This window comes from Salmo salar, chromosome ssa11 (assembly GCF_905237065.1).
Source record: "Salmo salar chromosome ssa11, Ssal_v3.1, whole genome shotgun sequence".
NCBI classification, from domain to species: Eukaryota; Metazoa; Chordata; class Actinopteri; order Salmoniformes; family Salmonidae; genus Salmo; species Salmo salar.
In genome coordinates this window covers 64492332-64698362 of record NC_059452.1, presented here as the reverse complement: position 1 = coordinate 64698362, position 206031 = coordinate 64492332, and the positions used below count along the sequence as shown (strand labels likewise).

Here is a 206031-nt window from a genome sequence, read left to right as displayed (position 1 = left end):
GGCTGGAGTGTGTCAGCAGTTCCTGCAAGAGGAAGGCATTGATGCTATGGACTGGCCCGCCCGTTCCCCAGACCTGAATCCAATTGAGCACATCTGGGACATCATGTCTCGCTCCATCCACCAACGCCACGCTGCACCACAGACTGTCCAGGAGTTGGCGCATGCTTTAGTCCAGGTCTGGGAGGAGATCCCTCAGGAGACCATCCGCCACCTCATCAGGAGCATGTCCAGGCATTGTAGGGAGGTCATACAGGCACGTGGAGGCCACACACACTACTGAGCCTCATTTTGACTTGTTTTAAGGACATTACATCAAAGTTGGATCAGCCTGTAGTGTGGTTTTCCACTTTAATTTTGAGTGTGACTCCAAATCCAGACCTCCATGGGTTGATAAATTGGCTTTCCATTGATTATTTTTGTTTGATTTTGTTGTCAGCACATTCAACTATGTAAAGAAAAAAGTATTTAAGATTATTTCATTCATTCAGATCTAGGATGTGTTATTTTAGTGTTCCCTTTATTTTTTTGAGCAGTGTATATTAGTGTACTTGCAAGGATTTTGCCTGACCACATCATAGATTGTAAAAGTTTTTCCTAGTCAGGTCCTGCTCAGGATGAATTTCTGACCCTGCTTCATGAAATAAGACATGGGGGTGAATGTATTTTGGGATGGTAGTAAGAGTGGACTATTACAACTACTGTTTGAGAGAAGTGTCAACCAAACTGAGTCCGACTGAATTATACACAACAGTTGGAAATACAGAGGAACACTAGCTACTGTCTGACTTATCAGGGGATCCTCTCTTCTCTCAGGTGTGGTGTTCCGTGCGAACCCCAGAGAGTGCCCACGAGGGACTCATGACAGACCACCACAGCCCCCCCAAAGTACCGCGTCATCGGCACCCTCTCCAACTCGCCAGCCTTTGCAGAGCACTTCCAGTGCCCCACTGGCTCCCCCGATGAACTCTGGTCACCGCTGCACAGTGTGGTAGGGCCTGGCAGAACCACAGGGGGGCGCTGTCTGTGGTGTCTGCATGGAGCATTTGATCTCTGCATTGGACCTTTTTTCTATTTTATTCTTTGTACATAATGATGGACTACTAGTGGTTTGTGAGTAGAGCAGGACAGACTCCAGGTTAGCGAGAGGGAGGCGTGTTGAAAGGCTGTCGTCTGCTGATGTATGTGTAATTCCAGTGTTAGGGGATGGTATTTTTCCTCTTTTTCCACGCCCCAGTCTCCCACACCGGTGGGGCACAAAGACACGTTTTATTTAGTGTTTGTTGCACTTAGTAGGGGGCCGGGGAGGAGGAGCCTTTAGGGGATGTCTGTCCACACCCCTTTCTCTATGCTTCCGGGTCATAGCTGTCCTCGCTGTGTGCCCTGTTTACAATTGAAACCGGAGCCCTCTTTCGACTGAGGGATCTCCCTGAAACCACTATGACCTCGCAGGAAGTGCAGGAACTTCACTCTGACATCACAGGATGGGTTCAGCTGCCTTTGTGACCTCACAGGAAATGCAGAAACGTCGCTGTGTTTGGACATTGCATATGGTTTCATCTCGATTGACATCTATATTCCCTATATAGTATACACAAATGTACTATTAGGGCCAGGATGATACCAGTATTTCAATACTCGTTAATAACGTGGCAAGGAAACAAAACACAAAGCGGATTTAACTTCTTTAGGAAAACAGCCCTGATGGAAACAAACATCATGTTATCCAGAGTGAAATGTTTTTATTTTCCAAGCTATAGCGCACAATATTGTACATACAGATTTGGTTTTAAAGGACCAAAGAGATGGGTCCGCTTCGTGTTTTCATTTTTGCCAGTATTGTCCCGGCCCTATGCAGTATATGTGTGGCTCCGGTAAATAGTAGTTCCCTATATGGGGTGTCATTTAAATAGGGTGTAATTTGAGATGGAGCTATATAGACTCACTTCTCCTTTTTCTGTTGCATCACAGAAAGCGCACTGGCTTCAGTGACATCACAATGAATCCCCCAGCAGTGGTGGGGGGATCTTAATACTTTAAAATGGCCTCCCCTCCTATTTACCATTTTCTACTACTGGACAGATGAAAGCACTATGAAGCCTACTGATAACCCTTGCCAACATATTGCTTTTAGTTATCCCATTTCTTAAAGATTGTTGGCGAGCATTTTGAGTACATAGGAAAGGGTACTTAGAAAAGCCACTTAACAGTGTTGATCCAACCAGGAGCAGGGTGCCAATGGCCCTAGATGCCGATCTTGGTTCAGTTTTGTATTTTAAGCACTAATTGTTAAGGTTAGGATTGGGGGAGGGTTTGCTGATCGTATATTTGTACTTAAGGGAAACTTCATCCAGGAGCATCCAAACACAAGATCGGCAGAGCTCCCTCTGGGACCTATAGTGTACTGGACTATCTGTGACTCCGGTTGTAGGGACGATCACCACTTGCATATCTGTGTGTTGTAGTTGTTATTGGCATATTCTGAAGTTGACAAAGTTGAAATGAGATGCACATCTTTAAATCTGCCTTTTGTCAAAGATTTTTTTGTTTGTTCCTTGTGTCCAGTTGATTCTTTGTTTCTCTGTATGCTAAGAGAGTGTATTTCAATGCATGTGTGTGTGTGCATGAGCAGCCTTACAAGCTTGTTTGATATTTACTGTGTTTAATCTGTCAGCTTCATTGCGAAAGGATAGTTTGTGTGTGTGTGTGTGTGTGTGTGTGTGTGTGTGTGTGTGTGTGTGTGTGTGTGTGCGCGAGCGAGTATGCATGCATGTTTGTGTCTGTGTGTGCGCGTATGTGTGTGTGCAGATTGCTTTGATACACCATCCCTACTTACGTTGAACTATCAACAATGTTAAGTCTGCTGCAATGATTTTACCTCGCATTTCCCCCAAAATACTAATTTGAAATGAATGGATATGTTGAAGGGATATGTTCCTAAATAACTTCTTGTTTGTACACCCTCCACTCCAAAGTAGTGTAGACTGTCTTTTCATGAGGCAGGATTCGTAATCGGGTTACTGCTGGACTCTTGTTCAATTAAACTATGTAACTGTTTTATCTCCCGTCAGCCACTTTATGTTCTAGTCCCACATAGTGCTGTCTGCACCTTGCAAATTTGTTTCACTACAAGACATGGAGATGTGTCATGACTCATGACCATAGGAGTACTGCACCCCACCACACTGTACCCCATACAGGACAATCCTATTGTCTTCCGACAGGTGGCACCACTCAAACTCTAACACTAGTCCTTCCATGCAGATGGAGTTGCGCCATCTAAAGTAAGACAAGGAGGTGAACCAATCAGGGTCAGTTGCTATTGGCTGCTTTTATATTTCAATGCTGCAATCAGATAACCTCCTGAACTGCCAGTCTGCAGAGCCATAGAAAGAGAACGTTTCGGAAAAATCAGCTGTTCAATTTCACAACAATAAAGAGCACCACGATGCATCCGTCTAGTTCATGATAACGGTCACGTTTGCACATTTTGTGAAATCAAATATCTAACAGAAAGTTAGAAATGTGTTGTGTACAATAGACATAGCTAACTATCTGAGCGTTGTGCCCATAGAGATGCGGTGAGCTCCAAAAGTATTGGACAGTGAAATAGTTTTGGTTGTTTTGGCTCTGTACTTCAGCACTTTGGATTTGAAATGACACAATGACTGTGCTTTAACGTGCAGTCTGTCAGCTTTAATTTGAGGGTATTTTCATCCATGTCGGATGAACCGTTTTAGAAATTTCAAACACTTTTTGTACGTAGTCCCTCAATCTTAGGACACAAAGTATTGGGACAAATTCACTTATGTGTATTAAAGTAGAAAAAAGTTAAGTATTTGGTCTCTCATTCATAGCACACAATGACTACATCAAGCTTGTGACTCTAAAAACTTGTTGGATGCATTTGCTCTTTTTGTGTGTTTCTGATTATTTTGTGCTCAATAGAAATGAATGGATATTTGTGCGTCTAACTTTCTCACAAATCATTATTCACGATTCATTCAGGACTATCTGTAATCATGGTAGCAACCATATTAACGTTGAATTGTTTAGAAACATATTATATTCTTATTTACAGTACAGTAAGGGTGACTTCAAAATGACACAATACATTATTTACCATAAATTTATATTGGGCACAACAAAAAAAACATGAAAAAACCTCTTAGGACAGGGAGCGTACATGCATACAGCTGGCAGTCACTTTTGTGTCTTAAGTATGTCATTGTCAATGTGCAGTGTTCTAGATGCCAGACTCCTATTCGCCTGTGGCTGTGGAGCAGACTGGCCGCTCAGCTCCTCATGTCACTGTACTCCAGCCAGGGTTGGGGTAGATTCCATTTCAATTATGTTGAATCAGGAAGTAGACTGAAATTCACATTTTTCCCATAGAAAAGCATTGATGAGAATTGAAATTAGAATTTCAGTTTATTGACTGATTTGAAATGGTATTGACTCAGACCCTGCTATACAATGGAATGGAAATGACCCCAACCATTCTGCAGTATTTATTTTGTTTTTGAATGGGTTTTAAGTTTGTTTTGGTTCTTTTTATAAAGGCAAATGGCCAAATCTATCTGGTATCGGGAGACCCTGCCCCACCTATAGTGAAACATTCTGCTCTAGTACAAGACTGTAAACAAAACATTTTTTACTGAAATAAAGGAGACCTGTATAAAAAAGTGGTAATTTTATGTCTCCGTGATTGTTTAACATAAGTATGAAATCTTACCCTAACTCATTCATTACCAGCATATCGTATTTATTATACATGCTTACATCAAGTAGTAAGGCATACCTGCAGAGACTTAAAAAAAAATGGAATATCAGTTTGTCTGGATTGACTGAATTTATATGGATTTGCCTGAAGCTGGTCATCCTAGGCAATATATTCCACAACATCTCCTTCACCACTGTCATCTCTCTTGTCTAGATTGGGAACATACACAACTAGGGTGCAGTAGAGTGATGTAGTTAGTATATTGATGAGATTTTGGAATAATGCCTAGCCATCAGCATTGGGGTCAATTGCATTTTAATTCAGGAAATCCAGGAAGAAAAACTGAAATTCTAATTCCATTTTTTTCATTGCCACACAGTACACCAACAGTCATTCTAGAAGTTCTCACATGTCCATGTACAGTAGAATAACAGTCAAAACAGTATATAAATCTGAAGTTATATTGTCTGTAAAAGTCAATGTTTTCTCTACTCCACTCACCATCCAAAGTTATTGAACTTGACCCATCCATCAGACTTCTGAACTTTCTTGATTAGCTACAATTCTTGATTTATTTTGTTTTCTTGAATTTCTTGATGTACAGTATATGTAACAGGGACAGTGTGCTGCTAACACCTTTGCTTCCTACACTGTCCAACTGCCCCATACTGGGGTTTCGAACCAGTGATCCTCAGCTTCGCAACACAAGTGACCGCCCTCCTTGACAATGTGCAAACTGATTGGATGGCTCCTGTAGCAAATCCCATTCAAGTCACGGGACTGATATTACCATTTTTTGCACATTAGCATTTTTTGCACATCAAATAATCTAAAATGTTAGTAAACCAAAGCATGGATTGCTGTTATACCTTGTCCATAGACTGCTTACAGGGTAAGGAAACCAATGCAATTGTGTAAGTTGGGTCAACTGTCCCTTTTAACTCAGTTACACTCACCCCTTCTAAGCTACCCCAGCCGTTGAGATAAGCCCAACTGCCAATCCGGGTCACAGTATCACTAACGGGGGTCAGTGTGCTGCTAACAGCTTACCTTCCTCCAGTGTCCGACTGCCCCGAACCAGTGATCCTCTGCTTCACAAACACACGTGACTCCCCTCCTTGACAACATGTCAATTTATTTTACCACACCAAAGGTAGCGATTGGATGGTTCCATCAGCTAACTGTGAAGTGAGCTTATGGCACGTTCTGAAATAAAACTCCAAAGTCAATTTATATCTGTAAAAACAAGAATGATCAACTTGACCAATACAAATTTCAGTATTTCCCCCCCCAAATATATATAATTTTGAAAAGATAAACTATTGCTTGCTTGCGTGAGTGCATGCATCTGGTGTGTTTGTGTGTGTGCGTGTTTGTGTGCTGTGTGTACCGGTATGTCTCAGGGGGTGTGGGGTGAAAGTAGCTCCAGCGTCACAGCAAACAGCCTTCTCCATCCCTCTCCCTTCCTTGTTAATGTTTCTTCCCTCCCTCATCGCATCTATCCTACCAGGATTTGTTATTCTGAGTGCTGTATCCTGCAATGCCTCTGGCAGTAGTGACAGTTCAGGCAGTTAACAACTACTATGATAGAGTAGAGTACAGTAGCTGCTGCTGCTGGAGAGACACCACAGGCACCAAGCCTGTTAGTCTGGGGAGAGCATGAACAGAGTAGGACTGCTGAGGAGATCCTTCACTTCCCATCTATAGTATCTGGACTGAGGAGGGACACCACCTGTGATGGTGATTGAGTGAAGGTTCTAACCTGGTTGTGCACCATGTGAAACTGGATGAACACAAGTGAGCTCTAAAGGAGTGAAAGAAGCAGTAGCTTCATCTGTCCGGTGAAGTCCACAAAGCATATTGCATGTAACAAACAGTTACATGACCTACAGCATAGTCAAGTAAGTTAAGGTTTCCAACATTTTCAGACTACTAAACAACTACTGCTATAGAACGGAGAGTTACCACAAGTTGTAAAGAAAACAGGAACATTATTAAACTAACCATAGGTGATTGGATAAAGTGACAACTAAGAGACCAAAAACAATTTAGTCCAATCAGCATAAGCTAAATATGATGTGGCTGGCCATGGTACTGATTTCTGTGTGTGGGTGCAAGTAGGAAAAACATGTTGACTCCCCCTATTTGTAGAGAAATGCCAATGCCATCCTCTCTTTAATGACTGTCATACAGTACACTTTTTTAGTTTTAGTTGTCCTAGGCTACCTGGCATAAATGCTTGCTCACTAGCTAGCCTAACCTCCTTTCATGGGCAACAGTGCGCCAGCTCTTTCAATCAATCAAATGTATTTATAAAGCCCTTTTTACATCAGCTGATGTCACAATGTGCTATACAGAAACCCAGTCTAAAACCCCAAAGAGCAAGCAATGCAGATGTAGAAGCACGGTGGCTAGGAAAAACTCCCCAAAAAGGCAGGAACCTGGGAAGAAACTTAGAGGAACCAGGCTCTGAGGCCAATCCTCTTCTGGCTGTGCCGGGTTGAGATTAACAGAACATGGCCAAGATGTTCAAATGTTCATAGATGACTAGCAGGGTCTAATAATAATAATAATAATAATAATAATCACAGTGGTTGTAGAGGGTGCAACAGGTCAGCACCTCAGGAGTAAATGTCAGTTGACTTTTCATAGCCGAGCATTCAGAGTTAGAGACAGCAGGTGCGGTAGAGCAAGGGAGTCGAAAACAGCAGGTCCGGGACAAGGTAGCACATCCAGTGAACAGGCCAGGGTTCCATAGTCGCAGGCAGAACAGTTGAAACTGGAGCAGCAGCACGGCCAGGTGGACTGGGGACAGCAAGGAGTCATCAGGCCAGGTAGTCCTGAGGCATGTTCCCAGTGTTCAGGTCCTGTGGGAGAGAGAGAATTAGAGGGAGCATACTTAAATTCACATAGGACACCGGATAAGACCGGAGATATACTCCAGACGTAATAGACTGACCCTAGCCCCCCGACACATAAACTACTGCAGCATAAATACTGGAGGCTGAGACAGGAGGGGTCGGGAGACACTGTGGCCCCATCCGATTATACCCCCGGACAGGGCCAACCAGGCAGGATATAACCCTACCCACTTTGCCAAGGCACAGCCCCCACACCACTAGAGTGATATCTTCAACCACCAACTTACCATCCTGAGACAAGGCAGAGTATAGCCCACAAAGATCTCCCCCACAGCACAACCCAAGGGGGGGTGCCAAACCAAGACAGGAAGATCACGTCAGTGACTCAACCCACTCAAGTGACGCACCCCTCCTAGGGACGGGATGGAAGAGCACCAGTAAGCCAGTTACTCAGCCCCCGTAATAGGGTTAGAGGCAGAGAATCCCGGTGGAGAGAGGGGAACCGGTCAGGCAGAGACAGCAAGTGCGGTTCGTTGCTCCAGTGCCTTTCTGTTCACCTTCATACCCCTGGGCCAGACGACACTCAATCATAGGACCTACTGAAGAGATGAGTCTTCAATAAAGACTTAAAGGTTGAGACCGAGTCTGCGTCTCTCACATGGGTAGGCAGACCATTCCATAAAAATGGAGCTCTATAAGAGAAAGCCCTGCCTCCAGCTGTTTGCTTAGAAATTCTAGGGAAAATAAAGAGGCCTGCGTCTTGTGACCGTAGCGTACGTGTAGGTATGTACGGCAGGACCAAATCGGAGAGGTAGATAGGAGCAAGCCCATGTAAGGCTTTGTAGGTTAGAAATAAAACCTTGAAATCAGCCCTAGCCTTTACAGGAAGCCAGTGTAGAGAGGCTAGCACTGGATTAATATGAATTATTATGTTTTTGTGTTAACATTAGCATACTCTATCTAGCTACATATTAAACTTCCATCCTCTCAGGCCAGGGGCACAATGTATACATTTATAGTTAGATCAGAATCGCCGTTATAATCTTTGGGTAATACGGAGAATTAAAAGTAAAACCACAAGACCAAATCACTATCTCCATCCATTGCTAATTTAGGAAAGGTACAATTTTAGCTAGCTCGATACCTGAGGACGACATAACGAGATGCAACAATTTAAATTGTTTCTGTAAATTCCGTGTGCTTTTGATGTGATGTGTTTGGGGTGAAGTCATATCCAAACGGGCTACCCTTGACAGTTTATTTTTGGTGTGACAGGACCATTCACAGTTGAGCTCACTCAGTTTAGCTCAACGATGATTGGCAAGTTTATACATTTTTTATCAAAGGAAGCCAAATGCTCTCTGGCTTCCCTTCCATTCAATGCTGCGGAGGCAACAATGTCAAACTATTTTAGACCAGACAGCATCAGATAGATGGCCTATAAGTACTTAGACAGAGCGCTGTTCCGCTTGCTCGGATGCTTTCTCCGGTGAGATACATTCAGCCTCTTGCGAATTGAAGGAAAATTATGAAACACATAGAGACGAAAGATTATTTATTTATTTTTATTGCAACATTTTTGGGGAAGCAAGGCTTCCCTTGGTTTCCAGGAAGACAAGCCACTGGAGAGAAGAGAAGGGAAGATGGTGTAAATGAATGTGTTGATCTGAGAATGATCTGAGAACTACATGTTGAGAGCATACCCTGGAGGGGGAGAGAAATGATTTAGTCCGGATCATTGAGATGACAGGTCTTGCAATGTATTAAAACTGCGTTATACATGCAGGCTAGTTAAGTGTTACCAAAGAAAGAAAAGTGAATCGATTACAGTCCCAGGATAAAGCTGTTCAGGACCTGAGGCTGGGATTCAGTCAAACCTGCCCTATGTTGACAGTGTCTACATTTACTTTTTAGTTTTTTTTACCACTACTTTGAAACAACACCTCTTTAACTAGTGGGAGAAACTGGTTGCAATGGTCAGGTTGTTTTCTGAATGTCTTTATCTGGTTGTAATCTTTAATCTGACTTGATAATGTTGAACACTTGAGAGGACATCTTCCTCAACAAGGACTTATCCTGAAGCTGTGCGCCAGCGGCGGAAAGAACTTATCCCAGCTATGAAAGTTGCCAGAGAGCGTGGGGACATTGTTTACATACACTACGACAGGCTCATTGTCCACAATCCCTCCCAAAAGCCTGGGAGGAGTGAGGGAGCCAAGCTTCCGGGTCAGTAGTTTCAGCCCAACATCACAAACACACGCACACTTACACACAAGTGCCTGATTGATTGACTCTATTAGCAGAACGTTTTTAATTAAAACATTTTTTTTTTTATCCTTATCTCCGATAAGCTACCCAGGAAAGGGCTAAGAATAGCCCATATTAATATATGCAGGCTTAGAAATAAGGTAGGTAAATCAGATAGCCAGTGTATGAATTATCTCTGAGACTCAGATTATACCTTTGATGATACAGCAGTAGCAATACAGGGATATAAGATCTAGAGAAGGGACAGACATGCCAATGGAGGAGGTGTTGTTGCATACAGTACCTGTCAAAGTTTGGACACACCTACTCATTCAAGGGTTTTTCTTTATTTGTGCTATTTTCTACATTGTAGAATAATAGTGAAGACACCAAACTATGAAATAACACATGACATCATGTAGTAACCAAAATAGTGTTAAACAAATCAAAATACACTGCTCAAAAAAAGAAAGGGAACACTTAAACAACACAATGTAACTCCAAGTCAATCACACTTCTGTGAAATCAAACTGTCCATTTAGGAAGCAACACTGATTGACAATAAATTTCACATGCTGTTGTGCAAATGGAATAGACAACAGGTGGAAATTATAGGCAATTAGCAAGACACCCCCAATAAAGGAGTGGTTCTGCAGGTGGGGACCACAGACCACTTCTCAGTTCCTATGCTTCCTGGCTGATGTTTTGGTCACTTTTGAATGCTGGCGGTGCTTTCACTCTAGTGGTAGCATGAGACGGAGTCTACAACCCACACAAGTGGCTCAGGTAGTGCAGCTCATCCAGGATGGCACATCAATGTGAGCTGTGGCAAGAAGGTTTGCTGTGTCTGTCAGCGTAGCGTCCAGAGCATGGAGGCGCTACCAGGAGACAGGCCAGTACATCAGGAGACGTGGAGGAGGCCGTAGGAGGGCAACAACCCAGCAGCAGGACCGCTACCTCCGCCTTTGTGCAAGGAGGAGCAGGAGAAGCACTGCCAGAGCCCTGCAAAATGACCTCCAGCAGGCCACAAATGTGCATGTGTCTGCTCAAATGGTCAGAAACAGACTCCATGAGGGTGGTATGAGGGCCCGATGTCCACAGGTGGGGGTTGTGCTTACAGCCCAACACCGTGCAGGACGTTTGGCATTTGCCAGAGAACACCAAGATTGGCAAATTCGCCACTGGCGCCCTGTGCTCTTCACAGATGAAAGCAGGTTCACACTGAGCACGTGACAGTCTGGAGACGCAGTGGAGAACGTTCTGCTGCTTGCAACATCCTCCAGCATGACCGGTTTGGCAGTGGGTCAGGCATGGTGTGGGGTGGCATTTCTTTGGGGGGCCGCACAGCCCTTCATGTGCTCGCCAGAGGTAGCCTGACTGCCATTAGGTACCGAGATGAGACCCTTAGACCCCTTGTGAGACCATATGCTGGTGCGTTTGGCCTGGGTTCCTCCTAATGCAAGACAATGCTAGACCTCATGTGGCTGGAGTGTGTCAGCAGTTCCTGCAAGAGGAAGGCATTGATGCTATGGACTGGCCCGCCCGTTCCCCAGACCTGAATCCAATTGAGCACATCTGGGACATCATGTCTCGCTCCATCCACCAACGCCACGTTGCACCACAGACTGTCCAGGAGTTGGCGGATGCTTTAATCCAGGTCTGGGAGGAGATCCCTCAGGAGACCATCCGCCACCTCATCAGGAGCATGTCCAGGCATTGTAGGGAGGTCATACAGGCACGTGGAGGCCACACACACTACTGAGCCTCATTTTGACTTGTTTTAAGGACATTACATCAAAGTTGAATCAGCCTGTAGTGTGGTTTTCCACTTTAATTTTGAGTGTGACTCCAAATCCAGACCTCCATGGGTTGATAAATTGGCTTTCCATTGATTATTTTTGTTTGATTTTGTTGTCAGCACATTCAACTATGTAAAGAAAAAAGTATTTAAGATTATTTCATTCATTCAGATCTAGGATGTGTTATTTTAGTGTTCCCTTTATTTTTTTGAGCAGTGTATATTAGTGTACTTGCAAGGATTTTGCCTGACCACATCATAGATTGTAAAAGTTTTTCCTAGTCAGGTCCTGCTCAGGATGAATTTCTGACCCTGCTTCATGAAATAAGACATGGGGGTGAATGTATTTTGGGATGGTAGTAAGAGTGGACTATTACAACTACTGTTTGAGAGAAGTGTCAACCAAACTGAGTCCGACTGAATTATACACAACAGTTGGAAATACAGAGGAACACTAGCTACTGTCTGACTTATCAGGGGATCCTCTCTTCTCTCAGGTGTGGTGTTCCGTGCGAACCCCAGAGAGTGCCCACGAGGGACTCATGACAGACCACCACAGCCCCCCAAAGTACCGCGTCATCGGCACCCTCTCCAACTCGCCAGCCTTTGCAGAGCACTTCCAGTGCCCCACTGGCTCCCCGATGAACTCTGGTCACCGCTGCACAGTGTGGTAGGGCCTGGCAGAACCACAGGGGGGCGCTGTCTGTGGTGTCTGCATGGAGCATTTGATCTCTGCATTGGACCTTTTTTTCTATTTTATTCTTTGTACATAATGATGGACTACTAGTGGTTTGTGAGTAGAGCAGGACAGACTCCAGGTTAGCGAGAGGGAGGCGTGTTGAAAGGCTGTCGTCTGCTGATGTATGTGTAATTCCAGTGTTAGGGGATGGTATTTTTCCTCTTTTTCCACGCCCCAGTCTCCCACACCGGTGGGGCACAAAGACACGTTTTATTTAGTGTTTGTTGCACTTAGTAGGGGGCCGGGGAGGAGGAGCCTTTAGGGGATGTCTGTCCACACCCCTTTCTCTATGCTTCCGGGTCATAGCTGTCCTCGCTGTGTGCCCTGTTTACAATTGAAACCGGAGCCCTCTTTCGACTGAGGGATCTCCCTGAAACCACTATGACCTCGCAGGAAGTGCAGGAACTTCACTCTGACATCACAGGATGGGTTCAGCTGCCTTTGTGACCTCACAGGAAATGCAGAAACGTCGCTGTGTTTGGACATTGCATATGGTTTCATCTCGATTGACATCTATATTCCCTATATAGTATACACAAATGTACTATTAGGGCCAGGATGATACCAGTATTTCAATACTCGTTAATAACGTGGCAAGGAAACAAAACACAAAGCGGATTTAACTTCTTTAGGAAAACAGCCCTGATGGAAACAAACATCATGTTATCCAGAGTGAAATGTTTTTATTTTCCAAGCTATAGCGCACAATATTGTACATACAGATTTGGTTTTAAAGGACCAAAGAGATGGGTCCGCTTCGTGTTTTCATTTTTGCCAGTATTGTCCCGGCCCTATGCAGTATATGTGTGGCTCCGGTAAATAGTAGTTCCCTATATGGGGTGTCATTTAAATAGGGTGTAATTTGAGATGGAGCTATATAGACTCACTTCTCCTTTTTCTGTTGCATCACAGAAAGCGCACTGGCTTCAGTGACATCACAATGAATCCCCCAGCAGTGGTGGGGGATCTTAATACTTTAAAATGGCCTCCCCTCCTATTTACCATTTTCTACTACTGGACAGATGAAAGCACTATGAAGCCTACTGATAACCCTTGCCAACATATTGCTTTTAGTTATCCCATTTCTTAAAGATTGTTGGCGAGCATTTTGAGTACATAGGAAAGGGTACTTAGAAAAGCCACTTAACAGTGTTGATCCAACCAGGAGCAGGGTGCCAATGGCCCTAGATGCCGATCTTGGTTCAGTTTTGTATTTTAAGCACTAATTGTTAAGGTTAGGATTGGGGGAGGGTTTGCTGATCGTATATTTGTACTTAAGGGAAACTTCATCCAGGAGCATCCAAACACAAGATCGGCAGAGCTCCCTCTGGGACCTATAGTGTACTGGACTATCTGTGACTCCGGTTGTAGGGACGATCACCACTTGCATATCTGTGTGTTGTAGTTGTTATTGGCATATTCTGAAGTTGACAAAGTTGAAATGAGATGCACATCTTTAAATCTGCCTTTTGTCAAAGATTTTTTGTTTGTTCCTTGTGTCCAGTTGATTCTTTGTTTCTCTGTATGCTAAGAGAGTGTATTTCAATGCATGTGTGTGTGTGCATGAGCAGCCTTACAAGCTTGTTTGATATTTACTGTGTTTAATCTGTCAGCTTCATTGCGAAAGGATAGTTTGTGTGTGTGTGTGTGTGTGTGTGTGTGTGTGTGTGTGTGTGTGTGTGTGTGTGCGCGAGCGAGTATGCATGCATGTTTGTGTCTGTGTGTGCGCGTATGTGTGTGTGCAGATTGCTTTGATACACCATCCCTACTTACGTTGAACTATCAACAATGTTAAGTCTGCTGCAATGATTTTACCTCGCATTTCCCCCCAAAATACTAATTTGAAATGAATGGATATGTTGAAGGGATATGTTCCTAAATAACTTCTTGTTTGTACACCCTCCACTCCAAAGTAGTGTAGACTGTCTTTTCATGAGGCAGGATTCGTAATCGGGTTACTGCTGGACTCTTGTTCAATTAAACTATGTAACTGTTTTATCTCCCGTCAGCCACTTTATGTTCTAGTCCCACATAGTGCTGTCTGCACCTTGCAAATTTGTTTCACTACAAGACATGGAGATGTGTCATGACTCATGACCATAGGAGTACTGCACCCCACCACACTGTACCCCATACAGGACAATCCTATTGTCTTCCGACAGGTGGCACCACTCAAACTCTAACACTAGTCCTTCCATGCAGATGGAGTTGCGCCATCTAAAGTAAGACAAGGAGGTGAACCAATCAGGGTCAGTTGCTATTGGCTGCTTTTATATTTCAATGCTGCAATCAGATAACCTCCTGAACTGCCAGTCTGCAGAGCCATAGAAAGAGAACGTTTCGGAAAAATCAGCTGTTCAATTTCACAACAATAAAGAGCACCACGATGCATCCGTCTAGTTCATGATAACGGTCACGTTTGCACATTTTGTGAAATCAAATATCTAACAGAAAGTTAGAAATGTGTTGTGTACAATAGACATAGCTAACTATCTGAGCGTTGTGCCCATAGAGATGCGGTGAGCTCCAAAAGTATTGGACAGTGAAATAGTTTTGGTTGTTTTGGCTCTGTACTTCAGCACTTTGGATTTGAAATGACACAATGACTGTGCTTTAACGTGCAGTCTGTCAGCTTTAATTTGAGGGTATTTTCATCCATGTCGGATGAACCGTTTTAGAAATTTCAAACACTTTTTGTACGTAGTCCCTCAATCTTAGGACACAAAGTATTGGGACAAATTCACTTATGTGTATTAAAGTAGAAAAAAGTTAAGTATTTGGTCTCTCATTCATAGCACACAATGACTACATCAAGCTTGTGACTCTAAAAACTTGTTGGATGCATTTGCTCTTTTTTGTGTGTTTCTGATTATTTTGTGCTCAATAGAAATGAATGGATATTTGTGCGTCTAACTTTCTCACAAATCATTATTCACGATTCATTCAGGACTATCTGTAATCATGGTAGCAACCATATTAACGTTGAATTGTTTAGAAACATATTATATTCTTATTTACAGTACAGTAAGGGTGACTTCAAAATGACACAATACATTATTTACCATAAATTTATATTGGGCACAACAAAAAAAACATGAAAAAACCTCTTAGGACAGGGAGCGTACATGCATACAGCTGGCAGTCACTTTTGTGTCTTAAGTATGTCATTGTCAATGTGCAGTGTTCTAGATGCCAGACTCCTATTCGCCTGTGGCTGTGGAGCAGACTGGCCGCTCAGCTCCTCATGTCACTGTACTCCAGCCAGGGTTGGGGTAGATTCCATTTCAATTATGTTGAATCAGGAAGTAGACTGAAATTCACATTTTTCCCATAGAAAAGCATTGATGAGAATTGAAATTAGAATTTCAGTTTATTGACTGATTTGAAATGGTATTGACTCAGACCCTGCTATACAATGGAATGGAAATGACCCCAACCATTCTGCAGTATTTATTTTGTTTTTGAATGGGTTTTAAGTTTGTTTTGGTTCTTTTTATAAAGGCAAATGGCCAAATCTATCTGGTATCGGGAGACCCTGCCCCACCTATAGTGAAACATTCTGCTCTAGTACAAGACTGTAAACAAAACATTTTTTACTGAAATAAAGGAGACCTGTATAAAAAAGTGGTAATTTTATGTCTCCGTGATTGTTTAACATAAGTATGAAATCTTACCCTAACTCATTCATTACCAGCATATCGTATTTATTATACATGCTTACATCAAGTAGTAAGGCATACCTGCAGAGACTTAAAAAAAAATGGAATATCAGTTTGTCTGGATTGACTGAATTTATATGGATTTGCCTGAAGCTGGTCATCCTAGGCAATATATTCCACAACATCTCCTTCACCACTGTCATCTCTCTTGTCTAGATTGGGAACATACACAACTAGGGTGCAGTAGAGTGATGTAGTTAGTATATTGATGAGATTTTGGAATAATGCCTAGCCATCAGCATTGGGGTCAATTGCATTTTAATTCAGGAAATCCAGGAAGAAAACTGAAATTCTAATTCCATTTTTTTCATTGCCACACAGTACACCAACAGTCATTCTAGAAGTTCTCACATGTCCATGTACAGTAGAATAACAGTCAAAACAGTATATAAATCTGAAGTTATATTGTCTGTAAAAGTCAATGTTTTCTCTACTCCACTCACCATCCAAAGTTATTGAACTTGACCCATCCATCAGACTTCTGAACTTTCTTGATTAGCTACAATTCTTGATTTATTTTGTTTTCTTGAATTTCTTGATGTACAGTATATGTAACAGGGACAGTGTGCTGCTAACACCTTTGCTTCCTACACTGTCCAACTGCCCCATACTGGGGTTTCGAACCAGTGATCCTCAGCTTCGCAACACAAGTGACCGCCCTCCTTGACAATGTGCAAACTGATTGGATGGCTCCTGTAGCAAATCCCATTCAAGTCACGGGACTGATATGACCATTTTTTGCACATTAGCATTTTTTGCACATCAAATAATCTAAAATGTTAGTAAACCAAAGCATGGATTGCTGTTATACCTTGTCCATAGACTGCTTACAGGGTAAGGAAACCAATGCAATTGTGTAAGTTGGGTCAACTGTCCCTTTTAACTCAGTTACACTCACCCCTTCTAAGCTACCCCAGCCGTTGACATAAGCCCAACTGCCAATCCGGGTCACAGTATCACTAACGGGGGTCAGTGTGCTGCTAACAGCTTACCTTCCTCCAGTGTCCGACTGCCCCGAACCAGTGATCCTCTGCTTCACAAACACACGTGACTCCCCTCCTTGACAACATGTCAATTTATTTTACCACACCAAAGGTAGCGATTGGATGGTTCCATCAGCTAACTGTGAAGTGAGCTTATGGCACGTTCTGAAATAAAACTCCAAAGTCAATTTATATCTGTAAAAACAAGAATGATCAACTTGACCAATACAAATTTCAGTATTTCCCCCCCAAATATATATAATTTTGAAAAGATAAACTATTGCTTGCTTGCGTGAGTGCATGCATCTGGTGTGTTTGTGTGTGTGCGTGTTTGTGTGCTGTGTGTACCGGTATGTCTCAGGGGGTGTGGGGTGAAAGTAGCTCCAGCGTCACAGCAAACAGCCTTCTCCATCCCTCTCCCTTCCTTGTTAATGTTTCTTCCCTCCCTCATCGCATCTATCCTACCAGGATTTGTTATTCTGAGTGCTGTATCCTGCAATGCCTCTGGCAGTAGTGACAGTTCAGGCAGTTAACAACTACTATGATAGAGTAGAGTACAGTAGCTGCTGCTGCTGGAGAGACACCACAGGCACCAAGCCTGTTAGTCTGGGGAGAGCATGAACAGAGTAGGACTGCTGAGGAGATCCTTCACTTCCCATCTATAGTATCTGGACTGAGGAGGGACACCACCTGTGATGGTGATTGAGTGAAGGTTCTAACCTGGTTGTGCACCATGTGAAACTGGATGAACACAAGTGAGCTCTAAAGGAGTGAAAGAAGCAGTAGCTTCATCTGTCCGGTGAAGTCCACAAAGCATATTGCATGTAACAAACAGTTACATGACCTACAGCATAGTCAAGTAAGTTAAGGTTTCCAACATTTTCAGACTACTAAACAACTACTGCTATAGAACGGAGAGTTACCACAAGTTGTAAAGAAAACAGGAACATTATTAAACTAACCATAGGTGATTGGATAAAGTGACAACTAAGAGACCAAAAACAATTTAGTCCAATCAGCATAAGCTAAATATGATGTGGCTGGCCATGGTACTGATTTCTGTGTGTGGGTGCAAGTAGGAAAAACATGTTGACTCCCCCTATTTGTAGAGAAATGCCAATGCCATCCTCTCTTTAATGACTGTCATACAGTACACTTTTTTAGTTTTAGTTGTCCTAGGCTACCTGGCATAAATGCTTGCTCACTAGCTAGCCTAACCTCCTTTCATGGGCAACAGTGCGCCAGCTCTTTCAATCAATCAAATGTATTTATAAAGCCCTTTTTACATCAGCTGATGTCACAATGTGCTATACAGAAACCCAGTCTAAAACCCCAAAGAGCAAGCAATGCAGATGTAGAAGCACGGTGGCTAGGAAAAACTCCCCAAAAAGGCAGGAACCTGGGAAGAAACTTAGAGGAACCAGGCTCTGAGGCCAATCCTCTTCTGGCTGTGCCGGGTTGAGATTAACAGAACATGGCCAAGATGTTCAAATGTTCATAGATGACTAGCAGGGTCTAATAATAATAATAATAATAATAATAATAATAATAATAATAATAATCACAGTGGTTGTAGAGGGTGCAACAGGTCAGCACCTCAGGAGTAAATGTCAGTTGACTTTTCATAGCCGAGCATTCAGAGTTAGAGACAGCAGGTGCGGTAGAGCAAGGGAGTCGAAAACAGCAGGTCCGGGACAAGGTAGCACATCCAGTGAACAGGCCAGGGTTCCATAGTCGCAGGCAGAACAGTTGAAACTGGAGCAGCAGCACGGCCAGGTGGACTGGGGACAGCAAGGAGTCATCAGGCCAGGTAGTCCTGAGGCATGTTCCCAGTGTTCAGGTCCTGTGGGAGAGAGAGAATTAGAGGGAGCATACTTAAATTCACATAGGACACCGGATAAGACCGGAGATATACTCCAGACGTAATAGACTGACCCTAGCCCCCCGACACATAAACTACTGCAGCATAAATACTGGAGGCTGAGACAGGAGGGGTCGGGAGACACTGTGGCCCCATCCGATTATACCCCGGACAGGGCCAACCAGGCAGGATATAACCCTACCCACTTTGCCAAGGCACAGCCCCCACACCACTAGAGTGATATCTTCAACCACCAACTTACCATCCTGAGACAAGGCAGAGTATAGCCCACAAAGATCTCCCCCACAGCACAACCCAAGGGGGGCGCCAAACCAAGACAGGAAGATCACGTCAGTGACTCAACCCACTCAAGTGACGCACCCCTCCTAGGGACGGGATGGAAGAGCACCAGTAAGCCAGTTACTCAGCCCCCGTAATAGGGTTAGAGGCAGAGAATCCCGGTGGAGAGAGGGGAACCGGTCAGGCAGAGACAGCAAGTGCGGTTCGTTGCTCCAGTGCCTTTCTGTTCACCTTCATACCCCTGGGCCAGACGACACTCAATCATAGGACCTACTGAAGAGATGAGTCTTCAATAAAGACTTAAAGGTTGAGACCGAGTCTGCGTCTCTCACATGGGTAGGCAGACCATTCCATAAAAATGGAGCTCTATAAGAGAAAGCCCTGCCTCCAGCTGTTTGCTTAGAAATTCTAGGGAAAATAAAGAGGCCTGCGTCTTGTGACCGTAGCGTACGTGTAGGTATGTACGGCAGGACCAAATCGGAGAGGTAGATAGGAGCAAGCCCATGTAAGGCTTTGTAGGTTAGAAATAAAACCTTGAAATCAGCCCTAGCCTTTACAGGAAGCCAGTGTAGAGAGGCTAGCACTGGATTAATATGAATTATTATGTTTTTGTGTTAACATTAGCATACTCTATCTAGCTACATATTAAACTTCCATCCTCTCAGGCCAGGGGCACAATGTATACATTTATAGTTAGATCAGAATCGCCGTTATAATCTTTGGGTAATACGGAGAATTAAAAGTAAAACCACAAGACCAAATCACTATCTCCATCCATTGCTAATTTAGGAAAGGTACAATTTTAGCTAGCTCGATACCTGAGGACGACATAACGAGATGCAACAATTTAAATTGTTTCTGTAAATTCCGTGTGCTTTTGATGTGATGTGTTTGGGGTGAAGTCATATCCAAACGGGCTACCCTTGACAGTTTATTTTTGGTGTGACAGGACCATTCACAGTTGAGCTCACTCAGTTTAGCTCAACGATGATTGGCAAGTTTATACATTTTTTATCAAAGGAAGCCAAATGCTCTCTGGCTTCCCTTCCATTCAATGCTGCGGAGGCAACAATGTCAAACTATTTTAGACCAGACAGCATCAGATAGATGGCCTATAAGTACTTAGACAGAGCGCTGTTCCGCTTGCTCGGATGCTTTCTCCGGTGAGATACATTCAGCCTCTTGCGAATTGAAGGAAAATTATGAAACACATAGAGACGAAAGATTATTTATTTATTTTTATTGCAACATTTTTGGGGGAAGCAAGGCTTCCCTTGGTTTCCAGGAAGACAAGCCACTGGAGAGAAGAGAAGGGAAGATGGTGTAAATGAATGTGTTGATCTGAGAATGATCTGAGAACTACATGTTGAGAGCATACCCTGGAGGGGGAGAGAAATGATTTAGTCCGGATCATTGAGATGACAGGTCTTGCAATGTATTAAAACTGCGTTATACATGCAGGCTAGTTAAGTGTTACCAAAGAAAGAAAAGTGAATCGATTACAGTCCCAGGATAAAGCTGTTCAGGACCTGAGGCTGGGATTCAGTCAAACCTGCCCTATGTTGACAGTGTCTACATTTACTTTTTAGTTTTTTTTACCACTACTTTGAAACAACACCTCTTTAACTAGTGGGAGAAACTGGTTGCAATGGTCAGGTTGTTTTCTGAATGTCTTTATCTGGTTGTAATCTTTAATCTGACTTGATAATGTTGAACACTTGAGAGGACATCTTCCTCAACAAGGACTTATCCTGAAGCTGTGCGCCAGCGGCGGAAAGAACTTATCCCAGCTATGAAAGTTGCCAGAGAGCGTGGGGACATTGTTTACATACACTACGACAGGCTCATTGTCCACAATCCCTCCCAAAAGCCTGGGAGGAGTGAGGGAGCCAAGCTTCCGGGTCAGTAGTTTCAGCCCAACATCACAAACACACGCACACTTACACACAAGTGCCTGATTGATTGACTCTATTAGCAGAACGTTTTTAATTAAAACATTTTTTTTTTTATCCTTATCTCCGATAAGCTACCCAGGAAAGGGCTAAGAATAGCCCATATTAATATATGCAGGCTTAGAAATAAGGTAGGTAAATCAGATAGCCAGTGTATGAATTATCTCTGAGACTCAGATTATACCTTTGATGATACAGCAGTAGCAATACAGGGATATAAGATCTAGAGAAGGGACAGACATGCCAATGGAGGAGGTGTTGTTGCATACAGTACCTGTCAAAGTTTGGACACACCTACTCATTCAAGGGTTTTTCTTTATTTGTGCTATTTTCTACATTGTAGAATAATAGTGAAGACACCAAACTATGAAATAACACATGACATCATGTAGTAACCAAAATAGTGTTAAACAAATCAAAATACACTGCTCAAAAAAGAAAGGGAACACTTAAACAACACAATGTAACTCCAAGTCAATCACACTTCTGTGAAATCAAACTGTCCATTTAGGAAGCAACACTGATTGACAATAAATTTCACATGCTGTTGTGCAAATGGAATAGACAACAGGTGGAAATTATAGGCAATTAGCAAGACACCCCAATAAAGGAGTGGTTCTGCAGGTGGGGACCACAGACCACTTCTCAGTTCCTATGCTTCCTGGCTGATGTTTTGGTCACTTTTGAATGCTGGCGGTGCTTTCACTCTAGTGGTAGCATGAGACGGAGTCTACAACCCACACAAGTGGCTCAGGTAGTGCAGCTCATCCAGGATGGCACATCAATGTGAGCTGTGGCAAGAAGGTTTGCTGTGTCTGTCAGCGTAGCGTCCAGAGCATGGAGGCGCTACCAGGAGACAGGCCAGTACATCAGGAGACGTGGAGGAGGCCGTAGGAGGGCAACAACCCAGCAGCAGGACCGCTACCTCCGCCTTTGTGCAAGGAGGAGCAGGAGAAGCACTGCCAGAGCCCTGCAAAATGACCTCCAGCAGGCCACAAATGTGCATGTGTCTGCTCAAATGGTCAGAAACAGACTCCATGAGGGTGGTATGAGGGCCCGATGTCCACAGGTGGGGGTTGTGCTTACAGCCCAACACCGTGCAGGACGTTTGGCATTTGCCAGAGAACACCAAGATTGGCAAATTCGCCACTGGCGCCCTGTGCTCTTCACAGATGAAAGCAGGTTCACACTGAGCACGTGACAGTCTGGAGACGCAGTGGAGAACGTTCTGCTGCTTGCAACATCCTCCAGCATGACCGGTTTGGCAGTGGGTCAGGCATGGTGTGGGGTGGCATTTCTTTGGGGGGCCGCACAGCCCTTCATGTGCTCGCCAGAGGTAGCCTGACTGCCATTAGGTACCGAGATGAGACCCTTAGACCCCTTGTGAGACCATATGCTGGTGCGTTTGGCCTGGGTTCCTCCTAATGCAAGACAATGCTAGACCTCATGTGGCTGGAGTGTGTCAGCAGTTCCTGCAAGAGGAAGGCATTGATGCTATGGACTGGCCCGCCCGTTCCCCAGACCTGAATCCAATTGAGCACATCTGGGACATCATGTCTCGCTCCATCCACCAACGCCACGTTGCACCACAGACTGTCCAGGAGTTGGCGGATGCTTTAATCCAGGTCTGGGAGGAGATCCCTCAGGAGACCATCCGCCACCTCATCAGGAGCATGCCCAGGCGTTGTAGGGAGGTCATACAGGCACGTGGAGGCCACACACACTACTGAGCCTCATTTTGACTTGATTTAAGGACATTACATCAAAGTTGGATCAGCCTGTAGTGTGGTTTTCCACTTTAATTTTGAGTGTGACTCCAAATCCAGACCTCCATGGGTTGATAAATTGGATTTCCATTGATTATTTTTGTGTGATTTTGTTGTCAGCACATTCAACTATGTAAAGAAAAAAAGTATTTAATAAGATTATTTCTTTCATTCAGATCTAGGATGTGTTATTTTAGTGTTCCCTTTATTTTTTTGAGCAGTATATATTTTATATTTGAGATTCTTCAAAGTAGCCAACCTTTGCTTTGCACACTCTTGGCATTCTCTCAACCAGCTTCATGAAGTAGTCAGCTGGAATACATTTAACAGGTGTGCCTTGTTAAAAGTTAATTTGTGGAATTTCTTTCCTTCTTAATGCGTTTGAGCCAATCAGTTGTGTTGTGACAGGGTAGGGGTGGTATACAGAAGATAGCCCTATTTGGTAAAAGACCAACTCCATATTATGGCAAGAACAGCTGAAATAAGCAAAGAGAAACGACAGTCCATCATTACTTTAAGACATGAAGGTCAGTCAATACGGAACATTTCAAGAACTTTGAAAGTTTCTACAAGCGTAGTTGCAAGAACCATCAAGCGCTTTGATGAAACTGGCTTTCATGAGGACCGCCACAGGAAAGGAAGATCCAGAGTTAACTCTGCTGCAGAGGATAAGTTCATTAGAGTTACCAGCCTCAGATATTACAGCCCAAAATAAATGCTTCACCGAGTAACAGACACATCTCAACATCAACTGTCCAGAGGAGACAATGTGAATCAGGCCTTCATGGTCGAATTGATGCAAACAAACCACCATTAAAGGACACCAATAAGAAGAAGACTTTCTCGGACCACGAAACACGAGCAATAGACATTAGACCGGTGGAACTCTGTCCTTTGGTCTGATGAGTCCAAACTTGATATTTTTGCTTCTAACTGCTGTGTCTTTGTGAGATGCAGAGTAGGTGCCCAGATTATATCTGCATGTGTGGTTCCCACCGTGAAGCATGGAGGAGGATGTGTGATGGTGTGGGGGTGATTTTCTGGTGACACTGTCAGTGATTTATTTAGAATTCAAGGCACACTTAACCAGCATGGCTACCACAGCATTCTGCAGTGATACGCCATCCCATCTGGTTTGCGCTTAGTGGGACTATCATTTGTTTTTCAACAGGACAATGACCCAACACACCTCCAGGCTGTGTAAGGGCTATTTGACCAATAAGGAGAGTGATGGAGTGCTGCATCAGATGGCCTGGCCTCCACAATCACCCGATCCCAACCCAATTGAGATGGTTTGGGATGAGTTGGACCGCAGAGTGAAGGAAAAGCAGCCAAGAAGTGCTCAGCATACAGTTGAAGTCGGAGGTTTACGTACACCTAAGCCAAATACATTTAAACTCAGTTTTTCCACAATTCCTGACATTTCATCCGAGTCAAAATTCCCTGTCTTAGGTCAGTTAGGATCACCACTTTATTTTAAGAACATGAAATGTCAGAATAATAGTAGAGAGAATTATTTATTTCAGCTTTTATTTCTTTCATCACATTCCCAGTGCGTCAGAAGTTTACATACACTCAATTAGTATTTGGTAGCATTGTCTTTAAATTGTTTAACTTGGGTCAAACATTTCCGGTAGCCTTCCACAAGCTTCCCACAATAAGTTGGGTGAATTTTGGCCCATTACTCCTGACAGAGCTGGTGTAACTGAGACAGGTTTGTAGGCCTCCTTGCTCGCACACGCTTTTTCTACCCACACATTTTCTATAGGATTGAGGTCAGGGCTTTGTGATGGCCACTCCAACACCTTGACTTTGTTGTCCTTAAACCATTTTGCCACAAGTTTGGAGGTATGCTTGGGGTCATTGTCCATTTGGAAGACCCATTTGCGACCAAGCTTTAACTTCCTGACTGATGCCTTGAGATGTTGCTTCAATATATCCACATAATTTTCCTGCCTCATGATGCCATCTATTTTGTGAAGTGCACCAGTCCCCCCTCCAGTAAAGCACCCACACAACATGATGCTGCCACTTCCGTTCTTCACAGTTGGGATGGTGGTCTTCGGCTTGCAAGCCTCCTCTTTTTCCTCCAAACATAACAATGGTCATTATGGCCAAACAGTTCTATTTTTGTTTCATCAGACCAGAGGACCTTTCTCCAAAAAGTACGACCTTTGTCCCCATGTGCAGTTGCAAACTGTAGTCTGGCTTTTTTATGGCAGTTTTGGAGCAGTGGCTTCTTCCTTGCTGAGCGGCCTTTCGGGTTATATGTCGATATAGGACTCGTTTTACTGTGGATATAGATAATTTTGTATCTGTTTCCTCCAGCATCTTCACAAGGTCCTTTGCTGTTGTTCTGGGATTGATTTGCACTTTTCGCACCAAAGTACGTTCATCCCTAGGAGACAGAATGCGTCTCCTTCCTAAGCGGTATGACGGCTGCGTGGTCCCATGGTGTTTATACTTGTGTACTATTGTTTGTACAGATGAGCGTGGTACCGTTAGGCGTTTGGAAATTGCTACCAAGGATGAACCAGACTTGTGAAGGTCTACAATTTTTTTCTGAAGTCTTAGCTGATTTCTTTTGATTTTCCCATGATGTCAAGCAAAGAGGCATTGAGTTTGAAGGTAGGCCTTGAAATACATCCACAGGTACACCTCCAATTGACTCAAATTATGTCAATTAGCAAATCAGAACTTTCTAAAGCCATGACATAATTTTCTGGAATTTTCCAAGCTGTTTAAAGGCACAGTCAACTTAGTGTATGTAAACATTTGACCCACTGGAATTGTGATACAGTAAATTATAAGTGAAATAATCTGTCTGTAAACAATTGTTGGAAAAATGACTTGTGTCATGCACAAAGTAGATGTCCTAACCGACTTGCCAAAACTATAGTTTGCTAACAAGAAATGTGTGGAGTGGTTGAAAAACGAGTTTTAATGACTCCAACCTAAGTGTATGTAAACTTCTCACTTCAACTGTATGTGGGAGTGTGCAACACTGTCATCAAGGCAAAGCGTGGCTACTTTGAAGAATCTAAAATATATTTTGACTGGTACTGTATATTCAGAGCAATATTCCTGTAAAGCTTAGAGAGGATATCATGTCTAATGTTTTTGTGGTTGCAGGTTCACCTGCCTCATCTAAAGATTCTTCTTTTGGTCACCAAGTGCTAATAGTCAGTATCTGGATAATAAACTCAGCAAAAAAAGAAACGTCCCTTTTTCAGGACCCTGTCTTTCAAAGACAATTCGTAAATATCCAAATAACTTCACAGATCTTCATTGTAAAGGGTTTAAACACTATTTCCCATGCTTGTTAAATGTTTTATTTTCCCTTTATTTAACTAGGCAAGTCAGTTAAGAACAAATTCTTAATTTCAATGACGGCCTAGGAACACTGCCTTGTCCAGGGGCAGAATGACAGATATTTTACCTTGTCAGCTCGGGGATTCGATCTTGCAACCTTTCGGTTACTAGTCCGGTTGCTAGTCCAACGCTCTACCCACTTGGCTACCTGCCGCCCCAATGAACCATAAACAATTAATGAACATGCACCTGTGGAATGGTCGTTAACTTTTTAGTGACGGGGCAGTATTCGGAAATTCAGATCAATGACGTGCCCAAATTAAACCAGAAGGTAGGATATGCATATTATTAGTAGATTTGGATAGAAAACACTCTGAAGTTTCTAAACCTGTTTGAATGATGTCTGTGAGTATAACAGAACTCATATGGCAGGCAAAAACCTGAGAAAAAATCCAATAACTGTTGTAAATTTTATCAACGTTTATGATGAGTATTTTTGTAAATTGATATGCTCATTCACCGGAAGTTTTGGGAGAAAAAACATTTCTGAACATCACGCGCCAATGTAAAATGGGGTTTATGGATATAAATATGAACTTTATCGAACAAAACATACATGTATTGTGTAACATTGAGTCCTGGGAGTGTCATCTGATGAAGATCATCAAAGGTTAGTGATTCATTTTAGCTGTATTTCTGTTTTTTGTGACGCCTCTCCCTGCTTGGAAAATGGCTGTGTGGTTTTTCTTGTTTAGGCGCTGTCCTAACATAATCTAATGTTATGCTTTCGCCGTAAAGCCTTTTTGAAATCGGACAATGTGGTTGGATTAACGAGAACATTATCTTTAAAATGTTTGAGGAATTTGAATTATGAGATTTTTGTTGTTTTGAATATGCCGCCCTGCTATTTCACAGGCTGTTGGCAGTGTGTCACGCTAGCGTCCCACATGTCCCAGAGAGGTTAATCGCTTAAGGACACCCATGTCCGATTTTATGGCTCAGGGGCCCAGATACCAGTTACTGAGACCTGCTTTATGGTGACCTCTGACCTTACAGAGAGTACCTAGAGGCCAAATTCCAATAGGGAATAATCCTCAGAAAATAACATTCTTAACAATGCTTATTGATAACTGGAAGAAACAATTTTATAAATGCAGTGCAGCGCCATATATTTTTTTATATCTTCAACATAGGTATCACTGGAAAACCTTCTGTATGATCTCTTATTCACTATTTTAGGCCCAGCCCTTGGAACCTTTGCTTTTATGGATATAACAAAGTTCTGCAGCATTAGTAAAGATATGATCAATACACTTGAATGATGTAGTTCCTCTACTGTTGTAAACACTGTTAGGTTGATTGATAACCTTACCCAGATTACAGGCATTGATTACGGTAAGCTTCCTCTTGAGTGGACAGCTTGATGAAAAACAGCTACAGTCAATATTCAGGTCACCTAGAATATAGACATCTACGTTAAAATCACACACAATCAAGCATTTCACACAAACTCAGCAAAAAAAAGAAACCTCTCACTGTCAACTGCGTTTATTTTCAGCAAACTTAACATGAGTAAATATTTCTATGAATATAACAAGATTCAACAACTGAGAAATAAACTGAACAAGTTCCACAGACATATGACTAACAGAAATGGAAATATGTGTCCCTGAACAAAGGGGGGGTCAAAATCAAAAGTAACAGTCAGTATCTGGTGTGGCCACCAGCTGCATTAAGTACTGCAGTGCATCTCTTCTTCATGGACTGCACCAGATTTGCCAGTTCTTGCTGTGAGATGTTACCCCAATCTTCCACCAAGGCACATGCAAGTTCCCGGACATTTCTGGGGGGAATGGCCCTAGCTCTCACCCTCCGATCCAACAGGTCCGAGACGTGCTCAATGGGATTGAGATCCGGGGCTCTTCGCTGGCCATGGCAGAACACTGACATTCCTGTCTTGCAGGAAATCACACAAAGAAAGAGCAATATGGCTGGTGGCATTGTCATGCTGGAGGATCATGTCAGGATTACCCTGCAGGAAGGGTACCACATGAGGGAGGAGGATGTCTTCCCTGTAACGGACAGCGTTGAGATTGCCTGCAATGACAACAAGCTCAGTCCGATGATGCTGTGACACACCGCCCCAGACCATGATGGACCCTCCACCTCCAAATCGATCCCCCTCCAGAGTACAGGTTTTCGGGGTAACGCTCATTCCTTCGACGATAAACACGAATCGGACCATCACCCCTGGTGAGACAAAACCGCGACTCGTCAGTGAAGAGCACTTTTTGCCAGTCCTGTCTGGTCTAGCGACGGTGGGTTTGTGCTCATAGGCGACATTGTTGCCAGTGATGTCTGGTGAGGACCTTCCTTACAACAGGCCTACAAGCCCTCAGTCCAGGCTTTCTCAGCCTATTGTGGACAGTCTGAGCACTGATGGAGGGACTGTGCGTTCTTGGTGTAACTTGGGCAGTTGTTGTTGCCATCCTGTACCTGTCTCGCAGGTGATGTTCGGATGTACCGATCCTGTGCAGGTGTTGTTACACGTGGTCTGCCACTGGGAGGATGATCAGCTGTCCGTCCTGTCTCCCTGTAGCGCTGTCTTAGGCGTCTCACAGTACGAATATTGCAATTTATTGCCCTGGCCACATCTGCAGTCCTCATGCCTCCTTGCAGCATGCAAGGCACGTTCAAGCAGATGAGCAGGGACCCTGGGCATCTTTCTTTTGGTGGTTTTCAGAGTCAGTAGAAAGGCCTCTTTAGTGTCCTAAGTTTTCATAACTGTGACCTTAATTGCCTACCGTTTGTAAGCTGTTAGTGTCTTAAGATGTTTCAAATGTATCCTACCCCAAGGTCGCCACCTTGATTTAATGCTTGGCCAGATCATTCTTCAAGATTTTGAAACGTTCACAGATGACCACCAGGGTCAAATAATAATCACAATGGTTATAGGGGGTTTAACAGTTCACCATATAAGGGCTCAGGGCCAGACCCAGATGCAAACACGGGAGGCAGATGGTTTGATTGTTTGATATGTATTCATTCCAAAAGGGGTAGGCAAGAGAATGGTCATGGACAGGCAAAAGGTCAAAACCAGATCAGAGTCCAGGAGGTACAGAGTGGCAGGCAGGCTCGAGGTCAGGGCAGGCAGACTGGTCAGGCAGGCGGGTACAGAGTCCAGAAAACAGTGCAGGGTCAAAACCAGGAGGACTAGCAAAAGAGAGAATAGCAAAAGCAGGAGCACAGGAAGAACACGCTGGTTGACTTGAAACAGACAAGACGAACTGACACAGAGAGTCAGGAAACACAGGGATAAATACACTGGGGAAAATAAGCGACACCGGGAGGGGGTGGAGACAATCACAAGGACAGGTGAAACAGATCAGGGCGTGACACACCCAGGAGCAAATGTCAGTTGGATTTTTATAGCCGAGCATTCAGAGGTCGAGACAGCAGGTGCAGTAGAGAGAGAGGGTCGAAACAGCAGGACCGGGATAAGGAAGGAGGTCTGGTGACAGGGTTCCATAGCCGCAGGCAGAACAGCAGAAACTGGATCAGCAGCACGACCAGGTGGGATGGGGACAGCCAGGAGTCGTCAGGCCAGGGAGTCCTGAGGCATGATCCTAGGGCTCAGGTCCTCTGGCAGGGGAGAGAGAGGTTGAGAGAGGTTGAGAGATGAGAGAGAGAGAGAGAGAGAGAGAGAGAGAGAGAGAGAGAGAGAGAGAGAGAGAGAGAGAGAGAGAGAGAGAGAGAGAGAGAGAGAGAGAGAGAGAGAGAGAGAGAGAGAGAGCGCATACTTAAGATCACACAGGATACCAGATAAGACAGGAGAAATACATCAGTTAGGACAGACTGACACCAGCCCCCCGGCACACATACTATTGCAGCATAGATACTGGGGACAGAGTATAGCCCACAAAGATCTCCCCCACCACACGAGCCTGAGGGGGTGCACGACCAGACTGGAAAATAACGTCAGTGCCTCAACCCACTCAAGACTATAGCAGAAAAAGCCTGGCAAGACATGATGCACCCCTCCTAGGGATGGCATGGGAGAACACTAGCAAGCCAGTGACTCAACCCCTATTATAGGGTCAGAGGCAGAGAATCCCAGTGGAGAGAGGGGAATGGCAAGGCAAAGACAACAAGGGTAGTTTGCACCCCTGGGCCAGACTACACTCAATCATAGGGCCTACTGAAGAGTTGAGTCTTCAGTAAAGACTTAAAGGTTGAGACTGAGTCTATGTCTCTTACATGGATTGGCAGGCCATTCCATAAAAATGAAGCTCTATAGGAGATAGCTCTGCCTCCCGGTGTTTGCTTAGAAATTCTACTAACAATTAGCAGGCCTGCATAGTACGTGTAAGTATATACCGCAGGACCAAATCAGAGAGATAATGAGTGAACAGATGATGAATTTGATATAGTTGCACCACCTCACATGTATAGTTAACATAAGTACAGTCATCAGTTGTATCTGTGTGTGATCCCACCAATTTGGTAAAGAACTGAAGTGAATCTGATAACTGTGTGTCTCCTTTTTGGGTTGCATGTGCTGCATGATGGTCTGTTGGGTGTAGTGTACTGCAATACAATCACAGTTGCTGAGGTGAAGGATTAAATTGAAGCCTTAGCAGGAGGAAACTATCTGTATGTTGAAAATCATCTATGTTCATTCATGAGCAGAGTGAGGATGACGGACTTCGGTGAAGCCCTATCTAAGGTTTAGATTAAGGGTGAATGTTAGAGTTATTGCTGGGTTTAGGGTAAGGGTGAAGTTTAGGGTTAGGATAGGGATTAAGGTTAGGGCTAGGATTAGTGGATAGTTAGTTGAAATGTTAATGATATTCTGTAGAGCATCTACAGATGAACGATCCAAATGAAGTGTTACTGTTATATTGGACAACATGACTGGAAGGGAATCCAGTTCCAAGAGGAGATGTCACTGAGGTGGCAAAACCCAAAGGGGCCTGTTTTTATTTATTTTATTTTATTTAACCTTTATTTAACTAGGCAAGTCAGTTAAGAACAAATTCTTATTTACAATGATGGCCTTCCAAAAGGCAAAAGGCCTCCTGCAGGGATGGAGGCTGGGATTAAAATATATATATATATATATATATATATAGAAAACACACATCACAACAAGAGAGACAACACTACATAAAGAGAGACCTAAGACAACAACATAGCAAGGCAGCAACACATGACAACACAGCATGGTAGCAACACAACATGACAACAACATGGTAGTAACACAACATGGCAGCAGCACAACATGGTAGCAGCACAAAACAGGGTACAAACATTATTGGGCACAGACAACAGCACAAAGGGCGAGAAGGTAGAGAGAACAAAACATCACACAAAGCAGCCACAACTGTCAGTAAGAGTGTCCATGATTGAATCTTTGAATGAAGAGATTGAGATAAAACTGTCCAGTTTGACTGTTTGTTGCAGCTCGTTCCAGTCGCTAGCTGCAGCGAACTGAAAAGAGGAGCGACCCAGGGATGTGTGCTTTGGGGACCTTTAACAGAATGAGACTGGCAGAACGGGTGTTGTGTGTGGAGGATGAGGGCTGCAGTAGATATCTCAGATAGGGGGGAGTGAGGCCTAAGAGGGTTTTATAAATAAGTATCAACCAGTGGGTCTTGAGACGGGTATACAGAGATGACCAGTTTACAGAGGAGTATAGAGTGCAGTGATGTGTCCTATAAGGAGCACTGGTGGCAAATCTGATGGCCGAATGGTAAAGAACATTCGCCGCTCGAGAGCACCCTTACCTGCCGATCTATAAATTACATCTCCGTAATCTAGCATGGGTAGGATGGTCAACTGAATCAGGCTTAGTTTGGCAGCCGTTCAGGAGACATAATGTTACAGAACATTCAGAAACAAATGTATTGTTGCCTGGGGTGGCCAGGATGTCCGTTCCATCACCCAGAGCACACATGCCTACCAGTGTCTGCATGGATTTGAATCTGACCCAAACCAGTGTCTACATATATGAAAACAGCACGTTAATATGATCTGTGGTTAAAAAGAAAAGGTCCCAAAGAAATGCTTCTTTGTGACATCACAGGATAGGATTAAAAGTTTAAAAAACAATTATCAGGCCTTCCACTGTCTTCCACTGCCTGTTTGATGGTTTGTCAGAGGGCGTAGCGGGATTTCTTATAAGCGTCCGGATTAGTGTCCCGCTCCTTGAAAGCGGTAGCTCTAGCCTTTAGCTCAGTGCCGATGTTGCCTTTAATCGATGGCTTCTGTTTGGGATATGTCCATATGGTCACAGTGGGGACAACGTCGTCAATGCACTTTTTAATGAAGCTGGTGACTGATGTGGTGCCACTTCTCAATGCCATCAGATGAATCCCGCAACTTATTCCAGTCTGTGCTAGCGAAACAGACCTGTAGTTTAACAGCCGCTTCATTGGACCTCTCCCGTATTGAGCGCATCACTGGTAATTCCTGTTTGAGTTTTTGCTTGTAAGCAGGAATTAGGAGGATATAGTTATGGTAAGATTTGCCAAATGTAGGGTGAGAGAGAATTTTGTATGTGTATCTGTGTGTGGAGTAAAGGTGATCAAGAGGTTTTTTTGCCACTAGTTGCACAGGTGACATGCTAGTATAAATGAGGTAAGATGGATTTCAGTTTTCCGGCATTAAAATAACCGGCTACCAGGAGCGCGTCCTTTGGGTGAGCATTTTCTTGTTTGCCTATGGCCCTATACAGCTCCTTGAGTGTGATCTTAGTGCCAGCATCGGTTTGTGGTGGTAAGTACATTTTACATTTGCATTTAGCAGACGCTCTTATCCAGAGCGACTTACAGTAATGAATGCATACATTTTTTTTCTTTCTTTTTTTTTCTTCTCCGTACTGTCCTCCCGTGGGAATCAAACCCACAACCCTGGTGTTGCAAACACCATGCTCTACCATCTGAGCCACAGGGAAGGCAAGTAGACGTCTAAGAAAAATATTGAAAACTTTCTTGGTAAATAGTATGGTCTACAGTTTATCATTAGGTATTCTAATTCAGGCAAGCAGAACTTTGAGGCTTCCTTTATATTAGAGATATCGCACCAGCTGTTGTTAACAAAGAGACGCACACCACCCCCCCTGAGTTTACCCGACGCGCCTTTCTGTCCTGCCGATGTATAGAAAAACCAGCTAGATTTATATTTTCCATGTCCTTGTTCAGCCACGACACGGAGAAACATAGGATATTACAGTTCTTCATATCACGTTGATAGGATAGTCTCGAACAGAGCGCGTCCAGTTTATTCTCCAGTGATTGCATGTTTGCCAATAGAACAAAGGGTAGAGGCAGTTTATCCACTCGCCGACGTAGTCTCATCAGATATCCTGCACGCTGGTCTCTATATAAGCCGCCTCTTCCTTCTTCAAGTGTTGGGGATTTGGGCCTGGTCCGGGATGATCAGTATGTCATTCGCCTCCAACTCATTGAAGTAGAAATCCTCATTCAAATAGAGGTTAGTCATCGCTGTTCTGATGTCCAGAAGCTCTCTTCAGTCATAGGAAATGGTGGCGGAAACATTATGTACAAGAAAAGTTGAGATCAGTGCACAAAAACACACAAAATAGCACAATTGGTCAGGAGCCCGTAAAACGTCTGCTTTTCCCCCCAGCACCAACTCAATGTAGTCAAGCGGGTCGAGAGCTTCAAGTTCCTCGGTGTCCACATTACCAAAGACCTATCATGGTCCAAACACACCAACACAGTTGTGAAAAAGGCACGACAACGCCACTCTTTCCCCTCAGGAGGCTGACAAGATTAGGCATGGGCCCTCAGATCCTCAAAAAGTTCTATAGCTGCACCATTGAGAGCATCTAGACTGGCTGCATCACTGTTTGGTATGGCAACTGCTTGGCATCCGACCGTAAGACGCTACAGAGGGGAGTGCATATGGCCCAGTACATCACTGGGGCCGAGCTCCCTGCCATCCAGGACTTCTATTCCAGGCGGTGTCAGAGGAAGGCCCGAAAATTTGTCAATGACTCCAACCCAAGTCATAGACTGTTGTCTCTGCTACCGCACGGCAAGCGGTACCAGAGTGCCAAGTCTGGGACCAAAAGGCTCCTGAACAGCTTCTACCCCCAAGCCATAAGACTGCTGAACAATTAATCAAATTGTTTCCCTTTGATTTGCATTGACCCCCTTTTTATTTGCACCGATTCTCTAGCACAGGCTCTGTGCACACTCACTGGACTCTATCAATGCACTCACACATATTACACTGACACTCCAACACACTACATACAACTACATATCCTCACACACACTTTCACTCTACACATACAATATGCTGCTGCTAATCTGTTTATTATATCATGATTGCCTAGTCACGTTTACCCCTACCTACAGCACATGTACATAATTACCTCAACTCCCTCGCACCCCTGCACATTGACTCAGTACCGGTACTCCTTGTATATAGTCTTGTTATTTTGTTACTATTTATTTTTTTGTCATACTTTTTAAATGTGCTTTGTTGGGAAAGGGCTCGCAAATAAGCTTTTCACAGTAAAGTCTACACCTCTTGTATTTGGTGATCTATTTTATTTTCAAAAACTGCAACAAGTTTCTAGCCCAAGGGAGGGTATTTTCTTGCTCCCTACGTAACTCAAATCAAATCAAATGTTATTGGTCACATACACATGGTTAGCAGATGTTAATGCGAGTGTAGCGAAATGCTTGTGCTTCTAGTTCTGACCGTGCAGTAATATCTAACAAGTAATCTAACAATTTCACAACAACTACCTTATACACACAAGTGTAAAAGGAATGAATAAGAATATGTACATATAAATATATGGATGAGCTATGGCCGAACGGCATAGGCAAGAGGTATAGAGTACAGTATATACATATGAGATGAGTAATGTAGGGTACGTAAACATTATATAAAGTGACTAGTGATACATTTATTACATCCAATTTTTTATTATTAAAGTGACTAGAAATTTGAGTCATTATGTTGGCAGCAGCCACTCAATGTTAGTGATGGCTGTTTAACAGTCTGATGGCCTTGAGATAGAAGCTGTTTTTCAGTCTCTCGGTCCCAGCTTTGATGCACCTGTACTGATCTCGCCTTCTGGATGATAGCGGGGTGAACAGGCAGTAGCTGGGGTGGTTGCTGTCCTTGATGATCTTTTTGGCCTTCCTGTGACATCGGGTGGTGTAGGTGTCCTGGAGGGCAGGTAGTTTGCCGCCGGTGATGCGTTGTGCAAACCTCACTACCCTCTGGAGAGCCTTACGGTTGTGGGCGGAGCAGTTGCCGTACCAGGTGCTGATACAGCCCGACAGGATGCTCTCGACTGTGCATCTGGAAACGTTTGTTGGTGTTTTTGGTGACAAGCCAAATTTCTTCAGCCTCCTAAGGTTGAAGAGGCGCTGTTGCGCCTTCACCACGCTGTCTGTGTGGGTGGACCATTTCAGTTTGTCCGTGATGTGTACGCCGAGGAACTTAAAACTTTCCACCTTCTCCACCACTGTCCCGTCGATGTGGATAGGGGGCTGCTCCCTCTGCTGTTTCCTGAAGTCCACGATCATCTCCTTTGTTTTGTTGACATTGTGTGAGGTTATTTTCCTGACACCACACTCCGAGGGCCCTCACCTCCTCCCTGTAGGCCGTCTCGTTGTTGTTGGTAATCAAGCCTAGCACTGTAGTGTCGTCTGCAAACTTGACGATTGACTGCGAATCTCATAGTGTTTGATGTCATTGGGTAGAACTGAACTTATTTTCTATAAAACTTAGAAATTGGCAAATTTTCACGTGCTGACATTGGTATTGTGCTGGAGATAATAAAATGTTGAAAAGTGGTGGAGTTGCCCTTTAACTCAATTTGTATTTAAAGAAATGTATTGTGTTGCACCATGGAGAATATAAAGGACTGATATGATTGCCTGCCATGTAGAATAGAGAAGCATGTCCGTTTCTATACATTACATTTATCTGCAAAGTTCTGAACGTTTCACCGGACTGAAAACATACGATAACACCGTCCTATACAGTCTGTCTCCATAGACGGGTTGGTTGTTTAGCAACAAAACCAATGTGTGCGAAACTATGGGGCAAAACGGACTGGGTTGCCTTAGATTGTTGACATGTAAACTATTGTTCATCTCCAATGTTTATTGAAAACATAAGTACATTTGCACAGTGAGCATTTCGCTCAAATACATTGTTGCAGTTGTTGGTTAGCTAACTAGCGGATTTGAGCCATATTAGCATAGGCATGACATCAGTCAAAACAAGACATGGTATAAAGAACAAGATAAAATAGCCACCTACAATTCCCCACATGGCAGCTTCTTGTCATTGTTGCTAGCCATCTGCCCATCAAGAATAACAGACTTCTGTCCCATTGAATTGTGTGCATCGTTTGTGACGTTGTCAGCTAACCCGTCTATTCCTTCCTACTGTGAACAGCCAGCTCTGATGCAGTTGTTTAACACACACACACAGTAAATAAATGCAAGGCATTCCATGTGAAAACGGATTTCAATAGACACGTTCAAATATTCTATATTCAATGGTTTTTCACCCAGGGTAAAGCTAGTCTGGGATCTGGTCATTTTAAATCTTGACACTTACAAGTTATAAGATACCCATTGACTCTTGAAGAATATATAGCCTCATGAGCCTATCCCAACAGTCTATTATAATCCAAAATATAAGGTTTTATTCACTGATCACAGACAAGGACGTAAACCCCTCAATATGTTTAAAATTATCATGTGGATGTCATGGACTGTCAGTGAGTCAGTCCATGCATCTAGAGCGTGACTCATGAATTTGAGAAAGGTTAGTTTCCTAATCTCATCCCTCAGCTATATAGCAAAACAAGTGGTGGGGTGGCCATTTTGTTGTTTTTCTGTTCCCAGAATGTAGCTTTAACAATGGTAACTATTGTGTCTAAGTCCTTCCACAAAGTCCTATATGACCTGTCTCCTGTCAGCAGTTCCTGTTCCTCCTCAGAGGTACTTGTAGACAGCCTTGTCCGCTAAGGTCTGGATCTCCATCTTGACGGGACACTTGTAGAAGTGGGAGAGCAGTGTCTCTGTGTAGCCAATAAGGAAGTAGAACTTCTGAGGAGGGAGTTTCTGCAACATCAGGGCACACACCACCAGCATGTTCCCTCGCCGCTTTATCACAACCTCATTGGCTAGGCAGTTATGGAAGGTGCCGAAGATGAAACGGCGCACGAACACGTCCTCTACTGTACGATCGGATGCTCCTCCCTCTCCCTGTAAGTTGCCTAGTAGATAAAGAGGGAAGAATAGAGGATGGAGGGAGAAGAGACAGAAACATTAGGAATACTTGAACAATTATGAAGTTTATTTAGCTGCATAATTAACTGATGAATTTAAGGCTAGCCCCTAGGACAGCATATTTGCTAATAAGTTTGGGGTTGTCTTTACATATAAGGTCAGATAACTTAGTGTGTAGGATTTTTTTTTTAAACTCACCAGTGTGCTGGGAAAGCCATCCCTTGCGATGGCCTATGTGGTGGGGGTGGAGGGCTTGCTCGTAGGTCAGTGGTCGGTCTCCTTTCCCCACTCGGATACGTGCTGCCCGATTCTAAGACAAAAGAAAAGTACAGATGTTTAGTTGGAAGCAGTCTTGTCAGCAGCAAGTGAGTGACTAGGTAATGTCCAATGTGGAGGATGGAAATGCTGTAACGTTAAGTCTTCGAATAAAACATACCTTGCAGCATACTGCAGTGACATGAAGTGTTCGTGTTCCAGAGTTGACGCATATCGAAGTACCGACTCTGGCAAGCGCGATCTGTGAGGCAAAGACATGAATGCAATGACACTCAGCAACAGACAAGTAACATTGACAGCTAACGTTAGCTACATCGGCTAGCCAGCCAGAAACACACTTTCTCCAAGCCCACACACGTATCTCAACAAAAACGGTTCATAGTTAACATGTAACAATACTTTAAGGTATAATGTTGTCAAATTATGGACTAAATGTAAACATGCTTCTCACCGATAATATCACACTCCGACAGCTCAAAGACGCAGCCATTTTGACTAACGAAAGTGTTTGTGGGAAGGGCCATTGGCCTGGGCATGGCTAGAAGGGGTACAGCTTTTGTCAAATGAACGTCAGATTTTACTTTTCGTAGCAGTTTAGGATAATTAGGTTAGGTTAAGGGTTAGGGTTAGCCAAAATGCAAAACGTTTCAAATTTGGACAAAAGTGGGAATCCATCAAGCCATGACCAGTGGCGATTTCATCATGTAAATCTTGGTGGGGCAAAAAAAATCTAAAGTAGAGGGATGCATGCCAGCAAAGCCACTACACAACACAAAACTAAACAATACATGAATTGCACTTTAACGGTGACAAACGGTGCCCACAAACTGTTAGGGTCTACATAAAGCTGTCCCAACAGCAGTCCCAACATCTTACCACTGCTACACCAGACTATCAGTGGAGCCTTGTCTGGCAGCGAAACAGTTAATTCAGCCTCATTTACTGCCTTTAAAAAATAAAAACAGCTGTTATGACTTACTTGCTTAAACAAATGTGGTTTCTAATGGCAATTGATATGTACAAACTTTGGCATTAGGGAACGACAAGCGGATAAGATGCAATACGTAATTTCAATTAAGACAATGAGCAAGCTAGGACGTAAGTAGTCAATATAACTATTTGTTCAGCACTTTTGAAATGTAAAGCGACAGAATTCAGACCATGGGCCGTTCTTACAGTATTCTCCCTGTACACCAAGTCAGAACCATAGGATATATAATGGGGGCATATAAGCAGACAATGATTACATTTCTCTAAAACAGGTTATAGGCTACATGTGCACCACCAAATCGGAACAGTTGGTGAAATTAAGAGGGGTAAATAGACCAAATGATTAGGGTGAGGCACATGGGCTACTAACAGTTTACTACACAACATACACTTAGTATTACTTTCTTAGCTACAGTATACATATCTCCCTGGCATATTACATCATTTATGCAGCAGCATACAATACATTTTTGGACTCACCTTGTTGTGCTGTGCTCACTTGAACAGGAAGGTGGCACGGCGGTCCTTCATGGGCAAATTTTGTAATCAAAGTCTGGTATTCTCTGGATTTATGGTGCTTTCAAGACAACTGGGAACTCTGAAAAAAACAAGGTTGAATCATGATGACGTCATTGAGCTTCAGGTCGTAGCTCTAGAAAGAGGGCAGAGTTCCCGACTTACAATTCCGAGTTGGATGACCGTTCAAAACGTTTTTTTCCCCCGGAATTCCCAGTTGTCTTGAACTTATTGAAGTCAAGTTTTCGCAGTTACGAGTTAAGAGTTGTTTTGCGCACGGCACAAATCATGCTTCATTGACAGCATGGCCAATGCTGAATGTTTATCATTTTAACTTGGAACACAGACACTTAATCCCAAATTTGGGACCACACAGCCACTCCATTGAATAGCAGGCTAGTGATTGCTTTGCAATGCTTGCAGTTAGCCACTGTCACTGATTCCTTTGAAACCACTCGTTGTTAAATTTGCGATTTTCAACTTGTTGTGTAATGTTTATGTCCAATGGCCAATGAGCACTGATACATTTTATCTATAATTTCTCTTAATTATTTATCTTCATATGACAAGGATTAAAAGTAGATTGTAGACTTGATTCATGATGACAACTGCTCGCTAAGATTTTGAAAGTATCAGTCCAATCAAAGCTACTGTAGATATAACGTGATTTGATGTACTTTTATCTGTGGCCAATGGCCTTGAGCCTTCTTGGATGGGCACTTCTAATATAACTCTATGGCAGCACCTAAGGGGCTTGAATTTTCGAGGTCTACCCTTAGACTTGGCGGTGACGTACTGTCCCCACGAGTGACAGAACACTGAGCTAATCATGGCGCAACTAGAGAACATTACCAACACCTACACTCTACATTTTCCATAAGCAGCCCCACCACCACAGAAAGCACTGAAACACCTGCATTTTCGAGCTGCATTACTTATTAAGAAAGCAAAAAAGAGACCATGTTTGTATGCTGCTTTATTAACTCAATTATTATATATATTTTTTTACATTGTTTGCAAAATGATATGTGATATGTATTAACGCCAAAATAACACGCAAGACAGGTAAGCCCCCTCAAAAAAAAATTGTATTTCACCTTTATTTAACTAGGCAAGTCAGTTAATAACAAACTATTATTTACAATGACTCCCAATCACGGCCGGTTATGTGATACAGCCTGGAATTACGGGTCGCCACTGGCATTGGCCATTATACACGGCCATCACTAGTTACCACAAACACAAAGTCATAAACCCCATTTCTACAATTTATCTTTTTAAAATGTGATTTTAAAACTAAACTTAAGCCTAACCTTAACTACACTGCTAACCGTATGCCTAACCCTAAACCTAAATTAATAATACATGTTTACGCAATAGCCAATTTTGACTTTGTGGCTGTAGTAACTAGTGGAAACCTTTATACTCACCAATGTTCTCATATTATTTTTAACTGTACAATTTTATCAATAGTTAAACTTATATAAACACCAATTATATTTGTTATTGATATATATATATATATTATATTAAATCATTTAGAAAACATTTTGAAATAGGAACCTTGATTTGCGCATGGTTTTTCCTGCGGACAATTTTCAGTTCCTACCTAGAAATTACAATAAAGGTAGCACATTCTTAAAGTCAGCGAACAACTTTAAACGTTTGCGATTAAGATAATTTTATTGAAATATAACAGTGTGTGACATATTACATTGAAAGTTAAAATATACAATGCCGTCGTCTATGGAAATGATAGAGTTGTATGACAACGCTCCACTTGGAATCTTGCAGCATTTCGGAAACATCCATAATTTCCTTGAGGTCTATTTCGGCTTTCTGTACCGCAAGACAGACTTTTACCGCCTGCTGTCAACCCACAATGACCGTATGGGCTTCTCTCCAGGGGTGGCCGAGAAGATGGTCCTAAACGTAATTAACTACAGTAGCTAGTTAAACATTTTACACGTCTCTGTGTTAGCCATGTTGGCTAGCCTGTATTCTCCCTATAATTCTGTTCCCCTGTTTAGTTTTAAAGGTAGACTCAGTAAGATTGTCATCAAACAACAGACATCAACAGTGACCTAATCGGCAAAGACTGACATCATTGGCACTGCCCCTTGCATTTAAGCTCATATGTCAGTGTTGGTTACTAGTTAGAATATCGGCTCCTTGTCTATGATGTCATTTTTTTATTCGATTTTTGTATTTATTTAACCTTTATTTAACTAAGCAAGTCAGTTAAGAACAAATTCTTATTTACAATGATGGCCTACCCCAGCCAAACCTGAACGACGCTGGGCCAGTTGTGTGCCACCCTATGGTACTCCCAATCAAGGCTGGTTGTGATACAGCCTGGAATCGAACCAGGGTCTGTAGTGATGCCTCTAGGACTGAGATGCAGTGCCTTAGACTGCTGCGCCACTCGGGAACCCATCTTGCAACAGACATCAACAGTGACCTAATTGGCCAAGACTGTTGTCATTGTTCCTTCCCCTTGCATTTAAGCTCATATGGGAAATATTGGTAGTCTTAGCTGAGTTGGTTACTAATAGCATGCCCAGTACCCTGCCCAGAACTTTAGTCACTGTTACTAGCTGACTACCACCCGGGACTCAACCCTGCACTTTAGAGACTGTCATTGAACAATGTTTACTTTAATTATGTTAGCAGTTTTACCCAGTTCATATGTATATATTTATTTCATTTCACCATTATTTAACCAGGTAGGCAAGTTGAGAACAAGTTCTCATTTACAATTGTGACCTGGCCAAGCTAATGCAAAGCAGTTTGACACATACAACAACACAGAGTTACACATGGAATAAACAAACATACAGTCAATAATACAGTAGAAAAATAAGTCTATATACAATGTGAGCAACTGAGGTGAGATAAGGGATGTAAAGGCAAAAAAAGGCCATGGTGGCGAAGAACATACAATATAGCAAGTAAAACACTGGAAAGGTAGATTTGCAGTGGAAGAAAGTGCAATGTAGAAATAATGGGGTGCAAAGGATAAAATAAATAAATACAGTAGGGGAAGAGGTAGTTGTTTGGGCTAAGTTATAGATGGGCTATGTACAGGTGCAGTAATCTGTGAGCTGCTCTGACAGCTGGTGCTTAAAGCTAGTGAGGGAGATAAGTGTTTCCAGTTTCAGAGATTTTTGTAGTTCGTTCCAGTCATTGGCAGCAGAGAACTTGAAGGAGAGGCGGCCGAAGGAGGAATTGGCTTTGGGGGTGACCAGTGAGCTATACCTGCTGGAGCGCGTGCTACGGGTGGGTGCTGCTATGGTGACCAGCGAGCTGAGATAAGGGGGGACTTTACCTAGCAGGGTCTTGTAGATGACCTGGAGCCAGTGGGTTTGGCGACGAGTATGAAGCGAGGGTTTGGCGACGAGTATGAAGCGAGGGCCAGCCAACGAGAGCGTACAGGTCGCAGTGGTGGGTAGTATATGGGGCTTTGGTGACAAAACGGATGGCACTGTGATAGACTGCATCCAATTTATTGAGTAGGGTATTGGAGGCTATTTTGTAAATGACATCGCCGAAGTCGAGGATCGGTAGGATGGTCAGTTTTACGAGGGTATGTTTGGCAGCATGAGTGAAGCATATATACAGTACACTATTCTAGTCAAGGCTCATCCAATATATCTACTGCTGTACACACCTTTTCTTTTCATATACTGACCATACACACCATCATATACATGCATATTTATATGCTGGACTGACATTGCTCGTTCTAATATTTCTGTATTTCTTAATTCCTTTCTTTACATTTTGGGGATTTTCTTGTATTGTTAGGTATTACTGCACTGTTGGAGCTAGGATCATTAGCAAAATATGCATACACAACCAATAACATTTATTTTATTTTACTATTTGGAATATCGGCCCCTTGTCTATGATGTCATCTTGCAGACTCTACCCTTTAAGTACACAAAAAGTGATTAGGGGTTGATTATGTACTTGGCTCATTATCTGCACAGTCCTGCCGTCTGTTTGAGCGTGTTGTGGAGCAGGACGGAGAGAGGCAGCAGAGGGAGCTGCAGCAGAGACACGAGGCCTGGGTAGCGCCCCCCATGGTGCAGGAGCTAGAGGTACAGGCCACCAAGCAGCCGGTGGAGCCCAGGGGAGTCAGGACAGAGCCTGCTGCCCAGAGATAGTTCTGTCTCAGGTTCTGGAGAGCCCAGCACACCCTCTAGTACGAGGCCTACTTCTTCCAGCCAAGCCCCAGCCTCTAATCCACAGCCCCAGAGCAGCAGTGCAGCCCAGCATTCATCACAGGGAGACCTGGCAGCAGCCTGCTCAGCCTCTAAAGCAGCCTTAAAGTATGGGCGCGGACCTGTTAATGGTGGGTCGCGACGTGTAAATGTATAATTGTTTCATTAATTACTGGAATTGATTTGGCCAAGTGCATTTGCGCTCTCTGTTCAATGCGCGCTCTCTGCTCAGTTTGGCAGCTGCGTGAGAGGGAGATGCCCGTCTGCTTCGCGATTTATTGTTCTGCAGTTTTCTTGAAGATCACTCCGTGTCACACGATGCAGCGCAGTCGTTCAGGCAGCAGATGGTGCGCTGTCAGCCACTGACTTGTCACTTCCCACTCGCCATCACTCACCGCTGTCATCAAACGGAGTCATGCTAGCCACAAGTTCTGACTGAGCTCAATTGTCATGAAACCCATATACAGCGATGAGTTTCTCTCTCTTTCATACAAACTTATAACGAGGAGCGCCCACGATGTGTTTTGTGTGTGGAAGTGCTTATTAATGAGTCTCGCAATAACGAACAAATTAGTAAAACGACACGTCCTGACCAAACATCCACAGCATGATGGTAAAACCAGGAAGTTCTTTCAGAACAGGGCAGAATTCTTCAGGAAACAGTGCCTCGACAGTGGAAAAGTCAGCTAGCAAGGCATTGTTGTCATTTTATAACAGATGATAAGCAGAAATAAGGGAGTACTAACTAACTCTCATACTATATGTGAGTTTCGCTTTCAAAAAATCCCATGTCCTTGTACACAGATAATAGCTAACATTCGCCAAAGCAAGCTAGCTACTGATAGTGCAACCCAGTAACAGAACAGATGAAGATTAAAAATGATCAGGCCTACTGTACATTTTACTGTATAAATTATTGTTGAAAACTAGTCTAGGTTGGAACTGTTGCTGTTAAAATACAATAATAATTGTTATTCTTAACTGGAATAAACGGATTGACGCAAGATGCTTTTTGAGGCAAACACACAGTTCTGGGTTGCTCATCTATAACAGGAAGCGGTCTCCTGCCTGACTGAGAAAGCAGTAGATGTTCTGGTCCAGTTTGGCACCACATACCTATGCGAGTCAGGGTTCTCAACTCTGACCTACTTAAAAAACAAGTACAGAAACAGTTTCAAGGCTGAGCATGACCTCAGCGTTGCATTGTCAGAAGCGAGTATTTTTTTATTCTGAACTGGAATAAACTGATTGATCACATCACACAGGTATAGAGCAGAAAAGGACTGTGTGTTTTCTGGTCTATATCTGTGTGATGTGATCAATCAGTTTATTCCAGTTCAGAATAAAACGCATGTATTGTATTTTAACAGCAACAGTTCCAACCTAGACTTTCTTTCAACAATAATTTCTACAGTAGGATGTACAGTAGGCCTGATCATTTTTCATCTGTATTGTTACTTAGGGTTGCACTATCAAAAAGCCTGTGTGTGTGTGTGTTCTGTTATTCATCTGTGTGATGTGATCAATCCGTTTATTCCAGTTCAGAATGAAAATAATTTATTGTATTTTAACAGCAACAGTTCCAACCTAGACAGATATGCAAGTGTTTTAATGGGGGAAAATAAACATTAATATATATTTTTATGGATATTTAATTTCATTGTTATTTGTTTTTGTCTATATTGCATTTGTTTTAGGCATAAGGGAAATGAAATGTACCGATATTTATGTATAGTTGCATATTTTCCAAAGCTTGGGTCCCAGGAAAACACAGAATTTCTCATTTGGGTCCCAGGCTGAAAAAGTTTAAGAACCCCTGCTCTAGAGCATCTTCTTCTACAGAGTTACAGTAGTATTGTACTGCCTGTCTTGGGTCATACCAATAGGACTGGTTCTTTCTTAGTGCTTCTTCAATGTTTTAGGAAAGGGTCCACAAAGTAATAGGTGGTAGGTGACCTGTTCTAGATGGGACACTTGCTTTATATATTTGCACAATTACCCTACAAAATATTTTTTGGGCAGTTCTGAATTTGCTACAATCTCCCTGTTGGGATTGAATCAATCCCAAACCTTTGTATTGAGTAGGCCTATTCATTTGTGTGTGTATGTGTGTCTATCAGTGGTCAGGTGGTGCACCAGGCCAGTCCAGACAGTTACGACGGGGCGGTGAGGGACACCTACAGCTGGTCTCAGGACTACACTTACGTTGAGGTCCGTGTCAATGTCCCCAAGACCGTTGTCAAGGGCAGACAGGTAACCACGGCGACCACATGGTTCCTCTTTCTACATATTTCCTTTTTTAAGTCTTTACATTTTAACCTTCATACATGTCTGTGTGAATTATTTGTGTTAATGTGATGAACTTCCTGTGTCCAGTCTGTTATTCCTGAGTTAAACATGTCTCACGGGGTTGAAACATGTATGCATTTACATTTACATTTAAGTCATTTAGCAGACGCTCTTATCCAGAGCGACTTACAAATTGGTGCATTCACCTTATGATATCCAGTGGAACAAGCACTTTACAATAGTGCATCTAAATCTTTTAAGGGGGGGTTAGAAGTATGCGAAGTATTAATGCTATAACTTTACATATTTGCTAAAATGCCCTACAAAATACATTTTGAGAATTTAGAATTTGGTAGAATCTCCCTATAGGCATGGAATTGATCCCAACAGGGCTGTACAGTGAGACCATTATACTCACATATGCGACCAAATATTTTGCTGTGCGACCTGGAATTTTAATTTAGGAGCACCAGTGCACCTAGAAAAATTAAGGATTCTAGCTTTGATATCTCAAATATTTTTCATTGTGCACCTACATTTCTTTGTGTGCGCCTACATTTTTCAATTTAGGCGCACACGTGCTTCTTGTAAAAAAGGTCAGTGTAGAGCTCTGCACAACCCTGTTTATATTGAGTAGGCCTATTCATTTGTGCGTGTGTGGTTCTGTCCAGGTGTGTGTGAACAGGCAGTGTGCGTGTGTGTTTGAAGGAGGGAACAGGAGAGAAGGTCCTGATGGAAGGAGAACAAACACACAAGATCAACACTGAGAACTCACTATGGAACCTGGAGCCCGGACACTGTGTGGTGGTGAGTCCACACACTAGGAATGGGCATTTGAATTATTTCACTATTCAAATAATATTATGACATTTTTAGGATATCCGGATAGTAGTAATTCTAAAAATAATAATTGCCATTGACTCAAATGCCAAAGGACAGTACAACAGGGCAGTGTTCTAGTACTCGAGTCCAGGATTCGGACTTGACTCTGGACTCAAATCACAATTTTTGTGACTAGACCAGTGGTGACTCAGACTCTACCAGTTGTGACTTTGTTGTCAGGAAATCTCTCCTTTGCATAACTCTACATACTAGCTACAAAAGCAGATGTTAAAGCTGCAATATGCAACTTTTTGGGCGACCTGACCAAATTCACATAGAAATGTGAGTTATAGATCTGCCATTCTCATTAAAAGCAAGTCTAAAGTGGTAGATCTATTCAATGTGTGCTATTTCTATGCTTCCCATTATCAAGTTTTGTTTTTGTGTCTTACTTTTGGTTATGTACACCAGCTTCAAACAGCAAAAAAATATCATATATGATTCTCTACACTATACTTGCTTGTTTGGTCACATAAACTGAAATTAGGCGAACTATTCGAATTTTAGCAACCAGGAAATGGCGGGGCTATTTCTACATATTGCACCTTTAAATAGCTCTATTATCTATTTAGCCTTATACAAATGTGCAACACTAATGAAATGTAGCTTAAAACATGGTTGGACAGCTACTTTTAGCACTACCAATGGACTTATGACTTGACTCGTGACTTGAGTATAAAGGACTTGGACTTGAACACTAGGGACTTGGGACTCCACTCGGATTCGAGGTTTAGTGACTTGACAAGATCACTGCAACAGCGGACATGCAGCAACAGTGAACGAGAAGTCTGACGTTTGCCATAATAGAACTGATACAAAAACAAATTCTGTTGAGTGTTTTGCATTGATCTGTGTTATGTCCTCTGTTAGGTGTGCGCCTGAAATCGCTATATGAAGAGGGGAAAATAGCATACTGTTGTCAGGGCTGGAGGGAGGGATAAATGCCCAGCAGTAGCTCAACACACTGTCATAAAAGCGACATTCAAAAGTGTATTTTTATTAAGATTTTTAAAATATCATGGTATATCCTTGTATGTAACAATGTCACAAGGATAATTTAATTAAGACAACGCTTTTTAATTGATGATAAAGGCCTAAAAAAATAAAAGAACACTCACACAAGACCGTTCGGGTGTTCAAATAACCGTGCCCATCCCTAACACGCACATGCACCGATAGTCAGAGACACACACACACACACACACACTTACAAATATGTATAGACTCTAACACACATGCTGACTCTCCCTCTGTCTGTAGTTGTCTCTCAGTAATAGTGGTCAGGTGTGGTGGAGTGCAGTGTTGAAGGGAGAGAAGGAGATTGATGTGAACCAGATCAACAGAGAGCGCTTGATGGCCACTGTGGACGAGGAGGAGCACGCCGTGCTGGACGCACTCACTTATGACTACCGCCAGAAACTACAGGGCAAGCCCCAGAGCCACGAGATGGTGAGAGCACATTCACACGAGCGGGCACACACACGGACGCACGTACATTCGTAAGCACACACAAGTCTCATGATCTTGAAAAGGGTATAGGGGCACATGTGTATAGAACAGTGTTTCCTCTGGAAAAATGTGTAGCAGTGGGGGGGTTGAAGGGTCCCACCCAGATTTTTTTTTATCTAGGGAAGCTCAGTTCTGGTGACATGAAAAAAAAAATCCATTCTACTCCAAAATGAATGAAAATAAAATGACGCTGACACCATAGAAAATATAATTCCCACATCCTGAAATAAGCCCCATAACATATTGGTTAAAATGAATTGTTAAAATGATTTTAAAATACTGCTTATTGCTAATAGCATAACTGAAATCACTTGTAGCCCAACTGATGCAGTATAGTGGCTATAAATAAATATGCTGAAGCATGGGGCTGGCTATCTGCATTTACCCTATTGGGCTAATCATTAGCTAGATCCCAAATGTAATCTTTTAACTAGCTAGCGTCGTGTTGATGAATTTTATGGCCCAAAAAACTTGCGTGAACACAGTGAATATAATATAGACTGTTAGGGTAACTTGGTGTTACCCACCACCCGGGGTAACACGCTCCTTGCCTATACTTCTCACAGAAACCTCTTAATGTTAAGCATTTTTCCCCCAACACTTCCCCTGGTTGCCACTACTCTTGCTCAACTAAAAATGTAATCTGTCTCATCACAATTTAAGTCACTCCAAAAAAAAGTATTTTTAGGTAGGGTGGCAGTTTAACCCAAGTTACCATACAAATGACGCATTACATTTAGCCCCACTCTCCCATACACACTCACAGGGAATTGCAGAACATGCTTAACCATGACGCTGCTAAAAATGGTGCCGTTTGCATATATTTTTTTGAGAAATAGATCAAGTAGGAATGGAAAGCTGCGAACCACCTCTTTTTAACAAAGACCATTAAAACTGCTGTTTTCCCCACGATTGCAAGAATTGGTGCGCATTGATTGCTTGTCAAAATGCAGGTTTCCCTCCCTATGGCACTCGTAAGAGTAGTTAGAGGAATATTTATCTCGCATAGAAAACACAACAACAAGCCGATTAGGTAAAGATACTAAACAAAAATACAAACGCAACATGCAACAATTTCAAAGATTTTACAGAGTTACAGTTAATATAAGGAAATCATTCAATTGAAATAAATAAATTAGGCTTTAATCTATGTTGGTCATAGATAACTTTTTTTTTTAAGTATGGGCGTGGATCAGAAAACCAGTCAGTATCTGGAGTGACCACCATTTGCCTCATGCAGCGCGACACATCTCCTTCACATAGAATTGATCAGGCTGTTAATTGTGGCCTGTAGAATGTTGACTCACTCCTCTTCAATGGCTGTGCAAAGTTGCTGGATATTGGCTGGAACTGGAACACGCTGTCGTACATGTCAATCCAGAGCATCCCAAACATGCTCATTGGGTGACCTGTCTGGTGAGTATGCAGGCCACGGAAGAACTGGGACATTTTCAGCCTCTAGGAATTGTGTACAGATCCTTGCGACATGGGGCTGTGCATTTATCATGCTGAAACATGAGGTGATGGCGGCGGATGAATGGCACGAAAATGGGCCTCAGGATCTCGTCACGGTATCTCTGTGCATTCAAATTGCCAGTGATAAAATGCAATTGTGTCTGTTGTCTGTAGCTTATGCCTGCCCATACCATGACCCAACACCACCATGGGGCACTCTGTTCACAACGTTGACATCAGCAAACTGCTCGCCCACAAGATGCCATACACTTGGTCTGCGGTTGTGAAGCCGGTTGGACATACTGCCAAATTCTCTGAAATGATATTGGAGGTGGCTTATGGTAGATAAATTAACATTAAATTATCTGGCAACAGCTCTGGTGGACATTCCTGCAGTCAGCATGCCAAATGCACACTCTTTCAAAACTTGAGACATCTGTCGCGTTGTGTTGTGACAAAACTGCACATTTTAGAGTGGCCTTTTATTGTCCCCAGCACAAGGTCCACCTGTGTAATTATCATGCTGTTTAATTAGCTAATTGATATGCCACACCTGTCAGGTGGAAGGATTATCTTGGCACATGAGATATGCTAACTAACAGGGATGTAAACAAATGTGTGCACAACATTTCAAATAAGCTTTTTGTATGTTTGAACAAATTCAGGGTGCTTTTATTTCAGCTCATGAAACATGGGACCAACAACACTTGTTGCGTTTATATATTTTCTTCAGTGTAGATAAATCAAACAACCCCATAGTAGAATAGTTTTTCTATTCATTACTTGTTTTGTTTTCAGAGGGAAAGTAAATGTGGACTGTTTTAGCATCATCAAAGTGCACCTCAAAATACATTTTGAGGCATTTTTGGGGAAATGATTTTGCTGTGGCGCAGCACCACATTTAAATGAGTGCAGCGGAAAAACTGGTATAGGGCATGGGCTGGAGGTGAAGGATTGTGGTGCTGAACTATGTTGAGCCCAAGAGTGTTATTTGTTAGACAAATTGCAAGACCAATTGTGCGGTTTTGTATTTGGATTGTATGCACGTATGTATGTGCACATTCCATTCTTACAATGCACTCTATCGGTTTTTCTCTCCTACCCGTCTCTCTCTCTCTCTGTAGAATGTACATGATATGCTGAAGAAGGGCTGGGATGCTGAGGGCTCTCCCTTTTAAAGGACAACAGTTTGATCCCTCCTTGTTCGACATCCCCACCAGCGCTGTACAGTTGTGAACACACACACACACACAATGTTGGGAATTGGGTTTGAGACTGAGCAGAATTGGCTATTTATTTGGTGGAAACAGCCTGGTATTTTAAGACCATTTTCTTTCTTTTTTTGTTGCTAGCTTTGAATAGAAGGGAAAGAAACCCCGTGGAAGCTTTGTTACTGTGTTCTGACTTATGTGAAATACCTGAGTCCTATTCATTAGGTACCAAACGTAAGAACGGACTGAAACTGGGAGGTATCACCTGGTCTCCTTGAACACTCATTTTCATTTTCTGTTGTTGGCCCTAATGAACACAACCCTGAACTTACATGTTTATGTATCTGTCTGCCCGCTGAACAGACCTGGAAGATAGCTATACAGTGACAGATCTAGGATCAGCGTGCTTTCCCAAATCCTAACCTTCATCATTGAGGTGATGGATGCAAAACTGGCCTTAGATCAGTGTCTACGGGTAACTTCCAGGTCCAGATATGTCTCAGTGTTGTTTTACATGTAGATTACTTTTATTAGTGGGCTTAATACCTCTCTGCCGTTTCCTTTTACTGAGGTGTCTATTTTTGTGTGCCTGAAATAAATTCAATGAAGTAAAAACGGTAAATATGCACTGATGTGTTCTCTCTATGTGTGTAGGCTATGTGTGTCACAGGAGGTTGGTGGCACCTTAATTGGGGAGGACTGGCTCGTGGTAATGGCTGGAGCGGAATAAGTAGAAGGGTATGAAACACATGATTTCTATGTGTTTGATGCCCTTCCATTTGCTCCGTTCCCACGGGGGGCCAGCACAGAAAAAAAAAATGTATGAAATGAAATGTATGCATTCACTACTGTAAGTCGCTCTGGATAAGAGCGTCTGCTAAATGACTAAAATGTAAATGTATAATTACGAGCTGTCCTCCCCCCAGCAGCCTCCACTGGTGTTTGTGTGATGTGGAGCGGCACTAAAACCTATGCGGTTTTAGATCTACAGGAGTGCCAGGCTGGCAGTCGACTTGAGATTCAGCAGTAGTGCCACAGGAGGGCGCTGTCCCAAGATTTCTGATTCTCAGCGCAGTATAATATTCCTTATTGGCTTGATAATGGCTGTATCCGATGAATAGGTCGATATGGATAAGGATGAATATCAGAACTGATATAGCTAGAGCTAGTAAGATGCTTACAGACAGAAATCCTAGACACTTGCAGACAGGTCTTTGAAGTTCAAAAGGATTCTCTTTCTTTTTCAGATCTGAAGTGTAGATGCTTTGTTCCTAAGAATACTGTTAGTGATGACAGTGCAGAGGAACAAGCCAGGAATAGAGACAGTAGACAGTAGGTGTCTATACAGATCTCTTCCTTCCCAGGTCAGTTACACTAGTACTTGATTTCACCCAGTTCTCCCAAGTGGACTGAAATAGGTGCCGGTAGGCTACTTTTTTTATTTAGGTGAAAGTATTCATACTTCAGAGCCAATTCTATTAGAGGGGCCAGTTTTTTTCAGGAGAAAATTTGGGGTACAGTGTTGAGCACCGGTTCACTTCAAGCACTGCTGCCATGGACCAGACCTTGCTTTGAATTGGAGATGTAGGTGGTATTGATCATCCTGAAAATACCAGAATCCAAGCAGGCCTAATGCAACCACTAAAATTGACTTTTGTTTGCATATTTTTGTTTGTACAAATACCAGTTTAGGGATCTTTGCAGTCTGACAGTTTGACACTAAAACATAATCCATTTTATTTTGGTAGGCTAGATCAACAACAAAAAAGAGAGACGTAAAATCAATTGTATAGCCTGTAGGCTGGCTATACCTGTTCCAGCAGCTACACATGATGGTGATAATGATGGTGGTTCCATGATGCTGATGCTGCCAAACGCCTGTTATGTTAGTCTATAGAATCTCTGATGCTGTGGCTTCAGGTGTTATCGAGCTGATGCAATGCCCCCTGGTGGTATGAAAAATGGGTTGTATTTACAGCGCGCTTGATGGTGTAGAAACAGCGTGAAAGGCGATCGAACGACACACTTTGGAAGAGCGAGAGAGTACCACCACTGCCTCTCCTCCACTCGAATAGCCTACATCTCCACTCGAATACATATCTGTAGTAGATTATAGTGCGCTCTGGACAGAAAACGCATTACACCGCGGTATTTTTTTTTTTACATAGAATAACTGGGCTACTCAACGGATACATCCTATTTCAATTCACTTGAGGACCGGACTATTTAGGACGCTCGACCCCCGCGAATAAACGGACGATGGCGGTTACTACCTGTACACGTTTTACGGACGATTTCCAACTATATGAAGAACTCGGAAAGTATGGCTTTGCTGTATTATTGCTTTACGTTATGGCACAGAAGCGGTAACAACATAGCTTTCACTGTATCGTCCTTACCCTGTTATTATTCTATAGTTTCTTTGAATCGTTGCATATCTGCAGATGTGTGTGGGTAGTTCGAGCGGCGGAATGGGGGTCAGAACTAATCTCTGCTGATGATCTGTCACGTTCGGAGCTACACAGCCCTCTGAACAAAACGCATGCTGTCGCTCTGCTTTGAGGTGTAGCCCCGAGACGACCCGATTTAAACGTATAGATAAAATATAGACTACATTTGATCCGTTTGCAGCATGTTCTGTACCGGCAGCAGCAGTAATGGGGACTTGGGACACGCTGTAGCGATCTAGAGAGTGACAATTTGAGCTGTCAAAGAGCAGAGCGGGATGGGCTGTTTTGTAATTGGGGTCTTTAGAGCAATGGGAGACTGCTGAGGGGAGGACGGCTCATAATAATGGCTGGAACGGAGTAAATGGCATGGCATCAAACAAATGGAAACGTATTTAATGTATATGTTGCCAATCCACTGACTCTGCTCCAGCTTTTACCATGAGCCTGTCCTCCCCAATTAAGGTGCCACCAAGCTCCTGTGCTTGAGAGAGAGAGAAATTGGACAGGGAGTTTATGTGCCACAGCAAGATAGGTGTGTCAGGCTGTGTGTGGGTGGGACTGGGTAGGGGGTAGTATTCTCCTCATTCTCAAACAGGAGGAGAAACACATTTTCTAAATCATAATGCATCTTTATGCAAACACAACTGCAGAGATTAAGAACCAAACATTTGCTGTATGTATTAACATACAGCAAATATGTACGTTTAGCCTACTACTATGAGTTCTACTCAGAGGTCTTGACCTTTAGGGCACAGCATGTAGTACACTTGTACATGTAACTGCAGGGTCGCTGTGTGTGTGTGTGTGTGTGTGTGTGTGTGTGTGTGTGTGTGTGTGTGTGTGTTTTCTGGCCTGTGTTATAAGCCAGAGACAATAACCATACTGTGGTAGCAGCAGCTGCCTAGTAGATAACAGGACCTTCATTACACTACAGTTCCTGTAAGGGTGGCAGTTTGTCCCTTTTTGGTGTGTGTGTGTGTGTGTGTACGTGCGTGCGAACGAGCATGTGTGGGTGTGCAATATATGTTTTTTGTGTGTGCATGTGTGTCTCACAGGTCATTCTCTGTCTTTCTTTGCTGCCGTAAGCCTACTGTCTCTGACTCGAGTATTCCCCGTGTATACCCTTACACACTCACCTGTCATAGCATCTACGAGTGTGTGTGTGTGAGAGACGTGGGGTAAAGTGTATGCCTGAGAGTGTGTGAGACATAGTGGACGGGTAAGAGTGTGTGTGTTATTGTGTAACAGTACTAAGGTGTAACGTCTATATATTGCTCAGAGAAACGACAGAGACAGTTACTGCTGTTTTTCCCTGCTGAGTTAGTTATGCAAGCACTCCCCAAAATACCAGCACTGCTACAGTACACACATGCACACCGTGTCTCTCTCTCTCACGGACACGTGCATACATGGACACACAGAGAGATATCCTTGAAAGACAGTTTTGTTGTTTTCTCTTGAGTCTTCTCATTTGTATATATCCTAAGCAGGATGTGCTAATGTGCTGTGTGTCACACTCAAATGACTCCATACAGGAGAAATGTCTTCACTCATGACTGGCAGGTGTGAAATGACAGGATACTAGGTGAAAGCAGTAGAGGGGTAGTGGACAAGGATATGCCTTCAACCTGTCCAGTTCTTTCAGATCAGTGGGAATGAAGGAAAGGAAACAAGGAGACAGTAGAGGAATTGACTCTAGAATATTGAGATGCTGCCAGTGCTATATGATATCTAACACCTGTTTTTACCTGCTTTTGTTTCCCAGGGGAGCGTTTTCAGTGGTGCGCCGCTGTGTCAAACTGTGCACTGGCCAGGAGTACGCTGCCAAAATCATAAATACCAAAAAGCTTTCAGCCAGAGGTGAGACACATACACCCTCCCACACACAAAAACTGAGTGCCAGCTGTAGAATATCTGCACGGTGGGTAAACTGTGTGGTATCTGGTTAAATTAGACACTCTAACATTTGCTTAGTCCCCATCTCTATGCTGTGTGTGTGTGATAGAGAGAGAGAGAAGGAGGGATGGAGAGAAAGAGAGAAAATGGGTACGTCTGCTCATCAGTGGCTGAAGCTAACAGGAGAAAGCAGAGGCGTTCGGCTGATTGTTCCTCCTCCTCACACTGCCTCTAAGTGTATATGTGCGTGCATGCGTGTGTGTATGTGCTACTGCTGTCCCAGATCTGCAAGCTTACATTAGCATATTTTAGCTGATGCTTGATTCTAAAGAGTGAGACAGTAATTTATGCTCCTCTTGAGAGAGAGCACATGAGAGAGAGCACATGAGAGAGAGAGAGAGCACATGATAGAGCACATGAGAGAGAGAGAGCAAATGATAGAGAGAGAGAGAGCAAATGATAGAGAGAGATAGCGAGAGAGGAGAACCGTTTCTACTGCCAACAGATATGGCACGATGACCACCGAAGCCCTTCATTTAGAGACAAAGGCTGCATCTCAATAGTCTACAGCTGCTACCTTCCCTCATCTCCTCCTCCATTTGCGCTGATCTGAAAGAGAGCTGGTCCTCTTAAAGAGCTGGTCCTACATATTATATCCTCCAGTGTGGCTCAGTTGGTAGAGCATGGTGTTTGCAACGCCAGGGTTGTGGGTTTGATTCCCACGGGGGACCAGTACGGAAAAAAGATGTGTGAAATGTATGCATTCACTACTGTAAGTCGCTCTGGATAAGAGCGTCTACTAAAATGTGAAATGTAAATATTCTATTCTTAGAGCAGACTATGGAAAGAACAGGAAGAGAAGAGGCAAGGAGAGGACACAAGGAAATGAGGACACACACACACACGACAGCATGCCCCCCCAGCCTGAGGGATCTAGTTCTTCATCTCTGATTTGGTCTGTTTTGTCACGAAACCAAAGCTGCTCGCTCCATCTCCTCATAGAGAGGGTTCAGGCTGTGTGTGTGTATGTGCGTGCAAGCCTGCATGCATGCATGCGTGCGTGTTTGTGTGTGCAGTCCCTGTAGTAGTTGCTCAGCACTGACTACTGCATGATCTATGGTGACAGCTTCCTGTCTGGACAGGAACAGGAAGTCTCAGAGGACAGTCTCAGGATGTAAATAATACGTATAATAGGATTTTAAATAATTAACTTATTAACAGTTTCCTCGAGAAACCTGTAAGATATGCACACACACACCTCACATGAGGCTACTGAACAACACCAAGGATGCTTTTCAAGTCGACAATCTAAATTTCCCTTGTCTCCTCTCCCTCTGAGCTGACGTGAGAGAACAGGACAGCTGAATTTGCTTTCACATCCGTGCAGAATACAAATGAAGGAGGGGAGGCAAGAAGAGGAGGACATTTTAAACTATTTAGATACACCTGGTTGTCAGCTGTTGCTAGCCAATAGTAGATATCTGATGAAGAGAGAGAGAGAGAGAGAGCCTGGGGTGTAATCAGTGATGCAGATAGAAGTGTAATAAATAGAGCCAATGACATTCCCTAATCTTCATGTCAGACTATATACAGTTGAAGTCGAAAGTTTACATACACTTAGGTTGGAGTCATTAAAACTCGTTTTTCAACCACTCCACAAATTTCTTGTTAACAAACTATAGTTTTGGCAAGTCGGTTAGGACATCTACTTTGTGCATGACACAAGTAATTTTTACAACAATTGTTTACAGACAGATAATTTCACTTATAATTCACTGTATCACAATTCCAGTGGGTCAGAAGTTTACATACACTAAGTTGACTGTGCCTTTAAACAGCTTGGAAAATTCCAGAAAATGATGTCATGGCTTTAGAAGCTTCTGTTAGTCTAATTGACATCATTTGAGTCAATTGGAGGTGTACCTGTGGATGTATTTCAAGGCCTACCTTCAAACTCAGTGCATCTTTGCTTGACATCATGGGAAAATCAAAGGAAATCAGCCAAGACCTCAGAAAGAAATGTGTAAACCTCCACAAGAAATTTCCAAATGCCTGAAGGTACATTTACATTTACAGTTACGTCATTTAGCAGACGCTCTTATCCAGAGCGACTTACAAACCACGTTCATCTGTACAAACAATAGTTCGCAAGTATAAACACCATGGGACCACGCAGCCATCATACCGCTCAGGAGGAGACGCGTTCTGTCTCCTAGAGATGAACGCACTTTGGTGCGAAAAGTGCAAATCAATCCCAGAACAACAGCAAAGGACCTTGTGTAGATACTGAAGGAAACAGGGACAAAAGTATCTATATCCACAGTAAAACGAGTCCTATATCGACATAACCTGAAAGGCCGCTCAGCAAGGAAGAAGCCACTGCTCCAAAACCGCCATAAAAAAAAGCCAGACTACGGTTTGCAACTGCACATGGGGACAAAGATTGTACTTTTTAGAGAAATGTCCTCTGGTCTGATGAAAAAAATAGAACTGTTTGGCCATAATGACCATCGTTATGCTTGCAAGCCGAAGAACACCATCCCACCCGTGAAGCACGAGGGTGGCAGCATCATGTTGTCAGGGTGCTTTGCTGCAGGAGGGACTGGTGCACTTCACAAAATAGATGGCATCATGAGGAGGAAAATTATGTGGATATATTGAAGCAACATCTCAAGACGTCAGGAAGTTAAAGCTTGGTCGCAAATGGGTCTTCCAAATGGACAATGACCCCAAGCATACTTCCAAAGTTGTGGCAAAATCGCTTAAGGACAACAAAGTCAAGGTGTTGGAGTGGCCATCACAAAGCCCTGACCTCAATCCTATAGAAAATTTGGGGGGAGAACTGAAAAAGTGTGCGCGAGCAAGGAGGCCTACAAACCTGACTCAGTTACACCAGCTCTGTCAGGCGGAATGGGCCAAAATTCACCCAACTTATTATGGGAAGCTTGTGGAAGGCTACCCGAAACGTTTGACCCAAGTTAAACAAATTGAGTCTACGTAAACTTCTGACCCACTGGGAATGTGATGAAAGAAATAAAAGCTGAAATAAATCATTCTATTATTATTCTATTATTATTCTACTACTATTATTCTTTCGCATTCTTAAAATAAAGTGGTGATCCTAACTGACCTGAGACAGGGAATTTTTACTTGGATTGAATGTCAGGAATTGTGAAAAACTGAGTTTAAATGTATTTGGCTAAGGTGTATGTAAACTTCCAACTTCAACTGTATAATATAGAGTACCAGTCAAAAGTTTGGACACACCTACTCATTCCAGGGTTTTTCTTTATTTGTACTATTTTCTACATTGTAGAATATTAGTGAAGACATCAAAACGATTAAATTTATCATGTAATAACCAAAAAAGTGATATATTTGAGATTCTTCATTGTAGCCTCCCTTTGCCATGATGACAGCTTTGCACACTGTCACGAATCCCACCGAAGGTGGCTCCCCTGCCTGCTCGGGCGGCGCTCGGCGGTCGTCGTCGCCGTCGCTGATCCCTTTTTCCTTTTCGGTTGGTATGTCTTATTGTTTGCACCTGTTCCTTATTTGTGTATCTTGATTTGTGGCTATTTAAGCCTGTTTAGCCCGCCCAGGTTTGTGCGGGATTATTTTCGTCGGTGTGCTTTTTTTGGATGTGCTGGCGATCTGCTTGAGTTATTTTCTTTCCGAACTGTGGACCCGTTGTGTATGGGTTGGGCACTTAGTTCTCATGCCTGTTGTGTTGGCGTCGACCGTTGTCAAACCAGAGAAATATAAAACTCATTTTTCTTACCTCTGCTCTCTGCGCCTGACTCCTACCACCACTCCTAGCAATCGTGACAGAATCCCGCACCTGATTATGGAGTCAGCAGGAGCAGCCGCACCTCCTCTCCCATTGATGGAGGAAAGGGTCCTCCATCATACCAGCATTCTCCACCGGATCGGTTCAGCGATGGATCAGATGATGGAGAGGATGGACCGATGGGAGAGGAGTGGCCTCCCTACCGCATCCTCAGCACCTCTTCCCCCTCCACCTGCTACCCCTCCTCTGGCGTCCGGACCCGGGGCCCTATGCCTTGCTCTCCCCAGGGAGTACGATGGAGCGGCGGCTGGGTGCCAGGGGTTCCTGCTGCAGCTGGAGTTGTACCTGGCTACTGTTCGTCCGACTCCCTCGGGAGAGCGTGAGCGTCCTCGTCTCCTGCTTAACGGGTCGTGCCCTGGAGTGGGCCAACGCAGTGTGGTATGGCCCAGACTCGGCAAGGGATCACTACCCCGAGTTCACCCGCCGTTTCCGGGCCGTGTTCGACCACCCACCAGAAGGCCGGGCGGCAGGTGAACGGCTGTTCCACCTGCGGCAGGAGACGAGGAGTGCACAGGACTTTGCTCTGGAGTTCCGGACCTTTGCTGCTGGAGCGGGGTGGAATGACAGGGCCCTGATGGACCACTATCGGTGTTGCCTCCGGGAGGATGTCCGCCGGGAGCTAGCCTGTCGGGACACTACCCTCTCCCTGGATGAACTTATCGACATGTCCATTCGTCTCGACAACCTGCTGGCTGCCCGCGAGCGTCCAGACCGGGCCCTGTTGGTTCCACCTCCAGGCCCTCCAGCTCCCATCCCTATGGAGCTAGGGGGGGCCGCATCGAGGGGAACCGGAGGAGGAGGCTCCTCCTGTACCCGGTGTGGTCGGAGAGGACACACTGCCGACTGGTGCTGGAGGAGCTCCTCTGGGAATCGGGATGGCAGGCAGAGCACTCCTCGTTCACCCCGTTTAGTACCACATCGGGCCACTATGAGTACCTCATCATGCCGTATGGGTTAAAGAATGCTCCAGCCGTGTTTCAATCCTTTGTCGACGAGATTCTCAGGGACCTGCACAGGCAGGGTGTGGTGGTGTATATTGATGACATCCTGATCTATTCCGCCACACGCGCCGCGCATGTCTCCCTGGTGCGCAAGGTGCTTGGTCGACTGCTGGAGCATGACCTGTACGTTAAGGCTGAGAAATGTGTGTTTTCCAAACGAGCCGTTTCCTTCCTGGGGTATCGCATTTCCACCTCGGGGGTGGTGATGGAGTGTGACCGCGTTAAAGCCGTGCGTAATTGGCCGACTCCGACCACGGTAAAGGAGGTGCAGCAGTTCTTAGGGTTTGCCAATTACTACCGGAGGTTTATCCGGGGCTTTGGTCAGGTGGCTGCTCCCATTACCTCACTGCTGAAGGGGGGTCCGGCGCGCAAGCGCTGGTCAGCAGAGGCGAACAGAGCGTTCAGTCATCTGAAGGAGCTGTTTACCGACGCTCCCGTGCTGGCTCATCCGGACCCCTCTTTGGCATTCATAGTGGAGGTGGACGCGTCCGAGACTAGGGTGGGGGCCGTGCTATCACAGCGCTCAGGCACGCCACTCAAACTCCGCCCGTGCTCTTTCTTTTCGAGGAAGCTCGGTCCGGCGGAGCAGAACTATGACGTGGGGGACCGGGAGTTGTTAGCTGTAGTCAAGGCTCTGAAAGTGTGGAGACATTGGCTTGAGGGGGCTAAGCACCCTTTCCTCATCTGGACTGACCACCGTAATCTCGAGTACATCCGGGCAGCTAGGAGACTGAATCCACGTCAGGCCAGGTGGGCCATGTTCTTTACCTGTTTCCGGTTCACAATCTCCTATCGGCCAGGTTCACTTAACACGAAGGCCGACGCACTGTCCCGCCTATATGACACCGAGGAGAGGGCCATCGATCCAACTCCCATCCTCCCAGCGTCGTGCTTGGTAGCACCGGTGGTATGGGAGGTGGACGCGGAGATCGAGCGGGCGTTACGGTTGGAACCTGCACCATCTCAGTGTCCAGCAGGTGTTCAGTACGTGCCGCTTGGTGTCCGTGATCGATTGATTTGATGGGCCCATAATCTCCCCTCTTCGGGTCACCCTGGGATCGAGAGGACAGGGTGGAACCTGAGGGGAAAGTACTGGTGGCCCACCTTGGAAAAGGATGTGTGGTTTTATGTTTCCTCCTGCTCGGTGTGCGCTCAGATCAAGGCTCCTCGGCACCTGCCTAGAGGGAAATTACAGCCCCTCCCCGTTCCACAGCGGCCGTGGTCGCACTTGTCAGTGGACTTCCTCACCGACCTTCCCTTATCTCAGGGGAACACCACAATCCTGGTCGTTGTGGATCGGTTCTCGAAGTCCTGCCGTCTCATCCCGTTGCCCGGTCTCCCTACGGCTCTGCAGACTGCGGAGGCCCCGTTTACCCATGTCTTCCGGCACTACGGGGTGCCCGAGGACATCGTTTCTGATCGGGGTCCCCAGTTCACGTCCAGAGTTTGGAGGGAGTTCATGGAACGGTTGGGGGTCTCGGTCAGCCTGACCTCGGGTTTCCACCCCGAAAGTAATGGGCAGGTGGAGAGAGTGAACCAAGAAGTGGGTAGGTTTCTAAGGATGTATTGCCGGGACCGGCCCAGGGAGTGGGCGAGATACGTCCCATGGGCAGAGGTAGCCCAAAACTCACTCCGTCACTCATCAACCATTATGTCACCGTTTCAGTGCGTGTTGGGCATGAACAGCTCAAATAAGCAAAGAGAAATGACAGTCCATTATTACTTTAAGACATGAAGGTCAGTCAATCCGGAACGTTTCATGAACTTTGAAAGTTTCTTTTAAGTGCAGTCGCAAAAACCATCAAGCACTATGATGAAACTGACTTTCATGAGGACCGCCACAGGAAAGGAAGACCCAGAGTTACCTCTGCTGCAGAGGATAAGTTCATTAAAGTTACCAGCCTCAGAAATTGCAGCCCAAAGAAATGCTTTGCGGAGTTCAAGTAACAGACACATCTCAACATCAACTGTTCAGGGGAGACTGCGTGAATCAGGCCTTCATGGTTGAATTGCTCTAAAGAAACCATTACTAAAGGACACCAATAAGAAGAAGAGACTTGTTTGAGGCCAAAAATCAGTAGCAATAGACATTAGACCGGTGTACATCTGTCCTTTGGTCTGGTGAGTCCAAATTTGAGATTTTTGGTTCCAACCGCCGTATTTTTGTGAGACGCAGAGTAGATGAACGGATGATCTCTGCATGTGTGGTTTCCACCGTGAAGCATGGAGGAGGAGGTGTGATGGTATGGGGGTGCTTTGCTGGTGTAACTGTCAGTGATTTATTTACAATTCAGGGCATACTTAACCAGCATGGCTACCGCAGAATTCTGCAGTGATATGCCATCCCATCTGGTTTGCGCTTAGTGGGACTATCATTTGTTTTTCAACAGGTCAATGACCCAAAACACACCTCCAGGCTGTGTAAGGGCTATTTGACCAATAAGGAGAGTGATGGAGTGCTGCATCAGATGACCTGGCCTCCACAATCACCCGACCTCAACCCGATTGAGATGGTTTGGGATGAGTTGGACCGCGGAGTGAGGGAAAAGCAGCCAAGAAGTGCTCAGCATATGTGGGAACTCCTTCAAGACTGTTGGAAAAGTATTCCTCATGAAGCTGGTTGAGAGAATGCCAAGAGTGTGCAAAGCTGTCATCAAGGCAACGGGTGGCTATTTTGAAGAATCTAAAATCTAAAAATATATTTTTATTTGTTTAACACTTTTTTGGTTACTACATCATTTCGTATGTGTTATTTCATTGTGTTGATGTCTTCACTATTATTCTACAATGTTGAAAATAGTACAAATAAAGAAAAACTCAAACTTTTGACCGGTACTGTGTGTACATATTATGTTCTATATAACACATTTCTTTCTAAACGTTCCTTAACATTGCACCCTATTGAACAAACCCCTGGCATAACTGGGCTGAGCTGAACTGGCTGTTGTACAGTATATAAGGCTGGGTTGTACTATATTGTAAAACGCTATAGTACCCGTCACTAAGTTTCCAGTGGAAGTCCTGGAAAGTGTTACCTGACACAACACACTGGCACCCACCATGTACAACAGTGTTCTACTTTTAATATGTCAGATACTGCAGAGCTCTGTGCTGCAGCTGGAGCCTGGAGGAGGACACCTTGGACTAGAGGGGAAAACAGGCTAGAAGCTGTTTTTCTCAACTTTTTTATCTAAAACATTTTTTACTTCAAATGAGTCTTAGTGCTAGGTGCTGATCTAATGGTAGTGCTTCGCCCCTGGACCACACTTCGCCCCTGGACCACACGTTGCCTCTGGAGGCATGTGTTCAAACCCAGTCTGCGCAACTTTCCATTCTATGTCCCTCTCCTTTATCCCCTGATCTCTGACACAACCTAATATCTAAGATATGTATGGATTATTTACATACAAAGGCCAACACTTCCCTCTGGGGAAAAAATAGGTTGTGTGTCAACAGATTCTTCTTTATTTCAACTGAAATATCTCTATTGCTCTCTATTCTGTATCTCTCCTCTTGTCTCCTTTGTTCTACTCCTTCCCCTCTCGCTCCATCCCTTATTATGGGGAGTTAATATGGGCAAATGCAACCCTCAGGGTATATAGAACACTGTGTGTGGGCACGAGTGTGTGCGTGTGTGTGCCCATACTTGTATTGATGGAGACTTCATATTCCTCAATGTTGCTCACCTCCTGTTGAATACACTTACAGCAAACATTTGATATTCTATTGCATCATATTATGATATGATTGTACCAAGATTATATCTCCATCTTCTCTCCTCAGATCACCAGAAGCTGGAGCGAGAAGCCAGGATCTGCAGATTGCTCAAACACTCCAATATCGGTCAGTACTTGTAACTCTCTCTCTGCTGCTGGTGCTGCTGCAGCACAGGAATAGAATAGAGAATTTTTTCTGCTGACGTTCTCAACCCATCTCTCTTTTCTCCCTCCTCTTCCCCCCCCCCCTCTCTCGGTTCTCCCTATCGACCCACCCTCTCTCTCTTTCTCTCTCTCTGTATATCTCTCTCTCTAGTTCGTCTCCATGACAGTATATCAGAGGAGGGCTTCCACTACCTTCTGTTTGACCTGTGAGTGGCAGCGCTCACATCCCTATCTATATATTTTATCCCTCCCTCCTATCTTTCCTTTCCCCGTTCTCTTCCCCTTCCATCCCATTTTCCTTCCTTTTCTTCTCGCCTTCCTTCTTATCGCCCTCTCCTCTCATCCTCCCCCTCTCCTCTTCCTTCTTCATTGCTTCTTCTCGCTCCTCTTTTTCGGTCCTTCTCTCCCCGTTTCCAAGGAGATTTCCCCCAATTACATAACCATCCCCCCTTTGCACACACTCAGTTCCATCTTTAGCCTTGCACACAAACACACACACACACACTCACTCACACACATACTGCCCCGCAGTGGAGCCTGTCTCTATAGCAACCCAGCCAGAGAGATTCCTGCAGAGCCGAGGGTTTCCCCCTAATGAGGACATCCCCCTCCGGTGTGTGTGTGTGCTTGCGTGCGTGCATTTGTGAATGTCACTGTGTGTGTGTGTGTGTGTGTGTGTGTGTGTGTGTGTGTCGTTACAAAAAAATATGTAAAAGAATCACCTGAAAAAACCTAAGAAAAAGCACGTGGTTTTTGGATACATATGAACACACATGTATGAACAAATCACGTGAAAAGTGTTTTTCGTTAACTTGTGAAGTTTCACATGGATTTTTCACATACATTTTTCACGTGAGCACAAAATAGTGGTTTCCCAACATTTCACATGTGCTTTTGTAACCGGCAGGATTTCAACCTGGGTCTCCCACAGGAGAAGCCAATGTCTTGACCGTTTGATGGGCACTGAGTTTCTGTTCTATTGACTGTTCAATTCAAAATAGGGCTGTCAAACTTAAGCAAAAGTTAATTGAGTTAATCACAGGATTTGCTGTGATTAATCGCAAATTCAGAATTTGCTAAAAACTTTTTTTTATATAAAAAGTGGCGCAGCGGTCTAAGGAACTGCATCTCAGTGTAAGGGGCATCACTACAGTCCCTGGTTCGAATCCAGGCTGTATCACATCCGGCCGTGATTGGGAGTCCCATTGGGCGGCGCACAATTGGGTGGCGTACAATTGGCCCAGCGTCGTCCGGGTTTGGCCGGGGTAGGTCGTCATTGTAAATAAGAATTTGTTCTTAACTGACTTGCCTAGTTAAATAAAGGTTAAATACGTTTTAAGTTTGTCCAAAGTAACGATTAGCAAAATCAGGTAAATTGATAAAGCCTTGTTGTTTTTAGCTGTATAGATTAAGTATTTTGGTGTTTTCAGTGTATTTTGAATGCTTTCAGATGATGCAGTTAAATTAACTGACTAACTCTGACAGCCCTATTTTAAAACCATCTCTTTGTAGAAAATGATCTGTTTATATTCATTCCATAAGCAAACACATTCACAAAAGCAAACATGCCACACTTTCAAATACGTTAAAATCCCTTTTAAGCTTGTGCATTAAATGTAACAAAAAACAATGGACAGCTAACAAAAACAGAAGCTAAAAATAGCTAGCTAGGACGAGATGGAAGGCTAGCTAGTGCCTATCACTAAGCTAGCTAGCAGTTAGCAATTAGCATGCGACCATTAGATATACATTTCACAAAAATTAACCGTCAGAAGCTCTGACGAAGGCCGTGAGGCTGATACATAAGCTTATTAAAGATCAGTGATACTATCAAGAGCAGTGTGCGGTTTCCATTTTCATTCACAAAAATTAACCTTCTAAAATACATCATTAGCGTGGTTCATATGTACACAAATGTACACAAGCTAGCTACTTAGCTTGGCCACACTCATGTAAATAGGAAAATGTCACTCGTTTTTCACTTGATCAAAACAATTAAATTATAGATCAAAATGAAAGAAAACTCAACACAGTTTAGTTAAACATGTTATCTCTTCATTTTGAAAAAACAACCAATCCGTACAAACCAGAAAACAGGATAAAAAACAAGGAGACACAGAGAGCTAGCTTCTCTGTTCTTTTCAATGGGCTTCTTCCAACGTTCACGGACCGACGTACGAAGAAAAGAGGCTGGTGTCTGCAGTAGTAACAGAGAGATCTCCCTAATGGTAGCACTAAGTACATGTATATCAATTCAACACTATGGAGGATTACAATAATAATAATGGAGCGGATGGCTCAGAAATAATTATTAACTTAAGTAACCTTTTTACAGAATGACATTACAGAATTTGCAATTCCACTTTTCACAAGTGAAGAGAATTAGCACTATTTCACCCCCACATGTGAACTTGCAATTCCACATGTGAAAGTTTGAAGAGTTTTCTTACACGTTAAACTGCAAATGTGATTTTCACATATTCATGTTTTTCAAATGTGAACTTGCAATTCACTTGTGAGGTGAAAACATGTTATTCTGCACGGGGGGGGGGGGGTTAACATCCGGGCTCCCGAGTGGTGCGGTGGTCTGAGGCACTGCATCTCAGTGCAAGAGGCGTCACTATAGTACCTGGTTCGAATCCAGGCTGTATCACATCCGGTCGTGATTGGGAGTCCCATAGGGCGGCGCACAATTGGCCCAGCGTCATCCGAGTTTGGCAGGAGTAGGCCGTCGTTGTAAATAAGAATTTGTTCTTAACTGACTTGCCTAGTTAAATAAAGGTTACATTATTTTTATTTTACTCTGAATGTAATACATGTGAAAATATGTTTAAGCTCAATGTGATTTTCACATGTGAAACTGCATTGCCATGTTTGTTTTTTTGTAAGGGTGTATGTGCGTGTGTGTGTAAACTAGTCTCTTTGTGTTGTAGAGTGACAGGTGGAGAGCTGTTTGAGGACATTGTGGCCAGAGAGTACTACAGTGAAGCAGATGCCAGGTAAACACCTTTTTACACAGTTCACCCTCTTCCATCTATCCATCAGCTTGCTCTATCATGTGCTCTCTCTCTCTCTCTCAATTCAATTCAAGGGCTTTACACTAGTTTCTGCACCTGACTTACAGCCAGTGTCATTCTGAGTTTTACTAGCTAATGTGAGCTAATAACTTACCGTCTGTTTGGCTCACATTCTATGACCTACTTAGCCAAGTTAGCTAACATAGCTAGATCGGTGCAATATTAGCTACACCAATCAAAGCGTGAGGAGTCAACGTTTACAACACATACAAACAGAATGTCGTAACCCGAATAAAAAGCCAGGCTTCTAGATTGATTGGCTAGCAGCGAACTAACTTTTCCAGCTTTCATGACTAACCTACTGTAGATAGAGTGGTAGCTCATTCCCGTGCTATGTTAGCTAGCTAGTTGTTGTTCGTTGCGGGAAACTGATAGATTCAACAAATTAAGCGACATCCCATCAATGTGATGCAGAAATACACCATAAGACAGTGTCGTTGTTAGTATGTGGAGAATAACTATAGCTGGGGCACTTTACCTGGCAAATAAACAGTTGCTATTCCTGTGGCTACAGTATTATTTTTTTCATTCACTCTTGTCTTCTGCCGTTTTTTTGCAATGCACCAATCAACTGTTTGGTTCCTTGTACCAAGAGCCAATCATGTGTCGTCAAACTATCTGTTCGTGTTGGGAATACAAAAAGCGGTTTGGTTACACTGCCCTCTTCTATATCTCTGGAATGTCATGTAAGTGACTACGTAATGGCAAAAAAAATTTGACTTCCACACCTTATTAGACATAGCTACCAAAGTAACTGCTTTTAACAAACTGTTGGCCTATTCTAACTGTTTTGTTTCAATCAAAGCACACATTTTACATAGTGGCGTGCCTCATGAGAGAAATGCGACCATTCGCACAATCAACCTGAAATCTCATAAGAAATTATGTGAATTTTTTTTGTCTTGGAGTAGCGTTATACTATGCTATTATATTCAATTCTGTTACTTAGAATACTAGTTACGGAGAGGCTGCATTTCCCGAATTCTCTGGAATCCTCTTCCCAATAGCAACAAATCTGAGCTTCTGCCCATGTGCAGAATTATCTACATTACACACAGACTCTGCTCTACAGAGAATTACAGGCTACTCTGGCGAATGGTGTTGTTTGATAAAGTCAGATCAATGAATACATGGTCAAAGGTTACCCTCCTCTCTCCTTCGTATTCTTGCCATAGAGATCATGGATATAACCTGTTTTATTATGGACATTGCCATTTGTTATTGGACATTGACATCATCCACCATTTTAAAATAGTCAACTGGGTGGGGATTCCTATGAGTTGTAGCCTCAGTGGCACTGCCCATGCTGTCACAGACACTATAATGGTACAGATATAAAGATGAGTCCTCTTTCTACCTCTATGATTCTTGCAGAAACACCCATTGTGTTATCTCCCACCCATCCTATGCCAGTTTTATAGCTATTTTTCAGCGCATGTACACCATGGGCTCCTGAGTGGCGCAGCGGTCTAAGGCACCGCATCTCAGTGCTAGGCGCGTCACTACAGACACCCTGGTTTGAATCCAGGCTGTATCACAACCGGCCGTGATTGGAAGTCCCATAATTGGCCCAGTGTTGTCTGGGTTTGGCCGGTGTAGGCGGTCATTGTAAATAAGAATTTGTTCTTAACTGACTTGCCTAGTTAAATAAAAAATACAATTGGCATGGAAAACATTGCCATTTTGAGTCTCTCTCTCTTACTCTCCCTCTCTTCTGTTCAATGTTACTCTCAGTTTTACCTTTCCATTGCACTGAGCACTTCTCCTCAGCTTACAGACAGACAGACAGACAGACAGACAGACAGACAGACAGACAGACAGACAGACAGACAGACAGACAGACAGACAGACAGACAGACAGACAGACAGACAGACAGACTTGCCCCTCAGGAGGGAGATTTAAATCAATTTGACTGTGGAGGCGTTGTGTGGGGGTGGGAGAGCGAGAGTAAGGGAAATTGGACAGAGTGAAAGAGGTGAGTTAGAAAATAGCAAGGATAGAGGGAGTACTGTATGAGGGGTAGAGGAAATTGAGAAAAGATTGGAAGTGCACATACATATTTCATGGTGTGTGTGAAATTTGCTACATTGCCCTACCCTGAGTGTGTGTGTTCAGATTTTTGCCCGCATTGCATGTGTTCTCTGTCCGTCTGTCTGCCTATCCAAGACTGGTTGTATTTGCTCGTGGCAACAAAAGAAAGTCAGAGATAAATAGAGTTCAAATGTATTTATATAGCCCTTCTTACATCAGCTGATATCTCAAAAGTGCTGTACAGAAACCCAGCCTAAAACCCCAAACAGCAAGTAATGCAGGTGTAGAAGCACGGTGGCTAGGAAAAACTCCCTAGAAAGGCCAGAACCTAGGAAGAAACCTAGAGAGGAACCAGGCTATGAGGGGTGGCCAGTCCTCTTCTGGCTGTGCCAGGTGGAGATTATAACAGAACATGGCCAAGATGTTCAAATGTTCATAAATGACCAGCATGGTCAAATAATAATAATCACAATAGTTGTCCAAGGTGCAACAAGTCAGCACCTCAAGAGTAAATGTCAGTTGGCTTTTCATAGCCGATCATTGAGAGTATCTCTACCGCTCCTGCTGTCTCTAGAGAGTTGAAAACAGCAGGTCTGGGACAGGTAGCACGTCTGGTGAACAGGTCAGGTTTCCATAGCCGCAGGCAGAACAGTTAACTGGAGCAGCAGCACGGCCAGGTGGACTGGGGACAGCAAGGAGTCATCATGTCAGGTAGTCCTGAGGCATGGTCATAGGGCTCAGGTCCTCCGAGAGAGAGAAAGAAACAAAGAACGAATTAGAGAGAGCATACTTAAATTCACACAGGACACCGGATAAGACAGGAGAAATACTCCAGATATAACAGACTGACCCTAGCCCCCCAACACATAAACTACTGCAGCATAAATACTGGAGGCTGAGACAGGAGGGGTCAGGAGACACTGTGGCCCCATCCGATGATACCCCCGGACAGGGCCAAACAGGCAGGATATAACCACACCAACTTTGCCAAAGCACAGCCCCCACACCACTAGAGGGAAATATTCAACCACCAACTTACCATCCTGAGACAAGGCCGAGGATAGCCCACAAAGATCTCCGCCACGGCACAACCCAAGGGGGGGCGCCAACCCAGACAGGAAGACCACGTCAGTGACTCAACCCACTCAAGTGACGCACCCCTCCTAAGGACGGTATGGAAGAACACCAGTGACTCAGCCCCTGTAATAGGGTTAGAGGCAGACAATCCCAGTGGAGAGAGGGGAACCGGCCAGGCAGAGACAGCAAGGGCGGTTCGTTGCTCCAGAGCCTTTCCGTTCACCTTCACACTCCTGGGCCAGACTACACTCAATCATAGGACCTACTGAAGAGATGAGTCTTCAGTAAAGACTTAAAGGTTGAGACCAGGTCTGCGTCTCTCACATGGGTAGGCAGACCATTCCATAAAATTGAGCTCTATAGGAGAAAGCCCTGCCTCCAGCTGTTTGCTTAGAAATTCTAGGGACAATTAGGAGGCCTGCGTCTTGTGACCGTAGCGTACGTGTAGGTATGTACGGCAGGACCAAATCGGAAAGATAGGTAGGAGCAAGCCCATGTAATGCTTTGTAGGTTAGCAGTAAAACCTTGAAATCAGCCCTTGCCTTAACAGGATGCCAGTGTAGGGAGGCTAGCACTGGAGTAATATGATACATTTTTTTGGTTCTAGTCAGGATTCTAGCAGCCGTATTTAGCACTAACTGAAGTTTATTTAGTGCTTTATCCGGGTAGCCGGAAAGTAGAGCATTGCAGTAGTCCAACCTAGAAGTAACAAAAGGATGAATTTTTCTGCATCATTTTTTGACAGAAAGTTTCTGATTTTTGCAATGTTACGTAGATGGAAAAAAGCTGTCCTTGAAACAGTCTTGATATGTTCTTCAAAAGAGAGATCAGGGTCCAGAGTAACGCAGAGGTCCTTCACAGTTTTATTTGAGACGACTGTACAACCATCAAGATTAATTGTCAGATTCTACAGAAGATCTCTTTGTTTCTTGGGACCTAGAACAAGCATCTCTGTTTTGTCCTAGTTTAAAAGTAGAACGTTTGCAGCCATCCACTTCCTTATGTCTGAAACACAGGCTTCTAGCGAGGGCAATTTTGGGGCCTCACCATGTTTCATTGAAATGTACAGCTGTGTGTCATCCGCATAGCAGTGAAATTTAACATTATGTTTTCGAATGACATCCCCAAGAGGTAAAATATATAGTGAAAACAGTAGTGGTCCTAAAACGGAACCTTGAGGAACACCGAAATTTACAGTTGATTTGCCAGAGGACAAACCATTCACAGAGACAAACTGATATCTTTCCGACAGATAAGATCTAAACCAGGCCAGAACTTGTCCGTGTAGACCAATTTGGGTTTCCAATCTCTCCAAAAGAATGTGGTGATCGATGGTATCAAAAGCAGCACTACGATCTAGGAGCACTAGGACAGATGCAGAGCCTCGGTCTGATGCCATTAAAAGGTCATTTACCACCTTCACAAGTGCAGTCTCAGTGCTATGATGGGGTCTAAAACCAGACGGAAGTGTTTCGTATACATTGTTTATCTTTAGGAAGGCAGTGAGTTGCTCTGCAACAGCTTTTTCATTTTTTTTGAGAGGAATGGAAGATTCGATATAGGCCGATTCGTTTTTTAAATATTTTCTGGGTCAAGATTTGGGTTTTTCAAGAGAGGCTTTATTACTGCCACTTTTAGTGAGTTTGGTACACGTCCGGTGGATAGAGAGCCGTTTATTATGTTCAACATAGGACGGCCAAGCACAGGAAGCAGCTCTTTCAGAAGTTTAGTTGGAATAGGGTCCAGTATGCAGCTTGAAGGTTTAGAGGCCATGATTATTTTCATCATTGTGTCAAGAGATATAGTACTAAAACACTTTAGTGTCTCCCTTGACCCTAAGTCCTGGCAGAGTTGTACAGACTCAGGACAACAGAGCTTTGGAGGAATACGCAGATTTAAAGAGGAGTCTGTAATTTGCTTTCTAATGATCATGATCTTTTCCTCAAAGAAGTTTATGAATTTTTTTACTGCTGAAGTGAAAGCCATCCTCTCTTGGGGAATGCTGCTTTTTAGTTAGCTTTGTGACAGTATCAAAAATACATTTCGGATTGTTCTTATTTTCCTCAATTAAGTTGGAAAAATAGGATGATCGAGCAGCAGTGAGGGCTCTTCGATACTGCACGGTACTGTCTTTCCAAGCTAGTTGGAAGACTTCCAGTTTGGTGTGGCGCCATTTCCATTCCAATTTTCTGGAAGATTGCTTCAGAGCTCGTGTATTTTCTGTATACCAGGGAGCTAGTTTCTTATGACAAATGTTTTTAGTTTTTAGGGGTGCAACTGCATCTAGGGTATTGCGCAAGGTTAAATTGAGTTCCTCAGTTAGGTGGTTAACTGATTTAAAGGGAAAGTATTTCTCAGTCAAATAAACTCGGAGTGGAATTATCATTTGAAATTGTAATTGTTATAATTCGGTGAAGTATATTTTCTATTTTGTGTTTGATACCGTTTTTAAATAAATAAGCCAGAGAACGTCACCAAGTTAGACATAGCCTCTCCTAAACACAACCACACTGTCACGTCTCTCTCTCTCTCACACACACACACACACACACACACACACACACACACACACACACACACACACACACACACACACACACACACACACACACATACATATATAGATATATACACACACACAGAGAGAGAGAGACACAGACCCTCCCTTTTGTCAAACAGAATAATAGACAGAGGTGACAGTGTTTGTGTGCTTGTGAGTGTGCGCTTGCATGTGAGTGTGTCTGTGTGTGTGTAACTCACGTCATAGTCTCCATCCCAAAATGGAGGATACCCCACTAGCAGGATGTACAGGATCACACCTATACATAAACACCCACACACGGACGCACTCAGGCATGCAGGCACACTCCTACGCAGCCTGACACGTATAGTGCAGTTCCTCTTCAACATCTCGCTGGCAGGTGTTCACACACACTGGCAGGTTCCGCTGTTCTCAAGTTAATGTGGAGTGTTTTAGGTATGCTGATATTCAAGAGCATCCACTCCTTTGTAGTCCAGTGATTAACACCGAATGTCATTCAGGACAGAAAGACACAGGAGTGGACTTGAGCAGTGGGTGTGTTGACATGTTCATGCACTTTTACTGTACAAGTGTGTGTGTATCAAATACCTTCAAATACTTGAAAGTTGAGGGGTGCTTGATTTTAGCTTGGAGGTTACACTTTTGGGACTTAAATAGAATAGAACATCATTTGTCTTGCACAATTTAAAAGCACTGCAATACACCACACGGAACACAGATCAGATGCAGCACACTGTCAGAGACTAACCGACTCCCCCTGGTGTTGTTATACAGTCACTGCATCCAGCAGATCTTGGAGGCCGTGCTACACTGTCACCAGTCGGGCGTGGTACACAGAGACCTCAAGGTGAGTTACAGATTCTTTTAATCACTTTGGCACTATTTTCACAAGTGCAGTTGAAGTCGGAAGTTTACATACACATAGGTTGGAGTCATTAAAACTCGTTTTTCAACCACTCCACACATTTCTTGTTAACAAACTATAGTTTGGCAAGTCGGTTAGGACATCTTTTACCTTTTAGTCATTTAGTAGACGCTCTTATCCAGAGCGACTTACAGTAGTGAATGCATACATTTCATACATTTTTTTTTCTTTCTGTGCTGGCCCCCCGTTGGAATCGAACCCACAACCCTGTCGTTGCAAACACCATGCTCTACCAACTGAGCTACAGGGAAGGCTACTACTTTGTGTATGACACAAGTAATTTTTCCAACAATTGTTTACAGACAGATTATTTCACTTATAATTCACTGTATCACAATTCCAGTGGGCCAGAAGTCCCCACAAGAATAGTAAACGAACAAAAATGTGACCAACTGTGGACATTTTGTTAGTCCCCACAAGGTCAAATGCTATTTCTAGGGGGTTTAGGGTTAAGGATAGAATTAGGGTTAGAATTATGTTAAGAGCTAGGGTTAGGAGCTAGGGTTAGGATTAAAGTTAGGTTAGGTCTTTGGGTTAAGGCTAGGGTTAAGGTTAGGTTTAGGCTTACGCCCATCTGCCATTCACGATGCCCTAGCAAAACCGAAACCTACTTGAAGGTATCAGCGCTCACTGTTGCCCCTAGTGGCCGGCTTCCACATCTCCCGACATCCTCAGACATGGTTGGACGGTGACCTGGCTGCTAATCTCGCAGTGGGTCTTGAACGACCTGGCTGGGTGTGTGTGTGTGTGTGTGTGTGTGTGTGTGTATGTGTATATATATATATACACACACACTGACATCACAGGCACGCACGCATACACACACCCTGGCAACTATCTATCTACTATATGTTGTGGATCAATAGTGCACAGTGAATGCTGCAGTATCGCTATGTGTTTATTAGATTACCTTTACAGTGTCTAGTCTACAGCCTACATTGTTCTCTCTCTCTCACCCACTTTCTCAGCCTAACTTCCACCAGTGAACACCACTACAGCAAACCACACAAGTTAGTGTGTGTGTTTGTGATAGTGAGGTTGAATGATAATTCATATCTCATTGAATCAGCCCACTCTGCTGTCAGTGAATGTGCATAATAATACAATACTCCTGTTCCCCTCCTTAAGCTAATAGTGACACTAAAATAGACAAACAAACACACACACACACACACACACACACACACACACACACACACACACACACACACACACACACACACACACACACACACACACACACAACCCTCTCCTCTTTCCCTCCTCTGCCCTGCATGCCACAAATCAATTACTCTCAATAATTGCCACATGCTGCATTGGTAACACTGCTACAGTAGATCACAATCTGTTTGTGAGTGTGTGTGTGTGTGTGTGTGTGTGTGTGTGTGTGTGTGTGTGTGTGTGTGTGTGTGTGTGTGTGTGTGTGTGTTTGTATGTACGTGTGTGTGACTGTTAGCACTGGCTAACCACAGCACCAGAACACAGCTGTTAACAGACAGATTGGTTCCTAATAAATAAACAAATATATTAAATAAATTACAAACTGACACGTCTGTTAACGATGGGACCATCTGTGTGTGTGTGTGTATGTGTGTGCGTGTGTGCGCGCGCATGTGGATGCTTGTGTGTCTCTATGTGTGTACACTACCGGTTAAAAGTTTTAGAACACCTACTAATTCAATGGTTTTTCTTAATTTTTTACTATTTTCTACATTGCAGAATAATAGTGAAGACATCAAAACGATGAAATAACACATGGAATCATGTAGTAACCAAAAAAGTGATAAACAAATCAAAATATATTTTATATTTGAGATTCTTCAAATAACCACCCTCTGCCTTGATGACAGTTTTGCACACTCTTGGCATTCTCTCAACCAGCATCATGAAGTAGTCACCTGGAATGCATTTCAATTAACAGGTGTGCCTTCTTAAAAGTTAATTTGTGGAATTTCTTTCCATCTTAATGCGTTTGAGCCAGTCAGTTATGTTATGACAAGGTATGGGTGGTATACAGAAGATAGCCCTATTTGGTAAAAGACCAAGTCCATATTATGGCAGGAACAGCTCAAATAAGTAAAGAGAAACGACAGTCCATCATTACTGTAAGACATGAAGGTCAATCAATACGGAACATTTCATGAACTTTGAAAGTTTCTTCAAGTGCAGTCGCAAAATCCATCAAACACTATGATGAAACTGGCCTTCATGAGGACCCAGAGTTACCTCTGTTGCAGAGGATAAGTTAATTAAAGTTACCAGCCTCAGAAATTGCAGCCCAAATAAATGCTTGAGGATAAGTTCATTAGAGTCCAAATTCAAGATTTTTGGTTCCAACCGCCGTGTCTTTGTGAGACGCAGAGTAGGTGAATGGATGATCTCCGCATGTGTATTTACCACCATAAAGCATGGAGGAGGAGGTATTATGGTGTGGGGGTGCTTTGCTGGTGACACTGTCTGTGATTTAATTAGAATTCAAGGCACACTTAACCAGCATGGCTCCCGCAGCATTCTGCAGCGATACACCATCCCATCTGGTTTGTGCTTAGTGGGACTATCATTGGTTTTTCAACAGGACAATGATCCAACACACCTCCAGGCTGTGTACGGGCTATTTTACCAAGAAGGAGAGTGATGAAGTGCTGCATCAGATGACCTGGCCTCCACAATCCCCCGACCTCAACCAAATTGAGATGGTTTGGGATGAGTTGGAATGCAGAGTGAAGGATAAGCAGCCAACAAGTGCTCAGCATATGTGGGAACTCCTTCAAGAGTGTTGGAAAAGCATTCCAGGTGGTTGAGAGAATGCCAAGAGTGTGCAAAGCTGTCATCAAGCCAAAGGGTGGCTATTTGAAGAATCTCAAATATAATTTGTTTAACACTTTTTTGGTTACTACATGATTCCATGTGTGTTATTTCATAGTTTTGATGTCTTTGGTATTATTCTACAATAGTAAAAATAAAGACGACAGACAACCCTTGAATGACTACATTAGGTGTTCTAAAACTTTTGACCGGTAGTGTATGTGTATGCGTACATGCATGTTCATGTGTGTGTATGTGCAAGTGCATTAGTACTACATGATTTTAGGCCTAACACCATATAATAACATATTTAATAGGATCTCTGTGCACAGCACCCCATGAAAGTGTTTGACTTCATGTCCCATCTGTCCCCTGTGTAGCCAGAGAACTTGCTGCTGGCCAGTAAGTGTAAGAACGCTGCAGTGAAGTTGGCTGACTTTGGACTGGCCATCGAGGTGCAGGGAGACCAACAGGCATGGTTCGGTACGTCCACACACACTCAGTTAGCACACGTGCACACACACACACACACACACACACACACACACACACACACACACACACACACACACACGCACACACAGTATTCATGTTTGAACACGTGTTGGTGTGGCCCAGAGACTAGCTGTTCTCTTGTTAGAATATTTTTTCATATTCACATTTTTAAACCTCAATTATAATTTTTTTATTAATCAACCTTATCTTCAAGGTATACAGTGCATTCTGAAAGTATTCAGACCCCTTCACTTTTTCCACATTTTGATACATTACAGCCTTATTCTAAAATGTATAAAATATTTTTTTTCCCTCATCAATCTACACACAATACCCCATAATGACCAACAAGATTTTCTGGTCTGATGAAACCAAGATTGAACTCTATGTCCTGAATGCCAAGCGTCACGTCTGGAGGAAACCTGGCACAATACCTACGGTGAAGCATGGTGGTGGCAGCATCATGCTGTGAGGATATTTGTCAGCGGCAGGGACTGGGAGACGTGTCAGGATCGAGGGAAAGATGAACGGAGCAAAGTACAGAGAGATCCTTGATGAAAACCTGCTCCAAAACGCTCAGGACCTCAGACTGGGGCGAAGGTTCACTTTCCAACAGGACAATGACCTTAAGCACACCACCAATACCTGAAAATGTCTATTTTTTATATATTTGCAAAAATTTCTAAAAAGCTGTTTTTGCTTTGTCATTATTGAGTATTGTGTGTAGATTGATGAGAGAAAAAAAACATTTAATCCATTTTGGAAGAAGGCTGTAACGTAACAAAATGTGGAAAAAGTGAAGTGGTCTGAATACTTCCCGAATGCACTGTAAATGCTTTATTTTGCTTTGGTGAAAGTTGTTCCACTCAACTATATTTTGGTATTTTTTTCATTAGTCCACTGTTAAATACAGTTCCAAATGTCAGCCGTCAAGTTTTCAAGATATTGGAGTTTCACATCATCATGACGCAAAATGCATCATGATGATGTGGCAAGTGACACTTTTCTTCTTGAAAGTCCAATATCTTAAACTCTTGACTGCTGACGTGCGAAACATTTTGGGATTGTATTAACAGTGGACTAATGAAAAATGAGTAATGAGTGTACAAACATTATGATTGAACTCTTTCCATGACATAGACTGACCGGTGAATCCAGGTGAAAGCTATGATCCCATATTGATGTCACTTGTTAAATCCACTTCAATCATGAGAATGCTTTTGACACCTTGTAGAGTCCATGCTCTGACGAATTTAGGCTGTACTGATGGAAAAGAGGGGGGGAACTCAATATTAGGAAGGTGTTCTTAATGTTTTGTACACTCAGTGTAGGTTTTGAGTGGATTTTTCCTGTAATTCACATTACTCAAGTTTCAATTTCACAATAGTGTCCACATGAAATCAAATAATTTGGATTTACCTGAATGGCAGCCACAAAGTACCCAGTTGGAGCAGCAGGCTGGTAGGAGATGATCACTGGGTTAGGGTTTGTCTCAGCTATGTTGCGGGCCATCCTCTTTGTATTTGATTGTGAGGAATTTGACGCGCTGTGCCTTGCTCTGGGCTGGGGCCACATACAGTGGCTTAGTAGCCACAATGCGGCCGTTCATCTCCGCCACAGCCTTGGTGGCCTCCTCGGGGGAAGGAGAGGCCCACAAAGCCAAAGCCCTCGCTTTTGCCGCCCTCCGTCCTCATCACCTTGGTACTGGTGATAGTCCTGAAATGAGAGAACTCCTTGTGACGCTTATCGTCGTCAGTGTTATCTTCCAGATAACAGACACTGAGTTTTAACTCACATCTAGAAAGTGGCAATAATATGTGGCATTGCACCACATATAAGACACATCTGGCAAACACTCACCAAATATGACTATGCAACCAATACAATGTGATTTGATTTGACCATATCCAAACAGCTGTCTCAACTTGTGGTCGTTGACATCCTGACCAAAATGATTAATGTAGACATTGGTGAAGTCTTTGGCCCTGGCACTGGAGCTGGTTCCAGCCTCTTGCTCGTGAAGAGATTTGAAGTGTCCAATGAAAACATTTTTCTCTTCTAGGAGCATTCCGTTTAATTTTGTTATGGCTCTTTCAGAAGCCTCAGTGTTGTATTGGACAAAGGTGTTGCCTTTAGATTGCCTATTCTCATCAGAAACCAGCTTCCTGGAGACAATGTTTCCGAAGGCAAAGAAGGTATCGTGCACACCTTTGTTGCAGATGGTCTTGTCCAGGTTCTTAACAAATCCTTTCTCAAGGATTGGTCATGCTGAGACTACATGATCCTCATAGGGCTTCCATGGATGGTTATGAAGTTGATCGTGTTCAGGTCACGCTCATCAGTGTTTGGGTTAATTAACATATTTGACATAACCATATTCGAGTGAACAAAAGGATTCTTTTGTTCTGAATGACCCGGATGGAGAAGTTGTGGTCGGTGCCATTTAAGATGATAGGTTTAGGTTACTACATGATACTCAAATTTTCCCTATACACATCATAAGGTTTCTACAAACTAGCCTATGAATAAAAGTTTACAATGTAGGTGCACAGGTCAAGAGAAAAATGAGAGTAATCAAGGTGACAGTGACACATTCAATACTGCTTTGCACACTCTTGCCTGCATCTAGCTGATCTAGGGTGTAATCATTTGTCCAGCAGTTGCAAACGAGAGTTTCTATTGGAAAAATGTAGGTATTTTTATCCCTGTTTCTTTCCATTTGCTTCCATTTAAGAAACGTTTTCAACAGTATTGGCAGAATTAATACACCCCTGATCACACACAAACATAGTTCACTTTCATAGCAGCCACATACAAACAGCATGATCACCATACATTTACATTTTAGTCATTTAGCAGACGGTCTTATCCAGAGCGACTTACAGTAGTGAATGCATACATTTCATACATTTTTTTCCTTCTTTTTTTTCTCTGTACTGGCCCCCGTGGGAATCGAACCCACAACCCTGGTGTTACAAACACCATGCTCTACCAACTGAGCCACACGAGACCATACAAACAGCATGATCACATAATTCCTTCTCGCATCTACGCAATCTCCTACTCTCACCTTTTCCCTTCACTTGTGGCCTTCAGTGCACAACAAATTAGCTGTGTGTGACCAGGTGAAAAAACTTTTCCAAACCAAAATGTCATATTATGACCGCTAACCGCTACATCGTTGTCACCATATTAGCTAACGTCATAGTCAACATAGCTATTAGAACTGCAATCATGTAGTACAGTGTACAGTCAGCAAGCAGTTTAGCAGTTACACCAGCGGGCCCCAGTGGCAATAAATAAAATAAAACCAAAAGCTTACCTTGATTTGGAAGACTTCCAGTGTTGGATAGCCATAGCCAGCTAGCTAACATAGCATCCCTCTCTGTTTGAGCCGTGTTTTTGAGTAGGCTAAATTAGCTAGCTGCATTCGCTAGCTAAGTGAAAAAAAGACTACGAAATATAGCTATCTCTCTCTCTCTCTTGCTTCATTTTTAAGTAAATTCATTTGTTCAAAACTGTTCAACTATTGTCTTTCTCTTTGAGTCAACTATTCACCACATGTTATGCACTGTAGTGCTAGCTAGCTAGCTGGCTGTAGGTTATGCTTTCAGTATTAGATTCATTCTCTGATCCTTTGATTGGGTGGACAACATGTCAGTTCATGCTGCAAGAGCTCTGATAGGTTGGAGGACGTCCTCTGGAAGTTTTCATAATTACTGTGTAAGACTATGGAAGGGAATGAGAAGCATCAGCCTCCTTATCAGATATGAAGGTAAGACCCAGATGCAGATACATTGAATTAACAATGGTCTAATAATCCAACAGGGGCAGGCAATACACTGGTCAAGGCTGGCAAGGGTCAGTAAACCAGAGGTGGGTCAACGGTACCGGCCGGCAGTCAGGCTCAGGGTCAGGGTAGGCAGAGGTCAATAATCCAGAGGTGGGAAAAAGGTACAGGTCGGCAGGCAGGGTCAGGGGCAGGCAGGCGGGCTCAGAGTCAGGACAGGCAAGGGTCAAAACCAGGAGGGTGAGAAAAAGAGAGCCTGGGAAAAGCAGGAGCTGAGAACAAAAACGCTGGTTGACTTGACAAACTGGCAACAGACAAATAGAGAACACAGGTATAAATACACAGGGGATAATGGGGAAGATGGGCTACACCTGGAGGGGGGTGGAGACAATCACAAAGACAGGTGAAACAGATCAGGGTGTGAGAGTACCCCCCCCAGGGGCGCGTACCTGGTTGACCGGGGTGTCGGCAGTGGAAGTCGGCTATGAGGCCTGGGTCCAGAATGTCTCTAGCGGGGACCCAGCACCTCTCCTCTGGGCCATAACACTCCCAGTCAACCAGGTACTGGAAACCCCTGCCCCGTGGTCGAACACTCAGAAGGCGTCTCACCGTGTACGCTGGAAGGCCATCGATGACACGGGGAGGAGGGGTGGGCCTGGAAACAGAAGACAAAGGGCTGTGAGACACGGGCTTAATCCTAGACACATGGAAAGTAGGGTGAATACGGAGGGGACGGGGTAACAAAAGACGAACAGCAGTGGGGCTAATGACACTAGAGATAGGGAACGGGCCGATGAAATGGGGGGGAACGTTTAGGGGACTACACCTGGAGGGGCAGGTCGCGGGTGAAGAGCCATACCCTCTGCCCGAGCCAATAGTGTGGAGCAGGGGTCCTGTGGCGAACCGCTTCTCGCCTATACCGGGAAGTGGTCTTCAACAGGGCGGCCCAGGCTCTCTTCCAGGTATGACGACAGCGGCGGATGAACATCTGGGCAGAGGGATTGCTGACTTCCTCCTCTTGCTCGTGGAAGAGCGTAGGCTGATATCCCAAGGAAAACTTGAATGGCGAGAGACTCGTGGCAGAGCAAGGAAGGTTGTTGCGGGCGTACTCAACCCGTACTAGTTGCTGACTCCAGGTGGTAGGGTTTGGCGGAGACTAGGCAGCGAAGAGTCGTCTCTAAGTCCTGGTTGGCTCGCTCTGACTGACCGTTGGACTGGGGGTGGAATCCGGAGGACAGGCTGGCCGACGACCCAATGAGCATGCAGAACGCCTTCCAGAACCGGGATGAGAACTGCGGACCATGTCCACCGGGAGTCCGTGGATCCAGAAGACGTGCTGCACCATAAGCTGGGTTGTCTCCTTGGCCGAGGGTAGTTTGGGGAGAGGAATGAAGTGGGCGGCTTAGGAAAACCGGTCAAACACCGTCAGGATGGCATTGTTGCCCTCAGGCGGGAGGAGACCCGTGATGAAATCCATGGATATATGGGACCAGGGACGGTGAGGGACAGGCAGTGGTTGGAGAAGACCAGCCGGAGCTTGCCGAGGAGTCTTATTTTGTGCGCAGACTGTGCAGGCCCATCGCTCCACCATTCCCTTTCTGGGCTACATCATCTCTGCTGGGCGTGTCCAGATGGATCATGAGAAGGTGAGAGCGGTGGTGGATTGGCCTCAGCCTACATCCAGGGTGCAGCTGCAATGCTTCCTGTGGTTCGCCAACTTTTATCGCTGCTTCATCTGGGGTTACAGCACCCTGCCCCCCCCCCCCCCCGTCTACACTCACCTCTACCAAGGTTCCGTTCACGTGGTCCTCTGTCACTGACTGGGCATTCCGGGACCTTAAACACAGCTTCACCACTGCTCCTATCCTGGTTCATCCTGACCCTTCCCGTCAGTTCGTGGTGGAGGCCGATGCTTTGGATGTCAGAGTGGGGGCTGTCCTGTCCCAACGTTCTGCCCTGGACCTTAAGCTACATCCCTGCGCCGCCTTCTCCCACCGCCTCAACGCCACAGAGAGGAACTACGATGTGGGGAATTGGGAGCTTCTCGCGGTGAAGATGGAGTTGGAGGAATGGAGGCACCAGCTAGAAGGGGCGGAACATCCGTTCATTGTGTAGACCTACCACAAAAACCTGGAGTATCTCTGCACCACCAAGCGCCTCAACTCCAGGCAAGCTAGATTGGCCCTGCTGTTTACCCGGTTCAACTTTTCCCTCTCCTCCCGGGATCCAAGAACATCAAGCCGGATGCCCTGTCTCGCCGCTATAACCCCACGGTTACCTCCCCAGAGCCCAAGACCATCCTTCCCACCTCGTGCCTGGCGACGGCACTCAGCTGGGGTATAGGGAAACCGGTCTGGGAGGCGCAGCGGTCCCAGCCAAACCCTGGGGGGGTAAGATAACCGGATGTTTGTGCCTGGCACTGTCCGCTCCGCGGTCCTGGAGTGGGCCCATTCCTACTGGCTTACATTTACATTTTAGTCATTTAGCAGACGCTCTTATCCAGAGCGACTTACAAATTGGTGCATTCACCTATAATATCCAGTGGAACAACCACTTTACAATAGTGCATCTAAATCTTTTAAGGGGGGGGGGTTAGAAGGATTACTTTATCCTATCCCAGGTATTCCTTGATGAGGTGGGGTTTCAGGTGTCTCCGGAAGGTGGTGATTGACTCCGCTGTCCTGGCTTGCCTGTCACCCGGGCTCTCGTCAGATCCTGGCCTTTGAGAGACTATGCTTTTGGTGGCATTCTATGGTTCCGGATGTTGCCGCGTTTGTCGCCAACTCACATTTTTCCTCCTTAACAAACAACTAGTTCTCCAGAAGGCGCTGGAGAACCTGTGGGACGCAGAGCACGTGTTCTTGGGGGAGCAGGAGAAGACGAGGATGTCATCAATGTAGACGAAGACAAACCGTTTCAATATGTCGCAGAGAACATCATTCACCAGAGCCTGGAACACGGCATGGGCATTGGTGAGGCCAAAGGGCATGACCAGATATTCGTGGTGGCCGCTGGCTGTATTGAAGGTGGTCTTCCACTAGTCCCCCTCGTATCCACACCAGGTGGTAGGTGTTTCGTAGATCCAGCTTGGAGAAAACTGGCCCCTTGGAGCAGCTCGAAGGCAAAGGAAATGAGTGGTACTGGATAACAATTCTTCACAGTAATGTCATTGAGTCCCCGGTAGTCAATGCACAGGCGCAGGGTCTTGTCCTTTTTCTCCACGAAGAAGAACCCTGCGCCGGCGGGAGAGGAAGAGGGATGGATAAATCCTGTAGCTAGGGAGTACCCAATGTAGGTCTCCATAGCCTTGGTCTCTGGTCCCGACAGAGTACAGATGTCCCCTGGGCGGCGTGGTGCTAGGGAGAAGGTCAATCCCGCAGTCATAGGGGCGGTGTGGAGGAAGGGATGTGGCCCGGGATTTGCTGAACACCTCCCGGAGGTCCTGGTACTCTGCGGAGAGGTCCGGAGCAACTTCCGAGCCCCCAGGAAGACGTTTGGGGTAGGTTGCACCAACTTCAGACAATGGGAGTGGCAGAACGAACTCCAGCCCTTGATAGCATCCGTAGACCAGTTGATGAGGGGATTGTGTCGTTGGAGCCAGCAGAATCCCAAAACCACGGGAATCTGGGGGGACTTGATGAGCAGGAATTGAATGGTCTCTCTGTGATTCCCTGACACACGTAGATTGATGGGAGTGGTGTTATGGGTGACCCGACCTATAGAGCGCCCGTCCAGCACTCTAACATCCATAGGAATGTAGAGGGGCTGAGGGGGATGTTCAGCTCGGAAGCCAGCCGGAGAACAGGGCATCAAAAACCCTTCTCACCTCTCCCACAAACCCCTCCAGACTCAGGCACATGGCTGGCTGTTGTTTCCATATGGCGGTAGCCCGGGTGAGAGCCCTCCCAGACATCAGCGTGATGAGGTAGGCTATCTTGAAGTGATCCGAGGGGAATGAGGAGGGCTGAAGCTCAAAAATGAGGACACACTGAGCTAAAAACGCCAGACAGGTGCTCGGCTCTCCATTAAAGCGTTCCGGGGGAGGTAACCGTGGCTCCCGGGAAGGTGGAGTGGCCGGTGGTGAGGCACTGCTAACCGCCGAGTTATTGAGGGGCAGTGGGGTTACCACCGTGGCAGGCTGCCCCCCAGACAACCCGTGGAATTGCTACAGCAGCATGTCCAACGCCTAGTCATGGCACTCTGCCAACGTTTGGACCCCCTCCATAAGACCACGAAGCAATTCCTTGTGCCTACCAATAGAGGCTCCTTGGGAGGAGATGGCGTTGCGCAGCTGGCCCGGGTCTGCTGGGTCAGTCAGGGCCTGTTCGCACTATCAGGTATGAAGGTAAGACCCAGTTGCAGACACGTCCAATTAACAATGGTTTAATAATCCAACAGGGGCAGGCAATAGATAGGTCAAGGCAGGCAGAGGTCAGTAAACCAGAGATGGGGCAACGGTACCGGACGGCAGGCAGGCTCAGGGGCAGGCAGAGTGGTCAAGTCAAAACCAGGAGGGCGAGAAAAAGACAGACTGGGAAAAGCAGGAGCTGAGAACAAAAAGCTGGTTGACAAGACATATAAGACAAACTGGCAACAGAGAAACAGAGAACACAGGTATAAATACACAGGGGAAGATGGGTGACACCTGGAGGGGGATGGAGACAATCACAAAGACCGGCGAAAGAGATCAGGATGTGACATTCCTAGGTGTTGTATTGAGGTCAGTGTACCCAGAGGAGGACGGAAACTAGCTGTCCTCTGGCTACACCATTGTGCTACACTACAGAGTGCTGTTGAGGCTACTGTAGACCTTCATTGCAAAACAATGTGTTTTAATCAATTATTTGGTGACGTGAATATATTTATATATATTTTATCTAAAAAGGATACATTTTTTTTATGTTTCACTATTTACATTTTTTATGAAATTCACTGAGGAGGATGGTCCTCCCCTTACTCATCTGAGGAGCCTCCACTGGGATGGAGTGTATATCCCAGATAGGCCTGAACTTGTAAGATAAGACATCGTTGGTGACCTCTTGGTGGAGATCGCCAACATATAGGGAGTTGAATGTTTTAGCTGCTGATCGATGGTTGCTCAAGAGAACAGAATGACAGGAGAATTATAGAATGTCAGGTGTTGGAGCCCCTGGAACCCCCTCATTTGTTATGTCATAAGTCATGTTAGATCAAATAGAATCTATCCAATTACAATACTTTCTTTATTGCATCATAGTCAGTTAGACAACATGATTTACATTGCAAATACAAAATGTAAAAACAAATAAATACAAAAATGAACACAGTAGGCCTAAGCTTACATATAAATAACAAATAACCTGTCAAAAACTACAATTTGTACAGCAGGACTTCCCAGTTCAGCATTCCATTTCAGTTAAATACATGCATTTCAGTTTAAAATTACATTGTTGATTTTGGTATTTAGTAACCGTTTTCAACAAAATAAAAGACATACAGTGGAATCAGTTTCGTTGTGTTGTTTAGTCTGCTGTGTTTGACTACCAAAATCATCATATATCATCCACAGCACAGGAGTAAAGTCAAATACAGCTTGATGACTGTTTGTGTTTGTGTCGTTGTGTGTGTAGGTTTTGCAGGTACCCCAGGCTACCTATCTCCAGAGGTACTGAGGAAGGAGGCCTATGGTAAACCTGTCGACATCTGGGCCTGTGGTGAGTGCAGATCACTTTATTATCTCGCTGTCTCATCCCTCTCTCTTCTATATCTCCTGCCCCCCTCTCACCACTCAACGTATGTGTGTCCTTGTGTGTGTTTATGTATAGGTGTGATCCTGTACATCCTGCTAGTGGGGTATCCTCCATTTTGGGATGAGGACCAACACAAACTCTACCAGCAAATCAAAGCCGGAGCCTATGACGTGAGTTACACACACACACACACTCACATGCAAGCGCACACTCACAAGCACACACACTCTGTGTCACCTCTGTCTATCAATCTGTGTGTTTGTGTGTGTGTTTTTGCATACGTGTGTGTGTATGTGTGTGTGTGTGTGTGTGTGTGTGTGTATGTAGTTTCCATCTCCAGAGTGGGACTCGGTGACTCCAGAAGCCAAGAACCTGATTAACCAGATGTTGACTATTAACCCTGCCAAGAGGATAACTGCCCAGGAGGCCCTCAAACACCCATGGGTCTCCGTAAGTACACACACAGACACACACACACTTTTCCTCTCTGTTTCCTCTTTGTTTGACTCTCTCTCTCTCTCTCTCTCTCTCTCTCTCTCTCTCTCCCTCTCCCTCTCCCTCTCTCTCTCTCTCTCTCTCTCTCTCTCTCCCTCTCTCCCTCCAGCAACGCTCCACGGTGGCGTCCATGATGCACAGACAGGAGACAGTGGAGTGCCTGAAGAAGTTCAACGCCAGGAGGAAACTCAAGGTCTGCTCTATTTTAATAATCTCATAATCCACAGGAATGCCTTCACTAAACATCTGTGAGCCTTCTCACTTCTCAGACTAACCTAGTAATCTACCACTCACCCCATCTCTTTATTTCTCTATTCATCTCTCTTTTCTCTCTCTCTTCCCATCTCTCTCTTTCTCCCTCTCTTTCTGTCCATAGGGAGCAGTCCTGACTGCTATGCTGGTGACGAGGAATTTCTCCGGTAAATGTGTGTGTCTTCATAAACACTTACACGCATGCACAGCAGGTTGGCATATATTGGGATGACTCATGTACTGGAGGAAGCTCTGCGGAGTGGTGACTAGCTGGCACAGCCACAAAGTCTCAAAATCTGATTCTAAACCTAACCTTAACCGCACTGCTAACCCTAATGCCTAACCTTAAATTAAGGCAAAAAAGATAATATTAATTTTCATGAATCTTTACAATATAGCCTATTTTTACTTTTCAGCTGGCCCATCTCGCAGAAATCTCTCAGTTCTGCCTCCAGGGAAAGATTCATGACAATAAATGTCAAACTGCGCATGCACACGCATGCATGCATGCATGCTACAGTCACATACACATGCGCGCAAGCGTACACACACACGCACAAAGACAGACACACCCACATGCACACACACTCTCTCTTTCTCATTATCACAAATTGAGTTTCACCTCCAATTTACTAAGTTTGACTACAATGGTAACTTGCATGGATCATTACATGTTTCTCTTCCACTTAGGGGTGTGAACTTTAAAACGTTTAAACGTTAAAATGAAATTGGGATTATTAAAGTTAAAAATGTTTATTTATTTTTTTGCCCACAAAATGTATATCACAGTGCAGTTATCACCAAACGTATTCTTTGCCGTGTTATAGCCTAACTAGACGATAGGCTATAAAGGCCTGTTGTGTAATTTAAATAAAACCAGAGAGGCAGAGCTGAACTTTAGGCTACTTTGGTGAATTTGCGAGGCATTGCAAGACAAGACATTGCGAGATACAGATTACCAAGACATATGCGCACAGTTCTTTCTGCCTGCCCCCTCCTCTCTCTCCCACACGCTGGCTCGCCTGCTTTTTCTCTTTGCTAATGATACACGTTTGTGCTCAGTCTTCGGTCTGGTGCGTGTAGAATATCCTAGCCTATTCATTGATGATAGGTCCTGCTTTACTGAAGTTGCCAGACATTGCAAGCCAGGAATTTGCGAGATACAGCATTCCATTGCAAGGTACAGCTTTTGATTACCGATAGATAGGCTTAGTGAACAGTTCTGACTCTGTCTGCTTAGTGGCCAACCTGCCTATACCTGACCTGCCTATACTCTCCGTCCCTCGCTGCTTAGTGGCCAACCTGCCTATACCTGACCTGCCTATACTCTCCGTCCCTCGCTTGCCTGCTATGCACGATGCAAGTGTTTGTGTTCTTGGAAGTACAGCAACTAATCAGTCTCCTCCGTTCCAAAAATACTGAATCTTAGCAGTTGAGGAGTCGATTTCTAGCGGAATCGAATCTTGACACTCAGAAATGGGAGTCGACACCGGGAGTCGATGTGCAAGAAGTCGAGGAATCTATTATTTTGTAGTCGACTATCCACCACTACGTCATCATCATTAACAGTTGGAAAAAAGACAGAGAAAGGCAAACGACAGCAGCGAAGTCCTGCATGGCAATACTTTGAGAAGTTAAATGAGAAGGTGGTGATATGCGAGGTGGAATTGAGGTACAGTATGGTAGTACAGGTGCAATGCTTAACCATCTGAAAGGGACGAACTGTAAGACCCAAACAAATCCTGGTAGCAGCGAGGGGCCCCAACAACAAACATTAGACAACTTCACACTAAAGCCTACTGTATGACTGCCGTAAATAGAACTTCATTGAGTGCAATAGCAATTGTAGAATTTGGGGAATTTGTCTTTTCACTTTAACAGAAAACCGATGGCAGTTTAAACTTTAAAGGGAGAGTTCACCAAAATTACATATTGGTTTCCTTGTTGTGTAAGCAATCTATGGAAAAGGTAAGACAGCAATCCATGTTTTGTTTTAGTTTCCCTGGCACTGTTTCCAAATGTTAACACTTTAGCATTTGTGGCACAAATCCAATTCAAGTCATGGGACGGATATTAGCATTTTTCGCGCATCATGTCCAAATAATCCGAAAGTATCCAAAATGAATTGTGAAGCTTACCAAAGTCACTTATGGATTATTTGAACATGATGTGCGAAAAATGCTAATATCAGTCCCATGACTTGAGTGGGATTTCTTTATTTGTAATTCTTGTAGAATTTATTTTTACCCCCTTTTCTCCACAATTTCTGTGGTATCCAATTGGTAGTTAGTCTTGTCTCATCGCTGCAACTCCCGTACGGACTCGGGAGAGGCAAAGAGCCGTGCGTCTTCCGAAACACAACCCAACCAAGCCACACTGCTTCTTGACACAATGCCCACTTAACCCGGAAGCCAGCCGCACCAATGTGTCAGAGGAAACACCGTACACCTGGCTACTGTGTCAGCAGCGTGCACTGCGCCCGGCCAAGGACATGTGCAATGGGACAAGGACATCCCTGCCGGCCAAACTCTGGCCCTAACCCGGACGATGCTGGGCCAATTGTACGCCAGCCCATGGGTCTCCCGGTCACGTCAAGCTGCGACAGAGCCTGGACTCGAACCCAGAATCTCTAGTGGCACAGCTAGCACTGCAATGCAGTGCCTTAGACCACTGCACCACTCAGGAGGTCGACTTGAGTGGGATTTGTGCCACAAATGCTAAAACATTAGCATTTAGAAACAAATCAAATTTGTGGTGTGGACTACCTGTGAAATGCTTACTTACCGGCCCTTCCCAACAATGCAGAGAGAAAGAAGATAGAGAAATATTATAAAAGTTAAACACGTAATAATAGATACACAATGAGTAACAATAACTTGGCTACTATATACAAAGGGTACCAGTACCGACTCGATGTGCAAGGGCACAAGGTAATTGAGGTACACTACATGGCCAAAAGTGTGTGGACATGACTTCACATTAGTGGATTCGGTCTATTTCAGCCACCCCCGTTTTTGACAGGTGTATAAAATCGAGCACACAGCCATGTAATCTCGATAAACAAACATTGGTCGTAGAATGGCCCGTACTGAAGAGCTCAGTGACGTTCAACGTGGCACAATCATAAGATACCACCTTTCCAACAAGTCAGTTCATCAAATTTCTACCCTGCTAGAACTGCCCCGGTCAATTGTGAATGCTGTTATTGTGAAGTGGAAACATCTAGGAGCAACAATGGCTTGGCTACAAAGTGGTAGTCCACACAAGCGCAGCTTGACAAAATCGTCTGTCCTCGGTTGTAACACTCACTACCGAGTTCCAAACTGACTCTGGAAGCAACGTCAGCACAAGAACAGTTCGTCGGGAGCTTCATGAATTGGGTTTCAATGGCCGAGAAGCCGTACACAAGCCTAAGATCACCATGCTTCACCATCTGGCAGTCCGACGGATGAATCTGGGTTTGGTGGATGCCAGGAGAATGCTACCTGCCCAACTGTAAAGGTTGGTGGAGGAGGAATAATGGTCTGGGGCTGTTTTTCATGGTTCAGGCAAGGTCCCTTAGTTCCAGTGAAGGGAAATCGCTATAGCATACAATGACATTGTGTGGCATACCACTTTGCAGCCAAGCTGTTGTTGCTCCTAAATGTTTCCACTTCACAATAACAACATTCACAGGTGACTACCACAATTCTGTATACATCTGGCCCTTCTTTGGACACTGTGCTAACAAACCTCCAAACGAGCTTCAATGCCATACAACACTCCTTCCGAGGTCTCCAACTTCTTTTAAATGCAAGTAAAGCTAAGTTCATTCTCTTCAACCGATTGCTGCCCGCACCCTCCTGCCCGACTAGCATCACTACTCTGGATGGTTCTGACTTAGAATATGTAGACAACTACAATTACCTAGGTGTCTAGTTAGACTGTAAACTCTCCTTCCAGACTCACATTAAGCATCTCCAATCCAAAATTAAATCTAGAATCAGCTTCCTATTTCGCAACAAAGCCTCCTTCACTCATGCTGCCTTCCCTCGTAAAACTGACTATCCTACCGATCCTTGACTTCGGCGATGTCATTTACAAAATAGCCTCCAACACTCTACTCAGCAAATTGGATGTAGTCTATCACAGTGCCATCCGTTTTGTCACCAAAGCCCCATATACCACCCACCACCACTGTATGCTCTCGTTGGCTGGCTCTCACTACATATTCGTCGCCAAACCCACTGGCACCAGGTCATCTATAAGCCTAGGTAAAGACCCGCTTTAGGTAAAGACCCGCTAGGTAATGCTAGGTAAAGACCCGCTTTATCTTAGCTCACTGGTCACCATAGCAACACCCACCCGTAGCACGCGCTCCAGCAGGTATATTTCACTGGTCACCCCCAAAGCCAACACTTACTTTGACCGCCTTTCCTTCCAGTTCTCTGCTGCCAATGACTGGAACGAATTGTAAAAATCACTGCAGCTGGAGTTTTATATCTCCCTCTCTAACTTTAAGCATCATCTGTCAGAGCAGCTTACCGATCACTGTACTTGTACACAGCCAATCTGTAAATAGCACACCCAACTACCTCATCCCCATATTGTTACTTATCCTCTTGCTCTTTTGCACCTCACCTCAGTATCTCTACTTGCACATCCTTATCTGCAAATCTATCACTCCAGTATTAATGCTAAATTGTAATTATTTTGCCTCCATGGCATATTTATTGCCTTACCTCCCTACTCTTCTACATTTGCACACACTGTACATAGATTTTGCTATTGTGTTATTGACTGTACGTTTGTTTATGTGTAACTCTGTGTTGTTGATTTGTCGCACTGCTTTGCTTTATCTTGGCCAGGTCGCAGTTGTAAATGAGATTTATTAACCTGGTTAAATAAAGGTGAAATAAAAAATAAAATAAACAATTCTAGACGATTCTATGCTTCCAACTTTGTGGCAAGGCCCTTTCCTGTTTCAGCATGACAATGCCCCCGTGGACAAAGCAAGGTCCATACAGAAATGGTTTGTCGAGATCGGTGTGGAAGAACTTGACTGGCCTCCACAGAGCCCTGACCTCAACCCCATCAAACACCTTTGGGATGAATTGGAACGCCGACTGCAAATCAGGCCTAATCGTCCAACATCAGTGTCCGACCTCACTAATGCTCTTGTGGATGAATGGAAGCAAGTCCCCACAGCAATGTTACAGCCTCTAGTGGAAAGCCTTCCCAGAAGAGTGGAGGCTGTTATAGCAGCAAAGGGAGGACCAACTCCATTAATGGCCATGATTTTGGAATGAGATGTTTAACGAGGATGTGTCCATATACTTTTGGCCATATAGTGTAGATATGTACATATAACTAGGAATAAAGTGACAGATAGTAAACAGTAGCAGCAGCATATGTGATGAGTCAGAAAAGTTAGTTGCCAAAAAGTTCAATGCAGATAGTTCGGGTAGCTATTTGGTTAGCTATTTAAATAACTATTTAGCAGTCTTATGGCTTGGGGACAGAAGCTGTTCAAGGTCCTGTTGGTTCCAGACTTGGTTCATCAGTACCGCTTGCTATGCAGTAAAAGAGAGAACAGTCTCTGACTTGAAGAGAGGAGTGCCAGCCACTGCCAGGGAAACTAAACCAAAGCATGGATTGCTGTCATACCTTGTACATACACTGTTTACAGGGTTAGGAAACCAATGTGTAATTTGGTTGAACTATTTATATAAGAAATATATTCCATTTGTCACATCCTTACTTCCTCTGCACTCACACTGTGTCTGCTGACCCAGGTAAGATGGGAGGGAGACTTGCGTCTCAGAGTAGGAGGGCTGATCTGAGATCAGTTTAGCCTTTTAGATTATAATGAATGGACAGGGGAGGTACCAGATCCTAGATCAGCACTTACTCTGAGACGCTTGACTTACCTTGGACCTAATGTGACTTCAATCTGTCCTCCTCTTCACACTAACACACTTCTCTCTTCTCTTCCCTCGCTCCTTTCCCCTTTTCTGTTCTTTGCTTTCACTTGTTCTCTGTCTTTCTCTATTTTTCTCCCCCTCTCTGCGTCAGTTGGTAGACAGTCTACATCTCCGGCATCAATCACTACTGTGTCTGGAACTACCGCTGGGATAGTGGAGCAAGGTATCCTCTTTCTCTCCTCCCTCCATCACTCGCTTCTATACCTCCTCCTCCACATGTACACCTTCTCTTCTTCTTCTCTCCTCTCCCTCACACTCCTTTCCTCATCCTTCCCTTTTGCACTTCTTGTGTTCTTCCTCTCATCCACTACCTCTATTATCCCTCCCCCCTTCCCTCTCTTCATCCTCCCCTCCCCCACTAACGAATAAGGCAGCATGCATGGCATGTCCATTTCTCCTCTCTCTCTCCCTCCCACCCCCTCTCTCTCTAACATGCTTTACATCCTATCATGCTAAGGGTCATGTATAAAAATGCCCAGTTGCCCATTATTTTGGCTACCATAGTTAGAAGAAGAGATCTCAATTACTTTGAAAGAAGGGTGTCAAAGGAGCATAGGGGGGTTAAAGTCAGTCAGTTAGTATGTCAGTCACCAGATCTCAATCCAGTTGAACACGTATTTCTCATGGAAGAATGGTGTCACATCCCTACAATAAAGTTCCAGGCACTTGTGTGTATGTTTTGTACACTGAGTGTTCAAAACATTAGGAACACCTGCTCTTTCCATTACAATGACTGACCAGGTGAAAGCTATGATCCCTCATTGATGTCACCTGTTAAATCCACTTCAATCAGTGTAGATAAAGTGGAGGATACACCTTAAAGAAGGATTTCTGAGCCTTGAGACATGGATTGTGTATGTGTGCCATTCAGAGGGTGAATGGGTAAGGCAAGACAAAATATTTAAGTGCCTTTGAACAGGGTATGGTAGTAGGTGCCAGGCACACCGGTTTGAGTGTGTTAAGGACCACAACACTTTTTCCGCTCAACAGTTTCCTGTACGTATTAAGCAGAGACAAAATGCCAAGATGTCCTTTGGGTGGTGGACCATTCTTGATACATGCAGGAAACTGAGCATGAAAAACCCAGCAACGTTGCAGTTCTTGACATAACCCAGTACACCTGGCACCTACTACCATACCCTGTTTAAAGGCACTTACATATTTTGTCTTGCCCATTCACACTCTGAATGGCACACATACGCAATCCATGTTTTAAGGATAATTCTTTTAATTATTTAACCGGTCTCCTCCCCTTCATCTAAACTGATTGAAGTGGATTTAACAAGTGATATCAATAAGGGATCATAGCTTTCACCTGGATTCACCTGGTCAGTCCATGTCATGGACCCCTTCCTCTTTTCTACATTTTGTTACATTACAGCCTTATTCTAAAATTGATTAAATAAAAAATGTTCCTCATCAATCTACACATAATAGCTGATAGTGACAAAGCAAAAACTGGTTTTTAGAAATGTAAGTAAATGTATAAAAAATCCTAACCAAAATACCTTATTTACAGTTGAAGTCGGAAGTTTACATACACTTAGGTTGGAGTCATTAAAACTCGTTTTTCAACCACTCCACACATTTCTTGTTAACAAACTATAGTTTTGGCATGTCGGGTAGGACCTCTATTTTGTGCATGACACAAGTAAATGTTCCAACAATTCACTGTATCACAATTCCAGTGGGTCAGAAGTTTACATACACTAAGTTGACTGTGCCTTTAAACAGCTTGGAAAATTCCAGAAAATGATGTCATGGCTTTAGAAGCTGCTGATAGGCAAATTGACATAATTTGAGTAAATTGGAGGTGTAACTGTGGATGTATTTCAAGGCATACCTTCAAACTCAGTGCCTCTTTGCTTGACATCATGGGAAAATCAAAGGAAATCATGCACAAAGTAGATGTCCTAACTGACTTGCCAAAACTATAGTTTGTTAACAAGAAATTTGTGGAGTGCTTGAAAAAGGAGTTTTATTGACTCCAACCTAAGTGTTTGTAAACTTCCGACTTCAACTGTAAGTATTCAGACCCTTTGTTAGGAGACTTGAAATTGAGCTCAGGTGCATCCTGTTTCCATCCTTGAGCTGTTTCTACAACTTAATTGGAGTCCACCTGTGGTAAATTCAATTGATTGGACATGTTTTGGAAAGGCACACACCTGTCTATTTAAGGTCCCACAGTTGACAGTGCATGTCAGAGCAAAAACCAAGTCATGGAGTCGTCCAAAGAGCTCCAAGACAGGATTGTGTCGAGGCACAGATCTGCGGAAGGGTAACAAAAAATGTTTGCAGCATTGAAGGTCCTCAAGAACACAGTGGCCTCCATCATTCTTAAGTGGAATAAGTTTGGGCAATCTGGGTAGAAGGGCTTCGGTCATGGAGGTGACCAAGCACCCGATGGTCACTCTGACAGAGCTCCAGAGTTCCTCTGTGGAGATGGGAGAACCTTCCAGAAGGACAACCATCTCTGCAGCACTCCACCAATCAGGCCTTTATGGCAGAGTGGTCAGACAGAAGCCACTCCTCAGGAAAAGGCACATGACAGCTCGCTTGGAGTTTGCCAAAGGCACCTAAAGGACTCTCAGACCATGAGAAATAAGATTCTCTGGTCTGATGAAACCAAGGTTGAACTCTTTGGCCTGAATGCCAAGCGTCACATCTGGAAGAAACCTGGCACCATCCCTACGGTGAAGCATGGTGGTGGCAGCATCATACTGGGAGACTAGTCAGGATCAAGGCGAAGATTAATGGAGCAAAGTACAGAGAGACCCTTGATGAAAACCTGCTCCAGAGCGCTCAGGACCTCAGACTGGGGCGAAGGTTCACCTTCAACAGGACAATGACCCTAAGCACACAGCCAAGACAACGCCGGAGTGGCTTCTGAATAGAGGGTTCTTATAACTCTATTGTGTCTGTGTGAACTGAAAGTGGACTCTATTTAATACTAACAAAAGATTTACGATGTCTTCAGGTAATAAGCCTAACAAGATTGCATTCCATAGCATGAGTTAATGTTTCAGGTGGAGATGGCTCCAGTATGGAGTTGGGGGCCAGACCCTGGTCTCTACACAATGCGAACAGTCTTTACAGCAGATAGTGTTTGCTGTGAATTATTAGTATCTTTCATACGAATCTTAACCTTGTGACCCATTCCATACATCTGTTTGTCAAGAACATCCAGGAGGCTGGACTTTGCTATAAAATGCTATAGCTCAAATCCGCTCATTGGGCTCTCAACGGATCGTTGACAAGCTCCATTACTGCAGTAATGAAATAAGAACATTTACTTGTTTTGAAGAAATGTAAAGGTCTCTCCTTTTGATTACAATAATTCCATGACATTCATCCTGAGAGTTTAAGAGGATCTGCAGAGAAGAATGGGAGAAACTCCCCAAATACAGGTGTGCCAAGCTTGTAGCGTCATACCCAAGAAGACACGAGGCTGCCAAAGGTACTTCAACAAAGTACTGAGTGAAGGGTCTGAATTTCTAAAAACCTGTTTTTGCTTTGTCATTATGAGGTATTGTGTGCAGATTGATGAGGGGGAAAAATTATTTAATCTGTGTGTGTGTGAGAGAGAAAGTGTTAATTCATACAGAAATGCAAGCTCTTATGAGTATCTATGTGCGTGCGCATGTGTATGCGCATGTGTATGATAAATTTCTATTGTAATGCCGCTGGTGGGTGTAAGATCGCCACTATCGTCTAGGCTTAATGTGCTCAGCCTGTAATACACTTGTGTCCCCCGGTGACCGGTTTGTACATAAAACATTGTCAATTCAGGCTGTAAAGGCATCAGTTTCCACCTTAACTAGCTTTAATGGCGTGCCGCTGGGAAAAAAACGGGAAAAATATGCATACTCTCTTAATATAACACCATTTTCCACAACCATTTCCGGATTTTCAGATGACTTCCGGGTGTTGTGCACCGCGTTCAGCCAATCAGGTTGAAGCAGTCTGTTTACCCCTGGCTGACCGTGGGGCACAACATCAGGGAGTAGCATTAGCCACTCTATCAAGGTGGTGGAAAATTGGGTTATTAAGACAGTACGTCTATTTAACCAGTTTTTTTGGCCGGTGGTACACCATTAAAGCTAGTTAAAGAGGAAACCAATACCTTTGCAGCCTGATTAGAGGATGTTTTATGTACGAACCGGTTACCAGGAAACACGAGTGTCTTACCGGCTGAGCACATTAAGCCTAGACAATAGTTGAGCTCTAGCGGCTGCCTAGGCTAGTAAATAATGTCTGTATCATCATTTTCATGGCGCTTCATACTATATTATATTCCCGGAGAGGAATCCCCTAATCTTAATCTGAGTGAATCCCACCTGCCTTTGAGATTAACAAAGCCATTATTATACACCTGCTTCTCCATTCCATATTCCCCTGCCCTTTGACCCCTAATCCCCTGTGTGTGTGTGTGTGTGTGTGTGTGTGTGTTGTGGGAGTGTTTATGAATGTTTTAGTGTGTGTTAATTTGTAAGGGTTTACAGTAGTTTGTGTGTCTATACGAGCTTGAGTGTGTTGGCACTGTTTATAGTTTGGCGTTTGAGTGTGTTGGCTTTCGAGAGCTCCGTGTGTGTGTGTGTGTGTGTGTTAGAGGGTTTGTTGAGTTTGCAGACAGAGTGCAGTGTGTGTGTTAGCTAGCTAGGAGTAAGATAGGTATCGACACTCATGAGTGTGTATGTTTGAGGTGTGTTTTAGTAAAAGAGTGTGTATGATGAGTACTTTTCCCTCTGAGAGTGTGTTCTCAATCTCTTTCGCAGCCAAGAGTCTCCTCAACAAGAAGGCTGATATCAAGGTAAGACACAAAAACAAGTTTATCCTCCCCTCTCCTCTCTATCTGCCCCTCCTAGAATTGCAATTGACAGTGATGTGCCGTGTTTTGTGGGCCTCGCTCTTTGGGTGTGTGAGTGTGTTTATTCTCACTCTTTGTGTACACTGGGCATTTTGTCAGTGTCGCCTCTGTGTGTGTATGTGTAGCCTATTAGTCTGACTTTCCAGCATAGTCGGATGCGCTCTAGCTATGTAGTTAGAATGTAACATTCATGTAGACTGACTTGATCACACAGAGGTCAAACCAAACATACTGTATATATAACATAAGCTGTTCTTTTTTTTGTCAGCAACTTTTTATTTAGTTTCGTAATTTTTATTTTACAATCAAATAAATGCATAAAAAGATAACCCAGACCCATTCCCCACTCAGTCCCCATCCATCCACCCGCCTGCATCATCCCTCCCCACCTGGAAACCATGCTTTCCACCCCGTCTTCCTTTACTAGCACCATTTATTCTCGCTGTAGATAATTCTGATGTTATAACTTCTAATAGTAACTGTATGCACTGGTTAAATGGCAGAGAGTGATGTGGTTGCCATCTTAGAACTTAAAAACATTCACAGCAGTGCTGCATGTCAGCAGTAATCTTCTCTGATTGATTGAGAGATTCAAGGGGCTATCATCGTTAAGTAGCACAATAGGTGGAAACCATTGAATATTTAAAATCATGCACTTCAAAATTATTTTTTTTATTTTTCCACAGAAGCATTTACAGTGCCTTCAGAAAGTATACACACCCCTTGACTTTTTCCACATTTCGGCAGACTGAGTTTTAAATTAATTTAATTGAGAATGTGTGTCTCTGGACTGTCAAAGTGGAATTATGTTTTTTTTCTTAGTCTTCTTTTCTTTTACAAATTAATTAAAAATTAAAAGCTGAAAATTCTTGAGTCAATAAGTATTCAAACCCTTTTTTATGACAAGCCTAAATAAGTTCAGGTGTAAAAAAAAAAATGTCACAAGTCACATAATTAGTTGCATGGACTTACTCTGTGTGCAATAATAGTGTTTAACATGATTTTTGAATGACTACCTCATATCTGTACCCTCTACATTATCTGAAAGATCCCTCAGTCGAACAGTGATTTCAAACACAGATTCAACCACAAAGACCAGGGAGGTTTTCCATTGCCTCACAAAGGGCACCTATTGGTAAAAAAAAAAAATTCAAGCAGACATTGAATATCCCTTTGAGCATAGTGAAGTTATTAATTACACTTTGGATGGTGTATCAATACACCCAGTCACTACAAAGAGACAGGCGTCCTTCCTAACTCATTGCCGGAGAGGAAGAAAACTGCTCAGGGATTTCACCATGAGGCCCATGGAAGCCTGTACAGAATCCAAATATTCCAAAACATGCTTCCTGTTTGCAATAAGGCACTAAATTAAAACTGCAAAATATGTTGCAAAAACCAAAGCGGTATGTTTAGGGCAAACACAACACATTCAAGAATGGTGGTGGCTGCATCATGCTATGGGTATGCTTGTCGTCGGCAAGGACTAGGAATTTTTTTGGGATATAAATAAACGGAATAGAGCTAAGCACAGGCAAAATCCTAGAAGAAAACCTGGTTCTGCTTTCCAACAGACACTGGGAGACCAATTCACCTTTCAGCAGGACAATAACCTTAAACACAAGGCCAAATATATACTGGAGTTGCTTACCAATATGACATCAAATGTTCCTGAGTGGCCTAGTTACTGGTTTGACTTAAATCAGCTTGAAAATCTATGGCAAGACTTGAAAATTGCTGTCAAGCAATGGTCAACGGGATACCAAGGTCATATTTTTCCATATTCTGTTCCAGTTTAAGGCCAGGCAACACAGGCAAAAATTGTGATTTTGCTTCCATCTGTCAATTTTCAGATTTTGGAATATTTTGCAACTATAACTTCCATACTTTCATAAACTGTACAAATAAGTCGGCAGTAATGTATATAAATATTTTATTTGTATCATTTTATACCAACTCCGTCAACGACACCTACCATAAATGTCGTTCTTGATAGCATGTTTCATGTAGAACTTCAACCACTATTTTTAAAACTCTCCATGTTGAATCATGTCATTCAAAGGCTTGTTTTCCCGAAGCATATCGTAAGTTAGTCCATACATGGCTATATCCTTTGTAGACGTAGTGCTTCGTGCTGACAGATTAGTAATTTCCTGACATACGATTGGTTACTGGCATTTAAAGGCCCTTTCTGGCAACCTGATTGGTTAAAATGTCTCACGTGCCGCGCAGCACTTTGAAAATATCTCCCGCGAAGAATCAACGTAAAGAGAGACAAAATGAGAATCTTAAAAAATATACCTACAGTATGTGAATAAAAATAGGCGATCTCAGTTAGCCAATGCGAGAAAAGCAGTGAATGAAAGAAAAAATCTGCCTGATCCGCCGATCGAGGCAGGTAGAGGAGGAAAAGGAGGTAGCCCGCAGCAAAGCGTTGAGACGCAAATTAGTTGAGATAAAGATGACAACTAGCAGCAATCAACCAGACAGCAGCCAGCCAACAGTGGCTTTTATTCCACATGTCTCAAATTAACCAACTTGTACATGATTTGATTTGCCCTAAGTGTCTAAACACTGGACTGAAAATCACCATAGCCTTCACCACCCAGTGATTCTGTAATTCTGTCATGATAGAATGTGCAGACTGTGAAGGTGATCGAGATGCATTTAGGATAAGTATTTACACTTCCTCCAGGCTGTAGGAGTGCTCCAGGGGAGATGGTTCTTCTAGCCCACGAACTTGGACTTGGTTATGCAAATATTAAGAAAATAAGCAAAGTCCTAGGGATTCCTTCATTGAGTCTCAGCTCATATTTGTATTTGAATTTATTATGGATCTACTCTTCCTGGGGTCTAGCAAAATGAAGGCAGTTTATACATTTTAAAACGTTACAATACATTCACAGATTTCACAACACACTGCATGCCCTCAGGCCCCTACTCCACCACTACCACATATCTACAGTACTAAATCCATGTGTATGTATAGTGCGTATGTTATCGTGTGTGTACAGTTGAAGTCGGATGTTTACATACACCTTAGCCAAATACATTTAAACTAAGTTTTTTCAGTTCTGCCCTCAAATTTTCTATGGGATTGAGGTCAGGGCTTTGTGATGGCCACTCCAATACCTTGACTTTGTTGTCCTTAAGCCATTTTGCCACAACTTTGGAAGTATGCTTGGGGTCATTGTCCATTTGGAAGACCCATTTGCAACCAAGATTTAACTTCCTGACTGATGTCTTGAGATGTTACTTCAATATATCCACATACTTTTCTACCTCATGATGCCATCTATTTTGTGAAGTGCACCAGTCCCTCCTGCAGCAAACAAAGCACCCCCACAACATGATGCTGCACCCCCGTGCTTCACGGTTGGGATGGTGTTCTTCGGCTTGCAAGCCTCCCCCTTTTTCCTCCAAACATAACAATGGTCATTATGGCCAAACAGTTCTATTTTTGTTTCATCAGACCAGAGGACATTTCTCCAAAAAGTACGATCTTTGTCCCCATGTGCAGTTGCAAACCGTAGTCTGGCTTTTTATGGCGATTTTGGAGCAGTGGCTTCTTCTTCCTTTGCTGTTGTTCTGCGATTGATTTGCACTTTTCGCACCAAAGCATGTTAATCTCTAGGAGACAGAACACGTCTCCTTCCTGAGCGTTATGATGGCTCCGTGGTCCCATGGTGTTTATACTTGCGTACTATTGTTTGTACAGATGAACGTGGTACCTTCAGGCGTTTGAAAATTGCTCTCAAGGATGAACCAGACTTGTGGAGGTCTACAATTTTTTTTCTGAGGTCTTGGCTGATTTCTTTTGATTTTCCCATGATGTCAAGCAAAGAGGCACTGATTATGAAGGTAGGACTTCAAATACATCCACAGGTACACCTCCAATTGACTCAAATGAAGTCAATTAGCCTATCAGAAGCTTCTAAAGCCATGACATATTTTTATGGAATTTACAATCTGTTTAACTGCACAGTCAACTTAGTGTATGTAAACTTCGAACCCACTGGAATTGTCATACAGTGAATTATAAGTGAAATAATCTGTCTGTAAACAATTGCTGGAAAAATTACTTAGAGTAGAGGTCCTACCCGACTTGCCAAAACTATAGTTTGTTAACAAGAAATTTGTGGAGTGGTTGAAAATCGAGTTTTAATGACTCCAACCTAAGTGTATGTACACTTCCGACTTCAACTGTATGCATGCATGTATGTGTCTGTGCCAATGTTTGTGTTGCTTCACAGTCCCCGCTGTTCCATATGGTGTTTATCTGTTTTTTAAATCTAATTTTACTGCTTGTGTCAGTTACTTGATGTGGAATAGAGTTCCATGTAGTCATGGCTCTATGAAGTACTGTGTGTCTCCCATAGTCTGTTCTGGACTTGAGGACTGTGAAGAGACCTCTTGTGGCATGTCTTGTGGGGTATGCATGTGTGTCCGAGCTGTGTGCCAGTAGTTTAGACAGACAGCTCGGTGCATTCAACATGTCAATACCTCTCATAAATACCTCAATACCTCTCTCCACTTTCAGCCAGGAGAGATTGACATGCATATTATTAATATTAGCTCTCTGTGCACATCCAAGGGCCAGACGTGCTGCCCTGTTCTGAGCTAATTGCAATTTTCCAAAGTTATTTTTGTGGCACCTGACCACACGACTGATTCAAGGTGCGACAAAACTATGGCCTGTAAGACCTGCCTTCTTGATAGTGTTGTTAAGAAGGCAGAGAATCGCTTTATTATAGACAGACTTCTCCCCATCTTAGCTACTACTGCATCAATATGTTTTGACCATGACAGTTTACAATATAGTGTTACTCCAAGCAGTTTAGTCATCTCAACTTGCTCAATTTCCACATTGTTTATTACAATGTTTAGTTGAGGTTTAGGTTTTAGTGAGTGTTTTGTTCCAATTAGAATGCTTTTAGTTTTAGACATATTTAGAGCCAACTTATTCCTTGCCACCCACTCTGAAACTCAGTGCAGCTCTTTGTTGAGTGTTGCAGTCATTTAAGTTGCTGTAGTAGCTGACGTGTATAATGTTGAGTCATCTGCATGCATAGAAAATTGAAAAAAAGCAAGAGGCCTAAACAGCTACCCTGGGGAATTCCTGATTCTAACTGGATTATATTTGATAGGCTTCCATTAAAGAACACCCTCTGTGTTCTGTTAGACAAGTAACTCTTTATCCACATTATAGCAGGGGGTGTGAAGCCATAACACATATGTTTTTCCAGCAGCAGACTATGATCAATAATGTCAAAAGCTGCACTGAAGTCTAACAAGACAGACCCCACAATCATTTTATTATCAATTTCTCTCAGCCAGTCATTTGTGTAAGTCCTGTGCTTGTTGAGTGTCCTGAAATTCTGTTGTCAATTTGTTTACTGTAAAATAGCATTGTATCTGGTCAAACACAATTTTTCCCAGATGTTTACTAAGGGTTGGTAACAGGCTGATTGGTTGGCTATTTGAGCCAGTAAAGGTGGCTTTACTATTCTTGGGTAGGGGAGTGACTTTAGCTTCCCTCCAGGCCCGAGGGCACACGGTCTCTAGTAGGCTTAAATAGAAGTGGTAATATCGTCTGCTATTATCCTCAGACCCTGGTGGCTTGTCATTGTTGACAACAATAATTTTTCTCCTCTTCCACACTGACTTTACGGAATTCAAAAGTACAATTCTTGTCTTTCATAATTTGGTCTGATATACTTGGATGTGTAGTGTCAGCATTTGTTGCTGGCATGTCATCCCTAAGTTTGCTTATCTTGCCAATGAAAAAATCATTAAAGTAGTTTGCAATATCAGTGGGCTTTGTGATGAATGAGCCATCTGATTCAATAAATGAAGGAGCCGAGTTGGCTTTTTCCCCAAAAATGTAATTTAAGGTGCCCCAAAGCTTTTTACTATCATTCTTTATATAATGTATCTTTGTTTCATAGTGTAGTTTCTTTTTCTTTAGTTTAGTCACATGATTTCTTAATTTGCAGTACGTTAGCCAATCAGTTGGGCTGCCAGACTTAATTGCCTTACCTTTTGCCTCATCCCTCTCAACCATGCAATTTTTCAATTCCTCATCAATCCAAAGGGGTTTAACAGTTTTTAGTCATTTTCTTAATGGGTTCGTGCTTATTAGTAACTGGAATAAGTAGTTTCATAAATGTGTCATGTGTAGCATCTGGTTGCTCCTCATTACACACTACAGACCAGAAAATATTATTTACATCATCAAAATATAAATCACTACAAACCTTATTGTATGACCTCTTATACACTATATTAGGCCCAGCCTTTGGACCTTTGGTTTTCCTAGATATGGCTATTATATTGTGATCACTACATCCTATGGATTTGGATACTGTTTTAAAGCAAATGTATGCAGCATTAGTAAAGATGTGATCAATACATGTTGATGATTTAATTAATGTGCTGTTTGTAACGACCCTGGTAGGTTGACTGACAACCTGATCCAGGTTGCAGGCACTGGTTACAGTTTGGAGTTTTTTCCTGAGTGGGTAGCTTGATGATAACCAGTCAATATTTAAATCACCCAGAAAATATACTTCTCTGTTGATATCACATACATTATCAAGCATTTCACACATATTACCCAGATACTGACTGTTACCACTTGGTGGTCTATAGCAACTTCCCACAAGAATGGGCTTTAGGTGAGGCAGATGAACCTGTAGCCACATTACTTCAATAGTATTTAACATTAGATCATCTCTAAGCTTTACAGGAATGTGGTTCTGAATATAGACCGCAACACCGCCTCCGTTGGCATTTCTGTCTTTTCGGTAGATGTTATAACCATGTATTGCTACCACTGTATCATCAAAGGTATTATCTAAGTGAGTATCAGAGATAGTCAGAATATGAATGTCATCTGTTACAAGCAAGTTATTGACTTCATGGACCTTGTTTCTTAGGCTACATATGTTAATATGGGCTATTTTTTAGCACTTTTCTGGGTTGCATGATTGTTTTAATGCTTTACTGGGAAGCTTATCAGAGGTAGACTTACTCATGTTATTTACATTGGAGCTGATAGTGCAGGGTGAGCTGCATAAAGTGGTCTTCCTACTATTGCGCAACGCCTCAGTGCTAACAGTGTAACTCTGGTTTATAGGCTCATGATTACTGCTTACAATAGCTGTAGGATAAACAGATGTATTCGGTGCAATTAGGGGTACATCAATTATATTACTTACATTGTGTTTGCCAATGCCCCTAAGATCATGTACATTTGATGCAGCATAATGACGACTCATTGTCACAATGGTAGGGATTAACTGAGCTGGTCTTGAATCATTTACCAGTCATTGTTTCAACGCAGCCTTGAAATGTGTGGACAGAGTCCAGGAGCCAAGATGATTTGGATGGACTCCGTCATTCCTGTAGAGTATCTTCTGTTTCCAGAAGGTGTCAAAGTTATCAATAAAAGTGAGTCCAGCAGAGCTACAGTAGTCTTTTAGCCAGATGTGTAATGGCAGCAGTCTGCTGAATCTTTCACACCCGTGGCCCAACGATGGTACTGGATCTGAAATTATTGGCTGTTTTTTGGAGTCTTTTAATGCTAAAATCAGTTCTTTAAAATCCATTTTCAAATGTTCCAAGCTAGCCCTCCTGATGTCATTTGACCCCACATGGACTACGACAGTGTCAGCTCCCGGCATCTGCGGTAGAACAGTCGGAAGCAGCCTTGTTATGTCCTGTACTCCTGGGTAGCACAGGGTTTTTGCCTTGGGGACCGAGATGTTTCTCACCATTGAGCTGCCTATGATGATGATAGCTGGTGATGTTGAATGGGCCGGTCTCTCAGGCAGCCTCACAGTCTGGTGACGCTGGGAGCTCCGAGGATCCAAACCCGAGGTAGAAGCCACCAGAGAGGGAGACAGGGCTGAGGACGAAGACACAGGTACCTCCGGATCCGATCTTGATTGGGAAGCCACCACGGACGAAGGTGTCGGAACCTCTGGATCCAGGGTGGCAAAGCTGTTTCTGATCTGTGTCAGTTCCGTGCTCAACATCTCCTTGGAGACCCCCGTTGCCAGAGGACGCCTTCTTCGACTTCCACGGCGAGTGACATACCTCCATGGCTGGTTGGGTCGAGATCAGCTCCGTTCTCCAGGGAAAGGGGAGACCCCTTCGGGGATGGAACCCTGGCTAGCACCGGCCAGTCGGCTGTGGAGAGCCGACACGGCGGCAAAACTTCCACCGGACCAGAGCGGCGTCCGGCTACTGGGGTGGAAGAAAAATAAAAAGTAGGTGGGCGTGGCTTCCCCAGTAGCTTATGTAGGTTTGCTACTTGCTTGCTAAGAGTAGCCACTTCGCTCCTGTAGTCCTGCAAGCAAGCAGTTGCTACATTGAAAGTGTCCCAGACCTGCTGGAACCCTGACCTATTCACCGGACGTGCTACCTGTCCCAGACCTGCTGTTTTCAACTCTCTAGAGACAGCAGGAGCGGTAGAGATACTCTCAAAGATCGGCTATGAAAAAGCCAACTGACACTTACTCTTGTGTTACTGACTTGTTGCACCCTCGACAACTACTATGATTATTATTATTTGACAATGCTGGTCATTTATGAACATTTGAACATCTAGGCCATGTGCTATTATAATCTCCACCCGGCACAGCCAGAAGAGGACTGGCCACCCCTCATAGCCTGGTTCCGCTCTAGGTTTCTTCCTAGGTTTTGGCCTTTCTAGGGAGTTTTTCCTAGCCACCGTGCTTCTACACCTGCATTGCTTGCTGTTTGGGGTTTTAGGCTAGGTTTCTGTACAGCACTTTGTGATATCAGCTGATGTAAGAAGGGCTATATAAATAAATTTGATTTGATTGAAAGTCAGCGTGGTCCATATTGTTCCGGAACAAGGTGACAGGAGAGTGACAGGTAAATAAAAAGGGAGAGTAGCCCATTATTTTCAGGTGACTTTCTGTGTATAAATAATATTTAATTCCTTGCTCCAGAAAATATATTAAAAGTTAACAAAACAGAGTGATAGGAAACATAACTATACAATGAGACTGTCACATAGGCCTACAGTGTCATAGGGCTGTAGCCTAATGTGATTAGTGAGAAATTAGCTTTACATAAAGTAAATGCATGCTGATATGCTAATATTTACATAGGGCAACATGCTGATATTTAGTCCTGCAGTTATGTCTATAATGTCAGCTTTTTCCCCCCACTTTAGTTGCAGAGATTCAGAGAAGGGCTACAGTCAATGGAGAGTGATGCAAAGATAATTAGAAGAGCATACGCAGATATAGACCCAGACATAGCAGAGTTGCTGAAGGAGGATGAGGATGACATCATAGACATTTTTGTATCCTTCGATGGCACTTGGCACATGAGAGGATTCACTTCCAACTACGGGATAGGTGTGTGCATTGGTGCTGGTATCAGCGAGCCATAGAAAATGGAGGCCATAAATGTTTTTAATAAAGAGTGGTACCTGTATATCATAGGATGTCAAATGATAACGTCCTCAAAATAATGTAGCACGGAGGAACCCAGAATGCAAGTGAATGTCTGAACTGTGTAATATGGTCGCGATGCCCCAAAACTGTCTTCGTGGGCAAAAGCCGCATTGCCGGCGCAGCCAGTATGGCAGCAGCCACGTTCAATGAGGGAGCCACTGCTATAACAAATGTGATGAACAAATTGTGGCTTGACAGCACTTTGGTGACATTGGAGCAATCAGAGAGGAGTTGTGAGAGCTGATGCTGCTTCAATGGAGTGTGCCAAGCGTAGGCGCAGGTCCCATGACACAGTCAAGAAAGTAAAGCGTTATGCTAATGTATTTGTAAAAGGTATATTTGATGTTTATTTGTCAGTTTAGAACTGATATATGAATAAGAGTTTAATGTGACATAAATTGTCATATTTATGGAAAGTGCATTTTTAATTGCATTAGCCTATCTTTATCGCCATTTTATCAAAATGACATGTTCCTGGTGCGCCAATTCATTTTTCTCAGTCTTCAAAGGACATACATTCCCATTATTCCACACACAGGTTCTTAGATCTTATAGTCAGAATTTTACAGAGGCTTTTTATCTGTAAATATATGCAAAATATGCATCCATCATACATGTGAATAGGGTTTTTTAAATAATTATATGAAATGACAATATTTTAATAAAATGATCTGTAGAAGTCTGATCATTGAGTTTCATATCACAATAAAACAAAAACAAAAACTTTCTGCCTGGAAGCAACGTGTTGAAAAACAGATTCTTGTAAAATGCAAATTAGTGAATATTTAAGGTCAGTTTGCCTTATTTGCATATCATTTTAAAATGAATACAACTTATATAATACAAAAATATATTGTATTTATGTATACTTTCAACTGGTAAAGTTTCAGTCTGATGAGAGTAAAGGAAAAAAAATCCCTATTAGCCTGTGGTGCCTCGCCTTGAGCATGGTTCAGATTCAATTAGATCTGTGGACCATACCTTTTTAATGGCGTGCTCAGAATATGAGCTTTCCAAAAGTGTGTATATATTATAGAAATCAGTCCTTTCTCGGACCCAGTTTATTTATTTATAAATCCAATAATTGGGTGGTTCGGTAGTTGGGTTTCATAAGGGAGTCCATAGGCCAGCATAGCTGACTTAAATTGTAAATAGAAAAAAGGATTTGGCTCGTAATGTGTATGTATCTTTCAAATCTTGGAATGTTCTCAAACCATTACTGTCCATGATATCCGCAAGGGTACGGATTCCACATTTGGACCATTGGGGGGATGCAAAAGGCCGCCCTCAAGATCGCAAGGCATTATTGTGAAATATTGGAGTATGGGCATGCCATTTTGATTCCCAGTTAAGTTGTTTTTCAATTTTACGCCATATAGAAATTGTGTGAACATAAGCTGTTCCATAGAATAGAGTTTTAGATGGGTGAAAAATTACAATCTGTCACGTCCTGACCAGCAGAGGGCGTAATTGTGTTAGTTTTGGTCAGGATGTGGCAGGGGGTTTGTGTGTTAAATGTTGTGTGGGTGATTGGACTCCCAATTGAAGGCAGGTGTGTTGAGTTGCCTTTGATTGGGAGTCCTATATAGTAGTGTGTGTTTTTCTTTGGGGTTGTGGGTAGTTGTTTTTGCACTGCATGTTGTGTGCCTGCAAAACTGTTCCTGTCTTCGTGAGTATCGTTTATTGTTTTTGCCTGTGGATGCTTTACTTAAGTTTATTAAAAAAAACTATGAGTATCCACATTCCCGCTGCGCCTTGGTCCATTTTTGAAGACAGCTGTTACACAATCAATGGAGTCTCATCAGCCTTAAGGACAGATTCTGCTGGCATTGATACACTAACACAGCATAGGTTGTACACACAGATTACACACACTAAACAGTATCCCAGCCACATATTTCACCTTTGACCTGAGGACAGAGCTGTCAGGTGTATAACCCATCCTCAACCTCTAATCTCCAACTTTCTCCCTCCATCTTTCCCTCTTTCTCTACCCCTTCTCTCTATCCCTCTCTCTGTCCCCCTCTCTCTCTCTCTCTCTCTGGGTGGCAGGGTGCTAATCTCAGATTATTTCTCTCTCATGATTAATCTGTCGTCATGTAATCTTTCTCTGTACAACCATCTGCACTCCCTTCTTCCCTCTCTCTTACTCTCTGTTCCTCTCTCACCGACATCACAGCAGCACTCTGCAAACTACACTAGAGCTACAGAGCCTAGTGATAGTATATACACCCCTTGCACAGTTGTCACATTTTGCTGCCTTAAAATGTAATTCAAAAAGTGTAACATTCAATGTTCTACACAACCTGCTCCACATTTTCAAAGAGAAAGAAAAAGTATAGAAATGTTTCTAAATTTAAGGTCCAGTGCAGTCAAAAAAACGTGATGTCACCAGGCAATCCAAAAACTTCATCCCACTCCATCCCCAACAAGCTGAAATTTCAGGCAGTCTTTTCAAACAGCTCTTACAATAAATAGGGCATTTTCAGAATTTTCACATTTTCATAGTATTATTCCAAACTCATAGATGCTGGAGTGTTGGTCAGGATCAAAATAAATATTAAAGGAGCAAAGCCCAGGTCTTTTGAATACCTAATCCTGGGATAGAGTTGTATTTTCCAGCGGGCCCATAATCACATTTTTATGCAAAAGACTCACTAGAATGGCTTTCCAAGAGTGTTCCTGAGGGGTCCAGTGTCAGTGCTGGCTTCAATCTCCTTGAAAATCAGAGACAAGGTTTGAATATTGCTGTCCATCAATGACTCCCAACCCAATTGAGCTTGAGCAATTTTGACAAAAACAATGGATATACTGTATGCTGCCCTAAGAGTTGGTAGAATCTTATTCAAAATGATTTACAGCTGTAATTGCTGCCAAAGGTACTTCCACCAAGTGTTAACTCTGGGGTGTGAAGACATATGCAATCAAGACATCTTAGGTTGGTTTTTTTTTGTGAAAATGTTCTATAGTTTTCCTTCATTTTAAAAATGTGGAGCTGCTGGTGTAGATCAATAGGAAAAAAATGCAAATGTAATAAATTGTTAGATTTCATTTTAAGGCAGAAAAATGTGACAACTGTGCAAGGGGTGTGTAGACTTTCACTAGGCACTGTATTTGGGTTCAGAACACAAACACACACACACACACTACTGTATCTCCCTATGAGCAACGGGCAGTTGTGATCTATCTGTGCATCCAGTGGTTACATACTGTAACTAACAGGAATGGACCAGGACCACTTACTCTACCACTTTCCCTCTCTTTGTCTGAATCACCCATTCATCTATCCTCTCCACCCCTCTTTCTCTCTCTCCATCAACCCCCGCCACCACCACTCTCCACCACCTCAAGGATGAAATGGGTTCTCCTACGCTGGGTTGGGTGTGTTTGAGTGTGCGTGTGTGTGTGTGTGTGTGTGTGTTCTGTCGGATGAGAATGCTACTCTTGCTGTGTGTCTGAACTTTGGGAACCAGGAAGACAGATATAGAGCTACAATATCATCCGCTGCACTACTGGCGTTGCTTAGCAATCATCTCAATACACACACACACACACACACACACACACGTTTTTTTTCTTATATTTTTGCTATGGGGCAGTATTCTACATCCACTAGCTATATATCCATTCCATTTATATCCACCATATAGGAGTATAATCGGTATTTGGTCTCTTACATTTCAATGATTATGTGTTTTGATTATTTTATTGTTTCTATATTGTTCTAGGATCATTTGTGTAACTGTAAATCATTTCTTTTTACATACAATCCGCATTCTTCATACCCCTTATGGTGTTCATGTCCGTCTCACTCTCTCCTCCATCTCATCACTTCATCCAGAGATGGAAATCCAGCCCCAAAATTCACATCTTGGTGAGGATATCATTGTATTCCTCTTCTCCTCTCTTCCTCCCTTTTCTTCTCTCTTTCTCTCCACCCCTTTTCCTCTCCCTCCTCCCCTGTTTCTTTCCTCTTCTTCTCTCGCCACCTCCTTTCTTTCTCCCTTCTCTCTCTCATCCTCTTTTCCTCCTCTCTTCCCTCCTCATCTCCTCTCTTCTTCCTCTCCTCTTCTGTCTGCCTTCTCTATCACATTTTCAATTGTCTCTTACTCATCCTCTCTTCATGAGTCACTTGTCAGTGATTGCTCATTCAGACAGTCCACCTGAGAGTGTGTGAGAGAGACAGACCGATATGCTATGTTGCATTGTTACGGTTGTGACATGACAAAGTATTATGCGACTTGGTATGAGGGGCTAGCCATTCTCCCAAACACAATCAGTTATTGTGTGTGTGTGTTTCCTCTCTCTTTTCTAGTCTCTAAAGTGTCTGTGTTCTGGTTTATGTTGTTGGTCTTGGTCAAATATACCACGTTCCAGGTTCCACTAAAACTTCTGATATGCTTTCATATGATTGATGGAATTGGAGTGCTTCTCGCTACATCTCACACATGCTCGTTGGGTAGGTGGTACAGCGGAAGGGGAGTGGTGGGTATGGGTAGGGTCGCAGATGAAGAGACCTAATCCAATTCAGCTCTAAACCATTTGATCTGTTGAGCTTCCAGTTGATCAGACATGTGTTATATGAGCTGTAGGTTGTCTATCTATCTCGGCTCAATCACTTCTAATCCCGCCCACACACACTAACCAGACCCTCTGACAGGTTGGCTGCACACCCACTGATTCACAGTATTGATCCTGCCCAGTATATCAGTCCAGTGCAATTGAATGAGTCCGTTTCCTGCTAGATATAGACCACAGCCATATTAGCCTCAGCAGGGTTGTAATATGCCAATAAAGGAAGCGGTCCAATTCCCTATTCCTTTCATCTATCTCTCCATCTACACTTCTCTCTATATCTGTCAATTGTCAGTCAAGTGGGGGGGGGGGGTCTTGACGAGAATAAAAAAAACAAACTGTTGTAGTATGTTCTGTACTGTTCAACCAATCCAGTAAATGTGGAGGAGGAGTTAAGATGGAATGTCGCCTTGTTAATGTCCAAAAACAGAAGTCACGTCACGGGCTCTCTCTTCCATTTCCCCTGAAAACCGGAACATCTGGTTGTTTGCGACCCTGCTGAGGCTAATATGGCTGTGGTCTATATCTAGCAGGAAACGGACTCATTCAATCGCAATGGACTGATATACTGGGCAGGATCAATACTGTGAGTCAGTGGGTGTGCAGCCAACCTATCAGAGGGTGGTCCGGGGGTGGCAGCTAGACCACTAGACCAGCCTCCGGCACATATGCCTTATATCTAACCTCACCCACATCATTACACCCACACCTCTCACTTTCCCTGTCTGTTGTGCCATAATTTAACCCATTTTTCTTTTGGTCCACTGCTGCAGCCTAACAGCACGAGAAACAGCACAGTCACCAGCCCCAAAGGAACCCCCTCTGCTGCACTGGTACACTCCTCCTTTATATATCACTCCATCTCCCTCTGTCTCTATTCAACTTTATTCTCTATTTGTCTCTGTCAGTCTCAATTTCCTCTGTGTTTTTGTTGGTCTGTATCGGTTTTTCTCACTGTCTGTCTGTGTCTGTTTATCTTTCTCTCTCCATATCGATCTGTCTTTGTCTCCATCTTTGTCTCTGCATCTGTCTCTCTTTCTGTCTTTGTCTTTGCCTGTCTTAACCCCTCATCGCCTACCTGTCAGTATTGGTTCTGTGTGCATGTGATTATTTGCATGTGTGTTTTTGTGTGTGTGACTATGTGTACATGTCATGCTCAGTCAGGTTGTAATAGCTTTCAGGTGCCATCATCGAGTAGCTACCATGACTAACTGGTTGAAGTGCAGTCACCAGTCATTGCCCTGTGACATTTGGTCTATTTGTGGGTGATGGTGTTGTGTGTCACTCAGGTGAAGATATGGGTGCTGGTTAGCTTTGGGTTTTGATGTGGGTTCATTTTAGGTTCTTGCCAGTGTGAGAGTGCATGGCTATGTGAGACTAGTTTTGGGATTTAGTTTTCTTAGAGGAATTCTTCATAATACAAGTTCCTTCCATTAAGCCTTTGATAACCCTTTCACATGGGAAAATCTCTCTTTCTCTTCCATACATTTAACCAGTCTTCTTCTCTCACTCTCTCCCTCCATATCTCTTTCTCTCTCTTTTCTCCGCTCCTACCGCTCTGCTCTCGAGCATCCCTATTTCATTTCTTATGTGTCATATCTTTCTCTCTGTTTGTTTCCCCCTCCCTCTCTATCTCTCTATAGGAGCCTCAGACCACTGTTATCCATGTGGATAGGAACAAGGTACATCCTTCTTCCATCCCGCCATCTTTTTCTCTACGCCTCTCATCTTTGTCTTCTCTTGCTTTGTCCTTGGCAAGCTGGTGTGTTAGCGTATTATAGCGCATGCATGCGCACGTGTGTGTGAGTGAGTGTGTCCGTGCGTGTCTATCATGACTCCTGGTTGGAGAGTGTTGTGTGGGTTGTAGGTCTGGTCTTTGTGTTTTTTTTAGGTCTGGTGATCCTGCATTCCGCAGTCAGACAGACCTGGGAACAGCTGCTTTGTATAATCACATTGACACAAAACTACCCACACTACATTATGTGGAGATATATTGTCCACTATCGCCACCTTGTGGAAGTAAATCATTTTACATTTACATTTTAGTCATTTAGCAGACGCTCTTATCCAGAGCGACTTACAGTAGTGAATGCATACATTTCATACAACTCATACATTTTTTTTTTCTGTGCTGGCCCCCCGTGGGAATCGAACCCACAACCCTGGTGTTGCAAACACCATGCTCTACCAACTGAGCTACAGGGAAGGCTAAATGGAACTGGGCTCTGTGTGCCATGTCTTGCAAAATCTGGTGGTTTAGACTGGTATAGATCACTGCATGTATGGACAGCACGCTGGATGTGTGTCATATATAAGGTGGACAGCAGGCGAATGTTCTGTGTGTGTGTGTGTGTGTGTGTGTGTGTGTGTGTGTGTGTGTGTGTGTGTGTGTGTGTGTGTGTGTTGATATGTGTCATTGACATGTCTCTGTGTCTACAGGACTCATCCGACAGCAACACCACTATTGAGGATGAGGATGTGAAACGTGAGTCTGACACACACACAGAAAAGAGGGAGAGTTAAAAGGGAGGAGAGGGGAAGGAGAGAGGAAGGAATGGAGAAAGAGAGAGGAAGGAAGGGCATTTTAGGATGTCCAGCAGCTAAGTATACAGTAAGCTCTCCTGCTGGGCTGCTGAAAGAGAGAAAGAGCAAGGGATAGGGGGAGGGATAAAGGGATAGCGGGAGATGGACCTTCCCTGGTAAGTCTTATCTATGTACAGGAATAGCATGATGAGCTCAACATGCCACACAGGCAATGAGAGAGGGTAGAGGGAAGGAGAAAGGGACAGAGCGAAAGAGGAGTAGGAGAGGAGTGAGGGAAAAGAAAGACAGAAGGAGGGATACGAGGAAAGGGAGAGAAAGAGAAGAATAAAAGAGAAGAGAAAGTGACAGAAAAGAGAGGAAGAGAGTAAAAGAAAGAAAGGAGTTCTCCATTGAAGATGAAAGACTTTTCCAGGGAAGGTTCTAGTGACTGTAGCCCAGTGGACTATATCTGGTCAAGTCTTTCTATTGGAGAGGTCTTCATTCTGCATGGCCCTGCATATACCTCTATGGAAACCTGAGTGGCAGGACTGTACATTATGGGTGAGTGTGTATACCATGCTAGGAAAGGGTGTGTGAGTGTACTTATGCGAGGCTCAGAGGATGAAAGAGGGCAATGAGAGAGCAATAAAAAGAGAGAGAGATGAATGAGAGGATTTGCCAACATGAATAGCAAGCAGTCTGGTGAGTAACTCTGCTATGACAACAACCCTCACTCTGTAGTTGAGTTACACAATGCAGTGTGTGTTTGTGAGTGTGTGACTATGTTTTGTATGTGTGAATGTACAGTATGTGTGTGAGCTTCTGCTGTGTGTTCGAGAGTGTAACAATGTGTTTTTCAACCGTTGTACTGTCCCGTACCTGTGGCCACTATGTTATTGGTTCCCTCTGCAGTGCGAAAACAGGAGATCATCAAGATCACTGAGCAGCTGATTGAAGCTGTCAACAATGGAGACTTTGAGGCCTACGCGTGAGTACACTACAACTCGCAGCCTGAACCTTACCATAACACTACACATCTGAGCCTGCACCTGGCCCCAACACTGCAACTCCCAGACTGCACCTCACCCTAATAATGTCTGCTATATTATTGTGCGTAATAAGGTAATTTTCCCAGAGATCTTAGCATTTTAGCTAAGGCAAAATGATGCCCTATTACTCCTAGCCTGCACCTCACTATAACAATACAACTCCCATTCTGCACCTCACCATCACCCTACAACTAGAGGTTCTAAACTGAAATTGCTTGGCTGCCATTGTAGCCTGAGCTGTTGCTTTGAGCTGATTTGTTGTGAGCGGATGTGTTGTATTGTGTTGTGTGTTTTCAACAGGAAGATCTGTGACCCATGCCTGACGTCATTTGAGCCAGAGGCCCTGGGGAACCTAGTGGAGGGCATGGACTTTCACCGGTTCTACTTCGACAACCGTAAGACAAGTATTACACAACCACTACACAACCATTACACAACCATAATAAGACAACAAGTGTAGACAACCGTAAGACAACCATTACACAACCACAAACAACAGGTACTACAAACAAACCTTTCTCGCCCCCCCACCACACAACAACTACACAACTATTATACAACCTTAAACATATCTATTTCTCCCTCTAGTTCTCTCTAAGAACAGTAAGCCCATCCACACCACCATCCTCAACCCTCACGTCCACCTGATTGGTGAAGACGCCGCCTGCATTGCCTACATCCGGCTCACGCAATTTGTCGATGGCACGGGCCGCCCACGCTCCAGCCAATCAGAGGAGACGAGGGTGTGGCATCGCCGGGAGAGCAAGTGGCAGAACGTTCACTTCCACTGCTCTGGAGCACCGGCCGCACCGCTGCAGCAGTAAACTGGTACACATAAACACACACACGCACAAAACCATGTACACACTCATTCTCTTACTCTCTTACTCACTCACTGTATACGTGTGTGTGTGCTTTTGTCCTTCCAGGAGGAGTAAGAGAGAGGGGAAAGGGAGAAAGAGAGTTGTAGAGTGAGAGAGCGAGGAGAGGAGGATGGAGAGAGATACCTGCCCCCCCCCCCATCATTGCAGCGCTCCCTAATGCCAGTGCATGCTACTGCAGCGCAACAACACACAACCTCAACCCCTCCTGGACGGACACACACACACAAGCTGCAGCATCTGACTGCTACTCCATTAGAAATGTTTTCAGACTCAAACCAACAGTCCTGTATTCAAGCTCTCCTCTCCCTCTCTACCTCTGCTATAGACCCACCCCTGGCACACATACATATAGGACCTACAGTTTAAATCAAGTGTATTACTGTTTTATTATTTATATTATTACTATTACTACTATTGTTGTTATTATTATTATTACTATTATTGCAGCAAGTAAGTTGTTGTTGTTGTTGTTATACTGAAACTGTACACTATCTTTAATGGTCCAGTTGAAACTCTTTAAAGTGGTTTGTCCCTGGTTTGTTCTTAAAGGCAAGCATGACTTCTCCAGTGTTATTCCCAGTGTTATTCCCAGTGACTATTGTTGAGTTGTTCTCTTCCAGTGAAGTCAAATTTTTACTTAACACATGCCCGCATACCAAAATTAGCTACTCAAAATGGTGTTGAGTTACAATTTGCGGGCTTGCATTTTTTCCTGCTTATTTTCATGATGCAAGTACGAAGAACGGACATTTTCCGTAGCTAATGGCATTTTTGCATTGCGTACTTGTGTAAAGTTTAAGTTAGCTGGTGTATGAACTGACCACACATTGCACAACAAACCCACTGGATTAGTGTAGTTGTGTGTTTTTCCTGCTGTTTTGCTTGTCTTTTATTCCGAAATATGGAAACAGGCTACCCTCTAATGAACTGTATGCTCCCGCACCCCCACCCCCGCGAGAAGACGAGGGAAGGCGATGCAGCATGTACCTTCCTATATTGTTGTTCTTATACTTGATTCTCTGTGTGTTGAGCATTGCAAATAATCACTGACTATACCTTACGTTTTAAATGATTACACACTATGCTACAGTTTCATTGTGGTGACTATACTGCATTATTTGCATGAATTTGAAACATGACGATACATTTGGTGTTATTGTTAATTGTGTGGATTTTTTTACTGAATGCTGGTGATCTATGAACTCCTATGTCTATTTTCTGAACTTTGTAAAGTGCATCAAAGTATTTTTGTCTGGAAAGTATACCGTCATGATGATGAGGATGATGACGATAATGATGACAAATGCGTAATGATGATGCTGATAAACATGCTTTTGTACAGGCTTTATTGCTGAGGCAGAATAGGTTGGTCACTAACAGTGTTTCATATGGTTATTGGTTTGATTTTATTGTGAACAGATATGGTACCTATATATATCCAGGGGCATCATTTATAAAATGTTAGTACGCACAAATTTGATCATAAATTGTCCATATGGCAAAATCCACATCGACGATGTGATGACAATATGCAATTTACATAGATTTTGCATTAAGTTTTGTGATTTATAAATGAAAAGTGCTTTTTTGTGAACAACTATTTATGGGTGTTGACATTTAATCATATTTTAAGAAATTATTATACAATTGTGTGATGGCAGAAATGTAATATAGCAACTTAGAACTTTTATAAATGAAGCCCCTGGTCCAGGGGACCCACATGGTGTGCACTGCAGGCTTTTGTTCCAGCCCAGCACTAACACACCTGATTCACCTAATCGAAGGCTTGATTGTTAGTTGATGAGTTGAATCGGGTGCATCAGTGATGGGCTGGAACAACAACCTGCACATCGTGTGGTTCAGTAAAGTGTACCAGTATATAGTGTCCCTCCCTCCCTGTTGACTTGCCTTGCTGTCTGGCAATGCACTTAATCCTAGGACCCCTAGGGGGAGCCACCATATACACTGAAGCAGCTTTATCTAAAAGGTTTAGAAATTGGGTTAAACATTTGGCTTGTCCTAAGACTTGCCCTGGCATACACACACTTTAAAGCTCCAGTCACACACAGGGCCATGCACTTTGTGTTTTTCCAGTAGTCCCTCACCTGTGTAGTCTCAGTAATAGGATCAGAGCTAATCAGGCCAGCTAACACCTTCAGGTTAAGGTCACTCAGAGAGATGGCATTACCTCACACGGTCATTGATGAAACGAAAACTGTTTGTGTGCGTGCGTGCGTGCGTGTATATTCGTCCTATCCCCCTGTAGTTACATAAAGCCATCCGCTCCAGTATTAGTAGAGTCCTGTTAGTCCTAACCTTCATTTTAAGTCCTCTGTAGAGAGTCAACTATGGGCTTGCCATCAGACTCACATCATCCACTTTCACAAGATGAGTTTGTAAATGTGAATCCAATATTTCTCTTCTCGGTTCTTCTTCATTGACGATGAATTCTGTTCTTCCAATGAGCATTCCTCTATAACAATGATGTGTGTTGAGGTGTTATACAATATGTTACCAATAAAGAGAACTCTTGTCAATGCTAAGAACAGCTGTGTCTGGATCTCTTCCTGACACCAAGGGAAACACACACATCTGCTAAATCATATTGGGAGCAGAATAATTGGCTGAAACCTTGTGTGTGTGTTTTTTTTTTACACTTCCTCTTCCAATTATAATGTGGGGAGGTCAAAATAATGAAAAAATATCTACCAAATCTATTCATTTTTAAATGTTGTTTACTTATCCTTGCCATTATCGTACCTGATGATAATTTTTTTGCTAACGTACGATCTGGGTCACCGGTTTGCCTGGGAGGGGGTCTCTGGGCAAGAAAAGGTTGAATACCCCTAAATAGGTAATTGATCAGATCAACTGGAATGGAACAGTGAATGCCGGCAGAGTTTAGTGTGAGGAACCTGTCCATGCCCAGTTTATCACCAATAAAAGACAAGTAAACTCCCTATTATTCCATATTAAAAGCTACACGTGTACACACCTATTTTATGACTTTGTTACAATATCATTATTAATTAAAGGCTACATCGCACATTTTTTTGTAGCACAAGGGTACACTTACTGCTGTTAAAGGTCAAATGCAGCCATTTTTATCTCAATATCAAATAATTTCTGGATAACAATTAAGTAACTTACTTTGATTGTTTTCAATTAAAGTTGTCAAGAAGAAACAACAACAGCTTCTTAGCAAAGAGCAATTTCTCAAACAATAATTTAGCTAGTACTGTCTATGAGTGGTCTGAGTTTGGAGGGGAAAACTGAAAACTGGATGTTATTGGTCTATTAACGAATTTACCACCTGGTGATGTCGCCAGGCAGGCCTAAACACCATCCCACCAAATTTCACAGTATTATTCCAACCTCATATTGTGGAAATATATACAAAACACAAGAAATCATGTTTTTGACTGTTCTGGGCCTTTAGATTATGCATTTATGGCAGAAAATCTTATGTTTTTCTGCACAAATATACCCTCCCACAGGGCAAAAACTCTGATTGGATTTGCAAAAAGTCCTCAATGTAAGAGAATTTCGCATTTTTCCCCAAATGTCTATTTGCAGGCTGCTAGCTAGCTAGGGGCCACCGGTAGTGGCAGGCTGCTAGCTAGCTAGGGGCCACCGGTAATGCTACGACGAGGAAAGTAGCTAGCTAGGACAGGTACACCACAGATGGAACAATTAGCAATATGTTTCACCGGATGTATAAATCTGAAGCATCTGGTTGGCGTTTCCACTCACCATGGTGATAATAGGAAGCCCAGGGGCCGGCAGTGGGAGAAGATGGAGCAAGATGGATTTTAGCCAACATTCTCTTAATTTTCTCATCGATGAAACATTTGATCTCAATACAGTTCTCTGTTCCTAAAACTAGAATATTAAAGCATTAAAGCATGCTTTTGCGGCACAGTCGATAGCGCCCCGGACCTTGAGCTAGGAGGTCGAGGGTTCGAGACCTGCTCCCTGCTGTTTCATTACAATATGTTTTGAACAGAGTGGACAACATTTTGTAGACTTTACCCTTTATCAAAGTTTACAAAAATGGCATTGTTTATAGTTGCAAGAGCGAATTGTTGCAAACGTGCGCTTCATAAAGTAGGCGTTCCCTAATGGGAATATGCAAATGTATGCTAGAACGTTCCAATAGAATCTCGCAAGCTCGTGCTTGGCTCTGCCCACCTCCTTGCTTGTTCTGCCCACTATGATTAATTTGCTCCAATTGGAAACGACAGGCTGTGCTCTGTCTTGGGTTATTTAAAAAATATATTTGTGTACACAGTGTCCTTCACCCCTGCCTGCCAAGCACTGCTTTCCCGCAGTTCTGTTACCGTTACGGCGAGGAAGTAGCTAGCTAGTGTAGCCAACCCACCACCGCATAGTGATTACCCTCACCGTAACGTTAAAATAACGCTGGCAAAGCAGTACTCGGCAGGCGGGGGCGAAGGGCACTGTGTGCCGGTGTCCTAACTAGCTTGCAGCATCAATGAGAGTGGGCGCGGCAGGTAGTAAGTGATGCGGTCATGTAGCAAATGTAGTCTGCAGATAGACCCTGTTTTAATGATTTCACGTTGAATTCGTGTTAGTTGACAACTCAACCAACATGTAATCTAAACTAGACGTTGAACTGTCCAATAATAAGTAGATCACATGTACCTTATCTCTTACATAAAGAAAGCAGAACATGTGTGCACCTCGCTCCTCTCCTACAAGGATGACGTAACAGTGACGCATATCAGCACTTGAGTCGGACAGTGCGATAAGAAAGCCTGCCAGCCAGTTTACAGAAGAGACATACGGTGAGAACAGTCTCAGAAGGCGTCTAGCAAGCAAGTTAAAAGCTAGTAGCCTACGAAAAGCCTCGAAGTCGCGCAAAGTAAGTACAGTAGGCGCTTTCTAAAAGTATTATTGCGTTATTTGAGTAAAACGCGCCAGTCATAGCTTTTTAGACCGTGTCTATAGGTTGTCGAACTCGTGGGTATTGCAGTTTTCTTATTTGTCTAAATATATACATTTACTGGGTCCTTTATTTATATATATACATTTACAAATCTAAAAGCATGAATGATATGTTTTCCAGCCAAGTATAGGCTACCCAACACGTGACCTTGCATTGCGCTTTGTGCGTGTATTATGTGTCAGCTACTTGGCTTCACTGGGGAAGCCAAGCCAGCAAAAAAAAGCCATATTTCAACCTATGTGATAATTGCGTTGCTTGCTCTATAACCCATTCGTTCATATGCCACAGTGATATACAATTTGCAGACACAACAACAAAAACAACAGTCACACAGTGGTGGAATAAATTCAACCACACATATGTTTGTTATATCCCAAAAACGGAGAACAACATCTGTCCGGTGAAGTCCACAAAGCAAATATTGAATGTAACAAACAGTTACATGACCTACAGCATGGTCAAGCAAGTAGATGTTTCCGACAGTTTACTGAACAACTACTGATTTAGAACCACTGAGAGACAGGAGCACTACCTATTCCAGAAGAATTTCAACTTAAACATTAAAACATTATTCAATCAACAAGGATATACACTTAGTCTAATATAGTTAAAACAAACTTAAAGATACCAAAAACAATTTAGTCCAATCAATGTTGCTAAATAACATGTGGCTGTCTATGGTACGGATTTCTGTGTGTGTGCTCAAGTAAAGAAAACATATGGACCTACCCTTACTTGTAGACTAGAAGCCAATGCCATCCTCCTCACAACATGAAAGACTGTCATACAGTAGGCCTAGTACACACTTTTAGTTTTAGTTTAATATTTTCAACTTGTGTGTTGATTTACGGTGCAGTGGTCAAAACAGAAACTAGCTAGCTTTTTTATTAGAATTTTATTTATTTAACTAGGTAAGTCAGTTAAGAACAAATTCTTATTTACAATGATGGCCTACCCCGGGCCAAACCCTCCCCTAACCTGGATGACGCTGGGCCAACTGTGCGCCGCAGTGCCATAGACCACTGTGTTACTCTGTCCCCTTTTAGCTAGTTGAAAAGCGAAGCACGTGTGTTAGTACGGAAAATGTGGGCAAGACATAATGCATATATATCTGGTGGACATCGGGCATAAAAGATAATTTATGGTCAATCTGGGTTCTGTATTGGCCATACAGCATTTATTGCAATGCAGCCTCTGCAGAAGTCAGGGCATTCATACTTCTTGCAGAGCAGAGCTGTTGTGAAGGAAGTTGTCAAGGAAGTGAGTTTGTGTTTACACAAGACAGACCGCCCCCACCTACAGTCAACCAATCATGTCAATGCGGAACTATACGAAGCCCTCCGCATTGTTTCAAAATTTGGGAGGTGCACCGAGCATGATTTGGCCACCGCAAGCCTCTAGAGGCTCTGCAATTGTGTCACACCCTCCGTACGGATTCTCTGGACCTCATTGCTGGATCAAGCGTACTGTAAATCGGCTTTAACTTCCTCACATGGGCAACAATGAACCAGCTAAGTTAGCTAGCTAGTTAACGTCAGCCTACTAGGCAACATCTAGGCTACATATTGAACTTCAATTGTCTCACACCGTTATAATCATTGGCCTGTATGGAGAATTAAGTCAAAACCAGAAGTCCAAATCCCCCTCTCCATCCATGGCTTAGGAAAGAGCCGATTTTAGCTAGCTAGCTACTGCAGTACAACAACACAAGCAGACCAGAAACAGACATGTTTTTCTGACATTTACATTTGCTTTTGATGTCATTTGATTGGTGTGAAGCCAAATCCAACCTGGCCTCCCTTGGGGGGTGGTTTTGCTGCGCCAGGACTACCCACAGTTGAGCTCAGCTCAATGCTGTTTTGCAAATTATTTTATAATTGTTTTATCAAAGGGACGCCAAATGCATGCTGGCATCAATCAAATGCTATGTTGGCAACATGTCATACTCTTTGTCCAGACAGCATGAGATACATGCACTACACATACTGAGACAGAGGGGCACTGTTTCCCTCACTCTGATGATTTCTCCGGTGAGATATAGATTCAGATAATTGAAGGAAAATTCTGAGAACACAGTGAGATGAAAGATAAATAGTTTTATCATTTTAAATGTTTAATTGGTCAAGTATTTTGGGAAGCCTGGCTTCCCTTGGCATCCATAACTACACGCCACTGCATGTGTTTTGACATGCTACTGACTGGCTCTACAGTCGTGGCCAAAAGTTTTAAGAATGACACAAATATTAATTTCCACAAAGTTTGCTGCCTCAGTGTCTTTAGATATTTTTGTCAGATGTTACTATGGAATACAGAAGTATAATTACAAGCATTTCATAAGTGCCAAAGGCTTTTATTGACAATTACATGAAGTTGATGCGAAGAGTCAATATTTGCAGTGTTGACCCTTCTTTTTCAAGACCTCTGCAATCCGCCCTGGCATGCTGTCAATTAACTTCTGGGCCAGATCCTGACTGATGGCAGCTCATTCTTGCATAATCAATGCCTGGAGTTGTCAGAATTTGTGGGGTTTTGTTTGTCCACCCACCTCTTGAGGATTGACCACAAGTTCTCAATGGGATTAAGGTCTGGGGAGTTTCCTGGCCATGGACCCAAAATATCGATGTTTTGTTCCCCTAGCCACTTAGTTATCACTTTTGCCTTATGGCAAGGTGCTCCATCATGCTGGAAAAGGCATTGTTCGTCACCAAACTGTTCCTGGATGGTTGGGAGAAGTTGCTCTCGGAGGATGTGTTGGTACCATTCTTTATTCATGGCTGTGTTCTTAGGCAAAATTGTGAGTGAGCCCACTCCTTTGGCTGAGAAGCAACCACACATATGAATGGTCTCAGTATGCCTTACTATTGGCATGACACAGGACTGATGGTAGCGCTCACCTTGTCTTCTCTGGACAAGCATTTTTCCGGATGCCCCAAACAATCGGAAAGGGGATTCATCAGAGAAAATGACTTTACCCCGGTCCTCAGCAGTCCAATCCCTTTTGCAGAATATCAGTCTGTCCCTGATGTTTTTCCTGGAGATAAGTGGCTTCTTTGCTGCCCTTCTTGACACCAGGCCATCCTCCAAAAGTCTTCGTCTCACTGTGCGTGCAGATGCACTCACACCTGCCTGCTGCTATTCCTGAGCAAGCTCTGTACTGGTGGTGCCCCGATCCTGCAGCTGAATCAACTTTAGTAGACGGTCCTGGCGCTTGCTGGACTTTCTTGGGCGCCCTGAAGCCTTCTTCACAACAATTGATCCTCTCTCCGTGAAGTTCTTGATGATCCGATAAATGGATGATTTAGGTGCAATCTTACTGGCAGCAATATCATTGCCTGTGAAGCCATTTTTGTGCCAAGCAATGATGACGGCACGTGCAATGATGACGGCACATGCTGGTAACCATGCTTGACAGAGGAAGAACAATGATTCCAAGCACCACCCTCCTTTTGAAGCTTCCAGTCTGTTATTCAAACTCAATCAGCATGACAGAGTAATCTCCAGCCTTGTCCTCGTCAACACTCACACCTGTGTTAACGAGAGAATCACTGACATGATGTCAGCTGGTCCTTTTGTGGCAGGGCTGAAATGCAGTGGAAATGTTTTTTGCCGATTCAGTTCATTTGCATGGCAAAGAAGGACTTTGTAATTAATTGAAATTCATCTGATCACTCTTCATAACATTCTGGAGTATATGCAAATTGCCATCATACAAACTGAGGCAGCAGACTTTGTGAAAATTATTATTTGTGTCATTCTCAAAACTTTTGGCCACGACTGTACACAGTTTAGCACAGCATTTTCGGGGCTCCAGGGCCGTGCAGAGACCTTTTCAGGGGGCAGGTGCTCAAATTGAAAAATATTTTTTTTTACATATATTTTTGGGATACTTACAGGGGTCAAAATCAAATAGCTAAATGATCCTCGGTATGACCATCTTAAAACAATTTGATATGTTAGCTTAGTAGAAACCCAGGCCCTTAGACCTTAGGAGACATGATTGACATCGGGAAAAGAGGATGGATTATCAGCTGATCGTTGATGATTGGAACTCCCTAATAACACACCACTTCGATACAGCTACGACCGGAATTTACTTTTTCGTTGCAGGTTAGAACTTACACAGCAGTTTTACGAGATTTACAGTAGCTGCACTTGAGTTTGTTTCACCTTATACTACAGTGGGCTAAATCAGGGTCACCCAGAGTGTTTCTTGGTAGTCTTAAACAAATCTACTCTGAAACAAAAGTATACACCTCACATACAGTACCAGTCAAAAGTTTGGACACACCTACTCATTCCAGGGTTTATTTTCATTTTTACTATTTTCTACATTGTAGAAAAATAGTGAAGACATCAAAACTATGAATCAGAGAGGTGCGGGGGGCTGCCTTAATCGACGTCTTCAGCGTCCGGGGAACAGTGGGTTAACTGCCTTGCTCAGGGGCAGAACGATTTTTAACTTGTCAGCTCTGGGATTCGATCCAGCAACCTTCCGGTTACTGGGATATACATCACAGAAGACTGAAATATTGTATTGACATTTCTTTGTATGTATCCCTAAAAATTATGCTGAATTATGATTTCGACTGGCTGAGAAAAACTTCTTGCCTGCCTGGCTCATCCCGACTCCCGACACATTCATTACTATGGGACAGCTAGAGATCGAATTTCAATATTGAAACTGTGTGTGTGTGTGTGTGTGTGTGTGTGTGTGTGTGTGTGTGTGTTTCAGCCTACTTGTGTGTATGTGTAGGTCTACGTGTGTGTGTATACGTGTGTATGTGAATGTGAATGTGACTAAGGTCTTTTTTTTAGCAGACTCTTATTTGCTATTTATTTTGCCATCTAAATACATAAATAATGATATATGATCCAGCCCATTTCATAAACGTGTTACATGTGCACACAGCACAGGCTGGGTCAGTGGGAACTGGGAAGTATGCCTGTGTGTCTGTCTGATTATGTAATCTCTCTCTACACAGCCTGAGGAAATGACGATTTACAGGACTGGACCAAAACCCCCCTGAGACAACGAGTGAGAGAGAGTAAAAGAAAGAAGCAATAGAGAGAGGACACCCTGTACTCTTGTGTGTCCCGTGCTCCTGAAAGAAGTTTACTGTAGGCCCCAGATCCAGGATCAGCTGCCCCTCCTCCAATCTCAATCTTAATCTCAGGAGGGAAGCACACAACTGAACTAAAATCAGCATCTAGAGGATAACTTCCTCCTAATCCTGACGTTTCCTGGCGACAGGTGTTTTTGATCTACTTCCAGGTTTAGCGAGAGGAGCCACTGCTGATAGGCTACCATGCACCGCTTAAGGACTACGGTTGTTAGGCTACGGCCTATCACGGCCCCCCAGACAGCCAAGAGCCAATCACAGGCCAGGTTGGCAGCAGTGGGAGGGGCTTTGAGGACATTTCAGCCAATGAGGAGTTACACTGCGTCGGTGTCGGCCGAGCCTTTTCTGAATGGGACTAGTTCTAATTATGTGGAAGAGATGTACTACGCGTGGCTGGAGAACCCTAGGAGTGTACACAAGGTAGGAGGATGTGTGTGTGTCTGTGTGCGTGTGCGCGTGCTCGTGCGCATGGAGTTGCTTCCCAGGACTATGGCCTCTTTATGTTCAAAACGCAGTGGGACAAGAGTTATGCAAACACCACGATCAATAACCTTCGGTCAGGGCAAACACACATGAGCACATACACACTAGTGATGCGCAGGTTGACTCATAACTCGCAATACCTGAGGTTATATCCCGGGGCGAGTGGGTTTAGGGTCAAAAAACATTTGAGGTTGGTGCGTAAGCCTAAGCTTTAGGGCCCTAACTGTACGCACGCCAAATACACAGCAATTGCCGGAGTTTAATTCCATAAGAGAAAAGCTGCGAAATGGAGAGTTGAAAATAAAGAGAAGGGAAGGCCAGAACAGTTGCCTACAGTTTGGGAAAGATGTTTTGTGTGGTTATTGTTAGGTGTTTTTTACATTGGATACAATTAAAGACTCGCTAGAAAATGGTATATCATACGCTACAGTTGAGGAACAATTCTGCTTTGATAAACTTGACTCCACTTTTGGAAAATGGCCCTTGAATGTTTTAGTACACCTACTAGAGAGCACTTCTTTGTCTACACCCATTCAGCATCATTCACATCCTCTTTTTTTATTTAATTTTTTTTATTTAACCTTTATTTAACTAGGCAAGTCAGTTAAGAACAAATTATTATTTACAATGACGGCCTACCCCGGCCAAACTCAGACGACGCTGGGCCAATTGTGCGCCGCCCTATGGGACTCCCAATCACGGCCAGATGTGATACAGCCTGGAATCGAACCAGGGACTGTTGCAGTGCCTTAGACCACTGCGCCACTCTGGAGCTCTTAAGCCTTAGTCTCACCCATCGCTTTAATTATTCAAATTTGAGGCCATGTGAGTACGGTAGTGTGCTAAACAAATAATGACCATATCATATAGCTGACATCTTAACTTTAGCTAATTTCTATTTGTTATTACAGGTTAATAAACTCACAACAAGATCATTATTTGCAAGTTATTGGCGAGCTAATTACAGAAAATTGCTTATGGTTGTGAGTGTGACGAAATAAATGCAGGGCATTCTACCAGAACGTTTTACAACTTGGAAACTGTCACTTTGGCCTAACGTTATATCCTAATTGGACTTTGGTGCAGGTCATGTTTTTCTTCACATTACCATATCTGTTTATTTGTCACATGCACAGGATACAGAAGGTGTAAACGGTACAGTGAAATTGTTACTTGCATAGTAGAGTATTTTTGTTTAGACATGCAGCTAGCTAGCTAAACAATGAACCATAATCCCAACTCATAATGTTACTACCCTGCATGAATCTTCTGGTAGCTAAAACTAACCAACTAGCTAAGTTCAACGTTAGCTAGCTAGCTAACATTAGGCAATAACTAGCAATGCAAATGGCTCTGAGATACGAATAGTATTACTACACAGATCATACACGTAACGTTAGCTAGCGAGCCAGTCAGCTAACGTTAGCTAGCTAGTTAACAGTACAATGAGAACAACTTTCTGACAAAATTAGAAACGTATAATATATGAAAATATAGCTAGCTAGACTTTCTTACCCGTATACATGGATGAATTCTTCTCCCTCTCTTTCACAGAAGCCATGGTTGCCCTTAGTTTGAAGATGTAGTCCGGAGACAGGTGTTTTATATAAGTCTTCTTCTGTGTGTTCTCTTTTTGACTCCCTCCGCATTATTTGCATTCAAATTCCAGAATTATATCCATCTCCTTAGCTATCATACTCTGCTTCCACCGGGCATTCCACTGATTTCAAAACTCGGTCCTCCAGAAAGTGGAGAGCATTAGAAACACTTACGCAGTTCTTTGTAATATCTTTCAAAATAGCCACGTTAGAAAGGATTACCTGGGGGGGATAAAATGACGCCGTAGAGAAAACACAGCATTTCAGAGAGCTTATTAGCGTAGCTAACACAATGGTGGATCTGGTGATTCAAAAGATGACTGATAACATTACTAAAGGGATCAATGTCAAGATAGGAACAGTCTTGGAGGCAATAGCAGGCCATTCAGTCGAACTACAGAAGGTTGTCAAGCGTGTTGATGAGGCGGAAGGAAGAATTGCTACTGTGGAAACTTTAACTACATCAATGGACACTAGGATAAAGACACTTGAGAAACAGGTGCATGAAATGGCGGAGCACATTGATGACTTGGATAACAGAGGACGCAGATGCAATATCCGTGTGGTGGGAGTCTCAGAAAATTCTGAAGGGTCATGTTCAGTTAAATTCTTTGAGGAATTGGATTCCTGGCTACCTACAAATGGATACTAAGGCTGGTCGTGTGAAGCTGGATAGAGCCCATCGCTCTCAAACATCGATATCCGGTCCCAACCAGCGCCCACGGCCAGTGGCTATAAATTTCCACAACTTCACCGACAAGCAGCGCGTTATGGATGCGGCTAGACGCATCGGATCTGACCGTATTCAATGCCAAGGTCCAAGGGTCTCATTCTTCAATGAATACTCCACGGCAGTTGTACGAAGACGCAAGGTGTTTGATGAGGTGATTATGCAGACTTAAGAATCTACATTGGAGATTTGAAATCCCCTGCATGTTAGCTAGCGGGGAAACCCCCTTTTGGAACTTGACATGTTTATTTTTCTGTTGTAGTATAGTTCGGGTTCAGGGTTCATATAGTTTGTTTTGGCCCGGTGAGAATGGGGTGAGTTTAATCCATGGGGAAAGGTACCACCCTATCTTTACAGTAGGATTCAGTCTGCATATTGGTTAGTCAAAGTGCAATGGCAGGTAACAGACTGCGTTTATGTACATGGAACATTAGAGGGAGCCATAATCCCATTAAAATGAAAAAAGTACAAATTAAATATTGTTATTGCTCTGTTGCAAGAAACTCATTTGGATGATAAGGAGCATCTAAAATTGCAACAAGGGGGGTTTGGCCAAGTGTTTTTCTCATAATTTACATCCAGAAGTAGAGGTGTGGCTATTCTTATGAAAAATAACCTACCACTTAAGTTGTTGAATTGTGTGAAAAATACATTTGGTTGTTTTGATATAATTTAAGGTACTTTACAAGGAAATTTCCATGATGAATTTGTACTTCCCCCCCCTGCTCACCTCCCTGATTTCCTCACTAAGGTATTTCTAGACTTCTCAGAATTAAACTCAGACACAGCAGTGATTGGAGGAGATTTTAATTGTTTTTTGAACCGACTTATTGACAAGTTTCCCAGCAGCATAGCTTCACCCTCTCCTCAAGCTAGGTCGCTTAAAGCTATTTGTGATGATCTGGGGTATGCTGATGTCTGGAAAACCTTTCATCCCTCCAACAGAGAGTTCACCTTTTACTCTGCACCTCATCGATATCAGACTAGAATAGATTACCTTTTTATGCCCAGGATGTCTTTGCAGTCTGTTTTATCTGCTAATATAGGAAGCATAGTCATATCTGATCATGCTGAGGTGATCCTGGACATAAAACTCAAAGGGGCATCCAATCCATCAAGACATTGTAGATTGAATACAACCATTCTTAAAGACCATACATTTACATCATATTTTATTACAGAGTTTAAAGCATTTTTTTCTATTAACTCTCAATCAACAGATAACCCCTTGCTCTTTTGAGAAATCTGTAAAGCATACGCCAGGGGTCTGATTATGTCATACTCAGCCACTAAGAGGTGGAAAAAACGTGAAAAGCAAAAAATGTTAGAGGGTGAATTGGCAACTAAAGAGAAGACTACATAACAATGTCCTCTCCTGCCCTATTAAAGGAAATATTAGTCCTTAGATCAACATTGGACTCTCTCCTAACACAGGATGCTGAAAAGAAAATGTGATTTGTCAGGCAAAAGCTTTATGTACATGGTGATAAACCAGGAAAATATTTGGTGTACCTAGCTAAAAAGAGAGCATACTCCCAGTCAATTGCTACTATTACTGATTCTGATGGCAACCATTTATATGAAAATACATGGATAAATTAGCAATTTAAGACATTTTATGCAAATATTTATGCCTCAGAAGTGAAAAATGATGGACCCAAACTAATGGAGGACTTATTTTCTAAGATTGAGCTCCCAACTATTTCCAAAGAACAGAGGTCTCTCCTTAATGCCCCTATTACCAAGGAAGAGATCATGTTTGCAATTGAGAAATGGCAAAATAGTAGGGTCCCAGGACCAGACAGGTTTTTTAGTGAGTTCTATAAGAATTCCATGGCCTGATCCTTGAGCCATTGCTTGATATGTTTAACCACTCATTTTCAAATGACTGCATCCCTCAAACGGGGAAGGAAGCTAACATATCACTTATTCTCAAAAAGGGAAAATGCCCAGAGTCTTGTTCCTCATACAGACCTATTGCTCTTCTGAACGTGGATAGAAAATTGCTTTTTAAAATCCTACCCACATGACTAGAGGACTTATTGCCACTAATTGTGAAATGGGACCAAACTGGCTTCATTAAGGACCGTAACTCATGTAATAATATAAGGCAGCTTCTTAATGTTATTGAAGCCTACCAACGAAGTGCTGTGGATGGTCTTGTGCTCTCCCAAGATGCTGAAAAAGCATTTGACCGTGTGGAGTGGTCCTACCTATTCTTTGCTCTAACTAAATTTGGTCTAGGTGACAACTTTATAAAATCCTCAGTCTACTGTCCTTACTAATGGGCTAAGGTCAAAAAGCTACTCCACACACAGAGGTACAAGACAGGGATGTTCTTTGTCCCCTCTCCTATTTGCGCTCGCTATGGAGGCCATCAGAGTAACACCTGATATACAGGGTCTGCTCATTGGTGACATTCATCATAAAATAAGTTTGTATGCTGATGATGTTTTGATATTCAAACTGAAAATTTGCATGGAAAATCTTTCCTGTTTTTTTTTGTTATTGCATTTTCTCACCTGTCCCTAAATGTCTTTGCTGCTCGAGAGAAGTAGATGAAAGAGAACTTTACCGATGTCAAATAGATTGAAGCATTCTATCAATGTGTGACATATTTTCTGGTGAGCAAGGGTTTATTTAGTCTACTAGGGCAACAAGTAATGACAGAAGAGAAGATGCATGTATAGTATCTAATTATAGACAAGTTGACTTAACAAATCCAGAGTGGCACAGCAGTCTAAGGCACTGCATCTCAGGGCTAGAGGCGTCACTATACAGACCCTGGTTTGATTCCAGGCTGTATCACAACCGGCCGTGATTGGGAGTCCCATAGGGGGGCGCACAATTGGCCCAGTATCGTCCGGGTTAGGGTTTGGCCGGGGTAGACCGCCATTGTAAATAAGAATTTGTTCTTAACTGATTAAAAGGTTAAATAAAAAAAATTAAAAAATAAATAGCTTGTGAATATGTGAATAGGATGTCATTCCAGAACAGATTTGTTCCCTGGGTTTTGTGAGGTTGTTATTTATTCTCAGTGTCAGGAGGCCAGTGAGATGTTAGAAGCGAAGGTTTCTGATTAGGAACATTAGTTCATGGCAACGTGTTGTGTTAGAATGACGTAGCTGTCAAAAGACAATGGACTTCTTTTTGGGATTTGCGTGTATTGTTAGGTATTACTGCACTGTTGGAGCTAGGAACATAGGCACTTCGCTACACCTGTGATAACATCTGCAAAATGATTTAGAGGCTGATGGTCTGTGTGTGAGTGTGTATGCTATAGGGGCATACGCAGATGTGCACACACACACACATACATGCATACACTTGCATTGAAGTTTAGCAGTCGTTGTGGTTTCTCTGTGGTATCCCAGTGACGAATGCCTAATCTCTAAAGCCTGTAAGCTCATTAGACTTCTCCCAGGTTAGAAACAGTTACACACATGTGTGTGTGCGTTGACCACATGGATTACCCAGTCTTACTCAATATGCCAAGTCAGAGCCTGGAAGCCTCACCAGTGAACCAACTCAATGCCTGTGTGTGTCGTCATCATTGAATAGCTGTGTGTGTGTGTGTGTCTGTGTGGTTTTTACATGTATTTGTGTATATGTGCGTATGTGGTTGTACATTCCTACATGCATGTCAAATCAATTCCAATCAAATTGTATTTGTCATTATTTTTCATAATTTGCTTGTGTGTGTGCGTATGTGCCTGCATACATGTGTTTGACTGTGTGTGTGATACAGCATTTCTAACAGTTTGTTCTAGTTTATATATCCCAGAACCCTGATTATGAAATGGTGTGTGTTACTGCATCCCAGTATTTAGCCAGCTAAAGAATCCTGGCTGGCCCACTTTTGAAGCATTCTCAGATGCTTGATCTGTTCAACCAATGCTTGCCATGGCTTACTGACCTAAAAACATAGCCCTAGAAACTACTGTTGACTTCATGTTATTGTTTATGTTATTGCAAGGTATTTGTCACAAGTGTAGAGAGGAGTAGGCAGGAGGTAGTCACAGGTTTAGAACTACTGAACTTATTAAAGCACTATATATCTAAAAGTGGGACAAATTCCAAAGTGCAAAATAATAAAGTACTCAGGAAATAGTAGGAGCCTGGGAGAGAATAGCCCCTACTCCAACCTCTGAGGCGTCCACCTCCACGATGAAGAGCAGAGATGGGTCAGGATGAGCCAGAACAGGTGAGTTTGTAAAATGTTCCTTGAGCGCACAGAAGGCTTCGTTGGCCTCCTCAGTCCAGCGCAGCTGTCTAGGACCTCCCTTCAAGAGGGAGGTGAGAGGGGCCACCACTGTGCTGATACTCCTAATGAAGCGCCTGGAATAGTTGGCAAAACCTAGGAAGCTCTGCACCGCCTTTATGTTGGATGGAACAGGCCACGACCGTACTGCACTGACCCTCTGCTCTTCCATCTCCACTCCCTCGGTGGCTATCCGATAGCCCAGGAAGGAGACCGCCTGCTGGAAGAATAGGCACTTCTCCGCCTTGGTGTACAGGTGATGCCCTATCAGCCTATCCAAAATGGACCTGACGTGAGAGGCAAGTTGCTTGCGTGTAGTGGAGTAAACCAAGATGTTGTCTATGTACACCACTATACAGCGACCCAACATGTCTCTAAACACCTCGTTAATGAAGGATTGAAACACTGAGGGTGCATTTGTCAGGCCGTAGGGCATTAGCCTGTATCGGTACTGCGCGGTGCTTGTGCTGAAGGCGGTCTTCCATTCATCCCCCTCTCTGATGTGCAACAGGTTGTAGGCACTGCGTAAATCCAATTTGGTAAAGTCCTGAGCACCGTGCATCTGTTCGATCACAGTGGGCATGAGAGGCAGGGGATAACTGAATTTCTCCTGTTCCTAGGGGACGGTTGTCTAGGGCATGAACTGGGATAGGGGGTTGTAAAGGGACTAGAGGAATGCAAAATGATAAGGCCACTGACCGGTCTAGGAAATTACCTGCAGTACCTGAGTCCATTAGGGCATGACTCAGTGGGGGGCCAGGATAGTCCGGGAAGGTGACAGGAAGGAGGACGGGCTGGGTGGACAGAGAGGAGCAAGGCACATCCACGCCTACCTGGGAAGAAGCAGGAGCGCTCCTCGGCCTATTGCTTCCTCGCCTGGTTCCCCTTCTGGGACAGGTGTTCCAGGGGTGGTCTGACTCCCCGCAGTAGGAGCAGAAACCCTGTTGATGGCGGCATTGATGTTCCTCTGGGGGAAGGTGCATCATGCCCACCTCCATGGGCTCAGTCTCGCTGGAGGTTCCTGGGAGAGACCCGAACCCCTGGGATGGGCGACGACAGGCCCGCAGGAGATTATCCAGGCAGATGGCCATGACGATGAGCTAGTCCAGCGTGAGGTCCTCGTCGTGACAGGCCAGTTCGGTCTGGACATCCGCCTGTAGCCCGCAGTGGAAAACCGTCAACAGGGCCTGGTCGTTCCAGCCAGTGGACGCAGCCACCATCCAGAAATCCAGAGCGTACTCAGACGCTGTCCTGGACCCCTGGCGTAGACGGAGGAGACACTCACCTCCCTCTCGGCCCTCTGTAGGGTGGTCGAAAACTGCACAGAAGAGTTGGGTCAAGCGCTCGTAGGACTGCACTTCTGCACCCCTCTCCCAGGCGGCGTGCACCCACTCCAGAGCCCAGGCTGTCAGCTCCGAGATCACCAAGGCCACCTTGTCCCTCTCGGAGGCCATCCTGGCATGACGAGCAAGGTGGAGGTCACACTGCAGGAGAAACCCCCTACAGTGAGCTGGAGTGCCATCAAACCGCTCCGGGAGGGGCAGGTGGACGTTGCTGATCAGACCGGGTAATGTAGATTGTGACTGGAACAACCGTGGGGAGCTGGGAAGGTGGTGGTGTAGCCTGCAGCTGGCGTATGGTCCGGAGCACCTCGTCCATGGCAGTACCAAGGTGCTACAGGCACGAGTCGTGGTCTCCTATAGTGGAGAGGTCGGGATGTCCTGCTGCTTCCTGTTCTCTTGGGTCGGTCATTCTGTCACAAGTGTAGAGAGGAGTAGGCAGGAGTAGGCAGGAGGCAGTCGCAGGTTTAGAACTTCTGCGTTTATTAACCTCTTGGGGCTATGTGGGACGCTAGCGTGCCACCCGTGGTGCACCCTATCAACAGCAGGTGCATTTCAAGAGCGGCAAATTTGAAACCAAATACATGTCAAAATTCAAATTTTTCAAACATACAACTATCTTACACCCTTTGAAAGATAAACATCTCCTTAATCTAACCACGTTGTCCGATTTCAAAAAGGTTTTACGGCGAAAGCATAAAGTTAGATTATGTTAGGAGAGTACATTGACAATAGCTGTGTGTAATGTTTTGTCAAAGACAGGCGTCACCAAAACCATAAAACCAGCTAAAATGATGCACTAACCTTTGCCAATCTCCATCAGATGACACTCCTAGGACATTATGTTAGACAATACATGCATTTTTAGTTCTATCAAGTTCATATTTATATCCAAAAACAGCGTTTTACTATGGCGTTGATGTTCAGGAAATCGTTTCCCTCCAATAACCGGCAGTCAAGTCAGCACAACAAATTAAATAATTAATATTAGAAAACATTGGTAAAATATTATATTGTCATTTAAAGAATTATAGATTTACATCTCTTGAACGCAATCGACTTGCCAGATTTAAAAATAACTTTACTGGGAAATCACACTTTGCAATAATCTGAGCACTGCGCCCAGAAAAATACGCTTTGCGATACAGACTAACGGCCATGTTGGAGAGATCTAAAATCGAAAATACTATATAAATAATCCATTACCTTTGATTCTCTTAATCAGATGTCACTTCCAGGAATCCCAGGTCCATAACGAATGTAGTTTTGTTCAAAAAAGCTCATCATTTATGTCCAAAAAGCTCTGTGTTGTTAGCACATGATCTAAGCCCGCCGGACTTCACTTCATGAACGAGGGGGAAAAATATATTTACATTCGTTCAAACATGTCAAACGTTGTATAGCATAAATCATTAGTGCCTTTTTTAACCAGAACATGAATAATATTCAAGGTGGACGAATGCATTCTCTTTTAAAACGTATTGGAACGAGGGTACCCAACATGACCTCGCGCGCCAGAGTCTAATCGGCCATCACCGTTCCAAGGCTCTTGTCCGGTCAGATCTCACAGTAGAAGACTCAAAACACTTTGTAAAGGCTGGTGACATTTAGTGGAAGCAATAGGAAGTGCCAAAACATTAATAAGCCCCTGTGTGTTTCAATGGCATAGGCTTAAAGGTAATTCAACACATCAGGTATCCACTTCCTGTCAGAATCTGTCTCAGGGTTTTGCCTGCCAAATGAGTTCTGTTATACTCACAGACACCATTCAAACAGTTTTAGAAACTTTAGGGTGTTTTCTATCCATATATAATAAGTATATGCATATTCTAGTTACTGGGTAGGATTAGTAACCAGATTAAATCGGGTACGTTTTTTTATCCAGCCGTGAAAATACTGCCCCCTAGCCCCAACAGTTTAAAGCACTACAGTGGGGGAAAAATTTTATAACATTTTTCACATGCGTTTTTCTGGATTTTTTTTATTGTTATTCTGTCTGTCACTGTTCAAATAAACCTACTATTAAAATTATAGACTGATCATTTCTTTGTAAGTGGGCAAACGTACAAAATCAGCAGGGGATCAAATACTTTTTTCCCCCACTGTATATATATCTAAAAGCAGGACGAAACCCAAAGTACAAAATAATAAACTACTCAGGAAATAGTAGGAAAACAAGAAACATTTACAATGACCGGCAAAGACTTCTTCTACTTCTATGATGTTTAACGGCGGTTGGAATCCAATTTGTTGCATTACCACCACCTACTAGACTGGAGTACAACTCCCTTATACTTTGCTTGAAAAATACAAATGTAATAAATTAAATAGCCTACCGTCTAACACTACACTCACTAATTTCAAAATTATATAAAATAAAATTAACACCACCCTACTCCACTAATTAAATGTATTTATTCCTACCTCATGTCATCGTCCTGAAAGGATGGGACATCACCACTTAACACACACTGTAACTCTTCAAATGTCAAGTCTCGCACACCGAAATACCATTCTGCAGCTGTCACCACAACCTCAATTTTCTGCAACTTCCGTTCCATCCCTGCAGTACAGTTGATAACCATTACTATAAATGCTAAAAATCCAATCTTACTCAAACTTATATCACTTTTTGGCCTATCCCTCTGTACTGGTATATCTCTACTACTCTCACCACTCCTCCCCCTTAACCAATCTTCCTCTTCTTTCTTCACTGCCTCAGTATATGACAAATTCTGCACTACTCTAACCCTGGAAACCTCAACCTGCCTTTTCTTGCACGGGACATTTCTGATCCCCAGCTCCATGGGCACCCCTACAATTAACACATTCCACTACTTTCCCCAATACTACACATTCCTTTGTCTCATACCCTTCTGCACACTTCTCACACGTTGTCCTACACACTGCTGCCACATGCCCATAAGCTTGACACCTGTAACATCGTAATGTATTCATACGCTCATACAGGATAACTTATATATCCTAACTTCACTTTGTCGGGTAAGGACTCAACTTCAAAACTCAAAAGAACAGACAATGACTCTTCTGTTTCCCTGCTCTCGCCACCCTGTCTGCGTCGCATCAAACGACGAGCATCACATACACCGGGAATCTTGCCCCTCAGCTGGTCAACTTTTATATTTACTGCTACCCCAGTTATCACTCCTTTCATTGGTGCCCTTTTCTTGAGAGCGAAACAATTCACTTTTCTTGCCCAGGTTTGTTTTACTCTGAGCGCCTTCTCCCTCTGACCAACAGAAACATAAACAATTATTATTAGACCACTTCTGGTTATCCGCATCGATTCCACATTACTCAACTCTTTTTTTTTTTTTTTTTCACCCACCGTGAAACCACAAATGGATCAGCCAAAGGGCAAGAGTCCACTTTTTCCATAAACTTCACTCCTTCTTGTTCACTCATCTTTTTCCTGACCCTCGGTGCATACCTCGGTCTCTGATATCTTCACCACACCTACCACCTCCGATACTTCACCCTCATTCACTTCCATTTCTCCTCCTGTCTTCAGCTCCCTCTGCTTACACTTTCTATCATTCTTCTTTAGCAAACCATCTCCCTTTTTTCCACCATTTTTATCCGACTCAAGCTCACCCTCTTCTTCCCTCTCTCTCTTATACCTCCTCCCTCTCTTTTTCCAAGTATATGTCTCCTTATGATAATACTGCACTACTCCTGACAATCATCTTGTTTTTCTTTCTCTAAGGACTCCATTTACACCACCTCGCCGCGTCCTTTGTTTTCGGCATCACCGACAAAGACAAATTACAGAGGGAGTATATATACAGTGATAGAGGGGAGATTGGAACCAGGTGTGTATAATGATGACGAGACAAGTCCGGGGTTGATGAGTGAAGGGCGTTTGCCAGCAGCAGGTTCGGCAGCAGCTAGAAGGCCGGTGACGGCGAACGCCTGAGCTGGACAGGAGGGGGAGCCAAAGCGAAGGCTGGTGTGATAGTATTGAATGAACGTGTAACTGCATGTTATTGTACATCAAGATTTGTATATAGAGTAGTTTTTTGCTCAATGACAGCGTTTTGATCAGATTAAAACCTGCAAATATTGCAAAGCCTATTCAAAAGCACTCACTGTGACTGATATGGCATGGGTCACATCCAAAAGAGAAATGCACTAAATTAATATTGTTTGTTTTCTCCCCTTGTGCTAAATTAGTTTAAAGGGCGATGGCACTTCATTGGCCTCATTTTAGATTTGGTTCATTAAGAAATGCTAGCAGCCATGACTGAATTCAAACGTGAGTTGGTTTTGGGGTGTGGTTTGATGTGGGTGTCTCTTGTGTGTGCTCGCAGGTGGCAGAGTTAGCTAAATTATTTAGCCAATTAGCTTCAGCTAGCTGGTGTGCGACCGTGGCAAAGTTGGTTTGACTTTCGATAGCCTATCTCTGGGGCTTGTTAGGGAAATGAGACAACATTTTGTAAATATTTTAAATGCTTTTAATATTTGTATATGTGTAGTGGAAAAATAAAGATAGTGAACAAATGTGAACGATGAAGATGCATCAAGCGACTTGCTGGAGCCAAGGCCCAGCATGATGACAATCACAATTTATGGCATTGGTAGAATGGCAATCTCAATGAAGAGACATTCCCACAGAAGTCCTAGGGTCACTGTAGCCAGGAGAGGTGAAGACTTATGAAACTTGAATTTACTAAATTAATGTTACAGTGTGAATTAAATTGTCATGTTTGGATTGTTTCAGGAGTTCATAAAGACTTATGAATTTTTATATATTTCATTGTACTGTAAGTGATATGGATTTATTGTTAGAGAAACTGTTATTCTTTTCGTTGGACGGCGCATAGTTCAAAGTGGAGCTATAATTTAGAAAATGGTTATATCCAAGAATGTGTGTGATGTTTTCATGCCTTTGTTTTAATGTTTTGAGCCATGCAAAGTGATGTTAATTAGATTATGGGAGATACTGGGATTTGGCGCTCTTGGAAGAATAAAAGCTGGGTTTAAACGTTGATCATGGAGTCATTGGTAAACCGACCTCCTGATATACGCTTGTATGTCATAGTGGTGAATTTTCTATGCTGTTAAAGACTTTTATTTTCATTGTGAATATTTCTGGTATGTACCATTTGTTAACTGTATTCTTATTGCGTAACTGTAATAAATCGGATTATTTTTAAATGGATACAAACCGTAGTCTTCTAACTGTGCATCTCTGAGCTGAGGGTTAACTCAATAATTTAATACTTGGACATTGATTGTACGATATTAGCTCTTTGTTCCTTAGCCTCTTAATAATTGCATAACGGTAAACCAAGACACGTGCGTCTAATAATATTCCGAGGGGTGACGCAAGGCTCTCGACCTTGGCGATACCCACTGGATACAATTATGGGCGTATAGCCTTCAAATAATTATGGAGTCAGATAGCACATATATTAGGGGCATAGACCCTCTACACTAATTCTCTGTATTCCTCAGTGGAAGTACATTTTCACTATTCTACATATGCATTTCAACAATTTCTAGCTAGTTTGGGGTTTTTAAGTCATTGAAATTCTGATCAATTGAAATTGTTACATAATGTCCCATGTACAGTGCCTTGCGAAAGTATTCGGCCCCCTTGAACTTTTCGACCTTTTGCCACATTTCAGGCTTCAAACATAAAGATATAAAACTGTAATTTTTTGTGAAGAATCAACAACAAGTGGGACACAATTATGAAGTGGAACGAAATTTATTGGATATTTCAAACTTTTTTAACAAATAAAAAACAGAAAAATTGGCCGTGCAAAATTATTCAGCCCCTTTACTTTCAGTGCAGCAAACTCTCTCCAGAAGTTCAGTGAGGATCTCTGAATGATCCAATGTTGACCTAAATGACTAATGATGATAAATAGAATCCACCTGTGTGTAATCAAGTCTCTGTATAAATGCACCTGCTCTGTGATAGTCTCAGAGGTCCGTTTAAAGCGCAGAGAGCATCATGAAGAACAAGGAACACACCAGGCAGGTCCGAGATACTGTTGTGGAGAAGTTTAAAGCCGGATTTGGATACAAAAAGATTTCCCAAGCTTTAAACATCCCAAGGAGCACTGTGCAAGCGATAATATTGAAATGGAAGGAGTATCAGACCACTGCAAATCTACGAAGACCCGGCCGTCCCTCTAAACTTTCAGCTCATACAAGGAGAAGACTGGTCAGAGATGCAGCCAAGAGGCCCATGATCACTCTGGATGAACTGCAGAGATCTACAGCTGAGGTGGGAGACTCTGTCCAGAGGACAACAATCAGTCGTATACTGCACAAAGCTGGCCTTTATGGAAGAGTGGCAAGAAGAACGCCATTTCTTAAAGATCTCCATAAAAAGTGTCGTTTAAAGTTTGCCACTAGCCACCTGGGAGACACACCAAACATGTGGAAGAAGGTGCTCTGGTCAGATGAAACCAAAATCAAACTTTTTGGCAACAATGCAAAAACGTTATGTTTGGCGTAAAAGCAACACAGCTCATCACCCTGAACACACCATCCCCACTGTCAAACATGGTGGTGGCAGCATCATGGTTTGGGCCTGCTTTTCTTCAGCAGGGGCAGGGAAGATGGTTAAAATTGATGGGAAGATGGATGGAGCCAAATACAGGACCATTCTGGAAGAAAACCTGATGGAGTCTGCAAAAGACCTGAGACTGGGACGGAGATTTGTCTTCCAACAAGACAATGATCCAAAACATAAAGCAAAATCTACAATGGAATGGTTCACAAATAAACATATCCAGGTGTTAGAATGGCCAAGTCAAAGTCCAGACCTGAATCCAATCAAGAATCTGTGGAAAGAACTGAAAACTGCTGTTCACAAATGCTCTCCATGCAACCTCACTGAGCTCGAGCTGTTTTGCAAGGAGGAATGGGCAAAAATGTCAGTCTCTCAATGTGCAAAACTGATAGAGACATACCCCAAGTGACTTACAGCTGTAATCGCAGCAAAAGGTGGCGCTACAAAGTATTAACTTAAGGGGGCTGAATAATTTTGCACGCCCAATTTTTCAGTTTTTTATTTGTTCAAAAAGTTTGAAATATCCAATAAATTTCGTTCCACTTCATGATTGTGTCCCACTTGTTGTTGATTCTTCACAAAAAATTACAGTTTTATATCTTTATGTTTGAAGCCTGAAATGTGGCAAAAGGTCGAAAAGTTCAAGGGGGCCGAATACTTTCGCAAGGCACTGTATATTGTGTAATTTACCTAAGGTCCCTAACTAGCCCAATATGGATATCCAAAGATGATTTCCAAATGTATGATTTCCTGTGTGCTGCCAGCTGTGGGCAGGATAGAAACAAACCCAACATTCATTTGTGTTGTGATGCTGTCACGACCACAAGTCTTACAAAACAATGTTTTTGACGAGACTGACTTTATGACCAAAATTATCCTATTTCTACTTTGTAGTCAATTTTGACAGTAGAATATAAACTCAGCAAAAAAATAAATGTCCCTTTTTTAGGACCCAGTCTTTCAAAGATAATTTGGAAAAATCCAAATAGCTTTACAGATCTTCATTGTAAAGTGTTTAAACACTGTTTCCCATGCTTGTTCAATGAACCATAAACAATTAATGAACATGTTAAGACACTAACAGCTTACAGACGGTAGGCAATTAAGGTCACAGTTATGAAAACTTAGGACACGAAAGAGGCCTTTCTACTGACTCTGAAAAACACCAAAAGAAAGATGCGCAGGGTCCCTGCTCATCTGCGTGAACGTGCCTTAGGCATGCTGCAAGGAGGCATGAGGACTGCAGATGTGGCCAGGGCAATAAATTGCAATGTCTGTACTGTGAGACGCCTAAGACAGCACTACAGGGAGACAGGACGGAACAGCTGATCATCCTCGCAATGGCAGACCACGTGTAACAACACCTGCACAGGATTGGTACATCCTAACATCACACCATCACAGGTACAGGATGGCAACAACAACTGCCCGAGTTACACCAGGGACGCACAATCCCTCCATCAGTGCTCAGACTGTCCGCAATAGGCTGAGAGAGGCTGGACTGAGGGCTTGTAGGCCTGTTGTAAGGCAGGTCCTCACCAGACATCACCGGCAACAACGTCGCCTATGGGCACAAACCCACCGTCATTGGACCAGACAGGACTGGCAAAAAGTTCTCTTCACTGACGAGTTGCGATTTTGTTTCACCAGGGGTAATGGTCGGATACGCGTTTATCATCGACGGAATGAGCGTTACACCGAGACCTGTACTCTGGAGCGGGATCGATTTGGAGGTGGAGGGTCCGTCATGATCTGGGGCGGTGTGTCACAGCATCATCGGACTGATCTTGTTGTCATTGCAGGCAATCTCAATGCTGTGCGTTACAGGGAAGACATCCTCCTCCCTCATGTGTTACCCTTCATGCAGGCTCATCCTGACATGACCCTCCAGCATGACAATGCCACCAGCCATACTGCTCGTTCTGTGCGTGATTCCCTGCAAGACAGGAATGTCAGTGTTCTGCCATGGCCAGCGAAGAGCCCGGATCTCAATCCCATTGAGCACGTCTGGGACCTGTTGGATCGGAGGGTGAGGGCTAGGGTCATTCCCCCCAGAAATGTCCGGGAACTTGCAGGTGCCTTGGTGGAAAAGTGGGGTAACATCTCACAGCAAGAACTGGCAAATCTGGTGCAGTCCATGAGGAGGAGATGCACTGCAGTACTTAATGCAGCTGGTGGCCACACCAGATACTGACTGTTACTTTTGATTTTACCCCCCCCTTTGTTCAGGGACACATTATTCCATTTCTGTTAGTCACATGTCTGTGGAACTTGTTCAGTTTATGTTTCAGTTGTTGAATCTTGTTATGTTCATACAAATATTTACACATGTTAAGTTTCCTGAAAATAAACGCAGTTGACAGTGAGAGGATGTTTCCTTTTTTGCTGAGTTTATGTTTTTGACTCATATCGATGCCACATAGGTTGTTTTCTAAATGAGAAGTTGTTTTTTAGGGTCAGTTGCTTTTTAACGTTGCTCCATGTGGCTTGGCGACCTAAGATCAATAGATAATATTAATCAATGCAGTTGGTAACTACCTGGTACCAAATAGTTTCTCGTAGTGGTGCTAGGTTTTAAATTAATCCCAAAGAAGCAAAAGTAATTCATAGGTTTTTACAGTGTAATTACCATTTTACCATGTAATTTATTGGTAAATACCTGGCATACCTGGATTGGTGGTTTTCTAACCAAGCCCTCTTTCTGTTCTTTTGTCTCTCTCTCTCTCTCTCTCTCTCTCTCTCTCTCTCTCTCTCTCTCTCTCTCTCTCTCTCTCTCTCTCTCTCTCTCTCTCTCTCTCTCTCACACTCTCACTCTCACTCTCTCACTCTGCAGTCATGGGATATTTTCTTCCGGAATGCCAATGCGGGGGCGCCACCAGGCGCAGCCTATCAGAGCCCTCCTCCTCTGGCTGGTGCTGCTCTGGGATTGGCTAACGCCCAGGCGATGGTCGGGGTGCAACCTAACGTGGAGAAGCTAGTGGAGGACCATCTGGCTGTACAGTCACTTGTACGAGCATACCAGGTACTGTACACACACACACACACTGACACACTGAGTGTAATACCTGTGTTTAGGAGGTTCCTCTGAACACACACACACACTTATGCACCTTATATTATAACACACACACACACACACACACACACACACACACACTGAGTGTCATTGCCCTGTATGTGTCTAGGTGCGGGGGCACCACATAGCCAAGCTGGACCCTCTGGACATCAGTGTTGTAGACTTTGATGAGGCCCCAGTAATGGTGGGCTTGAAGAAAGTTGGTGAGAAACGTGCGCCCGCCTGCCTCGCCTCGCTGCCGTGTGTTTGCCAACTCTGATTAAGCTACATATTGGTTAACCTTTCTGATTGATTGTCTTACTTTCTTCTTCCTCTGTTCTCTCTTCGTTTATTCTTTATCTTTTTCTATTTTTCCCTCCCTCTTGCTTTCTGGATTTATTTTGTCTTTCACCTCTTTTTGATTTTTCTTTCCTCCCCTCTGCTATCTTTTGCGGTTTCGTTTATTTTTCATATTTTAATTTGTCCCCTCCCTTCTTTCGAACTTCCCCCTGCCCCCCTGTAGATTCGGGGTCACCACGTGGCACAGCTGGACCCTCTGGGCATCATGGCTGCCATCGACCCAGGCCCTCCCCCCTCTGACATCATCACCTCCAATGACAAACTGGGTGAGGAGAGGAGGGGAAGGGTTAAGGGGTAATTGAGACAGACAGGTTTTAGGCCTTAAATATAGTCTGTCGCCACATACTGTATATAACCTTAACCCACACCGCTATCCTCACCCTCCACATGGTTTAACCCACCTGTCACCAGCCTGTCACCCAACTATGTCATTTCCTTAGCGTGTACTATAGCACACATGCTGCTTCTTCTAGCAGTATAGTAAACTATATATTTGGCTGTGCTAGTGTTGCATATACTATGGGTAAATATTGCATGCCGCCATTTTGTTTCATTCATTCTCACTCACATTTAGGGCACAGAGTCAGATTGTCGTACTGTTAAACCATGGGATCTAGTTATGTCTCCAGTAGGGATGCACAATATATCGGTGAACATATCAGAATCAGCCAATATTAGCTAAAAATGCCAACATCGGTATCGGCCCGATGTCTAGTATAACGCCGATGTACAAAACCGATGTCAAAGCTGACGTGCATACCTATATAACGTAGGTACATGACGTAATGACGCCACGTAAAATTTTGCGCTACACGTGCAACACAGCATTCCTAACCTAGCCCACAATGTCTGCTGTGTGGATCGAGCAGTCAACAAGTCGAGCAGTCATTTGAAAGAGTAAGAACATTTCAGTGAGACAACTCAAAGGCGAAATCCATTAACGCCAAGATAATGGGATTCATTGCCCTTGACAATCAACCGTTCTCTGTCGTGGGTGATGTTGGTTTTCGTCGACCGGTCGAGCACTGGTACACGTTGCCCTACCAGAGTTACACAGTAATAGCATCACTGCTATTAGCTTTACGACATACTATGGAACGCCGTTTGGGTCTTTGTGTGTCAAAAAAGATGCACGTCAAATAACTAAATAAATAAATTATGTTGTGTGTTCTGAATTTGCACGTGCAAGCCAAGCGCCACCACTACTATCAGTAGCACTGTCAAGCTGTACAAAAAAGTCTGCAAACACCAGCCACGAACGATGTGTTTACAATACCGCGTTGGTAATAAAGCATTATTTGTTCGACTGCAACTTCTGGGGTAGCTAGCTTTAACTTGGTACCTAGCTAGTACCAATACAACCAACCTGAAAACAATGACCAGTAGAAACTGCAGTCATTTTCATTTTTCTTAGCAATGATTTAGTAATCCTTGTGAGTAAATATTAACTAGGTAGCACTTGTTGTTCACCTATTGAAATTGAACTTCAGTTCATGAAAATAACTAGCTAGCCAGCTACTTAACCCTGTTGCCCAAAGCTAACGTTATAAGCAGCCAGCTAGCTTCATCTGGCTAGTGAAGCTCGACCGGACCGGGGTATGTGTTGTGAAGCTAGCCACAATAAGGATTAGGCACAACAGTGCAATTTGCGGTTTGTCTTCAAAATAAAAGTACCTCTTTGAAAGTGATGCAGAAGGTTACAATTGGTGGAATCATGCCAAATGTAGACTAGATAATGTTAAACAAGGTTGAAATGTGAAGCAATGAAATGGGGTATCAGTCTACTCGGTGACACCCACAGAAGAGTTAATGCAAATATTACCGTTGTAGCTCTTATCGCGGGACTGCGACTGTGTGAAATCACCTCCCCAGTCAGCCTATTGTGTGTATTGACATTCATATTGCACTGTACAGCTTTACCTAAGGATTGGGGATCAATGAAATGGGGTATCAGTCTACTCAATACCAAAGATATTTTTTCCCAACATCCTCCTCAGAGTTATCAGACTCCAAAACATCCACGCAGTATTGTTTTTCCTCGGGAATGGTGTTCAATACACATAAGTTGACAATACATGTGGCTCAATTCAGTTGTTTCAGAGTCCCACAATAAGAGCTACGACGCTAATGTTCTCTGGGTGTCACTGAGTAGACTGATACCCCATGTCATTGATCCACAATCCATAGGTAAGGCTGTACAGTGAAATAAGTATGCCCCCAATGCATTTCTAAAGTATAATACATCCAGTGTGATTACAACAGATGTTTGTGAAATTAACAAATTATTATTTTTTGTGGATTTTATATAACAACATTCCAACCTCATTTAGCATGATCTATTAAATTATGGCATAATTCTACTATTTGTATTAATTTGCATCACTGTCAATGACATACTTTTATTTTGAAGGCTAACCGCAAAGTCCACTATTGTGGCTAATCCTTATTGTGGCTAGCTTTACATAGATGGGTCCGACCACCATTAATCAAATAAGAACTGTCTTATAAATTAGGGTTATTTTAGATGACACCTAGCTATATAGTTAGCTAGGTAACTATAGCTACTGAAACAGATTATGTCATGTTGCTATGTTTTTGGGGAAGAACGTTGTTTGCATCCATGAGCTAGCTAGCTTTTTTTTTTTCATGACCAGCACTGTAGGCGCGTGAGACAACTTTACCAGCATCATAGCATACATATCGATGAATCGTTGTGACATGAAATACGAGTGATAGTGTAATCAATGTGTAATAACTACGTAAAAAAATTATGAACGCTCCCAATCACGGCAGGATGTGATACAGCCTGGATTCGAACCAGAGACTGTAGTGACGCATCTTGCACTGAGTTGCAGTGCCTTAGACCGCTGCGTCCATGTGTGTGTGTTAACTATTTAACTGTACTAGAATGCTTAAAAGGACGCAAAAAATTTAAATATCGGTTATCGGTACCGGTATCAGGGTTATTTTGGCATCTGATATCGGTTTCGGCCACAAATGTCATATCGGTGCATCACTAGTTTCCAGGCATACTGTTATCTAATCCCCCCTTCCTCCTGCCTGGGTAATCTGTAGGTTATGATCTCTGACAGAAAATGGCCACTGAGAGTGTGTGTGCATGTGTGAGTGCATATGCGTGTGTGTGTGTGTACTGAAAGGGTTACATAGTTTAAAAAAATGTGATTACATGGAATTTACAGTTGGCCTATTGGTGTTGGGGTCAAAGAGTTCTCTTCTGCACTCTTAGAAAAAAGGGTTCCAAAAGGGTTCTTTGGCTGTCCATAGGATAACTCATTTTGGTTCCAGGTAGATCTCTTTTGGGTTCCATGTAGAACCCTCTGTGTAAAGGGTTCTACATGAATCTCAACAGGGTTCTACCTGGAACCGAAAAGGGTTCTTCAAAGGGTTATCCTTTGGTTCTGTGTGTCTCAAACTGGTATTGTTGATCTTCAGTAGTGTGACTGACTGGCTGTCACTTTTAGCTAATGTCAACAGGGCAATATCCGGATTTGTGTGTGGGTTTGAGAGACATCTGTGGGTGTGCACCAGAATATGTATGTGTGTTTGTGTGCGTGCGTGCATGTCACCAACCTCTTTGTGTGTACGTTCCACTAACCCATATGTGTGTTTCTTTCTCTGTGTCCCCCAGACCTCTCTGGGTATAAAGAGCGCCTGTATGATCTCACTGCTGAAGGTATGGACACAGCAGCCCATAGACTACAATATACAGGATCCTCTACTTCCTTTTTAGCTCTGCTACAGCTCTGCTGCTGCTGCGGCCTGGTTCCAAACCCATACCATGGCCCTGTCTCTACGTACTTGTTGTCTATGCCCCTAAGACTACGCTCTCAGATGGAGAAGCAAGTGCCTAGGGATCAGGTCACAGTATTGGTTTCCGAACTGGACCTAAGGATTTCTCTGTAGCTTTCAGGTGATGTTTCCCAAGTCCCACTGATGAGTGATGGTAGGATAGTTCCCTAGTTCTTAGCTATTCTTTTATCTCTTGGTTGCTCTGTGTGCAGTTTATTGTAGAAGTAAAGTAGTCCCAAGTTTCTTTTCCTGAAGTAATCACGGTTAATAGCATTGGGCCAATAGTCTAAAGGTTACTGGTTCGAATCTCTAAGCCGGCTAGGTGAAAAATCTGTCGATGGGCCCTTGAGTAAGGTACTAAACATTAATTGCTTCTTTAAATCATTTTTGATTAGAGCGTCTGCTAAATGACTAAAATGTAAATGTGGGTCCTCAGGGTCAGTGAGAAGGCTGTGTAGACATGTCTCTCCGGCTGCCTCAACTCTTTAACTTGATTAGATTTCATCTGCTTGGCTGGATTCCCCCCAGTCTCTAGTAAAACAAGTGACAGAGTGTTAGAGAATGCTGCCTTGTTGTATTTTTATTAACACAAGGTCATATTAGGGGATAGTGTGTGCGCGTGTGTGTGTGCCTGGGTGATAATGTGTGTTTATTAGGTCAAATCCTGTTAAGTAACCCAGTGAGCTGGCTGACTGAACCTGAACCTCAGATCCAGTGGCGCCTTGCCAACCTGTTGCTGGCACACATACTGTTTGGCCCTAGGGGGAGCCCAGCTTGGGGGGGGGAGAGCACATGTGTGTCTGAATATTTTTAATGGCGGGTATATGCCTACACCATTCTGTTGTTAGGGGTACGCAGTTCGCTCAAACACCTAAATGCTGCTTTTGGAAGGAAAATTATTTTAATCATATTGTAATTAACCATAGGTCATATTTTATAGAAATATGGAAACACTGGACAGTTACTTTAACATAACAGAAACAGCTGTTTAGATCATCAGTAATAGCGATGCTCCTAGGCTTTACACACTCAAGCATTACATATGGCAATGGAACATTTTACTAAAAAACAGACATACAGTGCCTTCAGAAAGTATTCACACCCCTTGACTTTTTCCACATGTTGTTGTGTTACAAGTTGGGATTAAAATGGATTTAATTGTAATTTTGTGTCAACAATCTACACAAAATAATCTGTATTGTCAAAGTGGAAGAAAAATTCTAACATTTGTAAAGAAAATTATGAAAAATAATGCAATAATATATCTTGATTACATAGGTATTCAACCCCATGAGTCAAGTCATGTTAGAATCACCTTTGGCAGTGATTACAGCTGTAAGTCTTTCTGGGAAGAGCTTTCACACCTGGATTGTGCAATATTTGCACATCATTATTAAAAGAATTCTTGAAGCGCTGTCAAGTTGGTTGTTGATCATTGCTACACAGCTGATTTAAGTCAAAACTGTAATTACGCCACTCAGGAATATTCAATGTTATCTTGGTAAGCAACTCCGGTGTATATTTGGCCTTGTGGTTTAGGTTATTGACCTGCTGAAAGGCGAATTTGTCTCCCAGAGTGGTACTTCGTGATGTGTTGTGTCCCTGAGTGGTTTTCTTCCTCTCCGGCAACTGAGCACTACAAAGATACTGTCAAGACTTCCGCCGAAGTCAGGTCCTCTCCTTGTTCGGGCGGCGGTCGGCGTCGCCGGTCTTCTAGCCATCATCGATCCACTTTTCATTTTCCATGTGTTTTGTCTTGTTTTTCCTCACACCTGGTTTCAATTCCCTCAATCACTTGTTAAATGGCCGGACAAACCGCGGACCCAGCTTCCGGCAGGGCAGGCGGAGGGGCAGGTTCCGGGTCGAGAGCCAGACCCGGCTTCACTGCGGTGACGGTCTGTGCTGGCTTTCTGGCGCAGCATGGCTCGCTGGAGGTGAACATGGGCGGCGTCCCATGTCTCCTCCGCACGCCTGAACCAGTCGTCCACCGCAGGAGCCTCGGTTTGACGCTGATGCCAAGGCGCCAGAACCAGCTGGTACCCCAGTACGCACTGGAAGGGGGAGAGGTTAGTGTAGGAGTGTTGGAGTGGCGGAGCGAGTTCTGAGCCATCTCGGCCCAAGGCACGAACACTGCCCACTCTCCCGGCCGATCCTGGCAATACGACCGCAGAAACCTTCCCACATCCTGGTTCACTCTCTCTACCTGCCCATTACTCTCGGGATGAAACCCTGAGGTAAGGCTGATCGAGACCCCCAGACATTCCATGAATGCCTTCCAGACCCTCGAAGTGAACTGGGGACCTCGATCAGACACTATACCCTCAGCCACCCTGTAGTGCCGGAAGACGTGCGTAAACAAGGGCTCTGCAGTCTGTAGGGCCGTTGGGAGACCGGGCAGAGAGAGGAGACGGCAGGACTTAGAGAACCGATCCACAACGACCAGGATCGTGGTGTTTCCCTGTGGGGGGGGGGAGATCAGTCAGAAAATCCACCGACAGGTGTGACCAAGGCCGCTGTGGAACAGGTAAGGGGTGTAGCTTCCCTCTGGGCAGGTGCCTAGGAGCCTTACACTGGGCACACACCGAGCAGGAGGAAACATAAACCCTCACATCCTTGGCCAAGGTAGGCCACCAGTACTTCCCAACCAAACAGCGCACTGTCCGACTGATCCCATGATGACTAGAGGAGGGTGACGTGTGGGCCCAATAGATCAACCGGTCACGGATGGCAGACGGAACGTATAGACGCCCAGTGGGACACTTGAGGGGTGCGGGCTCTGCACATAACACCCGCTCAATGTCTGTGTCCAGCTCCCACACTACCGGCGCCACCAGGCAGGAATGCCGGGAGTATGGGAGTGGGATCCATGGGCCTCTCCTCTGTGTCATACAGTCGGGACAGTGAGTCTGCTTTCACGTTTTGCCAATCTAGACTGTAGGAAAGGGAAAAAACAAAATGGGTGAAAAACATGGCCCACCTTGCCTGGCGAGGGTTCAGTCTCCTCGCTGCCCAGATGTACTCCAGATTGCGGTGGTCAGTCCAGATGAGAAAAGGGTGTTTAGCCCCCTCAAGCCAATGTCTCCACACCTTCAAAGCCTTGACGACAGCCAACAGCTCCCGGTCCCCCACGTCATAGTTTCTCTCCGCCGGGCTGAGCTTCTTCGAGAAGAAGGCACAGGGGCGGAGCTTCGGTGGCGTACCCGAGCGCTGAGAGAGCATGGCTCCTATCCCAGCCTCGGACACGTCCACCTCCACTATGAACGCCAAAGAGGGTTCCAGATGGGCCAGCACAGGAGCCGAGGTAAACAGAGCCCTCAGGTGACCAAAAGCCCTGTCCGCCTCAGCCGACCACTGCAAACGTACCGGGCCCCCCTTCAGCAGTGAGGTAATGGGAGCCGCTACCTGACCAAAACCCCGGATAAACCTCCGGTAGTAATTGGCAAACCCTAGAAACCGCTGCACCTCCTTTACGGTGGTGGGAGATGGCCAATTACGCAAGGCTGAAATGCGGTCACTCTCCTTCTCCACCCCCGAGGTTGAAATGCAGTACCCTAGGAAGGAGACGGACTGCTGGAAGAACAGGCATTTCTCAGCCTTGACGTACAGGTCATGCTCCAACAGTCGACCAAGCACCCTGCGCACCAGGCACACATGCTCGGCGCGTGTAGCGGAGTATATCAGAATGTCATCAATATACACCATTACACCCTGCCCGTGCAGGTCCCTGAAAATCTCGCCTACAAAGGCTTGGAAGACTGATGGAGCATTCATCAACCCGTACGTCATGACGGGGTACTCATAATGCCCTGAGGTTGTACTGAACACCGTCTTCCACTCGTCTCTCTCCCGGATACGCACCAGGTTGTAAGCATTCCTGAGATATAGTTTGGTGAAGAAGCGCGCCCCGTGCAATGACTCAATCGCTGTGGTGATAAGAGGTAGCGGGTAACTGTACCTCACCGTGATCTGATTCAGGCCTTGGTAGTCAATACATGGGCGCAGACCTCCCTCCTTCTTCTTCACAAAAAATAAACTCGGAGGCGGGTGAAGTGGAGGACCAAATGTACCTCTGACGCAGGGATTCAGAGACATGTTTCCATAGCCGCCGTCTCCGCCTGTGAGAGGGGATACACGTGACTCCTGGGAAGTGCAGCGTCTACCAGGAGATTTATCCCACAATCGCCATGTCGATGGGTTGGTAATTGAGTCGCCTTCTTTTTGGAGAAGGTGAGAGCCAAATCAGCATATTCAGGGGGAATGTGCACGGTGGAGACCTGGTCTGGACTTTCCACCATAGTAGCACCAACGGAAACCCCTAGACACCTCCCCGAGCACTCTCGCGACCACCCCGTGAGAGCCCTCCGTTGCCAAGAAACAGTGGGGTCATGACAAGCTAACCAGGGTAGGCCTAGCACCACGGGAAACGCAGGAGTCTGAGGTGCGGGAGGTTCCTCCAAAACCAAAACGTGCACCACTTGTGGTCCCGAGGGCCGAGTTTGGGAAACGTTGTATGTAGTGACTGGTTGTATTGATACACCATCCAACGTGTAATTAATAACTTCACCATGCTCAAAGGGATATTCATTATCTGCTTTTTAAATGTATTTCTACCCATCTACCAATAGGTGCCCTTCTTTGTGAGGCATTGAAAAACCTCCCTGGTCTGTGGTTGAATTTGTGTTTGAAATTCACTGCTCGACTGAGGGACCTTACAGATAATTGTATGAGTGGGGTATAGAGATGAGGTAGTCAATCAAAAATAATGTTAAACACTATTATTGCACACAGAGTGAGTCCATGCAATTTATTATGTGACTTGTTAAGCACATTTTTACTCCTGAACCTATTTAGGCTTGCCATAACAAAGGGGTTGAATACTTATTGACGCAAGACATTTCAGCTTTTAATTTTTAAGTAATTGTGACCGACCGGCTCGATTCGATATTAGGTAGCAACATTTGAAATTGTGTTTTTTACATTGGATAAAGTAGAGACTAAGAGCTAGAGCATGGTATATCAGACACTACAGATTAGGAACAATGAGGAAGTAATTCTGCTTTGAAAGTTGATAAACTTGTTACCCCACTTTTGAGAAAATGGCCTTGAATGTTTTGGTACAACTACTGGATAGCTCTTCTTTGTCTACACCCATTCAGCATCATTCACACCCGCTTAAGCCTTAGCCCCACCCATCTCTTTAAGGATTCACATGTGACGCCATATGCTAAACAGAGTGAGTACGGTCGTTGTGTGCTAAACAACCAAATATTTCAAGACTAAGTTAGCGTTAAGTTAGCTGGCTAGCCAGCTCAAATAATGAGCATATCATATATTAAGACAACGTCTTAACTTTAGCTAATTTGTATTCATTATTTCAGGAAAATAAACTCACAACAAGATCATTATTTACAAGTTAATGGCAAGTTAATTACAGAAAATAGCTTATGGTTGTGAGTGTGATTAAAATAAAATCAGTGCATTCTACCAGAGAACTTGAACACCGTCTCTTTGGCCTAACGTTATATCCTAATTTGACTTTGGTGCAGGTCATGTTGTTCTTCACATTACTGTCTCTGGTAAACACACACTATATCAAATAAAATCTAAATGTATTTGTCACATGCACAGGATACAGAAGGTGTAAACGGTACAGTGAAATGGTTACTTGCATAGTGGAGTATTTTGTTTAGCTAAACAATTAACCATAGTCCCAACTCATAACATTACTACCCTGCATGAATCTGAAGGTAGCTAAAGCTAACCAACTAGGTTCAATGTTAGCTAGTTGGCTAACATTAGGCTATTACTAGCAATGCTCTGAGATATGAATAATACAGTGAGGGGAAAAAGTATTTTATCCCCTGCTGATTTTGTACGTTTGCCCACTGACAAAGAAATGATCAGTCTATAATTTTAATGGTAGGTTTATTTGAACAGTGAGAGACAGAATAACAACAAAAAAATCCTGAAAAACGCATGTCAAAAATGTTATTAATTGATTAGCATTTTAATGAGGGAAATAAGTATTTGAACCCCTCTCAATCAGAATGATTTCTGTCTCCCAGGTGTCTTTTATACAGGTAACGAGCTGAGATTAGGAGCACACTCTTAAAGGGAGTGCTCCTAATCTCAGTTTGTTACCTGTATAAAAGACACCTGTCCACAGAAGCAATCAATCAATCAGATTCCAAACTCTCCACCATGGCCAAGACCAAAGAGCTCTCCAAGGATGTCAGGGACAAGATTGTAGACCTACACAAGGCTGGAATGGGCTACAAGACCATCGCCAAGCAGCTTGGTGAGAAGGTGACAACAGTTGGTGCAATTATTCGCAAATGGAAGAAACACAAAAGAACTGTCAATCTCCCTCGGCCTGGGGTTCCATGCAAGATCTCACCTCGTGGAGTTGCAATGATCATGAGAACGGTGAGGAATCAGCCCAGAACTACACGGGAGGATCTTGTCAATGATCTCAAGGCAGCTGGGACCATAGTCACCAAGAAAACAATTGGTAACACACTACGCCGTGAAGGACTGAAATCCTGCAGCGCCTGCAAGGTCCCCCTGCTCAAGAAAGCACATATGTCACGGGTGTCGTAGGGTAGAGACCAAGACGCAGCGGGAAAATGTATACTCATCTTCTTTTTTTATTGGTGAAGAAGGAAAACATAAATGTATACAAAACAAAACGAATTTGACAGTCTCGTCAGGCAAACAGCTAAACAAGAACAATCCCACAAAATCCCATGACAAACAAACTCCTAATTATAGGACCTTCAATCAGAGGCAACGATAACCAGCTGCCTCCAATTGAAGGTCCAACCCCAATTAACTAAACATAGAACTACAATAGACTAGATAGAACATAGAAATATACTAACATAGAACATAGACTAACAAACCCCGGACTAATAAATCAAATCACCCCTCTACCGAAACACATACACAAAACACACCCTGAACCACATAAAACAAACACCCCCTGCCACGTCCTGACCAAACTACAATAACAAATAACCCCTATACTGGTCAGGACGTGACAACATATACATGCCCGTCTGAAGTTTGCCAATGAACATCTGAATGACTCAGAGGACAACTGGTGAAAGTGTTGTGGTCAGATGAGACCAAAATGGAGCTCTTTGGCATCAACTCAAATCGCCGTGTTTGGAGAAGGAGGAATGCTGCCTATGACCCCAAGAACACCATCCCCACCATCAAACATGGAGGTGGAAACATTATGCTTTGGGGGTGTTTTTCTGCTAAGGGGACAGGACAACTTCACCGCATCAAAGGGACGATGGACGGGGCCATGTACCGTCAAATCTTGGGTGAGAACCTCCTTCCCTCAGCCAGAGCATTGAAAATTAGTCGCGGATGGGTATTCCAGCATGACAATGACCCAAAACACACGGCCAAGGCACAAAGGAGTGGCTCAAGAAGAAGCACATTAAGGTCCTGGAGTGGCCTAGCCAGTCTCCAGACATTAATCCCATAGAAAATCTGTGGAAGGAGCTGAAGGTTTGAGTTGCCAAACGTCAGCCTCGAAACCTTAATGACTTGGAGAAGATCTGCAAAGAGGAGTGTGACAAAATCCCTCCTGAAATGTGTGCAAACCTGGTGGCCAACTACAAGAAACGTCTGACCTCTGTGATTGCCAACAAGGGTTTTGTTGTTATTCTGTCTCTCACTGTTCAAATAAACCTACCATTACAATTATAGACTGATCATTTCTTTGTCAGTGGGCAAATGTACAAAATCAGCAGGGGATCAAATACTTTTTTCCCTCACTGTATTACTATACACACGTAACGTTAGCTAGCGAGCCAGCCAGCTAGCGTAAGCTAGCTAACAGTACGCTTTAACTTGCAATGAAAACGACTTTCTGACTAAATTAGAAACGTATAATATCTTAAAATGTAGATAGATAGACTCTCTTAGTCATATACATGGATGAACGCTTCTCCCTCTCTGTCACAGATAGTTGCCCTTAATTTGAAGATGTAATCTGGAGACAGGTGTTTTTATATAACAGCCTTCTGTGTGTTCTCTTTTTGACTCCCTCCACATATTTGCAATCAAACACCAGAATTTCCTTAGCTATTATACTCTGCTTCCACCGGACATTCCACTGATTTCAAGACTCGGTCCTCCAGAAAGCGGAGAGCATTAGCAACACTTTTGCAATTCTTCATGACATCCTTTAAAAACGCAGTGTTAGAAAGGATTACCTACACTTACTGAGCAGCTCATGTTATAGACAGAAGTGTGCTACATGGCAGACCAATCCAAACTCATCTCTTGGCATGTCCAGCCCACCCATTATCTCAGCCAATCATGGCTAACGGGAAAGTTCCTGTCTTTTTCCATGGCTAAACCAACTAGGCTCGTAATTGAACAATTTTATTCGTATTTACAGTTGGCATACAAGTTTGTTATTAAGGCACATGAAAGTTTATGTTTCAGAAGGCATTTCTGCCAAAAAATGCATTTTGATAAAAATGTTTACGTTCCAATGCCTCTCCTGTGAAGTAGTGATGTGCGACATATGCCTAGTTTCCTGAAACGAGTCACAATTTCTAAACTTTTTTATTAACATAATTCCACTTTGACATTATGGGCTATTGTGTGTAGGCCTGTGACACAAATTCGCAATTTAATCTATTTTAAATTCAGGCTGTAACACAACAAAATGTGAAAAAAGTCAGGGGGTATGAGTACTTTCTGAAGGCACTGTAGTGGGACTCTGCTGACTGACGCCATTCTCTGCCACCATTTTGTATTTGCATCATCACTTACCCCTTCATTCCAGAAAATGAATTGTTTTTGTCACCCCTCCATCTCTCCCCACCACCCCTCTTCATCTTACTGCTGACATTGTTATTTCACCATCACCTCTTGCTGTTTCTTTTTCTCTCGCTCTACCTCTTTCTCTCATATGCTCTGTCTCTCCCATCTATCTTGTGTAATGCAATAACCCTGCTTGTGGCCATCAAACTAACCAATCAATGTTGTGCTTTTTTGGATGTCTGTGTAACTTTTATATTCAAATATAGAGTGGGTTTCTCTAGATATCATGTCATTTTGATGTTTATATTAGCCTTCCTTCTGTATGCCCCTCTCTCCCACTAATTCTCTCTCTTTCTGATTTTTTCCATCTCTCTCTCTCTCTTTCTCTAACTCTCTGATCACCTCTTCCTCTCTCCATTTGTCTATTATGTTTCTACACTCCCCCCTTCCATCTACATGGTAACAATGGCAGAGTTCTATGGTCTGGATGAGTCCGACCTGGACAAGGTGTTCCGGCTCCCCACCACAACCTTTATTGGGGGCAGCGAGAGCACTCTGCCCCTCCGAGAGATCATACAGCGCCTCGAGGTAGATCCGACGCATTGCACACACTCACTGCTTGCAAAAAACTTCCCACACACATGCACACACACACACAGACGCACTGACCTCTCCTCTCCTCTCCTCTAGATGGCGTACTGTCAGTCTATTGGAGTAGAGTTCATGTTCATTAATGACCTGGAGCAGTGCCAGTGGATCAGACAGAAGTTTGAGAGGCCAGGCATCATGCAGTTCACCCTGGAGGAGAAGAGGACCCTGCTAGCCAGAATGGTTCGATCCACCAGGTCTGTCTGTACACCAGTTTCACATAAACAAAATAGTCTGTGCATATTTACCAATTGTGCAGGTTACAAAAAATGTCACAAAGAATAAAAGGAATTCCTTTACGCTGTTGTATGCTCCCGTAGTTTATTGCATAAGCTCCTCCCAGAGTGCTAAGAACCTTGGCGTGATCCTGGACAACACCCTGTCGTTCTCCACTAACATCAAGGCGGTGACCCGATCCTGTAGGTTCATGCTCTACAACATTCGCAGAGTACGACCCTGCCTCACACAGGAAGCGGCGCAGGTCCTAATCCAGGCACTTGTCATCTCCCGTCTGGATTACTGCAACTCGCTGTTGGCTGGGCTCCCTGCCTGTGCCATTAAACCCCTACAACTCATCCAGAACGCCGCAGCCCGTCTGGTGTTCAACCTTCCCAAGTTCTCTCACGTCACCCCGCTCCTCCGCTCTCTCCACTGGCTTCCAGTTGAAGCTCGCATCCGCTACAAGACCATGGTGATTGCCTACGGAGCTGTGAAGGGAACAGCACCTCCATACCTTCAGGCTCTGATCAGGCCCTACACCCAAACAAGGGCACTGCGTTCATCCACCACTGGCCTGCTGGCCCCCCCTACCTCTGAGGAAGCACAGTTCCCGCTCAGCCCAGTCAAAACTGTTCGCTGCTCTGGCACCCCAATGGTGGAACAAGCTCCCTCACGACGCCAGGACAGCGGAGTCAATCACCACCTTCCGGAGACACCTGAAACCCCACCTCTTTAAGGAATACCTAGGATAGGATAAAGTAATCCTTCTAAACCCCCCCCCCCCTAAAAGATTTAGATGCACTATTGTAAAGTGGTTGTTCCACTGGATATCATAAGGTGAATGCACCATTTTATAAGTCGCTCTGGATAAGAGCGTCTGCTAAATGACTTAAATGTAATGTAATAAGCATATTGCTATTACCATATTTCTTGTGCTATGATATGGTTAGTGTGATGCACACAGCTGGACAACATACTACACTTCCACACCTCATCCCCAGATGACAGCAGCAACCGGTTTAAGTGATGTGCTCTGCGAGGAAGCCTTACATTTGACATTTTTGTCATTTAGCAGACTCTCTTATCCAGAACGACTTACAGTTAGTGCATTCATCTTAAAAACCTCTTAAGGATCGTACCCTTTTTTCAGTTTTTGCCTAAAATGACTTACCCAAATCTAACTGCCTGTAGCTCAGGACCTGAAGCAAAGATATGCATATTCTTGATACCATTTGAAAGAAAACACTTTGAAGTTTGTGGAAATGTGAAATTAATGTAGGAGAATATAACACATTAGATCTGTTAAAAGATAATCCAAACAAAAAAAAACATGCGTTTCCTATTATTCTTTTCAGAATTTTTGAAATGCAAAAGGCCATGATATAATATTGGAGTTTAGGTGCAATTTAGATTAGCAGTGTATGTGCAAAGTTTCAGATTGATCCAGTGAAGCATTGCAATACTGCACAAAAGTTTGTATCAAGTCTGCCCAAATGTGCCGAATTAGTCAATTGATAAATGTTATATAGAGAACATACTATAGAGAACATACAAAAATGATATGGTAATAAAACATGTAAGTTTACACACTCCCAGGAAGGTCATACATGATGGAAATTAGCTTCCCTATAGAAAAGACACTAACCTTCACGCATCTAGATGGCCGGGCGGGATGGGTGTGGGGCCAGAATCAGCAGGGGTTCAAACTTTAGAACCCAGTTCCTACATTTGAATATAGAAATGGATTTAATCAAACAAAGCTATGCTACATTTTATCTCTGGGACCCTCAGGATGACAAATCAGAGCAAGATTACTGAATGTAAGTACATTATTTATCTTCAGAGGTGCAAGTGTAATTATTACACAAGTGCAAGTGTAATAATTACTCAAGTGTTGGCAATCAGGTGGTTTGTCAGTCCTGGAGAGAGGAGGACCGAAGCCTCTCAGACGGTCTATGTTTGTTTCTTTGTGTTAGTTAACCTCTTTAGTTGGGCATGCCTTTTTGTAGGTTGGTTTTTTGTACATATTTATTTTGTCACCATGAACATGAATAACCTTCTTGGACTTGCCAACCAAGAGGTTAAGAAGGAGCTGGCCCTGAACTTGGTATGTTTGCTATCTCCTGGGTACATGTACATACAACACGGTCCGGACACTTCTACTTTCACGCTAAAGCACACACCTAGTCAGGTCACAGAACAATTAGGCAAGTCTAGGTCCCCTAGACAAAGTGAGTATAGTGTAACAGAAGGTTGTCTAATCGATTCCATAACACTTACACCTATCAAATCCTCTCAGATCTCCACAAATGCATAGAGCGGAAGGGCTATTTGAAATTGGGAATAGGGTTCATTTCTGGACTTGGTGACATATGTTTAACTTCCTGTTTCCTGTTGGCAAGGTTTGAGGAGTTCCTGCAGAGGAAATGGTCATCAGAGAAGCGTTTTGGCCTGGAGGGCTGTGAGTCTCTCATCCCGGCCCTGAAGACCATCATCGATAAGTCCAGTATGAACGGAGTGGAGAGCATCATCATGGGCATGCCTCACAGGTACTGTTACCACAGAAACACCAATCACAGGCTGCCCCACAGGCAAGTGTGTCCATGGAAACACCAATCATAGGCCCCCCTACAGGTACTGTTACCACATACACACCAATCACAAGCTTCCCCATGCGTAGCGTAGCTGAAAGTTGTTCTCCCTCTCTCCACCCTTCTCTATCTCTCCAGGGGGAGATTGAATGTGTTGGCTAATGTGATCCGTAAGGAGCTGGATCAGATCTTCTGTCAGTTTGACTCCAAGCTCGAGGCTGCTGATGAGGTAAATCCGACAGCTATCAGAGTGCAGGGTCCTGTTCATTAACCACCAAACGGGGAAGGAAATAACTGAAGCAGGGAGGGACTACCTGGATTTGTCCAATAAGAAACACCGATTTTCATTTTCTGTTGCAAAAGATTTTCAAATGTTGTCCATTGCGTATCCTAAAGATCACGACCCTGGTAACACAATATGGAAAGTGAATAACATGAAAAAAAATGTAAATGTAATGTAAATGTAAAAAAATATTCCATACCAGAAGTTAAAGAAAATGAAGAAGTTATACTCTTACAATTCACCTGCCCCCCCCCCAGGGTTCTGGAGATGTGAAGTACCACTTGGGGATGTGGCACCGGAGGATCAACCGGGTCACTGATAGGAACATCACACTGTCACTCATGGCTAACCCTTCTCACCTGGAGGCTGTGGACCCCGTGGTGCAGGGCAAGACCAAGGCTGAGCAGTTCTACTGCGGGGACACAGAAGGCAACAGGGTAAGTACACACACAGGCCGACAGACTGTGTATGTATTTGTATGTTTTTTGGTTTCTGTCTGTCTGTGTGTGTTTGTTTGTGTATTTATATTTCTGTTTGTGTGTATTTCCAGGTAATGTCCATCCTGCTCCATGGTGATGCAGCGTTTGCAGGCCAGGGGGTTGTCTATGAGACCTTCCACCTCTCTGACCTGCCCTCCTACACCACACATGGCACTATCCATGTGGTGGTCAACAACCAGGTAACACACGCACATGCGCGTAGGCACGCAGGCATGCACACACACACACACACACACCCTTCCCTTAATTTAACTTCCCTCTTTTCTCTCTCCCTCCCTGTAGATTGGTTTCACCACCGACCCCAGGGTGGCGAGGTCATCCTCTTACCCTACAGACGTGGCCAAAGTGGTCAACGCCCCCATCTTCCATGTCAACGCTGACGACCCCGAGGCTGTCATGTACGTGTGTAATGTCGCCGCCGAGTGGAGGGCCACCTTTCACAAGGACGTAGTCGTCGACCTGGTGAGTGTGTGTTTCCTGACCAGGGTGGTATTCATTAGGCATGAAACAGAGGAAAACAGACTGAAACAGGGAGGGACTACTAAAAAATGGTGTGAAAACGTTTGTGACCAATTAGAAACTTGTCCAATAAGAAACGTGTATGTGTTTCCTGATCAGGTTTTTGTAATGGTCATAATGAGATGATAATTATAATAGGGTTATTAAGCAGACACCTTTAGTGACTTACCGAACAGTCATCATTGACAGTGACCCATATATATATATATGGGTCTTTCTATAAATAAAGGGACTAATGTGTGACATCAGGGTAAAAAAAAAGGCATTATGTACATTTAAATATGATTTTCTTGCATCTTCACATGTGTACTTACAGGAATACGAGTCTAGATAGGCAAAATGAGACCATAACTCCTAGCAACAACAAAACATCTACATATCATTCAAAATGTCACAAGAAACATGGACACTGCATTTTTCTTTGCCATGCCTAGTAGCAGGTCTGTTTGTGTTGTAGTCACCTTCTCTATCATTTATAGCCATGCTTAATATTCCAGAAGAATGCATTTCTGTATTTTTGTATAGTTTATATAATTTATTGCAATAATATAATAGAATGGCCTCTGTCAACAAATCATTGACAATAATAATAACCAATAATGGAATCATTATAGTCAGTAAACTCTTCAAGTTGTGTGTGTGTGTGTGTGTGTGTGTGTGTGTGTGTGTGTGTGTGTGTGTGTGTGTGTGTGCGTGTGCGCGTGCGTGTGTGTGAACTAGACGTCACATTCTTGCTTCCTCTGTCCTTGTTTCCTCCACTCTATGCAACTCCTCGAAAGTGGGAGGAACCTTCCCTCTTCTCCACCAATGTGCTTTGAGAGGGAGGTGAGGAATGGAGGAAACAAGGGGAGAATCTCAATTGCATTTCCTTCATTCCTCACATCCTCTCCCCTTGCCTCCTTCTCAAAACCCATTGGATAAGAAGGTGACAGAGGAGGGACCTCTGACCTTCTCATCCAATGGGTTTTGAGATGGAGATGAAGAGAGAGGATGCAATGAATAAAGGAAATGCAATAGAAATTCTCACAAGGACAGAGGAAGCAAGTATTTGACAGCTATTAAAATGTTTTGACAGTGCCGGACTGACTGACTGACCGACTGAGCTACCATAATACCCATGGCCTGTCCAGAAACAACCCCATCCCCTACTGCCCAGAGTCTAGACACTTGTGGAGATCTGAGAGGGATTGATGGGTGGTGACACGTTGAGAGCTCCATCTTAACCTCTGAAAGGCTTGGTGGAATTTTGGTGGCATTGCTTACACCTGTTCAATTCTCTCAGATCTCCACAAGTGTCTAGGGGTAGGGGCTAGGGAGTGTTTCTGGACAGGACCCCACAACCCTTCGGGTGTGTAGTGGACCTACAGCACAACACTTGAGGCATTGGTTGGATGTTTAATTCCATTGCTATACACACACAGATTTTCACAGGTGTAAGCTGGACACACCCACGGCACCCTATCAGGCTGATCAGACAGGTCTGGGCAGCTGGAGACCTGCTGTAAACAGGATATATTTACATGTCTACTATTCAAACCCTTCCTTCATTCAAATCAAATTTTATTTGTCACATGCGCCGACTACAACAAGTGTAGACTACCGTGAAATGCTTACTTACAAGCCCTTATCCAACAGTGCAGTTCACGAAAAGTTAAGAAAATATTTACTAAGTAGACTAAAATAAAAAGTAATTATAAAAAGCAACACAATAAGAATAACACTAACTAGGCTATATACAGGGGGAACCGGTACCGAGTCAGTGTGCGGGGGTACAGATTAGTTGAGGTAATTTGTACATGTAGGTGGGGTGAAGGGACTATGCATAGATAATAAACAGCGAGTAGCAGGGGTCATGTGGCGATTTTATTAATCATTCAGCAGTCTTATGGCTTGGGGGTAGAAGCTGTTGAGAAGTCTTTTGGTCCTAGACTTGGCGCTCCGGTACAACTTGCCATGCGGTAGCAGAGAAAACAGTCTATAACTTGGGTGACTGGCGTCGTGTTTGGCCACGCAGTCGTGGGTGAACAGGGAATACAGGAGGGGACTAAGTACACACCCCTGAGGGTCCCCAGTGTTAAGGATCAGCATGGCAGATGTGTTGTTGCCTACTCGTACCACCTGGGGACGGCCCGTCAGGAAGTCCAGGATCCAGTTGCAGAGGGAGGTGTTTAGTCCCAGAGTCCTTAGCTTAGTGATGAGCTTTGTGGGCACTATGGTGTTGAACGCTGAGCTGTAGTCAATGAACAGCATTCTCACATAGGTGTTCCTTTTGTCCAGGTGAGAAAGGGCAGTGTGGAGTGCGATTGAGATTGCGTCATCTGTGGATCTGTTGGGCGGTATGCGAATTGTGGGTCTATGGTGGGTCTAGGGTGTCCGGGAGGATGCTGTTGATGTGAGCCATGACCAGTCTTTAAAAGCACTTCATGGCTACCGACGTGAGTATCACGGGGTTGTAATCATTTAGGCAGGTTACCTTTGCTTCCTTGGGCACAGTTACTATGGTGATCCGTTATAAAAATGTAGGTATTACAGAGGTTGAAAATGTCAATGAAGACACTTGACAGTTGGTCCGTGCTTGCTTTGAGTACACGTCCTGGTAATCCGTCTGGCTCAGCGGCTTTGTGAATGTTGACCTGTTTAAAAGTTTTGTTCACATCGGCTACCAAGAGCATTATGACACAGTCCTCCAGAACAGCTGGTGCTCTCGTGCATGCTTCAGTGTTGCTCGCCTCGAAGCAAGCATAAAAGGCATTTAGCTCGTCTGGTCGGCTCGCGTCACTGGGCAGCTTGCGTCTGGGTTTCCCTTTGTAATCCGTAATAGTTTTCAAGCCCTGCCACATCCAACGAGCATCAGAGCCGGTGTAGTAGGATTCAATCTTAATCCTATATTGACGCTTTGTTTGATGGTATCGTCTGTGGGCATAGTGGGATTTCATATAAGCGTCCGGTTTAGTCTCCCGCTCCTTGCCTGTAATCCATGGCTTCTGGTTGGGATATGTACGTACAGTCACTGTGGGGATGATGTCATCGATGCACTTATTGATGAAGCCGATGACTGAGGTGGTATACTCCTCAATGCCATTGGATGAGTCCCGGAACATATTTCAGTCTGTGCTAGCAAAATGGTCTCTGTTCGGTCTCTGTTCTGCCGGTGCATTTAAAATAGCACTAGCTCTATATTGTTCTGAATGTATTCATGTTTTTATTCCAGCTAGTTAGATGTACAACCAATGACTAACTATAGCTAGGGCATATCTCTTGTCTAGCAGTAGATACTGTTGTTTTGGCTGTATAGCATCATTTACTAAGATTACCAATGATTAGCTTGGTAGCTAGGATATATCAGTCAGCTAACTATTTACAGTAACAGCAGTTCATTAATAAGTCAATACACGCTCAATTATATGCCGAAATTTCGAAATCTTACCTTATCTTGCACAGTGGCTTGGTATGGGCAGCTATTAATCAATTAATTAATTGATAATAGATTCATAGAATGGAGTTAGAAGGATGACCTCCTACTTTGAAAGGACAGGAAGTGTTGGCTGTGCACTTGACCAGGGATTCCACATTTAACCCCACCCACATTTGAACATCGAAATATCAAATTGTTTTGGGGTTTTATATTAAAAAATGAATAAACAAGGTGTTTTAACATTGCCGATTGCTCCGTTTTAACTATTTAGCTATTTATCTTGACCACCGTAACAACAGACACCAAAGTGTTCTGTCAGTCCTCCAGATCAACATTAATTCCTGCACAATGGCTGTTGTTAAATCACGTGCTCTTTATCACTTGACTGTCATTCAGACAGTATCTCCGATGAGATACATTCAGGGGGGGCATCCATGAATACAATTGTAGCAGCTCCAAACAGTTGTACACTACTAGAGATGCACACTGGTACCCTAGTTTATAGAAAGACCCATATATGTAGCCCCTGCAGGTAACATGCCATAACCATGAACGAGCTGACTTCTAATGTGTGTGTGTGTGTGTGTGTGTGTGTGTGTGTGTGTGTGTGTGTGTGTGTGTGTGCGTGTGTGCGTGCGTGCGCGTGTGTGTGCGCACGTGTGTGTGCGTGTGTGTGTTACAGGTGTGTTACAGGCGTAACGGCCACAATGAGATGGACGAACCCATGTTCACCCAGCCTCTGATGTACAAGCAGATCAAGAAGCAGAAAGGAGTCCTACAGAAATACGCTGAGAAACTCATAGCAGAGGGAGCTGTCACCAGACAGGAGTACGAGGTAACATATTTTGCCATATACACTGAGTATACCAAACATTAGGAACACCTTCCTAATATTGAGTTGCACTCCCCCTTTTGCCCTCAGAACAGACTAATTTCATCGGGGCATGGACTCTGCAAGGTGTCGAAAGTGTTCCACAGGGATGCTGGCCCATGTTGACTCCAGTGCTTCCCGCAGTTGTGTCAAGTCGGCTGGATGTCCTTTGGGTGGTGAACCATTCTTGATACACACGGGAAACTGTTGAGTGTGAAAAACTCAGCAGTTCCTGACACAAGCAGGTGTACCTGGCACCTACAACCATACCCCGTTCAAAGGCACTTAAATATTTTGTCTTGCCCATTCACCATCTGAATGGCACAAATACACAAACTATGTCTTAATTGTCTAACGGGTTAAAAACACTTATTTAACCTGTCTCCTCCCATTAATCTACACTGATTGAAGTGGATTTAACAAGTGACATCAATAAGGGATCATAGCTTTCACCTGGATTCACCTGGTCAGTCAATGTCATGGAAAGAGCGGGTGTTCTTAATGTTATGTTCACTCAGTGTATACTATACACCATAGACTGCCCATATACATCATGTAGCATAATCAGCCCTTACAAACCTCTACTTAGATATTATATTCTGTCCTCTGTCTTTATATGAAAGACTGTTCTTAATAGAGTGTACTCGCTGATTGATATGAGGTACCAAGGTGTTGTTGTTGAGGATGACTTAATTTAACATTAAATGGATATTAACCCTCTCCCCTCTAGGAGGAGATTGCCAAGTATGACAAGATCTGTGAAGAGGCTCACGCTCGCTCCAAAGACGAGAAGATTCTACACATCAAACACTGGCTAGACTCACCCTGGCCCGGTGTGTGTGTGTGTGTGTGTGTGTGTGTGTGTGTGTGTGTGTGTGTGTGTGTGTGTGTGTGTGTGTGTGTGTGTGTGTGTGTGTGTGTGTGTGTGTGTGTGTGTGTGTGTGTGTGTGTGTGTGTGTGTGTGTGTGTGTGTGTGTAAACCAAAGTTTTACAATATATTGTAAGTGCATACAGTACCAGTCAATAGTTTGGACACAACTACACATTCATTGTAGAATACTAGTGAAGACATCAAAACTATGAAATAACACATGGGATCATGTAGTAGCCAAAAAAGTGTTCAACAAATCAAAATATATTTTAGATTCTTCAAAGTATCCACCCTTTGTCTTGATGACAGCTTTGCACACACTTGTAATTCTCTCAGCCAGCTTCACCTGGAATGCTTTTCCAACAATCATGAAGGAGTTCCCACATATGCTGAGCACTTGTTGGCTGATTTTCCTTCACTCTGTGGTCCAACTCATACCAAACCATCTCAATTGGGTTGAGGTCGGGTGATTGTGGAGGCCTGGTCATCTGATGCAGCAGTCCATCACTCTCCTTCTTGGTCAAATAGCCCTTACACAGCCTGGAGGTGTGTTGGGTCATTGTCCTGTTGAAAATGATTGTCCCACTAAGCGCAAACCAGGTGGGATGGCGTATTGCTGCAGAATGTTGTGGCAGCCATGCTGGTTAAGTGTGCCTTGAATTTTAAATAAATCACAGTGTCACCAGCAAAGCACCCCGACACCATCACACCTCCTCCTCCATGCTTCACGGTGGGAACTACACATGCGGAGAACATCCGTTCACCTACTCTGCGTCTCACAAAGGTTGGAACCAAAAATCTCAAATTTGGACTCATCAGACCAAAGGACAGATTTCCACCAGTCTAATGTTCATTGCTCGTGTTTCTTGGTCCAAGCAAGTCTCTTCTTATTATTGGTGTCCTTTAGTAGTGGTTTCTTTGCAGCAATTCGACCATGAAGGCCTGATTCACGCGGTCTCCTCTGAACAGTTGATGTTGACATGTGTCTGTTACTTGAACTCTGTGAAGTATTTATTTGGGCTGTAATTTCTGAGGTTAGTAACTAATGAACTTATCCTCTGCAGCAGAAGTAACTCTAGATCTTCGTTTCCTGTGGCGGTCCTCATGAGTGCCAGTTTCATCATAGCTCTTGATGGTTTTTACGACTGCACTTGTAGAAACTTTCAAAGTTCTTGAAATTTTCCACATTGACATGTCTTAAACTAATGATGTACTGTTGTTTCTCTTTGCTTATTTGAGCTGTTCTTGCCATAATATGGACTTGGTATTTTACCAAATAGTGTTGTCTTCTGTATAGCACCTCTACCTTGTCACAACACAACTAATTGTCTCAAACGCATTAAGAAGGAAAGAAATTCCACAAATTCACTTTAAGAAGGCACACCTGTTAATTGAAATGCATTCCAGGTGGCTACCTTATGAAGCTGGTTGAGAGAATGCCAAGAGTGTGCAAAGCAGTCATCAAGGCAACGGGTGGCTACTTTGAAGAATCTCATATAAAATATACACTACTGGTCAAACGTTTTAGAACACTTACTCATTCAAGGGTTTTTCTTTATTTTTACTATTTTCTACATTGTAGAATAATACTGAAGACATCAAAACTATGAAATAACACATATGGAATCATGAAGTAACCAAAAAAGTGTTAAACAATGTAGAAAATGTCCAAACTTTTGGCCGGTTGTGTGTGTGTGTGTGTGTGTGTGTGTGTGTGTGTGTGTGTGTGTGTGTGTGTGTGTGTGTGTGTGTGTGTGTGTGTGTGTGTGTGTGTGTGTGTGTGTTTTTATTCTCTGTGTAAGCATACACTAACAGTGTGTATTTTTTTATAAATGTGTGTGTGTGTGTGTAGGTTTCTTCAACATGGATGGCCAGCCTAAGAGTATGACCAGTCCGTCTACAGGCCTGACTGAGGAGGAGCTGGGACACATAGGACACATTGCTTCATCTGTCCCTGTGGAAGACTTCACTATACACGGAGGTAGACAACCACGCACATACACTCAAACACACAAGTGCGCGCACAAACCCATACACACACACACGCGTGGACACACAATACCTGTGGAAGACAAATACAGCGTAACCTATGTACGTGCTCACATATCCTTGTGTGTGTGTGTGTGTGTGTGTGTGTGTGTGTGTGTGTGTGTGTGTGTGTGTGTGTGTGTGTGTGTGTGTGTGTGTGTCAGGTCTGAGTCGTATACTAAAGGGTCGTGCGGCGATGGTGGGCCAGCGTGTGTGTGACTGGGCTCTAGGAGAGTACATGGCCTTTGGCTCGTTGCTCAAGGAGGGAACACACATACGTCTCAGCGGACAGGACGTGGAGAGAGGAACCTTCAGGTACTAATGTCACCCTTACGACAGCCTATGTCAATGTTATGACTGTATGTCATACTAAAGTCTCTTGTTTGACAGTGTTATGTGTTATTTGTCATTGCTGAATTATATATTTAAGTTTTATTTGGAATTGTACACATTTGCAGCTAAGTGCTGAATTATAGCATACATCTGTAGGCCTACGTAATTAAGTAAAGTATTCAGACCCCTTGACTTTTTCAACATTTTGTTACATTACAGCCTTATTCTAAAATGGATTGAATAGTTTTTTCCCTCATCAATCTACACACAATACCCCACAATGACAAAGAAAAAACTGTTTTTTAGACATTTTTGAATGAATTTACCACATAACTGAATTTCCCACAGATGGACTCCAATCATCTCAAGGATAATCAATGTAAACAGGATGCACCTGAGCTCAATTTCGAGTCTCATAGCAAAGGGTTTTCGCTTTGTCATTATGGGGTATTGTGTGTAGATTGATGAGGAAAAATATTAATTTAATCAATTTTAGAATGAGGCTTTAATGTAACACAATGTGGAAAAAGTGAAGGGGTCTGAATACTTTCCGAATGCACTGTAGTATACAATATTACACTTAAGCAGCGTTAAGCAGTCTCACAAAGTAAGGCATAGGGCTGTTGTAGTATCTGTCAGTCCGAGCAGGGGGAAGGTTCCGTTTGTGACTGGATCAGGTAGATCTGCCACTGACATGGCTTCTTGTCTGAGGTAGCCATTTGTTGTAATCCTGGGATTTTGCAAGCTTCTGGACAAAGAATCTGCTGAGGTGGGTGCGGCGGGACTCCAAGGACTGCAAGCCCACGTCATTGCATGCAGTCGTAGGATGTGTAGGTGGGGCCCATGATGATTTTGGTTGCACGTGTTGGATCTTCTCAAGTTGGTTGTGTTGGTGGGCTTTGAGACCTGGGAGACCTGGGTGCCATACTGAAGCGCTATTGTCACACCTTGGTAGTATAGTAACTCTTATTTACTCTCTCTCTCCCTCTCCGTGTCTCTCCCTTGCTTCTTCTACCCACCCCTCTACCTCTCCCCTTCCTCTCTTTTCTCTACCCATAACTCTCTCTCTCTCTCCTTCTCCATCTCTCCATCTACCCCTCTACAGTCACAGACACCATGTTCTCCATGACCAGAATGTAGATAAGAGGATCTGTATTCCCATGAACCACATCGCTCCTAACCAGGCTCCATACACTGTCTGTAACAGCTCTCTGTCAGAGTACGGAGTATTGGGTTAGTACACACACATATACACACACACACACACGTACATGTACGCAGACATGCGCACACACATTCAGATGCAGTCTTTTATTTTGCTGTCTTTACGGTACAGCATGCCACAGCATTATGAAGAGTTGTCTGTTTTTTTTTGTTCCCTCATGCTTTCTGACCTGAACATCTCTCTCTCTCCTTTTCTCCCCCCTCTAGGTTTCGAGCTGGGTTTTGCCATGGCTAGTCCCAATGCTCTGGTTCTGTGGGAGGCCCAGTTTGGGGACTTCCACAACACAGCCCAGTGTATCATAGACCAGTTCATCTGCCCAGGACAGGCCAAGTGGGTCAGACAGAACGGAATAGTCCTACTGCTACCCCATGGCATGGAAGGAATGGTAGGAACTACTGTCTGTCCGTCCATCCATCTGTGAGGCAGAGTATGTGAGTGTAAACCTGTGTGTGTGTGTGTGTGTGTGTGTGTGTGTGTGTGTGTGTGTGTGTGTGTGTGTGTGTGTGTGTGTGTGTGTGTGTGTGTGTGTGTGTGTGTGTGTGTGTGTGTGTGTGTGTGTGTGTGTGTGTGTGTGTGTGTGTGTGTGTGTATCCGTCCGCCTGTCTGTCTGCCTCAGTCTCTGAGAACAGAATAGCACTGCTGCTCCCACCACTTATCTATAAGTCTGTCTTCGCTTTGAAGAACATTGTCTGTTGTCACAAATGGATGATAAACTATATATCCCATGATCCTATACTCAGGGTCCAGAGCACTCGTCGGCCCGACCAGAGAGGTTCCTGCAGATGTGTAATGAAGACCCGGATGCATACCCTGTAAGTGTGTGTGTGTGTGTGTGTGTGTGTGTGTGTGTGTGTGTGTGTGTGTGTGTGTGTGTGTGTGTGTGTGTGTGTGTGTGTGTGTGTGTGTGTGTGTGTGTGTGTGTGTGTGTGTGTGTGTGTGTGTGTGTGTGTGTGTGTGTGTGTGTGTGAAAGACAGAGAGTGTGGGTGGGAGCGTATGTGTATGACCTGTCCCTTCTCTCATATATAGAAATTCTCTGCTGAGGAGTTTGCTGTGCGTCAGCTGTATGACTGTAACTGGATCATAGTCAACTGCTCTACACCGGCTAACTACTTCCACGTACTCCGCAGACAAATACTACAGCCCTTCAGGAAGCCTGTGAGTGCCACACACACACATACATTCAGGTTTACAGAAACACGTCCTTCACATACACTCTACACACACATCTCTCCTCTTTTTCTCTTATTTTCTCCCTCTCTCTTTCTCTCTGTCCTCCAGCTGATAGTCTTCACCCCCAAGTCACTGCTGCGCCACCCTGATGCCAAGTCCAGCTTTGACGACATGCTGCCAGGTGAGGGAGAGAGGGAGGGATGGAGGGAGATGAGGGAGGGAGGATTTAGGTTAGCAAGGCGAGGAGGTTGGAAGCTAGCTATGGTCATGATGGCTCCTTCTAACATCTGACATACAGTACTGTAGTTAAGTTATCTTAGCTAAGATATCTGGTGGAACGGGATAACAAAGATTGTCTGAAGTGTCTGCTTGTCACCAGACCTGAGTTCAAATGGTATTTGCTTTCAATCAAATGCGTTGAGCCTTTGACTGAGCCTGAGCGGGGGTTGCACTTTGGGGACTCTTCCATTGGGTTCCATTGCACCAGGCAAGTATTTGAAAGAAAACAAATACTATTTAAATACTGCTTATCAGACCAATGAGAGACGAATGAGTGTGTGTGTGTACATGTGTGTACCGTACGTGTGTGTGTTTCTATACTGTGTGTTTGTGTGTGTGTCTTTCAGGTACCCACTTCCAGCGTCTGATCCCAGACAGTGGTCCTGTGTGTGAGAAGCCAGATGGGGTGAAGAGGATTGTGTTCTGTACTGGGAAGGTCTACTATGAACTGACCCGAGAACGCAAGAACAGAGGCATGGATAATACTGTGGCCATTGCACGCATAGAGCAGGTATACACACACACATGCATACACGCACACAGGTACAGTGCACACTCTCAGGCATACACACACTTCCAATCTCATCTCTCTCTCTCGTCCATCTATCTCTTTCTCCTCCAGCTCTCTCCCTTCCCGTTTGACCAGGTGAAGGTGGAGACAGATCGTTATCCCAACGCTGACCTGGTGTGGTGCCAGGAAGAGCACAAGAACCAGGGTTACTATGACTACGTCAAACCCCGCCTCCGCACCACCGTCGACCGCACCCGCCCCGTTTGGTACGACCCAGCCTCCTTCACTCACAGGGGAAGATATCAATGAATAATTTGTTCAAAGAGTTGTGTTTCGTATTAAATGTGTTCTCGCTTCTTTCTCATGTTTGTATGTGTGTGTGTGTGTATGTATGTATGTGTGTGTAGGTATGCTGGTCGTGGGCCAGCAGCAGCTCCAGCTACAGGGAACAAAGCAGCTCACCTGGTTGAATTACAACGCTTCCTAGATACAGCTTTTAACCTGGACGCATTCACTGGGCAGTCCTAACACACTTATACTATAATCCCTATGCCCTATACCCCTCAAACTCAACTCTGGACCTCGAAGCCAGTTCCACTGCGTTTTTTTCATTGTCCCCTCTAATCAGGGATTGATTTAGACCTGGAACACCAGGTGGGTGCAATTAATTATCCGGTAGAACAGAAAACCAGCAGGCTCCAGACCTCGTAGGGCAAGAGTTGAATACCACTGACCTATACACCACACAGTACCCTTACCTCACCTGCTGAAGTTATACCGCTTTTTAGTCAGGTTTTAACCTGGATGTATACACTTGAGTCTTAGCAGACTTATACCCTAGACTCTAACCCCAACACCCTTAATCCTACTCTTATCCCTAAACCAGCATACACTGGATAGTCTTAACACACTTACCCTGAACCCTCATTCAGTTTCTCTATATTATTTATATATCAAGACACACTATGAACTGTCTGCTATGAAAGACTTTAGATACATTGATACGCACACTGACTGACCATAGGTCCTCTTGCACTGGGAAATGTCCATGCAGTTTTACAATGGATCCATTTAAGAGGAATGTATTCAACCATACAAATGCCCTCCATTTTCCTCTCTCTCACTTTCTATCTCTCACTACTCATTCTCCATCTTCTCCATCCCTCTCTTCCTCTGTGTTTTAACCCTCTTTCATTTATTCTTCCCAATCATCATCTTTCATTCCCCTCTTCTTCCTTCTCTCCTCTTGACCACTCACCTCCTTCTCTTTTCTCCTCCTCCCTACTTTTCCTTCTCTTCCACCTCCTGTGCCAAATGTAAACAAACTGTTGGGAGATGAGAAATTACTATTATATTATATAAAAACAGTGTATAAGCTCCACTAGTAACTTATGAAGAGACAAGGTAAAAATGCCTACTGGTCTGGCAGGGATCTCTTTCGGACTAAGTAAAGGATTTATTTATTTTCGTATAGTGTTCTATGTTTGTTCTTTAATCATTTATTCATTCAATAAAGACATTGTCGGTGTCATCGTGTGAGCCTTCAAATGCTTTTCCAGGTATCTCATATCTTGCATATTAATAACTTATTAATAATATATCTTGGGTGTGTCAGCAGTGCTCAGTTTATTTTACCAATAAACATAGTGACGTCATCATACTCATTCCGATTAGCTGGGCCTGGCTCCAAAGTGGGCCATATGAAATGTAAACCAGTAAAATCTTTGAAATTGTTTAACATTACGTTTATATTTTTCTTCAGTATATACAGTACCAGTTAAAGGTTTGGACAACACTACTCATTCAAGGGTTTTTTCTTTATTTTATTATTTTCTACATTGTCAAATAATAGTGATGACATCAAAACTATGAATATACAGATGGAATCATGTAGTAACCAAAAAAGTGTTAAACAAATCAAAATATATTTTATATTTTCACACCCTTGGCATTCTCTCAACCAGCTTAATCTGGAATGCTTTTCCAACAGTCTTGAAGGAGTTCCCACATATGCTGAGCACTTGGCTGCTTTTCCTTCACTCTGCGGTCCAACTCATCCCAAACCATCTCAATTGGGTTTAGGTAGGGTGATTGTGGAGGCCAGGTCATCTGATGCAGCACTCCATCACTCTCCTTGGTCAAATAGCCCTTACACAGCCTGGAGGTGTGTTGGGTCATTGTCCTGTTGAAAAACAAATGATAGTCCCACTAAGCGCAAACCAGATGGGATGGCGTATCGCTGCAGACTGCTGTGGCAGCCATGCTGGTTAAGTGTGCCTTGAATTCTAAATAAATCGCAGACAGTATCACCAGCAAAGCACCCCCACACCATCACACCTCCTCCTCCATGCTTCATCGTGGGAACCACACATGCAGAGATCATCCATTCACCTACTCTGCGTCTCACAAATACACGACAGTTGTAACCAAAAATCTCAAATTTGGACTCATCAAACAAAAGGACAGATTTCTACCGGTCTAATGTCCATTGCTCGTGTCTCTTCTTCTTGTTGATGTGCATTAGTAGTGGTTTCTTTACAGCAATTCAACCATTCACGCAGTCTCATCTGAACAGTTGATGTTGAGATGTGTCTGTTACTTGAACTCTGAAGAATTTATTTGGCCTGCAATTTCTGAGGCTGGTGTCACGTACACTCCCTCGCCGGCCTCTAGGTCATCAGGCTGCTGATTATCTCGCACATCTGTCACTATCGTCTTTGGCGCCTGCGCCTCATGACACTCACCTGGAATCACCTCCTTGATTATCTTCCCTATATCTGTCACTCTCCTTGGTTCTTTCCTCAGGTGTTATTGACTCTGTTTTCATGTCGGTGCGCTTTGTTTTTTTGTGTTCATTGTTTCTTTATTTATTAAAACACTCACTCCCTGAATTTGCTTCCCAATTCTCAGCGCATTTGTTACAGCTGGTAACTAATGAACTTATCTTCTGCAGCAGAGGTAGTGGCGGTCTTCATGAGAGCCAGTTTCCTCATAGCGCTTGATGGTTTTTGCGACTGCACTTGAAAAAACCTTCAAAGTTCTTGAAATTTTCCAAATTGAAAAGGGGGATACCAAGTCAGATGTACAACTGAATGCCTAAAACTGAAATGTGTCGAACGTACTTAACCAATCAGAGAGGTGCGGGGGGCTGCCTTATTCGACATCCACGTCTTCGGCGCCCGGGGAACAGTGGGTTAACTGCCTTGCTCGGGGGCAGAACAACAGACTTTTACCTTGCCAGCTCGAGGATTTGATCCACCAACCTTTCGGTTACTGGCCCAATGCTCTAACCACTAAGCTACCTGCCGCCCCTGACCTTCATGTCTTAAAGTAACGATGGACTGTCATTTCTCTTTGCTTATTTGAGCTGTTCTTGCCATAATATGGACTTGGTATTTTAACAAATAGGGCTATCTTCTGTATATCACCCCTACCTTGTCACAACACAACTGATTGGCTCAAATGCATTAAGAAGGAAAGAAATTCCACAAATTAACTTTTAACAAGGCACACCTGTTAATTGAAATGCATTCCAGGTGACTGCCTCATGAAGCTGGTTGAGAGAATGCCAAGAGTGTGCAAAGCTGTCATCGAGGCAAAGGGTGGCTACTTTAAAGAATCTCAAATATACAATATACACTGCTCAAAAAAATAAAGGGAACACTTAAACAACACAATGTAACTCCAAGTCAATCACACTTCTGTGAAATCAAACTGTCCACTTAGGAAGCAACACTGATTGACAATACATTTCACATGCTGTTGTGCAAATGGAATAGACAACAGGTGGAAATTATAGGCAATTAGCAAGACACCCCCAATAAAGGAGTGGTTCTGCAGGTGGGGACCACAGACCACTTCTCAGTTCCTATGCTTCCTGGCTGATGTTTTGGTCACTTTTTAATGCTGGCGGTGCTTTCACTCTAGTGGTAGCATGAGACGGAGTCTACAACCCACACAAGTGGCTCAGGTAGTGCAGCTCATCCAGGATGGCACATCAATGCGAGCTCTGGCAAGAAGGTTTGCTGTGTCTGTCAGCGTAGTGTCCAGAGCATGGAGGCGCTACCAGGAGACAGGCCAGTACATCAGGAGACGTGGAGGAGGCCGTAGGAGGGCAACAACCCAGCAGCAGGACCGCTACCTCCGCCTTTGTGCAAGGAGGAGCAGGAGAAGCACTGCCAGAGCCCTGCAAAATGACCTCCAGCAGGCCACAAATGTGCATGTGTCTGCTCAAACGGTCAGAAACAGACTCCATGAGGGTGGTATGAGGGACCGACGTCCACAGGTGGGGGTTGTGCTTACAGCCCAACACCGTGCAGGACGTTTGGCATTTGCCAGAGAACACCAAGATTGGCAAATTCGCCACTGGCGCCCTGTGCTCTTCACAGACGAAAGCAGGTTCACACTGAGCACGTGACCGACGTGACAGAGTCTGGAGACGCCGTGGAGAATGTTCTGCTGCCTGCAACATCCTCCAGCATGACCGGTTTGGCGGTGGCTCAGTCATGGTGTGGGGTGGCATTTCTTTGGGGGGCTGCACAGCCCTCCATGTGCTCGCCAGAGGTAGCCTGACTGCCATTAGGTACCGAGATGAGATCCTCAGACCCCTTGTGAGACCATATGCTGGTGCGGTTGGCCCTGGGTTCCTCCTAATGCAAGACAATGCTAGACCTCATGTGGCTGGAGTTTGTCAGCAGTTCCTGCAAGAGGAAGGCATTGATGCTATGGACTGGCCCGCCCATTCCCAAGACCTGAATCCAATTGAGCACATCTGGGACATCATGTCTCGCTCCATCCACCAACGCCACGTTGCACCACAGACTGTCCAGGAGTTGGCGGATGCTTTAGTCCAGGTCTGGGAGGAGATCCCTCAGGAGACCATCCGCCACCTCATCAGGAGCATGCCCAGGCGTTGTAGGGAGGTCATACAGGCACGTGAAGGCCACACACACTACTGAGCCTCATTTTGACTTGTTTTAAGGACATTACATCAAAGTTGGATCAGCCTGTAGTGTGGTTTTCCACTTTAATTTTGAGTGTGACTCCAAATCCAGACCTCCATGGGTTGATAAATTGGATTTCCATTGATTATTTTTGTGTGATTTTGTTGTCAGCACATTCAACTATGTAAATAAAAAAGTATTTAATAAGATTATTTCTTTCATTCAGATCTAGGATGTGTTGTTTGTGTTCCCTTTATTTTTTGAGCAGTATATATTGATTTGTTTAACACTTTTTTTGGTTACTACATGATTCCATATGTGTTATGTCATAGTTTTGATGTCTTCACTATTATTCTACAATGTAGAAAATAGTAAAAATAAAGAAAAACCCTTGAATGAGTAGGTGTCCCAACTTTTGACTGGTACTGTAAGTCACACAAATATTTGTTTCATTTAAAAGCCGTACCGATGCTGGTACAAAACTGTTAGTGGCTGTCTTGGTTTTAGGAGGTAAAGACCGGAGTCTGCACCCTGATGACAGTACTGCATATTGATTGTTGAGTGGATGTGTTAGATCCAAAATTATTTCTTTACCCCTCTTACTAGTAAGGTCTCGAAGAGCCTTTTGTTTCTCCCTACAATCTTACCACTGACATGCACAACTTTCTCTAGGGTATTCTGACTTGCCCATGTGAGGGAGCCAAACCAGGCAACTAAACTAAACGTTAAGACAGGCTCAATAAACATCTGTAAAATGACTGTAAAACAGATTAATTAACGCTCAGCCTTCTAAGTTTACACAGAAAGCACAGCCTGGAATGAGATTTTGATAACACTGTTGACTCCAAAATGTTGCTTATTATCCACTATGTGCCGAGCTACTTACAGTGCATTCTGAAAGTATTCAGACCCCTTCCCTTTTTACACATTTTGTTATGTTACAGCCTTATTCTAAAATGGATTAAATAGTTGTTTTCCTTCATCAGTAAACACACAATACCCCATAATGACGAAGCGAAAACAGGTTTTTAAAAATGTTAGCAAATTTATTAGAAATAAAAAACAGAAATACCTTATTTACATAAGTATTCAGACCCTTTGGTATGAGACTCGAAATTGAGCTCAGGTGCATCCTGTTTCTGTTGATCATCTTTGAGATGTTTCTACAACTTGATTGGAGTCCACCTGTGGTAAATTCAATTGATTGGACATGATTTGGAAAGGCACACACCTGTCTCTGTAAGGTCCCACAGTTGGCAGTGCATGTCAGAGAAAAACCAAGCCATGGGGTCAAAGGAATTGTCCATAGAGCTTTGAGACAGAATTGTGTCGAGGCACAGATCTGGGGAAGGGTATCAAAAAATTTCTGCAGCATTGAAGGTCCACAAGAACACAGTGGCCTCCCACATTCTTAAATGGATGAAGTTTGGAACCACCAAGACTCTTCCGAGAGCTGGCCGCCCGGCCAAACTGTGCACTCGAGGGAGAAGGGCCTTGGCCAAGAACCCAGTGGTCACTCTGATAGAGTGAAAGAGTATGGGAGAACCTTCCAGAAGGACAACCATATCTGCAGCACTCCACCAATCAGGTCTTTATGATAGTGGCCAGATGGAAGCCACTCCTCAGTAAAAGGCACATGACAGCCCGCTTGGAGTTTGCCAAAGGGCACCTAAAGGACTCAGACCATGAGAAACAAGATTCTCTGGTCTGATGAAACCAAGATTGAACTCTTTGGCCTGAATGCCAAGCGCCACGTCTGGAGTTAACCTGGCACCATCCCTACGGTGAAGCATGGTGGTGGCAGCATCATGCTGTGGGGATGATTTTCAGCGGCAGGGACTGGGCGACTAATCAGGATCCAGGGAAAGATGAACAGAGCAAAGTACAGAGAAATCCTTGATGAAAACCTGCTCCAGAGTGCTCAGGACCCAAATCTGTCATCAAGGCAAAGGGTGGCTACATTTAAGAATCTCAAATATAAAATAACATTTTTGTTTACATCCCTGTTAATTAGCATTTCTCCTTTTCCAAGAGAATCCATACACCTGACTGGTGTGGCATATCAAGAAGCTGATTAAACAGATGATCATTATACGGGTGCACCTTGTGCTGGGGACAATAAAAGGCCACTCTAAAATGTGGAGTTTTGTCACGCAACAGCTTTGAGGGAGCGTGCAATTTGCATGCAGACTGCAGGAATGTCCATCAGAGCTGTTGCCAGATAATTGAATGTTAATTTCTCTACCATAAGCCACTTCCAACGTGGTTTTAGAGAATTTGGCAGTACGTCCAACAAGACTCAGAACAGCAGACCAAGCCAGCCCAGGACCTCCACATCCAGCTTCTTCATCTGCGGGATTGTCTGAGACCAGCCACTTGGACAGTTGATAAAACTGAGGACTATATCAATCTGTAATAAAGCCCTTTTGTGGGGAAAACTCATTCTGATTGGCTGGGCCTGGCTCCCCAGTGACCGATTTCCTTATATGAACTGTAACTCAGTACAATCATACAAATTGTTGCATGTTGCGTTTATATTTTTGTTCAGTATATATTTCGTTTGTTTGTCTTTGAAATAACACAAATGAAGTCAGATTAATCCAGATTAATCTATATAATCAAGTTGTCATATTGACACTTTGATAAGTGATAAGAATATAACCAGAAGATAGCCAAAAGTTGAATGCAATGGCATCGAAGAAGTAACTTTAGTTGAATGATGGCCGAATGCTCAGTTTATTTCTGAAGAATATAAATAGCCTATGTTTTGTTTCAGAACGCATCTAGAAAGCTTCGCTGACCGAACGTGAAAGAGGAGCAATTCGGAAAATTAAAGTGAAATGTAGTCTTAGTTGATAGGGATTATTTCAAGCACGTCGCCTGTGCATATGACGTATAGAGCATTACATTGACTCACTTTTTGTTCGATGCGTACCTTTGATCATTTATCATTCCACATTTAGCCAGGGGTGCAACTTTGGTTGCGTCAGCGTGGTCCTAAAACACACTGTTGCCTCATTTGTATCCCATTCCAATGATACAACTGGGGGGGAACAAAAATGCATTTCAGAATGTGGTGGGGACATTTCCCCCCGTCCCCAGTGAAAGTTGCGGCCCTGCATTTAGCATGAAATAACGCATGATTATTAGGCATATATGTCATAATCATCACAACAACATGCAAGGTGGCTATGTGAAAGAGTAATCGTCAATTCCGCTCTTGAACAGAAGGTGGCAGTGAAGTACAGTAATCCACAGGCCACGCGCTTCCTCATACTGCAGCATACCATTTCCCATTTGCACTGATCTGAAATCACAGAATATGAGACAAGGAAAGGATGGGCTATTAGGACACAGCATCTGTCTTTCATCAACATGTTACTGAGCAGATGGAGCGGCTGTGTGTGTGTGTGTGTGTGTGTGTGTGTGTGTGCGTGCTTGTGTGGGTGTCTACCTGTATGTGTGTGTGTGTGTGTGTGTGTGTGTGTGTGTGTGTGTGTGTGTGTGTGTGTGTGTGTGTGTGTGTGTGTGTGTGTGTGTGTGTGTGTGTGTGTGTGTGTGTGTGTGTAGTCAGAAAACACCGACACAGGTGTGTAGGGTCAGTAGGGCAGTCTGCAGCAGTGAGTGTAGAGAGGCAGAGAGGCAGATGGCAGCTGTATCGGCTTACCTTAGGCATGTGGTCTGCAGATATGAGGGGGGAAACCAGGGACTACCCATGTGCTGGAGCGGGATATTGTGTGAGCAGTACGTGTCTGTGTCTTTACATGCACAAATTGAGTGTGTGTGTACAGTGCATTTGGAAAGTATTCAGACCCCTTCACTTTTTCCACATTTTGTTACGTTACAGCCTTATTCTAAAATGGATTCAATTGTTTTGTTTTTCTCATCAAAAACTAAAATATTACATTTACATAAGTATTCAGACCCTTTACTCAGTACTTTGTTGAAGCACCTTTGGCAGTGATTACAGCCTTGAGTCTTCCTGGGTATGACGCTACGAGCTTGGCACTTGTATTTGGGGAGGTTCTCCCATTCTTCTCTGCAGATCCTCTCAAGCTCTGTCAGGTTGGATGGGGAGCGTTGCTGCGCAGCTATTTTCAGGTCTCTCCAAAGATGTTCAATCGGGTTCATGTCCAGGCACTCGCTGGGCCACTCAAGGACATTGAGACTTGTCCCGAAGCCACTCCTGCATTGTCTTGCCTGTGTGCTTAGTGTCATTGTCCTGTTGGAAGGTGAACATTCGCCCCAGTCTGAGGTCTCATTGCTTGATTTTTGCTCTGACATGCACTATCAACTGTGGGACTTTATATTGACAGGTGTGTGCCTTACCAAATCATGTCCAATCAATAAAATGTACCACATGTGGACTCCAATCAAGTTGTAGAAGCATCTCAAGGATGATCAATGGAAACAGGATGCACCTGAGCTCAATTTCGAGTCTCATAGGGAAGGGTCTGAATACTTATGTAAATAAGGTATTTCTGTTTTTATTTTTAATACATTTGCAAAAAAATATAAAATATAGTTTTTGCACTTTGTCATTAATGGGGTATTGTGTGTAGATTGATGAGGAAAAATGTTAATCTAATCCATTTTAGAATTAGGCTGTAACGTAACAAAATAACAAAAAATATATCATTTTTACAGCTGTTTGAAGCTTGTGGACCAAAACCACTGTTTGAAGCTGATGGACCAAAAAAGTAACTTTTTTGTTTTGGTCCACCAGCTTCAAACAGCTTTAAAAACGATATTTGTTGTTATATAAAAGATGTTTCACAGCAATTTAGGTGGTATGATGATTCGCTACACTACTCACTGCTTGAAATTTATGTGAGAACAGTGTAGAATCTTTGCAACCAGGAAATAACAGAGCGATTTACACTAGATAACACAGCCACAAAGTCATTTTGACAACAGACGCCACTCCAGTGGAGAAATAAATAGGCAAATTTCACAGCCAATCACAACTCTGGCTGGTAAGTAATACTGTGAAACACTACCATTCCACTGAAACACAACCTTTCCCAAATTTCTGAAAACCTGTTTTCACTTTGTCATTATGGGATATTGTGTGTAGATTGATGAGGGGAAAAAAATATATTTAATCCGTTTTAGAATAAAGCTGTAAAATAACAAAATGTGGAAAAAGTCAAGGAGTCTGAATACTTTCCGAATGCACTGTATGTGTGTATCTCTGTATGTAGGCTTACTCTTCCTGCCTTACTCTGTGTGTGTGTTTGTGTGTGTGTGTTATTGTGAGTCAGCCATTTCTGTGGAATGTTCCACCCCTGTCTAGAGAGGAGTCACCACAATGGAATGTACCGAGAAACCAGAAAAACACAACACTGACTAAAAAAGGCTAGAAAATGAAGAAATACTTTGTGTGTGTGTCAATCTATCATTTGTAAAATAAGAGGGTTTAAGAGACAGAAGCTTAGCACGGGAGAAAGAGAAATGGAAAGAGAGAGAGAGAGAGGGGGGGGGGGCAGAGCTCAAGAGCAGAGCTTTCCTTCCCTTTGTCTCCATCGTCAGTTCCACCAATAGCAGTGCAGACAGACATCATCACATGCACCCAGTGGCATTCACACGCTCTCTCCTCCTTCTTTTCTCTATTGTCCCCGCTTTTTCTCCCCCACCTCTCTCTTTCTCTCTCCGCCTCCTCTCTCTCTCCTCCCTCTTCTCTCCCTCCCTCCATCTCTTCTCTGCTTAGAGATTAGCTGGAGGTCTGACTGCCGCAGCAGTGATCCTCATGTCTCAACCACACACACAAAGGGGAAAGTCAGATCAATACTGAAGCACTATTTGACCCTGCACCCTGTTTCGAATAAAATAAAATGTTATTGATCGCATTCACATATTTTGCAGATGTTATTGCGGTTGTAGTGAAATGCTTGTGTTCCTAGCTCCAACAGTGCAGTAATACTTAACAATACACCTAAAAGTAAAAGAATGGAATTAAGAAATACAGAAATATTAGGACGAGCAATGTCGGAGTCCGGAGTATATATATGTGTGTGTGTGTGTGTGTGTGTGTGTGTGTGTGTGTGTGTGTGTGTGTGTGTGTGTGTGTGTGTGTGTGTGTGTGTGTGTGTGTGTGTGTGTGTGTGTGTGTGTGTGTGTGTGTGTGTATACTGCTCAAAAAAATAAAGGGAACACTTAAACAACACAATGTAACTCCAAGTCAATCACACTTCTGTGAAATCAAACTGTCCACTTAGGAAGCAACACTGATTGACAATAAATTTCACATGCTGTTGTGCAAATGGAATAGACAACAGGTGGAAATTATAGGCAATTAGCAAGACACCCCCAATAAAGGAGTGGTTCTGCAGGTGGTAACCACAGACCACTTCTCAGTTCCTATGCTTCCTGGCTGATGTTTTGGTCACTTTTGAATGCTGGCGGTGCTTTCACTCTAGTGGTAGCATGAGACGGAGTCTACAACCCACACAAGTGGCTCAGGTAGTGCAGCTCATCCAGGATGGCACATCAATGCGAGCTGTGGCAAGAAGGTTTGCTGTGTCTGTCAGCGTAGTGTCCAGAGCATGGAGGCGCTACCAGGAGACAGGCCTGTACATCAGGAGACGTGGAGGAGGCCGTAGGAGGGCAACAACCCAGCAGCAGGACCGCTACCTCTGCATTTGTGCAAGGAGGACTGGAGGAGCACTGCCAGAGCCCTGAAAAATGACCTCCAGCAGGCCACAAATGTGCATGTGTCTGCTCAAACGGTCAGAAACAGACTCCATGAGGGTGGTATGAGGGCCCGACGTCCACAGGTGGGGGTTGTGCTTACAGCCCAACACCATGCAGGACGTTTGGCATTTGCCAGAGAACACCAAGATTGGCAAATTCGCCACTGGCGCCCTGTGCTCTTCACAGATGAAAGCATGTTCACACAGCACATGTGACAGACGTGACAGAGTCTGGAGACGCCGTGGAGAACGTTCTGCTGCCTGCAACATCCTCCACCATGACCGGTTTGGCGGTGGGTCAGTCATGGTGTGGGGTGGCATTTCTTTGGGGAGCCGCACAGCCCTCCATGTGCTCGCCAGAGGTAGCCTGACTGCCATTAGGTACCGAGATGAGATCCTCAGACCCCTTGTGAGACCATATGCTGGTGCGGTTGGCCCTGGGTTCCTCCTAATGCAAGACAATGCTAGACCTCATGTGGCTGGAGTGTGTCAGCAGTTCCTGCAAGAGGAAGGCATTGATGCTATGGACTGGCCCGCCCGTTCCCCAGACCTGAATCCAATTGAGCACATCTGGGACATCATGTCTCGCTCCATCCACCAACGCCACATTGCACCACAGACTGTCCAGGAGTTGGCGGATGCTTTAGTCCAGGTCTGGGAGGAGATCCCTCAGGAGACCATCCGCCACCTCATCAGGAGCATGCCTAGGCGTTGTAGGGAGGTCATACAGGCACGTGGAGGCCACACACACTACTGAGGCTCATTTTGACTTGTTTTAAGGACATTTCATCAAAGTTGGATCAGCCTGTAGTGTGGTTTTCCACTCTAATTTTGAGTGTGACTCCAAATCCAGACCTCCATGGGTTGATAAATTGGATTTCCATTGATTATTTTTGTGTGATTTAGTTGTCAGCACATTCAACTATGTAAAGAAAAAAGTATTTAATAAGATTATTTCATTCATTCAGATCTAGGATGTGTTATTTTAGTGTTCCCTTCATTTTTTTGAGCAGTGTATATATATATATATGTGATGAGATGTATAGATATTATGGACAATATGGATATAATATGTAGTATATCTGTAGAATACGTAGGATAGAATTGTATATGTACAGCAATAGGATGGCCTTGACTAGAATACAGTATGATACATATGAAATTTGGAAGTGACCAGTGTTCCATGTCTATGTACATAGGGCAGCAGCCTCTAAGGTGTAGGGTTGCGTAACCGGGTGGGTGCCGGCTAGTGACAGTGACTAAGTTTAGGGCAGGGCACTGGGTGGAGGCTGGCTATAGATGGCTATTTGTCTGATGACCTTAAGATAGAAGCTGTTTTTCAGTCTCTTGGTCCCAGCTTTGATGCACCTGTGCTGATCTCGCATTCTGAATGATAGCGGGGTGAACAGGCCATGGCTCGGGTGTCTGAGGTCCTTGATGATCTTTTTGGCCTTCCTGTGACATGGGGTGTTGTAGATGTCCTGGAGTGCAGGCTGTGTGCCCCCGGTAATGCGTTTTGCAGACCGCACCACCCTCTGAAGAGCCTTGCGGTTGCAGACGGTGCATTTGCCGTACCAGGCGGTGATACAGCCCGACAGGATGCTCTAAATGGTGCATCTGTAAAAGTTTGTGAGGGTCTTAGGGGCCAAGACAAATTTCTTCAACTTCCTGAGGTTGAAGAGGCACTTTTGCGTCTTCTTCACCACACTGTCTGTGTGGGTGGACCATTTCAGATTGTTTGTGTGTGTGTGTGTTTGTACATGCTTGAGTGTGTGATTTCACTCCGTGTGTTAGTTTGTGAAGTGGAAGACGGGAAGAGTTCCCTGTGACATTGCTAAATTACTGCAGTGGACTGGAATGGTGGGGAGGTGGTGTGTGTGGTGTATGTGTGTGTTCGCGCTGCAGCAGGTTGTGAGGGGAGGGGGCACAGGAGGGAGCTGGAGAAGGAGGGAGAGAGGAATGGAAGGAGGAGGAGGAGGGTGCACTGATATGGATAGCGGAGAGAAATATGAAGAAAAGGAAAGGATATCTATCTGTTTCCAGGGCAACGGAAAACTGCAGGTCGGAGTGTTTTCTTCACGCTATGCTGCCCTCTAGCAGAATACTGCAGACACTTCTACACACACACACACACACACACACACACACACACACACACACACACACACAGACTTACCTCAGTCAGTGTATACTGAGCAGTGTGTCCTTGCTTCTAAATCTCTCTGCCAGTGATGGGCTATGAACAGGTACATAACCTGCCACTGCCTAACTTTGTGTTGAACATAAGGTTAGGACTGTATATATAAGGTGTGTGTCTGACCCCCCCCCAGCTTTAGTTTATAACCACTACATGTTTATGAATCATCTATAAGGCGTCTATAAGCAGAGTAGTAATTGTGTACTCAGTCTTGTGTGACGGTCTCATCAGACAACGTGGTCTGCACACGCTGGCTTTGTCGTCCCCAGATACTTTCTCCCCTCCTGCCCTCCCTCCCTCTCAATTCAATTTCAATTTCAATTTAAGGGGCTTTATTGGCATGGGAAAAATATGTTTATTTGCTAAAGCAAGTGAAATAGATAATAAACAAAAGTGAACTAAACAATAAAATCAGCAGTAAACGTTACACTCACAAAAGTTCCAAAAGAATAAAGACATTTCAAATGTTATATTATGTATATATACAGTGTTGTAATGATGTGAAAATAGTTAAAGTACAAAAGGGAAAATTAAAAAACATAAATATAGGTTGTATTTACACTGGTGTTTGTTCTTCACTGGTTGCCCTTTTCTTGTGGCAACAGGTCACATCTTGCTGCTGTGATGGCACACTGTGGTATTTCACCCAATAGATGTGGGAGTTTATCAAAATTGGATTTGCTTTTGAATTCTTTGTGGGTCTGTGTAATCTGAGGGAAATATGTGTATCTAATATGGTCATACATTTGGAAGGAGGTTAGGAAGTTCAGCTCAGTTTCCACCTCATTTTGTCGGCGGTGTGCACATAGCCTATCTTCTCTTGAGAGCCAGGTCTGGCTTCGGCGGTCTTTCTCAAAAGCAAGGCTATTAATAAATGTTTGGTCTATCACAGTGGTCAGGTATTCTGCCACTGTGTACTCTCTGTTTAGGGCCAAACAGCATACAAAATTGCTCTGTTTCCAATGTGTGAAGTAATTATCTTTTTGTTTTCTCATTATTTGGTTGGGTCTTATTGTGTTGCTGTCCTGGGGCTCTGTGGGGTCTGTTTGTGTTTGTGAACAAAGCTCCAGGACCAGCTTGCTTAGGGGGTTTTCTCCAGGTTCATTTATATGTAGGGGATGGCTTTGTTTTGGACAGTTTGGGAATCGCTTCTGTTTAGGTGGTTGTACAATTTAATGTCTCTTTTCTGGATTTTGATAATTAGCTGGTATCGGCCTTATTCTGCTTTGCATGCATTATTTGGTGTTTTGCGTTGTACACAGAGGATATTTTTGCTTGTCTAACAGAGCACAGAGGGTGTTCTTTAATGGAAGCCTATCAAATATAATCCAGTTAGAATCAGGTATTCCCCAGGGCAGCTGTTTAGGCCCCTTGCTTTTTAAAATGTTTACTAACGACGTGCCACTGACGGTAGTTAATCTTACATCTAGACGTTCCGCTAGCGGAACACCACTCCAATATCCAATGATAGGCGTGGCGCGAATTACAAATTCCTCAAAAATCCCAAAACTTCAATTTTTCAAACAAATGACTATTTTACACCATTTCAAAGACAAGACTCTCCTTTATCTAACCACACTGTCCGATTTCAAAAAGGCTTTACAACGAAAGCAAAACATTAGATTATGTCAGGAGAGTACCCAGCCAGAAATAATCAGACACCCATTTTTCAAGCTAGCATATAATGTCACAAAAACCAAAACCACAGCTAAATGCAGCACTAACCTTTGATGATCTTCATCAGATGACACTCCTAGGACATTATGTTATACAATACATGCATGTTTTGTTCAATCAAGTTCATATTTATATCAAAAACCAGCTTTTTACATTAGCATGTGACGTTCAGAACTAGCATTACCACCGAACACTTCCGGTGAATTTACTAAATTACTCACGATAAAAGTTCACAAAAAACACAACAATTATTTTAAGAATTATAGATACAGAACTCCTTTATGCAATCGGGGTGTCCGATTTTAAAATAGCTTTTCGGTGAAAGCACATTTTGCAATATTCTGAGTAGATAGCCCGGCCATCACAGGCTAGCTATTTTGACACCCACCAAGTTTGGTACTCACCAAACTCAGATTTACTATAAGAAAAATTGGATTACCTTTGCTGTCTTCGTCAGAATGCACTCCCAGGACTTCTACTTCAACAACAAATGTTGGTTTGGTTCCAAATAATCCATAGTTATATCCAAATAGCGGCGTTTTGTTCGTGCGTTCAAGACACTATCTGAAGGGTAACGAAGGGTGACGCGCCGGCGCGTTTCGTGACAAAAAAATTCAAAATATTCCATTACCGTACTTCGAAGCATGTCAAACGCTGTTTAAAATCAATTTTTATGTGATTTTTCTCGTGAAATAGCGATAATATTCCGACCGGGAGTCGTTGTTTTCGTTCAAAGACTGAAAGTGTAAAATGGCCTCTTCACGTGCACGCGCGCACCTGTCTCATTGTTCTCAGATCGACCACTATCCAAATGCGCTACTGTTTTTCAGCCAGAGACTGCAGAGTCATCATTCAACGTTCTGACGCCTTCTGAGAGCCTATGGGAGCCTTAGAAAGTGTCACATTACAGCAGAGATCCTCTGTTTTGGATAGAGATGACAAAGAAGGCCAAGAAATGGTCAGACAGGGTACTTCCTGTACAGAATCTTCTCAGGTTTTGGCCTGCCATTTGAGTTATGTTATACTCACAGACACCATTCAAACAGTTTTAGAAACGTTGGTGTGTTTTCTATCCAAAGCTACTAATTATATGCATATTCTAGTTTCTGGGCAGGAGTAATAACCAGATTAAATCGGGTATGTTTTTTTATCCGGTCGTGAAAATACTGCCCCCTATCCATAACAAGTTAATGAGGGAAATAAGTATTTGACCCCTCTGCAAAACATGACTTAGTACTTGGTGGCAAAACCTTTGTTGGCAATCACAGAGGTCAGACGTTTCTTGTCTTTGGCCACCAGGTTTGCACACATCTCAGGAGGGATTTTGTCCCACTCCTCTTTGCAGATCTTCTCCAAGTCATTAACGTTTCGAGGCTGACGTTTGGCAACTCAAACCTTCAGCTCCCTCCACAGATTTTCTATGGGATTAAGGTCTGGAGACTGGCTAGGCCACTCCAGGACCTTAATGTGCTTCTTCTTAAGCCACTCCTTTCTTGCCTTGGCCGTGTGTTTTGGGTCATTGTCATGCTGAAATACCCATCCATGACCCATTTTCAATGCCCTGGCTGAGGGAAGGAGGTTCTCACCCAAGATTTGACAGTACATGGCCCCGTCCATTGTCCATTTACATTTACATTTTAGCCATTTAGCAGACGCTCTTATCCAGAGCGACTTACAAATTGTCCCTTTGATGCAGTGAAGTTATCCTGTCCCCTTAGCAGAAAAACACCCCCAAAGCATAATGTTTCCACCTCCATGTTTGACGGTGGGGATGGTGTTCTTGGGGTCATAGACAGCATTCCTCCTTCTCCAAACACGGCGAGTTGAGTTGATGCCAAAGAGCTACATTTTGGTCTCATCTGACCACAACACTTTCACCCAGTTGTCCTCTGAATCATTCAGATGTTCATTGGCAAACTTCAGACGGGCATGTATATGTGCTTCCTTGAGCAGGGGGACCTTACGGGCGCTGCAGGATATCAGTCCTTCACGGCGTAGTGTGTTACCAATTGTTTTATTGGTGACTATGGTCCCAGCTGCCTTGAGATCATTGACAAGATCCTCCCGTGTAGTTCTGGGCTGATTCCTCACCGTTCTCTTGATCATTGCAACTCCACGAGGTGAGATCTTGCATGGAGCCCCAGGCCGAGGGAGATTGACAGTTCTTTTGTGTTTCTTCCATTTGCGAATAATCGCACCAACTGTTGTCACCTTCTCACCAAGCTGCTTGGCGATGGTCTTGCAGCCCATTCCAGCCTTGTCCCTGAATCCTTGGCGAGCTCTTTGGTCTTGGCCATGGTGGAGAGTTTGGAATCTGATTGATTGATTGCTTCTGTGGACAGGTGTCTTTTATACATGTAACTCCCGTTAAGAGTGTGCTCCTAATCTCAGCTCGTTACCTGTATAAAAGACACCCGGGAGCCAGAAATCTTTCTGATTGAGAGGGGGTCAAATACTTATTTCCCTCATTAAAATGCAAATCAATTTATAACATTTTTGACATTTGTTTTCTGGATTGTTTTGTTGTTATTCTGTCTCTCATTGTTCAAATAAACCTACCATTAAAATTATAGACTGATCATTTCTTTGTCAGTGGGCAAACGTACAAAATCAGCAGGGGATCAAATACTTTTTTCCCTCACTGTATTTTCCATGATGAGATAGTAAATGTTTTGTGTTCCATAGTGTCTAGTTTTGTTTTTGTGTAGTTTAGGCCCGGACCATAACAGTAGGTGTGAGCAGAGCATGTTGAGCATCTGATACATACCTCTTAGGTCGCAGGAGGGGCCTTTGGCGGGTGTAATAGTGGGGGTTGGGCCTGTTGCTCTGCTCACGGCCTGGGCAAATGTCCTGCTGTCATGTTGAGGTCCTTGTCACAGGGGCGGGGACATGTTGTGGGCAGAAGGGGCATAGGTCTGATATGGGGGGGCTATATAGGGTGTGTCAAGGTTTTTATTGGGGGGGGGTCTTAGCTGGTTGGGGTGTGGCTAGTGATGCTGTGGTCTGGGAGTAGGTCCTCTTGGCATGGGTTCTCTCTCTGTGCAGGTCATTTGGGAGGTGGCCTTGCAGGACTGGGAGGGAATCTCGCTGGTCTGGGCGGGGTGTCCGTTGCTCTGTTGCTCCTGTGTGAGGTGCTGGGGCTACGGTTGAGGGTGACGTCCTTCAGGGTCCTGGCAAAAGTTGGGATTGTTGCCTTGTAGAGGTGGAACTGGTCGTAAAGGCTATTCAAGCCCAGGGTTGAGTGGTGGGTGAAAGAGGAAGAAGCTTTTTCAATCACTCCCTTGAGTGTTGTTGCCACAGTTTCCTGCTGGGTCCTCAGGTCATTTGCACCTGTGTGAATTATGATGTGGCTAGGGGATCTTAGTCTGTCCTCTGACAACAGCCCCAGGGCATGCCTAGTGTTTGGGCATCAGAGTTCATCCACTTTGTGTTTGGGAAAAAGTTTGTCCTCTTGATAGCAAGATGGCGCCGACAGAGATGGTCGCCTCGCTTCGAGTCCTTAGGAAACTCTACAGTATTTCGTTTTTTTATGTATTATTTCTTACATCGTTACCCCAGGAAATCTTATGTCTTATTACATACAGCCGGGAAGAACTATTGGATATAAGAGCAATGTCAACTTACCAATATTACGACCAGGAATATGACTATCCCGAAGCAGATCCTCTGATTGGACCACCACCCAGGACAATGGATCTAATCCCAGAAGCAGACCCAAGACAACGGCGCCACAGAAGGGGCAGACAAAGTGGCCTCCTGGTCAGGCGCCGTAGACGTGCGCATCGCCCACCGCTCCCCGCTCCCGAGTATACTACTCGCCAATGTCCAATCTCTTGACAACAAGGTAGACAAATTTCAAGGAAGGGTTGCCTTCCAGAGAGACATCAGAGATTGTAACATTCTCTGTTTCACGGAAACATGGCTCTCTCGGGATATGTTGTCGGAATTGGTTCAGCCACCGGGCTTCTCCATGCATCGCGCCGACAGAGATAAACACCACTCTGGGAAGAGGAAGGGCGGGGTGTATGCTTCATGATTAACGACTCGTGGTGTAATCATAACAACATACAGGAACAGGAAGTCCTTCTGCTCACCCGACCTAGAATTCCTCACAATCAAATGCCGGCCATATTACCTTCCAAGAGAATTCTCGTCAGTTATCGTCACAGCTGTGTACATTCCCCCTCAAGCAGACACCAAGATGGCCCTAAAGGAACTTCAATGGACTCTATGTAAACTGGAAACCATATATCCTGAGGCTGCATTTATTGTAGCTGGGGATTTTAACAAAGCAAATTTGAGAACAAGGCTAACTAAATTCAACATATAAGCATATTGATTGCACTACACGTGGCAATAATACACTCAACCACTGCTACTGTAACTTCCGCGATGCATACAAAGCCCTCCCCTGCCCTTCCTTCGGCAAATCCGACACAACGACATCTTGCTCACACCGTCTTATAGGCAGAAACTCAAACAGGATGTACCTGTCACACCCTGATCGGTTTCACCAGTCCTTGTTATTGTCTCCACCCCCACCAGGTGTCGCTTGTTATCCCTGGTGTATAAATCCCTGTATTTCCTGTCTCTCTGTGCCAATTCGTCTTGTATGTTCCAAGTCAACCAGCGTGTTTTTCCCGTGCTCCTGCCTTTTCTATTCTCTTTTACTCGTCCTCCCGGTTTTGACCCTTGCCTGTTTTCTGGACTCTGTACCCGCCTGCCTGACCACCTGCCACCCTGTACCTGGACTCGGGACTCTGAACTGGTTTTGACCTGTTGCATGTGCACGACCATACTCTTGCCTACCCCTTTTGGATGTAATAAATATCAAATACTCAAACCTTCTGCCTCCCGTGTGTACATCTGTGTCTCGCCTTGTGCCCTCATAGTACCAGTATTTGTATTTATTATGGATCCTCATTAGCTGCTGCCAAAGCAGCAGCTACTCTACCTGGGGTCCAGCAAAATTAAGGCAGTTTATACAATTTTAAAAATATTACAATACATTCACAGATTTCACAACACACTGTGTGCCCTCAGGCCCCTACTCCACCACTACCACATATCTACAGTACTAAATCCTTGTGTATGTATAGTGCGTATGTTATCGTGTGTATTCCCTGCATCGGCAAACACATTAAAACCACTGGATGCTATTTACCATTGTGCACTCAGGTTTATCACGGGTGATAGTTACAAAACTCATCACTGTATCCTTTATCAACATGTGGGTTGGGCCTCTCTATCTGTGAGGCAAGAGCAACATGCTCTCTTGTTTATTTATAAAGCACTTCTTTTAAAACTACCTCTATATATCATCATTAATTTCCACTAGATATACTAATTTTAAAACCAGATCACAGATGTGGATTACATTAGAGACTCCTGCGGTCTCCACAGAGTTGGGTAGGACTGCCTTTAGTTCCTTTGCACCTTATTTATGGAACAAACTGCAGATCCAACTTAAGTTAGACACTCTGGTGTCCCTTGCCCATTTCAAAAATGTTATGGAGGATCAATATGATGTTGTTTGTGATTGTTTCTGTTGAATTGTGTCTTTGTTTTGTATGTTTGAAATGTTCTTGTCTGTATGCCTAAAACTGTACATGTCAACATGTTTACACAGGGCACAGCCATAAAAGAGATCCAGGTCTCAGTCTGTTTTCCCTGTTAAAATAAAGATTTTAAAAATTTTGAAAATAAAAAAATGTGTCTGTGCCAATGTTTGTGTTGCTTCACAGTCCCCGCTGTTCCATAAGGTGTTTTTTAATCTGTTTTTTAAATCAAATTTTACTGCTTGTGTCAGTTACTTGATGGGGAATAGATTTCCATGTAGGCGTGGCTCTATGTAGTAGTGTGTGCCTCCCATAGTCTGTTCTGGTCTTGTGGCATGTCTTGTGGGGTATGCATGGGTGTCCGAGCTGTGTGCCAGTAGTTAAGACAGACAGCTCGGTGCATTCAACATGTCAATACCTCTCATAAATAAAAGTAGTGAAGTCAATCTCTCCTCCACTTTGAGCCATGAGAGATTTACATGCATATTATTAATATTAGCTTTATTTGTACATCCAAGGGCCAGCCGTGCTGCCCTGTTCTGAGCCAATTGCAATTTTCCTAAGACCTTTTTTGTGGTACCTGACCACACGACTGAACAGCAGTCAAGGTGCAACAAAACTAGGGCCTGTAGGACCTGCCTTGTTGTCAGTGTTGTTAAGAAGGCAGAGCATCGCTTTATTATATACAGACTTCTACCCATCTTAGCTACTACTGCATCAATATGTTATGACCATGACAGTTTACAATCTAGTGTTACTCCAAGCAGTTTAATCATCTCAACTTGCTCAATTTCCACATTATTTATTACAATACTTAGTTGAGGTTTAGTGAGTGTTTTGTTTCAATGCTTTAAGTTTTTGAAATATTTAGGGCTAACTTATTCCTTGCCACCCACTCTGAAACTAACTGCAGCTCTTTGTTGAGTGTTGCAGTCATTTCAGTCGCTGTAGTAGCTGACGTGTATAGTGTTGAGTCATCTGCATACATAGAAACTCTGGCTTTACTCAAAGTTAGTGGCACGTCGTTAGTAAACATTTTTAAAAGCAAGGGGCCTATACAGCTACCCTGGGGAATTCTTGATTCTAACTGGATTATATTTGATAGACTTTCATTAAAGAACACCCTCTGTGTTATGTTAGACATGTAACTCTTTATCCACATTATAGCAGGGGGTGTAAAGCCATAACACATACGTTTTTCCAGCAGCAGACTATGATCGATAATATCAAATGCTGCTCTGAAGTCTAACAAGACAGCCCCCACAATCATTTTATCATCAATTTCTCTTAGCCAATCATCAGTCATTTGTGTTAGTGTCATGACTGTCCTGATCAGGTCAGGGTACAGGAGACCACCACCCTACAGATTATCTCCCAAAATCCCAACAGAGGAGGAGAGATCTAGGGGTCTGAAGATGTGGGGGTTTTATGACCCCTCACGCCATAATAAACCTTAGGCCACAGAGAAATTCCTTTGTCCTCACAATGGAATTCTGGCCTCAGAACATTAAACATGCAATAAAGGGACTTTGGAACAATGGTTTCCGTCAGCCGCAACGGTGGTCATGACGAGAGGTGGAATATGAAAATGTATGTAACTTTTGAATTGTTATTAAAGGTTAAGAGATGACGTTAATATGAAAACATTGTACCTTTAAGAGTTTTCCCAGTATATGCCTGATGTTTATACATTGTACGTTGTGTGGAAAATATCCAAATCAAAGAGAATGTTTTGGTAAAGATGAGATGTGAAGGTAGTGTCTAAAATAGGATTTTAGTCAAATCTAGGCCTTGCCCCTTAACTTGGTCCGCCCAGAGAATTGCCCTAAAGGCGGTTACGCCCACTTCTGACCCAAGGGTATAAGACAGGAGAGTGAAGAATTAACATATGAGACTAATTGACCCCAAGCTGCAGCGAAGGTCTAACAAAGTCAACGAACCCCAAAACGAAACACAAGGTTGAAGACAAAGAAATATTTTTCTACACGAGCTACGGACGAGTAGCTGTGTCTAAGCGGGTGAATTCAAGCCGAACCACCCAGCCTCCACTCTCCATTGAATCGTGGTATATACACCGTTCGAGTCCGAAGCTGTGAGCTCTGAGCTACAGAGCTGTCTGTCCTCAGAAGACCCCTTTCAGATCAAGGGCGAGGGATCAGACCACTTAGCCAAGAAGGACACTGACATCGTGAGGACAACCAGAGAGTTGCGCCGGAGAAGTGCGTCATTGAGAAGCCTAAACGACACACGCGGAGCTTCCCACCTGAGACCTCCAACACGTAATTACATCATTATATTCTGACCCATAAGAGCGGCAGTTCGGGGCAAGGCTAGGTTTAAATAAGCATGGCTGACAAATGAACCCAAATGTATATTTCTCTCGTGTACTTTCTTGGTTTCTCTCTCTTTTAAATCCCCATTTTGGGTAACACGCGCCATAGTGTGTTGGCCCGTTATACTAAGTCCTAATCAATAGATAGACTGTGTTTTGTGTATGTGTATTTTTATCATCATTTTAGCTTGCTAGTAAATAAATAATCAACTAAGATTGGTGTGGTAAACTCATTGGTGAAGCCCGGGTCCGTGCAGATTCCCGGATTATGCGACGTTCAGAATGAGACTGTAGAGGAAATTGATTAATTTAGCGACTGTTGTAAAATCGATATTCTGATATCCTTTGAGTTAATTTGGGAAATAGAAACTCAATCAAAATACTGTTCCCATGGTGCCCCAGGTTGATGAGTTAATAATTGCTTGATTCATTGCTTAATTCATTTAATCACGCAATTATAAACCGTTAATCATTCGATGAGCAACAGTCGTCACATTAACTAATACAACGTCACGACATTAGTGCTGTGCTTGTTGAGTGTCCTTCCCTATAAGCATGCTGAAATTCTGTTTCCAATTTGTTTACTTGTGAAATAGAATTGTATCTGGTCAAACAATTTTTTCAAGAAGTTAACTAAGGGTTGGTAACGGGCTGATTGGTCAGCTATTTGAGCCAGTAAAGGGGGCTTTACTCTTCTTGGGTAGGGGAATGATTTTAGCTTCCCTCCAGGACTGAGGGCATACACTCTCTGGTAGGCTTAAATTGAAGATGTGGCAAATAGGAGTGGCAATATCGTCTGCTATTATCCTCAGTATTTTTCAATCCAGATTGTCAGACCCCGGTGGCTTGTCATTGTTGATAGACAACAATAATTTTTCACCTCTTCCACACTGACTTTATAGAATTCAAAAGTACAATTCTTGTCTTTCATAATTTGGTCCGATATACTTGGATGGGTAGTGTCAGCGTTTGTTGCTGGCATGTCATCCCTAAGTTTGCTTATCTTGCCAATGAAAAAGTCATTAAAGTAGTTTGCAATATCAGTGGGCTTTGTGATGAATGAGCCATCTGATTCAATGAATGAAGGAGCTGAGTTGGCTTTATTGCTCCAAAATGTAATTTAAGGTGCCCCAAAGCTTTTTACAATCATTCTTTATATAATTTATCTTTGTTTCATAGTTGTAACGGCCGTCGTCAAAATGAGACCAAGGTGCAGCGGAGGATGTGTTCATCGTGAATGATTTTAATGGACCGAATGAACACTATACAAAAATAAAACAAAAAACGACCAGCAACAGTTCTGTGAGGTTAACAAAACTAAACAGGAAAATATTCGCCCACAAAACCCAAAGGAAAAACAGGCTGCCTAAGTATGACTCCCAATCAGCAACAACGATGTACAGCTGTTCCTGATTGGGAGCCATACCCGGCCGAAACAAAGCAATCCCAAACATAGAAAAACAGACATAGAATGCCCACCCAAATCACATCCTGACCAAACCTAAATAGAGACATAAAAAGGATCTCTCAGGTCAGGGCGTGACAATAGTGTAGTTTCTTTTTCTTTAGTTTGGTCACATGATTTCTTAATTTGCAGTACGTTTGCCAATCAGTTGGGCAGCCAGACTTAATTGCCATACCTTTTTCCTCATCCCTCTCAACCATACCATTTTTCAATTCCTCATCAATCCAAGGGGATTTAACAGTTTTTACAGTCCTTTTCTTAATGGGTGCGTGCTTATTAGTAACTGGAATAAGTCGTTTCATAAATGCACTAAGTGCAGCGTCTGGTTGCTCCTCATTACACACACTACAGACCAGCAAATATTCTTTACATCATCAACATATGAATCACTACAAAACTTCTTGTATGACCTCTTTTACACTATATTAGGCCCAGCCTTTGGAACTTTGGTCTATAGGAGCTTCCCACAAGAATGGGCTTTAGGGCAGGCAGATGAACCTGTAGCCATATTTCTTCAACATTATTTAACTTTAGATTGTCTCTAAGCTTTACAGGAATGTGGTTCTGAATATAGATTGCAACACCACTTCCGTTGGCATTTCTGTCTTTTCGGTAGATGTAATAACCATGTATTGCTACCACTGTATCATCAAAGGTATTATCTAAGTGAGTTTCAGAGATAGTCCGAATATGAATGTCATCTGTTACAAGCAAGTTATTGACTTAATGGACCTTGTTTCCTAGGCTACATATGTTAATATGGGCTATTTTTAGCACTTTTCCGGGTTGCTTGATTGGTAAGCTTCCCAGTAAAGCATTAAAAACAGACTTACTCATGATATTTACATTGGAGCTGATAGTTCAGGGTGAGCTGCATAAAGTGGTCTTCCTACTATTGCACACCGCCTCAGTGCTAACATTGTAACTCTGGTTTATAGACTATGATTACTGCTTACAATAGCTGTAGGATAAACAGATGTATTCGGTGCAATTAGGGGTACATAAATTAAATTACTTACATTGTGTCTGCCAATGCCCCTACATTTGATGCAGCATTATGACGACTCATTGTCACAATGGTAGGGATTAACTGAGCAGGTCTTGGATCATTTATATCTGGAGTATTTCTCATATCTTATCAGGTGTCCTGTGTGAATTTAAGTATGCTCCCTCTAATTCTCTTTCTCTCTCTTTCTCTCTCTCTTCTCTCGGAGGACCTGAGCCCTAGGACCATGCTTCAGGACTACCTGGCCTGATGATTCCTTGCTGTCCCCAGTCCACCTGGCTATGCTGCTGCTCCAGTTTCAACTGTTCTGCCTGCGGCTATGGAACCCTGACCTGTTCACTGTACGTGCTACCTTGTCCTGGACCTGCTGTTTTGGACTCTCTCTCTACCGCACCTGCTGTCTCTAACTCTGAATGATCGGCTATGAAAAGCCAACTGACATTTACTCCTAAGGTGCTGACCTGTTGCACCCTCTACAACCACTGTGATTATTATCTGACCCTGCTGGTCATCTATGAACGTTTGAACATCTTGGCCATGTTCTGTTATAATCTCCACCCAGCACAGCCAGAAGAGGACTGGCCGCTCAGAGTCTGGTTCCTCTCTAGGTTTCTTTCTGGGTTCTGGCCTTTCTAGGGAGGTTTTCCTAGCCACTGTGCTTCTACATCTGCATTGCTTGCTGTTTGGGGTTTTAGGCTGGGTTTCTGTACAGCACATTGTGACATTGGCTGATGTAAAAAGGGCTTTATGAATACATTTGATTGATTGATTGATTTTCCAGTCATTGTTTCAACACAGCCTTGAAATGCGTGGACAGGGTCCAGGAGCCAAGATGATTTGGATGGACTAGAACCACTCAATTCCGGTCTGACCAATCAGAATCAATGCTTCAAGATTGACCGGACTGGGAAATGTTCCGGTCAGCCTCAGAGAATAATATCGACCTACACGCTGACTCGATTGAGTGAATTTATAAGGAAGTGCGTTGAAAATGTTGTACCCACTGTGACTATTAAAGCCTACACTAACCAGAAATCGTGGATGGATGGCGGCATTCGCGCAAAACTGAAAGCGCAAACCACCGCATTTAACTATGGAAAGAGGTCTGGGAATAAGGCTGAATATAAACAGTGTAGTTATTCCCTCGGCAAGGCAATCAAACAAGCGAAATTCCGGTTCAGGGACAAAGTGGTGTCGCAATTAAACGGCTCAGACACGAGACGCATGTGGCAGGGTCTACAGGAAATCACGGACTACAAAAAGAATAACAGCCACGTCACGGACACCGACATAATGCTTCCAGGCAAACTAAACACCTTCTTTGCCCACTTTGAGGATAATACAGTGCCACTGTTGCGGCCCTCTAACAACAACTGTACCACCCCCCCTCTCCTTCTCCGTGGCCGACGTGAGTAAAACATTTAAACGTGTTAACCCTCCACGGCTGCTGGTCCAGACGGCATCCTTAGCCGCAGCCTCAGAGCATGCACAGACCAGCTGGCTGGTGTGTTTACGGACATATTCAATCGCTCCCTATCCCAGTCTGCTGTTCCCACATGCTTCAAGATGGCCACCATTGTTCCTGTACCCAAGAAGACAAAGATAACTGAACTAAATGACTATCACTCTGTAGCACTCACTTCTGCGATCATGAAGTGCTTTGAGAGACTAGTCCCAATTTTGATGCACCTGTACTGACCTCGCCTTCTGGATGGTAGCGGTGTGAACAGGCAGTGGCTCGGGTGGTTGTTGTCTTTGATCTTTTTGTCTTCCTGTGACATCGGGTGCTATAGGTGTCATGGAGGGCAGGTAGTTTGCCCCCGGTGATGCATTGTGCAGACCGCACCACCCTCTGGAGAGCCTTGCGGTTGAAGGCAGAGGAGTTGCCGAACCAGGTGGCGATACAGCCCGACAGGATGCTCTCAAATGTGGATCTGTAAAAGTTAGTCAGGGTTTTGGGTGCTGTTGCGCCTTCTTCACCACACTGTCTGTGTGGGTGGACCATTTCAGTTTGTCGTTGATTGGTACGCCGAGGAACTTAAAACTTTCCACTTTTTCCACTGCTGTCCCTTCGATGTGGATAGGGGGGTGCTCCCTCTGCTGTTTCCTGAAGTCCACGATCATCTCCTATGTTTTGTTGATGTTGAGTGAGAGGTTGTTTCCTGACACCACACTTCGAGTGCCCTCACCTCCACACTGTAGGCTGTCTCGTCATTGTTGGTAATCAGGCCTACACCTGTTGTGTCATCTGCAAACTTGATGATTGAGTTGGAGGCATGCGTGGCCACACATTCATGGGTGAACAGGGAGTACAGGAGGGGGCTGAGCACGCACCGTTGTGGGGCTCCTGTATTGAGGATCCGCAAAGTGGAGGTGTTGTTTCCTACCTTTACCACCTGGGGGGTGGCCTGTCAGGAAGTCCAGGACCCAGTTGCACAGGGCGGGGTTTAGACCCAGGGCCCCGAGGTTAATGATGAGCTTGGAGGTGTTGAATGCTCAGCTATGGTCAATGAACAGCATTTTTACATAGGTCTTCCTCTTGTCCAGATGGGATAGGGCAGTGTGCAGTGCAATGGCGATTGTATCGTATGTGGACCTATTGGGGCGGTAAGCACATTTAAGTCGGTCTAGGGTGTCAGGTAAGTTAGAGTTGATATGATCCTTAACTAGCCTCTCGAAGCACTTCATGAATACAGAAGTGAGTGCCAAGGGGCGATAGTCATTTAGTTCAGTTACCTTTGCTTTCTTGGGTACAGGAACAATGGCAGACATTTTGAAGCAAGTGGAGATGGCAGACTTGGATAGGGAGAGATGGAATATGTCTGTAAACACTTCACCCAGCTGGTCTGCGCATACTCTGAGGATGCGGCTAGTCCCACTGTCTATCCCATTGTGGTGTTGAGGTTGTGGTCCATGTCTGAGGTGGGCTGTTCTGCTGGCTTGTCTGGGGGAGTGTCCTGCTCTCTGTCACACCTCAGCTTTCTGACCTCGTCCTTTAGTGCCATGTGTGCCTCTTTAAGTTCTCAAACCTCAGTCCGTAGAGCAGCCAGCTCTCTCAAACAGCCGTCCATCTCCACCTTCTGCCCTCTGGGTCTTGCTGGAGGAGCGTTGTTGTGCTGGTCTGTTTTGTGGGTTTGTTCTGTCTGGATTGTGTGGACTAGCTCTCTGAGCTCCACCGTGTCTCTCTCCAGCTCTGTGAATTTATCCTCGTCTTTATCCTCGTCTGACTATCCTCGTCTGCAGGACTGTTCTCGTAGCAGCTTGGTAGCTTAGTATACTTATTTACTTAGCTTTATATAACAAAATTACCTAGAGATGAATGTCTTTTACTTTTTGGCTTCAGAAGTAGCTTCAGACTGAATATTACTCACTCAGTTTTGTGTTGGATGGTATTTCCAGGTTCCACTGTGTTTCTTCTGCAGGTTTTGGTTTGTTAGAAGTTTTTTCTTGATAGTCCTTGGTAGTAAGAACCCATTCAAGTAATTTTGTCCAAAATCAAGGTTTTTGGTATGGAATTTGGAGGTTAGTGTCCTGTATAATTCCTTGCAAATAAATGCAAGTTTGTCTACATTTATTCAACTCTATTTCTATATTTTTTGCAGAAGAACTAAGGAGCCCATGAGCTCACCTCTCTCTCTCTCACACACGTTCCCTTGTGTTTTAGGTCTTCCGAGTGGCGCAGCGGTCTAAGGCACTGCATTTCAGTGCAAGAGGCATCACTACAGTCCCTGGTTCGATTCCAGGCTGTATCACATCTGGCTGTGATTGGGAGTCCCATAGGGCGGGGCATAATTGGCCCAGCGACTTCTGGGTTTGGCCGGGGTAGGCTGTCATTGTAAATAAAAATGTATTCTTAGCTGACTTGCCTAGTTAAATAAAATAAAAATAACATAAAAAAATGTGTATTGCTCTGACCTGACATCATGAGGGCGGCTCTGTTCAGCTATGCTTAACAGCACCTCTCATCTATTGTTCTCCTCAGTCCTCACCGCCCTCTGTCTCTATTTATCTCTCCCTCTCCACACCCCTTCCTGTCGTTCCCTCGCGACCCCCCTCTCCGTCGTTCCCTGTCCACCGCACTGTCTCCCTCTATTTCTCCACCCCCTTCTCTCTCCATCACCTCTCTTTCTACACCCCTCTGCCCTCTCTCTCCCGCTACAACGCTCCTCCCCCCTCTCTCTCCTGATATGTGATTGCCTTAGGGTGGAACATGATGGAACATACCAACCGCACTAGACCGCACTAGACCAAAGGAAGAGGGAAGGCACAAAAAGGAAGGAAAGCCGTTTTGTTTCCATCTTGACACACTTTAAAGCCTGTGTTCTCTACTACAGCAGTGTTTCTCAAAGTAATCGTTAGGAAATCCCAGTCATTTCACATAACTGTTAACTTCCACCACTAGCACACCTGATTCAGCTAATTTAGGGCTCGCTGATTAGCTCATTCACTGAATCAGACTATGGAATTAAACAGTTATGGGTTTGCGGTCCCTGAGGACAAGTTTGTTGAGAAACAATGATATACAGTTGAAGTCGGAAGTTTACATACACAGGTTGGAGTCATTAAAACTCGTTTTTCAACCACTCCACAAATTTCTTGGTAACACACTATAGTTTTGGCAAGTTGGTTCGGACATCTACGTTGTGCATGACACAAGTAATTTTTCCAACAATTGTTTACAGACAGATTATTTCACTTATAATTCACCGTTTACATACACTAAGTTGACTGTGCCTTTAAACAGCTTGGAAAATTCCAGAAAATGATGTCATGGCTTTAGAAGCTTCTGATTGACATCATTTGAGTTAATTGGAGGTGTACCTGTGGATGTATTTCAAGGCCTACCTTCAAACTCAGTGCCTCTTTGCTTGACATCATGGGAAAATCAAAATAAATCAGCAAAGACCTCATAAAAAGATTGTGGACCTCCACAAGTCTGGTTCATCCTTGGGAGCAAATTCCAAACACCTGAAGGTACCACGTTCATCTATACCAACAATAGTATGCAAGTATAAACACCATGGGACCACGCAGATGTCATACCACTCAGGAAGGAGACGTTTTCTGTCTCCTAGAGATGAACGCACTTTTGTGCGAAAAGTGCAAACCAATTCCAGAACAACAGCAAAGGACCTTGTGAAGATGCTGGAGGAAACAGGTACAAAAGTATCTATATCCACAGTAAAACAAGTCATATATCCACATAACCTGAAATGCTGCTCAGCAAGGAAGAAGCCACTGCTCCAAAACCACCATAAAAAGCCAGACTACAGTTTGCAACTGCACATGAGGACAAAGACCGTACTTTTTGGAGAAATGTCCTCTGGTCTGATGAAACAAAAATTGAACTGTTTGGTCATAATGACCATCGTTATGTTTGGAGGAAAAAGGGGGATGCTTGCAAGCCGAAGAACACCATCCCAACCGTGAAGCACGGGGGGGCAGCATCATGTTTTGGGGGTGCTTTGCTGCAGGAGGGACTGGTACACTTCACAAAATAGATGGCATCATGAGGAACAAAAATGATGTGGATATATTGAAGCAACATCTCAAGACATCAGTCAGGAAGTTAAAGCTTTGTCGCAAATGAGTCTTCCAAATGGACAATGACCCCAAGCATACTTCCAAAGTTGTGGCTAAATGGCTTAAAAGGACAACAAAGTCGAGGTATTGGAGTGGCCATCACAAAGCCCTGACCTCAATCCTATAGAACATTTGTGGGCACAACTCAAAAGGCGTGTACGAGCAAGGAGGCCTACAAACCTGACTCAGTTACTCCAGCTCTGTCAGGAGGAATGGGCCAAAATTCACCCAACGCAGTGGGAAGCTTGTGGAAGGCTACCTGTAACGTTTGACCCAAGTTAAACAATTTAAAGGCAATGATACCAATAACTAATTGAGTGTATGTAAACTTCTGACCTACTAAGTAATGTGATGAAAGAAATAAAAGCTGCAATAAATCATTCTCTCCACTATTATTATGACATTTCACATTATTAAAATAAATTGGTGATCCTAACTGACCTAAGACGTGGAATTTGTCTAGGATTAAATGTCAGGGATTGTGAAAAACTGATTTTAAATGTATTTGGCTAAGGTGTATGTAAACTTCCGACTTCAACTGTACAGTACACACTCCCAATGCCAAATCTCTCTCTGTCACACACACTTTATTCCACATGGTGTTACCCATCTCCACCTTTCTCAATCTGCAGTGGTACGAGCTGGTCCTCTTAGCCTGGGTCATGTTCAGTAAGTATAAAATGGGAGAAAGAGTTTTGAAGCACAGAGTAAAACTGAATATGTCCAATAAGAGCACGTTTGGGTTTTTCGGTTGCAAGACGTGGTGCTAGTCTCATACTGAACACAACTCAGGTAAAGTGTCTGTATGGCTGAGAACTACCTGCTAGACACTGCTAGACAGATACTTAGCCCCTATGAGACACACAGTATAGTGCATGTAAGGGACATTCCCAGAATACATGAGAACAGGCAGAGTAATGGGATCACACCTGAGAGGGTTAAAACTGACAGGCATTAGTGCCCTCTCCCTCTTTCTGAGCCGGCCCATCTCTCTACCCTTCTCTCGCACTCCTCCCCCTGTTCTCCTACAGCAGGGGCCAGGTGTGTGACTTTGTCCTTTCATGACCCCTCTTTCCTGTAATAAATTGACACACCAATCTATCAAATAGCAAATGAATAACCCACCACTGATGCTTGGTGTCCAGGAGAACGTTTTCACTGCTGATTTTATTGAGGGAAACAAATTAAGGCCACAGTTTACTAAATAAGTCAGTTTATAATTCCTTTTCAGAGCAGAGGGTACAACGCCTCAAATAGAAATGTAATGCATAGGATATGCCTCACTTTGTGTTGCCCGTCCAACATTTCCTCATCTCCCATTCCTTCTGATATGACTATCCCCAATGCGGTTCCCTATTTTTCCCCTGCCCCGCTACAAAGTTTATCCCTGCAGGCGGTCACTGAGTCCGAGGTGCTAAAAGAGCTCCTTAAACTTGACCCCAAAAAAACATCTGTGTCAGATGGTTTAGACAATTTCTTATTTAAGG

The 206031-nt window shown here is 43.7% G+C and overlaps 3 protein-coding genes, 1 non-coding gene and 2 pseudogenes across 17 annotated transcripts; 4 read left to right on the top strand and 2 right to left on the bottom strand.

The window, feature by feature from the left end:
- LOC106562910 (endothelin-converting enzyme 2-like) overlaps positions 1-2013 on the top strand; it is a 65145-nt pseudogene extending 63132 nt beyond the window's left edge.
- A 34388-nt stretch (positions 2014-36401) lies between these two features.
- mrps24 (mitochondrial ribosomal protein S24) lies at positions 36402-38403 on the bottom strand. Its single transcript, XM_014127997.2, has 4 exons — positions 38283-38403; positions 37992-38072; positions 37754-37865; positions 36402-37542 (listed from the first exon to the last, which is right to left on the bottom strand). Exons 1-4 carry the CDS (start codon positions 38319-38321, stop codon positions 37259-37261), a joined length of 516 nt encoding a protein of 171 aa, XP_013983472.2. The 5' UTR covers positions 38322-38403; the 3' UTR covers positions 36402-37258.
- Positions 38404-40954: 2551 nt separating this feature from the next.
- Positions 40955-51642, top strand: LOC106563001 (nudC domain-containing protein 3-like; annotated as a pseudogene).
- Positions 51643-52873: 1231 nt separating this feature from the next.
- LOC106562908 (calcium/calmodulin-dependent protein kinase type II subunit beta) lies at positions 52874-119107 on the top strand. 9 transcript variants are annotated; one of them, XM_045689840.1, is made up of 22 exons: positions 52874-53230; positions 55125-55219; positions 63890-63949; positions 64139-64193; positions 66921-66986; positions 73490-73562; positions 76826-76928; positions 86340-86423; positions 86535-86629; positions 86787-86909; positions 87064-87147; positions 87331-87373; positions 93261-93332; positions 97945-97979; positions 111372-111404; positions 112879-112938; positions 113749-113787; positions 114545-114590; positions 115541-115616; positions 115978-116072; positions 116266-116505; positions 116607-119107. In XM_045689840.1, exons 1-21 carry the CDS (start codon positions 53169-53171, stop codon positions 116499-116501), a joined length of 1635 nt encoding a protein of 544 aa, XP_045545796.1. In that variant the 5' UTR covers positions 52874-53168; the 3' UTR covers positions 116502-116505; positions 116607-119107. The 9 variants fall into 9 exon arrangements, with proteins under 9 accessions (XP_045545796.1, XP_045545800.1, XP_013983471.1 ...); XM_014127994.2 differs by lacking the exon at positions 111372-111404 and having other exon boundaries at positions 52882-53230; XM_014127992.2 differs by lacking the exon at positions 111372-111404 and having other exon boundaries at positions 52882-53230; positions 87331-87379.
- Positions 79878-79952, bottom strand: trnat-ugu (transfer RNA threonine (anticodon UGU)). The gene has a single exon. It is a non-coding gene; the product is annotated as a tRNA-Thr (tRNA).
- A 2080-nt stretch (positions 119108-121187) lies between the features above and the next one.
- On the top strand, positions 121188-174619 carry LOC106563000 (2-oxoglutarate dehydrogenase, mitochondrial). Of its 6 annotated transcripts, none has more exons than XM_045689833.1 (24): positions 121188-121446; positions 126513-127070; positions 144446-144634; positions 145191-145293; positions 148677-148721; positions 158100-158215; positions 158318-158472; positions 160897-161043; positions 161224-161314; positions 161626-161805; positions 161919-162047; positions 162151-162330; positions 166485-166637; positions 167404-167506; positions 169397-169525; positions 169737-169887; positions 171011-171138; positions 171337-171515; positions 171871-171942; positions 172158-172286; positions 172410-172482; positions 172928-173091; positions 173203-173357; positions 173499-174619. In XM_045689833.1, exons 2-24 carry the CDS (start codon positions 126837-126839, stop codon positions 173617-173619), a joined length of 3126 nt encoding a protein of 1041 aa, XP_045545789.1. In that variant the 5' UTR covers positions 121188-121446; positions 126513-126836; the 3' UTR covers positions 173620-174619. The 6 variants fall into 6 exon arrangements, with proteins under 6 accessions (XP_045545789.1, XP_045545790.1, XP_045545791.1 ...); XM_045689834.1 differs by lacking the exon at positions 145191-145293 and adding an exon at positions 144798-144891; XM_045689835.1 differs by lacking the exon at positions 148677-148721.
- The last annotated feature ends 31412 nt before the right edge of the window (positions 174620-206031 follow it).

Coding starts and splice junctions, on each gene's coding strand:
- mrps24 (XM_014127997.2), bottom strand. CDS start 38,321: ATGGCTGCGTCTTTGAGCTGTCGGAGTGTGATATTATCG. Junction 38,073..38,282: donor GTCGGAGTGTGATATTATCG/GTGAGAAGCATG, acceptor TTTGCCTCACAG/ATCGCGCTTGCCAGAGTCGG. Junction 37,866..37,991: donor TCACTGCAGTATGCTGCAAG/GTATGTTTTATT, acceptor CTTTTGTCTTAG/AATCGGGCAGCACGTATCCG.
- LOC106562908 (XM_045689840.1), top strand. CDS start 53,169: ATGGCGGTTACTACCTGTACACGTTTTACGGACGATTTCCAACTATAT. Junction 76,929..86,339: donor AGACCAACAGGCATGGTTCG/GTACGTCCACAC, acceptor TTGTGTGTGTAG/GTTTTGCAGGTACCCCAGGC. Junction 86,424..86,534: donor TGTCGACATCTGGGCCTGTG/GTGAGTGCAGAT, acceptor GTTTATGTATAG/GTGTGATCCTGTACATCCTG.
- LOC106563000 (XM_045689833.1), top strand. CDS start 126,837: ATGCACCGCTTAAGGACTACGGTTGTTAGGCTACGGCCTATCACGGCC. Junction 158,473..160,896: donor AGAATGGTTCGATCCACCAG/GTCTGTCTGTAC, acceptor CCTGTTGGCAAG/GTTTGAGGAGTTCCTGCAGA. Junction 171,516..171,870: donor CCCATGGCATGGAAGGAATG/GTAGGAACTACT, acceptor TCCTATACTCAG/GGTCCAGAGCACTCGTCGGC.